Source organism: Moschus berezovskii, chromosome 8 (genome assembly GCF_049115385.1).
Source record: "Moschus berezovskii isolate FMDL1 chromosome 8, NW_MosBer_1.0, whole genome shotgun sequence".
Lineage (NCBI taxonomy): Eukaryota > Metazoa > Chordata > Mammalia > Artiodactyla > Moschidae > Moschus > Moschus berezovskii.
In genome coordinates, this window is record NC_142467.1 from 75,016,849 (window position 1) to 75,305,206 (window position 288,358).

The 288,358-nt window shown below is 43.9% G+C and overlaps 1 protein-coding gene across 4 annotated transcripts; it reads right to left on the minus strand.

Annotated features, from left to right (window-relative positions):
* Nucleotides 1-42,394: 42,394 nt before the first annotated feature.
* Nucleotides 42,395-175,762, minus strand: SEMA6A (semaphorin 6A). 4 transcript variants are annotated; one of them, XM_088838763.1, is made up of 21 exons: nucleotides 175,040-175,762; nucleotides 109,134-109,271; nucleotides 106,507-106,624; nucleotides 101,754-101,814; nucleotides 100,711-100,773; nucleotides 99,897-99,998; nucleotides 93,455-93,545; nucleotides 89,188-89,307; nucleotides 88,419-88,507; nucleotides 87,356-87,573; nucleotides 83,485-83,616; nucleotides 80,538-80,693; nucleotides 78,973-79,149; nucleotides 78,456-78,596; nucleotides 78,289-78,369; nucleotides 76,020-76,078; nucleotides 73,291-73,311; nucleotides 73,108-73,158; nucleotides 71,802-71,888; nucleotides 67,891-68,049; nucleotides 42,395-46,628 (listed from the first exon to the last, which is right to left on the minus strand). In XM_088838763.1, exons 2-21 carry the CDS (start codon nucleotides 109,231-109,233, stop codon nucleotides 45,424-45,426), a joined length of 3,231 nt encoding a protein of 1,076 aa, XP_088694889.1. In that variant the 5' UTR covers nucleotides 109,234-109,271; nucleotides 175,040-175,762; the 3' UTR covers nucleotides 42,395-45,423. The 4 variants fall into 4 exon arrangements, with proteins under 4 accessions (XP_088694889.1, XP_055287397.1, XP_055287398.1 ...); XM_055431422.2 differs by lacking the exon at nucleotides 71,802-71,888 and having other exon boundaries at nucleotides 67,891-68,046; nucleotides 175,040-175,761; XM_055431423.2 differs by lacking the exons at nucleotides 71,802-71,888; nucleotides 73,108-73,158 and having other exon boundaries at nucleotides 67,891-68,046; nucleotides 175,040-175,760.
* Between the last annotated feature and the right edge of the window lie 112,596 nt (nucleotides 175,763-288,358).

Consider the following 288,358-nt stretch of genomic DNA (forward strand, 5'->3'; position numbering starts at 1 on the left):
GACTGTATTTGTAGGATCTTTGGAAATGTACTTAATATAAAAAGAGGTCATGAGTTGAGCCCTAAAGATTTGTGGCCTCATAAAAGGCTTGCGATGCAGACTTATGAGGGCAAAGATTGTGTGAAGACACAGGAGAAGGTGGTTACTTACAAGTGAAAGTGGGGGGCCTCAGAGGAGACCAACCCTGGTGGCATCTTGATCTCAGACCTCTAGCCCCAAGAGTTGTAAGGAAGGAAGTTTCTGTTGTTTAAGCCACTTCATCTGCAGTACAGTTTTATAGCAGCCCTAGCAAACTAAAGTGGAAACAGGGGCAAACTTTATTTTTCTGGGCTTCAAACCACTGCAGTTGGTGACTGCAGTTGTGAAATTCAAAGACATTTGCTCCTGGGAAGAAAAGCTATGACAAACCTAGACAGCATATTAAAAAGCAGAGACATCACTTTGCCAACAAAGTTTCAGTCAAAGCTATGGTTTTTCCAGTAGTCGTGTATGGATGTCAGAGTTGGACTATAAAGAAAGCTGAGTGCCAAAGAAATGATGGTTTTGAATTATGGTGTTGGAGAAGACTCTTGAGAGTCCCTTGGACTGCAAGGAGATCCAACCAGTCAATTCTAACAGAAAACTAAGTGACCCAATCAAAAAATGGGCCAAAGAACTAAACAGACATTTCTCCAAAGAAGACATAAAGATGGCTAACAAACATATGAAAAAATGCTCAACATCCCTCATAATCAGAGAAATGCAAATCAAAACCACAATGAGATACCATTTCACACCAGTCAGAATGGCTGCTATCCAAACGTCTACAAGCAATAAATGCTGGAGAGGGTGTGGAGAAAAGGGAACCCTCTTACACTGTTGGTGGGAATGCAAACTAGTACAGCCACTATGGAGAACAGTGTGGAGATTCCTCAAAAAACTGGAAATAGAACTGCCATATGATCCAGCAATCGCACTCCTGGGCATATACACCGAGGAAACCAGAATTGAAAGAGACACATGTACTCCAATGTTCACTGCAGCACTGTTTATAATAGCCAGGACATGGAAGCAACCTAGATGTCCATCTGCAGATGAATGGATAAGAAAGCTTTGGTACATATACACAGTGGAGTATTTTTCAGCCATCAAAAAGAATGCATTTGAATCAATTTTAATGAGGTGGATGAAATTGGAGCCAATTATACAGAGTGAAGTAAGCCAGAAAGAAAAACATCAATACAGTATACTAACGCATATATATGGAATTTAGAAAGATGGTAACCTGAACCCTGTATACGAGACTGCAAAAGAGACATAGGCATATAGAACAGTCTTTGGGACTCTGTGGGAGAGGGTGAAGGTGGGATGATTGGGGAGAACGGCATTGTAGCATGTATATTATCATAAGTGACCAGTCCAGGTTCGACGCATGATACAGGATGCTTGGGGCTGGTGCACGGGGATGACCTGGAGGGAGCATATGGGGAAGAGGGAGGTGGGAGGGGGGTTCAAGAAAGAGAACACATGTACACCCGGGGCGGATTCATGTCAATGTATGGCAAAACCAACCAATATATTAATGTATGGTAATTTGCCTCCAATAAAATAAATTTAAAAAATAAATAAAAAAAAAAAGGAAATCAGCCCTGAATATTCATTGGAAGGACTGATGCTGAAACTGAAACTCTAATACTTTGGCCACCTGAAGCGAAGAGCCGACTCATTTTAAAAGACTGGGAAAGATTGAAGGCAGGAGCAAAAGGGGACAACAGAGGATGAGATGGCTGGATGGCATCATTGACTCAATGAACGTGAATTTGTGCAAGCTCTGGGAGTTGAGCAGGCTCCAAACAGAGGAGCCTGGCGTGCTGTAGTCCATGGGGTTGCAAAGAGTCAGATACGATTCAGTGACTGAACAGCAGCAACAAGCAAACTCACACAACCCTCAAAGATGAACTTGCCCCAGGCTCAGGCTTTCTGTCTACTCAGCCGACCTGTGCTGCAAACTTGTGATGGTGAAGGCAGCCAAGGAGATTTCCCGACAGGAAGTCAGCCCGTCCAGGTGTTCACATCTCCCTGACTCTGTGGCTTGAGGCACCAGCTGTGGGGGAGCCCGCTCCTCACCCCTGCTGTGGCGCACTTCAGCCAGCCACTCCTTTCTGCTCTGTTGGCTCCTGGAGGATGAGGTCTGCTTTCCACACCTGCTGCTGTCTTTCCCTCCTGAGTTGGCAGCGGCAAGACAAGGACTTGCCCTGGCTTCTCAGCAGCTGCGAGGCAGCTGTTTTTGCTTTGAAAGTCACCAACCTGGGATCTCCCAGAACTGCTACCTACCCTCTTTAGTGGAACAGGCCCCGAAACAGCACGTGGCAGGACGCCGAGTGCCAGGAGAAAGCGTAGTTGTCATCCGAGGCCTTGAAACTTTTAAAGTGACTCAGCAAAGTTTTGTGTACCCAAAACGTTATCAATTATGCATCATAAAGAAGTCGTTTAAATGCTCAGTGTACTAATTAAATAGTACTTTAACTCATGGCAGTATGGAGTCATTATGAACCGCACTCCACCCCTTTGCAAAATGCAGAGGTGCACAGAATGGACACCTCTTGAGAAGCCTTGCCATTGGAGAAAAATGCCCAGGACGTATTAATGGAACACAGTGGAGAGATGCTTTGTTAAGTCCATTTTCTGTACCTGTTTTTGCCTGTCATCCTGTGATTGCAGAAATCTGCAGCCTGAAATCTCTACTCCTCCTGTCTGCAAAGTTTTTGAGTTCAAGAAAGGGGCAGCTGTTTGGCTTCTGACAGCGTACGATGCACCTCACTAGCACTGGGCTCTGAAGGTCACACTTGAACCTGGGACATGTGTGGATGTGGGCAGCACCACCCTTCAGAGAGGCTCCACCTTCACCTCCAGAACTTGGGGTTCCTCCAGAACCTATAGCCTTGGATTGTCTCAGGATGTTCCTTATCGCAGCCACTTGCCAGATGCATTGTTGTACTGAGAGAAATGGTTTATGAGAAATCAGAGTGACAGTAATTTAGTGTTTAACAAGGGAGAATTGAAATGCTTGCAGATAAAATTCACTTACAGTGGTTATCTCGGGAAACTTTTCAGTTTTCTGCTCCGTTTTTTGGTAGTGACATTATATTCATTTTTAAAATAATAGTAAAGGAGACAAAGCATACAGTTGAATCAGATGCTCCACTTCGTGGCTGTGGCAGACCATCCATCCAGACTGCAGTGTCTGGGATGACATCCAAGCCATGTGACCCACCAACAGCCTAGCCCATCACTGGGAGTTTGATTGCCAAACAGGCTGGTGTGTTGGAGAGAGCATGCACGAGAGGGAAAATCCAGAATGGAGGCCCTGGCAAAGGAGAGGCCCTGGGCAGAGCCCACTAGGAAGCACAGCCTTGGCCGCGTGTCTTAGCCCAGCATTCTCTGCCCTTGCCTGACCCGTCTACCCTGTTAGGTTCTGCCCTCCAAAGCCAGGTGGTGTGAAAGGAGCTGGTTTCTCAGAGAACACAACAAAGTTGCCCTGTCTTTAGGCCTGGAGGGGCAGGAGTGAGAGCTACAGCTTTCTGCCTGCAAAATCCACATCTCAGTGTCCCGCCAGCCGCCTCCTGGCAGTCCCCTCTCCTTCCTCCCATGGGCTTTCCACGGGAAGGAAGGAGGGTGAGGAACCAGGGAATGAACAGTCAGTATTTGTCAACCATGAGCCAACTGCTCTATGTGAATTAATCCATCTGAGTTGTCACCAGGATTTGGAGAGATTGGGGTGGTAATCTACATTTTTTTAAAAAAAGGGTTTATTTTTGGCTGTGCTGGGTCTTCGCTGCTGCTGGCTTTCCTCTAGTTGTAGCGAGTAGGGGCTACCCTCTAGCGGCAGTGCACAGGCTTCTCATTGTGGTGGCTTCCCTTGTTGTGGACACAAGTCTTAGTGTCTGTGGGCTTCAGGAATTATGGCACATGCGCTCAGTAGTTGCAGCTCCCAGGCTCTAGAGCACAGGCTCAGTAGTTGTGGTGCACAAGCTTAGTTGCTCTGTGGCCTATGGGATCTTCCCGGACCAGGGATTGAACCTGTGTCTCCTGTACTGGCAGGCAGATTCGTCACCACTGAGCCACAAGCCCTCTACCTTTATAAAATGAGCAAACTGGGGCTAATGACCTAAGAAATGAGTCAACTAACATCATGCAGCCAATAAGAAAGATGATCAAGACTTGATTCCAGTTTTTCTGACATTGAAATTCAGGCTTCTGGCTTGACTTCTGGTACATCCTGCAGGGTGAACAACTAGTTCCAAGACTCCAAGTCTATTTTTGTCCTCAAAATTTATTGCTGTGGACTGAGTTTCTTTTGCCTAGCCTAGCAATATGTGTAGATTAGAGATGCAAGTACAGGGTCCATAGAATGGGCAACTGGAAGCTGACCACACTAGGCTAGACAATTGTGGATGCAATAGGTTGTGTGGCTTGGCCACTCCTGTGAACATGGAGCATGGAGAGTGTAGTCTCCCCTGCACACCCCCCACTCTTCCTTTTCTACTACTGTACCCAGCACCGTTCTTCCATTTAGTACAAGTTTAAAAAGTGTTGAACCACAGTCAGAATAAAGGTGTGAGCAGATAAGACTTTTATTATGCTCCCCAGTGTGAAGTCTACATGTGAAGTGTGTACTAGGATCACCTAATCACTAGGGCTCAAAATTGGAAAAGGAGTATGTCAAGGCTGTATAGTGTCACCTTGCTTGTTGAATTTCTATGCAGGGTACATCATGTGAAATGCCGGGCTGGATGAAGCTCAAGCTGGAATCAAGATTGCCAGGAGAAATATCAATGATCTCAGATATGCAGATGACACCACCCTAATGGCAGAACGCAGAGAGGAACTAAAGAACCTCTTGATGAAGTTGAAAGAGGAGAGTGAAAAAGTTGGCTTAAAACAACATTCAAAAAAATAAAATCATGGCATTTGGTTCCATCACTTCATGGCAAATAGATGGGGAAAAAATGGAAACAGTGGCAGGTTTTATTTTCCTGGGCTGCAAAATCACTGCAGATGGTGACTGCAGTCATGAAATTAAAAGACGCTTGCTCCTTGGAAGAAAAGCTATGACAAATCTAGACAGCATATTAAAAAGCAGAGACATTACTTTGTTGACAAAGGTCCCTCTAGTCAAAGCTATGGTTTTTCCCGTGGTCATGTATGGATGTGAGAATTGGACTGTAAGGACAACTGAGCACCAAAGCATTGATGCTTTTGAACTGTGGTGCTGGAGAAGACTCTTGAGAGTCCCTTGGACTGCAAGGAGATCCAACCAGTCCATTCTAAAGGAGATCAATCCTGGATGTTCATTGGAAGGACTGATGCTAGAGCTGAAACTCCAATACTTTGGCCACCTCATGCGAAGAGTCAACTCATTGGAAAAGACCCTGATAGTGGGACAGATTGAGGGCTAGATGAGAAGGGGGCAACAGAGGATGAGATGGTTTGGTGGCATCACTCACTTGATGGACATGAGTTTGAGCCAAGCCTGGCGTGCTGTAGTCTGTGGGGTCGCGAAGAGTTAGACATAACTGAGCAACTGAACAAGAACAACCACTACTAGGGCACACTTCATCACGCAGTTCATTGTTCTTTCAGCAGAGCGGAGAGATTCCTGTAAGCCCAGTAGCCTGGTCACTGTTTTTATGTAGCCAAATGTGACATTTCTCTGCTCTGTGGGGAGGTGGGTGAGGGTTGAAGGCAAGAAAAACAAGATAAAATACTCTGAAGAAATACAGTCCAGAGAAGCAGACTCCTCTGAAGACATTAGAGTGACAACTAAGGGCAGAGTTTGCTAAATGTCTTTCCTTTCTCTGCCACTTTATGATTTTTTGTCGTTATAGTAGATCACTGAGCTATTACTTATTTTATATTTTAACTTGACTCATTTGTATTTTGGCCACCTCTCAGGCAATCATATCCATCAAATTACTTTCTAGTTATATGAGTGAGTGAAAGTCGCTCAATCGTGTCCGACTCTTTGCGACCCCGTAGACTATACAGTCCATGGAATTCTCCAGGCCAGAATACTGGAGTGGGTAGCCTTTCCCTTCTCCAGGGGATCTTCCCAACCCAGGGATCAAACCCAGGTCTCCTGCATTGCGGGCGGATTCTTTACCAGCTGAGCTATAGTTTTCTAAAATGTCCTTAAATTAGGATAATTGGAATAAAAAGTATTCGTGTGGCCTTTATAAATCATCCGAGGGCCAGACTATGGCAATCAAGGCCCAAGGGTACCAAGAACGCTTTCCTCCTCTGCATGGGGCTGTCTGTACTTGGGGTCCTAAGAGCTGGAATCTGCCAGCGCCCACCCCCCACCCTGGTGTTGGAAAGGACAGTGACAACACAGGCCCTGAGTGGCGCTGGGGCAGTGCCTATCTGTCATGAGAGGGGTGTTTCCTGAGAACCCAGACTGCTTGGTTGTTGCAATGTGAGCAGTAGCCATGCTTCCAGAACCCCACATCAAGATATATGGTTTGGTCACAAGATAGAATGTATGTTTTTTTATCAGAGTATAATTGCTTTACAATGTTGTGTTAGTTTCTGTGCTACAGCAAAGTGAATCAGCTATATGTATACATATGTCCCCTCCCTCTTAGACCTCCCTCCACCCCACCCCCATCCCACCCCTGTAGATCATCACAGAGCACTGAGCTGAGATCCCTGTGCTTTAGCAGGTTCCCACCAGCTATCTATTTTACACATGGTAGTGTGTGTGTATACATGCATGGGTGTCCCTGGTGGCTCAGAGGTAAAGAATCGCTTGAGATGCAGGAGACTGCCTGGAGTGCAGAAGATGAACCCTTCCCTGGGTTGGGAAGGTCCCCTGGAGAAAGAAATGACTACCCACTCCAGTTTTCTTGCCTGGAGAATTCCATGGACAGAGGAAACTGATAGTCTGCAGTCCATGGGGATCACTAAGAGTTGGGCACAACTTAGCAACTAAACCATCACCACCACTGTATTGTCAATCCTAATCTCCCAGTTCGCCTCACCCTTTCCTTCCCCTCCTGAGGCCACATGTCCATTCTCTGCATCTGCATCTCTATTCCTGCCCTGGAAATAGATTCATCTGTACCATTTTTCTAGATTCCATACATATGCATTAATATACAAAATTTGTTCTTTTCTTTCGGATGTGCTTCCTTCTTTATGACAGACCCTTGGTCCAATCACATCACTACAAATGACCCAATTTCATTCCTTCTTGGGGCTGAGTAATATCCCGTTGTGTATATGTACCACATCTTCTTTATTCATTCATCTGTCTATGGACATCTAGGTAGCTTCCGTGTCCTGGCTATTGTAAAAAGTGCTGCAGTGAACCCTGGGGTACGTGTGTTTTTTTTGAATTATGGATTTCTCAGGGTGTATGCGAAGGGGTAGGATTGCTGGGTCATAGGGTGGTTTTATTCCTAGTTTTTTAAGGAGCCTCCATCCTGTTACCCACAGTGACTGTGTCAGTTTACATCCCCACCAACAGTGCAAAAGTATCCTCTTTTCTCCACACCCTCTCCAGCATTTACTAATCGTCGACTTTTTGATGATGGCCATTCTGACGGGTATAAAGTGATACCTCACTGTAGTTTGATTTGCATTTCTCTAATAATGAATGATGTTGAGCATCTTTTCATGTGACTCTTGGCCATCTGTGTGTCTTCTTTTGAGAAATGTCTATTTAGGTCTTCCACCCATTTTTTAATTTTTTTATATTGAGCTGCATGAGCTGCTTGTGTATTTTGGGATAGAATATTTTTAAATGAAACATTTCCCCTAAATATGGAGAGCGAGGTTGTTGTAGTCACAGCACTTTTGGAGTGCGGTGGGGTGACTGCCCTCCTGCTCCTTCACGGGTCTGGTGCTTAGAGGAAAAGTGGACCCACCTGGGGGCAGCTTGTGCCCTTTGCTGCCTTGCTGGGTTTTATGAGCTGGCTTGAATGCAGCTGTACGTTTCCAAAACTTTAATCCTTTGTATCTTATTACTGGAAACCCTCAGACTCTTTCATGAGCGTGCGTTGCTGTGGTCCAAACTAACTGGAGAGAGAGAGAGGAGAGAAGGGGGTGGCGAGGCGAGAGAGAGAGAGAGAACGACAGCAGGTGAACTGAGTGATACGAGGAGCATGAGGCCCAGCACTGAGAAGGAAAATAAAGTGGAAGCCCACGGGTCTCCTACCAGTGCCCTTTTCTGGCCCAGACAAGGTGGCCAGAAGGCAAAATAAAAGAGCTCCCTCTGGGATGGGGGTCTTTATAATATTTGGGCAGAGAGACCTATTCACCATGTGGTTTTCCTGCCTCAGTCACCTCAGGAAATTTTCTTTGTGTCTGTTGATTGGGTAGGGCTCTTTCTTTAAATTTTGGTAATTTTAATTTGTTTATTATTTATTTTTGGCTGTGACGGGTCTTCATTGCTATGTGGGCTTTTTTCTAGTTGCAGAGAGCAGGGGCTGCTCTCTACTTGTGGTGCATGGGCTTCACATTGTGGTGGCTTCTCTTGTTGAGGAGCACAGGCTCTAGGGTGTGTGGGCTCAGTAGTTGCAGCTCCTAGACCCTAGAGCACTGGTTCAGTAGCTGTGGTGCGTGCGCCTAGCTTTTCTGTGGGTATGGGGATCGTCCCAGACCAGGAATCGAACCCGTGTCTTCAGCATTGGCAAGCAGATTCTTTATCACTGAGCCACCAGGGAAACTCTGGTTAGGGCTCTTAATTGCAAGTGACACAAGAAACAGCTCAAGGAGTTTTCAGCAAAACCAGAAGGTATTGATTCTTGTAGGCTACACTGTGCTGCTTTGGTGGCTCTTCCCTGGTGTCTCAGAGGGTAAATCGTCTGCCTGCAACGCGGAAGACCTGGGTTCCATCCCCGGGTTGGGAAGATCCCCTGGAGAAGGAAATGGCAACCCCCTCCAGTAATCATGCCTGGAAAATTCCACGGATAGAGGAGCCTGGTAGGCTACAGTCTATGGGATTGCAAAGAGTCACACACGACTGAGCAGTTTCACTTCTCAGGCTACACTGCACGGGGGTAAGGCTGGTTTTGGGTATGGCTGAGCATGAACCTCAGACAGTGTCCTCAGAACTCAATTTTCCTTTCATTTTCAGCTCTGTTTACCAAGTTAGCTTCTGTCTTTTTAAAATTTAATTTTTATTTTATATTGGAGTATAGTTGATTTACAATGTTGTGTTAGTTTCAGGTATGTAGCAAAGTGATTCAGTTACATGTATACCCATTCTTTTTCAATGTACGTTATTAGAGTGTACTGAGTAGAGTTCCCTGTGTTATACAGTAGGTCCTTGTTGATTATCTGTTTTTGTCTTTATTTTTTGACCATGCCATGTGGCATGCAGGATCTTAGTTCCCCGACCCCCTGCATTGGAAGTGCAGAGTCTTAACCACTGGACCACCAGGGAAGTCTCAGTTATCTGTATATAGTAGTAGTGTGTATAGATACTATAATATGTATAATAGTATGTATATGTTAATCCCAAACTCCTAATTTACCCCCTACTTCCCCTTTGGTAACCATAAGTCTGTTTTTGAAGTCTGAATCTATTTTGTGAATAAGTCCATTTGCTTCGTCTTGACTTTACACAGATGTATATTGTCACTCTGTTTATTTAACTTATATGCAGAGTACATCATGAGGAACGCTGGGCTGGAAGAAGCACAGGCTGGAATCAAGATTGCCGGGAGAAATATCAATAACCTCAGATATGCAGATGACACCACCCTTATGGCAGAAAGTGAAGAGGAACTCAAAGGCCTCTTGATGAAAGTAAAAGAGGAGAGTGAAAAGTTTGGCTTAAAGCTCAACATTCAGAAAACTAAAATCATGGCATCTGGTCCCATCACTTCATGGGAAATAGATGGGGAAACAGTGGAAACAGTGTCAGACTTTATTTTTTTGGGCTCCAAAATCACTGTGGATGCTGATTGCAGCCATGAAATTAAAAGACGCTTACTCCTTGGAAGGAAAGTTATGACCAACCTAGACAGCATATTAAAAAGCAGAGACATTACTTTGCCAATCAAGGTCCGTCTAGTCAAGGCTATGGTTTTTCCTGTGGTCATGTATGGATGTGAGAGTTGGACTGTGAAGAAAGCTGAGCGCCGAAGAATTGATGCTTCTGAACTGTGGTGCTAGAGAAGACTCTTGAGAGTCCCTTGGAATGCAAGGAGATCCAACCAGTCCTTTGAACTGTGGTGCTGGAGAAGACTCTTGAGAGTCCCTTGGAATGCAAGGAGATCCAACCAGTCCATTCTGAAGGAGATCAGTCCTGGGTGTTCATTGGAAGGACTGATGCTAAAACTGAAACTCCAATACTTTGGCCACCTCATGCGACGAGATGACTCACTGGAAAAGAGTCTGATGCTGGGAGGGATTGGGGGCGGGAGGAGACGGGGACGACAGAGAATGAGATGGCTGGATGACATCACCGACTCGATGGACATGAGTTTGAGTGAACTCCGGGAGTTGGTGATGGACAGGGAGGCCTGGCGTGCTGTGATTCATGGGGTCGTGGAGAGTCGGACACGACTGAGTGACTGAACTGAACTGAACACGGCTGCAGGAGCACCACTGCTGACATTGTGTTTGATTTCCAGAACATATTCGGCTGCAACTCCCTCCTCTGCAGCTTTTCAGCAGATCCAGGGTTGTGGGAAGGTCAAAGGCCATTTCCGCCAAATTCAGGCCTAGCTGAATCGCAAAGGAGAAAAACTGAAGGGCAACAACCAGGCATTGAATTTGATTCAGAAAGATCTCTTTGGTGGTTTTTACACCTTGATGTACAAAGTAAGTTACTGATTTCCATCATTAAATTGGGACTTGGATTATCAGATTTCTGCTCAGTGTGTGAAATAGACTTTAAAAAGATGAGGAAAATATTGTTTAAAAAGATAGCCAAACAACCGCCCTTTGCAGAGACTGAGACTTTTGGAAACACTCTCGGCCAGACTCACTGTGGCCAAGGACGTCCTGCAGGCACAGGTGCCCACTGAACCAGGCTGATTCTTTGGCTCCTTTCTCTGAATTATTTCCCCTTCAGACTTTCTACTTTTGCTCCATAATGTAACTGACACCATAATCCAAAGGTATGGGCCCAAAAGGAAACCAGAGGGACTTGGTTTAGAATTTCCTGACAGAGAGTACAGAATAACTCAAAGTTACTGTTAGACACTGACATTTGTTTCCTCATAGCACCTTTAAAATAAGATCGATATTCTTCATGTTTCTGTCTGGAGGAAGGGTCTCAGACAGCCTCACCAGGTCACCTTGAGCCCTGAGATGATGAACGGCAGCATCCCGTCCCATCCTGGCCTGTGTTGTTCCTTCTCCACACCCGCTCCTCCTCCATCCTACCTTCTCTACTTGCTGCCCTTCGCAACCACCTCCTCTTCCCTGAACTCGGGCCAAAGCTGACTTGGCTGAGGGAACCACAGCTTTGCTCCCTGTTTACCTTGGAATAATACAAAATAAAAGCTGTGCTGACACTCGAGTTTATCGAGAATTTTCAGTTTTCATGCTTTCTCTCTCATTCGAGAGCTGTAACGCTTCCACGAGGAAGGCTGAGAATATGCAAGGGCTCTGGGTAATTGCTGCATCTCAGCCCAGCCCAAACACGGGCCCAAAACAATAATCGGGTCCTCGCTGCATGAGTCTGCAATCTGAGAAGAGCTCTGTGGGGCAGGCTCGTCTCTGCTCCACGACGGATAAGCTGAGACAATTTTAATGGGAAGCTGTAGGATGATTTCTAAGATGGCTCACTCACCTGGCTGGCCAAGTGGTGCTGGCCATCCCATTGGGCTTCTCCAGGGGCTAGTTGGATTTCCTCACAGCATGGTGGCTGGGTCCTGAGAATGAGTATCCCAAGAGATGTAGAGTGAAATTCTATTGTTTTTTAAAAGGCCTGAGTTCGGACACTGGCATAGCAGCATTTATGCTAGATTCTGTTGATGAAGCTGTCACAAAGCCCAGATTGCAGGGGAAGGCACAGAGACCTGTATCTCTCAGTGGGAAGAGTGGCGAGGAACTGGGGGGCCATGTTTTAAAACTGCCAAGTTGAGGGAATTGAAGCCCCAAGACATCTAGTGACTTGCTGGAGGTCACTTCAGTAGACACCTTCTGGGCTGCCTGTCCAGTTTGTTACCACCTTCTCTGAGATTTGCTCTTCATCCTTGGGGTGCCCTCTGAAGCCCTATTCATGCTATGAAACCAGGTCCCATAGGAGTTTGATGGTCTGTGTGAATAGTGCCCTCTGGAGTTTCTCAGTGCAGCCATCCTGAAAGTCCCACTGTGACTTGCTCCCAGGAATTTGGAATTGGGATGCAGACAGATGAGGACTGCAATTGGCAGACAGACCCAGAGTCCTGTATCTGGGTCAGAGGAAGCCCAGAGCAGGGGCACCCCAATACATGTTCAAGATAGGGGAAGTTATTTCTTTCCTCTGGGCCTCATCCTTCTGTGAATGATGCTAATGATCTGCGTTGATTCACTGCAGACGGGAACTGTACAATCTTGGCTCCCCAAAGCACTTTCAATGTCATATTTCCTGTTTTTTTTTTTAACCATTTTTTGAATTGAAGTATAATTAATTTAAAATGTTGTGTTAGTTGTGGATATGTAGCAAACTGATTCAGTTATACATACTTATATATACATATATTGTTGTTTAGTCTCTTGAATCATGTCCAGTTCTTTGCAACCCCATGAACTATAGCCCGCCAGGCTCCTCTGTCTGTGGCATTTGCCAGAGAATACTGGAGTGGGTTGCCGTTTCCTTCTCCAGGGGATCTTCCCGGATCAGGGATCAAACCCACATCTCCTGTATTGCAGGTGGATTTTTTACACCGCGCCACCAGGGAAGCCCATATATATACATACAACATATATGTGTATATATATTCTTTTTCAGATTTTTTTTCACTATTGGTTATTACAAGATATTGAATATAGTCCTCTGTGCTATACAGTAGGACTTTGTTGGTTATCTGTTTTGTATATAATAGTGTGTATATGTTAATCCCAAACTCTTCTTTATCCCTGCTCCCCCATCTCCTTTGGTAACCATAAATTTGTTTTCTAAATCTGTGAATCTATTTCTGTTTTGTAAATAAGTTTATTTGTATTATTTTTTTAGATTCCACATATAATCTAGCGCATATGATATCTATCTTTGACTTCACTTTCTATGATAATCTTTAGGTCCATCCATAATGCTGCAAATGGCATAAGTTCATTCGTTTTTGTGACTGAATAATGTTTCACTGTATATATATACCACATTTTATTCATTCATCTGTCTATGGGCACTTAGGTTGCTTCTGTGTCCTGACTGTTGTAAATAGTGCTGCTATGAACATTGGGGTGCATGAGTCTGCAGCCATGAAATTAAAAGACGCTTACTCCTTGGAAGGAAAGTTATGACCAACCTTGATAGTATAGTAAAAAGCAGAGACATTACTTTGCCAACAAAGGTCTGTCTAGTCAAGGCTATGGTTTTTTCCGTGGTCATGTATGGATATGAGAGTTGGACTGTGAAGAAAGCTGATCGCCAAAGAATTGATGCTTTTGAACTGTGGTGTTGGAGAAGACTCTTGAGAGTCCCTTGTACTGCAAGGAGATCCAACCAGTCCATTCTAGAGGAGATCAATCCTGGGTGTTCATTGGAAGGACTGATGCTAAAGCTGAAACTCCAATACTTTGGCCACCTCATGCGACGAGTTGACTCACTGGAAAAGACTCTGATGCTGGGAAAGGTTGGGGGCGGGAGAAGAAGGGGACGACAGAGAATGAGATGGCTGGATGGCATCACTGACTCTGTGGACATGAGTTTGAGTGAACTCTGGGAGTTGGTGATGGACAGGGAGGCCTGGCGTGCTGTGATTCGTGGGGTCGCGGAGAGTCGGACACGACTGAGAGACTGAACTGAATTGAACTGAATGTTTCAGTGTATATATATATACCACATTTTATTCATTCATCTGTCTATGGGCACTTAGGTTGCTTCTGTGTCCTGACTGTTGTAAATAGTGCTGCTATGAACATTGGGATGCACGAGTCTTTTCAAATGAGAGTTTTGCTTGCGTCCATGCCTAGCAGTGGGTTATTAGATCAAATGGTAGCTCTAGTTCTGGTTTTTTAAGGAACCTCCATACTGCTCTCCATAGTGGCTGCACTGATTTAGATTCCCGTAAACAGTGTCGTTTTCTGGTATTTTGATTCTCATCTTTGCATTGCCGGAAGACTGAGAATAGGGTAAGGAGTGGCTCATTTTGTGATTGACTCAACTACATGAAGTCACAGATTCTCTGCTTCAGAGAGGAAAGACTGAGGCTGAGATTCCAAGAGCATGTGCCCCAGGCAGTGGGGCAATGGAACATTCCTGTGGGGCCTGTCTTACCCCCAGGTCTGCTATGTGGGCCAGAAGAGATCATGCCTGGAGAGGAGCTTATCGCCCACGAGACACTTCATGACAATGTTTTTAGTGCCATCATCATATAACAGTGGTTCTCAGTTGGGGTGAATTTACCCCCAGGGATTGTTGGCAGTGTCTGAGACAGTTTCGATGGTCACAGTGGGGAAGGAGTATGCTACTGGGATCTAGTAGGTGGAGGCCAGAGATGCTGCCCGCCTTTTCCCCAATAAAAAATTACCCAACCCAAAATGTCTATAGTACCCAAGATTGAGAAGTCCTGCTATATCCAGTGGCCCAAAGGAAAATTTGAATTTACAGTCTACGTTGAGTCAAAGTTTAGATTATGGCTTGAGTTTTTAACATTGGGCTTTTTTTTCTGGGTTATGACTCAGGTAACAGGTGAAATCTCCCTGCATCTTGAATTAATTTCATGAGGTTAATTCAAATTCCAAGTCCGTACCTCCTTGCCTAAGATTTCTGCAAACTCCCATGTTCGTGCTTCTGATCACCTTCCATAACCACATGTGGTGTCTGTTCTGTTCCATATCAGCTCATGTGTGAAACTCACCTTCTGTGTCAATTTCCATTCAAGCGTGAGCATGCACACACACCCTATGTGCACTAGACAGTTCATATGTGTGTGCAGTGCAGTACTGTATGTGTGTGTGTATGTGTATGTTTCAGAGGGGACAGGATGGACCAGGAGGTTTTCAATGGGGCATTATTCCTGTTCTTAAGTTTCTTACCTGCCGTGCTCATGGGTCACATGGAAACAAAAGAGTTGCAGCAATGAGAGTATGAAGCGTGGAGAGCGAGATATAGTAACTGGTGGCTATGAGAGAGTGATATTTTAAAAATGGAATGTTCTGTGAATGAAAAAGCCATAACTCTCAGGAAAAAAAATCTGACACCACAGTTCTGTATGCGTATCAAGTATGTATAATTCAAGCAAAAGTTTCTTGAGCTATGCCCTTATTACATGCAATGATCTTGGATATTTTCTTTTCTATTTTGTAAAAATGCTACAGCTCACTAAATTGCCTTCAAGACTCACCATTGGCTCTGATCGGCAGTTTGAAAATGTGGTGAGGGTGATGGCCTAGGTTTAAAGCCTGAGTGATGGAGATGGGTGGGTGTGGGGAAGAGTAGGGCTGCTGGTGTTGACAGAGTCGGGAGCTGCAAAGCTTGGGTACCGCGTGGTCTTTCACAGTTGTGCTCAAGTTCTCCAGGAGAACAGTGGGACTTGTGGATCAGGGAAGGTTGGAACACATGAGCCCAGGCCATCAGTAAATATGGAGGAACCATCAGAATGTCATTCAGTGTCTAAAAGGACAAGAGTGAGAAAGCAGGTTGGAAAAAACCTCTGAGGTAGTGTTTCTCTCTGAATGGTAGCATATTCCCTCAGTCATGTCCGACTCTTAGCGACCCCATGAACTATAGCCTGCCAGGCTCCTCTATCCATGAAATTCTCCAGGCGAGAATACTGGAGTGGGTAGCTGTTCCCTTCTCCAGGGGATCTTCCCCACCCTGGGATCAAACCAGAGTCTCCTACATTGCAGGCGGATTCTTCACCATCTGAGCCATTGGGGAAGCCCACTGGCAGTTTAGGTGAATTCTAAACATCCTTCCAGTCCCCAGCACCCATGGTACAATACAACTGCACTGCACAGGTAGATAATCTTTGTTGATGGATTAATATTTTTGGCAAATATTTATTCAGCACCAACTAACTTACCACCAGATCCCTGCACTTCTGTGATCTGCTTTGTTCTCTCTAAGAGCATCCTAGAGATTCACAGCTACACCTGTGAATGCTGTCTGATAACAGCTGTCCCTCCTATACTATCTACTGCATTAATACATGAGTCAATGCAAGAAAGCAATTACAACATGTAAAAGTCTGAACTTGTTGTAACTTGAAAATGACTCCTGACCCCTTTATAGCCTAGAATTTAGGGCAAGATTGTATGACTCATACAGTCTAGGACTAACTCCAATGCCTGCAAGAGTGTTGGAATGAGCAAGCAGTGAATCTACAGTCTGAATGATGAAAGACTCAGCCACTGGACTCCAATTATTACTTCAAACACAATGTTCCTGCTTCAGGCTCTTTGGGAGAAGCCTGGGTTTGAAAAGATCACCGTTTATTTACCTCTTTCCTCGCTCAACATCCATCTGTGGTCCTGCAAGAGTAAGATAGAGGTTGCTGTCTCCAGCTCTCTAACCCTTGGCAGAGTCTGGGGTCTGTTGGAGTCATGTGTGAATCCACGCTCAGTTGCTCACCAGCATTCCCATCTAGATGTCCGTTTTTTATTTATAATATAGGCTCCTTATGCCTGAAACACATCGGACAATACCTGGCACAAATAGATCTCTAAAAATGTTATTTCTTTTGCCATCCTTCCCTTCACCCTCCCTCCTTATGGTAGATGGCTTCTCAGTTCTTCACCCCTTAACATGCCATTTCCCATGTTCCTTCCATGAGAGGCAGAATATATTTTTCTGCCCTACTGATACTGGGCTTGCCCTAGTTAGTTTTATCTTGGCCATGTGACTTGCTATGACTGTTGGCATATAAGCAGACATGACATAAGTGGAGGCTTGAAATGTGTTTTCATGGTTGAGCTTGCACTTCCACTTTTTTTTTTTTTTTTTTTTACCAGGAGACCAACATGTCTCAAAAAGCTGCTGGGCCAAGGAGTGTGGAAAGCCTGTGGAGAGACCTGGACACAACCTGCTGCTGCTGCTAAGTCACTTCAGTCGTGTCTGACTCTGTGCGACCCCATAGATGGCAGACCACCAGGCTTCCCCGTCCCTGGGATTCTCCAGGCAAGAATACTGGAGTGGGTTGCCATTCCCTTCTCCAGGGGATCTTCCCCACCCAGGGATTGAACCCAGTTCTCCTGCATGTGGGCGGATTCTTTACCAGCTGAGCTACCAGAGAAGCCCAAGAATACTGGAATGGGCAGCCTATCCTTTCTCCAGGGGATCTTCCCATCCCAGGAATCGAATCAGGGTCTCCTGTATTGCAGGCAGATTCTTTACCAGCTGAGCTACCAGGGAAGCCCATGGGGAAGGTGGACTCCAAACAGATAGGGGCAGGGGATGGGAAGCAGCAAGGCACAGATAAGGGCTGCAGGAGAAGACGGATGGAGGCTCCTGGAGACAGGGGCCTCCCGGAGCAGGTTGGGGAGTTTATACACCGAGCATTAGAGAGCCGGTGGGTGGGTGAGGACTAGAATTCCAGGTGTGCTCCACTTACCAAGCCAGGAATCAGGCATGAACCATCGTCTGCCTGGCGCACCATCAAGACAGAAGGAGGGCACTTTCTTATTTTTCTGATTCTCACGGGAGCACAGCATAAACTGGCAGCTGTTCTGGATAAGAACAAAGCACCGCTTCTGTGGGACTGTCCGTCGGGGACATCCTCTGAAGACCTAAACTTCAGAGGTCTGTTCTCCCAGCCCCGAGTGTGTCTGGGACAAGGAACCATGCTAGTTAAATAAAACCACTTCTTCCTGCCCATTCACCGTGTCTGCTGGAGGTTACCTTTCTTTCAGTAAAGTGTCCTGCTGAGTTCAGAGTGAGCGCCTGCCGAGGAAGACGGGTGCGGTGCCCCTTCTAGAGAGGAAGCACCTTTTTCCTGCTTACCTGGTAGTGCCCGGCCCTTCTGCATTGGCCTTTAATTCCTTTGGCCCCAGGGACCATCACGTGTATTTCTCTGCTTGCCCACAGTCCCCATGAAGTACTGAGGGACATCTCCCTGTGATACAGAAAGAAGGGCAGGTCCTGCTACACCCCGCTTACAATTCTCTTCTATTTCTTCTGTGTGGAGAACTACTGATGAGTTTCTTCTTTTCATTGCTCTTCCCTCTGTTTCTATCCCACTGGGGATAGAGCCAGGTTTCGTGGGGGTCTCTGCTTACATGATGTGAAGGGCCTTCTTTATGGGAAAAAAAAGTGGAAAAGAACATTGTGGGATTGGGTGTAGAAGTGGAGTTTTACTTATATGAGACTGGAAGGGGCTGGTGTAAGGACCTGATCCTGAAGTTGGGGCGTTCTTTGCTTCCTGGGAGTCTGCCTCTGAGCACAGCTGATTTAATTTCTCCCCCTTCGGTCTAGGAGGATGGGCGCCAGGAGCCAGAGCCTCCTCGGGGCGGTGGGGAGGAGCTCCTCCTGGGCTCCCTGTGAGGATGTCCTCTAGTTTAAGCTGTGCCTGTACTATTGCCTAGAAAATCCCATGGATGGAGGAGCCTGGTAGGCTGCAGTCTGTGGGGTCGCTAAGGTTCGGACACAACTGAGTGACTTCACTTTCACACATTGGAGAAGGAAATGGCAACCCACTCCAGTGTTCTTGCCTGGAGAATCCCAGGGACGGAGGAGCCTGGTGGGCTTCCGTCTGTGGGGTCACAAAAGGCGGACACGACTGAAGTGACTTAGCAGTAGCAGCACTGCTGGCAGGGATGCTCTGAAAACACAGCTGCCCGCCATGTCCTGGGGTGTCATCCTCAGGAGGGCTCCAGAAAGGACCCAGCCAGGCTCTGGGGGCGGAATCACCCCCCCGACCAGAAAACAAGTGGCATCCTCATGCCAAGGTCTTGGTGCAAGTCAAATGTCACCCTCAGCCCTTTGATCATCCCCTCAATGGAACCTGCTGTTGGAGAGGTTAGGCTATACCAGAAACATCCACTGGCATTTTCTCTTTTCTCAAGGAGTGCACCCAGCCTCCCGAGGCCACTTTGTCTGAAATAGTCTCTTCCAAGGCTTCCTTTTCTTAAAATGTCCGCAGTTGACCATTCCTTCAGGTAAGAAATGGGATTAGGGCTTTGTGCCTTGCAAACGAATCTAAGAGAGAATAAAAAAGCTGAGGTGTGGTTGGACTTTTCCTGGGTAATTATTCAGGCCTGAGAAAGGACAAGAAAGGAAACAGGGCAGGCGTGGAGCTCTAGATAGCCAGCTTACAGAGCCCTACATTTGGGTCAGCTGGTTCCAGCTGTTGAGTTATCCTTAGGTCACTTCTGTCAAGGAAAGCCACATTGGCCTGGTTATGGTCACGTGTCCACCTCTTGTTCCTGACAGATCAGGTCATCCTGAGCGAATGTCCTGTTAAGATGGCACACGATGAGAGGTGAGGTTCTGCACAGGGAACCTGAGAGCATGGGGGAGGGGTGCAGAGCGGCACAGGCACTAAAGGAGTACTCTAGGGGAAGCACCTCCTGCAGTCTGCCATCTGAAGGGACTTTCGCAGCAGCGTCACTCCACCATTAGATTAATTAGAGTTCAGGGTGTAAGGAGATGGGACCCAGGGTGTTTTGATGGAAGGCTGGTCTTCAGGAAAGATCTGGAACATGGAAACTGATAAGAGTCAAATCTGGGTAAAGGATTCAAGAGGAAAAGAAGACCCTGAGCCCTGGAGAGTGTGGGAGGTCAGTGCTAAATGAGATAAGGTTGCTAAAAGGAGGATGCGTCCTAACCAGAAACTATGTTGAGATCAGCAGTTTGTCTGGGGAGAACTCTTAAGTTTTTCCTATAATGAAGCACTATCTTTTTACAGGGCTTCCCTGGTGGCTCAGTGGTAAAGAATCTGCCTGCAATTCAGGAGCTGCAGGAGACACAGTTTCAATCCCTGGGTCAGAAAGATCCCCTGGAGGAGGAAATGGCAGCCCACTTCAGTATTCTTGCCTGTAGAATCCCATGGACAGAAGAGTCTGGCAGGCTACAGTCCATGGGGTCATAAAGAGTCAGACACAACTGAAGCAACTTAGCTGCATCCTTTTACAGTAGCCATTTTTCAAAATGGTATCCAGGCATCTCAGCCCAAATGGGGGTCAGAGGGTAAAGGAGGCAGGCTTGGAAAACCAAGCAATTTTGTATTTACTGGCTGAGGCTAAGGCTCCGAGCAGCATCTCTGCAAGGGATTCTGGGAGCTCTGAGGTGTTGAACGGTCATTGGCAAAGCTGTCTGGGAGCTCTCATAAAGCCACGCGAGACTATGATTGGCTGCTTCTCAGAAAGAGCAGAGGACCAATAGCATCATTTTGGAATTTAAAAAAGCTAAGAAACTTACGACATCACAGAGCCCTGTGGAAGGACTTGCTGTATCAAATAGTGGGTCAGAGTTAACGCTCAGGGTCTGCGCAGCGAGGTCTTGATAGGCACGGAATGAGAGTGTCACGACTGGAATGCAGCCTGCTCCTGCTTCAGGGTCCCTGGGAGCATGAATTACTTGTCTCTTCAAACTGTGGAAATAAGTCCTTGTCCCATCAGATTCCTCGGGCTCAGAACACATGCTGTGAGCTCATCTGTAGAGTGGCTGTCCCAGTGAAGGACGGTGGGCTCTCAAGGGGAGGCTGGCCAGCGAGGAGCAGGGAATGTGGTCATTGTCAGAGGCGGAAAAGAGATGAGTGGCCCCATCTCTTTCCCTGCAAAGAGCAGGAGACCTGTGCTCTGTGACTTCTTGCCTCTTCTTGGCTTCCTAGGTAACCCCCTACACTTTTAGAACAGGTGTATTTCCTGTCCACATGCCCCCAGAACCACTGGGCTCTGCCTGGAACCCCAATGTTGACCCCTAACCCATTCTGGGTTCCCATCCCTCCTTCAGCTGTGCTGAGCTTGGCTTTTTGTCTCACTGGAAGCTGCTGCATGAAGGGGGAACAGGCTATTGCTTTTGTTCTTTTAACTACACAGAGGAGTGGAAAATATCTGCGTGTCCTCCTCCAAGGAACAGTTTTTAGATGGTTCCCAATTCGGCTTTCCTTTTTTTCTTCCAAAATGCCTAGGTTTATTCTTGGAAGTAGCCCCCTGCTGCTGACGTGACACCTCTCCTTGGTTATGCCTAAGCAGGATCACTGAGCCAGAGTCCCTGGTTATCTGTTTTATGAGGAAGGACATGCAGTTCTGCTTCACAAAAGAACACCGAGCTTGCAGGCGATGCCCTTGTTTCGGCTCTTGGTTGCTGCAGGTGAGGTTTTGTTGGCCAATTTTAGACTCTCCATCAGCCTTGTGGACTTTGAGGATCTTAAGCAAATAGAGGAAACCCATGATCTGAATTCGTCGCTCCCTGCTTAAACATCTTTGATGGTTCTCATGCCAAGCCCCAGATTCTTTAGCCTCACATAAAAGGCCCTTCATGATTTAACTGCAGCCAAAATTTCAAGCCTCCTCTTGTTCCACCATGACCATGCACTCCACACCCTAGGTGTGCCACCCTACTCCTTTCCCATAAAACTGGTTGCCCATCTCTGTACTTCCTCTGCCTGTCGGAGGCCCTCAGGTGGGAAGCCTCCTGTTCCCTCCTCCTAGTTTCCTGTACGCTGGCCTTCCTCCCAAGTAATGTTCATGTCTCTCTTCTGTGTTTCCATGTTGATGGTCATCTGTCTTCCGGGACACATATCGAGGTTCATTGTAATTATTTGCTCACATCTACCTTCCCTGACCATGAGATCCTTGAATGAAGGCACCAGGTTCTTATTCTCAACGTTAAAGTGTTAGTCTGGAGTCTGGCCAGAGCTCAGTTCAGTTTAGTCACTCATTTGTGTCTCTTTGCAACCCCATGGACTGCAGCATGCCAGGCCTCCCTGTCTATCACCAACTCCCAGAGTTCACTCAAACTCATGTCCATCGAGTCGGTGATGCCATCCAGCCATCTCATTCTCTATCGTCCCCTTCTCCTCCCACCCCCAACCTTTCCCACCATCAGAGTCTTTTCCAGTGAGTCAACTCGTCGCATGAGGTGGCCAAAGTATTGGAGTTTCAGCTTCAGCATCAGTCCTTCCAATGAACACCCAGGATTGATCTCCTTTAGAATGGACTGGTTGGATCTCCTTGCAGTCCAAGGGACTCTCAAGAGTCTTCTCCAACACCACAGTTCAAAAGTAGCAATTTTTTGGTGCTCAGCTTTCTTTGTAGTCCAATTCTCACATCCATACATGACTACTGGAAAAACCATAGCTTTGACTAGACGGACCTTTGTTGGCAAAGTAATGTCTCTGCTTTTTAATATGCTGTCTAGGTTGGTCATAGTTTTTCTTCCAAGGAGCAAGTGTCTTTTAATCTCATGGCTGCAGTCACCATCTGCGGTGATTTTGGAGCCCCCCAAAATAAAGTCTCTCACTGTTTCCATTTTTTCCCCATGTATTTGCCATGAAGTGATGGGACCAGATGCCATGATCTTAGTTTTCTGAATGTTGAATTTTAAGTCAACTTTTTCACTCTCCTCTTTCACTTTCATCAAGAGGCTCTTTAGGTCTTCACTTTCTGCCATAAAGGTGGTGGTATCTGCATATCTGAGGTTATTGATATTTCTCCCAGCAGTCTTGATTCCAGCTTGTGCTTCATCCATCTCGACATTTTGCATGATGTAATCTACATATAAGTTAAATGAGCAAGGTAACAATATATAGCCTTGACATACTGCTTTCCCAATTTGGAACCAGTCTGTTGTTCAGTAAATATTTGATGAGCAGAGTGAACCGTTTGACAAGGGCAGCTTTTCTTTAGATACCAGAAACTTAGCCCTTTTTAAATGGACACATGTCATCCTTGTAGGAGCCGGATGTTTGGGGAGGGACTCACCTCTATTCTCCTCCCCTTCCTTAGGTCTCTGCTGGCCAAAAGGGCCAGAATTCCCAGGAGATGGCTAACGCCTCTCCTGATGGTCTGTTTCCTGTTACCAGCTAAAGGAAGCGATATACTATTGTGTTTGCCTTCTTTTTTCTCTCTTGGAGGACAGGAAGTTCGGAGCGAAGCCAGTGCTTCCTGATAAAATTATTCTACAGACTGCCTCCTTCTTTTGCCTTTTTGCCTTCTTGGCTCTCACCTCCTGAGTTTAGTTTTAGAGGTTGCATGATTCTTTCATATCTGTGCTTTTCATGAAAGCCGTGTCACATCCTTTTGGAAGCACGTGGGACATAAATAATAAATGGGAGATAAGGACACGATATGTTGCTCCACAACAGCCTTGCTGCTAACGCCAGAGGTCTCCCACCCCATATGTGGACGTATGCTCTTGCCTTCCTCCAATGCACACACTGGATTCTTGGTCACACTTGTGAGGCAGTGTCACTGCTTACGTCATCCCTCGCTGGAATAAAGTCTGCTGACTTGTCCTTTCACCTGTCACAAATTTCAGAGAATAGGTTCTGTGCATGCAAGGCATTGATCTTTTTTTAAACAATATGTATGTGAGTATTGCAAGGAGATCCAACCAGTCCATTCTAAAGGAGATCAATCCTGGGTGTTCATTGGAAGAACTGATGCTGAAGCTGAAACTCCAATACTTTGGCCACCTCATGCGATGAGTTGACTCACTGGAAAAGACTCTGATGCTGGGAGGGATTGGGGGCAGGAGGAGATGGCTGGATGGCATCACCGACTCGATGCACACGAGTTTGTGTGAACTCCGGGAGTTGGTGATGGACAGGGAGGCCTGGCGTGTTGTGATTCATGGGGTCGCAAAGAGTTGGACACAACTGAGTGACTGAAAAAAAAAAAAAAGGTGTGTATTTGGCTGTGTTGTGTCTTAGTTGCAGCACATAGAATCTTTGTTTCATCATGAGGAATCTTTCAAGGTGGCACGTGGGATCAGTAGAGGCCCTGTGGTATGTGGGGTCTTCGTTCCCTGACCAGGGATCAAACCTGCAAATCTCCTCCATTGCAAGGCAGATTCTTAACCACTGAATCACCTGGGACCACTGGATCTCCAGGGAAGGCCCCTGCGTTCATCTTTTTTGTTTTTTGTTTATTTTAATATATTTTTTGGCTGTGCTGGGTCTTCATTGCTACTTGGGCATTTTTCTAGTTGTGGTGAGTGGGGGCTATCCTCCAGTTGTGGTGTGCTGGCTTCTCGGTGCAGTGGCTTCTCTTGTTGCGAAGCTGGCACTTTAGGGCTTTAGGGCTTCAGGAGTTGTGGCACATGGTCTCAGTGGTTGTGGTTCCTGGGCTTGGAGCACAGACGCAAAAGTTGTGGTGCACGGGCCTAGCCGCTCCTTGGCATGTGGGGTCTGCCCGACTTATGGATTGAACCTGTGTCTCCTGCATTGGCAAGTGGATTCTTTACCACTGAGCCGCCAGGGAAGAAGCCCCCCTGCATTCATTTTTACTGTGGATGGATCTCCCTGACTTGCCTGCCATGTGCTTTGTAGGAGATTCTGAAAAGGTAGGGTGATTAGAAAAATATTACGCTTCAGAGTGACCACCTTTCATAGCATCTCTGGACACACACAAAGACACACATGTACACGTGTAATTTTACATACAACTTCAAGGGGGTCAGGAACTCTGGCTTAAAAACCCATTCTCTACAGGATGGCTTCAATGGGCTGTTGTTCCCGGTCAGAGATGGCTACATCATATGTGGGTGAATAAATAGGTGATAAATGCTGAGGAAAGGTTGACAAGAGAATAGTGTGATGGTTTCACTTTACCTGCTTTAAAGCTACCATAACTAATACAGGCATAGGACTGACACAAACACAAAAATTGATGAATAGAAGAGAACAAGGAAAGAGATCCAGAAGACAGCGTGTGATACAGATGATGACCACACTCTGGGTTCAGTCACAGGAGCAGAGCCTCCACAGTGACATGGAGTGGCAGTTCTCAAGAGAGGTGCTTTGACCCCAAGGAACATTTGGCAATGTGTGGAGACATGTTTTTTTTGTAGCTGCAACTAAGGAACAAGTGCTACAGTGGGTAACAGAGGGCAGGGAGCTAATGATATCCCAATGCACAGGACAGCCTCGCATAACAGAGTTCTCCAACCCAGTGTTAATACCGTTGAAGTTGAGAAGCCCTGATATAAAGGACTTATTATTTACTGTAGATTATACCTGGTGCTTCTCAGGTAGCACTAGTGGTAGAGAATCCACCTGCCAATGCAGGAAACCTCAGAGACATGGGTTCGACCCTTGGGTTGGAAAGATTCCCTGGAGGAAGGTGAAGCATGGCAACCCACTCCAGTAGTCTTGCCTGGAGAATCCCATGGACAGAGGAGCCTGGCTGGCTACAGTCCATAGGGTCTCAAAGAGTCAGACATGACTGAAGCAATTTAGCATGCACGCAGAGTGTACACTTAAAATTTTACCAGTATTCAGGGCCACTAAAAGCAATGAACCTTTTTGCCCACAAGATCGACCCAACTTAAAAAGACAGAGACCTTACAAGGGTGGTCACGGTGTGGTGAGCAGGAGAGCTACCTTTGTGATTGGTTGTTATGAGCTGAACATTTGTGTCCCCCCAAAGTTCCTATGTCAAAACCTTATGCCCTGTGATGTGATAGTTTTAGAAGATGGGGCCTTTGGGAAATAATTAAGGTTAGAAGGGGTCCAGATGAGTCTTCTCATCCAGGATTCATGTTCTTGTCAGGGTCACCAGCGACCTGTGCCCTCTCTCTGCTCTCTGCCAGGTGAGCCTATAACAGGGAGCTGGAGGTCAGCACCTGGAAGAGGCTCCTCATCAGAACCTGATCATTCTGGCACCTGATCTGCTATTTATAAGCCACCTAAATTATGCTATTTTGTTATAGCAGCCCAAAGTAAGACATTAGTGTTATTGTGCATTAGAGACTCATTTCTGAGTAATTTTTAGAAATAATCATTAATACCAAAATATGTGCAACTTTTAATATAGGCTTCCCTGGTAGCTCAGCTGGGAAAGAATCTGCCTGCAGTGTGGGAGACCTGGGTTCGATCCCTGGATTGGGAAGATCCACTGGAGAAGGGATAGGCCACCCACTCCAGTATTCTTGGGCTTCTCTGGTGGCCCAGCTGGTAAAGAATCCGTCTGCAGTGTGGGAGATCTGGGTTCGATCCCTGGGTTGGGAAGATCCCCTGGAGAAGGGAAAGGCTACCCATGGTCGCAAAGAGTCGGACACGATTGAGCAACTTTCACTTTTAAAATAGTAACCCAACTTCTGGGAATCTAATAAATAAAAATAATGCCTATTTTTAATGATAGAGCTTCCAGTTTATGTATTATAGCCTTGTTGACATGGGAAGAAGTAAATACATAATGCGATATACTATGTTTAAAATATTATGAAGTCTAATATCACTATTCACTTGGAGATCTAGTGAATGTAATTACTGCGATTAGCAGTATATGGAAAATGGAAATATAGATAGATTCCCTATTTGAAAAGAATCCTGCCAAAGAGAAAGTATGTGAGAGCAGATGTCAGATTGTTAACACTGGTGACAATGTATGTGTGCGTGTGCGTGTGTGTGTGTATACACAAGAGGAAGAGACTGCTCAGGGAAAAACAGTATTGTGTGTAGAAATTGACTGTGTAGTGTGTGCTGACTCCAGAGACCTAAGCATCTGAAGAAATGTGTCTGTCTTAGATTTGAAGACTTGGGTGCTTGAGGATTTCTACGGGAGCTTTGTTCTGCTGGCTTTTGTTAAGACACACTGTCTCATTTTTTGATTGGGTCATTTATTTTTCTGGAATAGAGCTGCAGGAGCTGCTTGTATATTTTGGAGATTAATCCTTTATCAGTTGCTTCATTTGCTATTATTTTCTCCCATTCTGAAGGCTGTCTTTTCACCTTGCTTATAGTTTCCTAATATTGTAAAATAATTAGCCTCCAAAAAAATAAATAAATAAATAAAAAGACACACTGTCTCTTTCTCATGGAACACCACCGCGAGATCCAACTGTCATCCCCACTCACCGAGCTCATTCCTATTCATCTTTTAAGACCTAGCTTGGGGCCCACCTCCTCCAGGAAGTCCTCTTGAAGCCCTCTCCAGCCCAACAATCCAGGTGGGGGCCCCTCCTCTGGTCTCTCCTTGGGCCCCACGTCACCAGATCTTGCCCACTTTTCCAGCCACTAGAATAGCTGCCAGCAGCATGATGTGTAATCAGTGTTTGCTCACTAATGAATCAGTTTCAAATTTTCTGACAGACGTTTTGGGGAAAGGCCTCTGTTTCCATGTGGTCATTAGAATTAGGCCACAATGCTTGTCAACCTAACAGTAAAGCAGAGTGAGGCTTAGCCAAGAGAAGAGACTTTATTATTCAATGTCCCATCCCTCCCCTGCTGGCCCCCATCTCTGAATACCAGGCACTTGTTGAGAATCTCCCTCTTCATCTGACATCTGGGGCGCTGATATCCCGGGAAAACTATTTCTGTTTTTAACATTTAAAGAGTGAAAATACACTGAGAACCTGTGGAGTCCCATTAACCACATGGGATGTCATGTTTGTTCAAACACACTCGGGACCCAGAGACTGCTTATAGCATTGCCACTCAGCCTAATGCGTTCACATGCAGAGTCAGGATGTTAGAGCAAGCCCAATGAACTTGTATCTACAGTCGAAACAGACCCTCAAAAAGGCTAAGGAAAATCCAGCAGTGCCTACCTGTGTCTGAAACCTCAGGGCCATGCAAAAGTCACAGGAGAAGGTCCCTGTCCTCTTATCCCCATGTGCAGCAAGGCAAGGGGGGTAGATGGATGCCATTTATCGGGAGTTGTTGTGTGCCAGCATTTTCTTAAATTATCTGATTTAATTATTTCCTAAAAACTTTTTAAAAATGAGGAAATTTGGGCTCAGAAAGGCTGAGTAATTTTCCCCAAACTTAATGATCATCAAACTGCAAAATCAGACTATGCTCCTTCCTTCTATCCTTAGGTGGTACCCAAGGCATTCTTCAGTGGGCAGCTAACTCCTGAATCAGCACGGAGGCTCCAGGGAACGCAGCAAGGCTCTGATCTGGCCAGAGAGGATGGCTGCTGGGCCTCCACTGATATGGTCCCCCGCAGCCGTGGGCTTCAGCCATGAGTCCCAAGGCTGAGACTCAGACAGTGTGGTCAGTCTCTTGCCAAGTGTTTGAATCCAGAAGTCATGTGCTTTAGGGGCTCATGTGCCTTTGTGGAGTGGCCACTCTAGATCTGTGTGAAGAGAGTTAGAGATCGGCAGGGCAATCTCTGCCAATAAACTAAGATGGGGCACCCGATACTGGGGCCGCTGAGACAAAGAGAGCACCCTGCTTCTTGACTTTCTAGTTTTGGGGACTGGGCCTTCATGTGGCCCAATGAACCCTTGAATCTGGGGTTTGTGACACCCTCCTATCCTGTTAACAAACTCCTGCTTTACTTAATTGACTCTATGTCATGTTGGGCTTCCCAGGTGGTACAGTGGTAAAGAATCTGCCTGCCAATGCAGGAGACATGAATTTGATCCTGGCTTGGGAAGATCCCCTGGAGAAGGAAATAGCAACCCACTGCCGTATTCTTGCCTGGAGAATCCCATGGACAGAGAAGCCTGGCGGGCTACAGTCCATGAGCTCACAAAGAGTCAGACACAACTACTAAGCACAGCAGAGCACAGCCAGGATTCTTGCCTGGAGAATCCCATGGACAGAGGAACCTGGTGATGACAGTCCATAGGGTCACAGAGAGTTGGGCACAACTTAGTGGCTAAACAGCAGCGACAGCTCCATGTCATGTTAGTTTGGTCCCCAAGTTGTATGCTTTGTCCAGAAGGCTCAGTATCCCAACCCCACGATTCACCAAAGCTGACTAAACACTGCCTTTACTCAGTGTGCCTTCCAAGAGGTCTTCCAGGATGATCCAGCTGACGCAGCCTGTTGCTGTAGATGGAGGGCTCATACAGTGGCTTCTACTTCCTGTTTTACCACGTGCACCAGCACATGCTCTCCCCTTCAAACTGCGCTTGTCCTCGGCTTTACAGCACATGGGTATTTTACCGTCTGCATCTGAAGCAGCTGGCAGCTGTGGAGGTACAGCGCAGTGATGGACTTTCAGGGGTGCATCTGGTGATGCTCCTTTTGTACAGGCGTCAGTGCCAAGCACGGAGAACGTCCTTCTCCTTAAGATTCTTGGAAGAAGACTCTGGCCTAGCTTGGGTCACTGGTCTACCTCTGGGGGGTGGTGGTTTGGTGGCCCAGTCGCCCAGCTCTTCGCGACCCCACGGACCATAGCACGCCAGGCCCCCCGTCCCTCACCATTTCCCGGAGTTGGCCCAAGTTCATGTTCATTGTGTCAGTGATGCCATCCAACCATCTCATCTTCCGACACCCTCTTCTCCTTCTGCCCTACAGTCTTTCCCAGCATCAGGACCTTTTCCAATGAGTTGGCCGTTTGCATCAGGTGACCAAAATACTGGAGCTTCAGTTCCTCTTGCTTAGAGGAGAACAAACAACATTAATGTATGGTCCCATCAGGACCATAACAAAGGGGGCATTAGCTCTCCAAAAGGAAAGTAGGATGCTATTATCAGGGGAAAAAAAAGAAGCAAACAAGCAGGACATCTAAGTGTCTACACTAACCAAGGCTACCGTGTGTGGCCTCTGTTCATTTTCACCTGCCTCTTCAATGTACGAAGGCAGGTGGGAGGGCTGCTTTGTCCCCTGCCCGTATATCCCCAGAAACTCTATTAAAATAGAATTTCCCACCTTCATATGAAGTTCTTGGGTCAGGAAGATCCCCTGGAGAAGGAAATGGCAACCCACTCCAGTATTCTTGCCTGGAGAATCCCATGGATGGAGGAGTCTGGTGGGCTACAGTCAGTAGGATCACAGAGAGTCGGATACAACTGAAGTGACTGAGCAATGTGGTTCTTTATATTTACTGTAAACCAATTCAACCTGCATTTAAAAATTATAGAGTGGGGTTGTAGGGTCCCCTCTGGGGCCTGCTGTGTCTTTTAGCACGAGTTGAGTCCCATGAAACCTTAAGGATAAGCATTGTGCATGTCAGCTTGCTTTTGTTGGTTGAGCATCCTACAGTTTCTTATCTTAGTGAAAAGGTCTCAGATTCTGGGTCCTTCCCTTTCCCTGGGGAAGCCGTCACACTACCCTGTTTGCGAAATCAGTTACTATGTGTTTGGATGATCCTCAAGACTCTCACACCAATTCTCCTCAAAGATCCTGAAAGGAAAACAGTCTTGTTGTTTTCAGCTTGAAGAAGTTTCCTCCCAGCATGTCACCCTTACCCCGACTCAGGGGATGTGAAGAAAGGTGGGGTACAGGTGGCTTGCTGATGCTGGAAGGGGATCCGCCAGCACCCGCCGTCCTCCTGCCCCACTGCCTTCTCTGGGCTCTCTGCAGTTCTTTGAAGGAGGCATTGGGGTGAGGATACCCCTAAATGAGGAAGTTCTTATGAGGCTGCATCCCCCTCTCCCCTTCGCCCACCCACAGAAAGATCCGAAACTTCTTTAAACCAACATTTTTGCCTCCAGTTTTTGAATAAGTGAAACTTGAAGCTTTGATAACTTATTTATTTTAAAATCAAATGTAACTCCTTCCCACACAGCCCAGATGTTCCTTGACTTTTCCTATTTTGACTTCTGCTTGACATGAGTGATGACTGATGGAAATGAGGGCCAGCGAAGGTGTCATTGTAAACCACCCCATGCCCCTTGAAAGGCTCCTGACCTGTGGGTTCTCCCAACTCGTCACCCAGAGCTTCTCGGCCTCCTCAAGACCCTGATTGATCTTGTGTCGGAACTTGGGAAATGTATGAGCCTGCTAATTCAGGCTCACTCTGTCAGCTTGCCTATGCTGGCACATCACAGAGACGGATGAAGAGCCAGAGTAAAAATGAACCTAAAATAAATGGTATTTGAAGACCTTGAAACAGATTAATTTAGATGTGATTTGAAAAAGAGTGGGTTGGCTTTTCCCCCTGCTTAATTTCTTCGTTGGGATTTGGAGACTTTCTTCTTTTAATGGTAGAGCAAAAGATTCAAGTTCTATCCCTTTAATTTCTTACTTCACATTGCTGCAGAGAGTAATGAAGGCTCAACTTGGCTCAAATATTTTTCCTTTGTGTAGAGCGGGCACTCAATTAATGAGAGGACACTTGGGCTTCTGGGTACGAGAGAGCTTGTTCTACCCTCCTAGCTGCAGAGAGAGGGGGAGGCCGATATTAAACATGGCTCAAAAAAATAAAAAATTAAAGAAGTAAAGAAGAGCCCTGGTCCTTGAACTACCTCTAAAAGATATCCTATTACATTTTTTTCAGTGTTTCCTAGGAAACCAGTTCCATGTAAAAACATATTCTTTGTCTTCTGCTCTTTGCAAAATTGTTTGAACCATCATATCTCATAAAAGGTTACTCCACCGGCAATTTGAACAGCATTTAAAAAAAAAAAAAAAGCTTAATCTGCAGTTTGCTGCCCCAATGAAGGTGATACACCTTTATAAAAGGCTTGAATGCTTCAGATTGTATTTGCTGAAAATGGATAAGATTATGCCATTATTTCTGAAGTGTCTGTGGAATCAAATCTCATTGTCTTTTCCCCTCCAATTCATGTCTCCCAACCCCCCCAGACTCAAGTTGCATTAAAAAAAAAAACTCCTACGATGGTTTTAGGAGATTCTTCTCACTACTTGCATAGAACATCAAAAAAGAGCAGCGAACCTGCCTCCTTTCTCATGCCATCCTTTCTTCCTCTTCCATCATCTTTCCTTCCCTCCCTCTCCGACCTCCTTTTCCCTAGTGTTCAGCATGGATGTGCTTGGTGTCCGCGGCTGATGTGTCTGTGTGTCTCCAGGGTCATCGCCCGCTCACAGTCCCCTCATGGCCACTCTGCTGTCTTGGGTAATCTCTGATTTCTATTCCACTATCATTGAGTGTTTAGTTCTTACTGTGATTTTGCAGACAAGGTAGGTATTTGAGTGTGTACTGGGGTGGGGCTCTCATGAGGCTCCAGGGTTTAGGGTATTGGAAGATTTGTTTGTTTTGGACATGTGAAATTTCAGTTGCTAACTTCATCTCACATGCAAAAGCCCTTTGGAAAATAGGACCAGCGTCCCCGCAGCACTGGCGTGGGCGTGAGCATATGGCGTAGCTGCGGGATGGGCTGCTCGGTGTTGTCTGTACCGTTGAAAGAGTGTTGCTAAGGGATTAGTCTGACTCCCATCCCTTGTGTCATTAATCACTTAGCTTCCTGCAGAGGTGGCTGTCTCTTGGTGTCTGATGTGTGTGTGTAAGTCGCTCGGTCATGCCCGACTCTTTGCGACCCCACTGACTGTAGCCTTTCAGGCTTCTTTGTCCATGGGATTCTCCAGGCAAGAATACTGAAGTGAGTTGCTGTGTCCTCCTCTAGGGGATCTTCTGGACCCAGGGATTGAACCCAGGTCTTCTGCATTGCAGGTGGATTCTTTACCATCTGAGCCACCAGAGAAGCCCAAGAATACTGGAGTGGGTAGCCTTTCCCTTCCCAGGAATCGAACTGGGTTCTCCTGCATTGCAGGTGGATTATTTTTACCAACCGAGCTACCCAGGAAGCCCTGGTGTCTGATAAGCACTCTTTATCATGTTAAAAAAGTATCTCCTAGCCCACGTCACCTAATAAGACATAAGATAGTTAAAAGCACTGGCTATGGGATCATCCACCCATCACCAGCTCAGTGAGTACGGAGGTTCTTTAATTTTTCTGTGCTTCACTTAGCTTATCTGTCATATGGCATTGACAAAGGCAGGGTTCTTGTGAGGATTCAATGAGCTAAAGTTGGTAAAACACATAACCCAGAGTCTGGTACCTGGTGAGTGTGTAATCAATGCTACTGCTGTTATGACAACCGTGGCAACTGCTAGTAGTAACTTTGTTCCTGTGTGGATGTGTGTGGAGACCCAACTCTTACTCTCTTATCTCTGATGATAACTTAGTTTAGCAAAGAATTTCTTATGTGAGAAATTGTAAACCTACAATTTATCAGGCTCAAATGTCGACTGTGGACTTAGAAAGGTGAAAAAGATTCAGTTCCTGCCCTTTGGTGTGTTTACAGTCTAATGGACAAGTAAATCTTTCCAATGGGTTTGTGGTACAAATGAGAAGCTTTTGTGTACAGACTGCCTTGGGGGACAAGAGAAGGAAAGCCCACTTCTGCGTGAGAACTCAGGGAAGGCTTGGTGGATGCATTGTACCCAAACCAAGTGTTGATGTAGCAATTTGTGGTTGATTACATTTCATTTCTGCTGGGCCTTAGTTGTGGTATGTGGGATCTAGTTCCCTGACTAGGGATTGAACCTGGGCCTGTTGAATTGGGAGCACAGAGTCTTAGCCACTAAACCACCAGGGAAGTCCCTTCCCCTTCTTTTTTAAAGTCCCAGCAGACTTCTGAGTTTTCGCTGAGCACAAGCCTCTGAAGTCTACATTTCCTAGTTTCCATCACTTGTGTAGCTCTGCAGTTACATTCCTGTCCCTGGGATGTGCTGAAGAGTTCCTTGCAACTATTGGGATGAGCTCTTAAAAATGGCTGGGAATGCTCCAGTGTGCCTTCCACTCTCCTTTGCTCTTCCTGTTGACTGAGAAAATGGCACAATTAGAAAAGCTTCTCAGATCCAAAGAAAGAAAGAACATGTTGAAAATTGCAGAGCTGCTGGATCGTGTGTTTTGGGGCTGTTATATGAGAGTGAAATGAACTTCTGTCTTTTTTTTCAGCCTCCAAGTTCTGCTGTTACTTTTTTTCAGAAGTTAAATCTGTACTTCACAGCGTATGGTGTCAGGCAGTGAATTAGGAATTGGGACGCCTGCTTCCTGCCCTCAGCTCTAGACACGGACAAGCAGTGTATTATTGAGCCACCTCTTATGTTATGATTTCATCTTCTCCAAGAGAAGGATGTCGAACTATATCTTTCAGCACCACGAGATACATGATAATGACTCTCACTGACATTTCTGGTATAATGCTTTACAGGGGTAACAAAGCAGTTTTTCTCTTGAAAAAAAAAATGTCACAAACCCTTGGGATGTGGCACAGGGATGGGCTGGGAACTGAGTGAGAAGTTCTTCCATCCAGGCCAACTGGAGCCGAGATTGGAAACGCTTTGGACCTGGACAGGGCAGCACTGCAGGTGTGCTCAGGGAATGAGGCTCTCAGGGTGTCGACAGAAAGTACAAGACTTACTGGAAAAGACCCTGATGCTGGGAAAGATTGAAGACAGGAGGAGAAGGGGACGATGGAGGATGAGATGGTTGGATGGCATCACTGACTTGACGGACCTGAGTTTGAGCAAGCTCCAGGAGTTGATGATGGACAGGGAAGCCTGGTGTGCTGCAGTCCGTGGGGTCACAAAGAGTTGGACACGAATGAGTGACTAAACAATAACAACAACAAGAAGGCACCATAGTGGACAGGTGATCCAGGGCCACCAGGCATCATAGGATGCCATGAACATTGCCTCAACACCCAAGGCGCTGAGTGAACTTGCAGCTGTGTTCCTTGCAGTGCATTCTGGGGCCTGTTCTGGAGGCCAGGCTGTCCAGCCCAGAGACTGCATTGGGGCCAAGCAGAGAGGAAGAGTCCTGGGAACAGGGAAGGCAGGATTCAGTGATAGGACTACTGGTTCTCCCCAGCCAGCCATCTGGGAATGGAGGAGGAGAACAGCACTGTAGGCTGGGGAGCCCCTGGCCTCTGAGCAGGTGTCATGTGGCTGAGATGGCTGCACCAGTAAGAAAGAGTCCGGGCTCTCTCAGGCCAAACAGGGTTTTTGTTTAACCAGGTCCGGCTGGCTGCTTTTGTTTTCAGATAAGGAGTGTTTAGGGGAGAGAGAAAAAAAGAGACGTTTCAATTATCAGCAGGATGGGGACTCAAAGTCATTTATTTAATTGGAAGCTTTAAAGGACTAGGATCTCATTTTGGATGCCAAGTTGGGGAAGAAGAATGCAGTAGGATTTCGCGTTTTGTAAGCACCGGTAAACATTCACCTCGGGTGACTTTAACGTGCTCCTGTAACGTAGACAGGGGTGCCATCATTGTCCACTTTGCAAATGGAAAGTGGAAGATGCCAAGAGTTTGAATGACCACCCCACAACTGTGGAGGCTGGCTCAGAGTAGGCCCACAGATTCACAATGCGAGGCGCTTTCTTCTCAGCTGCTTTGCCTTGTGAGAAGTGAGAACTCTAAGTCACCAAATGAGGGCTGACTGTCCCTAAGAGCCCCCAGGGGCTGGCCTTTGTGGGGTATCTCATCCTCCTGACACCACCCCCACTGAGCCCTGCTCTGTCCCTGGGCCCAGGCTCTTCAGCTGCTCTGGCCAGGTAATTAGAGAGGATCTTTTTGGGTCACTCTTTCCTGAGGACAAACAAGCCCTTTGGTTTCTCAATTAGAAAGCTCAACAGATTGAGTGACAAGGAAAAGTTTTTGATCTTGCTATTACAGTCACCTAATTAAAATGAGAGGCAGATGTTCTAACACCTAGTAATTTTCACCTCACTTTACTCTGGCTCCAATTACAGCCCTTCCCTACTGACTTACACTGTTTAAATTACAAAGTCAGAAGGAAATATGAGTATTTACCTGTTTCTATTCATTCATGTAAGTCTAACACATTATCTTTTCTCCCCAAGACAGAAATGTGATCATAGGCCTTCTCCCTGGAAGCAGAGAGGGACACATCTTTGGTTCTTAAAATTAAACACCAATAAGAATTTGAATCAGCCCGCACCTACTCAGACTTCTATAGACAACTTTGTTTCACAAAAGAAATGTACTCTTTCCCCAGGAATGGAGGAGGCACATCTCCACAACAATTGCAGTTGGTATTGTCCTGGAATACACACTTTGGAATAGAAAACTTCCTTTACAAAGTCAACTGGTTATTGATTCAGACCCTTTAGATCAAGGAAAGTTAATTGCTTCAAAGGTCATTCTGTTTTTTGAGTACATAATTAGGTAAACAGCACCCCGCAGCAGTTGGAATTATGTATATATTTTGTACCAGAGCTACCAAAGGTGGTGCCAGCCAAGCCTTTGTCTTTACTGAAAGCATAGTTGTGTACTGAGAAAAGGCTTGTGGGTTGGGAACAGGGCTTTAACTGGTAAACAAACAAATAGCAAGCCATCAACCAAGCAGAAAGCGAACAGTGGGGTAAAGAAGGGTTATTTTCCTCTCCCTCCAAGTGGAATCTGTCTGAGGTTACGAGTCAGGAGGTGAGTGAAGATGCCGGCTTCTTTAGAGCGTTGCAGAATAGCCCTGCATGGTGACTGGCCAGGTCACGCTGCCCCCAGGGCAGGAGGGAGGCCAGCCACCCATTCCGGATGAGTTGGGCCTGACCCTTGTGCACCATGTATCCTTATGAGCCAGGGCGGCCATGGGCAGAGATGTGGCAGAGGAAGATGGAGGTGGAGGCCATCTCTACTTTCTGTCTCCTGTTGGGAGAATCGTCTGGGTGCTCAGCTGACTCACCCCACCACTGACATCAGAGATGGAGTCCGATTGTTTAGCTGATACCCATAGTACCAACGTGGCCGAAGGGGCTTACGTGAGAAGTCAACAGGGGTATTTCTTTTTTTTAAAGAAAACCATTTATTTATTTTTTTCTTTAGTCTGGGTCTTAATTGCGTCACGCGTGCATGCTAAGTCGCTTCAATCATATCCGACTCTGTGTTACCTTATGGACCACCGCCCGCCAGGCTCCTCTGTCCATGGAATTCTCCAGGCAGGAATACTGGAGTGGGTTGCCATGCCCTCTGCCAGGGGATCTTCCTGACCCAGGGGTCAACTTTGCATCTCTCACGTCTCTCGTGTCTCCTGAATTGGCAGGTGGTTCTTTACCACTGGCGCCCACCTGAGAAGCCCTGATTGCAGCATGCAGTATCATTTTTTTAGCTGTGACGTGTGGGATGTGGTTCCCTGACCAGGAGTTGAAGCCAGGCCCCCTGCATTGGGAGCACAGATTCTTAACCAGTGTCCCACCAGGGCAGTCCCCCAACTGGGCTATTTCTTGCCTACCTCTTCCTCTATACTTTCTCCTCACTCTTCTATGAAAGGAAGGGTAAGCAGAGTCTTTACCCTTCTACATATGGAACATTTCTTCTTCTGTGTTCCGAATTAATCCTGCGTTCTCTTAAGCTTCTTAAATTTCTCTTGTGCTCTTGGGGCTCAGATAGGAAGAAGCTATAACAGCCGGGCCTTTCATCCTTTTCTTTCACTGAGGCAGCCCGTGTCACCGCCCCTGAAGTGGCAGGGTGCGTCTCCAGAAGGGAGGTCAGGGAATTTGGCTTCAGCTCTTTCTTTTCCTGCTTTGTGGACAGTTCCTTATAACCCGGCTGGCATCAGGACTTTGCAGACGCAGGAAGGAAGAGATGTGTTCTTTAATGATGGAAAAATATTAGAGCACAATGCCCTCAAAATAGAACGTGTGCACCTCGCCTTTATTTTGGGGACTTTTATTGTTGTAACCATCTCTCCTGAGAAATGCTGTGGGAGGCTTTTCCCCTTTGGTGAAGCAGAATAATTGTGTAACCTGAGGTGTCCCCGAGAGAGCTGAGGGGATGATGTCAACACACAGGTTTTAGAAACATTACTGCATTTTTTTTTAAATGTCAATCACTGCTCCAGTAACATCCCTTGTCTCCAAAGTCCAGTTTCTGTAAAATGAAGATAATCATATATGTGGTTGCCCACCCCACTAGGCTGCTGTGAGGATCTAATGATATAATGGATAAGATTATGTCTGCAGACTATAAAATGCCCCCAGTGTAAATTGTCATTTTCATCAGCAATCAGAAGACCTGCTTCTTTTGGGTTGGTGCCATTCCACATTTCATCTTTTATGAAGCAAGCATTAGCCTTATTTTTGAAATTTGTGCTTCTGTGCTGACACGGATCAGGCCTGCAAAATGTTCAGTGTCCGTACCTGAGAAAGAAGTTTGTTGAGATCACCCACTTTCTCATCACCCTGTAACGTGGTCAGGGCAGGTGTCATGATGAACAGGATAAAAGAGCATTTGGTTCTCAGACAGAGTTTTCATCATCTTTCTCATCCTAGGAGACCCCTGGGAATTCTGCCAGAGTTTCTTTTCGTGTTGGTTGCCTGGCACTGGTGTGTCCAATGTCACCTTCATCTGTTTGTTTTTTTTTTTAAACTGAAAATCATCAATGAGAAAAATGCCTTCAATTTCATGGTGTCCTACTTTCACCTTCATTAACACCCCCTTATTTGAACCATTATTGCAGCTCCGTCAGTGGGACCAATCACTTGATGTTAGTGATTCTCAAGAGAGAATCTCCTTCTATTTGAAGCAGATTAGGAAGACTAAAAAAACTGCCAGTGTCTGTGGGCTGCCAGTCACCCGTGTCCAGGCCCCTCTGCAAAGGTCTTGGCTCCCACTCCTGTGACTATGGTTTATGACCGTTTGTGTGTGCATGCTTAGTCACTCAGTCATGTCTGACTTGTGGTGACCCCATGGATTGCAGTCCGCCAGACTGCTCTGTCCATGGGATTCTCCAGGCAAGAGTGCTGGAGTAGGTTGCTATTTCCTGTTCCTGGGGATCTTCCCAGACCAGGGATTGAATCCACGTCTCCTGCACTGCAGGTGGATTCTTTTACTGCTGAGCCACCTGGGAAGCCCCTTATGACTGTTCACTTTTGACCAAAAAGTGCTGAGATGGAACGCATGTTTTATCAGGAAAAGGGAGGAAAGCCTTCCCAAAGGGTCCATGTTCAGTGGGCACTGGTTCTGACCCCCGTGCCGTGTTTGGTTTTAGACACCGAGAGGGAACAGCTTTGTGACAGCAGCTGTGTGCATGTGTGCAGGGATGTGTTTGCCGAGGGGTTTGGGGAACTCCCCACCACTCAGCTGCCTCTCTGGGTTGGCTCAGATTTCATTTCCATTTGCCAGAGGGACATCTGCATGTTTTTCTGCCCAGTTATATCTAATGTGCATCAGTTGAGCCCTAACCCTCTGTTGAGGTTAACCACCCCCACCTCCACGCATCCCCTCGGGGTTAGAGCTGAGGATACACAATAGTCTAAATGGAATATTGAAGATCCCCATCTGTCTGGCAGGTCCGATCGATAATTGTGAGCCCTTCCTTCCCAATTCTGTACAAGAGACACGTCACCGCCTGGGTTCAAGACAGGCATGAGATGCCGGTTTCTAAGGGTTACTGAGTCCAAGCACCCAGCTGTCACAGTGTTCAGCCTGGACAAGGATTAAGCTCTTAATTGTGCTATTTTGTTACTAAAGGGTTCTTTGAAATCTCCCTCACCCCTTTCCTTCATGCAAAATATCCCAGGTCTGAAATTGTAGGTGCCCTTCTGACAACTTCTATTTCACTTGCTAAATGACTTTTCTGGAAAGAGCTTTTGTTCTGGCAGTCAAACCTAGGCCCTGTGATTTGTGAGTCTTGTATGTCTTCTGCCAACTTTCAAGACTGAACAATGAGACAAGTTTGTGCTTGCTTGACATTGTACTTAAGGGAAGCAGGCAGGTCTAAGATACCAACTCTGTCCCCATGAAATACCTAGCGTGGCCCCATGAAATACCTAGCCTGTACTGGGACAGCCACGTCTGGGAGCTGGCTGTCTAAAAACTTTTGGTAGAAGCCACCAACCCTATAACAGGCAAGCAAGCAAACACAGTTGTAAAGCTAGGTTACCTGATGCACATCTCAGGTCTGAGCAGGGACACCCAGGGCCTAAAATACAGCTAAAATACAGGCTGCATCTGGTCAGCCTCGGTCACCTCTTCACCACCAGAACAAAGCCAACTTCGGTGAAAGTCACCATCTCAAGTTTCAGGTTGCACGGTAGGCAGGACTGGTCTACCTATTTGTCAGTGTGGTCTGAACCTCAGTCTTTGCCTTTGCCTCAATCTGGATGAAGGAATTTGGGATGCTTAGCTGGGGAAGAGTGAGGCGTGTCCAAATGACTTCCAGTAATGAAGGATGGCTGAGTGATTTGGAGATGCAGTTTGAGAGTAGTAGGTGTCGGGTCTTTTAAGCTAGTATTACTCTAATGATGAAGGTGAAAGAGGAGGGTGAAAAAGCTGGCTTAAAACTCAACATTCAGAAAACTAAGATCGTGGTATCTGAGCCTATCACTTCATGGCAAATAGAAGGGGAAAAAAAGGAAACAGTGGCAGATTTTATTTTCTTGGGTTCCAAAATCATTGTGGATGGTGACGGTAGCCATGAAATTAAAAGACCATGACCAACCTAGACATCATACTAAAAAGCAGAGACATTGCCAACAAAGGTCTCTCTAGTCACAGCTATGGTTTTTCCAGTAGTCATGTATAGGTGTGAGAGTTGGACCATAAAGAAAGCTGAGCACTGAAAAATTTATGCTTTTGAACTGTGGTGTTGGAGAAGACTCTAGAGAGTCCCGTGGACTGCAAGGAGATCCAACCAATCAATCCTAAAGGAAATCAGTCCTGAACATTCATTGGAAGTACTGATGCTGAAGCTGAAACTCCAGTACTTTGACCACCTGATGCGAAGAACTGACTCATTGGAAAAGACCATGATGCTGGGAAAGATTGAAGGCGGGAGAAGGGGATGACAGAGGATGAGATGGTTGGATGGCATCACCAACTCAATGGACATGAGTTTGAGTAAGCTTCGGGAGTTGGTGATGGACAGGGAAGCCTGGCATGCTGCAGTCCATGGGATTGCAAAGAGTTGGGCATGACTGAGCGGCTGAACTGAACTGAATAGTAAAAGGCAATAAATTTGTGCTTGGTAGAGTGTTCTACCACCAGCTTTAGGATCATGGGCAAATCGTTTTACTCAGTGAACTACGGCTTCCTCATTTTTTAAAACAGAAGGGTCAGACAAGCTGTTGGTCATTTTCTCCATTTGACATTTGGGTATAACTGGACAGGACAAACCTGTCAGTCACAGAAGGAGAAGGAAGCTCTTCTGACCAGCCAAGGAAGGAATGGTCACAGAGCTGAGTAAGTTCTGTTTCCAAAAGAATCCAAAACTGGATGTGGGGTTTTCATGCATTGCTCCTACCAACTTGGCATGCCGCTTGGCACACTGCCCGACAGTCAGCAGCCTCTTCCTGAACCAGTTCATTTTCCACATTACTGCCAGGTAGCTTTCTAAACACAAACACATGTGCTTGCAGCTTCATAGACTTCTAATGCGCTGTACTGCCCATCAGCTAGAATCCTACCCATGGTACACAGGCCTCTCCTGATCTGACCCCTTTTCCCAGCCCTGCCCTGGCCAGGCTCTTTCACAGATCCCTCTCAAGGTTCACTAAACTTTCTGTGTTGCAATCACAGCGCCTTTGGCACCTTTGTACAAGTTAGCCCTTCTGTCTGGGTCAGATGTCCAGAGAACTGATTCTATAAGGACCAGCTCATATGCAGAGCCCCAGATCTCTGGGCCTTTCCCTCAGCACTTTGTTCCCATCTCCCAGTCTTAGAGGCCATGTCCACGTCTCCTTATAATTGAAGAGGCAGGGACTATATTTTAGTCAACTTTGTGCCTGATAGCACTTGGCCCTGTGGGTGGGATTGGAAATAACTTAGCGAAAGGTGACTAGACCACTGACAGGTGTAAACTGAGGTCCAACCACAGCTTTTCACACTCAAACTGACCCAAAACACTTGAAAAAAATCATTTCAGAAGGTCAACAGTAAAATAGTACAGCTGAAGACTTATTTAAATAATGGTTTTAAAAATACTCCAGAAGGGGAAAAAACCTGATCTAGGCATTTCAAAATGCTACCCTGCAAAATAAAAACCAAGTGCTGCACTGCAATACCATGTCTTCTGGCTTATAAGAGATAGATGCTAACAAGGAGTAAAATCTGGCACCCTCTACCTTATTAATATGTAAAAAAGGCTGAAGTCACATCTGTGCAAAGATCTATTTTTAGTGGACCTTACATACTAAAATCCTAGCCTTGATCTTTTAAACTATCAAGCCTACCATAAATGTTTGATGATGAACAAGCCCATAAAAAGAAAATGTATAAAATGAATCGAGGGAGTCGACGTGTGCTCTGCCTTTTAATTACTGGTGGCTTCTGCTCCAATCCTGCTCCGGGCTGGGTGCAGGCAGAGAAAACACATCAATAATTTGGGGAGCAGGGTGTGGGTACTGCAAACAAATGGGTCTAACTACATTGTGATTTATGCTGTAGAAGCCAAATAGAGATGGAAAGAGAAGCATCCTAGCCCAAAAGGGGAGGGGTGAAAAAGGAGGAAATTACGAGATAAATAAAAGCATTCAGGACACAAAAGAGAATGCAGAACAGTCTTGTTTTATTACTTTTAAGTAATAAAGAGCCTTTTCCTTGCCTTTTTGTCTTTTTTTCCCTTTTTTTCTCTCTTTTTTTTTTTTTCTTTTTTACAACATACATTAAGTCATGAATCAGATGTTAGGGGATGTGGAGATGGAAGGAAAATTGGTGACATCACAATATTCTTACAACTTTACAACAAATATAAATCTGAGTTGGTTGCATCTACCAGTGTCTAGCAAGGGTGGAGAGCAAAGGCACACTCAGGTTTAGGGACCCTCCCCCCACACGCTGTGGGGAACAAAAGAAAATGGGAAAAATACTTCAATGCAGAAGACCACCTCAATACCTGTGGGCATTTTAGGGTTAACACCATGAGTGATGGATTGTGGGAGGCAGGGAGGGGTGGAGGCAGACACGGTCTCGGTAACACAGCTGAGGCATTGATGCCCGCACGTGGGGAGCAGAGAGTGGGTGGGTGCTGCACCTTATTTCTAGTGGGAGTGAAGTTTGGGGAAGAAGGCAGCAGGGTGATCTATACCCATCATCTTCCTAAGTTCCCCATTTCTAAAGAAAATAGACGGAAAGAGACAACATCTCTCTTTGCAGCAAAGTGTCATGGTTTCAGGGCACAGTTCACAGGGTGTGAATACAGATTCCATTCACAAAACAAAACAAAAGCATAACAACACAAGAACAACAAAAACCTATCCCGAATGAGAGCAAAACTAAAGGGGTGTCTGGAATAAAAAGGTCGTGCATGTGTTCTGGCTGCACACCTGGCTCTCACTCTGATTATGGAGGTACCACTCTTCACTAGCCAATTCAAAGTTATCCCCGATTGTCTTTTTCAGAAGTTTCCTTTTTCAGACAAAACTAAACGCAGAGATTGAACTGGAAATGAAAATGAGACAAAGAGGCCACCAGATATACTGTTTAGCGGTTTAAAAAAACAATAACAACCAACAACAATGCTCACAGTTTACAGTATGTTGACAGTTCTCCGCAATAGAGTAAGTAAACAAAAGTCCCTTGTGTGTGCTTGAGCTAATGAAAACCAAGGGGAAAAACACACACCCCACCCCTCCCCCTACAAACAACAGCCACAAAAGGATAAAGAAATAAAAAAATTAAAAACCTTTTGCCCCAGTCAATGTTTTTGCAGCATCCATTGTAGTTGGCCTTGTACTTGGAGTTACTCGTTAATCACAGCAGGGACCAGCCTGCCTGCATCTATTTCCATGTTATTTCTTTGTGTGCATTGCACGTGTGTGCCTAGCACATGGCTTGGAGACTACCCCCAGGTGCCTGCCCAACCTTACAGTGTGTTCTCCTGGCAGTGGATGCAGCAGAAATGAAGACTGGGATGTTAGTCCCTTTTCTGCTGGCTAATGAGGACATCATCATGTTGAAATGATCTGAGAATACAAGGGAAGCAGGGAGCTGTGGAGGAAGATAGGGGATTTACCACCCACAACACTGGGATCCATGAAAGGTTGGTTGGAACTGGCACCACTAGATGGAAGTGTGAATTGGGCTGTGGTGCCACCCGGCTCTCCTATAACCATCACAACTGCATCCTCCTTCCTTCAGCTGGACGTTAATCTTCCAGAGGACTGCAGTGGGGGTGGGGGGAGGGAGGATCAAATAAATATCTGCATTTATTTCAAAAGGGGGAAAAGATTATCATAATGACAGTTTACAAGTGTACACAACTCAGGGTGTAAGGCACAAATTTACATGTGGAAAACAGGCTATTCACAGATGTAACCCCACGAAAAACCTGTGTGATCAAACCATTAATTTATGCAAGGTAGCAGCCAGCATATTAATTAGTTCACACCATTGGTAGATTTTGTTTGCTGTCTCACATGCAAGGTGAAATGAGATGGTGTTTCACAAGCTGGTGCCTTCACAGAAAGTAGGAACCCCTGACAAAGCTATCTTGGCAGCAATGGGACACGAGGTGCCATTCTCAAAGTTCCTCTCCTGGTTGTTTTAGAAGTTAGGATCTGGAAGGACTTTTAAACAAATTATTCTTTTGCATGTTATAGGCCAGGAAGCTGACCAGAAAATTAAGCTGGTAGATTTAAATAAATATTCCCCTCTTAAGTTTTTTTTCTTTAGCTAGAGATCAGACAGTCCAAACACAAAGCTCAGAATTCCAGCTCCGACTTACTCAGTGAATTTATTGTAAAAATAAAGAAACTCAATTATTCCAGTTAATGGATTTCACGTTAAATAGTTTTAACTATCATGGGGACTTTCTGAAGAGCTGTTCAGAGGATGGTATGTGGAAGAGTCCTTTCCTTAAGGAAAAAAAAAGTGAACAATAAATAAAGAGTTACTTGCGTTAACGGTCACGTTATTTCATTAAAAGAGAGGAGCAGAAATCTATGACATAGTTGCCCAGCATGGCATTCATCTGTTATAACAGAAAGCTGTAACTGGTGGGCATTTCACAGTATCTGCGCATAGTAAACTTCTGCCATTGTTAAAGTCTGAGTTAGAATTATCAATGAATTCTTTTTTTTTTGTCTTTTTAATTCATTTTTAAAAAAATGTGTTTGCAGGTGGGAACGCTCGCCCAGTTGGGCAGCGCCCCGTGCAGTCATGGACACGATGTTGCCGTTGCTATCCACGTGTGTGTGCGTGTGCGTGTGTGTGCACGCGGGTGCGCAGACGCACACGGTAGGCGTGGGTGGAGGGGTGGGTATGTGTGCTTTTGGCTCATGTGTGATGCTGACTGAAGTCTTTCGTGAGTCCGACCTGTTGCAGGGCGTAGGGGAAGAGTGAAGGAAGAGAAATGGAGGTGAGTCCCGCGTCGCAAACCTTCACCGAACCGCACGGCCCAATTGTCGACAGTCCCTTCCCCGCGCTGCGTCCCAGGGAGGGACTCGGAGTCCCGGGCGCCGCCACGGCCGTCTCGGTCGGGTGGGTGATCAGCCTTGGAGAACCGTGCCGAGCTGAGCGGGCGGGCGCCTGGCCTTTTCCTGCTGGTTCGACACCTGCCCCCTCCCCACCCCGGGGATTATGTACACGCATCGTTGGGCTTCATGGCTGTGGAAAGAGGGGCAAAGGAGGGTTTTGGGGGCACGTCCGGCTTTAGCGAGGGCGTGCGCTTCAGCCCCGCCCTGGTCAGTGAGTTGCAGGCGCTGCTGAGGCTGGGCTGCCTCGCCGCAGTCACGGCCTGGCCCGAGGGCTGCGGCGAGCTGTGCGCCTGGATGGAGTCCACCCTCTGTGGGGCGGGGGGCGGGTTGTCTCCCCGGCCAAAGCTCTGGTTCCTGGAGAGGTGGGAGGAATTGGAGGAGTTAGTATTGTTTCTTTTGAGGGTGGCGGCCTGATGGCTTCTGGTGAGCGAGTTCGTGGGGTAGCTCCTCTTATAGTCCAGCCCGTAGGTCGAGGAGGGGCGCATCTCCAGCCGCTTGCTCAGGCCGCTCTGCGACAGGGAGGCTCCGGGAGGGCCCAGGGAGGCCTCCCGCTGGGGGACTTTGGGGGGCAGGCTGTCCAGGTTCTCCACCAGGTTCACCCCGTGGTTGGGACTCTTGCTGCTGAGGTGTTCCTTGATGGTCTTGTACTCCAGGGTGGCCGCCTGGTCCTCCAGCGCCATCTGCGCCACCTCGCTCATTTTGGGCTGGTCCACGTACTCGTGCTGGTAGCCCTGCCGCGTGGTGGGCAGCACGACCACGCTGGGGATGTGGCTGGGGGAGGCCCGCAGGGGCAGGTCAGTGGGGATCACCGGGGAGCCCATGGGGGGCATGTCCTTGGTGCAGGCGTTGATGAGGTTCTGATTCCGTTCCCACTCGCGGCTGCCGCGGCTGGGCTTGCGTTTCTGCTGCAGCGTCGGCGTGGACTCCGGGGTGGGCAGGGCGGCCAGGTCCAGGTGGTGCTGATCGGCCTTGATGAGCATCTTGGCGGTGTTGCTGGGAGTGGCGAGCTTGCCGTTGTGCATGAGTGGCGTGAGGATGGCCTCTGGCTTGGGGTCTTTGGACTGGGTGTCCCCGAAGAGGCCGCTGAGCTTGGTGACGCTGCTCATGGAGCCGCGGCGCGAGTGGGTGAGCTCCTTCTCCTTGCGCTGCACCGAGGACACGTCTTTGCGCCGGTGATCGCAGACGCAGTAGACGATGATGCCCGAGAACACGGCCCCCATGACAAAAGCCAGAATGACCGCGATGGCCAGGAGGGTGACAGGAACGAGCTGGTCGTGGCCTTTGAGATAGCTCTCCCGAATCACTCCTGCAAAAGATATCGCATATGGTGTGAAGAAATGAGAGCAGACCCCGAGGCTTAATTTTGTTTGGCATTCACCCTGTTAATTAATAATAGTAATAAGTGACAATGGCACCTCTGCAGAATTTGTCTTTGAGGCTCCCTCTTGCCAAACATTAACTCATTAATCCTCCCCGCCCCACCCCCCAGGATGTAAATAGACTTCCCTTATTGTCTTTGTGTTTTGAAAAGGTGCATTCCCCTCTTTTCAAGTATGGACTCTTTCTAAGTTGGTTCAGTCCGTGGAATATGGCAGTTTTTTCCTTTCCAAAATCTAATCCTCTTTCCCTTTTCATCTTTTTTTTTTCAATCTTCCCCATCATAAAAGTGCCAGTGAGGTATTTTGAGTCTGGGGAAATAGGCAACACTTTCATGCATGTTAAATGAACAAATGGCACACTGCTCCAGACGTCCAGGGAGTTTGCTGGGCCCCATGGCCTCTGTCTGGAGAACAGCTAGGTTAGCATTTCAAGCAACGGGGGAGAAAGACGGTAGGTATCATCTATAATGAAAGAGAGTAGCTAAAGCCCATAGATTACAAATGTTTATGCTGATTTTGCATCACTTCTCCAAAAACAAACAAAAAACCCATGTAAAAAAACTCAATTTTAGGTAAATATGCTGAATATTTGAATGAAGCTCTTCCTCTACTTGAGCTGAAAGAAAATTTCAAAGTAGAGGCCATTTGGGGTCCTGTAGTGGATTTGAGAAGTGTCAGGTCTCATTAAAACAGCTAGAGTTTGCTGTCACGGTGAGATTCTTCAGCAGAGCTAATCTCTTCAATTTAATAAAAATTATGTGGCTCTGCCCGTCAATAATATTACACTACATTAACCAAGATGCCGCGTTTCTGAAGAAAGTGGCTTTCCCTGTTCCTGCTTAATCAGCCACCAAGCTGAGACTCGAATCAAATGCAGACACTGAAGCTTTTATTTTTTAATGCCAAGTGAGAATACACATCACAATTGTCAGATCTTAAGTGCTTGATGCGGTAGCTGAAAAAAATAAAATCTCAAATACCTCAATTCCTGCCTCTGGAGAGTGAAAGAACATGAATACATTAGAGGCTCTACCATGGGCTGAGGAAATGTAAACATTGTTCCTATTATGGAAATGCTAGTAAGACAGAAAATGTACCTTCTCTGGTCTCAGGAGACACATTTTTCATCAACTAAATCAACTCTTTCTGGAATATGTTTAATGTATTTTCCTGGCAGATATCAGTAGTACAGAATGAGAATAAAATGAGATAAAAATCTCTACCCTTTCCCAAGCCCACAACACACAACCCTTACACTTCTGTTGAAATGCTTTGTGTGTGACACCCGAGACCCTGAGGAAATGCAGCTTTGTCAAGGGGTTTTTCTGTTAAAATATTTTGATTGGTGAAGCGATGGTTTTAAGACTCAGAACACTTAGCCTGGAGAAGAAAGCTTCTCTTTCTCTTTTCTCCGTGCACCGTCCTCACCCCCTCAATCGTGACGTCACACTTGGCTGCTGTGGCAATGACTGTCCTGTGACAAAGGGCTGCAACTGCAGGTGGGGGAATAAATATTATAGAAACAGCAAACACCTCTTGAGAAGCAAAGACTGTGATTAAACAAATGCCCTTGGTGTTGAAGGGCAAGGGAGGAAACTCACCCAGGGAAAATACGGTCAGACACTGACTAATTTCCAAATGTGACACTTGTCAAATATTTCACGATTTATCTTCATGAACTTTTAAAGGGTAGAAACTGAGAGGCAAAAAGCCAGCAGGAAATTTGGCTAAAACTCACACCTTCTTAGGTTGTGGAGCTCCCCAAACAGTGGGGTGTCTTGCATCCAAATATGTTTTAATACCAAGGAACTGCGCTAATGAGAATTTCTTCCTTAAATCTGCATTTCCTTGTAATAGCAACCAATTTTCTTTCAACTTTGGTTTTGCATGGTGTTCAACTGAACATCATTTTTAACCACCTACATATGATGCACAGAAATGTACACCTGTGAATAAAGTGGGCTTAATTTCACTTATTGACTTGGTGATGTCAGTGGGGTGTAACACAGGCTAGGCCCCACCCAATACAGATATTAGGTAGATTTTTTCATAGCAGTGGGCATTTCTTGGGTCCCTTCTGGCAACTGTATTTATGGGGGCTCCCCAATAAATTCATACTTGTGATAGGTAGTGATCTACAACTGACTATCAATTTACAGTTTAAATTACCATCTCAGTTTAAGAGGATCATAGAATAAGGTTAGAGCAATCCATTTGTTTCATTTATTGTTTAATTGGGAAATCTGCAAAATTTTAAAGTATATACATTGCTTCTTAACTTTGCTTTTAGCTCCCAAATAGTCTTTCATGTCTGAAGGTCCTTAACTATCCGAGTCTCATGGACCCCATTTGCTCTTTCACTGGGAAAAACTCTTTTAGTGCATGACATTTGAGTTCAGGTTTTTGGTTGTTAACAAAGCAGGGTCTGACCTTTGAGAAAAATAGTCTCAGACAGCTTTCTTTGGCTCATTTTGTTATGTAAATAGTGTCTTTAAAAACCTTTCTGCATTTCTTGGGCTTTGAGATAGCTACCTTGAAACAGGTGGCTTCCCTCCTCTGCTTGTGCAAATTCAGAAACCCCATGTCCAAAGTTAGAAACAGATCAGAGATGAAGTTGAAAGCAAAGTCAAGAAGATAAGACGTGAAGAGTTATTTTTGGAAGATGCCTTCCAAACTTAAAGCTTTCTGATTATATCATAAGAAAAGGGCAAAGCAGCATCTGTGGAAATGATTAAATCAGCTTTGTACAGATGGTCATTGTGAAGACTTGCACACACCAGACCTGTCAGTTAGGCTGAGGGTCGTGTAACACCAGAGATAGCCAAAGGCCTGGAGATGTGGGCTCCCACTCACTGCTGGGTGACCATTAAGCAAGTGTCTCTGGGCCTCAGTTTCTTCCATCTGTCATGTGGGGTGAACACCCTTAATCTTAATGCCTTACTGTGTAGTTACAAGAATCAGTTGAAATAATGATTAAGAAAGAGCCTAAGAAAGCAGTCTGCTGCTGCTGCTAAGTCACTTCAGTCGTGTCCGACTGTGTGTGACCCCATAGACGGAAGCCCACCAGGGTTCCCCGTCCCTGGGATTCTCCAAGCAAGAACACTGGAGTGGGTTGCCATTTCCTTCTCCAATGTGTGAAAGTGGAAGTGAAGTCGCTCAGTCGTGTCCAACCCTTAGTGACCCCATGGACTGCAGCCTACCAGGCTCCTCCATCCATGGGATTTCCTAGGCAAGAGTACTGGAGTGGCTTGCCATTGCCTTCTCCGAAGCAGTCTGCTAGACACATCTAAAGATCAGAGGAAGCCACCAAAGAGAGATGGGGGGTTGGTAGCTCATGAAGGGCTTAAGAGTGACAGTCACAGCTTTGCCATTAGATTTCATTTGCTGTGGGTCTCCCAGAAGAGGGGTAGACGTGTTCTTCCCAGCTCCAAACCTTGGGCTATGCAAATGTTGCCAAAAGGGTGATGTTGAGGCAACATCAGGGAACATGTACCTCTGTTTCAGGATTGCCTGTAGGCCCTGAATTTTGAAATAAGTGAAACAACAACAGTGGGAAATGTTGAGCAAACACACTGATTATATTAATAGTTGGGCTTCCCAGGTGGCACTAGTGGTAAAGAACCTTCCTGCCAGTGCAGGAGATGTAAAGAGATGCAGGTTTGATCCCTCGGTTGAGAAGATCCCCTGGAGGAGGGCTTGGCAATTCACTCCAGTATTCTTGCCTAGAGAATCCCTTGGACAGAAGAGCTTGGTGGGCTACAGTCCATGGGGTTGCAAAGAGTCTGACGTTACTGAAATGACTTAGGATGCATGCATATTAATAGTTAGACTCCTACTGCTGCTAAGTCGCTTCAGTCATGCCCAGACTCTGTGCAACCCCATAGACAGCAGCCCACCAGGCTTCCCTGTTCCTGGGATTCTCCAGACAAGAACACTGGAGTGGGTTGCCATTTCCTTCTCCAATGCATGAAAGTGAAAAGTGAAAGTGAAGTCGCTCAGTCGTGTCCGACTCTTAGCAACCCCATGGACTGCAGCCCACCAAGCTCCTCCACCCATGGGATTTTCCAGGCAAGAGTACTGGAGTGGGGTGCCATTGCCTTCTCTGTTAGACTCCTAGTGGGGTAATAATCCTATAATCAACTCCTTGAGGGTAGGGTATATATTTTATATGCCTTTATAATCCTCACCATCCCCAGGGCTCTTGGTTGGGCACTTACTAAGTAATTATTAAATAAACGGGTTTGCAACACATTTAGAGACAGTTTTTAAATAGACTTCTAAACTTGGTGGGTCATCTTTGAAGTGATTTGCTTCTGAAATCCCAGAACAATATCTCCATATAACGGAATATAATCAGGCTTCCCTGGTGGCTCAGAGGTTAAAGCGTCTGCCTCCAATGCGGGAGGCCCGGGTTCGATCCCTGGGTTGGGAAGATCCCCTGGAGAAGGAAACGGTAACCCACTCCAGTATTCTTGCCTGGAGAATCCCATGGACGGAGAAGCCTGGTAGGCTACAGTCCACGGGTCGCATAGAGTCGGACACGACTGAGCGATGGAACGGAACGGAACAACCATTAGAAGAAAGAAATCTATAAAGGTGCTCAATATGTATTCAAAATAATAATAGGATAAACTAAAGTAAAAAGATACTTGTTCTGGGATAATTCCAAAAGAGAGGATGAAGGTAAATGGGTTATTTGTAACAGCTGAGTGCTCCAGCGCAATCAGCTGGACGCAAAACTAATGCGTCTTTGCAAAGGGTTCAGGGTTGCGGTTGGAGGAACATCATTGCTTCAGGAGTGGCAAGGAAACCCCAGGCAAGTAGAAGGGCCTTTGTAGGGTGATGCCTTTTCCACCCTGGGCTGTTGGAATACCTTCCTCTACCAACCCCTGGGCCTTCTGCTCTCACCAGTTGAAAATGGGGCATTAGTAATGAAAACAGTATCTGAGAAACCCTTTGCATTGATTCATTAACCGCCAGCTATTTCTCACCAGTCATGAGGTGCTAAATGGTTATTCTTTCCACCTTCCTATTGCAGGAAGCTAGACACACAATGGCTCAAAGATTTCTCTGAAATCATGCCTTAAATTGGCAGAACTGAGAAAGAATAGAATCTCCACTTTTTTTTTTCTGAGCCTAGAGAGTTTTCAGAGGCTGCTGGAAGGAGGTCTCAGAGGGGCAGTTATTATGAACAACCCCGCCCTCTAGGCCCTACAATATGTGATTCACAATAAGAGCAGTTATAAATGGCAAAATAAGAGGAAACCCAACACAGTTCTGATTTTTCCTATGATGACGATGTCCATGCACTTTGAAATGTCATACATCAAGTTCCTTATTTAAATAATGATTTTTGGTAGCTCAAAGATTCTCTACCATTGCCTCTAGTCTGCACAGGATGCCCAGCGCCAGGCTTGGGAACAACAGGCCTCAGAAAAGATACTCTCCTAACTCGGCTGGATTGTGATGTTGTTGGCGCCTTGACTCCTCTCCTGGGCTAACAAGATTTTGACCAAACGCACCTTGCGGCTGCCTTCAGCAAACAATTACAGAGCATGGATGAAAGTCCCTTGGTGGGCTTTGGGGAGACAAAGATGAAGGAGGCACAAAGTCTGTGATCCAGTAGGGGAGAAGGCAGGTGTGCACACATGAACTACATCCAAAGCCCAGAAGCATCATGAGATGATTGCTTCTACCTAATATGGATGGGCAAAGGCTTTATATAGGAGCTGACGTTTGAGCTAAGTCTTCAGGTGCATGGGATGTCAACCCAAGTGGAGAGAGCAACAAGAACCAAGGCATGGAGGGGAGGAAAGAGAAGGCTGTGTTCAGCGATGGCCAGTGGTCCCGCTGCCTTCTAGCCTCTTAAGCTCTAGGCACCACCTCTCTGCTGCATTCTCATTGCTTCTGGGCTTTCACACAGGCTGTTCCCTCTGCCCAGAAAACCCCTGCTCACCTCCCAGCCCTCCGACCTCCTCCAGGTCTCAGCTGACATGAAGAAACTGTCTGCAATTCCCCCAAGCCAGTTTAGCCCTTCCTTCTGTTAAGGGTTCCCAGACCTCTGCACCTCTCTCCCCTAAAGTCATCACTCTTATGATGCTCTGTTTGTTTTTTTACACCTAAATTGCTCCAGACAGCTCCGGGAAGGAGAGACTTTCTGCTCCGCTGCACCCCCAGGCATACAGGTGCTCAGTAAATAGCTGTTAAGTAAGTAAGTGAGTAAGTGAAGTCGCTCAGTCGTGTCTGACTCTTTGTGACCCCGTGGACTGTAGCCTACCAGGCTTCTCCGTCCATGGGATTCTCCAGGCAAGAATACTGGAGTAGCTGTTAAATAAATAGTAAATGAATACATGCCTGAATGAGTACTTGGAGGGGAAGACAGGAGTGAGAGCTGAACCCCATTTGGAAGCAGGCTGTGAAAAGCCTTGAAAGTCTGAAAAAGATGTTTAGAAGACATGTCCGTTTGGAAGGAAAATTACTGATTAATTTACCTGTGATTTCAAGGGTCTTCTTGCCTGAGAAAGCTGACTTTCAGCTTATTCTGTTCCACACTGAATCCATTATTGAGAAACTACAGGCTTCAAAGAGTCAGTATCTTTGCATCAAAAGCACAGCCAGCCTACTTGAATTTATTATCACTGTTATTAAAATTAAGACTCTGTCTTCAACTACACTTATCCCCTGCACCATACAGACATGGCTGGGAGATGGTACCCGTCCTATCAAAAAAATGAAGCCAAACAGACAAAGAAAAACACATTTACTCTATCGCGCCTATTTAGCTAAGTACCAAAGGAAAAGCCTTACCCATCCCTGCCCCAGTTACCTTGCTAAGTACGAGACCTTCGAATGTCAGAACCTTGAAATGGTTAAGTGCACACTTTCCCCTCTCACCCCTGTTCACTGGACTGCCTGTTTCGGAGCTGCTGTGATATGATGGATGTGTCTGTCTCCATAGTGAAGTGATTAATAGGCATCTGTGTGAAGCGGACCCAGTGACCACAAAGATAACAAAGCCTCTCTGTGTCCTTTAGAGAAACATGCAAAGGCAAAAAGGAGGATGGACATTTCCTCCACCACTGAGCCAGAGCGGGGTTCGTGTTGGGCCTGAGAGCTAAGAAAGATGGCAAAATACCAAGAAAAGCTCCGGAGTGGGATCCCCTAAAAATAGACTCTTGCTTCTGCTTTATAGTAAGACAAGCCTGTAATTTCCTTGAAATCCTCATAACAACTTGGGTGAATGGAATCCAACAACCCAATTTTTCTTGTTTGAAAATCTTAAGTGCACCAAAATGCCAGCCCCAGAGTCCTGCAAGGCAGCATGAATGAATGAACGCGTCACGGGCCAAGCACCGCGGCCGCTAACCACAGAGGACCCGCTGTAATCCCTGCTAAGAGAGAAAAAACAAATAGGGGAAAAACCTAACTGCAGATAATTTATTCTCAGAGCCACACCCCGCCCCAGGAGATGACCACACGGAAAGTGCAGGGGGAGCTCTCCGTGGTTATCTCGGCAGGAAGCAGTCTTCTCCTAGTCTTACACGGCATAATGTGAACCAGATGGTTTAGGAATAAACGGAGCCGCCAGCAGCCATGGAAATGGGCGCAGAGTTTATAACTCAAACTTTCCCTTCTTCTATTTTCAGATCTTTTTTTTCCCCCTGGCAGACCAAAGATTAGGCAGTGGAAGGGGCCACTGTCTGTCTTCCAGAGGTAGCAAGTTAATGACTGACCACGCCACAGTAGAGACAGCTTCCTGGCTGTTTAATATCCTCAGTTCAGAGGCTATTTTAAAACTCCCATATTGAAATGATGCTGCCTGTGGTCGTCTGCGGATGAATCCACTTCCAGTCCTATCACCTCTGAGACTGATGCATTTTCATTTGTTGTGGGAGGCCATCGCAGGAAGAGAAGGGAGGATGAGCATAAAACTTCATTTTCCCCTCCGTGCCAGTGGAGTGCTTGGTTGGCTCCTTCTCCTTGGCCCCACTGTTTTAGACTCGGCCCTGCCAGTGGGAGGACTGCACCCAGAGCGGAGGTGAGGTCTAGAATGGGGGTCATGATCAGATCATTTTTAAAAGCCATGCTTTGGAATGTTGACCTGTGGTTCCATGTGTTGAGGCTGTCACTGTCTTTGCAAAGGTAATGACTATTTCAGATGGGCCAAGTTTTAAGCAGAATTTGCATGGTTTACTTTCCTTCTTTTTGAGGTTTTCTTTCTTGGAAGACTAGAGACCCAACATCTAAAGTTTTGGAAACCAGACAAAGCATTTCTGTTTTCCAGCTTCCTGGTTCCATCTTCCTTTGCTCTCTTAAGAGACATCAAAGCTACAAAATAAGCAAATAGATCATCTTATAAAATTGTGGAATTTGGGTCATTCTTTGGGATTTTTTGCAGCACTCTGATTTTTTTTCTCTGCAACGCAAAGATAAAACAAATTTGGGGAAACAGGTTTGTTTAAATACTCTTAAAACTTAAACTTCCTGGGAATATAGTTCGTGGAATCTGGGTTATAGATGAGTCTGGGTATTGTTGGTTAAGAATGTAAATCTTGAGATCATAAAGACCTGGCTATCAGTCTTGGATCTGTAGCTAACTAGTTGTGTTTCTGGGCAAGTCACTCAATCTCTCTAAGCCCCAGTAGTATTGACTATGAGATGGGCTTTGTGGATGGATTAAATAGCCTGAATAAACGAATTCATGTAAAGCGTCTGGCACTGTGCAGGACATATTTAATGCTCAATTAATAATGTAAGGTGAGTGTTTCCAACTGACAAGTTACCTGCTTTCTCTGTGGTCCCAGATAAACTGTTTGGATGCAACACTTTGTTTGGGTTCAAGTGTGTTAGCCCAGAATGGAGAAATAGGATTTAAAAATACAACAAAATCTTGGAGAGTGACCTTAAATAAGATAGCCCATACAATTTGAAAAGTGTCCTAAATTAGGGTTACTCCGAATTAGTAACTTGTTGGAAATACAAATCCTTGGGTCCTACTCAAACTTTTGAATCAGACTCTCTGGAGATTTTGTTCAGAAATCTGTGTTTTAACAAGGCCTCCAGATGATTCATACGTTCACTAAAACTTGAGAGGCATTGCCCTAAATGATAGGAATAATATTCCAGAGAACAACATCAAAGTATTTCACTTTGAAGTCCAACCCCAGACAGCACTGAGGCAATGTATAGCCAGACTTGCTAAATTATTTGTAAAATAAAAAAAAAAAACAATGCAATCTTCCTTGATGTTCCCGAAAGTATGAATCTTTAGTGGGTCTTGTGTATGACATTTTCTTGCAGTTGCCATATTCTGACAAAGAATACAAAATTGATGTGATTTTATTGGCGAGAACAATACATCCCTAACACTTCCCCTTGGTACCTGACAAAAGCTTGACGTATGGCCTAAAACACTGTACCACTACTTCTGTAACAGAATCACCCCTTCTGCTAGAGCCAGAAGCTGCTGGGGGAATGCCCACCATCTCTTTATTTGCCCCACCATAAAGTCACAGGAACTTCTCATGCTCGCCGTCTCTGTCCCAGGGGCCTTCAGTTAGTGGATGGTACTAGAGAGCCCAGTCAGGACTGGGTCTCAGGGACAGAGGGAAGAGAAGCTTGGTAGAAACTCACTACCAAATAGTTGTGTGGAGCATCCTCCTTTAAAGCTTGCATCCCATGTCACCTTGAAATCTCCTCCACTCAAACAATGCACAGCCATCAGGGGACATCTGGTTCAGGGGATCTTTTCCCCTACCTCACCATGATCAGACAAGAGAATAAAAAACTCAGGAAGATTCTTTTCCTTTCTTTTCTGGATAGAAGTAGGGGACCTGAACTCATGTTCCATTCCTCAAATGAAGGTCCTGCTTTACAACAGTGCACTCAGCAGAGCTCGGTGCTTACACATCTGCTGAGTTGAACTGAATCTGCAAACCCATAGAATTATATAAGACATTTAAAGTTACATTAAATTTCTGCTGTGTGCTTTTAAATCACGGAGTGCAAGACTCATCAGCACTTAGCGTATATTTATTATCTTAACAAATGTCAGATGATTGTGTCCAGTGTTATCTATTATTTATGAATAACAAGAGGCTGTAGGACTGGAAATGACAGGCTCTAATATGTCCAAAAGGTTAGGCGTAACGCAGTGTGCTGCCCTGGAAATTTCTTGACATCATTTTCTCTCCTAATGAGCGCTGTCTGTGGTGATTGTACTGAACTTCCATTATCTCTATATAGTTCCTAATGGCTGCGCCTGCCTTCGGTGAAGAAATCTAATTGCAGATACATATTTGAAAAAGAGTGCATCTTTTTTAAAAACACAAATTTTAAAAATAATTACAGTGGGAAATTCCAATTGTCCCATTAAAAAGGAATCTCTTTACAAAGATAACACCCAGCTGCAGACTCACAAGAGCTTGAGAAATACTAATTAAGGATGACAAACCTTCATACCACCCGTAATGAGCTTTCTAACACTGATGAAGAGCCCGTGTTCTCTGGACCCAATATATGTGAATTTATCCAACTATGTTTCACTGGTTGAGTCTTTCTGTGACTGAAGTTCTGGGAGACTGATGTCTGCTGGGGTTCTTGTGGGTCTGCTCAGGCCGGCAGCAGTCACACGCTTGGCAGGGCTTTACCTATTATGACTTGCATAGCCTGTGTCTCCCTGCAACCACCGAGTGGATACAGCGCTTCCATCCTCTTTCCTTCTATAGCAATGGCATGAATTATGTATTCTGAGCAACTCTTGCAGCTTTTGAGGCCATTCTCATGTATAACGTCAAGAAAAGAGAGGCTATCCTCAAGAAATGTCCCTGTTTCCACCATTTTGCCCTTGCTAGACTACTTTGTCTGTGGAGCAGTGAGGTTTGCAAAGTCAAACCTGTATGTAACAAGCATTTTTTTTTTTTTTAACTCCAAGAAATGAGGCTATCAGAAAGAGTTCTGAGACAAAGCTAGTATTTTCCCATTAGTATACGTACTCCAAAATACACACTGACTCGTCTCAATTTTATTGTGAGGACAAAACAAATTTTAGCTGAACACAGTGCAGTTGAGCCAATTAAAGAGCACATTTTTAACTACACCAGATGTTCAGTTAATATGATCATGCCTAACCTACTCCCTGTAGTCCTTGAAAGTTCCATTAAGCTGTCAGAAAACTTTGTCATTTGTGTGTGTTTTTGTGCAAAAGATAGGAGAGAAAGGGGAGGAAAGACTGAAGGAAAAGGTTGAGGCAAAATGAATTCATGTCAAGGGTGACGTGGCTTAAAAAAGTAGCTACAGATTAAAGTAAGTAGCACTTTTAGAGGTGAATTGATTTTTTTTAACACCCCCAGATTTAAGTTGCTGATTTTAAAATAAAAAATTAAAGTCTCTCTGATCATAATTTGAGTCCTTTTTTTTTTTTTTAGAAAATGATGTTAGTTGAAGATAAAAGGTTTAATTGGTATCTCTAGAAAAGAATATTCAAATATTGGTGTGCACTTTCAGGCAGGCAGGGAGACGAAACAGCTTTCTACATGGCTGACATTTAACTTCTTTTCCTTCTACCCTTTCCACAATAATCTCATCAAGACCCCAGATAAATTTAGCAAGTTGTCAAGAGGATACAAAATTAATTAGATCAAATCTACATCTCTGCCTGTGCGGCTGAAAGAACAATTACAGCTGCCCACGTGGGTATCCTGCTGCCCCACCCCCAAACGCCCATGCTCACGGGAACCTTCCAGGTCATCCAGTAGAGAGCCCAGTGCCTGGCCTGCTCATAATAGATCATTTTCCTTGGTGCCTCAAAGAAATGTCAGAGACTATCAATAGATTCCTTTTCTGGCAGGTGACAAAGAAATATTAATTTAGTAAAAGTTAGCATTGGCAGGTTTCTTTACCACTAGTGCCACCTGGGAAGCCCCAAATGGTGGCACCCTGAATTATATTATTTCTTTCTCAGTTTCCCCCTGTCCCCCCATTTCAAAATCTGTTCTGGATGAAGTCTGGCATGTGCCCTGCACCCAAGTGTTTTACCCAGTGACAGAGAAGGCGGAGTCTGGGGCACAGCTTTACCTAGCACAGAGGTCTTATTTTGGCATGAAACAGCTGTAGAAAATGCCAGTGATATGTAGAAAAACACTATGGATTCAAAATTGATGCAAAATTCCATTTTCCAAACATATTGTGTATGTGTAATTAACAATCTATAGGACTGAATAATCAATTTATTATTTATCTATCATCTGTCAGTCTCTTTGATCTCTGTATTTCCCTCCCTCTCACCCACTGCCTACAGGTAAAGCCAAAACCCTTGAGCGTGACTTTTAAGGTTGCAGACTAGCATTTCCATCTCAGTTCCCTTTCTGACCCTTTATGTACTTCTCTGAACTCTCAGGCTTTGCCATGCCCCACTGCTAGCCAGGAGGCCACCTGTGGGTACCCCCTGCTAACCTGCAGGCTCCTTGCGTGAATCAGATCAGCCTGTACTGTAGCACTCAGCAGAAGGCTCCCATATAGCACACATGTTTGCTGAATGTTTTGAATGCATGAAGAAAGAAATCAAGGAAAGTTGCTGTTTTCCCTTTCTTTGATACTAGGGTTGGTGGTTTAGTCACTAAGTTGTGTGTGACTCTTGTGGCCCCATGGACTGTAGCCTGCCAGGCTCCTCTGTCCATGGATTCTCCAGGCAAGAATACTGGAGTGGGTTGCCATTTCCTTCTCCAGGGGATCTTCCCGATCCAGGAATTGAACCTGGGTCTCCTGCACTGCAGGCAGGTTCTTTACCAACTGAGCTAGGGTTAATGTTACTAAAGTGTAGTTAAATTACTACATCTCTGGGGCCTCCCAGGTGGCTCAGTGGTAAAGAATCTGCCTGCCAGTGCAAGAGCTGCAGGGGACTCGGGTTTAGCCCCTGGGTTGGAAAGATCCCCTGAAGGAGGAAATGGCAACCCACTCCAGTATTCTTGCCTGGAGAATCCATGGACAGAGGGTTGCAGAAAGTCGCTCACGACTGAGTAACTGAAATGCATGCCTTTCTTTGTGACTAGGGTTACTGTCATCATTATTACATTTTCTGTGAAATTAACTATGAAATTTACTATTATTTTCTAGTGCTCTCTGGATTCTAGTTCATCTCCTTCAAAGTCATGGAAATGAGAAATGAAAAAAAAAAGGCATCCAAATAATTATAGAAGAAAAAAAACCCATATAGTTACATAACAGTTGATAAAAAAACTGAGGTTAAATTAAAATTAGAAACAGTGGTTTTAATCTTGCCTTTGTTTAGGAACAATTTGATTTCTGAGCCTTCTTCACTTAAAAGTGACACTTGAAAGCTTACTTTCAGTGATAATTTTTTAAATTACACTAATATCCAAACACATATACAACTTTTAGTGATATTTCTCTGGAATTAGATATAATGAAAATATTTTTTCCCAGAATGAAATTTTTACTTTAATTGCTCTTATGTAGGTTGCTATAAATTTCCTAAGAGTTAAAGGGCAAATGTAGACTAGAGATTAAATCTTATATACTTACTGAATAAATTATCAGCAGACTCTTCAATAGAATTGCGAAGGTAGCAAATAAATACGCATAACTCTTGGTTAAATTTCAACTTCAGATAAATAATAATGTTTTAGTGTAAGCATGGCCCATGAAACAGGTGAGGCACACTTATACTAAAAAATTATTCATGGTTTCTCTGAAATTCACATTTAACTGAGTACTCTATATTTAATGCAGCAACCCTACTCTTCCACCCCCAGCTGATGCACATCTATTGGTTACCCATAACTATTCTTCAGACTCACTCTAAACTTCTGGAGATTAAAATAGCTTAACTGAGCATAATAACAATGATAGTAAACCTTTACAGGGCAGGTATAGCATAATTTACAAATTTAAAACTTATACGAATGGACTACATTTCCTGAATTGTATTTTTCTTTATCAGCAACAACGTAGATGCCAAATTTCTTATGAATTTTGAAGGATACCTTTCCTTTCCCTCTCAAAACCAGAAAGAAGTGAACTCTTACTCAAAAGCATTGTGGGGAAAACAGCTACCGGTCCCCCATCGCTTAGTGTTCCCTGGCCCTCACCAGGCATGCTCCCACCTAGTTGTTAGTTGTTGATTGTTAAGTGGAAGTTGGAGCCCTTTGTCTCCCCACTGGCAGCCCCCTCCCCATCAAACAGAACCCCTCTCAACCCCTTTTTGCTTCCAAGACTGTCCTGTTCTATCACATTTTAAAATGGCTGTGATACCATAGCTTTTATTAATAAAAACTATGAAAATTACTGTCGAGTTTTTTTTTTTTGAAATAAAGTGCAGAGTGTTCAAAACGAGCCCAACTTTGCCAGCATTGCCACAAAAATTTTAAATATGAGTTCTGTACCAAAGACATCTCCTTTCCCTCATCCTCCCTGTCAAGTGATATACAGCTGCTGTAATACTGGTAGTGAAGGGGACGACTAAAGAAAAGGGACTGGGAAACTGTTTCCAAGTCCTGTGTCCTTGATGTGTCCAGCCAAGTTGTCTTCAGTTGTCTACTGTCTTTTTCTAAATCTGCTGTGCACCATTTTGCCTTGTGAACAAGGATAACAGTGGTCATAAAGACTTTTTGGTGCATTTTTGTGTCTGTGTGTGCTTCATCTGTCTGGCGGTTTGATATTTCTTGGACAGGAACTCTGTCTATCTCTAGTTTAGCCTCTAACTCCTCATTGGCATCCAATACTGTGCAGTGGAGCCAATAATAAATTTTGCTTGATGACTCCTCAGAAAACATGTTTGTTATGTTAATGTTACTGAAGAAATGGCAGAAAAAAATGCAGTCCAAGTTTACGAGTCAGGAAAAGAAGCTTATTTTTCTGCCTTCATTACTTTCATCAGCAATAATTTTCTCTGTATATATGATCACCTGCATATGACTTGCTAGGAGCCAAGAGATCTCTTCCCCATTGGGAGAAATGAGATGTTTTAAGACCTTCATCCATTAGATTTTAAGCATTGTTGTTCAGGCACTAAGTCACATCTGACTCTCTGCCACCCCATGGACTCCTCCGTCCTCCACTGTGTCCTGTAGTTTCCTCAAATTCTTGTCCATTGAGTCGGTGATCCTATCAAACCATCTTATCCTCTGCTGCCCCCTTCTCCTTTTGCCTTCAGTCTTTCCCAGCATCAGGGTCTTTCCCAATGAGTTGGCTCTTTGCATCAGGTGGCCAAAGTATTGGAGCCTCAGCTTCAGCATCAGGCCTTCCAATGAACATTCTGTGTTGATTTCCTTTAGGACTGACTGGTTTGATTTCCTTGCTGTCCAAGGGACTCTCAAGGGTCTTCTTCAGCACCACAGTGTGAAAGCATCAATTCTTTGGCACTTAGCCTTCTTTATGATCCAACTCTCACATCTGTACATTACATGATTACCTGAAAAGCTATAGCTTTGACTATATGGACCTTTGTTGGCATTTTAAGCATTACAGATTGTTAAAATGCAGAAGCAATTGAGCTAGACTCTGTTACCAAATATGCTCTCTGAACATGGGGTTTCTTAGTCTGTTCATGATGAAACTCTGACTCTAGGGTTTGGGACTCACAGTAGGTAAAGTTCGAAAGACAGAACAGGGAAAGAAAAGGTCAAGTAAAGGTTATTGCTAGGCCAACGGGATGCGCTGTAGCACAAGAGTCCTTACAGATCTTGGAAAAGTGGAAGTGCTGGCGGTAAACTGTCCCTGGGCCGCAATTAGGGAAGTAACGAGCTGTCGTCTGTACTTGGATGCTCACTGCTGGTCTGGAAAGCATCTCGCCAGATGCTTAACAAGCCTAGGATGACTAATTTCTTTTTAGTCTAAATCCATCGTGCTCTTGATTCCTACTTGACCAAACTTCTCATCTCTAATCACAAAGCTCTGTAGTTGGAAGAGAAGTCAGAAGAGCGCTGCTGCTGCTGCTAAGTCACTTCAGTTGTGTCCGACTCTGTGTGACCCCATAGATGGAAGCCCACCAGGCTCCCCCGTCCCTGGGATTCTCCAGGCAAGAACACTGGAGTGGGTTGCCATTTCCTTCTCCAATGTGTGAAAGTGAAAAGTGAAAGTGAAGTCGCTCAATCGTGTCCGACCCTTAGCGACCCCATGGACTGTAGCCTACCAGGCTCCTCCATCCATGGGATTTTCCAGGCAAGAGTACTGGAGTGGGGTGCCATTGCCTTCTCTGCAGAAGAGCGCTAGATAGTATAATTGAAGCGCTCAGAGCCCAGCCAGCAGAAGGTAGCACCCTCATTCAATCTCGTTCTTCCAAACGCCAGAAGCACGGTTTTGGTGGTAGTTTAATCCTCACTGGACTCTGTTAATTGCTCCAGGCCAGTGTTACCCACAGTTTGCTGCTGCTGCTAAGTCACTTCAGTCGTGTCCGACTCTGCGTGACCCCCATAGACGGAAGCCCACCAGGCTCCCCCGTCCCTGGGATTCTAGGCAAGAACACTGGAGTGGGTTGCCATTTCCTTCCTTACCCACAGTTTAGTCATCAGCTAATAGTGCTGCAAATCAAGGAGTCTCACCTACAGTGTTATTTACTTTTAGTATTCCTGTATCCCTCTACTTCCTATATCAGCATTTACTTAGTATTTAAATTGCCTTTAAAATGTGTTTCAGGTGGAAAGTTTGTATCATTATCATAAATGGGAAAAAGTGTCACTTTTCATAAGAAGGTAACCACAGAAATAAGATTGCATGCTCAGTCACTAAGTTGTGTCTGACTCTTTTAGACCCCATGGACTATAGTCCACCAGGCTCTTCCATCCATGGGATTCTCCAGGCAAGAATACTGGAGTGGGTTGCCATTTTCCACTCCAGGGGATCTCCCTGACCTAAGATTGAACTTGAGTCTCCTGTGTCTTCTGCCTTGGCAGGTGGATTCTTTACCACTGAGCCACCTGGGAAGCCCCCCAATCAAATTAACTGAAAGCAGAACAGAGTTAGTTCCAGTTAGCTTCAGCTGCATGGCAAAGCCATCTAAAGCCTGTTCTTTCTTCTCAAAAGGATAGTGGTGAGTTTCTGGAGTTGTTAAAGCACCAAACAGACTTTTGTGTTGTCATAACTAAGAAGATGGAAGGAGAAATGAGAAGGGCATTAACTTTCCACCATATGATTCGGTATTGAAGGCCATAATGTCTCTGAATCATTTAAATCATCTCTTGTAAGATGTGACCTGTCCTCCTTGGAGGCTGTGATGTACTTGAGGAATAAAGAATTGGCTGTAAAGAGGTTTGTTGATAAACTCTGATTTATGCAGTTCCATTCAGATTGTTAGAAAGTGTGGACAGTATACTCAGCATCCTTTATAGACCTTCTGAATCTTACTGGAATATTATTTCCTAGACTAAAAATTGCTTACAAAACAGCTTGTACATTGATTAAAATATATTCAGCATTTGCTGTACATTTTAGTTTAAATTATTCATTTGATCTCTAATTTAAATTCTGTTTCTACATCTTTTCCTGGTCTGAATTGAGCACATCTTCTTGACTAAATATAATAATGTGATAATAACTTGTTTCAAAGATTTCCCAAAATATATATGCATACTACAGCTCTGGCACTTCCAATCCAATGGGAACATTTTTCTACATATCGACTATTTCATCAGCTTTCTGAGAGCTCACGAGTGAAGGAGATTTTCTTCTAATCTGGTTTATTCCTGTGTCCTTGGGGCAGTGGTCCATGTGTCCACTGGACATTTATGCTCCACAGCTCTCTTGGTAGAGCTGTCCATGGCTAGTCCCCTCACCTATCTTGCAGTCTTCCTGGAAATCAGGTTTTAGAGGACTGTTACTTTGGGTCAGAAACGAGGCACAAGAGTGGCTATTACTTCTCACTATTGCTTAACCTAGAAAAGAAAGCTCTTATTTCTTTTGCTGTGGGAAGGGGTGGTGGGGTGGTGAGGGGAGACAAGCCAAATCTAAAAATAAACTGGATTTTCTTTCTTATTCATAGGTAGTTAGAGCCTCTCTGTAACTACCCATTACCACCTCAATAGTTATAGGATGAATGAATAATATATATTTTTAAATGTGGCAAAACCAAGAAAGAAGTAGCCAGGGCTGCTTCTAATTTATCAGCTTGGTGATTAAAGGGCTGGCTTGTAGAGGCTCCAGACATCTAGGGAGCCAGAGATAAAACAGGGCAGTTGGCTGTGTTTTTTCCTAATGAATCTAGGGCTTGAAAGATATCAGGCAATTTTAAAGAAAAGCAACAAGGACAAGTGACATTAGACAAGGCCAGTAGGGTAATGAAGGGCAAGGCCAGTTACTGAGAGAGAAAATTACTTCATTTTCTGTGATAATGCTTCTGTGTGCTTTGTGGGTCTCTTCTCACACTTTGTTAGCATGACTGTATATACACAAACAGTGTTGGAATGCTACCCCCCAGTGTAGAAGGAAAGAGCCTTGGAATGGTCCGCAGAGGGGCAGAGGGCTGGCATCTATTATTAATATTTTGAAAAGGGGAGGCTAAGAACAATGGTAGCAGAAGGGGGTTAGATTGCAAGGTGAGGAACGGTGCTTTGACAGAATGTGGGGGACGCACAGAATTAAATCAAGACGAAAGACACAGCAAGGAAAAGAAAGAAAAAGGCAAGCAAACATACTCTGGAAATGCAGAACTGTTTGGAAGATGAGGCGAGACCAGGAGGGGACAGCCCAGTGGTGCTCAGCATTTCTGCAGAGCAGAGTTCCGGGCTCATCTGCTCACTGGCTTTGTTTTTCCCCCAGCAGCCAAAGTAAAAAGGGCACCAGACACTTGATTCCTCTTCAGCTAACTGGTCAGCGGATACCATTTTCTGCTTAGTGGGGAAACGTGTGGTATTTTAGAAACAATTCCAGAGTATATTTAGCTCCTAAAGCCAGGGCACACAAATGTCACATTCCCATAAGACAATTGGCCCAGTGAAAAGAGGACCCACCAGAGTCCCACAGAAAACCCACGAAACTCTCGCATCCCAGGAGATGCTGCACGCACGGATGTGACATCATTAAGGCGCCCACATCAGGGAATGAAAAGAAGCAAGGCGATCACAGATTGGGTCAAGTTAAAGGACGTCATCATGAGTCAGAAAAGAAATCAGACTTTTCCAACAGAGTCACGCCATCACCAAGTCATACCACACAGCGCTTGGCAAAACCAAAGAAAAGTTGGAAATAAATCATGAACATTAAGTTGGAAATAAATCATGAACATTCAACAGAAAAAAAAAACACTTCAGAGCAAAATGGAAATCAAAATCATAAAGAATCATGGCAAAAGGAACATTAAGCTACATCACTTTTTTATTTTTTAAATTTTGGCATAACAACTCGTTGTCGTTGCCCCATCAAATACATAATCAGTTGTCAAAAAATGAAGCTTCAGTTTGACAGGGCAAGGCAAAGAGCTAATAGCACGAGAACAGTGATCATGTTAAACACCCATGCAATCACCTCTGCCACCATTGTTTGACAATCTGTAGACTGCTTCCAGCTTTGTCAATATTCATAATAAGACCCACGAGAATGAACAATGCTGAATTTTCAAATGATCTGTCAAAGTGTTAATTGGACTCTTTGATAACCTCTATCCCCTGGGAGAGTTAACGACTGGAGAAAATTCTCGCCATCCGTCTCGGGGAAGTGAGGAGGAAATGACTATAACCAACTCCTAGATACTTGGTTGACATATTTAATGCTTTACTGGAAAGGCTGTTTGGTTTTTCAGAAAGTCGCAGTGGGCAAACACAATGTGATTTTTACTGTGTTGTCTCTTCTTGAGTAGTCGGCCAAGACTAACACATCTGTGGTCGGGAGCCACACAAAACAAATAACGGCACATGTTAGGGCTGGTATAGCCTGCGCTGATAGTTCTGCGCTGTCACAAACAGATCTGGTGCTGTCTTGAGATGCTGAAGAGCAGGGATCCCACCAACTTAAGTAGCTGCTGAGACACCAGCTTCTTTAAAAAAAAATATTGGGGCAGGACATATTAGCAGTGAGAAGTTACAGGAGAATAATAAAATCGATTAAGGGAGTAAGTTAACAAGTTAAAAGGGCTGCATTGTCCCATGTGGGCTTGGCATGTAGCGGCTGAGTGTACGGCATTCTCAGGAGAGGAGCCACCAGAAGAAAAAAGAAAAGGATGAAAATTTAGCGTGAGTCTGCTGAGCAAACACTCTCTTAAAGCAGAGCTGGAAGTATGTATACAGAAACCTGTGGGGGAGGACATGACAGGGACTGTCTTCCAAAGGTCACCAGAGTTGGTCTGCCGGCGACACTCAAACCCCCGCTTGGATGAAACTCTTGAAAACATATAGAAGTAAACAATGCTGAATGGGGAGAAACAGCTCGCAACATAACTGAGCTTTTCAGTCTTTGATTTACAGGACTGTTTTTTGGACAAGTAAAGGCCTCTTCGGTTGCAGCTGCAACTAAAGTAGGATGTGTTACCAGAAGCAGCAAATGGCGAGAAAAGAGATGACATTTCCTGTCTCTAGTCTCTAGCAAAGAAAGCCGGGGAGAATTTAGGACAGTTCACAGTAGAGTCCCTTTCATTTAGTGTGGCTTCCTTTCCATTTTAAATGCATAGCAATTCTGCTTGATTAAATAACATATTTTTTGTTTCAGCTGTTGTCCTCGAAGGGCAATTAAGTGCGTCTCAGAACCTCAGCTCTGTTCAGATTCAGCCCCATGTAAGTGTGAGGGATGGGACCAGCCAGAAAAGACTTCACTCTGCTACTTCTCCATTCACTGATTAAATGGGCTTTGACTGCAATTGCATGTACTTGCCAAAGCCCGCATTGCATTTCATCTTATTATGGGGGGAAAAAAGAGGATCCAAAAATCACTGGATGAGCTAAGAGGAGTGGAAAGGGACTTTAGGAGCCAGCGTCCACTTTGGGCCAAGCCATGCCTCTCTTGGGGGGAGGAAGCTTAGAGGATGTGTTATTTGTTTTGTGTGGTTTCTCCTTGGTTGGGGAATCATTTCGGATCAAGCCTAGCACAGAGGATTGGGTTGCAGTCTTTTCTGAGACGCTTTCAATCAGAGTGTGTTGGAGGTCCGTTCCTTAAACGCTGCTGCGGTTCAGCTGGAAGCAGTTACACAGTCCTCCCCGCTCCTCCCTCCCTCTCCCCGCAGAGGAAGAGGTGCTTCCAAGGCCTTACCCTTCTTGTCTTGGTGATTATGGGAAGACACTGCCCCCAAAGAGTCTGTGCTGTCGGGTGACTCCTTCCAGTCCATCATTCCTCCCCTAGACTCATACCCCTCTTGAGCCGCCGAATCGGACGTGGTGGTGCTGGGCAGGAGGGAACTGGAGTGCCCTGTTTTCATCACAAATACAGTTAGGGAAGACATCACCGGAGACACCTGCTTTTTCTTTGCTCAGAGGCCAGGAGGTGGGACACCCAAGCTGGCGGTAAAAGACTCAAAGGGGATTGCCCTAGACCTAACAAGGCTGGTGGTAGGATTCGGCAGAAGAGCCCTTGAACTTGCAGTTAGAGGGTGAAGGGCCAGGTCTTGTCTCTGCTGCTTGCTGGGTGAGCCCGAGGGAATCACTTATCCTCCCTGGGCCTTGGTTTCCCTTGTGCACAAAATAGAGGCCTCCAGTGTTTGGAGGATAAAGTGGCATCATGCGAAAGTACCCAGCAGTGTCTGACACAGAGTAGGTGCTCAGGAAGTATCAGAGTCCCTTGGCATTCCTGTAGCATCACTAAGGCAGAATGTGTCCACTCCGGGGGTAACATTCATGCTGATGGGCGGGTGCATGGTAGTGGGTGAGTCTCTGCCCTGTCACCGACAATCAGCTGCCCTGAGCCTTTCCCATGGAGGATGTGTCTAGTATTTGGCTGCAGCGCAGCCTCACAGGCATTCCGCTTTCTAAAGGGAGCTGCTCCAGCCCTCCTGCCTGGAATACAGGGCTCAACTGTTCTGCCTTGTTATGGCTTTGCCTTTTGTGTCTTACACAAACCAAGTTAAGTTTCATGGTCTCCTGACTCATACCCGTGAGAGGTGGGTTTTGAGGCCACCATGACTGATACGATTCAGACTAGAAAGGGAGAGCTTTCTGAGATCCAGAGTCGCCTACTGCAGGATAATGCCAGAAGAAGGATGGCCAGGTTGGGAGTTATGGCAGAAATTGGACATTTCCTGTGAATACATTTCTAAGCCTTCCTTTCCATCATCCCACAAGGTTAAATGCAGATCGCATCTGCCGCTTTGATCTAAACTGTCACAATGATTTAAAGAAGCCCCACTACCTGTTCTCTCTGGTGGAAATAAAAAATAACCTCTCTATGATTTTCGAGTGGAGTCTTTGGCTTATTAAACCATCTTACCTATAGCAGCAACCTCTTGAACAATTTTTAAAAAGACATCAGGGAACTACTGTGAATGTGTAGTTGATGCCTTTGGTAGAAAGTAGGACAGATTTCACAAGTGACTCCAGCCTCGGGCTGTGATCACCACACATGTGATAAATAAAATGCTGGCCACCAGAAAGAAAGATTCTAGTGAATGCACTGTATTCTTCTTTTTCACAATTATTATTGCAAGTTGGATTTTCAGGAGACTTTAGTATTGTAAATTACAGACCATGTAACCATATACATACATGGTTATATATATAACGTGTGTGTGTGAATAAAGTAGGGGAAAGCAAGCAAGCCAAGTGGGTATCCAAGCTATAGGATTTCCGTGGGAGCTCTACATTTAAAATGTTACCACAAAGCTTTGGTAACGTTTAAGAGGCCTTTTTCTGTGTAGGGCTTGTTTGGCTTCTACACAGCTTCAAATATCCGCTTTGCTGCAGAGTCTAGTTCATATCCAACTGCTAAAAACATGTTCACTTAAAACTCAAGAATGCTTGCATCTAAACTTTTTGTTTTTCACATTTCTGGGTTTCACATTTCATCTCCCAATACTGATAAGAGAACACGAGTAGGAAAGTTAATAACCTGGAATTGGAAATACAGACTTTCTTTTACTTCCTTTATGCTTATATTGAGGTCTAAAATATAGCCTCTCTTTTCTACTGTTGAATTAACCATGCTCTCATGAAACATACTGTAAACCTAAGAGAGATTTCAGCACCCAAACAGTGAGAAATAGCTTTGTAGTGAGTCAGAAAGAGGGGGGAGGAAAAATGAAGCCTTTCCTGCAAGTAGCAAGAACTTCTTTTACCTGAATTGATATGCATTTTGAGTGCTTTCAATTTAACTGTGTTCAAGGGGCAATTTTATGGTAATGCCATAAGTATGGTTTAGGGAGAACATTTCTTAATACGGTAATCTAGGGGAAATATATGCCTAAGGGACACATTCTCTGTAGAAAAGAGTTCCTGGACCATATGCTGCAAATACATGGAAAAGTCATTGGTAATGGAAAGCTATGGCTATGAGAGGAAATTAGTGTGGACCAGATGGTAGTTAGGTAGGAAAATGTTGCACGCAAATGTGAGAAATCAGCTTCTGCCTATTGCTGAAATGTTAGTTTAATACCCACCACATCTCCGTTTTCTCCATGTAAATCTAGAGAAACCATGCATCGTATATACTCAAATGGAAGAAAGAAATAGAGCAGCATGAGGCTTGTAATCTTTGAAACGTATGCTCGAGGACAGACAGTATGTGTCACTGGTGGAAGCAGATAGTTGGAGAAAGCAGTGCCTGATTCTCAGGAATTTTAGAACTACCATGTGAAAGCACCTGTAAACAGCCATTCTTCATTTGAAATCAAAGAAGTGTATTATTATGACCTCTCCAACTGTTAAATAGGTATCACTCATGTTTCTTCTTGGAGTCTGCTTCTATGGGCCATATTGTTTTTGTGCGTTCCCTAAGAGACTCTGTAACCAAAATCATGCAACAAAAATAGGCAATCGTTTGTGGATATGGTATTACAGGTCAACAATTTGGAACCTATAATTTTGTCTTGTTAATCCAATATGAAAAGTCATAATTTTAATCAGTGGAGCGTATTATGTATTATTCTTACAATATACAAAGAAATAGATTTTAAAAGTATTGTTTCTCTATATCTACAAGTCTTTGTATTAATAATCCCAGAGGTTAGAGACTCTTCAAACTACTCTAACCTATTAACAGTGACGGTAGCCAGTTAGACACAGAGGAGGCAGTAAATCAACACGAGAGAGGATGACAGCAGGAGGACAGTCAGGGTCCAGTTCACTAAAAGGGGTTCTTGTGTGGTGATCAGTATTGCAGAGGGCTTCTGCCACGCAGAGTTTGCATGGGTTACTGAATGATTCTTTTTTCCAGAGTTAGGCAGTTCTTGTTCTGTGGCTCACTCTATGAGTCTATACTCAGCCACTGAGCTTCACTGTTGTGGGAACATGTAAAGGACACAGCTAGACACCGTGGGTGCACTTTGGACTTTGGGGTTGGCTTCTTTGCTTATATCTGTGCTCATAAAAACAGCTATTTGGTTTTTCTTTTGATGGGACAAAAAGAGTACCTAGTCCAGTGCCTGGCACCTAGTAAGTAGGCCCTAAGCAGATGTCTGCAAATTAATGAATTAAATCTCTTCTAGGTTTATTAGCTCCAAAACAAGCATCTTTTGCATAGTTTGTGTAAAGAAAATCTCCTGTGCTTTTGTAAGTACTGTCTGACCCAGTCCTCATTTTGATGGTCAGTTAATCATCTAACCACTCTACACTGGAGAGATTGAGCCTGAAATGGACAGAATTATTAGCTGAAAGGAAAATTCCAACTCTTCTTTAGTGTCATCACAGAAATCACTGAGGGAGCGAATGGGGATTGTCCTTTAAAGTGTTAATGTGGAGGAATTAATAAGTTCCTTTCCTTTTGTAAAGGCAGGAAGAGGGATCCATAAATCAAAGAGTACTTTTTATTCATCAAGAGCATCCCATGCTTTAATTATTCTATCTATATGAGAAACTACCTGGGAGTTAAAGTTGGCCTTAGTACGACTGATGAACGCTGGGGAGGCTGCTGGTTCAAGTAGATTTAAGACCTGAATTTCTCAATATCACATAAAGATTATTCAATTATAGGAAATGATTGCAAAGTATGATATTGAAAAGAGCAGATGCTAACTGGGTTCTCTTTCTGAAGGGCACACTGAGCTACATGACACTCGCCTCCTGAGAAATGTTTCCCCCAGTTGTTGGGGTTCAGTATTCTGGCTTGAATCAGATGAGAGAAGGTTAAAGGTGGATGAATTCAGTGCGTCATTGGCTCCGCACTGTCTCACTTCATGGCAGGAGAGACTGGGTGTTGTTTTCTTATCTGTATAGCCGCCATTTATAAGAGAAAACTTTAGGACTTTCAAAGAGGCGTTTTATTGATGCTAGTTAGACACAGGAGTGACAGTTTCCACAGAGCTATTAAACACATTTGTAGCCATCAGGAACTGTTTTTCTGAATCCCAAATCTACCTTGCTTTCTTTTCCTCCCTCTTCTTTCTTTATTTTGTTCTCTTCCTCTGTTACCTACCTCTACGTTGAAAGACTGACCTTACTGTTATGTATTTCAAAACATAAAAATGATAAAATCTCTATGTATCAATGAAACTTGTAGTCCTCATTATAACGAAGAAGCTTAAATTTGCCATTACATATGTGCTGTTCATTATCTTTGGAAAGAAAAAAACACATGAATAGTTTACCTTAATAAACATTTGGGGAAGCTTTGAGAAAAGGAACTGGAACATTTCAACTACATATTAACTTTCCTTATAAAGAGCTCAGAATATCTGTTTATGGACTTACAGGCTTTATTTAGTATAGTGTCTGTGTATTTCAGAGCAGGCACAATGGGATAGATCTGTTTGCACATCATTTCGACTACATAACTCTTCCTTATATACATTTAAAGAAATATCACTGAAGATAGGTCTAAAAATTCATACTCCATGTATGATTAAATTTTGATGGCTATATTGGAAAGTTTTGCCTATTAAGAACTTGGTATCTGCATTCTGTATGGATTTTTCCTGCTGAGGATGTTGTTCTGAAAGTCAGCATTTTGAGGAATAGTACCATCTATCAGGTAAGGAGCTGTGGCCTATTACTTATAAGCACTGTTCTTTTATCTTGGATGTACTTATGTTCAAAAGCAATTTCTTCTCCCTCAAGAACTCATTAAATGCATTCACCAAATTCCCTAAGGTTGGCATATTTCATGTTATGTGGATTAAAAATGTAAGACTTATTCTCACACGCCAGTTGTCTCATATATGTAGAGAAATTTTTGAAGCATCATGAAAGCTATGAATAATTTTAGTGAATTGGGGCCCTGAAGTAGCGAAGGATCTGGTCCATGATGTTTAGGAATGAAAACTCTAAACTACCACAGGATGAGTGGCTCGAAGAATAAGAAAACAAAACAAAACCATAAACTGACCATATTCTGTGTTGTAAGACATTTCATGATCTGGTAGAGGAGTTGAAATGTCTATAAAAAATAATGAGAATTTAAAAGTTAATTGAAAAACATAAGATTCGGAAATACTCAAGAGGGTTAGTGAAATAGGATTTCACAAATAGATTTCCATTGCTATTAAATTATCAGTAACATCTTCCTTACCATTCAGCGCCACGAAGGAATCTGAAAGACAAAAGGGAGGAGTGAGTTACTTAATGTTTAACACCCTGCTCAACGTGACTTTTGTAATCAGTGGGAACGAGCTGATACAGAGCTGCGCTAACATACAAGGCCTATACAAAGTAAGTGCTTTTTAGTTTCTGCTTGTAACAGGAGATGCTTCATATTTGGTTCAGTTTCATATCCCTGTGTCTCTTTCCCAAGTGGGTTTCCTCAAAGTCATGCCTTTGTTGCCAAGAGGCAGAGAAAAAGCAAGCGTGAGCACAGGGAAAGGTAACTGCGATTATGCATGAGCCCTGCTCCATCAGGAGGGACGTGTGTGTGGCTAAGATGAGCACTTCTGGACCACACTTACGAAGCACTTGTTCTTTATATTCTCTCATTTCATCCTCCCAACTGTGCTGTGAGGAACTGTTCGGTATCAGTGTTCTGACCTCAGCAGGGGTTTAAGTCAGGAAATTAACAAAAATAAAAATCACACATAGAGACCACATCCTGTTTGTGTGCGTGCACGCACGTATATATGTGCTGTGTATCTGGGTCCTGTCCCTGGTTCACTCAGCCTGCTCCTCAGCCTCTGATACTGGCTCTTTATGGTTTCCTCACTTCCCCTAAAACTTCTGTGAGAGAATCATTGTGCACCAGCTATCTAAGTCCTGTGAATGCCTGTGTGTGACTAGGTAACAACTCACAGTAGGTCATGCTCCAGTGAGCACCCCGGATGAGAGATACCACTGGAAAAGTCAGTGCCTGCTGCCTGGAGCAGGCACCCTGTGTGCCTCAATGGGAATGCGGTGTCAGGTTGTGGGGAACAACACAAAACACGGAGCCTTGACCCCTGAGACTGAAGGGTCAATCTCTGACCTTGGACCTGAAGGCTGCCCTGTGCTCCGTGCTGGGACCTGGGTGCGGTGTGAATCTGCTGACGTCTCAGAGAGCCAGTACCACGTTCCCATTTTACACGCCTGCACCTGTTCAACCCACATCGGTATCCCTGTTTTTTCTACAGATGCCTTTATCATCAACTCACAAAAATATGAAGATATTCACTGATGTCAGCTAATTAAGTTCACTCACATAGACACACTTACAGACCAAAGCCTGTTTTCCCTACAAACAGCACTGGAAGGAGCCAACGTGACTAAGGTCCACCAATCAAACATCACATGGTTTCGCTGCACACACCTAACAGAGCTTTCGCTGATGCCACTGTCTCCTGTGTCTACTTCTTAATTCAGATTTTGTGTGCGAGGACATAGTAAGAAAAAGACAAAGGAAGAAGTTTTGCCAATATATATTTGCAAACCAAAAATATATATGACCAAGAATTTGGAGATGAGGCTGTCTGTAGCCCTCTTTATTTAATTATGTCTCTTCACCAGAAAAGACAAGGTATTAAATGGCACCTTAGAGTCTGTCATTTCAGGACTCATGGCTCAAAGGTGGAGAGTTATATCCATGATTTTCATGATCGAATCAAGTATCAGAAGTAATATAGTTTCATTCCCCTAAGAGCTATTTCTGGTGCCATTCTGAATGCAAGCTTCTTGAAAATTCATCACATATAACATTTTGAAACATGGCAAACTAAACATTTTTCAAGGGTATGGCATTATTCTCTAAATTAGTGTTAATAAAGCATTTTCAAGAGAATATGGATATTAGTTGTTCAGATCACTGAACAACTGGGCAGAGTTTTGACTGGGATCCTTTATATAAAGTTCTAACTAAAATATTAACATCCAACCAGTCCATCCTAAAGGAGATCAGCCCTCGGTGTTCATTGGAAGGACTGATGTTGAAGCTGAAACTGCAATACTTTGGCCACCTGACGTGAAGAGCTGACTCATTTGAAAAGACCCTGATGCTGGGAAATATTCACGGCAGGAGGAGAAGGGGACGACAGAGGACGAGATTCACCGACTCAATGGACATGAGTTTGGGTGGACTCTGGGAGTTGGTGATGGACAGGGAGGCCTGGTGTGCTGTGGCTCATGGGGTCGAAAAGAGTCGGACCTGACTGAGCGACTGAACTGAATAACTTTTGAAATGAACCCTGAGATTTAGTATAGTAGGTCAGTTCTTATAAAAAGGGTATTTTGAATCACTTTGTACTTAGTGGTTTCTTTCTGAACATTTGTTTTTATTGCAAATGGTAATAAACGTAAGTCTAATTAAAAAATAATTACTTTTGTTCATCGATATGTTCAAGAAAAGTAAAATAATCCCATTCAACTGAAAAAACTGAGTTCAGTGATCAACCTTTTTAATCATTTGTCTAAAAATTATGCCAATATTGTATTTTAAAGACAAAACTAGTGTTGTTTTGGCTTTATTATTTTTTTTTAGTTTTTTATTCTTTAATTGGAGGAAAATTGCTTTACAGTGTTGAGTTGGTAAAACTGGTTTTTAAGTGGAAATGCTGATATAGCTGACTGTTCTGCTACAGGTTCATCCTCAAGAGTGAATTTGTTTCACAGCATTTATGATAACGAACTAGGTGCCAGCATTTGCAGCAACAGCACTGACAACTCTGGCTTCAAAAGACAGTTTTCTCTGATATTTAGAAGGTGGTTTATGTTATTTTTGCATGTTTTAGAGGCAGCTGCACTCAATTTCACATGTGGGGTCATGTTTCTAGGCCATTCTATAAAAGCATCTTTTATCGACTAAATATCCCAAAACAAGCATGGATAAAAAGCTCCACTTACTGTGACAATCCCCTAGGCCGTCGGTATTGCCACGCTCTATGTCCTGTTCAAAAGTCAGTCTTCAAAAGGAAGGAGGGAGAGGAAGATGGAAACAGATTCAATGATACGAGTCTTTATCCCAGCATGCATCTTAAATTTCACTAAAGCAACTAACACAGTTTGAAAAACTGAATGCCAGGTATAAAAAGAAGCAGATAAAACAGCTTGAAAATTTATCTCCGAAGTTTATGGAAATGAGTCTTTTGTGAATCTCCAAGGAGAAGCCGTGGTTTGGGCAGTCAGTTCAGGTTTTATTCAGGGGGTAAACAAGTTTGTGGATTACCTATATCACTCTTTGCTGCTCATGCCCTGAGCATTTTTGAAACATCTGAAAAGTTTAAATGTTAACCAACATCCTGATGTAAGCGATACAGAAGTCTGTACCTTAAGAAAAGCTTTTTCCTCTCTCCTTTCTCTTTCACCCCAACTCTTGCCTTCCTAGACCTTTATCTATTTCTTTGTTTAGAAATAACTTTGTATAGCAAAGTGTTCACAGTGGTTGGTGGATATAAGGGGCCTCTGAGAGGACACAGGACACAGTGGTGTGTTTTGCTGAGATTGTCTGGGTATTTTGTTCACACCTGGCCCCACGTCCAGTCCTCAGGAGTATTGCGCTCATGTTCCTCTACAGGTTCACTCTTCTTTCAAGTCCACTAGGGTACCTTTGGGCTGCATAAACTCTATATACCCCAAAGGACTGATCTTAATAGTATCTATTTTGATGTTTAAACACACTGGAATAGTCCAAAGGAGTCTTATTTTTTGGGGGGGAACCCTGCTTTTCTTTCTGCAACATACTCAAAACTCTGATTTTGCAACTGCCTTCAGAGTTTATTTATGAGCCATCTCGGAAAACTGCTTTGACAGTCACACCTTGATCTAATAATCGGCCTTGTTTGCTTCTAGTGTTTTTATGCTGTGTCAAAAATCAAATTCAGCCTCAAAGGATAAAGATTTCTAGTTGTAATGAAAGCCAGGATTCACCCGGTCCTGAGGCCTCGTTCCAAGGAGAGTTCCACATGTTTTGAACAATTGGGTTATCATGCTGACTTAAAAATGATTCTTAAAATTCAGTCTTATTACCTTTGTTACAGCTTGGCTAAAGAAAGGAGATAGGCCATTTCTCGGCTTCCCTCATTGTGCGCTTCTGTGACCCTCCTTCACTTCAAGGTCCCCGTGAAAAGCTATAAAGCTCTCACACTGTAATCTGTGTCCTGCTACTTGCAAAGCTGATCTAATACTGCATGGTGAGTCAACCCTTTGCATTAGCCAGATTTCCAGGTCAGACGTTACAGTTTTCATCAGCTCCGTTTATGGGAATACTTTCCCTCAAATTATGCAAGTGGTGGTCAGTCAGCTGTCCTTCTGTCTGTTTCACTTGCTATTCTCCAATGGGAGCAGGGGCTCTCCCATTGTGTTGGGAGGACAATTCCTTTTGCCTGGTGGATTGGGGGAAGTGAAGAAATGACTACGAAAGAACTGTGCTGGCATCTGGCATCGTCCTTGAAATGCCATAACCTGTCAAGGACATGCGCTGAATATTTCTCCAAATGTTATTTTGGATTTCAAATCCACAGAAGTAAAAGCATAAAGCCCTTGAACGGACACCATCCAAGCACTGGAAGTCAGGGTAACAATTCTCAGCACCAGAATCACATGTGTGGTAGACTGGCTTGATCCAGCTGATCTGCTGGAGAAATGCCAAGAATTGATTGACTCCCTAATGAGAAATAGGGTCAGCTGTTCTATGGTGCAGGAGAAAGGTTTATTGGATGTGTACACCCTGCTTGAAGTACAAATGCATTGCTTATTAACAATGCCCTGCAGTTTCTTCTCAGCCCTGGATGGTCAATTACAGGAGCCAGTTTTGCTATGGCTGGGACAGACCACATCACTAACCTAATTGGTACCCTCTTGCTCCCTTTCTCTGCCGTTCTTGCACTGTGATGATCAAGGCACGTACCCTCTTGTCCCTCTCCCCAGGGAATACTTAAAGTCCACTGTGTTGTTTTCCTCTGCTCTTACTCAGTCTGAGGATGGATGATTAATCAGTTGGAAGTCTGCCACGTGTGATGCTGGGTATTCTATGAAATGGGGAAAGGAAGGAGAACGGCCGGCAGTCACAGTGATGAGGTCTGTGCACAGAAGGCCGAGCAGCAGCGGCGTGTGTGAGCACAATCAATCCTATGTTTAGGCCACTTTAAACTCTCCCACGCCTCGGGCTCCTTACCTGCTGCTGGGCGACAGATGGGCACACGCACCTGCTTCCTTTACCCACCCACAGTAGGGGTCTCTGGAAGCAATACAGGTTCTGCAGGAAGAGAATGACTGTGAGCTTACCCAGGACTCGTCCCTAAGCACCGTGAACATCTGATGATCAATGAGGCAAATACATACTTTTTACACTTGCCATGCCGCTCACACCGGCCAAGGGGAACCTTGATCACACAAGTGGAGAACGCAACATACAGAGAGCTGCTGGCTTTGTCCAGCTGCATGCCCATGATCCTCTTGTCTTCTACTCCATCATAGCTGCACCTACATTTTTAAGGCAGGATAATATCATTCATAGTCTCTCTTGGGTTAGTTCTCATTTTCCTGCCAAAACCTGCCACCCCACCTCCCAGCCTGTGAGGTTAGATCTCTTCATTGGATCTAACTGAAGAAGCAATGGATCCTTACTTGTGCACCCACATACATACACATAAATACACAATATATGTGTTTACCTATATAAACGCACACATTAGAAGCAAGGAGAAAATAATGCTTTTAATGTATGAAAGGATTTTTACAAATAATGCTAAAAGTCACCTAAAATGCATAAAATCTAAGTCTACCATGATTTCTCTGAACGGAAAAGATAATAACGTGACAAATAATTACTAGGAAAAGAACCAAACATTCTACGCACTTTTCAGGATTGTAAACGCTCATCTCCTCCAGGAAAAGGCTGTCATTTAGGAAACCACTGTTTCCTGTCCTGGCCAAGAACTTCAAGATGATTCCCTTCTCCGATCCCAGGAAAACCACAGTGTGGTTCTGATATGGGCCAGCAGCGGTGTCCACCGCAATTTTGGTCAGGCGGTATCTAAAATGATAGGATCACATTTTTTATATCTTTGTTGGTCTTTCATTAACGTGTCCCCCTTTTCCACTTCAAACAATTGTGATCGAGCTTTCTAGTAAGAACCTCAAGAAAAATATATGCATATAAATAATACTGTCAAGCTGTTCTGCTCCTTTATTTCCATATGTAGAGCATTAGTATGGCTTCAAGGGGAGGAAAGAGGTATGTATGTACAGAGGCCAAGTTACATAAGCCATACCATCTGAAACCACTCAGCAATTATTCCTTCCATAGGCAACAAGGAGAGACTGATGTCTCCTATGAAGAGGGGAAGAAATAAGTGAACTCATTTAATATTTCGTACTAACCACTAACGCTTCACTGAATACTGAAAAGAAAAGCCCTGGCTACAATTTTGCCACACTCTTCCTGTGAGGTGCCAAGACTTGTCAACAAAACGTCAGGTTGGGAAGAGTTTGGATTGTGTACAGAAGGGTTGAGAATTCTGAAGGATGATGGCGGGGAGGGGTAGAGTGAGAATGGCACTGTTAATAAATAAAAGGATATATAAGCCAAACAAAACTCATTTAAAGCCAAAGGTAAAGAGCATTAGTCCTTATCATCCTCTCAGGTAAGTCCTACATGGCATCTTCCTTCTCTAAAATCCCATAGCAGTTCAACAGTCCATGGATACCCTTTTCTCTTTAAGCAGCATGGCAGGAACTGGAAAACATGGACTCTTCTGCAAGTTATGTACCATGGTTTCCATCTTATGGGCAGGAACCATTATAGTACTTTGTGTGTGCAAAGTCGCTGAAGTGGTGTCTGACTCTTTGCGACCCATGGACTGTAGCCTGCCAGGCTCCTTTGTCCATGGGCTTCTCCTGGCAAGAATACTGGAGTGGGTTGTCATGCCCTTCTCCAGGAGGTCTTCTGACCCAGGGATTGAACCCAGGTCTCCAGCATTGTAGGCAGATTCTTTACTGTTTGAGCTGTCAGGGAGGCCTGTTGTGACAGCTAACAATTCAGAGACAGTGTTCAGATGGAATCTGCAGCACGTTTTGCAACCACAACAAACAAACAGGTGTGTACGTCCATTGACTGATTGTCTTCACGCTCCTCTACTTGAACACACGTAGAATTAACCAGCTAAGGCAAAGGAGACATCTTTGTTTCCTCTAATTGCTGGCCTGGCTCCAGGTAGCCTGAAACTCTATGAACTGTGTTTTCACTGGGAATGTGGTTATGGGGGTTTGGTGGCATCCACCCAACCGCCCAGGACTTCAGAACTGAACCCAGGCCTGGATGACAGAAGGGGTTCGGGGCACTTCAAATCACGATGACAGGTCCAATGATCACGGGCGGCAACAGGGGGAATCCAGTAAGGACGCGGTTTGCCGGACACCCACCTGACCATCGTCCTCAGGAACCACGGCCTGTTGATGATGGATGGCACGGCCTCATCCATGAGCGGGTGCGTTTTGATGAAATTCAAGGTGTCGTCAGGAAATTCATTGGAGGTGGTGTATTTTTCTAAGGAGGAGGAGCCGGCGCAGCAGCCTGGCCTACAAAGAAACAAAGGGAGGGAGCTTCTATCACGCTTTATGGCAAATTCTTTGAATGAACTGCTTCTCTGTGCAACTCGCATGAGGGAGAATAGACTGGAGGCTGAGAATAGGAAGCTGAACAATGCATAATGCCACCAAAAAATATGCTTAGATTGCCTCGGGGCCGCCTCCGCGCTCCATAGGGAAGCCTGAGCCAGGACGGTTCAGCCTTGGCTGAGAGCAGCCGGGTTTCCCCGCCAGAAACACAAACAAACCCCACAAACAGTGATGGAGCTCGAAACAAGTGAGAGTTTCGAAACAAGTGAGATGTTTGCACATCCCTGGGACTGCTCTGTCTGTCTTAAAACCCTGCTAGGAGTTCTGGAGGCATTTGTTCCACAGAAGGAGACAACTGGGCTGACTTTCACAAATGCAGAAAACAAAGGTGTTCAAAAAGTTGCTGGCCTTGTGTAACCCGCTTTGTGGTGGTGGTTTAGTTGCTGAGCCGTGTCCGTCTCTTTTGCGACCCCACAGACTGTAGCCCACCAGGCTCCTCTGTCCATGGGATTTCTCAGACAAGAATGCTGGAGTGGGTTGCCATTTCCTTCTCCAGGGGATCTTCCCGACCCAGGGACTGAACCTGCATCTTCTGCTTGGCAGGCGGATTCTTTGCCACTGAACCTACCTGCTAGACTCAGTATAACCCTCTCTCATTACCAGGAGGTCAGGGAACCTTCTGTTTTTTATTGCTTTCATTTGATTTGGGTAGGCATGAAAAGGCAATTACACTGAAATTCTTGTCTGAAAAGTCATTTTAAAACATGCTGAACAATGACACTGAAGATTGGTTTCTGGAAGAAATGACATGGTTTCAGGAGTCAAGGGACATCTCAGCAAAGTCAGATCAGGGAGACACTAGCGCCAGTCTTGTCCAGACGCCTGGCCTCCCCTCTGGTGCAGGAGAGAAAAGTGGACCCTGACAGCACTGGCAGGATCTAGCCCTGGGCACATGCTTTTATGGCACTAACCCAGCCAGCTAGGGAAAGCATCCTGCTGTCTCTAAGAGAGACAGGCCAGCACGCAGAATGATGATCAGTGGAAAGTCACTTAAAGTATGCGTCCTGGTGCCTGGAAGGTAGTCAACCCTCCGTCAGAGAATCCACCTGACTTAGAGAATTCACCTGAGGTTGCCAGGGTATGTTTTTTTTTTTTTACACTTAGTCTGTTCTCCTTTAGTAACAGAGAAGGCACATGCCAGATGATTCAGGGGATGAAAAAGGGTGGATCATAGGGGTTTCTGCCCTGGGTACAGTGATTCATATTATCTAAGGTAGTTCAATTCAGTGAATTGGGTTAGGTATTTTTTTGGGGATGGAATTGGATGTTGGAGGAAAGAGTTGGAAACCAAAAAAGTTTAAAAGACATTGGGTTTCCTTCCACAGATTAAGTGGAGGAAGCCAACACACAGGGATGTTTCTGTATTTTCATAATGTCGGTTTCAAATGCTGTAGGAGTCAGACACGACTGAGCGACTGACAGCCACAAAGGGAGGTATGCTGCGTGTGGAACATAAAGAGGGCAGGCACGGGGCTGGGAGCGGGTTTCATCCCGTCCCCGTTAGAGAAATGAATGAACTGGTTTGTTCTTCAGTCACTCAGTTGTGTCTGACTCTTTGCGACCCCACGGACTGCAGCATGCCAGGCTTCTCTATCCTTCACCATCTCCTGGAGTTTGCTCAAACTCACATCTGTTGAGTCAGTGATGCCATCCAACCATCTCATCCTCTGTTGCCCCCTTCTCCTGCTCTCAATCTTTCCCAGCATCATGGTCTTTTCCAATGAGGTGGCTGTTCATATCGGGTGGACAAAGTATTGGACTGGTTTAGTGTGCAGATTTGATGGAAATTACACAGGACCAAAAGTCTCTAGATTGTCTCTGGACAATAGGTTCCCCGTGAAAGCACTTTTGGGGCATGTTTTGAGGACGAGGGAATCCACGGTACATCCGGACCCCAAACAGACTAGAATCCTCAGACCAGAGACATCCTAATAATGGCCCACTGTTCCTGCTGATCCCTACCTGCTCTTAGCTTGGGATTAGCTCTGATCCAGTCTAGTCACAGAATCCAGTGAATACCGTTTGTATTTTACATTTTATTAAGGCTGAAAGACATGGGTTTCTGTGAAACTGAAGGGAAGCAGGGAGTGGTAGAAGTCATCTCCCCAGCAACTTGCACAACACACTCTGTACCTCTCTGGGCCTCAGTTTCCTCAGCTATAGACCACTGGGGCTCTGGGGCAGATGGCTCCTGTCATCCAAGGATTACAGTGGATAATCCACAGTAATAAAAGTCTAAAGACTAGAGAGTCACTGTTTTGAATATAACTTGGGTAATTTGGGGCTTTGATTAAGGGAATGAAGGTAAATGGCCTCCTAGGCCTTTCTGTTGTGTTGGCATTTGTATCTGCCAGCATGGAAGGCCCTGGTGTGCAGCTGATAAGATGCTCATTGCGTGTGTACTAAGTTGCCTCAGTTGTGTCTGACTCTTTGTGGCCCTGTGGACTGCAGCCCTCCAGGCTCCTTTGTCCATGGGATTCTCCAGACAAGAATACTGGAGTGAGTTGCCATGCCCTCCTCCAGGGTATCTTCCCGACCCAGGGATCGAACCCACGTCTCTTATGTCTCCTGCATTGGCAGGCGGGTTCTTTACCACTAGTGCTACTTGGGAAGCCCAAGATACTCATTATCATGGGAGCTAACTGCACCACTTCTGGAAATTTAAAACAGCCTGATAAATATGGGCACATACCTGGGCTTAGGCACGCGTTCATCAGGAACTGGCGTCCATGTGGAATCTGGAGACTTCTGTTCTTTGAATCTTCCAGTAAAGACATTGGCGATATCATGCATGTCATAGGCACACACTGCAGACCCAGGGATGCTGCGATGGGACATTTCATACAAAGTGTTACTTATGCAACAGTTCCGCATGCATGCAGTTTGGAAAACATACACCAAAGAAACTTCCCTAGTACTGACAGTTGAAATTTAATGTTCATACTCTGAACACTATAAATGTAAGGGATCCTAGTGCATAAGGAGAATGTTTCAGTGAATCAAATTTGCCTCACCGGTCTTAAAGAAAGGGCTAGTTAAAGCAAAATCATAGGGAAAAAAAAAACACCCTTTTTTGGTCTTGTGTCTGGCACTGCTTTTGTTTATAAAGGAGGAATGGTTGATGGTGATTTTCAAGTTTCATGAATTCCCTGAAATTAATTACCAGTCTTTAAACCAAAGATAAAATGTTTGGACAACATTCTACATCTCTGATATTGGTAAAAGTTTGAAGTAAAAGTGTGCCTGCTGTCCACATATTTCTTCTTTGAATTTGGCTCCTCAAGTCAAGGACATCAGTTGTGAGAATGTATCTGTGAGGAACCCAGACATATTTTATGTCAGTCACTGTACATGGCAAATTTTACCTCCTGTTTATTTGCAGAAGTCTAAACAGTTTAAATCTCTAAAGCACCAATGCTTTGCAAATAAAATGCTCGATTAAGTGCTAAATAATAATAACATCAGTAATCTCTACCTATAATTACATTCTTGCCTGGCCTTCCTGGAAGGACTTTGGGGCTGTTTTTCATCAATGGTGAGAAGACATGAATTATTCATTCATCTAGGTACACTGCTTGAACCTGTGTTTGTTTCTACGGTTGTTCCTTGATTTTGATCAAATAAATTTCAGGCACTGGCTGGCCAACAGTGTGAATCAGGCTTGAGATAGTGGGTCACTGCACACGGAAGCACCCAGGGCAAGACACAGGTGCTTGGCAGCATCAGCATCGTACAGGGCAGAGAATATGATTTGGCCTGGATTTTGCACAATGTCGAAAGGCTATGGAAAACACTCTGTGTATGATTAGGAGAATTTTATGCCATCTTTAATTTCACAAAATAATTATTGAAGTATTACTAAGGAAGTGAGAAATGGGGGAGGATTAGAAAGCTTATTTAAAACAGAGTGGCAGGATGAATTTTAAAGTATGTAGCGTGTGTGTGTGTGTGTGTATTATTCACAATATTAAGTCTGTAATAAGACAGTGATCTCCATTTGTTTTGCAACTTCAGCTCTCCTAACATTATTTTTGTAAGACTCTTTCCACATCTTGCTCTCCTAAAAGTAAGAGGTGTACACATGTACTTTAAATATTAAGAAAAATAGAATAAATTTTGAAGTATTTTATGAGGCACTTCATAATCGCTAAAGATACCCTAGGGTTTATAATCTTCCTAATATTAGAATCATGTGTAAAATCCTCTCCTTTTTCTTCCCTACTTTATCCCCTCCCTTTATTCCCATCTTCTGTTCATTCAACATATATTTATGGAATCCCCCATCCCAAGCAGTGAATGCTCAGTAAATAACAAATTGTGCTCAGCTGATTCATAGTTCAGTGTGGCGGCAAGCAACAACAGCAGTGATAATAATAATAACAGCAACAACTTTTCCAAGACCATCTGGTAAAGGCAGTATATACGAAAGACATGTGCAGAGTTCCAGGCAATGCGATTGGAACTGAGCCTTGGAGCATCCCCAGGGGTTCAGTGGGCAAGCAGATAGATTGGGGGAGCAGACTTGGTAAGACAGCAGGGTGTGAGCAGTTCAGTCAACCCTCTGCAATGGAGGAGGAGCTGACATCTGACCATGATGGGCTTCCATGCCATGCCAACAAGGGAGCTGGGCTTTATCTTCAGGGCAAGAGGAGCCCGTAAAGGATTTGAGACAACCTGACACGATGGAGTGGGAATGTGTGGAGAATGGGGTGGAAAGGGATGAGACCAGAGGGAGTAAATAGAGAGGGACTATCATTTATAGATGAAGACTGGTCTGCTTACTTTTGCCATTTTCTGATCTTACTGACCAAGTATGGTTTCTGAGACTGCATTAGCATGCACTTATTGAATGTCTCCTAGGGACCTTTAAAGAAAACTCTTTAAATGGAGTATGTATAATATTTAGGCATCTACTACTTTGTTGGAATCACAAAGTAACTCATTTTCTCAAAAAACATTAAAAAAAAATTAGACACGTGCTCTGAAATTCCATTGGCACTTACATTCCTATGTTCCAGAACAGTCGTCTTTTTCAACACTCCTAGATACATGGGTTCCAAAGTACAAGCAGTCAAGGCCTGAATTTTTACATCTTTTCTATTCTCAAGTCTAAAAATTCCTTCAGATGGTCCCAGCTTACTTAAACCTAACTAAATACTTGCTACAACATAGGTTTATGCTTTCTAATGTCTTCAATGGGGGACTCTTGACTCTTGCCCTCTGTGTAATTGAGGATCATTATTTCATCTTTCAGCTTGCTCTGTTGTGGACTCTGCCCAGTTCTTTAGGCATTTTTTCCTAGCTGCTGTCCTCCAGTCTCATCATGTATGTTCCTGTCGTCTAGTCATTCATCAGGTTCTTCAAAGTCTTTGTAAAAAGTAGAATCCAAGACAAGGCAGTGTATTCCTAGCAGAAGATCAGAGAGAACAGACAGAACTGTACACAGTCTAGTACATGTACTTCAATTTCTTGGCCACGGCCAGAGTGAGGCTGGTTTCCACAGGACAGTGCTAGGACTCTGAGGCCTGGGAGAGCCGAGTACCAGGGAACAGAGTGTCCCTCGTCCTCCATTCTTTGGTCTCCACGTGTGTCCACTGCTCCAGGGACAGTTTTTAGTGTGTCATTTAATAGCTCAGTGTCTTAGCTTAAATAAATACAAAAATACGAATGAACGGGCTGAGACTCAGTACTTCTCAGTACAATGTTTGATGACTTGTAAATCCTCAATGGTGGTGGTGGTGGTGTCGCTTAGTCATGTCCAACTCTTGTGACCCCATGGACTGTAGGCCACTAGGGTCCTCTGTCCATGGGATTTCCCAGGCAAGAATACTGGAGTGGGTTGCCATTTCTTTCTCCAAGGGACCTTCCAGGCCCAGGGATCAAACCTGCATCACTTGCATTGCAGGTGGATTCTTTAGTACTGAACCACCAGTGAAACCTAAATCCTCAACAAACCCCACCAGAATCAGACAGTGGTGCTGTGGTTGGGATTCTGGTTCCTCTGACAGGACAGTAACCAGGTGGGATGCAAGATGGACTCATCTACTTCCTAAATTTCACCCTGTAGCATTTTAATACATACCCAGTATTTTTCAAAAATTACTGATCTAGTCATAGAAATATTAAAAGTCAAATAAAATGTTAGGTGACCTAGAAAAGAGGAACATTCTTGAATGCCAAAGCTGCTGCTTCTATCTGTGGACCACCTGGACCAGAGAGTATAACTGAACTCGGTTTCCTCAAGTGTAAAAAGAAGGCAGTGGTATTCACTTTTCAAGATAACTAGAGGGATTGAGAAAGAACACATGAATAGTGTTTCTATCCCAGACATCCGAAAAGAAGATATTGGTATAATTTATCTCATTACTTTCTCCAAAATTCTCTAACAGCACTTATACTGACTGTTCATTTGTGGATGAAAACTGAGTGTTGAGTGCTTGTTAGTTACAAATAGTGAATGGCAGTGTTTCTATCAGGTGCAAATCTGTGTCTTAGACAAGAACCCCTGGGGAAAAGGAAGCCAGGAAGGACCGATGAAGTCCGCATCGCCAGGGCATGGTTACCTGTTATAAGGTGTGGAGAAGGTTGCCAGGACGACATCACGGCCATGAATACGAATCACGTCGGTAACTGCCTGCAGGATGTTGAAATAAAAATGGGAGTCCCCAGGAACGGAGCAATTGAGGCGAGCTTTCAGGAAAGAAGTCCACTGCTTCTCCAGGACTCTCTGAGACCCTCCCATGTCATTCTTACAAACCTGAGCCACCCTTGGAAAAACTACCTGCAGAGGGAAAACACAAGAGGAAATGCATTTACTTTTCATGGAGATCTTGGTAGAATTTACCATTCTTAGAAAAATATAAACAGAACAACAAGATGCTTAATTTAATCCTGTGTTTCTAAAATCAGTGGCAAAAAAAAAAAGGAAAAACTCAGCATTGGAACAGCATGTTTTGAAAGATAAGGCTGTGGCATTTAATACAGAACTATAAATCCTTCAGGGGATCAGCTCCCAGGCACATACACTCATTTCCATACAGACTGCTTAGCTTTTTATTTCCTCAAACAAAAGCGTACTTTGTATGCGCCATCTCTGCCATCCTCCCTGGCTGCCTCTGGGCTCTGCCTCTCATGCTCTGAATTCCTCTAACTGTGCAAGCCACCCTGGTATTGAATTTGTGCCCTCCAACTCAGTGGTCTTGATCCACTCTCTGGTAAAAATAATCGAAATAGACATCCCCTAACTCTTCTATTGCTTTTTGCAATGAATACAGTCAAGACCCTGGGTTTGCTTATAGGTATTGAATAGTTACTTTCTCTCTGTAGAGCAGCTTAATTTAAAGCAAATCAAAACAAAAAAACTTGATGAGTAGACCTGGAAACCACATCTTCCTTAAGATACCTGAAACTCATCTGTTAAGTTTTCAGTGTATTTAAGAGGTTTCCCTGTATTCTGTTACTACTCAGAAAAAGCATATAGGGGTTCAAGGAAGCTACATGTTTCACTTCCACCAGTGTTTGCTGGGTCTTCTCAAAACAATGACCTTGTCCTTAGATTTATGGTTTTATTTCAAAGCCATTCATAAAACCACATTGGCCCCATATTAAGACATCCTCCCCTCTTACCTTTCCCATGCTGTTGTACTCCACCGCTATTTCCCTAAAGAAGAAGTAGATGTAGTCTCCGTAATCTACCGCTTGGACAAAATACGGTTCTGTGGACAAATGGGCACTTTAATTGGGGGCGTGTCACACAGAGTTAAAAGAACTGCAATCAGTTGCAACCAAAGACATGTTATGAAATAAAATTGTAGGGCCGTTAGACATTTGGTTAACGCTAACCATTTCTAGTGACTTTACACATGCGAGTGCTTAGTGATTTCCAAAAGCATTTAAGCCTACAGATTTGATCTTTCAGAAGCAGTTGCAATGAACAATGATGAATAAATGAGTTTTGCATATCTCTGTAATTTTATTTTCTACAATACAAGGCTCATATTACAGAACAGGTTTTGTACACATCACCTTGTCAACCTTGGCTCATTCGGGTTGTGAACAGCTTTTTTCCTGTTCCCCACCACCTTTAATTCCCCGTTCCCTTCTATGAATGAAGTGTTTTGTTTAGTTATTTTCATGTGGGATTTTTGAAATGGGAGCTTGAAGCAGGAAAGATGAATGTAATGTATTCTATTATAGTGGTGTTGGTAGTTTTGATAATACTCCAGAAACTCATGGGAAGTGAAAAGGGGAGGTAATAAATCAACTCAGGGCAAGAGATGCAATTTCCACCTTCCTGTCTGTGAGAAGCCATTACTAAAATGAAACTACAATCTGGACCATTCAGACGCTAAATCTCCTTCAAGATATATATCTCCCCCACCAACTGTTTGTTCACCTTTTAACCATTTTGAATCATGCTTGACGGTCCGTAGGGTTGGGCTGTCTCCAAGACTCCGGTAGATGACTGCGTCAATGGCAAGGAAGTCTGTCACCGTTGCAGAGTATAGTTTTCCATCTTTGAAGAGAAAGAGGAGAGGAGAATAGGGTTGGAGCAAGATGGTGGGCATGGGGGAATAATAGAGACATCCCCCATCTGACTTTCCTATATCAGGCAAATAAGATAGGACAACTGGGACAAATCCAAGAGTCGCTAGGAAAACACTTGGCTCACATTCCTAACCATTTTAAATTGGGATCACGAGAGATGAAACATTTTTCATTTTTAAACTGCATGGCAATTTCTAAGCAGCAGCAGCTCAGGGAACAGGGTAAATGAAAAATGTTGTTTGCTTCACTCCATTAGATGGACCTTGACTGAAATCTCAAGGCCAAGGCCCCTTGGACACTGCAGCCACCACCATACCATGGCAAACTGGATTAGGTAGGAGCCCCGGGAAAGATAGAGGCCGACTGTATCACCAGAAAAATTTAAGTGCAAGCAGAAGTAAGAAAGTCTGCAGCCTAAGCAAGTGAGGGAAGTTGAAGAAAGAGGATTTGTAAGCAAAAAAGAGCTGACTAAAATTGCTACATGTAATCATACTCTGATTAAAAAAAAGACAAAAAAGGAGATTGGTATGTGTATCCTTTTTGAGTCTCTGCTCCTCTTTACCTCAATCAGGAAAGCCACTAAATCCTACTGATCTAGCTTTCCATTTAAGAGATACTTGTTTCAGTACTTCCAAAGTCTCAAACTGAGAACATTCTGATATACAAGAAGCCAAAATAAAGAGGGGGAAGGGATGATGCTGCGTTCAAACAGAACTTTTCTTTAAGAATTCATGCTCTTTGGGACTTCTGCTTGAGGATACATCCAGAGCAAAAGAGAGACAAGATGATTGAAGACGAATCCTTAAAATTTTTGGTTCTTTTCCTGGATTAGCAAGCATTCTTTACACAGATAATCAAATGGGCTGTTCTGGAAGAGTAAAATCTGTGTAGATGAAATGGAAACAATAATTATATTCAATATAAAAAATGGCTTCCTTGGCTCAGCTTTAATGGGTTACCTGTCTTCATTAATTGTGGTTTCCAGAACATCTTCAGAAGTGGCTTATATACATCACAGTTCTTTTAAGCTCTAACCCTCGTGGGTTAAGCATATGGTTCTGTTTTAAATAAACATACCTAAGCAAAGCCTTTGAGGTCTACTTTTGGTCTTAACTGATATTTGCTCAGTTTCAGGTGGAGCTGTCTTCATATCTACATTATTGGCAGTCATATATCTGTACTGTTGGCTGCAGACGGCAAACCTTTCTATCGATACGCATGCATCTGCAAAAATCACAATTTTTCTTAGAGAATCATAGCTCCGGGTCATATGGATGGATATACCTGAGGAGGAGAGGACAGTGGGAGCTGTGTGTGTGTGTGTGTGTGGTTACTGCTGTTGAACACTCCTCCATACTCTTTGTTTTACATTCTAAACTGGGTATCTTGCCAGAACTTTCACTCATAAAATAGAGTACTATTTTTTCACTCTTGGTAATATGACAACTATTCAGGGGCAACAAGTATCTTCTGTTTATAATAGTGGAAGTTTTAAGAGCTTTCAGGCATTTCAGTGAAATGGATTCAGACACACCTTCTGGGGAGGAGGAGTGGCAGCCACAAGATGGTTTCATGGGGCTTGCTCTTGGAAGGTTGGTGGCCTTAGAAAACACTCTGCTCATTCTTCTCTTTCTACCTTGGGCTGCCTCTTTTTCATTATTAAATTTACATTCCCCACTACAGTCCACAACCTCCATTATTCTATTACTAATGCAGGTTCCAAGTGTCAGAAAAGTGCTGCAGAAGAAGTTAGGCACTTAAGAATATAACCCTCAAGCACTCTTTCCAGTGGCCTTGCCCCTACCCATGCTTACAAATAGGTTTACATGACTTTGTGTTTCTTACAAGGCTGCTTGCTAGGAATGCTCTACCTTTGGAGGAGCTCCTAAGAAAGCTTTCCTTCTTAACTTGGCACAAACTGCCTCTTCAGTTTTTGGCTACAGATTTGGGTTCACAAATGATGACACTGAGGATGTGGTTCAAGGAGCTGATCTTTTTTCATAATCAAAGCCCTAAAGTTCCTCATTGAGCTAGGATGTGCCAGGTTTTAGCTGTGGTGATGGAAATTATAGCTAACTGCTTTATTACATTTCATAACAATCACTATTATACCAATACTTCTCTCTACACCCACCTCAACGAGCACAGCTGGCAATGAATTCCTAAATAAATTTCTGATTATCAATAAAACACCCACACACGTACACAAAAATCCCCATCTGAAAGTCATGGCTTATTTGCTTTCATTCTATATCCTTTGCAATGGAAGGAAGGAGTAGCAACGGGGAGTGCTGGTCAACCTCTGATCATCAGCATCATCCCTTTGGCCACTACAGTTCTATCAGAGACAGGCATGTAAGCTCATGAGGTCATGATATTTCAGAAGATGTGCTGGTAACCGAGAGAGCTTGAGGGATCACACCATTCCTGAGGTTTAGAAGTCACGGCACAGTGGAAACTTCCCGGAAGTTCTCCCGTTTACGTCTTGGGCAACTGACCTTACTGTTATGCACATGAAGCTTTCTAGGAGCCAGCGAGCATACGCTGCATGAGGACTTCCTGTCTTACAGGAGGGCTGGGAATCTTACTGTTCGATCCAGTATATCTTGTTCAGACATCAAGATAGTTGTAGCCTTACCCTGGTTTTACAGTTGAAAAGACTTTCACAGACTAGTTTCTTCACTGGAGACCTGATGCTTTCACAAGCCTTGTGAGTAGGATGACTGCTACAGGCGCAGCTCTGTTAGAACCATCACCTTCACCTTGATGTCAAGCAGTGCTTTAGTTCTGTGCTGTATTTGCATTTTTACAGTGTCACCACAGTGCATTTAGGATTACTTTTCTTCAGGTCTATGTGTGTGTAACACCAGCTAAGTAACACTTGTTTCATTCCATGTAAGCATTATTAGACTGTATGTAGCTGCAAGAGACTTATCGATTGTCATTACATTTTATCTACCTTCACTTAATATGCATGAACTGTCGCCTTAACTAAGTTAAGCATCTAGAATAAAAGCCAAAATGTAATGGAAAAAAAAATATATGTAGACAAGGGGATGCGTATATATGCTAAGTGGCTTCAGTCACGTCCGATTCTACGCAATCTTATGGATTGTAGCCTGCCAAGCTCCTCTGTCCAGGGGATTCTCCAGGCTAGAATATTGGAGTCAGTTGCCATGCCCTCCTCCAGGGGAATCTTCAAAACCCAGGGATCAAACCCATGTCTCTTAAGTGTCCTTCATTGGCAGGTGAGTTCTTTACCACTAGCGCCAACTGAGAAGCCCAGACAAGAGGATATGTAGCCCTAATTGAGACCCAACAGCCATCCTATGACTGTGAGAATAGCCAGTCTCCCTCAGAGAAATAAAGAAAACAGCAGAGAAATGAAAAGGACCTGCATCCTAGAAGAGATGAATGAGTTGTTGAGTCAAAGCAACCCCAAAGTCTACCCCATCTTAAATACTCAGTTCACACTGGGGGTTCGAGGCGGGATTTTCTATTACTTCAGCCCAGACATGCCCTAACCAGTATGCCGCACATTCAGTGCAAAGTTGTTACTCTTTCTGAAGGATGGGTAAGCATGGCAAAGACTTGTCTTAAGAAGTGAGGAAAGAAAAAAAAAAAGCAAGGAGATCAAACCAGTCAATCCTAAAGGAATCTACCCTGAATATTCATTGGAAGGACTGATGCTCAAGCTGAAGCTCCAATACTTTGGCCACTTGATGTGAAGAGCCAACTCATTGGAAATGACTCTGATGCTGGGAAAGATTGAAGGCAGAAGGAGAAGGGGACAACAGAGGATGAGATGGTTGGATGGCATCACTGACTCAATGGACATGAGTTTGAGCAAGCTCCAGGAGATGGTGAAGGACAGGGAAGCCTGGTGTGCTGCAGTCCACGGGGTCGCAAAGAGTCGGACATGATTGAGTGACTGAACAACAACAAAAAACCAAAAGTACAATTTCCATATGATTTCAAATGGAAAAGGCATTCTTAGTTACAGTAGTCACCAGAGAATCAAAGTACAACTGTAACTCTGCAAATCCTCCAGAGCCACAGGCTGAGCCCATGAAAACAAATGCAATGAGGAGAAATCAGGAAATCAGGTCGTTTACCTGCAAACAGTGCGATATTGGCATGTTTGGCATCGTAAGGGCATCTGGCCATTCCGCTAAATTCATCACCCACAGGTTCCAAAGTATCCATCTAAATGAAATAATAGGACTAAATTAGGAACAAAAACTGACAGTAATAACGGCAACTAATATTTACAAAGCACTTAATTTTTTGAGCAATTTATATGCCTGGTGCAAATCATACTCAAATACCCTCTAAGTTTAAGTCTTTTGGTTTCAGATGGGGAAGCTGATGTTGAGAGAGATTAAGTCACTTGACCAAGATTCTGTAGCTAGGAGAGCCAGAAGAATCAGTCATGTCTGCTAGACTCAGAACCATGACAATAAAGAGATTCCCATATCCTCCTGGAATGCTAGAGAAATAAGCATCTTTCTCCTTGGAAAAGGGATTTCTGAGGTATTCACCAGGAAAACATACTCCCCCATCCCCTAGAATTATCTGCTAAGTCATGAACTCTACAGAGAATGACCTCAGTTTTGGTTTTGTTTTGCCAGAGGAGCCTTGTCTTTGTGGGTTAAATTCTAGGAGAAGACTCTGGAATTCTTTCTCAGGTTACCTGCTAGAATAGCAGCAATGTTCAGCAAGCATGAACAAAAACACGGATGCAAGCAGAGCTTAGGTGGCCTTTGCACCTGCTTCAGAAACATGTCTGATCCTCAGATTGTGTAGATGAGAAAGAGAGGCCCAGAAGCTGAGAGGCTCCCATGGGCCCCAGATATGAGCAGTGTGGTTGCCACTTGACTCCCATCTCCTCGTGTCCAACCTAGGCTTATTCCTGTACCCTAGAGGTTATTACTAGCCTGCCTATTTGGTCATCTGAGTATGTTTAGAAAAAGAAAAAGGAAAATTAACTCTCTTTTAAAAAGGCAGATTGCATACAAAAACTTGCATTTCTTACATCTTTTGAACATGTGGGTAAGTCAATTCAGGCCCTTCTTAGCCAAGTGGCAGCAAGCTGTAGTTAAGTAATGGCCACCCCTGCCATTTTCTTCAGATCAGCATATAGTCTCTAGCACCAAGACCCCTTTACCCATAGATTGTATTGACATCCTGCTTGCTTCACTCTTACAAGTTACCTGCCTGGCCCACAGGCATTTGAAGGTGAGGCAAAGCCTTACTAGCTGTTCAACAAATTCATTTCCCTTTCCTCCATATCACACTAAACTACATTTCCCATCCTCCCTAGGAGTCAGGTGTGATCTCTTGATTGAGTTCTGGCCAATGGGGTGTGAGTATAAGGCTCTGCCCCACCTCTAGGTCTTGCCCTTGAAAACCTCCCCAGATCCTCCACTCTTGCTCTCTTTCCACATTCTTCCCTTCTCTTTCCATCTTCTTCACTGGATCCTAGAGAGGATCCAGTGGAGAATTCCAAGATCATAGGAGATTGCAGGAGATGACAGACATATAAGCAGGATGGAGCTGGCTTTCTGAATAACCTCTCAGAATAGAAACTCTCTGACTGACCCACATTTGACTGTGATGTGAGCAGGAAATGAACCTCTGTTGATCAGCCAACCTTCAGTACTTGGCCCATCTAGACCAATAATTCAGGGGTTCCTCCCACCTTCCCTTCCTGACACCATGAGAGCTTCCTAGCATTTAAATCTCAGCATCACTGAGACCAAACAGTGATCTCCACAGTACTAACGTTCTGACTCCTCTGTATTTCAGTCTTCTTTATGGTTTTAGGGTATTTTATCATCTGGCAGTGGCATGGTTTGACTCCATATATGAAAACGGAAAGAAGACAAACCTAAGACAGCACTGAGGAAGGATCTGTGAAATGCTCTTTAGCACTAAAATCGAAGTGCCTTAAATCAAGGTGCCTGCAGTTGCTGCCCAGGAGGAAAGAGCGAGATCCTAACTGAGCAGTCACTAGTATAGTCCAATCATTTGTGCCCTTTGCCTTCAACCGACAGAAACTTTTCAAGGATAGGACAGGCCTTTTCTATGTGCAACCACTTTGGGATCTCCCCCATCAAAGCCATAATGCTTGTTTAAACTGTGGCTGAGAATCACATAAAGCAGTTGTGTTAAAAACACATTCTTAGGAGAAAGATGTTCAAGTTACACACCCTTTAAAGCAATGTACTCTTCCCCGGCACGTTTTTATCAAAGTCTTTTCCTAATATTTTATCCCAACAAGAGCTTCCTGTTGAACTGCGACAGACTTTGCAGTCTGTGACAAGTATTCAGAGCGATACCCGCTATACAGTGATGCAACAGAAATGCTGTTATCCCAAGCAGTTTCAGGCTGTAATCCTGTAGTATATGGGGGGGGGGTACATATTTTTTAAAATGTACCTGCTTCTAAAAAAGTGGCCACAGCTATAGCTAGTCATGGGCGGGAAGCAATGAGGAATTAATGTATTGGTTTGTGAACTTGGAAAGGTCCAGAGACAAGACAATGCCATGGTGAAATCCTCTTTCCCTGAAGTAAGAACTAATCCTTGTAGCAGTCATCAAATCTCAGACTTAACAACAGCCCCTGGGAAATTAAATCACCGTGGGGTAGAGATAATTATACTAAGAACCAGCCTGACTTGTGCAGAAGTTCAAGAGGTTTAGAAAACAAGAGGGAAAAGGTATGGAGTGTAGTTGTAGATTTATAATGGACAGTCTTCAGAATTCTTCCCCGGATAATCTTATTTGGGGCTCTAATCTCTCTAATATATTCAGCTTACTTCTGTTATAAAACTTGTGGAAGTCAGGGCACAGTGCAGAAGCAGAGACAAAAATTTTGTCACCTTCCTGCTTCAGAGTAGTTTCACTTGATGCTTCTGAACTCTGTGATTTGGGTCTTTCAGTGGAAGACTGGCTATTGTTTTTGCTTTGACCCTTTGGTCCTGATCTGCTGATTAAAAAGCACTTATGAGATAGGCTGTCCATTTTCTCTAAAGCCAAATACATTATGTCCCATATCCTCAGGAAAGTCCCAGTCTGCCCAGAGTCTAAAAACACTTCTCTGAGCAATGCCAAGAATTCTCACTGACATTCTCCATGCTAGGTATATCCTGTCTGTTGTTCTTGAGAGGCCCTGGGCTCCTGGAACATGTCTCAGCAGGTGTGTCTAGAACAAGGGGGAGGTGAAGGCACCTCTTAGAGGTGGAGCACCCTGGGGAATGGAACACGTGCGGGAAGAAGGAGCTGTATCCCTTGCAGGCTGGGTAACACAGTGCCAAGGAAACCTGTAATTTGTCATAGGAGATAGGTCTCCAGCTAGGGAATTCTTTCGGATTTGTTGGAAGCATTCATCTTAATGAGTCCTAAACAATGACACACAAGGATGGAATATTAAGTGGCAGAATTAAAGTCAGAGCTCCAGTATACCGTTACTGGCTGAATGTCTGACTTGACGGGCTGCCTTTTACCATCTGAATTAGCTCCTGTCATTATGTGAAATTTTAATATCTAGTGATAGTATTTTTTTGCATTGTTGTTCAGTCGTTAAGTCATGTCCAACTTTGTGACCCCATGGACTGCAGCATGCTAGGCTTCCCTGTCTTTCACCATCTCCTGGAGTTTGCTCAAACTCATGTTCATTGAGTCGGTGATGCCATCCAACCATCTCATCCTCTGCTTCCCTGGTGGCTCAGATGGTAAAGAATCTGCTTGCAAAGCAGGAGACCCGGGTTCGATCCCTGGGTTGGGAAGATCTGCTGGAGAAGGGAATGGCTGCCTACTCCAGTATTCTTGCCTGGAGAATTCCATGGACAGAGGAGGCTGGTGGGCTACAGTCCATGAAGTTGCAAAGAGTCAGACACAACTGAGTGACTAACACTTTCACATTTTGGGCATTCAGTCAGTTCAGTTCAGTTCAGTCACTCAGTCGTGTCTGACTCTCCGCGACCCCATGAATCACAGCACGCCAGGCCTCCCTGTCCATCACCAACTCACGGAGTTCACTCAAACTCATGTCCACAGAGTCGGTGATGCCATCCAGCCATCTCATTCTCTGTCGTCCCCGTCTCCTCCCACCCCCAATCCCTCCCAGCATCAGACTCTTTTCCAGTGAGTCAACTCGTCGTACGAGGTGGCCAAAGTACTGGAGTCTCAGCTTTAGCCTCAGTCCTTCCAATGAACACCCAGGATTGATCTCCTTTAGAATGGACTGGTTGGAACTCCTTGCGTCCAAGGGACTCTCAAGAGTCTTCTTTTGGGCATTAGTTTAGACTTATAAAAATACTACATTGAAAATATCATGTATCTTGATTACTAAATTTTTAAAAGATTTATTTACTCATTTATTGGCTCTGGTGGGTCCCAGTTGCTGCAAGTGGGCTTTCTCTATTTACTCAGAGCCGGGGAGGGGGTGGTCTCTAGTTGCGGTGTGCACGTCTCGCTGCAGTGGCTTCTCTTGTTGCGGCTCATGGGCTCAGTAGTGGTGGCACACGGTTGCTCCACAGCACGTGGGGTCTTCCTGCACCAGGGATTGGGCCCATGTCTCTTGCACTGCAAGGCAGACTGCTCACCTCTGAGCCCCGGGAAGCCCCATACTGAACTGTTTCCGGTGCGCCCTCACACGTTGCACCGGATCGGAGTGCCTCCCTTGCCTCCCTCTGATGCTGGCCCTGCTGGTGCCCGTCTCCAAACATACGTGGAAGATGAGCATGAGGGTCAAATAGATTCTCCCTCTGTCTGTGCTAAGGCAAAGTCTTTCAAAACTGTCCAGCCCAGGCTGGTGAGCCCTCTGGTCCTGACAGCAGCCCATCATTTCTTTTCTCATCCTTCATACCCGCTAAGGTTTTACTTTATGCTGGTGAAACCCAAATCTAGACATCCCCGTGTCTCTCCCTAAATCAAGGCTAAGCCGTCCACCTTTTTGTTGGAGATCTCTATTCATGTCCTGTAGGCACTGCCATCCATGGTGCCAGGCACACTCATCATAAGCAAAATGATGAGTTCTCACCACCCCACCGCTCTTCTGTCCTCCCTGTCCAAACTGATGGCTGCCCCATCCACCCAACCAGGAGATAGTCTCACAGTAGTTCTTAACTCCTCTCTCTCTTTATCCTGTGCTTCTTATTAATTAGTAAATCCTCCTTTTTTTTTTTATAGGAGGATAATTGCCTTACAGTGCTGTGTTGGTTTCTGCCATACAACAACAACAACAACATAAATCCTCCTGGTTTTTATCACTTCTGTATTTCCTGAATCTCTTCTCTTCCCTTCATCCCTGGGGTCACCTACCTCTGCAGACTCTTGTTTATTGTCACTTGTCACTTCACGGTCCAGCACTTTGGAACCAAATGAAATTTCTCAAGCTCAGTAGACGGTTTCTTATTCTGTGCCTTTGTTCATGCTGTTCTCTTACCCGGAATGCCCCGCTCCCTTCATTTGGTTACTTCTTCTTTAAGACTGAAGTTAGGCATTATCTCATTCACTGTTTACCCCACAAAAAATGAACTGAACACCTGTTTGGAGACACTATGTCAGGTTCTGGGCAATCACAGATGCTCGGGTGGCTCCTGGGCTGGGGTGTTCTTGTTCCATATGTCCGGATAACAGGAGGGAACACTCGAGGAGAGGGGTTGTCCACCTCCTTCTGGAAGCTTTCCCTGACTCCTCAGGCTGAAGTAAGCACTTTTCTGCGATGCTTCCATCATGCTCTGTATTATGCCACCATGGCAGCAAACCCGTGGATTGACGTTTTCTTCTCCCTGACTGATTTCACTAAGAATGGACGCCTCCTATCTGTCTTTGCAGTGTCAATTCCTAGTCGTGGGAGAAACTCTACATATTTGCTGAACAAGAGACTACTGCAGGAAGAGGGACAAGGAAAGATAAAGATCTGGGGTCAAGGCCTCAGGTCATTTTTGCCTCTATTCCTTCAGTGACACCATTATCAGATGAACTAGCTTGATTTATTAATGCTGCAAGGGTTAATCTTTTTCCTCTTTGCATGAAGGCCAAGATAAGTCAGACCCTGGTCAAGTAAGCTGAGTTCTGAATGGAATTAAATTCCTGGGTCTTGAAAATCTTACCTAGAGGAATGTCTACAGTTTCCAATGGCATGCTTTTGAGATCCCTTTTAAAATAGAAATTGTTCACAGTATAAGTGTGTTTTTGTGCTCAGAGAGGAGATGGTGGGGTAGGAGGGAAAAGGAGAAAGGGAGAGAGAAGAAACCCACATGGTCTATAGGGCACACAGGCTGACATTCTGAACAATAGAGAATAGGGTCTTAACAGAAACGTACTTTGCCGGGTCGGCTCTTTAAAGCCACGTCAATCAATCCTGAACAAACAGGAAGCTTAGAAGCCTGCTCAGGATCAGTCATGTGGAGCACTACATTAAGTGGAACAAGCAAGAGGAACCCAGGTGGTGTTGAATTAACCCTCATAGGTGACTGCGGGCACAATCGCAGTAAATTATGAAATACCTCCGGGCTGTGTGGTTCCAACAGACAAAACAACATTTACCTTATAGTTTCTGCAGGAAGGGTTGAAGGCATTAGTTCCACAGACGAACAAAGTGTCATCGTTTTTCTTCAGCAGAACTTTAATAAAGTTGTGACATTCATCCTGAAAAACAGTTCAAACTTTTGGGTGTCCAGTTCAGGGTAGAAACCCATTCAACCGTGGGCCATGATGTGCTGAGATCAAGGTGAAAATGCAGGGGGCTGGGGAGTTCTCCTGTGAAAAGGCCCGGCTCCTCCTCGTGTTTTTACCCCCAAGATGCCGCTGACAGTAACAACTGCTTTTCAACAGTAAGTAAGAACAGGAGGTGTGTGTTTGTGCCACCAAAGGAAGGCAAGCCAGGACGCAGCAGCATCCCATCACATGCATTTTAATGCCAGAGGCTCCAGAGTCCCTTGATACACGAGGTTCCCAGCTGAAGTGTGTTTTTATGTTGTTCTGTGACGGAAGGCACAGACCCATTATGTCTGCGGCAGCCTTTCTGGGCTCTCCTGCAGACTTTCTGAGGGCTGTGGACCACGAGGTACGCTCCCAACAAGTGTGCTCAGAAGAGTCAGCACAAGCCAGTTTGGGGTCCACAGTCCCTGGTGCCCCCTAAATTGTTCATGATGCAGCCCTAGCAGCTGTCATACTGTTTCATCACATTAAAAGCAAACTGTTTTTTGCAAATTAAAGCCTTCAATAAGTTGATGGAAGAAGCAATTACTGGGGGAAAAGGGACTAGCATGAGCCATTCCACATCACGGTCTGCGGCTGGAGATAACAGTCAAGAGCTTAACCCAAAGTGGCAGCTGCAGAAGAAATGAGAATTGCCTACCTTATGTTTTCCCTTCATTCTGCATGTGTCGACATCAGCCTGTCTAGATTTCCATGTCAGTTTCTGCAGGGATCGAGAAAGAAATCAATTAGAGCCCAGAGGTTGTTGCATTTGATTTTAGAAGTAAGAGTTCCCTGGGGGAGACTAGAAGCTGAACATATATTTATTGAAAGCTTTCCACACCCTTTCTCTGTGATTAATTCACCATAACAACAAAAGATTAGAAATGGAAATGTTCATTTAATTTTGAACCCCTATCTATTCATTAGACTACAAAATGATCTTCTTCTCTTTGAGAAAAAGATGAAGGAGAAAGGAAAGAAGAATAAACAACAGTGTAGAAATTTCACATAAAATATCCACATTAACTTGCTAAATTATGCTCATTTTGATAAAATACATGTCCTTGCCCTTTCCTTTCACTTGATAAATCAGTTTCCATAAAGCAGGCCTTTTCCTTAAAATATGGAAGTCATTTTCTTAAACATAAAGGGGACATTCACTTGAGGTGGACAAAGATTTAATTCAGGTTACACTCCTTCACATAAATTCATGTGCTGAAGGGATCATCTACTTCTGGGGCAGACTTTATTAACTTAAAATACCTCCATGTGGAGTTATAAGAAAGCGTAGATTATATTTTATATCTGTCTAAAATGGATAATGATCAAATTCCTGAACCACAACTGGTAAGTCAAACTTAATATTGCAAGATATGGAAACATAACAGTGAAACACTTGTGGGACAAAAGTTTACGTATGGAAACTGATCTTTTCCTGGACAAACATCCAGTATTTTATCCAAAGAATTTAGGAATTACCTAAAATTCCAATGTGTTTATATGCACGTAATTGATGAATAAAATATGAAGTACATAACCATTTCACATTAAGCCCTGACTCATCCCCAAATTAGAATTTCATAAAACGTTCCCAATTATTCTAAGCCATGTCATCTCAATCAATGCATTTAAAATACATATTCTCTCTAAGAACCATCCTAAGATCCTTCATTTCTGAAAGAAGGTTTTAAAACTACTTACTTTGCTACAATAAATTTCTTCTGTGTGTGAGGTGTCTATGTCAACAGTATAAATATGGTCCCTATAAACAAAGAAGAATTAAGACAATGTTAAACGCAAGAGTCAAGGCAGTGTGTTTTCTCCTGAATGAGTCCGTGTCTCATTTAAGGCAGATAAATCCACATCCATGTTATTAAAAATAAGATCCGAGGGCAAGAAGGGGAGGGTTCAGCTTCTAAGAGATGCTTCAGGATCACATTCAGCACCTTCAGAGAAATCATGGCATCTTGCCACCTTTTATGAAAACTTTCCAGTAGTCTCTCGCATCCTGTAACAATAACATCTGTATGTAAGTACGTATGTAGTTTAGGTGGGAGATGTCTGAAAGTTAAACAGGCTTCCAAACTAGCTCACAGATGGGTTCGCACGCCCTTTCACTTGGTATTCAACATGCTAGAGTTGTTCATCAAGAGAGCTAACAAAAAGCTAATGTCTATCTCCATCACTTTTTCGGAAACATATTTTCAGCTTTAGCTTTGATGATTTGATTGACAAGACGGAAGACGATAAAGGTGAAATTATTTCCAGAAGCCACTCTTTTTCACACAGTGATGGTCAATTAAGGTTAAGATGTACTTGAGCTAAAGTTTACATTTCTTGCTTCTGCTCACCTTCCTGTTTTGCTGAGAACTTGGTTGTCTTTATGATTTGCTGCCAATCTCCCCTTGGAAGGGGGAGAAACAGAATGAGTAGCTCAGGTGTGGGGCTATATTTAAACATCCCCTTCTGTGTGAGCTGAGTACAAGGGCGTTTTTGTCTGGAATTCAGAAGAAAAGGAAAGAAAAGCGCTACATTCAACTGACGAGATGGGGGCTAGTGGGGGAAAGCAAACCAGCTCGTTTTCCCTTGAAATAACATTGACTTTTTCTAAAATGCAGGAAGTCCTGGGGCTGGAAAATTAGCCACAGCTTTAAAGCAAGACCTCAAGGCTCCCATGCAGACTTTCGGGGCGCCTCATTACTTAAAAGAAAGGGAAAGGGGAGAGGGAAGAAAGAAAAAAGAAAGGAATTATCTGCTGTCAGGATTCACTTCCATTTCCGCCCCCCAGTTCTTTGGAAATCTGTTTGCTACTACTTTTAGGAAAAGAGCAACAGAGAAAAACAGAAATAAAAACAGGCTTTCTCCTATGAAAACAAAAGGAGGGGGTAAGGCAGTTGGCCTATAAAATTCCCTTGCCCTTGTGAGTGTGTGTGAGTGTGTGTGTGTGTAAAAGTAGTGAGGGAGAGAGAGAGAGAGGAGCCTGTTTTGTAAATTGCTGAATTGAAAAGTTCTTCAGACTCCAGTAGGGTGCCAGAACTGCTCTGCCCTTTAATTCTGAGGCAGTTTTATGGCATTCCTTTATTGCTTGTTTGACTTTATTGGCGGTGCTGTGGGTCAGGTTCATTATTGGAGTGGAATTGCCTATTACTTTGGTATCAGCTTTGAGATGACTCGAGATTTTTTCTGGCCTTGCCTCTCCTCAAAACTTTAAGTAGGAGCTGAAAGTATGAACTGTAAATTAACAACTGATTAATATGCACTGGCAATTCCTCAGAAAGCTCTTGATTGCCACTCCCCCTACCCCTTTGGCACGGCCTGTTTATGTTAATTAGCAGTTCAGAGATTAAACAACAAAAAAAGAATTTACAAAATGGATAATAATAAAGCAGAACTGAAAAGGGGCGTTGCTCATCAAGCTTCACTTAGTCCTTGGGTTCTGGTTGGGGACATGGCTTCTGATAGCTGACACCCATTGTCTATAAGAACTGGGGAGTCTTTTAAAAATCAAAATTCTATGAATGAAATCTCCTTTGGACAGTGGCAGTATTTTTTAGTCTCCAAGAGATCACATTGCCCAGCACACAGAACGATGCTTTGTGCTAAACCACAGATCAAGGGTCAGGGGTTCTTCCCCAGCACTGTGGGGGCATCCCAGGTTCGTAGGCTGCTCTTACTGAATTCAGGTACTTGAATACAAACTGACTTAATCCTAGGACTTCCTCTTCCCCTCTCCAGTGAGCACTACTGAACTATGTTGGCATGACTTGTGTCTGGGGAAGGATTTCACTTTAAATCATGTTAGTGGCTGCCTGGGAATGTGGATCACTTGGGGCTCTGTTGGGAAATGTGAAATTAAAGAGAAAGGAGAGACCCTAAATATGCAAACCACAGAAATCATTTAGGAATTTTTCCAGGGGTGCATACTCCAGGGAAATGACTGCACAAAGTGAAAATCAACATATCAAATCTGTTAACAGATTTGACCTTTAACCAAAGATGAGTCTGTCTTAGTGTTACAAAAGTGAATGTGTTTCTCCTTTTTTCCCTTCTTTCCTTTCTCCTTTTCTTGGGGTCAGGAGTTAGGATGAAACAGTCTTGGTTTTAACAAGGTGTAATATTGATCACTTTGAAGTCTGCACAGCACCTAACTCCTGTGCCCCCTGGACTGTTTCACAGCCAAGTTCAAGTCATCCGGTATTGGTTATGTTTCTTTTCCCCCTAAAGCCTGGGTTGCAAAGTGAACAATTCATAGAAGATTCTTGAGTCAGCCTATTTCTCACAGATACAATGTTTTATCATTTTTGACCAGCCTTTAGCTAACTGGGTACAAATGTAATCTTCCATCCCTGTTACATTTAAGAAACTGAAAATGGTATTTAAGAGGTAGCTAATACTCTCCCAGAGAGGTGGTTACTGGGGACTCATTGGAATGTTTTTAATGAATACCCACAGTGGCTACTGTTCTTGGGGAACAGCTATTAGAAGGTTATTAAAATCCTGGGTGTTCATTGGAAGGACTGATGCTAAAGCTGAAACTCCAATACTTTGGCCACCTCATGCGACCAGTTGACTCACTGGAAAAGACTCTGATGCTGGGAGGGATTGGGGGCGGGAGGAGAAGGGGACAACAGAGAATGAGATGGCTGGATGGCATCACCGACTCGATGGACATGAGTTTGAGTGAACTCCGGGAGTTGGTGATGGACAGGGAGGCCTGGCGTGCTGTGATTCATGGGGTCGCAAAGAGTCGGACGCGACTGAGCGACTGAACTGAACTGAAGCAGGACAAGCAGGCCTTCAATGGCCCAGTAGGCTGCAGAGCACAGAGAGTAGTGGCCTAGACTCTAGAGAAAGGCTGCTGCTGCTGCTGAGTCACTTCAGTCGTGTCCGACTCTGTGTGACCCCATAGACAGCAGCCCACCAGGCTCCCCGTCCCTGGGATTCTCCAGGCAAGAACACTGGAGTGGGTTGCCGTTTCCTTCTCCAATGTGTGAAAGTGAAAAGTGAAAGTGAAGTCACTCGGTCATGTCTGACTCGTAGTGACCCCATGGACTGCAGCCTACCAGGCTCCTCCGTCCATGGGATTTTCTAGGCAAGAGTACTGGAGTGGCTTGCCATTGCCTTCTCTGAGAGAAAGGCTGCTCCAGTTCAAATCCTGCCCGGGTCATTCTGACCCAGTCATCCCACCTTTGTATACCTTGGTTCCCTCCTGGTATACATGGGGATGATAATAGCTCTAACTCAAAGGGTTGTTTTGTTTTGTTTTTTTTGCCCCAGGATTGAATGAATTAACATTTATAAAGAACTTACAACTATATTTGCAATTTATATAGCACATACAACAAGTATGTACTAAGTGTTTGTGAAGTAGAATTTTTAGAAAGTGCTCCCTGTGACCAAAATGTAGGGTACTCATAGGATATTTTAATCTAGCCAGTGTTGTTGTTTTTTTTTTACTTTACATTGTATAGCTTGTATTTTCAGAACATCTAAGTGCTTTGAAGGAATCCAGCACTATTGTTATTTACTTTACTTGTGCTCACAGCCAGACAGGTACTATAAACATAATCTCTATTTCTCCTTTCCAGTGTAAAACAATTCATCAGTCTAGACCCAGGTTATACCCCAGTGGACTCCACAAGATAGTGCTCCTTGTTGCCATTTGTTTAGAAATATTTTGAATAAGCCACAACCTCTGTCCCCAATGGGGGATCATGTATTTTTAGAATCCCAAGGGACACCATTAAGACAATATGCTCTAGTCTCTTATTTGACAGAGGACACTGAACAGCCAGAGAAGTTGTGGTCCAGGTAAGTTAAGAGTAGAGTTGAAACAAAACCTAAATCCATATGATACCTGTCTGGGGAGTATTCTTACCAGGCCATTCATCCTTAAGACATGGTCTGCTTGAATAACATTTCCCCAGTGGATGAGTATTTTCTGCACTGGATCCCTATCAAAAACTTCTACTGGGTGGCTGCTGCCATTCTGCTAAAGTAATAATATATACTATATATTATTGGCAAAAATACAGGTTTAACACACACCTACCCACAGATACATTCAACTTAATTTGATACATGTTGACACATTCAACTTAATTTAGCAAGTATCAAGGAGAGAACACTTTACCCTATGCTTGAGTGAATATCTGTGTATACTGTATGTGTGTATACACATTTATATGTAATACACACTGTTCAAGATAAACAGTGGATTATTTGAGTTTAAACTCCAAAATATGCAATTATTTCTATCCAAATCCACATCATCAAGTTAAAAGGACCCAGAAAATCTTGAAAGAATGGTTGCTTGACAAATGAAAGTAGCCTTTAAATGAAGTAACACTCCCTTTGGGAATGTCAGGGTCTTGACTATGAGGCAGAGTGTGCGCATTTAGGTATTAGGACCGCTGGATGCTCCAAAGGCCAACACGGGGAACAGGGGGCTCACCTGGCAGCAATGTAGAGGGTTCTGTTCATGATCACAATCATCTGGATGTCCAGCCTGTGCCTCTGCGTGGTGTTCCGTCCTGGCTTGTGGCCCACAAACACCGGATACTGTTTTGTATCTGTGAAAAAAGGACATGGGCAAGAGAGGGAAGAGGAAATCAAGCCAAGAATTGACAGGGCCGGGGCGGGGGGCAGGGGGTGGCCACAGAACAAAACTAGACTGAAGTCCAACCATGCCACCATTTTCCATTTCCACCCAGGTCTGTTATTTTAGGAAATGTTGTGATAGAAAAGCGCTCTTTAAGGATAATCGAGTTACAGTTTCATTTCCTGATGCTAATAAGCCTGGGCTTAGATTTCTGAGTGTCACTCTTTCTGACTTGTCCCTCTTTCTGGGGGGGTTAAACTTGCCAGTGAACCCTTTACATGAAGGTGCTCTTTTCTTTCCCAGTTTTCTTTTCATCTTCTTTAGAGTGCTAAGCCCGAGGGGCAGTCTGCCAAAGATCTTGTCTCCGGACAAAACTATTTCAAAGCAGCCTTCCCATCAATCACCACAAAGGCAATGTGGTCTGGAGGCAAGAGCCCTCGTCCAGGAGCCAGAAGGAAAATACAGTCTCCACAGGCGTCCAGCTGGAATAATCTACTATTGAAGGCAGCTCCGCTAGGTCGGCTGGCATTCTAGGAACTGTGGGAAGTTCACTCTCAAGTTAAGCAATTGGCTAATCTCACAGAAATGGGGGCTTTGACAGGACAGGGTCAAACTGAGTGTAGCCAGTCGGGTGATCTGGAATTTTCCCTGACCTGGAGAGTCAGCGAGCATATTTCTCCTTTTCTGCAGTTCTCCTCAGAGGAGAATAGGCAATTTGTAATAATACCTGACCTTTGGAAATACCTACATCTCAAAAATCTCTCGGCCTTTAAACCTAGGATCTCCAAAGCACTGGCAGTCCTTCAGAGAAACTAAGGGGGGACAAAGATGAGTCACATTTAAAAGGCAGCTGTTTTGGGGGGTGAGAGGAATATAAATAATGACTCAAAATCCATTCATAGATTAATGCTCCGACCCACACACCTTAAACCCCTGTAGCCTCTGAGTCTGACTCACTCTTAGAGCATCAGTATATCTTACTCTCAACCATGCTTGGTATGGGATTATCTTGTACTTTCCCTTCCACTGCTCTGAAATTTTATCCATCCATTCATCAAGGAAGTCGCTAAAACAATTAATTCCTGTCTCTGTCCTGTCAAAGATTTGAGTGTCCACTGAAGTATGGTTTTCAGCAGCATATTTGGGGTCTCTTTCTTATTTATTTATTAATTTTTTCCCTGGGGTCTCTTCTGCATAGGGGCACCGAAGATAGAATACTTATTTCAAGTGGAGATAAACACTTATTAAGGTTTAGTACCTTGAGTTAGGTGGAGGAAGGAAATGGCAAGCCACTCCGGTGTTCTTGCCTGGAGAATCGCCATGGACAGAGGAGCGTGGTGGGCTACAGTCCATGGGGTCACAAAAGAGTTGGACATGATTGAGGTGACTTGGTACGCACGCACGCCACTTCAAGAATGATGATTTCAAACAGTTTGGTCCTTAGTCATACCCTAACTTTTGTTCTTAATTAGAGCCGTAAAGCCTTGCCACCTCACCTTCATGTAAAATTACTTCTTTTTACAACCTAGACCGTCCAGCAGAAAGCTGGGTAGACGGCGTTAGTATCCTAATATTACTGTCAAATACCTTTTTACTGGTTCATTCAATGTTTGAGGATAACTACTGTGAAGATAGATATTTGGGTAAAATGTGTTCCCCTTTACCGTGATAAAATATTTCATCTTTTGGAGAAAAGGAAAAAAAGTAGCTAATTGTCTGTTTCATTCCACACGCAGGCAGAATTATCCTCTTTTGAGGCGTCAACTGACCTTTACATCATGGTGCTTTCTACCCTTGATATTGAAGCAGAGATCAAAAGAAAGTTATGAACAGTTAAAATAGGTCCACTGTGAATTCAGAATCACTTTAAGTCTTGCAGTGATATACTTCTGAGTCTAAACAAAAGTTAATTTTTGTCTCAGACTTCTTTTCTGTTGTAACAATGCCTCTGCATTAGTTACCCTATGAAAATGTGCAGTCCTGGCAACATCCAGAAGACCGTGATGTTCTCCCAAAGCTGGTTTCAAGGCGTGATCATAGCCTCCTTGTAGTAACTGACACTTTACTGGAGGTACTGAGGGATGTTTCAAATCCTCACACAACTGTGTCCCCATAGCCTTGTTTATTGGAGTCATATTAACAGTCATCCCACCAGTTTGACTAGACTTGAATTAGCCACCTTCCCAGGTGGTGCTCCCTGGGTGGGGAAGATCCCCTGGAGGAGGGCATGGCAAGCCACTCCAGTATTCTTGCCTGAAGAATCCCATGGACGGAGGAGCCTGGCGGGCTACAGTCCATGGGGTCGCAAAGAGTTGGACACGACTGAAGCAACTTGGCATGCCCACATGCATGCCATCCACACAAGTTTAAGTGACTAACAAGTCTCCTTTTCTATGAAATGTTTAATGTGTGTGTTTTGCCGGTTGACGCAGGCACAAGTGCCCACAGCGGGAGAGAGTGAGCGAGAGGTGGATACTTACAGTTGCCATGCGAGATACTGATTGGCTCAGAATCTTCTGGGAAAGCAGCCCCAGCACAGTGTAGCAGTGTGAAATATAGCAGCAAGGCTTCTGACCTCATAGTAGTTCAGCGGGGAGACTTGACTTCTCTACTTCACCCTGCCAAAGAGCAAAGAAGGGATTTTTATTCTTTTTTTTTGCAAGTCAGTTTTATTCCACCCCATAAAATCAAATGGCCTTGAAGATAAATTTTAGAGAAAGGGGCCTCTGTGTTCTATCTTTCTCATTGTGGATACAAGTGTGACAGTATTTTGCAGAAGGAACCTGTGTCTTATCACCCATTGCACCCTCCTCCCTCATGCATAGGAGCCCTTTTGCAAAATTTCTCCCAAATCAGTGACTCAGAGTCTTGGTTCTTTTGCCCTGAGCCATTGTGAGGTCATTATGTGTTGACTATTTCACAATCACGAAATGATGTTCTGAAAAAATGTGCATAATTGAGAATGCTTTTTTCCCCCTTTTAAGGTAAATAGTTTTTATTTTTTTCCTTCTCAGTAGGTTTAGAGCAGCATGTCATCCCCAGACATGTTTTGTGTGGCCAGCCTGGGATCTTTCAGAATTTTGAAATAGTTCCCCAATATTGAAAAATTAGAAGGTTTCTACCCTTCTTTAGAAAAATCAGAATATCTGACATACTGACCTAAATGACAGTTTCCTTCAAGCATTATGCTCTCAGCCACAAAAACCACCACCCCACCTGACCCCCGTCACCTGTACTGGCCCAGTTCAATGATTTCCATTACCCCCTTGACTCCTTGACCCCTAGTTGAGATTTTCACTCCTGGTTATGTAATTCTACAGTAATTCCATAGTGACCTTAGACATAAATAAAATCACACAACCTATGTTTAAAAAGAAAGAAATGGATCCTTTCAGACTCTGTGGAGAATGTTACAGGCAGCATCTGAAACCACATCTTGAATAGTATTGTTGACTTTGAAAAAACCCTATTTTTATATATTTTAGTGTCAGATACTGCCATGTGGTGAAATGGTAGTGAATAAAAATGCCAGATATACTGTTCTACCCATCTGCATTTTCTTAAAGATGCTCTTTATGTGTAGAAAAAAAATCTCGTAAATCATTAGAAGTAGAAACACTCCCATGTGGGGCTGCTGGATACAGTGAAAGGAAAGCCGTAAGACAGAACATATTGCATAATTCTCAGGCATATTTCAAATAACTGTTGATCTATCAGGGAAATTAATGTAAAATGGGGATATCTTTTTATCTTCGTAAAGTCTTTGAAGTAGCCTGCCAAAGATTGTCTTTTTTGAACAAAGTTATTTCACAGTCGTTCATCAATCATTTAAGATTTGGGTGTAATAAAGTCAAACTTAGCAACTTACATGTCTTTGAAAGTTAATTTGGCAAGCAAACTGCTAACTGACATTTTTTGGAACACACTTAATATTAGATACCTGTGTGTCTCTTCTCCGTGCCAAAAAAAGCATTAACAAACCCCAAGTGTTGCATCGCAACTGATAATTTCACACACACAGCTGGGTTTTAATCATTTGTTCAATCGAAAAGTGCACATTAATTAATTTGCCTTACCTTGAAAATCAAAGAGGGAGAGAGGTTGAGAGAAAAGCCTAAGCCACTCCATATCTCCATTTCTGATGTGTAGGTTAAAATTAAACTTTAAATAATTACTTGTTCACAGGGCAGTCCGTTACCCAGAGATGCAAATGTGTATTTACAGACAGGTGAAAAGTATTGCTCTAGCCATTCATTCATTTGCCAGTTCTTCCTCTTCTGGAGACTCTAAACCCAAAGGGAAGCTCTGAGATGCCCTGATTTGGCTTGTCAGGGCTTCTCTTCAGTTTAACATTAAGGAGGAGAAGTCAATCACAGGAGTAAGTAAGACATAAAGCAGACCCCAATCAGAAAGTTTTCGGGTAAGAGGAAGTGGCAGCCTTTACCAAGGGCTCAAGAGCAATATCTTAGTATTGTACAGAAGCCTTCACCTCTGAGAGTTTGCAGCACGCCGCGGAAGAATAATGGAGACTCAACAACCAATTCTCATTCCTTTAGAAATCTTTGAGAATATCTGGATCCTTTTAAAGATTAACTTTTCTTGACATGACAAAGGAGTCTGTATCCTCCCACGATTACATCCATCTTTCTACAGATGTCCTCCAGCTAATGAGACGAAGTCCCACTATTTTAATCTATCTCCCAGTTTTAATTTTTTCCATCTTAACGATTGCATGGATTGATGCAACACTCTCAAACCCAGATGCTGGCAGGAAGAGCAACGCATGAAGAGGAAATCTCTTATGCAATCCAGTGGCTTTTTTTTCCCAATCCTTACGCCTTGCCCCGATCATGGTTGAGATGGGTTATTTAAATATCTCCAGGTTTACAGGAGGGCTCTATGCCAGGAAAAATATCTGTTTTATGTGTCTTCCTCTCATCATATCATCAGGTTTTTAACATGTACATCATATGGGTGAAAGTGTTCTGGCAGTCCTGGTTAATCTTGGCCAGTCCACGTGAATGCTTTATAATTTTCGTCAGCTAAGGTTTTGATGTATCATTCCCTTCGTACACAACTTTGGGCTCTAACCCTTGTAAATAAGTAGACAATATATTTTCCTGTTGAAACAGTGACTTTGTGGAGAGATCCCAATTCAATCACGTTGTCAGTTTCTATCTTGCTGAACACGGGCTGAGTCTCCCTGCTAAGACCACAGCACACAGACTTGTACTAGCCCAGGGGAATGAAAACAAATAAGAACTTTCCACTGCTTTTCAACATCTTGAGCTAGCTGGGGTTGTTTAAGTGATCTGGAAACTCTGTAACGTGTAGCATGGTGCTTCCCAGGTGGCACAGTGGTAGAGAATCCACCTGCCAAGCAGGAGACATGGGTTTGATCCCTGAATCAGGAAGATCCCCTGGAGAAGGAAATGGCAACCCACTCCAGTATTCCTTCCTGGGAAATCCCATGGACAGAGGAGCCTGGTGGGCTACAGTCCATGGGGTTGCAAAGAGTCAGACACCACTGAGCAACTAAACAGCAACAACATATAGCATATTTATAGGCATCTGTAGACTCTTGTCAATGTCCCTCTTTGCGACTGTGCTTGTATAGGCTGAAAATGACTTAGACTTAATCAGCTACCCAGAAAATTAGATCCTGGGAAGACTATCTATATGAGGATTCTAAACAAAAACATTTACTTCAAAAATAAGCTTAGCTGGAGAGGGTGTGGAGAGAAGGGAACCCTCTTACACTGTTGGTGGGAATGCAAACTAGTACAGCCACTATGGAGAACAGTGTGGAGATTCCTCAAAAAACTGGAAATAGAACTGCCATATGATCCAGCAATCGCACTCCTGGGCATACACACCGAGGAAACCAGAATTGAAAGAGACACATGTACTCCAATGTTCATCGCAGCACTGTTTATAATAGCCAGGACATGGAAGCAACCTTAGATGTCCATCTGCAGACGAATGGATAAGAAAGCTTTGGTACATATACATAATGGAGTATTACTCAGCCATTAAAAAGAATGCATTTGAACCAGTTCTAATGAGGTGGATGAAACTAGAGCTTATTATACAGAGTGAAGTAAGCCAGAAAGAAAAACACCAATACAATATACTAATGCATATATGGAATTTAGAAAGATGCAAATGATAACCCTGTATACGAGACAGCAGAAGAGACACAGATGTATAGAACAGTCTTTGGGACTCTGTGGGAGAGGGTGAGGGTGGGATGATTTGGGAGAATGGCATTGAAACATGTATATTATCATATGTGAAACGAATCACCAGTTCAGGGTTGATGCATGTTACAGGATGCTCGGGGCTGGTATGCGGGGATGACCCAGAGGGAGGATAAGGGGAGGAGGGAGGTGGGAGGGGGGTTCGAGAGGGAGAACTCATGTACACCCGGGGTGGATTCATATTAATGTATGGCAAAACCAACCAATATAATATTGTAAAATAATTAGCCTCCAATAAAAATTAAAAAAAAGCTTATTACACCTGAATTTTACATCTACATCATCTCAGCCTTCCCTTATTCTTAGCCCGAAGAGAAATGACCCCTGTAAAATAGACCATCCCTAAAACATGATATTCCAACACTTTTCTAACCCACAAAATTCACTGGAAAGACGAAGTTAATGGATAAAAAAGATGTTCCTAAGACAATGGTGGGAATGTTTCCACTGGGGGAGGGCTGGCCCCTCTCCTGTGGACAGCAGCCACGCAGCTCCAGAGTGCTAGCCTGGTGCAGTGTTGGCCCACAAATCCAGTTCTCTGATTTTTTCTTTTAAGAAGCCAGAAATCTAGAGTTGTATGTTAAATCTCCTATTTTTTTGTTTCTAAATGTTGGCAACTAATTTAGTGTTTTTCTTCTCTGTGAGTCAGTTTGTCCAAGTCCTACAAGTTTGTGAGCCCAAGCAGAATTTTCTGGGGCAGGATTTGGGGAGTAGTGGGTAGAGGATTGGAACTAGTATTGGGCAAAGTGTGAGCAATTCTCTGGCTGGGTGGGCTTGTCATGGCTTCCCAGTTATGTGGTGCTTCTGAAATTAACCGGATTAATAAGAAGGAAGATGTGACCACTTGTGACCTCATTCTTTGACTTCATAACCATTTCTGGTTCTTGTGACATCCCCTTTACTTCATGCTTTTACTGACACAATGACTTCTGTATGACAAGGGTCGGGGGAGGCTAAATAGAAACCCCAGTTATTGTTGATAGATGCAAGTCAATGGGTATTGCTGTTTTTAAAGACCCAAGTGGGCCGTTCCACGTACCATCTATGTGTTCAGCTGTAGCACTGTACTTGGACTTGGCTGTATGGATACAGCTTGCATCTGATTTGTTATAACCATTCTTCCAGAATGTTGGTACCCAGTGAACATTTTAATAGTAAGTGGTAATATGAGAAAATAATTTACCTGGAAACTTGCAAATACAAAATTCTCTTGATAACTCTTAAATGTAGCCTAGAAATAAAGAGGAAATGATGGTAGTAGCCCTTTTTTTTTTATCCTGTGAGGAAAAGCATTTGCTAACGTTTCTTTTTAAAAACACATTTTCTACTAATGTCATAGGAAGTTTAAAAGGTAATCATTAATCCATGCCATCATTAATAGATGGAAGTTGTGACTCTGGGTAAGTCTCATAGCCGTGCTGACGCCTACCTTCCTCACCTATACAAAGAAGGGATATAAAATATAATGGCCTATCAAAACTGCTCTGAGCTCTGAGACCAGAGCAATTACATTCTAGGTGATTCTGCCAGTACGTGACAGTGATTTGGGAGGACAGTACATGGAGTGACCCTGAACTGGGATGCTGCAAGGCCACGGACACCTTCTGGAGGTGTGGGGCTGGAATGGGAGGAGTAGGGGTCCAGGCAGAGTGGGCACTGGGGCTCCAGACAGCGGAGATGCAGTTGGGCTCTGGGACTGATTGTGTTAGCCCCCCTCTGAGATGACCACAGAGGTGGGAACAGAACAAACTCCATGCACCTAGCAGATGCTCTTTCCAAAGAGAATAGGGCGGGGTTTTTTCTGTATTCTTTCCTGAAAGTGAAAATCACTCCGTCATGTTCGATTCTTTGAGACCCCATGGACTACATAGTCCATGGAATTCTCCAGGCCAGAATACTGGGGTGGGTAGCCTTTCCCTTCTGCAGGGGATCTTTCCGACCCAGGAATTGCACTGGGGTCTCCTGCATTGCAGGCGGATTCTTTACCAGCTGAGTTACCGGGGAAGCCAGTACCCTTTCCTGATTGCCCCTAAATTGCATATGGTTTGGAAACTCAAGGGGTCATATTGTGTCACTGGTTCTGTATGTGGCAAATGGGAGGAATGGAACAGGCTCTCTTCAACTTTGCTCACTGAGGACTGCAGTAGACAACACACCAACTGTGGGAAGCTCCTCAGGCTGGGGCAAAAGAACTGTGACGCTGCCTACTGTCAACATCAGGACAGAGTTCAAGGCCCGTAGCTGGTTCTGACCTGGTTGAGAAGATCGCTCTTGTTACTATTGAGTCACACTTGGAGTTTAGTCAGGTTTTTCTCTAAGGATGACATTTTCATTTTTATTGCCCAGCTTTCTGACCTCTTCATCTTTGTCTTTACAACATGACTATCTTGAAAAAATCTGAAGTGAAACTGGTGTAAAAGCTTTTCCTTGAAATGATGGTTAATAATATAGGGAGGCAGTGGGAGCAGAGGGCAGGAACACAGGACTTGAATGCCTTTGCTCCACTCATGAGTTGGGACCTCTGGAGAGATGCTGCAGATCTCTGAGCTTTCGATTTCTCATCACGAAAGTGGCTAAAATCGCTTCTCAAGACTGTGAGATAATGAGCGTAAAAAAATGGTAGCCCTCCACAAACATCTGCTCATTCTTCAGTTGAGATACTAAAAATTGCCTTGTAATAGCTTTTCTTGGGATTCTTTGAATTCCCAGATTAACAGCTGGAGTTCTATGTCTTCAGTGGGAGAAGCAGTTCTCTCCTCCTTCTCCTTTCCTCCATCCCTCCCATCCTCCTTCCAGCCCCTAAGCTTCCTCTCTGGAGGGAGAGTCTGTCTCACATGGCACAGCTCATGCTGTGTGATTTCAAAAATGTGAATCACAGCACTCTCACAGGTGCAAAGGAAAACATTGGTGTGGCCACTGGTGAAAGAGTGGGGTTGAAGTGGAAGTTTATTGAGCTCCTTCTATGTGTGAGACACATGTATGTTGTTTTATTTAAATATCACAGCAATCCAGAGAGACAGGCCATATCCTCTCCATCATGCAGACAAGGAAACTGAGGCTCACAAAAGATACGTAACAGGTCCAGTCAATACTTACAGCGCATCAGTAAAAGGGGAAGCCCAGGAAACCCAGCCAGGGCTCACGCATGGTCACTCAGTCATGTCCGACTCTGTGATCCCATGGACTGTAGCCCGCCAGGCTTCTCTGTCTGTGGGACTTTCCAGGCAAGAATACTGGAGCGGGGTGCCATTTCCTCCTCCAGGGGATCTTCCCCACCCAGGGATCAAACCTGTGTCTCTTGCATCTTCTGCACTGGCAGGTGAATTCTTTACCATTAGCACCACCTGGGTTGAGCCAGGGTTATGTGATGCCAAAGTGGATGTCCTTCCTAGCTTGTCAAAGGAAGGGGAACAGAAGGAAGGCTGGAAAGAGAGGCTGGCATAAATGGAAACGGCACTTAATGATCATAGTTGGATATAGGTTGATACATCTGTGCTCAGGTGGACAGAGTGGCTGAAAGTCCCTAATGGCTTCAGTAAAAAAAAAACACAAAAAACAACTATAAAAGGAGTACACAGTCGCTTGCAAGCATGTAGGCATGCAAAGGCTCATTTTACTTTACGGCCGGGTGATTGCAGGCTGAAGGTGGTAGAAAGATTCAGATGCTTCTCGACCACAGTTTTAAGAGGTATACATGAGCTCGTGACACCTCTGTGTTAAGTAGAACCACTTGCCTTGCTGGCAGCCCTCTCAAGAGTGATGTTTTAAAATAAATACATCATGGAGAACATTGTCTGTGATGGAGGGTGGAAACAAAGCTGCCTGTTTCAGGAGCTGAGCGGATAAATAGATTTGGACACCCTTCAAGTCCAAGTAGGGAGCCTCTGCTCAGAGAAAAGGTGGGGAGTGGATGTTAGTGCAGAAAATCCAGTTTGCTGAATGCTGGAGATTGCAGGTTATTCCTATACCGGGGGACAGTTCAAGATTCAAGGAGCGTTTAAACAGCAGGTGTCCTTCCCTGGCCTGGGCCTCCCTGTTCCCAGGGCTGCAGCATGATAGGGATGGCCACGGAAGAGCCCCTCCCACCTGGAGGTAGGAACAACTGGGGCCTGCTGGTCTGGCTGAAATGTCTACTGCACGCGGTCTTCGCAGGTCACGTTGGCCACCTGCTGGGTGATGCTGCCTGAAGACATAAGTTTTATGCACATGAGAAAAACAGCTCTAGCCTTCAAGCAAAGCATCTGATCTTTTTCTCCGCCTCTTCTCAGCCATTAACAGAGACATAAATGCTCCCATGTCAGGGGAAAAGGAAGTGGCACAGACTGAACTTTACACATTTTGGAGAAGGATGATGGCATTCAGTGGAGTACAGTAATAAATATCGACTGTGTTTAATAGGTGTCCTATTTTAGATCTGAAACCACTGTCCCAAAGGAGCAGGAAAACAGCTGTGAATTCAGAAGTCCTTTTAGAAAAAAAATTTTTTTTTTTTTAGAAAAAGGTTGGTTGTAAACCTATGATACTTTGGAGAAGGCAAGTCTGGTCTTTCAGGTGATAAAGTCTTTGTTATGATCATTTTTTTCCTTTCTACCAAGGCTCTCCCCACCCCATCAATGCTTGAGACGAGGCATTTAATGCACTTTTCTTGGCTGTTTCAGATACAGTCTCATGACTCGTTAGGGCTCCGCAGTTACAGGCATGATCTTGGCAATCTACGCAGAAAAGACTGTGGCAAATTCCCTTGATCTCAGAAAGCTGCCACCATCCCAACCATGTTTACCCACATCACAGCCTAGCTTCCTGCCATCTCCGTGCTTCTCGACTTTTGTAATATTGCTGCCCTCAAACATCTGCTCCAGAGATAGGAACAGATACCTGCTTGTTTTGCTGTTGAGGAAACTGAGGCCCTGAGAAGTGAGATCATTTTGGCAAATGTAGTGCAGCTGAGATGGAGAAGGCAATGGCAAGCCACTCCAGTACTCTTGCCTAGAAAATCCCATGGATGGAGGAGCCTGGTAGGCTGCAGTCCTTGGGGTCGCTGGGGGTCGGACACGACTGAGCGACTTCACTTTTCACTTTCACACATTGGAGAAGGAAATGGCAACCCACTCCAGTGTTCTTGCCTGGAGAATCCCAGGGACGGGGGAGCCTGGTGGGCTTCCGTCTATGGGGTCACACAGAGTCGGACACGACTGAAGTGACTTAGCAGCAGCAGCAGCAGCAGTGCAGCTGAGAAGTGGCAATGCTGATCAGCCATTGAGGACTCCGGACGCCAGCCCTGAGCTCTGTCCCTATGTCACGTGGCTTTTGGAAAGGAAGCCAAGGCTCATTCATTCCTCCTTGGCTTTCTGCCTGATGTTCATTACTTCCATCACTTGCTCTCCCTCTTACTGGTTCCCAGCTTTCTGCCAGGAACCAGGCTCTGTGCTGGATGCTGTGTCTCAGCCAGAGATGGAAAAAACTAGATCTCTTCGCCCCCTCAGGACCTTGCTGTCCCAGTAGGTGGGCCTGACAGTTCTAGATCATTGTCCAAAAATAGAACACCTAGACAATCATTTTTCCAAAAGAAATTAAAATTCTGTTGGGGAGAATACTATCTGGAGGGTGCAGGTGTTGCAGGGGAACGTGGGCGGGATGCTCCGCGAGACCTCTGTTTGGAGAAAGCCTTGGCGGGATGCACGACTGTTCACCGTGCATGGTGTGGGTTAGAGGAGAGGCAGGTCGGAGGACATTTCCTGTTGAAGGGTGGCGTCTGGAGAGCAGGGCATTGAAATGGGTGATTCCATGTGGATCAGACTTTCAGATGCTTTCAAATGGGGCCATTTCACTCTCTGCTTAAGGAATTTCAAATATTTGTCTGAAGTAATGAATGGATTTTTTTTTTTATAAACTTCACCCAAAGTTCAGTTTAAAGAACGTAGCTCAGAATGTAGCTCTTCTGTAGCTCAGAAGATGGCATCTGATTATTTTTTCCTTCTAAGAATATGACAGAAGAAGAAAAAGTGGTGTCGGGGGAAACTCTGAGGGAACAGCTGAGAATATTGGTGTTTATTCTTTCAAGGTGCTGAGTATGTGAGTTATTGTCATATTACTCTCCCTGGTTTCCTACTCATTTGTGATTTCATTAAAAATGAAAGAGGGCAAAACTAACGTGCCTAAATTGAAGGCAATTTGGCCAGCCCTTAGAAAGATATTTGCAGAGTAACTTTAAAGGGAACAAACGAAGGATATTACTGACTGGAGTTTGCCATGAACCTTTGTCAAAACGCTGAGCTGATTTAAATCAAAACAGAGCAATGGCTGCCCTTTGTCAAGATGATTCTCCCTTATAATTACTCCTGTGTTTGCTCTCAGTATAATTCAGAAAACAGAATCTCCCAGCCGTAACTCTGAGGCTCAGGTGGCTGAGGGATTGTGATCATTCCCGATTTAGGAGTGGAAGTCCACCGCAGACATGAGATAGAATTAAGAACAACTTGAAAGTTTCTCCTTTTGAGCTCCGAATAACAGTCCCAAATAACAATATCGCTGAGCACAAAAGACTGAAACTGACAGAATCCTATAAATTCTTACTGCTTTTTTGGTAAGACGTTTAAGATCAGGGAGTAAAAATCATTTCCTTAAACTAAACTTTTGAAATAGATTCTCTGATGTTTACTGCATGCCATCTTTCATCGTATTTCTTGTCTCTTTCAATGAGCTCTGATGCTTTCCCAGTACCCTGGAAGCCAAAAGTAGAGTTTATATCTGACTACAAGCTTCTGATTTTAGACCTGCTATAATTTCAGGATCTGTTCCATCACATGGCATGATATTGCTGACCAGTACTTATCAGCAGTAGAAATCTCCATACACAGTGGACTATCCATTTGTCTCTCTGTGTGTAGACACATCCAGAACAGAAATGAGATGGAAGCATTGTCTCTTGAATTTCCATAATTTTCTTATATTCTTTAGGAAATTCATTTTATTTATGAAAAGGAAAAAATAGTCCACTTTATGTCCCATTAAACTAGAGGGAAATTGCAAAGCCATGCATTTAAACCTATTTCAGTTTACTATGGTATCTGGTAGATATCGCTGCACTTTTCAGTAAATATCTTTACTGGCTTTGTTCATGTTCTTTACCCATATGAAGGTGACTCATTAGTCCAGCTTGATTTACTTAGGGCAGGATCAGTTTGGATTGGGGTTGAGACAGCACTATTTACTACTTCAGTTCAGTTCACTATTTACTACTTCAGTTCAGTTCAGTTCAGTCACTCAGTCATGTCCAACTCTTTGCAACCCCATGAATCACAGCACGCCAGGCCTCCCTGTCCATCACCAACTCCTGGAGTTCACTCATGTCCATCGAGTCGGTGATGCCATCCAGCCATCTCATTCTCTGTCGTTCTCTTCTCCTCCCGCCCCCAATCCTTCCCAGCATCAGTCTTTTCCAGTGAGTCCCACTCCCTAAAGTGTTCATTTGTTTTTAATGTGAAATCCCACCTTCAAAATGAAGAACTGTTTCTAAACATCCTGAAAATACACTTCCTTAAGGTCACTGAGAGTCAGGAAATTATGAGTTTGTCTAAATGCCTCTACCACTTAGTGACTTGATTCCTTATATAGGTGACCTAAAGGTCACTGCACAGAACCATCTGAAATCCCGTCCACTGAGATGAAGGCGGTCAGCATCCAGTTTAAGTATTTTGGCAGTGGGATATAGAAAGACAAGCAAATTAGTGTTTGAAATACAGGTATACAATCCTTTATTTGCAATTACAAAACAATAACAATGCCCCCCCCCCCAAATCAAGAGGTTTTTTTTTTTTTTTTTCCTATTCATTTGGTGACAAAACTTGACCTCCAGTGGCATGACACTCTGTCTCTCTTAGGATGAAACACTGAAAGTTGATTACTAGATATTGCCTGCACTGGGAGATATGTCCCAAGTTACCTTTCTGAAATCTGAAAAATTTTTTAATTTCTGATGCACATCTGTTTAAAGGTTTTGATAAAGAGACTATAGAATTATATTCCTCTGTCTTGAAGAGATTTAAAAACATGGAAAAAATGGCAGGGGAGGCGGGGGAGGAGATCTTTTAGAGCAGAATCCACCTGCCAATGCAGTAGATGAGGATTCGATCCCTGGGTCGGGAAGATCCCCTGGAGGGGGAAATGGCAACCCAGTCCAGTATTCTTGCCCGGAGAATCCCATGGACAGAGGAGCCTGGTGGGCTACAGTCCATGGGGTCACAAAGGGTCACAGACTACTGAGCACGCACGTACCCACTCATGGAGCTCTCTAATAATCCCTAGGTGTACTGTGAGATTCTCACAGAATTTAAAAAATGCAATCTGATCTCAGTTTTTGAAAAAACTGTGTATCTTGTTATACTTTGCTTGCAAGAATAATTTAGAGATTAGGAACTGCTGACGGAGTCATCTAGTCTCAATTTCCTCTGTTCTGTGCTCATCACGACAGGCTTCCAGGCTCCCAGCCATACCAGGGACTGGGCAGGCTTGCACAGATGAGTGATACTCACAGAGCAGGGCTGATCTTGGTAGAGATGGGCTCCAAGGCTCTCGTGAGCGAGTGGTGACATCCAGCAGTAGCAGAAGGTGACAGGCTCACCTGGCACAGAGCCCCTCACCTGGTGAGGACGTTCCTCCCATTGAACAGCCAACCTCAGGCCGTGCCATACTCCTTCCTCTCTGAGTTAAACGCTCAGTTGTGTCCGACTCTTTGGGACACCATGGACTGTATAGTCCATGGAATTCTCCAGGCCAGCATACTGGAGTGGGTAGCCTTTTCCTTCTCCAGGGGATCTTCCCAATCCAGGGATCGAACCCAGGTCTCCCTCATTGCAGGTGGATTCTTTACCAGCTGAGCCACCAGGGAAGCCCAAGAATACTGGAGAGGGTAGCCTCTCCCTTCTCCAGCAGATCTTCCCGACCCAGAAATTGAACCAGGGTCTCCTGTATTGTAGGCAGATTCTTTACCAACTGAGTTATGAGGGAAGCCCAAATGGAAAGACCTCAAAAGCTTTTTTTTGTGCATTTGGTGGTGGTTTCTCCAAAGGATTGGCTGCAGCCTGTAATTTTTCTCTTCCCCATGGAATCACGCTGGTAATGGCTTTCTCCAGTCCCTGTAATCAGTGGGAACTGTGGGCTGGCAGGGCCTGCCCTCTGCTTTGTTAAATGTGCATGCATGCTAAGTCACTCAGTCGTGTCTGACTCTTTAGGAACCCCATGGACTGTAGCCCGCCAGGCTTCTCTGTCCATGGGATTGTCTAGGCAGGAATACTGGAGTGAGTTGCCATGCCCTCCTCCAGGGGATCTTCCCAATCCAGGGGATTGAACCTGCATTACCTGCGATTCTCTTTTCATGGAGAATTCTACTAGGCTGCAGGATTAATGAATACAATGAAGATATGGAATTTCAAAAACATTTTGGGAGGACAACTCTTATCTTGGGCGGTGGGCGGGGTGGCAGAGGAGGAAGTCACACTCTCTTGCCCTCCTGTCTGAGGGGGTCCTCTGCACACTGTTCTCTCCTTTCTTCCTCACAGAAGGGATTCAGGGCATTGGGCGCAATGGCAATCAGTTCTAACTCTGGGATAAAGTGGAGGCAGATAGTTAATAGCAGGTAACCTGGACTCCAGGTTAATCACTGCAGTCCAAATTATCTGGGGGCGGAAAACAGCACATGGCCATCAGCAATTAGTCTCCGAGTCTAAAAATAAATAAATAAGCCACAATTCCCGTAATTAATAGCCCAGCAGACAAATCAGTATAATTACCATCTCTGTGAGAGAGACCAGAATCAGGAGGAGAAGTGAAATTATTCAATAAGCTTGAGGGTGACAGGCAGAAACCAAATTAAAGTGCTGAGGGTTAGACGAAAGGGATGTGATAAATCAGAGAGAAAGCGAGTATGTGACCTGGGCTGAGCCCAGCAGGCGTGCTGGGGCGGCTGGTAACCCAGGAACCCTGCACGTGCAGGCTCACCTTTCAGGGGAGGAAGTGGAGGAGGCGAAGGAAATACACAGATGGTTCTGAAAGCTCCTCATTGCCTGGTTACTGGAAAGCACAGAGGTGCCTCTGGGTCACCCAGGCTTTCCCTGGTGAGGATTCTAAGGTCTGAACAGTGAGATGGAAAAAAACACAGCCATGGAACACAAGGAGGGGGCATAATGCATGAACTTCTTAAAAGGGAGAGTCCACCGGTTCACTTTGAATAACTAAAGTGAAGACTAAAGCAGAATGATTTCCTACCCTAAGAGCAATAGTCTTCCTGCTCAGTTAACACAATTGTCATCTCTCCGAAGAGCAAAAACAGAAAAGTCACTCTGAAGTGTTAGGTGAGAACAGGCAGTGTGCTTGCTCCCCGTGTTAATCGATTTAATAATCGGTCCTTTCCAGCAGCACGAGACAGGAAAGGCCGAATCTCCTCCGGAATCTTCAGTGAGGAGGAAGCAAGGTGCTCCAGAGCAGGAGGGCAAGATGATCCCTGCCCCCTGGGCATTGCTGCCTCATCTGGAAGTGAGGGACATTCGGATGCCTCCCCCTCTGCTCACACAGAAGGTGTATTTGAAGGTTGAGGGTCGTGATTCATCATTTTCCTATGTTTTGCAAATAATGTTACTTCAAAGGAGCATAACTTTTGTACATCATGGATTATTTCTTTAACGTTTTGGAGGTTACCAGTAAGAACATGAGGCATGAGGAAAATATCACACAAGTACTTAGGCACTGAAGGTAAAATAAGAAACTGCCTTTGCTGGTGGTTCCACCTTGACTCACTCACTCATCCCTTCACTCACTCCGGAGTCTGATATGAGCAACCGAGGCACTGTGCAGGGGTGGCAGGGGAGACCCAGGTCATAGGTCAGTTGTGGGCTCTGCCCTTGAGGAGCCCCATGACTACTGCAGAAGATAGTACACGAGCAGCTGTAGCAAAGCAGAAAGCATGTAAGTGTAAAAGGAAGTGATGCGAGTTCCCAGCACTGAGAGGTAACATCCAGGTTCCCTGGTGGCTCGGTGGGAAAGAATCTACCTGCCAATGCAGGAGACGAGAGTTCAATCCCTGGGTCGGGAAGCCCCCCTGGAGGAGGAAATAGCAACTCACTCCGGTATTCTTGCCTGGGAAGTCCCATGGACAGAGGAGCCTGGCAGGCTGGGGTCTCAAAAGAGTAGGACGTGACTTGGTGACTAAACAACAAGGACATTGATTCTACAACCAAAACACCTGTCGGATCTGTCCTCCTCTCTGTGTGCAGCCTCCGATCATCTAACCCACCGTCAGCTCCCGCCTGGACCGCTGCAGTAGCTTCCTAATGAGCCTCCCTGCGTCCACTTGGTTCTCCATCCAGAGACAGATGGTCTTTCAAAAACATGGATCAGATCATGTCCTCCTCTGCATAAAACTCTAATAGTTCCTTATTGCATTTACAACAGAGCTGAAACCCTCTATCCTGGGTGCAAAAGGCGTCACCATCTCCCAGACCCAGTCTTGTTCCATCCCACCATGGCCCACTTGGCTCCAGCCTCTCAGTTTGGATTTCCTCCAATGCACAGCTCTCACTCCTGCTGCTAGATTTGCCGCTCCCTGCTCCTACCTCCCTGTAGCTCAAGCGGTTGAGAATATGCCTGTGAAAAAGACCAGGGTTCGATCTCTGGGTTGGGAAGTTCCTCTGGAGGAGGGAATGGCAATCCACTCCAGTATTCTTGCCTGGAGAATTCCATGGACAGAGAAGCCTGGCAGGCTACAGTCCATGGGGTCGCAAAGTTGGACACGACTGAGTGACTAACACATCATCCCAGTTTTTACGTAGCTGGTTCACTTCTGTCCTTCAGAACTCAGTTAAAATGCCATATCCTTCAACAGGCTTTCCCTGACCCTGAAAACAGCCCAGTGCCTTTTCTTCTATCCCTTTGTTCTAAATCTCTGTAATGGATTTGTCCCTCATTGATGTTCCTACATTTATATTATTTGTTTCTGTCTGTCCCTTCCCTCCATTAGAATGTAAGCTTTGTATGGGCAAGTTTGTTTTTTGTTAATCATGGAATCTCCACATCCAAGAACAGTGAATTCCCAACAATTATTCATTGAATAATGAATAAATGTTAATCCAAGGAAGAGCATCAGAACAGTTTCTGACAGATCAGTGTTAAAAACAAAGAAAAGAGGAGATGCAAGGGGCAAGGAGAGGTATTTTCAGATATCTGAAGGAAAACCTAGAAGACAGTTACGAGGGTAGAACTAAGATCAGTGGACAGAAATTATGAGATAACTTCTGCTGAAAATAAGGAGGAACCTTCTAGTAGTCCTAGTAACACAAACATGGACTGGCTCCCCTAAGGGACCCAGAAGGCCAGAGGAATGCTGGGGCGGAAGGAATATTGTGCATGGAGTCAGACATCGGATGTGGAGCTAGACTAGACAACATCGAAAGTCCCATAGAGAGGTTGATTGTTGACGATTCTTGGATCCTCTGATAAATCCTTCCTCCCACATACTGAGGAAGCACTGCTTACAGCAGGAAGCCACAGGTGGTCCAGCACAATCCTCCTGTTGACTCAAGCTCTTAAGATGAAATAACGTGCCTGCAATCAAAGGATCAAAGAGGATGTTGTTGGGCTTTGACCAGGCTTCATTCATTCAGGATCCCAGTTTGAGCAGCTTGTAGAGGCTACGGGTTAGTAGCCAAAAAGTATATGCAAGGAGAGAGATGGTCACAACCTAATGACCAGAAGCCTTCTGGGCTGGGAATATTCCGTGTGCATACTGCCCAGCCTCTTCCATGTCTGTAAGGCTCAAGGAAGGTCCTGAAGTGTGGGATACAGTTAAGCTCTGGTGTGTGGCCTTCCTAGGGATGCATGTCATCCACTGGCTTGTTACTAAGGCTCACTTGCCAATGACACACAGACCCCAAGAGATGATTTAACTCCACTCTTGTCTCAAATCCCTTACCAGTGACTCATAACTTTCTCCTGACAACACAGCAGCTGGGCCAGCCAGCTGGAGAGAAGACATACAGATGTTGCTGGCTGGAGTCAGAGGGGGCTGGGGGTCTCCCATCTTCAGTCAGCCCAGAGTGCTCCTGTGGGGTACAGAGTGGGGGTCGTTTCCCCGTCTGCAGATGAGAGGTGGATGGGGACATCAGCTCTGTCATGGACCATCTCCCATCCTTCAACACGTATGTGTCTTTGAGCACAAATCTCTGCAGCTCCTCTTCTTCTTCAACTTGGAAAAGTTTTATTTCTTTGGGGAATATTAGATCCTTGAGCCAGTCCATCTGGAGAAGGTATAAGAGATAGCACTTTGGCCACGAATGAACCACTCAGATGTCTGGCCTTAAAACAGATCTCCAATCAAAGAACGTGTGGAAGGGTGAGAAGACAAGCAAGAGGGTAGAGGCGGGGGACAAGGAAGGGTTGCTTTTGGTTTCTGAGAAAAGGGTTTAGTACAAAGACGTTAAATTAGATTAGTTTATTATACACCAGAAAACTAGGAAATATATATGTGTGAAATCCTCATTAGAAATGGCTTGCTTAGGCAATGTTTTGTACACTGAAAGCACTTGTTAAATATTTGTTGATATTGATCCCAAGTGGCTTTGACTATTCTTATATATCGGTGCATTGCATTCTGTAGTGTTTGCAAAAGGGGCAAAATTTTAAGTGAAAACTGAAACACAAGTCAGACTGACTAATTTTTTAAAACTGCGGTGAATATTTCAGCTTGTTACATATGCAACGACATATGCAACTACAGTGGTTGTCTCTGAGAGAGGGAAGGACTGGGGGTCAGATGTGGGGAAAAATTCACTTTTTATGCTGTGTCCTTTTATGTTTTTTTTTTTTTTGAAAATTTCCCCTTATGTATGTGTTTCATATTTGGAAGAAAACAAAACTAGTTATTTTTTTTAATCTGTGTCTCCAAAGGCAAACCTGGAACACAGGCCTGCTGCTACCTACCAGTTCCCACAGTTTTTCCCAGGATCCCGTCCCCTCACAGCATGTTCAGCCAGTGGTAATGTTCTGGAATACGGAGGAGGGTGAGGTACGTTTGCAGGCACTGTCGGGTCAGCAGTTGTAACCCCATCTGTGACACAGATGAATATATTCGGCGGCTGGTAGTTTACAGACCACCACAACCACCCCCAGTGTACCATATGAATGGCTGTCTAATTTATTAACTTTCAAATAAAAATGTAACCAAGTCAGAAAGGCAGGACATGATGGAGTCGAATACCAAGAATCAGATGAACTCAAAGCAAATGCCCTCCATATTTAAAATTTTACTTTCTGTAAGCAAGATTGCAGGACTGTGTAAGATGTGCAGAGCTGATGTTTCCTCCATTTGCTTGTTCACTTCTGGGCAGCTCCTGGCCCCATGTTCTCTGGCATGATTGCCCTTTCTTGGCATTCACGTCCCATGGCAAAGGCTGCTTCCAAAGCATCTCCGGAGGATGCCCAGTTTTTTACAAGTGGAATGAGTGTTCTCTTCTGTGATCGATCACCTGAGACTCTCCCAGAATGCCTTCTCCCAGAGAAGAGGGGTCACTGACTAGAGAAAGAATGAAACTTCTTGAGAAGAGTGATGGGGGATGAGTGGCAAGGTACCCGCTGCACCCACGGGATATGTTCTGTGGAAAGTGTCCTTCACCCTCCCCAGCGGCCCTCTGCAGGAGTGCAGCTACAAGGGGCAGCCTCCTCCTTGCTCCTCTTCCCACTTGGTTACCAGCAAACACTGAGCTCGGTGCTGAGATGGGGGCAAAGGCTGATTGCTTCCTTCCTTGGTTTCCATTCTCCTGAGAGTCCATTGCAATCACTGAGTTGCTTCTCCTGCTAGGTGGGTCACATACTGCTCTTCTTGGGGCTCTAGGTCTCTCACTGGGGTGGGAGACAGTAGTTTCTGATTTGAATTTCAAGTCTCACTTGAACCTTGGAGGCAAGGGCTGCCTATTGGAACATGAAAGTTTTCTTTTCCACACTCCACCAGTACCTGCTGCCCTGTGCATGCATGCTCAGTCTTGTCTAACTCTTTGCAGCCCCATGGACTGCAGTCCATCAGGCTCCTCTGCCCATGGAATTCTCCAGGCAAGAATACTGGAGTGGGTTGGCATTTCCTCCTCCAGGGGATATTTCCAACCCAGGAATCGAACCCGCTTCTCCTGTGTCTCCTGCATCGGCAGGTGGATTTTTTACCACTGAGCCACCTGGGAAGCCCTATCCACAGCTAACTGTGAAAATAGACCACACTGTGGGCATAAAACAGTGGTTTCCACTCTTGCCTGTACTCTGGAGTCACCTGGAAAGCTTTAAACATTAAGGATGCCTGTGTCTTACACCCAGAGATTGTGACTGAGTTGACCTGGGGGTGTGACCGGGACTTCGGAAATTTTAGTAGATCCCCAGGTGACTCAAGTGAGCAGACAAGTTTGGGAACTGCTGATATAAACACAAATGGCTTCCAAATTACAATCTGAATCCCTTCATTGCAGTGCCTTCAGCTTCAGCCAGGGATAATTAATCATGATTCAGAGAACTTGTATTTGTGCCAGCCACACAGAGTGGCTTTTCAAATATCCAAGCGTATTTTGTGCCCACCCACCCTCATGCCAAACCACTAGCAAAATATAATTTAATCCATTCAAAATTACAGGGAGCCCTGCAGAAACTTCTTTTCTAGCACGGGGCTTGCAAAGTATTTCTAATGTAAACACAGACAATAGGTACGTTCTCTTCTATGACAAGAGTTGAAATAAAGCAGATCTAATTAACCCACCCAGATGCTATGGAGTAGAGGCCACGTGAACACTGGATTAGAAGCCTATCTCGCAGCCTTATCAGGACGGCTTTTCTTTTCGACAGTGCCCTGGTAACCTGCGAAATATAAATTTTGATTACTGATTGCCGCATTGTTAGTAAGTGACTATATATCATCAGGAGCTGGTCACCAGTGTCAGCCCAGACTTAATTATCTCAGCTGAAGAGAAAGTAACCCCCTGAAAAGAACTGTTTTCCAATTAAAGCAGCATAGAATATGTGATTTGTCTCTCTGGCGATAACCAATTCATCTCCCCTTTTCATGTTATTTGTATTGTCTTCTTTTCCTCATTACAAGCTCACAGTTGTGCATCTTGGGCTCCCTAACAAGAAACACATAAATATCAAGAGGGCAGCTGTCAGAACTTTGAACAAAAATCATGGCCACCACCAAAAACACAACAGTTATTACAGAGTTTCCACTAGCAAACGCTACAGCTAAGGTTAAAGACAACTTTCAGTGTATCTACTTATTTTCACAGGTTTCTAACCTCAATAGAATGTGTGTATGACTACTTGTACTCACATAAACACACCCAAAGACACACACACACACACTAATTTTTAGAAGCTATTCTTTAGGGGTCAGATGTTCTATGCTTTGTCTTGGCTATTGTTTCAATGACAACATTTTTATACTAGTATAAGAAAAAAATATTTTGGGTAACAATCTAGACAATTTTGGGTAACAATCTTCCTAATCTTGTTAGTTTTTACTGCTGTTACTTTATTATTTATTCCCATTGAACGTCTGCCCCCTTGCCAAGGCAGTTCTTTTTCCCAGGAGAATGTATAAGTTTGTCTGTGTGACTGACTCAACTTTGACCTCGCCATAAACAAAGGCTTAGAAGTCTGGGCTGTTTCAGAAAAGATTTGCTGAGCACCTACTATGTGCCAGGCACATCCTAGGCACTGAGGATTCTTCTACTTTCAGGTAATTCTAGTGGGCTTCCAGCTGATCCTTCTGTTCATGGCTCTGGGGCCTTGGGTGGGCTATTTAATATCTGTAAGCTTCCTGTAAAGTCAACAGTAATACTTTCTCTTCATCTGGTTAATTTTAGGACTAAAAGCCCTTGGCCCCTGAAGAGGTGTTGAATATATGCCTCCATTTTCTTCTCCATTCCCCTTTGTGCTGGGGGTTGGCATATGGAAACTATCTTCATGTTTCAGCATTTTGAATTTTGTATACTGTACTTATACATCACTGGTTTCCTAAAAAGACTTCCTCACTGTAATTCCTATTTTGCCTCTTTCCCCCAAACTTCCCAACCGCATATAACCTTCTGTGTCTTGGGAGTCACCCACATTTTGATTCACTTATGCATCGCTGCCATTCTGAGAAGATGGCAAATGCAGTTTGGTGCTTAACCAAACTGTCATGGCGGTTTAATGACTTCTTTAGGGGAGGGAGTGCTGTACTTTTTTGGATGCATGGGGCCATGACATTATGAAAAGGAGGAATAGCCTATGGTCCCTGGTGTTAGTCATTATCTACTAGGCTCACAACCCTCTTTCCAGCTACTTTACAAACACCTCAAAGGAAAAAACCCTTTTATAATAGACAATACATTGAGTATTTATTGTCTATATTGATGAGCAAGTGGCTAGAATACTGATGAGGGCTGGCTGATGTATAGGAACTTGAGAAGGAAGCGGCACTGAGAACCTTTCTGAAGGGGACTTCCCTGGCAGTTCAGTGGTTCAGACTATGTGCTTGCACTGTAGTAAGTGCAGGGTTGGTCCCTGACCAGGGAGCTAAGATCCTGACATGCACAGCATGGCCAAAAAGATTTAAAAAAAAATTTTTTTTTTTTTAAAGATTTTTTTCTGGAATCTTCTCACCTAGTATTCCTTGGTGAGGGTCCTGCCCTAGTACCTTGGCTTTCCTACCTGTGCCCAGGATTAAGAATATACACCAGGGTTTTACTGAATGGCTCCTAACAGTAGGATGAGAATCTCACCATTCAGTTAATTGAATTGGCCATTACTGGTTTCTCTTTGCCTTCCCTTCTCCTCATCTATCCATCCTTTGTATCTGTCTTGCGCTGCTCTTCCCTCTACTGAGCTGAAAGTCGCTCAGCCATGTCCGACTCTTTGCGACCCCATGGACTATATAGCCTGTGAAATTCTCCAGGCCAGAATACTGGAGTAGGTAGCCTTTCCCCTCTGCAGCGGATCTGCCCAACCCAGGAATTGAACCGGGGTCTCCTGTATTGCAGGCAGATTCTTAACCAACTGATCTATGAGGGAAGGGGGATTCCCCCCTCCTCAATATTTTCTTCATTGCCATCCCCCCAACCCAGCCTAATTCTCCATCCCATTCTTTTTTCTGCCTTGGGAATTCCTCCCTTCCCTAAGACACTCTTCAAACATCACCTCCTCTGTGAGGTCTTTCCTGATTCCCACTGACAGTTAATCACTAATGTCTCTTCTTTCTTCCACTTGAAAGAGTTCTATCATAACAGTCAAACTGACATTATTTGTTTACTGATCTGCCCACACCACTGGACAGTGAACCCAGCAGGCAAGGGCTAACAAAACAACAAAGGTTTGGTGGATAGATAAATGCATCATTGAATGAATAATCAAATACACAGTCTCTGTCCCCAGAGGATTTCCAATTTATGGGGGAGACATATGTCAATAACACAAAATGCAAGGTAAAGTCCAAGTACAAATGTACTGTAAGGAAAATGCCACACATTTGAGTTCTTCCAGAAAGGCTTAGATTTACCTGCTTATTTCACTTCATAATGGATTGGAGCCGTGAAGCAGTTACTATAGACTGAACCCAACCTCCTTTTTAAAAGATTTTCATGCAAACTGGCCTCAGAAACCCTATTATGTATGCATGCCCTGGTAACACACAGCATCAGACTAACACAGGCTTGGCCTTTCTATTTGCAAATACAGGTTCTTGAAATATACATGAAATGTAAGACACTGGTATTCACATAATGACACAAACACCTCCATAGTATATGAAATCCCTGACCTAGTTACACTGCTGAAAGCACAGCTTAAGTGCATGTAATGCCCAGCACGTGGAAGAAATTGTTATCTTGAGAAAAGTAAATTTTGCATTCCCCAAGTTCTGTATTATTAAATCTGTGATCTTAATATTACATTAGAGTATATATTTTATTCAATTACATGGACAATGAAATAAGAACTGGGAAAGAGGTAGCTGGCCCAGATTCCCCTGGGTGTGAAACGATGATATTTATTTTATCTACTCCGACAATGAAGTTTAAATTGTTGCTTCAAGCTCCTACCAGCAAAATATCATTCAAACAGAGGTTAATTCTTCACAGTCATACTTGGCTTTCAACATTTTGTCATCAGAACAAAGCAGTTGACCATTTCTGCCCTAGAAATGGGTGGAGTTGAATCTTCCAATATGTTGGCTCAAGAAGATTTAACGTGGCCAAAAGATGATTATTGCCAGATTAAACAAATGGATTTGGGATTTGTTCAATAAAAATAAACTATTTATAATGATCCAATGCATGGAAATATAAGGTTGTTTAATTTATTTTTTTCTATATGGAGGGAAAAATGTTTCTCACCAAAGCACTGTCAGAAAGTGATCTTTTATAATCAGCAGGCCAGGAAAGGTGAAAGTATAAATGAGGTTGGAGAAGGAATTCTTTTCCATCTTTCTCCTGAGAGCCGATATTCTTGCTCCATGCTAGGAGAAAGGGGTAGGGAACATGCACTGTTTCATCCGTCCTTGTCAGCCAGTTGTGGTTCTAATGAAGTCTTATGATTAGTCTTAGACGGTCTGTTAACTGCATGGTGTGAAAGTTGGTGAGCACTTTCAGTTAAAAGTCAACCCTGAGACCACAAAACCTTAGATAAGATTAAATTTTAACATCCAAACAGCTCTCAACTAATCTGTCTAACAGGCTGAAATCCAACTCAAGTGTCATTAATATAATAACACTCAAGTCTAAATACCACAAAGCAAAAGCTTATTAAAAATGAACAACTTAGAGAAGCAACAAAGGGAGGGGGAGGGAAATGTGGATTTTTAATTAACAGCTTCTTACAGGACATAAGTTGGAGATATCATTTCCTTTAGGCCATATCATTTAAGTGAATCTAGCTGTAAAGCAATTTACTCTCTCCAGGATCACTGGAGGTTAAACACCTAATCAACAAAAGCGTAGCCCTTTTTCTTTTTTTTTTTTACTGCTTCCCTTTCCTTTCTTCATTTCCTTTCTTAACAATTGGATACTATTCTTAAGCGATTAACATAGCACATGCTCTTGTTCTCATTTTCCAACTTCATCCTTTGAAACCAAAAGCGAATACCAAGCGGTGGTAAACTTCCTGCCACGGTTCTTGCTTGCTTAGGGACGTGATGTGAATTTCTGGAAATGTCCCATGAAAGGCAAGTGCGTGTACGCAGACCCCAGTTCCCTGCACATCAGTCCCCTTACCTCACCCCGTCCTCTTCTGTCTTTAGAATTGAGCGGATACCGCAGAAGCTGTACTTATCATTGAGCTGATTATCAGGAAAGCCTGCTCAGGTAAATTAACTTAATGAAACAGATAACTCTGTATCGAAGTACACCTTTGAAACAAGGCTCAAATATCCACTCAGCTAATGAGCCCAAGATAGGACCCGGGCAGAGGTGCACTTCTGCCACTAAAAGCCTTTCGACAGCCCTGCGTCCTATCTTTCTGGCCAAAAACTAGGCAGGAGCTTGACAGCTGCCAAGCTTCCAAAATGCAAACAGCAGCAGCAGCCTATCTAAGTTGTGATTGATGGTGCACGAAAATACATAGCTCCTTCATAGATGTTCTGGCCGGCAACAAATTAAGGATCTAAACCTTTGTGCTGGGCAGATAGCCAGTGTATTGTGGGGGACTGCTGTGGCTGTACAATTATATCCATCCTGATAATCATCCATCCCACCGCTGTGAATGGCCGGGACCCACGGACTTTAATTTTGCTGTCCCCCTCTACCAGATAAGGCCTGACCCTGTGTCACTCTGAATATGAATTGCACTGAAGGAGACAAATGAGTTTTGCTCTGTGTTAAATTAACTAATGGATTCTGATTGTAAAACCGCCTTCATCATAATAATCCAAGCTCTGCCACATACTAGGTGGACACGTAGACAGTCTCTAAGGGTGGTTATTAACTGCAGGCATTAAAACAAAACATCAACAAAACCGAAAAAGAATCTGGTGGGTGTGAACAAAGAACCTAGTTAGTGTGAATACTGATTCATGGACTACTTCATATTTCAACCCGTTATTTTGGTGTCTGGAGAGACCTCCATGAGAAAGCTGTTGTATGGCCTAAAACTAGGGATTAAGTGAGCATTTAAAATCAGCATTTCCCCCTTTGCTCTCAGTGCTTTTGTTGTCCTAATCACAAGGTGCTTCTGATTCAATATGGCTGCACATCCATTTGAGCTAAATGTAAATCCTGAATACCTTAGAATGAAAATTTTCATTGCTTTCATTCTAATATAAAATGCACTATTGCTTCCAGCGACTGGTAAAGGACATTATAATAGCCTAACTAGATGAATTTCAATGTTGTAGTTATATAGACACTCCCTGTTACACATGGTCTTAATTTTAATATATACTTTTCGTTTCATTCACTCAAGTATTGTGGGTTTCATTTTCAGGCAGCTGAAAAGATAAATGTCCTTTCCCATGTTCCCATCACAAGTGTGTGTGTTCTGGGAGGTTAAAAAATTACAACTCAGCTGTTCCATACCGTATTAAGAGTGAAATTTGGCAATCTAGATGTGAATCTGTTTCCAAAGAGAATCTGCTAAGTTTTTGTTTTTTAGAGGAAAAATTATTTTAGAACCTTAACTTATTTTTTTAAAAGGCTCAAACTTATTTTTTTAAACGATAAAATTGTATATAACTTTATTTAAAACCCTTTGGTCTTCTGAAGAGTAAAAATCCCATATTAATCTGAGAATTTTACCTTTAGGAACAGGATAATAAAAATGCAGAAGTTGTAGAATCTTTCTTAATCAGTGACCAAAAATACGTGTTTACCTTTATAGGTGGCATATTTCAGAAGGGTTCCCTCTGCCCAAGAGGAATTTCGTTTTGTAAAATAATAACATTTTATTGTGTTTACCATGCACCAGGCTCAGCACTCTTTGTGTCTAATGACTCATTTAATCCTCACAACATCTCCAGGCACATGCTATTATTATCCCCATTTTACAGGCCAGGAGACTTCCCAGGGTCACACACTGGATTTGAACCCTGGGCAAGCTGACTCCAAAGCTTCCTCTTAACTACTACATATACTGCCCTCTGATCATAGTCATTTCCTAAATCTTAAATTTGCTAAACATTTAATAAGTGCCTATTAGTTTAGGTGCAGGGCATTGTACTGGAGACTGGGGGTAAGAAATGGGAGGGTCTAGAGTGGAGAAAACTGGGGGACAAAGTTTTTAAAAAACAATTCTTCCTACAATTTTGTGGGTCAGATAGACATGACTCAATGACTTTTTATCCCCCTGGGCACCAGGAGGTGTCTCTAGGTCCCTGGTCCCTAGGCTGTTGAGATCCAGTGTCTCCTTTTCTTAAAAAAATAATTAATTAGGCTGTGTCAGATCTTAGTTGTGTTATGGGGGGCTTTCGTTGCAGCTCACGGACTCTCTACCTGCGGTGCATGGGCTTAACTGCCCACAGGAGGGCTCTTAGTTCCCCAACCAGGGATAGAACTCAACCAATGGACCACCAGAGAAGTCCTCAAATGACTACAGTTTAATATTATAAATCCTGCCTCTTCCAGCTAACCTTTCCAGCTTGGAGAATTGTGGGGCCTGGAGGCTAGTGTGGGAGACACTTGGGTTCCTCAGAATGGTATACCCGCATGCCTGGCTCAGTCAGCCTGCGGAAAGCCCCTGCTTTGCCCCTGAGGACATTTACAGCGTTACTCTCCTAAACGTACCCACAGCCTGGTGGTAAAGGTCGTCACCCCGTCACATCAGAGCACCTTGTGATCTCCCCCCAAGCTCCAGCGGACGTCACTCAGAATGCCCCTGGATGCGGTTACCCTGATGCCGCTGGCTCTGCACGCTCTGTCACACATAAGCCAATTGTTAAAGTGTCCCAGACAGAGATGACAAGTGTAAACAGTTTATAATTTACAAAGTGCAGGATCAGGTTTCTCCATGCCCTCTGCCAACAGCTCACAGCACACCTTAACTGGGCTCCAGTCTGCACGGTATACACATTTTTACAGGACTGTTCTTAGATAAATCCTGTGTCACACCTACTTAGTAACCTTTTGGCCATCTGAATCCTTCTGACTGTTCATGCAGACTGTGCAGAGCTAGTGGTTAATTTTGAAGTTGATATTTCAGAATGCCTGTCCACAAAATAAACACACGTGTCTTGAAATGCTCTGAATGGACAGTCTTTCTGCTCTGAGCTGTGGATCTCTTTCTGTTCTTTTTCCTCTTCTGAACCTGTGTGCCCTTATGCATTGGAGAGGGCAGGTTTGAAATGGCCAGCCTTTAAAGAGACTGGCCATTGTTGCTCTGTGAATTCTGATGCCTTTTCAGTCAGTTCCTACTTAGCTGCCTTCTGCATTTTTCAGCGCTGACATGTCTCAGTGAAACTTTGACTAACTGGAATACTTGGGGGAGGGGGGCCAGTGCTGGTTGAATGATTTCCTGGTTAAGCTGAAAGTTATTTAGGAAGCCCTTGTTATTGAAAATCTTTCCAAAGCACATCAGCTGCTTTTCTCTGGAGTGAAGCAATACTGCCGGAGAAAAATTGTACATAGCTGTTTGCAGCGGCTGCAAAACAAATTTAGCAATGCTGCTCTGTGCTCTCCAGTCCTTGCTCTTGCTCGAAAGCTGCCCCTCTCTGGATCGGCGAGGCAGTTAGGATTCCAGACCCTTTCTACCCTCTTCCTCTGTCTAGGTGGAGGCCCTACTTCCTTTGTTTTGTTGTTGTCCGACTCTTGGTGACCCCATGAACTGCAGCACACCAGGCTTCCCTGTCCTTCACCATCTCCTGGAGTTTGCTCAAATTCATGTCCACTGAGTTGGTGATGCCGTCAAGCCATCTCATCCTCTGTTACCCGCTTCTTATCCTGCCTTCAATCTTTTCCAGCATCAGGGTCTTTTCCAATGAGCTGGCTCTTCACATCAGGTGGCCAAAGATGGGAGCTTCAGCTTCAGTCCTCCCGCTTGCTACTGGGGGCATAAAACCAATGCCAGGTGGCCACTGCCCTCTCTTCCCTTCCTTACATACCCCTAGGCTTCCCTCTTTCCAGTCTCCACTTGCTTCAAGACTCGCCCCTCCTTCACCCTGTTCTGGATTCATTCTCTCCACCCTCCCCAAGGAGGCTGGCATCTCTTTGCCCTTTCTCTGGATGTTTCACCTCTCCCAGCCCACTGCCATGCCCATAGGCACTCCTGTCTCCCTACTACAAACAAACCTTTCTCTCCCTCTGCCCTTCCCTTGAAGGCCTTAACCTTTGTTGCCAGACCCCTCACCAGGGGGAGTACAGCTCTGACCCACCTGTAAACCTCCCAACCTCCATCACTTGCAGAGGTATGTGTCCCCCCACCTGGAACGATACCAAAGCTGCCCTCGCAAAGGCCATCAGAGACTAACTCTGGAATCCAGTGGCTCTGTCTCTGCCAGCCTTGTTGATTCTTCCTGTGTTGATTATCTACACAGCTAGAATTTCTTCCCTCCTCTCCACCTCTATAGCCACCCTCTTTCTGCTGATGGGGAATGGAGCTTGAGTCAGGTTTCTCCTCACCCCCTTCCCTGCTTCCATTGCACTTGGAACAAAATACAGACTTCCTGAACCCACAGACCTGCATACTCAGCTTCTGGGAGTCCTGCTTCAACACATTCCAGTCAAGCTGGCTTCAAGGGTCCTCACATATCCTAGAGCTCCTTCTTGCCTGGAGCTGTTTTTACCTGTGGTTCTGTCTACCTGGAGAACTCATCCCTCTATCTCCCCTGGCTTGCTCCTCCTCCTCCAGGTCTTTGTTCCAATGCTACCTCCTTCAAGACTTCTGTGACCAAACCGTCTATGTGGGTTCCCGACACCCCCTCCTTATCACCTTGCTCTTTTTCATGGAACCCCCTTCTTTCCCTTCGTGCTGCTGACCACAGGCAGTCATGGGCAGTGAACTCACTTGCTCACTGGTTGGGTTCATCTTTTGGGGCCACTAGGCTGTGAGCTCCTAAATCGGCAGATCATGGTCTTTTCATTTACCACTCGACACCCAGTGCTGAGCCTGTGCTGGGCATGTAGTTACTGAATGAGCAGATAGACTTTCTACTCTTACAACAAAGGGCCTGTTTAGAAGATTACTGAAACCTAACCAGAGATATAACTCCATGAAGAGCAACTGAAGAAATTCACCTTTTCAGCTTTCTAGCCTTGGAATTGCCTTACTCATATTTACCTGTAGGTAGATCAGGCCACGGGGCTTCCATGGTGGCTCAACAGTAAAGGATCCACCTGCCAATGCAGGAGACCCAGGTTTGATACTTAGGTTGGGAAGATGCTCTGGAGAAGGAAATGGCAACCTACTTCAGTATTCTTGCCTGGGAAATCCCATGAACAGAGGAGTGTGATGGGCTACAGTCCATGGGTTACAAAGAGTTGGACATGACTTAGCGACTAAATAAAAACAAATCAGGCCACACAGCCACGAAGGTAAAAGCACTCAGCATCACACAAACACATGTACTGTTATAAGGAGATGAGAGTCCAAAGAAAAGCACAGACGTTGTGTCAAGAGCAGGGACTAAGTGGCCTGAAGGAAGGAAGAAGGGCAACTTGGTGGCAGGATGGCTGTGAGCACAGGGGGTCGGGGGTGGGAGGGGCAGGGAGGCTAAGGTCAGAACAAGTAATAAGGTCTTGACCTTGTCAGGAAACAGGGAAGCTGGGTAGCTGGGGGGTGCAGAACTGCAAGTCTGCACAAATGCAAAGTTGGCTTTGCGATGGTTAGAGAGAGAGGACAGGAAGGATCTGGGTGGAGATGAATAGAAACTGCAGTCATGAGCAAAAGCCCGTGGCAGTAGGATGCTGTTGTGAGCACTTCTGAGTGAGCGGCAGGAGTTTCGTGGGAAGGCACGTGATCACTGGCTTCTGAACAAGGTGAAACTGTGATCCAGGTAATATCATGGTGATCCTGACTTTGTATCCAATCAGAAACACAGGGAATTGGATCGATGATGTTTCGAGTATTAGATAGGAATGTAAACCAGGAATAAAGGCTGCTGTCAACCCAAGGGAGATAATGAGAGTGGCCTGTCAACTGGGGCTCAGCTGGAGTCATAAAGCATCACTATGCATATTGATAACCTACTAGGTTCAGGGGGCCCATACACCCTCAAGTGTGGGGCTGATGCTGAGCTGAAGCAGAAGTTGGAAATGTGTACGTAGAGCCTTTCAACGAATGTTCAGCTTTTAAAAAAGCAATGTTGTAGCTATGGGAGCAGAATTGCTGAAGACTCCTCCTATAATGATTTTGTGAAACAGGTTACACCCACTCCCTTCATTGTCCTCCAGTCTGGATTTTCCTATACAGAGACTACTGACAGCAGGGGACTTCTGCATCATTCAAAAATAAGAAGATACGGTAATCATTTTGCATAGCCCTTTAGTTTTTAGGCACTAAAAAATACTATTTAAAAATGAAATGCTGACACTAAATAACTCAATTAACTCAATCCTGCGTATCCCAAAGGAAATGATTTCAAATAAAGATGCCTGTCTGGCTTTGAGTTCACTCAGCCCTGTCCACCTGCAGGGAACACAGTCATTTCCTCTGCATTAAAGAATTCTCCAGAATCACCACTTAGAAAACTCACTGTAGGCAGCGTGGGGGAACAGCAACCAGCACCAGTAAATTTGCCTTCCTCTTCCTCTACCCCGCTATTGCAATCAGATTTGTTTTTTGGTATTATTTTAAGAGTGATTGGAATTTAATTTTAGTAAGGAAGATTGGGCCCATTGTTTACTTACGAACAAACAAAAGAATCCTCTCCCTGCAATAGAATGCCTGCTTGGCTGGTTTTAAATAGATGAGGCAGTCCAGATATTTACCATCAGCTTGGGGGAAAAAAGACACATTGTCCTAGGGAGGCCGAGTCCTGGGAACTCAGTTCACACAGCGATGCACTGCTAACTGGGCATGGACTATGACCAATCAAAGTCTCGCTGTACATTTCACGGAGGTGGGACCAAAACAGGAAAAGAAAAATCCCCAAGTGTCAGCACACTGGGAAGACAGGGTGGCAATAAAATTGTGAAACAAATGCTGGCTGGCAGGCCATGACCAGCAACAAACTGCAAAATGCTTATCGGGGTTGGACCAAAAAAAAGGCCCTCTGTGTTCCGAGGACACTGGCAGAAATCCCAGGTCCTGCAACTCCTGAGCGGTGTTTCCTTCAGGTAGTGCATTGTCAGCAGGGCCCTGTTCTCAGCAGTCAAGGAACAGCTGTACAATGCAAGCGGCCTCTGAATGGTTCAAGAGCTTTCTATTCAGGCCTTGTGTGATTTAAAAAAAAAAACAAAACAAAACACCCAAACTGGTGTTCTTTTGTGCTTTACAAAGGCAGTACTTTTCTGGCTCCAAGTTCAAGACTCATGGGCTATTAGGAGAGGCAAGACAGTGTATTAGCTTGTGTGAAAAAGAATAAGCGTTCCTAAAAAACTCGAGTCCATAATAAGAGCAGCCCAGTATTTGGAATACCTACCTGGCCAGAAGCAGCTTGAGCAGCAGTTAGAAGGTAGGGATGTTGATTCCTTTGCTTTTGATGAAAATCTTTTGGCAATAATCACATACACACACATGCTCACTCAGAGACCAACTGATAGGAAACTACAGCTTGTGTTCATAATAAGTGCATTTCTTATGAAAGATGGTAATAGAAGTTATGTACCATAATGGAATCTATAGTATTCATGTATGGATGTGAGAGTTGGACCATAAAGAAGGCTGAGTGCCAAAGAATTGATGCTTTTGAGCTGTGGTGCTGAAGAAGACTCTTGAGAGTCCCTTGGACAGCAAGGAGATCAAACTAGTCAATCCTAAAGGAAATCAGTCCTGGATGTTCATTGGAGGGACTGATGCTGAAGCTGAAGCTGTAATGCTTTGGCCATCTGATGCGAAAAGCCAACCCACTGGAAAAGGCCCTGATGCTGGGAAAGATTGAGGGAAAGAGGAGAAGGGGACAACAGAGAATGAGATGGTTGGGTGGCATCACTGACTTAATGGACATGAGTTTGAGCAAACTCCAGGAGATGGTGAAGGACAGGGAAGCCTGGTGTGCTGCAGTCCATGGGGTCACAAAGAGTCGGACACGAGTAAGCAACTGAAAAAACCCCAGAAAACATCTAATCCAGTACCTCTGCTGCAGGGAAGAAGCCTTCTTCCTGAAGAGCAGGCTTCTGGAGAGGTTAAATGACTTGCCCAAAGACAGTGATACTTCACAGAGAGACTTCCACAAGCCTCACATGTAAGATGGTGTTTGAGTCAGTGGAGACCGGATCATGGGCTTTGCCATCAGTCCAGTCTGGGCTTGGACACCTAGCACTGCTGATTTCCTGTTGTGTGACCTAGGGAAACAACATCCTTTTACTCTTCAGAATCTCAACACATTTAACTAGAAAATGGGGATCATAGTAACAAGTACCTTTAAGGGTGCTGTATAGATAATGTGAACAAATAGGATGTACTAAAAATATATTGGTTGTTAATGATTATTGCTATTATTAACAGTAGTCATATTTTCACTTTCTTGGAAATTTTAGTATATTTAGAAAAAAATACTAGGAAAGATATTTTTAAAAAACCCACAACAATATACGAGTTGGCATATGGGAATAAGTACAGGTAGGCCACACAAGCAGGATGTTTAATTGCTTTGTGTGCAGTGTTAATTGCTCAGTTATGCCCGACTCTTTGCGACCCCATGGACTGTAGCCCGCCACACTCCTCTGTCCATGGGATTCTTTAGGCAAGAATACTGGAGTGGGTTGCCATACACACTCATATATACACATACATACATATATTATATTTTGATTGGGAAAAGTATCCATTATCATTCTTTTGATTCACCATCAGTTCAAATACCACTTGTAAAGCAGGTGAGTGAACAGTTGTTCTAGTAAGTGCAGGCCAAACTGGACTACGTCATCACCGCACACTGCAGCACAGAGGCCGTTTCCTGCCCTGTGCCCTCCATCCCTGGGTGAACTCCTGCTGCATGTGTTCACAAAGATCCCCTACTGTCTGGCTATGGCTCTGCTTCACTTCTACTAGAAGAGGCTAGCCCCTTGTTGTTCCCTGAAGCAAAAGAAATGAATTCCAGGTCATGCTAATCTCTCACTGTCAGAACCATGATATGGCAAGATAAGGGGGTGGGGCATGAGGGGACACTAGAGTTTTGTCTCAAGAGTCCCTGTTTGCTTGTGATCAGACATCCCTCCTGTTTCAGAGACTGATGTTGTGTGTCACATACCTAATGTCAAGAGTGAGAGAGAGAGAGAAAATTAAACTTGGCCCAAGTTAACATTTTTTACTTGTGTCTTCTCTGGCAGTTTATTCTCATCTGACTGGCACCCATACCAGCCAACAAATTCTTCAGGTCAGCATCTTTTGGCATTTAGATGACAGTATATTTCTGCACAACAGAAAGCAGACAGGAAAAAGTCTTGTGTAAATAATATTTTCCTTTAACAGCACTGAAAGCTCTAGATCCATCCCAAGACAATAAAATTCATAAGCACGTTAATAGGTAGATGACAATGAAAATAACTTAGAGGGGAGATGGCTGTGTCCACATCCCCCCCAACCCCGATAGCATTCATGTGGATCAGTGTCGATGGGAGGCACAGGTGGGGGGCGAACACACAAACAGTTGAAACACATGCTAGCCTGGCTACACAGAATGCTAGTTAGTGATGATCACTGTTGTCTAGTGAGTGTTACATATTCAAAATAAGAATCCAAATTCATCCTGCAGGTCTTTGATCTAAACTTGTGTTTGTTTTCAGAAGTCCTATTGTGATTATTGTGTGTGGGGGAGGAGGGAGGCAGTCACCAAAATTATGATTATATATATATTTTAAGTGATAACTAGTATTCCAGAACATTTGAAAGTGGTATTCTTAAAAGGTAGCAACCCTGGACTAATGTAACTAAATAAAGGATAAATTACTGTGTGTGATCCTATGTTAAACCCACACAAGTTCCTCCTGTCAGTACCAAGTTCGCATTGTTGTCATTGTAAGTTCAAATGCTAATTAATAGTTAGAGGAATTTGGTAACATCTTATACATGAATGGATATCTAGGGCAGAAGAAACTTTTAACTTTTTCAAGATGCTTTCTTATCCAATTTCTCAGGTGTAGAAACACATGTTGTATCTTGGGAAATGCATGGGGGTTTGCCCACTCCATTTCTTCCCCATGTTTTCTGAAAATTCTGTCCCTGCTGCTGGGAGGGTGGTTGGTTCCAGGGTCATGCTTGGAGAAACAGGAAGCGTCTGTGGTTGAACTGTCCCAGGAGCAAGGAAGTGAGGGCGTCAGAGCCTCTTCTGCTCGGTTCTGCTTCGTTCACTTCTCCATCTCTTCACTCCTTTCAGCTGGAAACTGCTTCCTTTACTCCAGAGCCTGTGGCTTCAGCACCACTTGAAACATTTCCCTGACTTTTTTTTGTCCTGTTGGAGGTAGCATCATTTTCCACTTAAAACACTGAGATTCTGTGAATGTCGGTCTATTTGAATACTCACAAAGCCCAGGCAGCATATCATGAAGAGGAAGGTTTTTTCCCCCTAAGCTCTGAAAATACTAGCTTTTCCCTTTCAAGATGATGTCAATTTCATTTTTCAACTATTAGGGGTTGTGATTGGTTTTTCAGTTATGACTATACCTGAATTCGTTTAAGCCATAGAAGTCCGGCCTTTGTATTTCATAACTAGTTAAATTTTACTTCATGTTTTTAGAAAGTCCTTACAAGTTCCCTTGGTTTGGTAAGACCCCCTCCCCCGGTACCATCCCACACATGGAGCCCAAGTACCAGGTGACCCAGGTCAGGAGAGGTTCTCTCCCATTCGGAACCCTTTTCACCTTTTCTGAGATCATCTTTGCAATTGGAGATGGGTCTCAATCTTTTGTTTTTCTCTTGACCTACCTTCTGCTGAAAATACGTCTTTCTTCCTAGAATAATTCTCATTACTCTTGAACCCTCACAGGCTCTACTATAGAATACTATATATAACATTACGGACATGACTGAGCGACTGAACTGAACTGAACTGAACTGAATCTAAAAACAAAGCTTCTCCTTATCCTCTGGACGTACTAACTTTTAAAATAAGACTAAGAATTTCATTTCCTAATTCTGAGCAGTCAGTCAAGACTGGCCAACATGTGGTAACTTTTTGATCTTCTCCAAAGGTTTATAATCCAACTAGTTTGCTGCCTTCACAGGGCTGTCACACTCAGACTAGCCAGCAGAGATACTGCCCCCACTACTGACATGAGTTTAGGCTGGAAGAAGAAAAAGGAAATGGAACACTAAGATAAAGCGAACAGATGTGTGTAGATAATGCGGTTAAGCCTCCACGCCCTTGGTGGAGTCTCCAGTGTGGTCAGATCCATACCCAACTAATGTTTTTCCCATTTGTAGTAAACTTCGTAGATTCTCTCTTCTCCTTCTCTTGTCATGAAACTCTTTAACGTTTTGGGCAGCTCCTGAAATCCATTTGGTCAGTCTTTGATGACATGGCAGTCAGTATCCTCCGCTGAATTTATCATGCAGAGTCAATGCACCTTGGTAGAGATGGGGAAAGAAAAGAGAATTCTCTTTGGTCCATAGTGTTTCCAAGAAATGATTTGTCTACTGGAGAAGCTGGGAATAGACTTTAGTCCTTCCAGCAACATGTTTACGCTTCCGGTTTATTACTTTTGAAGGCATTTCTGCCAACCTTTGTCACTAGGGGTGGCCCTTCCTTTCCAGAGTTTGTTCGTGAGCTCACTGAGGAATCACCTTGCTGAGCGTGGGGCCAGGCAGCACCAGGGCATGGATGCAGTGTGCACTTTCCTCGTGTACCTCTCTGGAGAGACCTCCTGTGACTCTCAGAATGGATTCTGCCTGCCAAACAGGACTGAGATAATTACATCAAAATGTTGCAAGGACAAAAAATAGATCTGTAATTACTGTGATATCGTCATTTCTAGTCAATATTTCTCTAGTGCTGTATTTATTGCTTTTAGACTTTGACATACACGGTGAAGTGGCAAGCGTTTATCTGCAGCCTCACCCTCCACTGTTACAGGAAACTGTATAAGAGACACATTCACATACCACCTAATCACTTGATTGCTCTGGAAAATGGTGGCCCAGAGTGGGAAGGTAAGAGAGGTCTGATCTCGTCTCTCCGTGTGGGTGTGAAGAGGCTATTCAGATGTGGTGACAGACTGCTCTAAAAAGGGGCATCGCTTTCTCCTGAAATCTTCACAGCCTCATCTGGTTCCTCTGTCCAACAAAATTGTGGAAGTAATGGCAGAAATCCTCATTTGACTTAGGATCAGGGAACACAGTGCTGAGTTAACCCAGCAAGGTTATTATGATGACGAAGATTGTCTTTAAAGGGCTGGAAAGCATTTTGGATGCAGGAAGTTTTAATAAAATGATAAGTCATTTCAGTAATAAGTACCTGCTGGAAACCAAGGGTGGAGCCTTGTTTCTTAGAGTCAAAGCTCTGAAACCTAATAACAGCCATAATCCTAAAGATCATGGAGATTAGCATCACTCTTCTTATCATCCAGTGCTTTGACCTCACTTCTATTTGCCCACGTGGCCTTGGGGCTATTAGACAAATATTGGGCCCTCATGACTCCACAGGTACAACTACGTCAAAGTCCAAGTTAACAACTTCCTCAAGACACTCTGCTTTACATCCTGAAAGATATATATTACCAATAAATATCATCACATCCCTACGTGTAGTTAGCTGGCGAGCTACAATTGTTCCTCCCTTTTCTAAGACCCCCATTTTTGCACCTCACAGCCCACTGTGTCCTTATATCTCTTGTCCACATATCCTTGAGGCCAGTAGCTCTGAAACATCATTGAGTGCCACTGTGAGAGTGCAGACTCCTCTCCAGTCAGTCTGGCCAGGGCTGAGGGTGGGGTAGAGAAGGCTGAGCACCTGCAGTTTTGATAAGCTTGCAGGTGATGCTAACTCTGCTGGTCTCGTGGCCACACTTCCAGGAGCAAGGCTATAGGTCACCTGTCAACTGGATCATAGGGCTGGAAGTAGATGATGACTGATAATTCTTGCCTGCAGCCAGAAGACTGTCCAGACTGCCTGGAAAGCCCCCATCCAATTACAAAGATCCTTATCTTATTACACAGATCCTTATCCTAACCTCTTCCAGTGACCATCACAGCACAAGGGAGAATTAAACAGCTTTCAAAACTCACATCCCGAGTCGACCCATTTTCCCTGATTCCATCTCCTTGCATGTTAGCCATGCCCACCGCTTTTTATTGCTCATTATCGCTAGTCTGAGCAAACACAAGCTTCAACCTGATAAGCAATCAGCTGACTTTTCCATAAATATAGATTCTCATGAAAAACAAAAAGAAAAGGGAACAGAATGGAGAGGTGTTATGTGTTCAATTTATTTTCAGTTCCAAACCTACTTTTTCCCTTAGGCTTGTTGCCTGATTTCCATTAAGTCATTCTGTTTGCTGCCTCTGCGTCAGTTTTTCCTGCTACTCTATAAAGACACTGAAAAGGATTTTGGAAAAAAAAAGAACAACTATTAGCTTTAAAAAAAATCTATCCTTTTAATTCTACTGGCATTAAAGAAATGGACAGGTGTACCAAATATCCTAATAAGGTAGAGCCCTGGTATGGCTGAAAAACCTCACATTCAATTTTCTGGAAATATTTGCTTTGATCCTTTTCCTTTTGGTCATCCCAATTGGACCCCCAGTCAAGGAATCCAAGGTGCTAAACCCTCTAAATATATTCACATACCATTTATGTTTGTTTATTTTTTCAGCATTCAAATGTGAAGTTAACACTTAAGAATTAACTCCTCAAACACCAGCCAATCTGGAATGTGTTATCAAAAATAAGTGGTTTTTATATATTCTTAAGGTGAAAAGTTTTGAAAGCATTTATTTTTTCTCATGATTGAACTATTTGACTAGTATTCTGTTAAGTCATATGCTGATTAAGAAAAAGCCTTTGTTTTATCTCTTAATGAAGCCTCTGTAACAGAAGCTTTTATTCATAACAGTAGTACTAAGAAGCAAGCATTCAGACTGACTAATAATGTCTTTGGATCTAAACCAGAGAAGAAAATCCAGTGATGTAAACGCCTATACATCTGATATTTAGTAAAAGAAGCCGAATGATCCCTTGAGTCAACACCATGAATGTAAAGCATTCTGCAAACAAGGAGGGAACATGATTCAATGCTATTAATTAAGGTGTATTCCACCCAGAACGTTGCAATACATACGCTATTCTTTGGGAGAAGTGAAAAGCACTTTTAGGGGCTACAGATCAATGCCATCTCCAAAAGGGCTAAACTTTATCCCTGGACATACATACCTTTTGTGCTGGAAGACTCTGGCCCTATGGCATCGTAGTTATTGTGTAAGACTGTCTACCCTATCACTTACATTCACACCTGCTGGCAGGGATGTCTGGCAGACCTGGACTTAATTGTCTAGCTGGTGACTGACTGGTCTTGAATTGGTCCTAAAGCTCTGTGGGCATCAGCACAGCTGGGCACTACAGAACAGTGAGAGCCAGTTATGATGCCTTCACCCCCCTTGACAACTTTCTTTTCTTTCTTTCTTTTCCATAGTTGAGATTTGATTTATGGACCTTAGTTCTTGCTTCCAAGGAGGACTGGCACACTCCCTATGGTGCCTGCTGAGCTGCCGTGTCCAGGTCAGCTCAACAATGGTTCTCAAGGCTCCTGGGGTGTTTCAGTAAATATCACACTTGTTGTCACATTGGAGCAGAAAACTTCCTTTGGGGTGGTGTGTGGAGAAAAGTTTCAAGCTCCTGCCACGCAGGGCAGAAACTGTGTGTGTCATTCTAACACAGACTGCTTTGAAAATGGGTTCTGGAGGGTTGGTGTGGGCTGCTAATACAGCTCTAGGTTTTTTTGATGGTCAAGACTCACAAAGCCGGCCTCCTACTATCTGTTTTACATTTTGTTCAATTTAATCTAGAGACATAATGGTATATACAAATGGTGCAGTGGTAAAGAATCAGCCTGCCAATGCAAGAGGTACAGGAGATGTGGGTTCAATCCCTGGGTTGAGAAGATCCCCTGGAATAGGAAATGGCAACCCACTCCAGTATTCTTGCCTGGAGAATCCCATGGACAGAGGAGCCCGGTGGGCTACAGTCCATGGGGTCACAAAGAGTCGGACATGTCTGAACACACACACACACACTATCCAAAAGCTACTGCTATTCTTAAATAATACATTTTTCATTAATACAGCTTCTTCAGCCAAATAAAGGGTTTTAAGATATATTTCCAAAAAAATCCCCCTTTCCATGGGAAAACCGAGGCCAAGGAACAAACAGGCTTGCTCACAGATTTTACCAAGTCAATAGAAGATATACAAAGGCAATTCTATTCTCTTTGCTTATACAGCTTCAGTTACCTTACGACAGTACTGCTCTGCACAGTTCCATTCTGTAATCCATGGTTCATAACCAAACGGGTTTTTGTCACTATCCAAAACAATTTAAAACTCTGTTCTTACATGAATGCTGTCTTGAAAATGAAGGGAATAATGGGACAGGCCTGGCATACTCTGTTGGCAGTTCTTACTTCTAGAAAAACATGTACAATAACGAAAGCATTATCTTATAGATACAGTATTGTAAACCATGAATTTAAAGGTGCTCAGAACTAACTGATGGGAAGACCAAATAAGTACTTTTCAAGCTCTTGATGAATCAACTAAAAATACAATTAAAAATCATTATAAGCAAATAAGAAAACAGACCCGATAAATCATCTCTTAAATGTCTCTGAAAATTAGGTTGGGAGAAATCACATGCTATATTCTCTTACTATAAGGACCTAGTAAGAGGATACTTTATGAGCCTCTATTTGAGGACTATATCAAGAAATAAAAATTTCCCTTGGAGTCTGAGAGGTTAGCCTTAACAATAGGATACATTCTATTTTGCACCATTCCACAGCATATGGAGATCTCAGATACTAGAACACGATTCAGGCTCAAGGCTGGAGAGAGATAAGAAGCAGAAAGATCTTGGTGGTTATGTGTATTTCCCGGAGGAGACCAGACTACTGTGAAACCCTTGTGACATTCCGAAGGGGAGGATAAGGATGGGGAGCTGACCCAGCAGGGCTCCAGCTGGAACCCCCTGTAACCCATTTTGCTTACCCTCTGACTGAGGGTTAGAGAGGTTAATTTTCTTGTCACCTCTGCCATCATTGACCAGAGAAATAAAATGTAAAGACATGGAAACTGGAGACAGGAAATAAAAATGATTTATTATAAATTAAAAATTAAAATTATAAAAATGATTTATTATAAATTAAAATTATTAAAAATGAGTTATTATAAATAAAATAAGTGATAAATTACACTCCCCAGGGTTTCCCTGATAGCTCAGTTGGTAAAGAATCCGCCTGCAACACAGGAGACTCTGGTTTGATTCCTGGGTTGGGAAGATCTGCTGGAGAAGGGAAAGGCTACCCACTCCAGTATTCTGGCCTGGAGAATTCCATGGACTGCATAGTCCATGGGGTCTCAAAGATTTGGACACAACTGAACGACTTTCACGTCACTTCACTTTCAATGAGGCAGAGACATCCAATTCTTATTCACAGAATCTCTTCTGCTGACAACAGGGATGCACCATTTATGTGAAGTGGGCAAGGGAATTTTCCCTCATGTCACTTATACCGTGTGTAAATTATAAATTTTCAGAGCATGTAAAGGTATCCGCACAATGACCAGAACTCTTAACCAATATTCATACGCTGTCACAAATACTTCTTGCCAGAGGTCAATGCCACTGCCTTTGGGACTGGTGGCAGCAAACATTCAATGTCACTTGGTTGTGACTGGGTTCCTTGGTCATGGTCTTCTCCCATCCAAGTACTAACCAGGCCCGACCCTACTTAGCTTCCGGTACCAGACAAGATCAGGTGCATTCAGGGTGGTGTGGCCGTGGACGGTCATAATCCTTCTCAACAGGCATCTTATGATCATGTGGATTCTAGCTTTGTACATATAGACAATAAGGAACTCTCTCTTTAGGGTTTATATAGAAAGAGGTCCATGGTTAACAGTTTATTTTTTTTTTTAAGGCATTTTAAATAGAGATGTTCTTATAAATATCCCTCAGTTATTTCAGGCAATTAATTTCCTGATATTTCCTTCTATGACTACTTCTAAGCCACCTTAACTGTGTTTTAGAGGCAAAACAAATGTATCTACTGAACGTTAGTCACAAATTTCATGCCGTCAGCAATGTCTGAATTATTTTTAAGAAAGGAGAGATTACCAAGAGAATGATCCCCTCCAAGGTTATCTGACACCATTACTCTACCTTTTAGTTCTTGAATTTGAAACCAGCTCTGTGAAATAATACTCTAATAAAAAGTGCTAATGTTAACAATATCGATGATCCAGAGAACCCCATGTACGGCTCCATGGGCTTGAAATCTTGGCTTCAAGTGGGTTTACTGAATCACAGTGAAAGCAAAGGATTCTCTCCAATGACCAGCCTTTGAAGGGCCGGTGTGTCAGTGTGCCTAGCAGACACTTCTGGGCCCTGGGGCCTGAGCACCATCACAGCTCCCAGGGACTCAGAATCTAACAGTAAGAAGAATGCTTTAAGTGTATCAGGGACTTCACCCTGTGTAAACACAGATATGACATCTGCAGCAAACCCTGGGAGGAAAGTTTGACTCTAATCCCCTTACATCATAAGGAACATTATTCTTAGAACAGTTCACTAAATCGGGCTCCCCAAACGGGCAGATCCTCACAAACATCTGAGGGACATTTGACTCCTGTTGCTCCCCAGGCCTTCACCCTGGCGATTCTGGTTAGGTAGGTAGGTCTTTGGCAAGCTAGTTTCTCAAAAAACGTCATGCCTAAAATTCTCACCTTTAAGGTCAGCGATCCAGTATCATCAAAAGAGATCTCAGGTTAGCTTAATATTTAAAATATTAGCACCAATTAGCTCATTCAACAAGTAACTGAATGCAAAAATGGTTAGGGTTTAATCTCTGTTCTCGGGGACTTCAAAGTTGAGTGGCTTTATGGAGTTCATAAAATGTCACTAGATGAGAGACGGACCATGACCTAGGAGAAGGTGGGTGAAAGAATCTGAAGGAGGAAGGTAGGGAGGGGAGCGGCAGAGCAGGGACTATGGGTGCAGGGGAGGTGTTAAAGCAGATGAGGCAGGCCAGGCCGAAAAGGGCAAACTCGCTCATGTTGTAATTTGTGTCAGTTCAATTCAATATCACATTCTATAGCGTGTGTAAATGTGATACAGAATACACACACACACACACACACACTCTCTTTGTAGCTTATGCCTCATCAATATGCTTATATAAACAAGATTTGGGTGGGTTGTGATGTAAAAATAGCAAAAGAAAAAAAACCCAAAACACCCCAAGAAACCACTTATCTACTTGGGAAGATCCCCTGGAGAAGGGAAAGGCTACCTACCCACTCCAGTATTCTGGCCTGGAGAGTTCCATGGATTGTATAGTTCATGGAATCACAAAGAGTCGGACATGACTGAGCGACTTTCACTTTCACTGCTTAGTATATAATAGACCCTTAAGGCAATTTATACATATTGACTCATTTAACCCTCACAGCAACCCTGTAGCAGACACCATTAGTATTCCATTATACAGAGGAGTGAACCGAGGCACAGGGAGGCTGAGACTTTTTTCTGAGGTCACACAGCCCAGTGAGTGATGAAATTTGACTCTGTACCCAAGCTCCAGCCTCTCTGCCAATGACCACTGACATGATGCCTCTCTTCTCTCGGGCACATGGTTTTTTTGCTAAAGTCATTTCCCTCCCACCCAGCCCTAAGTTTTGACCTGGTTATTGGATTCAGACAGAATAGGTATCTTGGAGGATGTAATCAGAGCACTCTATCAGCTTCCTCTTTGCAATTAAATGCAGGCATGCTACAACATCAATAATCCCTCCAAGGAATTAGAATGTCTGAACTGACAAAGTATCAGGAGCCATCAACTTTATGACAGCTCATACAGGGCTTTAGAAATACCTGCCTGATGTTTGCCACAAAGACTCTCCTTAGAGTCTGTCACAGGATTCTGTGCGTCGAGCCTGACTCAGTGATCTACATGAACTTGAGAAAAAAATGATGACCAAAAAACGTAAGCAGGCCACCACCACCCACTGCATGTCACTGACAACAGTCGGAGAATTACTGATTAACCTGGAGAGCACCTCGAGGTGAGCCACCGTCTTTGTCCCTACTCTTGAAAATTTCCCGGAACGTGTCAAATAACCATAGTCCCAGCCACAGGTTTCCTCTGATATTCACATTTCTGTTTAAAAAAGGATTCTGTAGCCAACCATCCTTTTCAACATGTTTCACTTTGCCAAGCTGAAGATTGCAAAACACAAGAGTTGGACCAAACAATAAGCACATCTAACTTTACATGGACTGTCTTTTTATTCAAGAGGAGAAAGTTTCTTCTCTTTTTCCAAACCAAGGCAAAGACAGGTGCCATAGAGTATTGTGAGAGTCAAATGAGATGGCGGATATAAAGGAGTGTTGGCAGCCTTGCACTAATTACTGGGTCATTGTCTGGGCCCATTACTGACTTGGTACAAAGTGAAATTCTCCCAGGCTGGGCTTGTTAGGATGGTGCTCTTCCCCATCTCTCAGCTCAGTTGCTTAGGGCCCTGGAGCAAGTCAGGTAAGCTCCTGAGGAGCTGGAAGGTGAGAAGGTGAGCTGGTCTCCATTTTAGGTGGGGCCAGGCTTCCCAGGTGGCACTAGTGGTAAAGAACCCGTCTGCCCAGGCAGGAGACATGAGAGAACCCGTGTTTGATCCCTGGGTCGGGAAGATCCCCTAGAGAAGAAAATGGCAACCTGCTCCAGTATGCTTGTTGAGAGACTCCCCATGGACAGGGGAGCCTGGTGGGCTACAGTCCATAGGGTCACAAAGAGTTGGACATGACTGAAGCGACTTAGAACTCTGGACTGATGGGAGGAGCATTTGCACCTGTCATTCAGGTGCAGCTCCCATCCTCTCTCAAAGGCTTTTCTATCAGTGGCAGATAATCGCTTATACTCAAGCTTACTTACAGCAAGTGTTATTTTTAAAAAATATTTTATTTATTTGGCTGTGCCAGGTTTTAGTTGTGACACATGGGCTCTTCAATCTTTGTTAAGGCATGTGGGACCTAGTTCCCTGGTGAGGGATCGAACCCGAGCTCCCTGGGTTGGGAGTGTGGAATTTTAGCCACTGCACCACAAGGGCTTCCCTGGTGGCTCAGAGGTTAAAGCGTCTGCCTCCAATGCGGGAGACCCAGGTTCGATCCCTAGGTCAGGAAGATCCCCTGGAGAAGGAAACGGTAACCCACTGCAGTATTCTTGCCTGGAGAATCCCATGGGCAGAGAAGCCTGGTAGGCTACAGTCCACGGGGTCGCAAAGTGTTGGACACGACTGAGCGACGGGACGGAACGGAACCACCAGGGAAGTCCCCAGGAAGTGTTATTAAAAGGGCAGTTTTACACATCCAATAGAAAATTATTTCATAAGTGGTGCCATATGCTGCCAGAGGTGACAAAAATGAAAACATTTTCATCCAGTGTATTCCTTGCCAAAATCCACTAGAAGGTTGAAAGGGTGAAACTGTATGTGGATAGGATGTAGGGATAAATAAGAAATGACGGAGACCCTGTCTCTAGGAGGAGAGCCTCTTCCTGGCAGACAAGGATGCAGGGGGAGTGGACTCTCAAGAGCATCCCTTCTTCCCAAGAATCCTTGTGAAGCACCAGAGGACACATCTCCACTGGGAAAACGAGGACAATATTACGAGTTTGCAAAATGCTTTGAAAACTGTAGATTATAAATGCATACAGTACATTCAAATAACACATTATGCAACTTTATATCAGGCTCATTTTTTTGTGACTGTATTGTGAAGACTTTTAAGAAAATATGTTCAATTTAAACACACACTGCCAGCCACCTCACTGACCGTTAAGCACTTGAAAATCCAACTGTAATTTTAGCCAGATTTCTTATGAACCTCCGGGTAACCACTGTAGGGAGCCCACCTCTGAACTCCAAGTTCAGTCCCTCAAAGGGATTAAATCTTAAAAGCACCATCACGTCGACTGCTGTAGCTGATCACGCTTGGTGTCATTAGCGTCTGCGTCATATGGCAGCTGATGCCTCGTGGTCCCTGCCAATGAGGGTGAGCGGAGCCTTGGAGAGAAGTGAATTATAATTGTCGGCCTCGGGGCTGTGTGGCGCTGCCGGTGACAGTGGCAAATGGGGAAAAGAGGCAAGCATTAGAGAAGGTCTGTTGTACTGATGAAGTGGAATTCCTAGAACACACTGTGCTATCAAATGAGATTTGGCTCCACAGTAACGGGAGCAGACAATGGGCTCAATAGGACCCAGCACCGGTTGCTGGGCATATTCTAGCTGCTTTAGTCGAGCTGCCTTTCATTCAAGGGAGCAGGAGCTATGCTAAAGAATGGAAAGGAAGGGAGTGTAGTTTTGGTCCAGAGCAATCCAGAGGATAAGATGTTAGAGGGAAAAAAAAACAGAGAATTTCAACCAGGATGAATACAATAATAGGATATTTTCCCACACTCAACCAAGTCTCTCTCTCTCTATATATATACATATAATAAACAGCTACAGAGAGGACTAGCAGAATAGCCCAGCCTCTTTAGCTGGGTTAGTATAGGGCATACTTTAGAAAGATCTGGGTGAAGGAGGAGTTTTTCTTAGATCTTTAGTTCTGGAAAGGGGTGGGGGAAAGTAGGCTTTAATGTGTAGGGAGTGGTAGAAGGGGCTACCAAGTTTCAAGAGTTAGGGAGGGTCTCTATTCTGAGTACTCATCAGTATACAATCTGAATCCAGGGAAAACAAGCAATGAACAGTAACATCAGAAAAAGATGTTCTAAATAACTTATTATAAAACTACACCCTGCCTCCTCCTTCTTGATGTGCTTCAGTCATGTCCAGCTCTTTGCGACCCATGGACTATAGCCCACCAGGCCCTTCTGTCCATGGGATTTCCCAGGCAAGAATACTGGAGTGGGTTGCCATTTCCTTCTCCAGGGGATGTTTCCAACCCAGGGATCCAATATGTCTCCTACATTGGCAGGTGGATTCTTTACCACTGCACCACCACATCCTGCCTTATATAAAGAATTATTTTTCAGTCTCAAGATAGGTAACATTCAGTTATTAACAAGCCAGGAGTTAGTTTGTTCCCAAATTGCAAAATGGAGAGAAGGCAGTGGAGAATTCCTATTCAAAAAGGGCCCCAGGCACTTAAAAGACAGTTGAACTGTTGAAATCAAAGACAGTTAATTGTAGTCTGTACAAGTAGGAACAACTCCACCTAATTATGAATGAGGCATTGTCAAACCAGTTTGACCCTGAAATACTCACTTTCAACTAACTTAGTTTTTTAAAAACCATTTTATCCAAAACATTTGAACAAAATTACGCTGCAGCTAACCAGGTAAACCAGAGGTGTGAAGTGAGTGCACACATTCTGTTTGAGGATTCCCGTGAAGGTAATAATTTTTGTAAAGTATCAAAAACTACTGCACAGAAACCAAATTTGTGGAGAAAATTCTCCACCCTTAAGACTTGCCTTGTTGAGTGAGGTAGTCTAAACAGCCTGATCTGCCCACTTTCTAGAAAGGTTTCGATTCTGAGTACCTACATACAGGCCTCCGTACACACAAAGCAGACACTGAATATCCCTGTGGAGGTTTTATATCACAGGGTCCAGGAACCCCAAATCCCTGAGGCTGGAGAGAGCCGGGTTTCCCAACAAAGCCTCGTCCACAAGCCGGGAAAGAAGGGCGTGGGCCCTGAGAGGGTCACGGCAGATCCAGCCCATTCCTGCCTTGTTTGTTCGGATCATGAGGAGGGCACCAATTAGCGCCTATTTGGTGACGGGTTTGTGTTGTGAACATCTGTCCACTAGCATCTGGCCAGGGCCCAAGTCCATTTCACAGGAAACACCAAACAGCTGTCAGCTGGTCCTGTGTTTGGGTGAATACCAAACACACAGCATCCACTCTGCCACAGGGGAGGAGGGGCCAACATCTCCATTATCTGACTCAGGAAGAACCCTGCCGCCAACACATTACCTAACTGCTGACCGGCAACTCCCTTATTTGTGAATTAGACTTTGCCCACTGGAGTAAGTACTTCGAATGGATAAAGCCAGAAGTAAGTTGGCGTTTGCTTGGGAGCTAATGAGCACCGTGGCCCTTGTGTTTATGCTTTAGCCACCCAGCCTCCTTTTGGTCTTCTTGTTGCACCTCAGGGAAGCAGGGGTGAAGCCTGGGTTGGATTGGGGATTCACTTTTCAATCCATCTACACTGTGGTTCCTGGGTTTTGTGAAAAACAACCACTTAAAGCCAGTGGATCAGTTTGGCATTTTCAGTTTACTGGAGTAGGTAGTTAATGCCATATATATCTTAAAGTTTTGTTGTATACACTTTTGGTATTTACACATTGATTTTTGAGTCAGGTTAGATTAACAGAGACCTTTGGGCCCTCTCTGGAATGTTGTGATTCCAAACGAAACTCTAACTACAACCTAACACAGAAAACTCCCTGAGTGAGAAAGGCCCTCAGTATCACTCCCGTGGAGTTCCTGCATAGTCTGTTCCCAGAGTGTTGTGGCAGGAAGGTTGTGGCATAAGCCTGATAAATACAGGCTACCTGTGGAACACCAGATCCAACGAAGAACAATTAAAATGGGAGAAAAACCTATTCACCTAAGTTCTCATCCCATATGAACTAATATATAATACAGCTGGATGCATATTGTAGGTACGTACTGAAATATTTCTTAAATGAAGTGAAGAAATGAAGGATTATTCAGTCAACCATTTAAAATCATGCCCTGACACACAAAAGTACAGAGAAAAAGAGACAGCAACAGAAGCAGAGAAAGACTCATCTGGACGCTGTCACCTTGTCATCATCTTGTCTTTTCAGTTTTAACTTACAACGTCAACAATGATGCCCTCCTGGTGACATGAAGCACTGAGTTTCACCAATTCCATCGGGGGAATTATAATAGATAAGTTTTGTGCATGCTAAGTTGTTTTAGATGTGTCCGACTCTTTGCGACCCTATGGACAGTAGCTCACCAGGTTCCTCTGTCCATGGGATTCTCCAGGTAAGAATACTGGAGTGGGTCACCAGGCCCACGTGCAGGGGATCTTCCCAACCCAGGGATCCAACCCACATCTCCTGAGGTTCCTGCATTGCAGGCAGATTCTTTACCGCTGAGCCACTGGGGAAGACCCAGATAATTCTGCATGCTTATTATGTACCAGACATTATTCTGATTTAGCCATCAGAATTGCTTCATGAGGTTGGTATTCCCACTTTACAGATGAGGAAAACAAGGCACAAAGAGGTGAAGTGACTTTCCCGAGTTCTCACAGCCAACAGAACAGGAAACTCCAGGGCTCAGACTTTTAACTCCTTCGTCATGATACCCGTCTAGAAGAAAAGTTGACTCCTAAATGCACTTTTAACCCTCAGCTTCATTCTGTGTGTTTCCAGCAGTAACGGGATCTGTTATTCTACCTGATCTTAGCCTCAAACTTTAGGGACATTATCATCATCATTATCATCACTCAGCATTTCTATCAAATTCGTGTCCATCACTCTGCTTCTATCAGCTCTATGCATCCGGAACGTTGTAACGTTACCTCCAAAACCCACTGAGAATGCCAAGGTTACACATGCAAAATATAGCCACCGAGACTGAAATTTACTCTCCACTTACTGCCGACTCTGGAGTATGCTTACTTTTCATCCGCGAAAAAGCAGAGCTGGCACTGCTGTCAGAAAGTACTTAATGCCATGGTTTAGGCTGCAGTGCGTGCTTCTCTTCTTAATATCTTCAGAGGATAATCTATAAAGTGCTGAAATGTACTCTTTGAAGGTCTGTAATAGGATAGTGTATTGAAGTTAGAGAACCTTTCCCAGAGGGCTAATTATGCCAGAGACTTTGAGGTGAGTCTCTTTGGTCAAACATCTCCCAACCAGGGGTGGGTGAAAATTCTTCCTTGACATTTGTAATTTTAGTTAAACTTGTTAAAGGAGGTCTTGTAGACTTATTTGACAGAGCTTATGTTATCTTATATTGCTCTTTTGCATGACATGAAAGAAAAATATCAGTGAAATTAATTGGATAACGTAGTCCTAAAACTTCTCGCGTGATGATTAACTTCGTAATGGAGTCAGAATTCCATTCCCGGTCATCCGTGTGTGTGTTTTCCACACAATATTGTCCTCTTTGCTGTCAAGGGCTCTGGTGATGGGCATATTTAAATGTGCTTACCATGTTTCAAACCAGGCATCAGACTTTTTAACACTGCATTTGGAGACGGTGTCTAGGTGGGCTAGGTTAGCTGCTAACTAGCTGGTAAGATTTGTATGTTTTTTCACCTTGCCTGGGATGTGAACAAAAGTGGTTGTGCTGAGATTAAGTAACACTAGAGGGCAGCCTACAAGTTAGAAACAAGTCAGCCTGCACAGGCGCAGTCTTTCGGCATCGCACAATAGGCAACAGCTCAGATATGGCATCCCAGTGAAAAACAAAAATCATCATATCATTCCTTAATGTTTAATTTGCATGTGCCTTTAAAAGAAGACTTCAACGGAAATAACTTCATAAATGTTTTCTCCCTTCTAGTAATTTGTTAAACCCTCCCGAAGATGCTCAATGTTTCTAGTCCTGTTTTGTTTCACCTCCATTATTCAACCTCTTTTTAAAATAACAAACAAAACTTTATTAGAGAATAAAACTCTTCTGTTACAAGTTTTATTCAGAAACTTCTGAAATAAAAATGCAATGTGAAGGGTAAAGACAGAATATCCATCTTTTTAGGGTTCCTTTTCATAGCATAAATACTAGCTATTTTCAACCATTAAAGGCATGGGAGGACTCTTGTGGACAACTACATGGTATCAGTACTTATCAAAAGGTTGAAACCATAAAATGAAATCTGTAATATGTCGTTCACCTATGAGTTGAAGGTTGATTTCTTCCTAAATAAAATATTACTCAACACATTTTTTCTTCTGCTACATAAGCAGTGTTCAATTTTAGCACCATGCAGCAGAAAAGGCCTAGCTGTATGCTAACACTGTCTTATTAAATAAACAACACAATTTAGATGTTATTTGTGTTTTGTGAATTACGTCACCTGTAACATTTCAGTTGCACAAGGCAACTTAAAAGATAAACACTCATATAAATATGCCCACGGCGGGGTGGGGAGGAGGGAGGGGAGGAAGGGGCAAACACATGTACATTTAATTTCAGAATTCAAAGACTCGCATACTGTTCAGAATGGAAAAAATAGGAAACAGGTGGCTCAATGTAGGCCCCGATTCTTCCACGAGTGAATCACAAGCTTCTTGCTTGCCCTGCACGTTGTAGCCAGTCTTTATAGATGCGCTGGGTGGTGCTTCGGTCTTTCTCATTATTATCCACCTCAGCTCATGGTATTAACCTCCCTAATGTTGGAGAAAGTGGTACCAGCTGCCAGACCAAATGCAACAGTTTAAGTGCTCTTAATTTGAGAATCTTTAGCACTCATTTTACAGGGCTGGGTATGAGCACAATAGAACTTAAGTCCCAGGCTTTGGTGTTTGGCTTATGTGTCATTTACTTATGGTTTCTGATAGCCGTTAAAAATGAACAATTTTTGTCTCTAAACCTGGCCTGTCTTGGCCAATGTCACCACCATCCACTCAGCTCCCCAGATGTGACATCTTGGAACCATTTTTTTCACTACTCCACCCCTTTACCCTGCACGTCCAACTGGCCCTGAAGTCCTGAAGGCTATACTTTGTCAATGCACCCAGAATCCATTTCCTTTTTTCCACTTGCAGCGCAAGCAGATTTATATTTCTAAAACATGTCTCTGATGACATCATCATTTGGCTAAAAAGTTTTGATTGCCCGCAGCTTGGAGTCCTACCGCTTGAGCAGGGCCGAGACCTCCATGGGCTGTTCTCCATCCTTCTTTCTGTCTGTGGGGCTTCCAGGCCATATCACCAGTCACAGGAGTACCCCTTGCTGCTCTGAGGCTAAATCTTGCATTTCTCTGCCTCTGGCCTTTGCTCCTGCCTCTCTCTTAGCCCCACTGCTCCTCTGCCCCTTGCCAACTAGGTACCAAAATCTTGTCCACTCCTTAGGTGCAGCTCAAATGCTTCCTCCCAGACTGGACAGAGCACTACTTTCTGTCCTCAGCATCCTGAGCACGCTGCTTTGGACATGGAGGACAGTCAGCCCTCAGACACTGTAGTAATTTTTTTGCACATCTACCTTCCTGGATAGTATGTGGGCCCAATGTCTGGCCTTGAGTGTCGTTGTTCAGTCGCTATGTCCATGTCCGACTCTTTGCAACCTCATGGACTATAGCACGCCAGGTTTCCCTGTCTTTCAGTATCTCCTGGAGTTTGCTCAAATTCATGTCCATTGAGTCAGTGATGCCATCGTACCATCTCATCCTCTGTCACCCCCTTCTTCTGTCTTCAATCTTTCCTAGCATCAGAGTCTTTTCCAGTGAGTTGGCTCTTTGCATCAGGTGGCCAGAGTATTAGAGCTTCATTTTCAGGATCAGTCCTTCCAGGGTTGATTTCCTTTAGGACTGACTGGTTTGATCTTGCTGTCTCAGGGACTCTCAAGAATCTACTCCAATTCCACAGTTCAAAAGCATCAATTTTTCGGCCCTCAGCCATCTTTATGGTCCAGCTCTCACATCTGTACATGACTATTGGGAAAACCATAATTTTGACTATATGAACCTCTGTTGGCAAAGTGACGTCTCTGCTTTTTAATATGCTGTCTAGGCCCTGAGTGGTTATGCCACAATTGATCAATAGATTCTGAACTAGGTCATCACTGTGTCTCTGCAGTATCTAGAACTTGCCTAGAATAGGTGCTAAATATGTATCTGCTGAATTAAATGGACCTGATGCTTTCACTGCACCTAGCAGTGTGGACCAGAGGAGTAAAATGACCTTGGTCAGAGGGAAATCCATTTATGTTGAGCCATGCGGTCTACTTTATTCCTCGCTAAAAGCATGTTTCTGTTTCATAGGTGCAGGCTGCAAGCCCCAGGAGGATATTCCTGCTGGAATATCTGGTTGAGTCCTCTGTCCCTCCAGTAGTACCCTGCACCAGGGTCAAAGCTTCCACCTTTGTTTTTATTCTTACTATCAAACAGGCCTGCTGCTGCTGCTGCTAAGTCGCTTCAGTCGTGTCCGACTCTGTGCGACCCCATAGACGGCAGCCCACCAGGCTCCCCCGTCCCTGGGGATTCTCCAGGCAAGAACACTGGAGTGGGTTGCCATTTCCTTCTCCAATACATGAAAGTGAAAGTGAAGTCGCTCAGTCATATGGCAACCCACTCCAGTACTCTTGCCTGGAAAATCCCATGGACGGAGGAGCCTGGTAGGCTGCAGTCATGGGGTTGCTAAGAGTCGGACATAACTGATCAAACAGGGCTAGAATCCTAAATAACAACATCCTCCATTTTTCAAATGATGTCTTTTTGGATGACAGACTCAAGGTCCTAAGAGTGCTGGGGACAAAGACCTGCACTGGCATGCATCAAGAAGCAGGAGTTTAGGTCCTGAACCCTTGGGTGGAGTCCTCGGAAAGCTACTTCTACGGTTTTTCTGTGGCAGGAGTCAATCTGCATAGTAGGCATAATGTGAAAACATCTGTTGGAAGAGTAAATTATTTCCAAATTCTTTTTAAAGTATTCAGCAAACTTTACAATGTCATGGAGCGTAAAAAATTCAGTTTCAGAAGGCTTCCGACCTTGTCTCAAGCCCTTCCCTTCCCAGAGGCATATACTGTTAGGCCAATGATTTGACCTCTCTGAACCTCAGTTATCTCATCTTTAAATTGGGCATAATAATATCCACCCTGCCTAACCTAGGCTGTAATGATATTAAACGAGGCAATGTTTGTAAACATACTTAGAAAAATATAAGGACTATATAATGAGGTCATTATTAATAGTAATAACACTGTTAAATACTGTTGATGCTGATCATCATCAGTAAGCCTGACTTCTAAATCTGAGCAGCAAGATTCTTCCTGGGCAGACCAGTCCTGGGTGTGTACCTCACTGTTGCAAGTCAGTCTGTTCTCTGCCTATAAGATACCATTCCAGGAAGGTGTGTCGAGCTCTTCAAACATAGGCAATGAGAAACAATGAAAAACTGCAAATGCACTTTGATTACTTTTATTAGAATAAGCCCTCCAGTGAAGACTGGGTATTGTTGACAATAAGAGAGAATAGACATTGCCTATGTTGAAAACCTTTGCAAGATGTGCTGGAGAATTTGCATCTCAATAACATCGTGATAATGTCAAGCTATTCACAACATTTCAAAGCCTCCTCTGGCACACCTGGCGTGTGGTAGGCTCTGCTTGGGGAACTGGAAGTGGCTGTTTTCTAACAGTACTGGCAGTGACGTTGTCCTTTTCATTCTTGGGAACGGATGTGTTTGAGTAGTATTAACACGTCTTGTTTCTGGACAGGACAAAATATGAAAACGAAAGCTCCACCCTCCAAGATCTCCCAGGAGAATTAATTAATCAGCATATTCAACATGTTGAACTTCCCCTCATCACAAATGAGCGGAAACATCTTGTAGATAAATGTTGCCTTTTTAATAGAAAACTTTTCCCTGTAGGGATGCCGAACATCCCTTTAAAAGAGAAAAGTATCCAAAAGATGTTGCCTTCCCCTTGGCTACATAGGAAACTACTCTGCTTTCTAGATGATACCAGTAGCATATCCTCTTGTCTGGGCAAACATGCGATCATGACACTGGGTTGACTTTACTTCTGTTAAAAGTAAAACCATATTGCATGCAGGGGCGACAACCATCTTGCCTATATTTTAGGTAATCACTACCCTATAACACAGTACAGCAAATAATATCAATCAATTTAATTTAGGTAATTTCTCATTAAAGATGCTTCTAGATTGGTAAGCTTAATTGTAAAAGCTCAGTATTTATAATTCATAAGAACAAATTATGCTCAACCAGATAGGTTATATGCTATTATGAGTTTCAGATAAGCTGCAAAGTGATTATTCACACAGAAACTTAACTCATAAGTTGGCATTAATATATTATACCTAACTTTCATTGGGCCCTCTGGTTAGTTGAATGTAAACAGTGCGTTAACAGTATAGTTCAGGTACTTGCTGCTGCTGCTGCTGCTGTGTCACTTCAGTCGTGTCCGACTCTGTGTGACCCCATAGACAGAAGCCCACCAGGGTCCCCCGTCCCTGGGATTCTCCAGGCAAGAACACTGGAGTGGGTTGCCATTTCCTTCAGTTACTTGACATCTGTCCTAAAACTCATGATACAAGGAAAAGTACTATAAACCCAAAGTAAGGCCAGTTTCTCCAGTGCTTACAGTGTTTCAATCGCGATGGTTAGTGATCAGGAAAGAATACTTTGTTGTTGTTTAGTTGCCAAGTTGTGTCCGACTCTTTGTGACTTGGTGCACTATAGCCCACCAGGCTCCTCTGTCCATGGCATTCTCCAAGCAAGAATACTGGAGGGGGTTGCCATTTCCTTCTCCAGGGGATCTTCCCAACGGAGGGATCAAACCCATGTCTCCTGCACTAGCAAGCAGATTCTTTACAGCAGACAAAGGAAATACCACTTGATCTAGCACCACCAGCATACAATGGCTTTCCTTTGAAAGACCTGGGGCACTACTCAAAGTCTCATTCTATTTTTGTAAAGCATGGCCTTAAATCCAGCTAGGTGCCAGTCAATATCAACAAATTTGTTAAGTTAAAATGAAAAATGGTTCCTCTAGAGATTCAAAACACTTTCCACCACTTATCAGTTTGAACTCTCCCCCAAGTGATATTTCATTCTTTACATGACCATTCTGCAAATGATACAGAATCATGTTTCTCATAAAGTGAGAATCTCATGTAGTCTGTATGGCAAGATAATGGAAGCATGTTCAAGTCACTGCTGTCTGAAAATGTTCCAACAGAATGCAGCCTCCAAGGTATTGATGCCTTTGAGGCACCAAAAAAAAAAATCTGTAATAAGAAATCATTAATTAAGGTTAATTAAAGTCTACACTGTATTTGACTGACAGCCTCACAAAAGCCCTGTGACTTTTCTTCAGGCTCCGGTGTGCGATGTTGTGTCCGACCAGATGCTGAAGAGTAATCACATCTTGGATTGTTGAGAGGACAGCAAAGTCAATTCCCAGAAACTCTCCTTGGAGCAGAAAAAGCTTCTGATCTGAAATATGAATCCCTTTGTCCTTCCCACTCTATGCCTTTTTTTAAAACAAAGACAACAATAACAGCAACTATCTTGTAAGAATACCATAGAAGGAGCAGGACCTATTTTCTGACCCTACCAAATAATCAAGAGTCCGTAATACTGAATTTATATATGCATGTTTTCTTTACTTCTCCAGAGATGTTGGAGGGAGGTGGGGAAGGCCTGGGGGATAATTGCAGCCTATGGGTAAGCCAGACCACATGATCAAAAACTGCTGTGACACTTAAAAGTGTTTCTCCACAAGGAATTCTGGTGCCCAGAAGCCTGGTGAAGCCAGTAGCAATTAAGGCCATGTTATCCTTTTCATTTACTTCAAATTATTGGCCTCTAAAATCAATCATTGAGTGTGGCTGAGTAAGGGAGGGGTCAATTTAATAGGCACGTGCATTTCAAATGCTTGTTGATCTTAAGTAAAAATTTTGGCAGGCCGGATCTGTGGAAATTTAAAACGGCTGCTTTGAAGCTCGCCCTGTCATTTCCTAGTTTTTTAAAAAATGGCTAACTTTCTAGATTAAGCCCATTTGTAATGAATTCAAGGCTTTCTTCTTCTGAACCCACCTGGATTTTCATATGCTGCGTTGCATGTCCTGAATCCAGTGCTGTGTGCTTCAAGTGTGAGATAGTTTTATGTTTTAATCTACAAAGGAATGAAATGGCTGGGCTTATACGGGCAGGAATCCTTGAAAGTCCACTTGGAATATGGGAACTAAAACGTGAAGACATGTACTCGTATCTGTCATATGAGGCCAGCTTTACCTAACAAAGGAAGGCTGTGTTCTCCATTGCACACGAAGCCCATAAATTGTGGAGTGTATCTCCCTCTTGTAGCAAGTTACTCCTCCACATCTTCTCTTGACTGAGTCACTCACACACTATGTCCATAACTGGAGAGCTTTTCCTCATCACCCGGACATAGTAAGATATTATAATTACAGGAAGAAAACAAATCGCTCATACACTCAAGAACTGGCAAAGCAGTAGACCTCTGGGTCAGTGTTGCAAAACGCAGTCAAGTGGTCCCTCGCCCTTCAGTAATGTGTGTCGAACCTGAAAAAATTAAGGTGAAACCTGAAGGAAAGCACCAAGTGCTTACATGGCCATACCAAAGCACAACATTCAACACTCCTGAGGTCACTTTATTTATTTAGCCATCTGCAGAGCCAAAACCCAATTATGAGACTGAAATGTGAGTGCAGTCAGGACTGGCCTCATTTACCTCCATGTGCAGAAACAGCCTAACGAAGGGCTCGCACCCTTTGGTTTGTCCAAAGATGAAAGTGACAACCAGCCCCTGGACCGTAATTTTTTACCAGCAAGACTGAGTGAGAGATCCTGGAGTAAGTTCAGCTGGATGCGCACATAACAAGGTCCAGAGAGACACTCTCAGAAGTTGCCTCTTTTAATCCAATGCTGAATTATACGAGTTGTTTTCAGTGCTTTCAGAAGACCATGGCTGCCAAAATCACTGCGAGGCTCGCAAGCCTAGTCTATCTCAAACCTTTCCCAAGACACCCCAACACTATCTGAGGCCCTGAAACTATGGCAACCGAAATAAGAAAGCAGCCTCCATGATTAATAGATGAAGATCTCGGCAACAGTGTCTAGCTAGGGCCATCATTCATGATGTGAGAAGAATTAGCACAGAATCCATCTCGGAAACCATTAACGAGTATTTATAAAAATCCACCCAACTGCCATCCTGCTACATAGACTCCAGTTTAGAATGCTGTAAACAGTTTGTTTTCTATTTAGTGCTCACTCTGCAGAGAATGTTCTTAAAGTAACTCAGAGCTCACATTTTTAGAATAATGCAAGGCTTTATAGGCTGGTTTTCCACCTGGGTTTCTGAGACCTAAGAACAAATGCATTCATACACCAAAATACGTGAATGAAGTCAAGTGGCTCTCAGGGTAAAAAGGAGAGACAGTCGCTGGACTGTTGTGAGTGTCTTTTACGAAGAGCAATTTTTTCATAAAGCATTCCATTTTCAGGAAAGGAACCTTTCCATTCACCACCTCCATCACTATTCTCTTAGTTTCCTCATTCAAGGGCAGTAAGAGTCTTGGGGGCAGGAGTCGGGGGAGCACTGGAATCGCTGCAATATTAATGAAAAGATTGAATATGCTCCTGAAAAAAAGACTCAGGAATAGAAAAAAAGAATGGATCCATAGACAGCTTGTCTTTAAAACTCTCATATAACATGAAACGATAATTAATAGATTCTTTATTTCCCAGTCCCTCAAATGCTTATTTTCCAGTGGTGTGTTTTCATTGTGTTTCAATGCCAGATGCTGTTCTCTTCTATAAAAAGATGCTTCAAATCAAATGATGGCCAAAGGCTTGGTCTTAAACACGTGTGAGGGCAGAAGGGATGAGAGAGGGATAAATAACATCAATTTTAGAAATTCATCGGCTAAGGTTTTCAAATTGGCTTGGATTCTTTGCATTAAAGTTTCTGCAGATGGCAATTATAGGTTAGTTGGAAACCACTAGAAAGTGCTGAGTCATACTAAATGAAAGCCTCAGGTCTGAAGGCTGTATGTGGAAACATATATTACTAACAATACTTTCAAAGCACCAGTCATCGCACGGGCTGCTCCTTCAGTCTTTGGGGCCTGTGGATTGCTGATTTATTCTGCTCTCTGTACATCCTCTTTCTGCTTACAAAATTAAAGAGAAAAATTTTGTCCTAGATAAAAATAACTGTAATTCTAAGCCGTGGAGGGATTCTTACTCCTTCAGGGAACTGGAGTGATAATAACAATTTATTGCTCCTTTTGCTATGCTCTTGAGGAGTCAGAGTCTCCTCACTGATAAGGACATCTATGGCTATCGTTTGAATCAAATTTCAGGTTGTGTATCAGCTTATCAGCAGTAATCACTGTCTCCACTGGGGTCAGCAGAATATTTTCTGCATTTGATAGGGAAAGTGCACTCAGTCTCCAAGTCATGTCCAACTCTTTGTGACCCCATAGACTGTAGCCCACCAGGCTCCTCTGTCCATGGGATTTCCCCGGCAAAAATACTGGAGTGGGTTGCCATTTCCTTCTCCAAGGGATCTTCCCGACCCAGGGATCAAACCTGTGTCTCCCGCATTGGCAGGTGGATTCTTTACTACTGCGCCACCTCGTGGGAAAGTAGTGGTTTGCTTCGGCATGGAAATTCAGGCACTCCCAAACTGTCACTATCTCAGGTTTGGCCACGAAAGAGTGATCTGGCAAGTATATGTCCACCATGAAAAAACTCATGCAGATCCCAGTTTCCTGGAGGAGTTGATTGACAGCCAAGCTTCTCCTCTGTGACACGTGTGTGGTCCTTGGGGTCAATTCAGCTCATCCCTGAATGGTCATTATGGGCAGCTCTCAGATTCTAAATGTGGGTGCTCTCAGATTCCTTAGTGGATACAGACTGAGTATTTTACTTTTACAGTGTTAGTAAGTGAAAGCTATCATTTTTAAAAAACAACTGTCCTTTGGGTACTTAGTCGATATACGGACCTTAACTGTTTGCTATTGTTTTACTTGTACAGTGTTTTCTTCTTCCCTGTTTTGGGTGTGATGTTTCCACTTCCAAAGTTAAGAAAAGGATCCCAGCTCTTCTTCTCACGCAAGTGACCCTTTCACACACTCCTCTGTGTAGAACCCCTGACATCGTGGCCAGCTTATGGTGTGAATGTTCCTTTCCAGTCGAAAGGTCATTTCCTTTGCATCCTCTCTTCATTTTGCAGACGTGAAAGGCTGTTTCCTTTGGTCCTCTCCCCACCAGGGCGCTCTCCATGACAACTGTCACCCAAATAAAAATAACACCTCATATTTAATGAGTGTGTGTAGTGTGTCATGCATTGTGCCATGAATCTTACAGATGTTGTCGTATTTCCTCTCCTCAACAACTGTAACGCCACTAGCATTTGACAAATGGAAACTGAGACAGAGATGTAACTTCCTCAAAGTCATGGCTATTTGTAAATGGCAAAAAAAAAAAAATAAAGGATGCAAATCTCTGTTGTGTCTGCCTAAGACTGTGACCTCTGCATCACCTCCCAAGCTGTCTACAATCCCTCCACATTTTTAGAAATGATATGCCACAAGACCTAATGAATTTGCCCTGCATTTGATGGGGAAGATAGTAGTATATAGCACAGATCAAAACTTTACCCTGGTGTGTCTGTTCTACATTAATGCTTTCATTTTATTTTGTCTGTAATTCTGTTTGTTTATCTTTTGGTGGTGCCTCACAGCATGTGGCATCTCAGCTCCCTGACCAGGGATGGAACCCATGCCCCACCCCCCCCCCCCCCCCACTGGCAGCAAGGAATCTTAACCACTGAACCACCAGGGAGCCAATGCTTCATTGATCTGAACCATTTAAAACTTACCTGAGCAAAAAAATGCCCTTACTTAAAAAAAAAATAATGCCTGGCAGAGTGATACTCCTATGACCTTGCCTAATTTAATGGTCACATTGAAAGCAATCACTGGTTGAAACGGTTGGCATCTGATTCATAAATTTGCCATCCATACACTACCTAGATTGTTTTCAGTGAGTCTGAGGACCTTATTTAATTCATCATGTGGTTAACATTAAAATGATCTCCAGAAGGTATAATCTTTCTTTTGTCATATAAAAGACAATGAAGCGGGGGTCTCTGCTAGGCCTGGGGTCTCTGGAGATGAGAAGGGAGTTAGCATCAAACTTGTCAAACCACAGTACATTTTATATTTTACCAAATACAATCACATTCACAATTTTGTATCATTCTCCCTATACTTCTACTAGATAGAAAGCATGCATTTTTACTTTTTACAGTTTTTATTTAAAATATTGACCTTCAGAAGAGTTAAGGGGCTTGTCCGTGGTAATGAGTCTGGAACTCAGGTCATCTGACTTCAAGCACAGACTCTTCAACAGTAGTCATCACTGCACGGGGACCGGGCAGAAATGTGAGTTAATGGGCGTACTTATTCCTCCCGGTGGAAAGCTGAATTTTAAAAACCACTCTGAGCAAACTCCTAAAAGGCAAGAAGGTTCTGTGGCCAGTGGTTAGAATGCAGAACAAATGAGTCCCAGGTCAAAAGCTCAAGGCCCATAAGTGCTGGCTGTCTTCTTAGCTCTGTTGTTTAGAAGGTTGAGTCTACCTAACTCACAGTCCCTCCAGCTTCAACCAGGTGTCCCACAGATGTGCGCTCTGAACTATAGAACGGGGACTGATGGGCTCGAGTGTGGGAACGGGCAGGCTCCAATCCATCACCAAGACTGGGAAAACAACCACGAAGGGCTGCCCCACTGATGGTATATGAGACACATCACCTGTGTACATGAAGACAGTGCTCTACACACACACACTCATCAAGGCAGAGAGATGCCTCATTTGATGGACACACAGAGAAACAGGAGCAGGCGAAAGAGACAAAGATTAGCTGTTCACAAAACGATTCCCTCTTCATTCATTCAACAAGTACTTGTCATGAAAGGCCTGTGATGTGACAGGCACAGGTGTAGGTGCTGGAGACGGCGGTGAGACATGAGAATGTCTACCCTTGTGGCATTATGTTCTAGCAGAAGACAGAAAATAAATGGGGACAACCGACAGTCTGTCAGGATGTGAAAAGTCCTAAGGAAAAAAAAAAAAAAACAACCCTGAGGCTGTCCACCAGGATAGGGAGTGTTGGGGGAAAAACGGTGAAGTAAGAAAGATGATCAGGAAAGGCTTCACTGAGACAGCGACATGTGAGCAGAGAACCTGCAGGAGGAGAGGAGAAGCAAATTCTGCGGCTCTCTGGGCAAAGGCACGCCCTCAGCCTTGAAAGGGCAAGACCCTGCAAAGGGCCGGATTGGGAAGGGGCATGCTCAAGTGACCCCAAGGAAGAGTGGAGGTCAGAAAGGAGGGCGGCCCAGTGCACATCGTGAGGGTCCACAAAGCCCAAAGGAAGGACTCTGGCTTTGATGGAATAAGATGGGAAAGCATTTGTGAACACATAACCTGATGAGATTTTGCTTTTAAATATATATATATCACTTTGGCTGCGGTGTTGAGAAAAGACTGTAGGGGACACAGACCAAAGGTGGGAGACTAACTGGGAGGCTAGCCCGGTAGATCCCCCGGCAGGCGGGTGGAGACAGGGGTTTGGCCAGTGCGAGGGCCACTGAGGTGGAAGACCTGGAAGGAGTCTGCATGCTCTCTGCAGGTGGGGCCAACAACATGGCAGTGAGAACAGGTGACGACATCAGAGAGAGGATGGTCAAGGATAACTCTTGAATTTTTCGGCCTAAGCAACTCAGAGGCTAGAACTACCATTTACCAAGATGGAGAAGATGATGAAAAAGGCATACGTGGAGGAGAAAGATCTGTGCTCAAGGGGTTCTTTGGGAAAGATCAGAGTATTGATAGTTGTATATGACATTCTCCATTAATGTAATTAGAATTATTCTAATAAAAAGGTTTAGCAAGCACTCATCTGCTTTGCAAGGCAAGATACCCTACCCTTGTGTATAAACTATACTGTAATAGTCCCAGGCTAAGAAGTATCCTCAGCTCCCTTCCCCCCTTGAGGTTTGTGTGGTATGACATCTTACTGGCCCATTTCAAAGGGATTAAATGCCTCCCTCCCTTCCCATATCCCCAAGAGGCAGCTGTGTGGTTGCCAGTAGAGAAATAGCTCAGTTGCTCTTGCAGCACATTTTAAGGCAGAGGAGAAAAGCCTTCATTCTGGAATAGAAATCTCTCAGAGACAACTTGGCTCCAGGGCACCCCAAGAGAGTGGGGGACACTGGGATGTCCCAACAGGAGGCTTCCAGGCTTCCCCTGGAGATGTGAACACCCAGGAACACGGGCTGTGGGAAGAGGGCGATGAACTTAAAGTGTGTGTGGAGGGCGGGAGGCAGTGCAGGAATTCGTGCAGACTTTCCAAGACTTTCTACTGCTGCAAATGGCAGATGCCTAATTAAAGCGTTTGCAATTAGTTTGGCTTGTTCTGTGATTCCTTTCTGCAAACAAATATGATGGGAGAATATATTAGCTCTTGGCAATCTAGTTCTAAAAAAAACTTTTCCCCCCATCATTACTCCTTTGTCCTGCTCAGAAGAGAGCTGAAGCACTACGTACACAACCTTAAGTATCTGACTTATCTCCTTGTCCAAAACAGTATTTTTCCTTCCATTTCATAAAGGAATGCAACTACCCATTTGCCTTTAAAAGCAGGAAGATTTATTCTGAATTTAATACAAGTTCTTAATTTGGGTGTCTTATTTGTATTCAATGATGATAACAGTCTTCCTAATTCTTGCCATCCTTCTGATTCAACACACTTGGCTGGCGATGTTATCCACCTCCTCGAAATGCAAATGCTATACTTTTTTAATGATGGGAAAAGCAGTCACTAGACTTTGAAAGAACTTGAGGGGTGTATGTTTGTGTGTGTGTGTCTGTGTGTGTAAATAAAGAGTTGCACTTACTGCCACTTTATTATAACCACTTACTTAAAGGCACAGATCTTTTTTTTTCTTTTTCACTGCAGGGAAAAAAACGTGCTCAGGTCTCCTTCAAGTGGAGACGTGTGACCCATTTGGGACTGTTTCTTTCCTTTACTCATTCAACATTTACTTGAGTTTCTATACTGGTTCTTATGAAATTTTAACTTATTTAAACTTAGATGGTTTTATCCAATGAGAATACTCTGCAGGTAGCCTCTGAGATAATGATCTTAGGTGTCTGTTGAACATTAAATGCATTATGAGACTGTGGCCCATCTCTAAAGGGTAACAACTGCAAAACAGAACACTTAGGGAAGACTGCCATCAAACAGTGTAAATAAGAAAAATGAACTAGAATGCCTAACACAAAAAAGGTTTAAATTTGATGGTTATTCATTTCTGCTGTCAGATTAGGTTGCAAAGCACCTCGTTTAAGAAGGTCCTAAAACCAAAATAATAATAGAGTAGTGGTTACTCAGGAGTCAAATAAAACTTACCATATAAACAAGCATGGGTAAGCCAAATTCAAATAGTGCAATTATTTTTTAACAGATAGTTTAGGTTAATAGGTGGAGACACACAGTGTTGCCACTGTATTTAAGGTTAGGTTAATAATTAACTTTGATGCCTGGAGTAGTTTAATCAAAGCTTACTATAAAAACTGCTCCATGCAGACTAAACAGGGTATTAAAAAACCATACAAAATACTTGCAATCTTGACCTCTATAGTCGTTTGGAAAGGGTGTGAAAAATCAGATGTTCCATTCAGAAATATGTACCAGCATCTTTACTTTGGGGGGAAAAATCGTAATAAAGATTCATGTTATCTGGAACCAACAATCGTCTAGCTGTTATCAGAGTGGCAATCTGTGGACTTAATGCCCAAGAGGTATGTTGAAAGAAGACCAGACAATTATCAGGATTAGAGAAAGGCAAGGCAAAGGCACTCGACCTTCCTACCCGGAAAGACTTAAGAGTCAGCGCTGGGGGGCATTAAATAGCTTTCCTGAGACCTGCTGGCAGGACACTGCCACTGGCTTAAACGTCTTTTCAGATTGGAGGCAAAGAAAGTTGGGCATACATGTGAGAGAGTCTGTGACTGTATGTTTGTGTGTTCACACGCCTATGTTTTCAACCTTTCATGGATCACACTCAGCTGCTACTTGACTTCCATCCAGCCCAAGCAGACAGCGATCCCACGATACCACCGTGATCGTCTCTGGTCACCACATTCACTAAGCAGCCGCCTTTCTCCCAAGGACCGACGCGGACTGGCTGGAGGGGCTGCTCCTTGCAATACAGTCAGGGGGAGGCCCCTTGGAAGTGCTTGCCTTGGCTGCGAAAACAGCGGGGCCTCCCTGGCTCCACGCACACCTGACTCCCGGCTCTGCTCCTCCCTGAACACCCGCCGGCTGGAAAACGGCGAGCCGGGTGCAGGACACTGGAGATGCTGCGCTTGGAGCCAGCGATCCCCGGCCGGTCTCCACACGCATCCTCGCGCTAGCCGCTGTCCACAGTGGCCGGACCAGCTTCCGAGTCCTGCTGGGAAACTTCCCCTTCTCGCTCCTCCCCATGCCCACCCCTTGTTCGACTGCTTGAGAGACCAGTCCAGCACCGAGACCCCAATCAAGCTGACCATCGGCCGGGGTGCCAGCTCCGAAGGGTTGGCTGCTGGCTCCTGCCTCCTAGCCACATCCTGGGCGGTCTGTCCACCTCCCTGGGGGTTCGTTTTCCCGTGGGTTGCACGTGCTGAGCCCGAAATCGGTCGTGCCCCCACCATCCCTGGCCTTCAGAGAAACTTTCCAGAAGTGCCTGGTCGAGTCACACCGTGCAGGAAAAAAATAAAAAGAAGAGGGGGAGACGCTGGGCGGAGGGTGGTGGCGGCGAGGGAGCGGGAAAGACAGCGGAATCCTGTTTCCTTTCCCGATACCCACAAGACTGCTCCCTGGCTCCCCCTGTACCGTTTCGGTCGTGGAAGGAGGAAAAGGACTACGGGATCCTGCTATGCACCGTGTAATACGGTGGGGAGCCGAGAAAAAAAGCAGAGCATCTGGGAGAGGGGGGAGAGATACTTCCCATCCCAGCGGGGTCATGCAGAGTGGGTGGGCGCTGTCGGGCTGGGTTGGCAGCGGAGCGCCCCACTGCCAGCGAGGCAGCGCTCTAGACGCAGCAAGTAGTCCGGACAATCGAGAACCCCGGGCCCCTGCAGAGGTCTCGTCTGGTTAGCAAGTACTGAGCCTTTTCTAGCCAGGTCTTCCCACCCTTCCCCCTCCCGGGACACCTCCTTTCCAAAGAGGGCCCATGTAGTATTTGGAAGAGGGCGCAGCGGGCGCCAGCCCTTGGCACGGGGTTCTGTGCCCGAGGGGGACGCAGACGCCACAGATGCTGTCTTCGCCGCCCAGGAGGGAGCTGCGGCGGGGAATAGGACCCAGGGCGGGGAAGCCGCGCCACACCGGGAGGAGGCCACTCGTTCGAGCAAACAAAGCCCGGAACCTCTGGTGCCCAGCGGCCGCGGGAGCCGGGATGTCACCAAGTGGCAGGGTGCGCGGGTGCCAGGGCCATTACAAGTTTTCCGCACTCCACTGAGCCCAGCCCGGACCCCGCGCCGACAACAAAAGACTCTCTTTGCTCCCCACCTCCAATCTCCCCGTGTCTGTGGAACCCCTCCTCCCACCTCGAACCCAAACCTAGTGTCGAGCGAAAACAGCACTCTTGGACTCCTCCAGCCCTCGGGGGCAGAACCCCTTCCCCTGCCTTCGCACCAGGACAGGGCGCTTCCGAGAATCTCACCCTTTCTTGGCCTCTCTGCTGCCCGCTGGCCCGAAAGTGAGGACGAGCCCCCAGGGATACTGCACACACTTCCCAGGGCCAGGCAGCTATCCGCGCGGTTGGGGTCCCGGGCGGCGCCTGGCGTGTGCGCGACGCGAGTGGGGAAGCTCACAACGCGGAGCCCGGAGGTCTCCGGGGCGCAGGGCGGAGAGGAGCGGCGGACAGGGCTCGCGACTGCTCCCCCAGGGCCGGGCAACGCTCGGAAGACAGACACAAGACAAAATAAAACGCAAGCACCACAAAGCCGAGACAGGGTGTGCGGACCGCGGCCCCGGGACCCGCAGGAGGGAGCGGAACCGCCCGGGAGGTGGGGCGCACCAGGGCGCCCCAGCCGTACCTTTTCGGTGCATCGACGGGCAGGCGGCCGGGGCTCGGAGCGGACTGGTACAGCGTGTATCCCATTTAGTAATCCATTATCGAGGGGATCTCTCCGAGCCGCGAGCTGCGCTCTCTCCTTCGCAAGCCTTTGTCATTCCTACATGGGTGCTTGTCTCTGTGGGGGTACAGTCGCAGCGACTACTTTCTGGGATGCCAACGCGCCGTATTCATTTCCAATGACAGGCGGGGAAGGGGAGATGAAAAAAGAAAGAAAAAAAAACCAACAAGAAAGGAGGAAATGTTCAAGAAACTCTTCTCCAAATCCAAATTCCACTTGGATTCCACTCCGGCGAGTCCCTTCGGTGGTGTTTGCGCCGATTAACAAGTCATTTCAGGGTGGGGGGCGGGGTGGGGGCTGGGGCAGGGGTGCGCGCTCTAGCCCCGCTTCGCGGCCGGGAGCGCTACGCCGCGGGCGTGGCGGTGCTGGACGCCACCGCCGCTCCTAAGCGGGCATCGCGGGCGGGCGGCCCCGCGGAGAAGCGCTGCTGCTGCGTCCGGAGCGCCTGGGCAGCCGAGTGCGCGGGGAGCGGAGTTGGCTGCAGCCTCACCCCGTGCCGCTCACTACTCCTCTGTCACCCGAGAGGCCGCCGCTCCAGGGCGGAGCCAAGTCCCGGACTGGATTGCGCAAAGCGGACTCTCCTCCTGCAACCCCGCCTCCTTTGGCTGGCTTCTTCTCCGACCCGAAGGAGGGCTGCGGTCTCTGTGTGTGAACCGGAGCGAGCGAGGCGCAGAAAGGGAGAAACTATACGCGCTGTGGCCGCAGGTGGAGCCTTGGACCGACTGGTCAGCGCCGCTTCCTTCCACCACTATTGCCCGCCCGCGGCGCGTTCTGTGGAGGTCCCGGCGGGGGCGACACCTGAAGCCCAGCCCGTGCCTCCCCCCACCCCGGCATTTGCTCTTACTGGGGGTGGGGGGCGGAAATCTCGGACAGCATTGCCGAGCCCTGCCAAATCAAAAAAATAAATAAAAATAGACGTAGTGCAGGAGCGAGTTACAAGAAAGGATTTGTTCATCGATTTTTTTAAATGGAAAAGTTTTAAAGGATGAGGGTAAGTGAACGGCGAGCCTTTCTGATTACTATATCAAGGGGTAAATTCCAGAAGTGACGGACGCTCTGCGCACCCAGATGAGTTGGATAGAAACCGGTACACTTAAAAATACACTTCGACGATATGAACTCAGCTATTAGTTAACGTACATACAACACACGTTAATAAAGTATGTTAAGTAAACAAATTAACTATAGTGCAGGGAATGCTGGTAGCGACGATCTGCTTTTAAACTTAGAAACTGTGTACACTGTTCTTAGAAATAATTATGGAAACTTCAGGAATAACACACAATTCCAATGAGTATCCAACAACTTCATGGAATAATTAAATCGCAACTTCTTCCAAGGCGCTTTTGTGTTACCATCAGGAGAATGGCAGACACAGCCTTCCTCCGTCCGCTTGAAAGTTCAGCAGCCCCAAAAGTCCTGCAGTTACAAGGCTTGTGCCCACTGGGCAGGCCACACGACGCCCCCTGTCCCGGCCGTTGCGCGCGCCCTGCCTGCTGGCCGCAAAGACCGCAAAGGAGCACGTTGCCCGCCCCCCTCTCCCCCCGAGGGGGCTTCTCGCTTGGTTCGCATGGGCGGCCAAGCAGTTCTCGGATCAGTGTTTACTGGTTATGGGGTCTGCCGAGGAAAGCACTGGGAAGGAGATCAGGGTCTCAGTCCCCTTTAGGCCGAGTTGCCTTAAATAAATGCATTAGAAACTGTACCTGTTCCCTAACTGGGGCTAGGGCCACTAATAAGAACCCCCTCCCTCCCCCTTTTTTTGCCTTTCGTACAGGCAACTAAAATACGCACAAGCATGCTAATGAGGGCTCGCGAAGAATAAAATAAATGCACTCGTGACAACCGTATAGATATTGTCCACAAACCATTTAGAAAAGGTGAGGAAAATGGTTTGAGGGAGAAAGGTCCGTCTCCCTGCTGTTCGCGAAAGAGGCCAGCAGGGGCCGCTCGCCCCACCTTTCGCAGGCAAAAGCCGCTGGAGATCCGTTGGGGTTGGGGGGTGGGGTGCCGCGGCCGTAGGTGCGCGCGCAGCCCCGCAGCTCGAGGCGCCGGCTCCAGGAGCGGCTGGGGCGTGGGGCCGGCGGGGTTGGCTGCGCGCTTCCGCGGCCCGGGTGGCGACTGGGTCGCGGACAGCCCTTTCGAATCCGGTCCGGACCCGGGGGAAGGGTCCCGGCTAGCCGTGACCGCTCGATCCTCTGCCGCGACTATTTAACGCCCAAGATTTCGACGTTCAGTCCCGCGCTCGTCTGTGCGTCCCCGGCGCGGTCCCGCATGTCTGGCCCAAGAGGTCCCCGGGGTTCTCCGCCGGCAGTCTCCATCCGGGCCGGGTCGCCGAGGCCCCTTCTTCCTTTTCTGCCCCTGGTTTACATGCTAATTGTGTCTGGGAAAAGTTCTTTAATTGGCAGAATGAGGCAGAGCAAACGAATTGTTTCTCAGGCTGAACCAAATTAATTCCGGGTTTAGCTTCTTCCCTTGGAGAAACAATTAAACTGCCTTGTTTGTTTTATGGATATATTGGAAATACCCCACATTGACTTTCAAGATATGTTTTTAACGGGAAATTATTTTCATTGTTACTACTTGCATGTTTAATTTGCAGTAACGCTGAGCCAAGAAGCAAGAGATTAAATGTACGTAATTTAAAATTAGAGAATACAGGAAGAAAAGAATTTGAGTTAACTTTTTGCGTGGCTGAGAAATACCGCCCAGAATCTTCCTGGCAAGGACTAGATCTGAAGTCTCACCATCCAATTAGGCACCCGTCGTCCTGAGCAGGTGAGATGACATTTCCACCTGCCAGGGGAGAGATGCTCCCAGGGAGCTGGCAGAAAAGCCAGCTATTGTGTCGCTGCCCGAAGCCCTCGGGGGAGCACCTGTGGGGAGCTGCCCCAGAAGCCTCATGATGTCATTTCCCCTTCTGCGCTCCGCGGCCTGACTCCCAGAAGTCTGCCTTAACTTTTAAGTAAAACCGCTGCCCTTCCAGAGCCTTTGAAGTCTGCTGTCTACCCTGTCCCTTCAGGAAAAGAAAGTTAATGGGAGTTAAAGAATCACCAAGCGTTAGGACTGGAAGAAACCCTGGACTGTTTAGTAGTTAAGTGGCCTGAAGTGGAGTGAGAACAGCCTTAGTCTCTGGAGGCCAGCTGTTCTTAGGTAACTTACTAGCTGGTGGTGACCTTGGGGGCAGTCACTTTATTTTTCTGGAGCAGTGGGCTCACTTGTTTTTGGGGATTCGCTATTACTTCGCAGGGCTTGTGTGAATTAAATCAGATGGAGAGTGTAAACCGCGGGGGTGTAGAGATAAAGGTTAACTGGCATCTATAAAGATTAACTAGCATCATTGTCATCCTTGCCATCCTCCACTTCAAACCTCCCACCACCGTTTTACAGGGGTCAGACGGAGGCGGAGGAAAGAAGGGGCTTGCTTTGTGTCAGTGCTGGGAGCTAGCCCATCATAACTCCTCTTCAGTGGTCAAAAGACCACACCTGCTTTCCCCCACATCACCTGGAAAAAGTATGATGGAGGAAGAGGAAATGAAAAGGTGAACTCACTCAGGATTCTTTTAAAGATCACATCTAGCTATTTGATCTGATCTCTGCTTTACCACTGGCCTCCCTGGTGGCTGAGTGGTAAATAACTCAGCTGTTCATGTGGGAGTGGTGGGTCCCATCCCTGGGCCTGGGAAGATTCCCCTGAGAAGGGAATGGCAGCCCTCTCTAGTATTCTTGCCTGGGAAGTCCCCTGAACAGAGGAGCTTGGCGGGCTACAGCCTGAGGGGCCACGAAGGGCACACAACTTAGCGACTAAACTACAGCAGGTTTACCACAGAATGGAGTAGTGAATTTGGAGGCAATGTCTGCTGGTGCTTACTTACTGCTCAACTCCATGTGGGTGTTCCTGGAAGTTACATGAGGAGTACAGTCTGTACACACAGGCCGTTATCTCAAAGTGAAGTTAGCATCATGAAGGGAAGTTAGGGTCTTTGGTGCTTGTCAGACCATTCCTCCTTCTCCCCAAAACTCTCAGAACTTTGGAGGCTGTGCCCTATGATACGTTGCTACTACTGTCCACAGACCTTGTTTTACCCCACTTTTTAAAGATTTTAGCACCAGGCTTGCTGTCCTCTTATCTGTCCACCGCCTGTCACCGTTCACGGCAGCGTGAGCGTCCTCTGCATTCTCAGCCTTTTGCCTTCCTCATCTACTCTGTCCTTTGTTCTTCCTGGCCTCTGCCTCCCACTCCAGGACTTCATTATTATCAGACAGGGCCGCAGGTTCTAGATCACTAACTCTGACACCCTCTCTTTAATCACAGTGGACCCTCCTTCCAGCCTTCTTGCCTGCGCGCCTCCTCACACTCACCCTAATTGCAGGAGGCCTTCTGCCATTCTTTCCATCCATCCAGTCCTTGCTTGTTTCATTCCCCTCTGTGTCCAGGGAGCTTCATAATAACTGTCTCTCTGGCGAACACTTTCAGCTCCGTGACTCCTCTTTCTTTTGGTCACGCCCATTGAGTGAAAACCAGCCCTGAATTACAGAAATAACCTTCCTTCTCTGCTCTTGCATCTGGCAGCTGAAACCTACTAGAAAAACATTTCAAGCACACATCTAAGCAGGCTGTACACTCTGCCCTGAACCTGACTTGCTTCGTGAACCTGCTTCATCATCATCTTCCCTTTCTTTGAGTTTGTCTGTAACTTTTTCCCCTAATTGGATAGTTCACCCTCAATGTCTTCTACTTCCCTGAAAAAGAGTCCATCATGTGGGTACTTCTTGCTCCTGTACTTATCATTTCCTGCTTATCTCCTCTTAGGGTGGAGGCAGTTCCCTCCTCCAATCTGAGGCCAAACCCTCCACCTGTTTTCAGATCATCTACGCAGTCTCAGAAATTCTGCCCCGCTGTCTCCATCTCTTCTGCATCTCCCCAACTGCATGTAAACAGGCTTTAGTCTCTCTCATCTTAGAAACAAGCCTTCCTTGGGTCTTCTATGCTTTTCAGTATTCTCTCCTTTCTTCCAAAGATGAAGGATTGTTGATGATCACCATTGCCACTGTTTTCTCTCTCATTTGTCGTTCCTGTCTGGCTTCTATTCCCAGCACTCCATTGCCAGGGCTTTTGCTTATGTGTTCAGGGACATCCATGACAGTAAATCCAGTGGACATTTTAAAGTTTTCATTGTATTTGAAGCCTGAGCAGCCATGCACATGACCTCTCCTTCCTTTGGGAAATAGCCTTTGCTGTCTCCTGGTTCTCCTTCTGCCTCCCCCCCCTTTTTTTTTTTAAACTTTTGAAGCCATTGAAAGATACAGAAAAAATTGAGGAATAATAAAACATCCCAGTTTTTACCATCCCGGAATTAGCCACTGTTCATATTCTTTCATATTTGTTTCTTGTCTTTATTGCAAGGAATAAAACATGGTGTATAAAGCTTAGTGTCCATAGAATCAACACTGTCTTTCCACATCTTCATTACTCATGGTCTTGAGTTTCCTGTGCATCTTCATAGTTCCTTTTCTATACTTATATATAGATCATATGTACCCAGAACCAATATATAGAGAAATATTTTTGGTGAGATTTTTCCCCCCAATTAACATAATATCCTGTTCACTCTTGTCCTCCACATTGTAGCTAAAGCGATCTGTGAAAGTTGTGTATCTGATCACATCACTCCCTGGCTTAAAACACTGCTGCTGCTGCTAAGTCGCTTCAGTCGTGTCTGACTCTGTGCGACGCCATAGACGGATGCCCACCAGCCTCCCCTGTCCCTGGGATTCTCCAGGCAAGAACACTGGAGTGGGCTGCCATTTCCTTCTCCAATGCATGAAAGTGAAAAGTGAAAGTGAAGCCGCTCAGTCGTGTCTGACTCTTTGCGACCCCATGGACAGCAGCCTACCAGGCTCCTTCGTCCATGGGATTTTCCAGGCAAGAGTACTGGAGTGGGGTGCCATTGCCTTCTTCGGCTTAAAACACTGTGATGTCCCAAAACCTTAATAGGACCTTCAAGTCTGTACAGGACTCACTTCTAGCCCACCTCTCTGGTCTCTTCTCTCTGCCAGGCTCCCATCCCCTGCTTCCCTCTACAGCATCACTGGTGTGGAAAGTTCCAAGCTGCTTTGTAACTATACATCTCCTCTGCAACACCATCATCTTCCCCTCTTTACCTGGCTAACTCCTACCCATCCTTCAGGTTTCAGCCCAAATGTTTCTTGCTTGGAACAGACTTTCCTGATACTCCAGAAGGCATCATAACCCCTCCACTATGTGTTTTTAAAGTACCCTGCCCAATCAGTCCACCTGTCACAGCTAGAAGTAATTTTTGATCCAGGAGCTTATTGAATGCTTCTCTTTCCTGTCAGATCACAAACTCAAGGAGTCACAGGACTACATAGCTTTCATTTCTCTTATACCTCTAGCACCTAGCAGACAGTAGGGGCCTGGGCCTAAAAGGCAGGGTGAATTAGTGAAAGCAGTGAGTTCTTTTTCAGGAATTCAGTTGGAAAAGAAATAGATGGTTGGATGGGACCACTTTTAAACACCACTTAAAAAGGGGGAGAATAAAAGCTAGAAAATTATTTTGAGATTTCAGTTCTCAAGATGAACAAAATCTAGGCTTTCCCCCCATCATAGAACTTTCAGTGTATGATGTCTGACTTGTTTTTTGAATGAGGATAAAAGGGTTTACAGATGTGAGTGATGAGTAAATACCACAGTTACAAAACAAGATGCTTGAAAATGAGGTGCAATAAGAACAGAAATGTAACCCTAAAAGACAACTGGTGGAATGAGATAAAACTGTAGTTTGAATCCCCTGGGGACGATGTATGAACATCTCTGGGGACCGCTGTCCCAGCAGGCTGGAGTCTGCTGACAGTGATTTACTGTCTGCCCATTGTGAATAGCTTCATGGGTGGCACCCTCTCCGTGTGTAACAATTGTGCCACTGTCCCAAGAGGGCTGCTTGACCTCCATTCTCTCCTGATATCAAATCATTGTTTGGGAGGTGAAGAGAATGGTAGATTAGAAATAAGGCCATGAATGAACAATACATGTTAAGTAAACCAGAACTCTGTTTTTTTCCCTCACAAGAGTTCTTTACATTTAATCGAAGTGTTTAGTTATGTAACACAGAACCAAAGCTATGTCTGACCTTATTTTCGTCTTTCTGTTCTAACCTAACTTCTTTTAATTGTCCCTCCTCCTACCGTTTAGATTTTAAAAAGTATCTCCTTTAAACATGAGTTTGTTTAAAAATTCAGTTTGCTAAGTATAATTTAAAATTTTCATAACCAGATAAGCCAGATGATGAAACACCACTTTGAAATTTGCTGTTTAGCCAAAAGAATGATGAAAAGTAAAATATACTTATTTTTTGAGAATTGTTTTCAAAGCCTTTGCTTCCAGGTAGTGGAAGGCCTCTGGAAACTCTGTGCTGGCCTGTGCTTAGCTTAATATAAAATTATTAATAGGTTCAAATTCACTCCAAATCTAGATTTTAGATTATGTGAGAAAACACTAAATTGATACCAACTGAAAGTTTCTTTTCCAGGCTGTTTATGATGAATGTGTATTTAAGATAAATTTTATAACTAGAGAGATGGAGACAACCAAAGGTATTTTGTTTGTTTTAACATCAAAATCTTAAAACAGAAGACTGCTGTTTTAAATGTCAAACTTAGGCTGGATAATTGCGGACAATGAAAGCACTTTAAAAAAATGATATACTTAGATCTAACGTAGATTTTTAAATGAAGTAAAAAAAAAATGATGTCTTTGGATACAAAATGATCCTCCGAAAACTCCTCTATACTTATAAAATATAAGCGTGGTTTCCTGAAGTCTTAAGCTGACTTTGGATTTTGTACCTGGGCAAGTCTCTAGTTAAGTGTCCTATAAAACACTGACAACATGTAACTAGCTATATTTACTAATGTTTCCAGAGATAAGTTTTTGGTGGAAATGAGCTTAAATATTACCTTTTGAAATAAATAGCATACTGTTCAGCACTTCCCCAGAGTTTCAAATGACTCAGTCACAAGGTACTAGCGCTTAATTGGTACTTCAGAATTTAAGACAAGTGGAACAATTGATGTCATGTTCTTTGTGAAACCTCTTAAATATACCTTTATTCATAACCAGGTGCTTATTAATTTAAACTAGAATGCTCCATTTTAACATTTGAACTGAAAACCTACCCATCCGTTTTCTTAAGAAATATTGTGTCATGAACTGTATTATTAAGACTTCTAAAAACACACACGTTGATTTCCTCCTAGCTCCTCTCCCTTTCTCTCCTTGCTTCAAAGTGATTGAGTCATTTCCGTTCTCCAAATGGCCCTTTACAGGCTCCTTCTTGTTTAGTCAAACTTTTGAAAGGCCCTAACTCTCCTCTCTTCTCCCCATTTCTGTACCCTTCTCTACCCTGCGAACAAGATTGCAAGCATAGATGTTTGTATTATGACAACCCAGTGTCAACATCATTTTGTCGGAGTCCCTTGCCCTGGGCGGTTATCCCTTTTGCCTTGAATTAGTCTATCTCAGTTGGTAGAGAATCCACCTACAATGCAGGAAACCCTGGTTTGATTCCTGGGTGGGGAAGATCCCCTGGAGAAGGGAACAGCTACCCACTCCAGTATTCTGGCCTGGAGAATCCCATGAACGGAGGAGCCTGGCATGCTACTGTCCATGGAGTCGCAAAGAGCTGGACATGACTGAGCGACTTTCACTTTTCTTTAGTCAATACATTTTCTAGTCACTTTTTTGGGAGAAGGAGAGGAGAAAGCTCTTTAGCTATTTTTCTTATAAAACACACCATGTAAACTGTAATACTAATATTACATAATGTTATAATAATATAGTAATGGTGTTGTATGGTAGTATTGACCCACTCACATGGACGGGGAGTCATCCTTGTGCTCTCGGGTTTCTGCTGATGCGTTACTGAAGGACGGTGAGTCGGATGCTGTGATGCCTTTGTTGTCAGCTTGCTCTCTGGATCACATTGGGTCATCGCCATCCTTCCAGCTTCCCAGGCCAAGCGACTGAGAGTCATCTTGGCTCCTCTTGTTCTCCCATGTTTTTCACCCAGTTCATCAGCAGACCTTGAGGGCTCTGCCTTCAGAATACATCCAGAGTCTGACAGCTTCTTTCCCCCATTATCACACTGGCCCACGCCACCATCGTTTTCATCTGGAGGCTCCTCTTAACTGGTCTTCCCGCTCCTGAATGTGCTATACTCTGTACCCTACAGTCTAGTCTCCACATGGCCGTCAGAAAGGTCCATTACGTTAGTGTTTTCAGTAAAGTCCTGTCACTCCTCTGCTCCAAACCATCCAGTGGTTTCTCTCCCACCTCCTCAGGGTGAAAGTCAAAACCCATGCCTGGGGGTCTGCTCTCTACCTGTTCTCATCTCCTCTTGGCCTCCTCTCTCCATCCACGTCTCGCCCTATGCTCGTTTCTCCTCCAGAAACACTGTTTCTAATGTATCCCTCGTGCGCACTCCTTCACCTTCTTCAGGTCTTTGCTCAAATGTCAGGCATCCCTGACCACCATGCATGATGTTACAAATCCTCAACCTGTTATCCTTCCTCTGATACCCCTAACCCTACTTCATTTTCCTCATGGCCCTTATTACCCTGTGACCCTGTATGTATCCACTTGCTTATTGCTTTAGCATCCATTGGGCTTCCCTGGTGGCACAGATGGCAAAGAATCTGCCTGCAATGCAGGAGACCTGGGTTCAGTCCCTGGTTGGGAAGATCCCCTGGAGGAGGGCATGGCAACCCACCCCGGTATTCTTGCCTGGAGAATCACTGTGGACAGAGGAGCCTGGATGGCTGCAGTCCATGGGGTCGAAAAGAGTCAGACACGACTGAGCGACTAACGCTTGGTGTCTGTTTCCTGCCACTCAGACTAAGCTTCAGTAGGGCAGGAACAGACTTTCATGCACCAGTGTATCCCCAGCACTTATAACAGTGCCTGCCTCATCCTGGAAATGCGATACCTGTTTGTTGAGTAACTGAACGAATAGCCACACCTTACCAGGTGTATTGTCATCATGTTGGAACCACTGGTTGCCGGGACTATACTAGGTAACTCTTAAAGCAAAGTGAGTAGGTCTCTTTGGAGAAATGCTCCCAAATACATAGCTCCCTTTAGCAGTTCCTCTGTCTAATGTTATAGTAGGTAGCACTTGGTACATTTTTGTTTTTTGCTCTTAATACAGTGCTGCTGTTTGGTGGTCAGAGTAGAAGCAGGGCATGCTGAGCTAGAAGGTTGTGAATGAGAAATACCTGGTATGATGATGAGGCTGTTTCTGACTACTACTTGCTGGTTACTTCAGATGATCACTTTCAAAGGCCAAGAGGTAAAGGACAGCTGGCCTCACATCACAGCCTCCCTCTGGGCCTTAGTATTAGCTTGGGCGGCCATAATAAAATATCACAGACCAGATGTCTTAAACAGTGAAAGTATGTTTTCTCCTGATTCTGGAGGCTAGAAATCTGAGATCAGGGTTCTGGCTGGTTTGGTTTCTGGTGAGAACTCTCTTCCCGGCTTGCAGATGTTTCCCTCTCACTGTGTCCCTGCATGGCCTTTCCTGGGTATGTGTGAGCAGAGAACAGAGACAGTGAACGCTCATGTCTTGTCTTATAAAGACACTAATCCTACTGGGTCAGGGGCCCAATCTTATGACCTCATTTAACCCGAGTTACCTCTTTACTCCAAATAGAGCTCCACTGAGGGTTCAGTTCAGTTCAGTTAAGTCGCTCAGTCGTGTCTGACTCTTTGCGACCCCATGAATCACAGCACGCCAGGCCTCCCTGTCCATCACCAACTCCCAGAGTTCACACAAACTCATGTCCATCGAGTTGGTGATGCCATCCAGCCATCTCACTCTCTGTTGTCCCCATCTCCTCCCACCCCCAATTCTTCCCAGCATCAGACTCTTTTCCAGTGAGTCAACTCTTTGCATGAGGTAGCCAAAGTATTGGAGTTTCAGCTTTAGCATCAGTCCTTCCAATGAACACCCAGGATTGATCTCCTTTAGAATGGACTGGTTGGAACTCCTTGCAGTCCAAGGGACTCTCAAGAGTCTTCTCCAACACCACAGTTCAAAAGCATCAATTCTTTGGCGATCAGCTTTCTTCACAGTCCAACTCTCACATCCATACATGACCACTGGAAAAACCATAGCCTTGACTAGACGGACCTTGGTTGGCAGAGTAATGTCTCTGCATTTTAACATGCTATCTAGGTTGGTCATGACTTTCCTTCCAAGGAGTAAGCGTCTTTTAATTTCATGGCTGCAATCAGCATCTGCAGTGATTTTGGAGCCCCCCAAAATAAAGTCTGACACTGTTTCCACTGTTTCCCCATCTATTTCCCATGAAGTGATGGGACCAGATACCATGATCTTTGTTTTCTGAATGTTGAGCTTCAAGCCAACGTTTTCACTCTCCTCTTTCATCAGGAGGCTTTTGAGGGTTAGGGCTTTAACAAAGGGACTCTGGGGGAAAACAAGTATTTAATTCCTAAAAAGTAAAACAAGTATTTAATTCCTTCCTTCCAGGTTTAGCTGAATTCTAGGAAATTTCATGCATACTGTCTTCTAGGCAGGCTTATATAAAGGAGTGCCCAGAAGAGCCCTTGGGTTTTGGTCACACGTTCTGAGAAGTTCTCACATGATCTTTTTAAATTTTGTCTTCAAATAATGTCCATATACATACATTTACCACATGCATAAAAATAACCATGTGCATTGAAATATTAATCAGTTCAGTTCAGTTCAGTCACTCAGTCATGTCCGACTTTTTGTGACACCATGAACTGCAGCACGCCAGGCCTCCCTGTCCATCACCAACTCCCGGAGTTTACCCAAACTCACATCCATTGAGTCAGTGATGCCATCCAACCATCTCATCCTTTGTCGTCCCCTTCTCCTGCCTTCAGTCTTTCCCAACATCAGGGTCTTTTCAAGTGAGTCAGCTCTTCGCATCAGGTGGCCGAAGTATTGGAGTTTCAGCTTCAACATCAGTCCTTCCAGTGAACGCCCAGGACTGATCTCCTTTAGGATGGACTGGTTGGATCTCCTTGCAGTCCAAGGGACTCTTAAGAGTCTTCTCCAACATCACAGATCAAAATCATCAATTCTTCTGCGCTCAGCTTTCTTTATAGTTCAACTCTCACATCCATACATGACTGTATATGTATATAAGATATATGCAGTTTATTAAATATATATAACATATAAAACTACTGTTTATTATTTTATTTTATTGAACTATAGTTAATTTACAATATTAGTTTCAACTGTACAACGTGGTGATCCCATATTCTTATACCATGTACTAGAGTTAAATTTAATATAAAATATTGGCTATGTTCCCTGTGCTGTACAATATGTCCTTGTAGTTTATTTTATATGTAGTCATGACCATCCCCACGGAAAAGAAATGCAAAAAAGCAAAATGGCTGTCTGAGGAGGCCATACAAGTAGCTGTGAAAAGAAGAGAAGCGAAAAGCAAAGGAGAAAAGGAAAGTTATAAGCATCTGAATGCAGAGTTCCAAAGAATAGCAAGGAGAGATAAGAAAGCCTTCCTCAGCGATCAATGCAAAGAAATAGAGGAAAACAACAGAATAGGAAAAACAAGAGACCTCTTCAAGAAAATTAAAGATATCAAGGGAACATTTCATGCAAAGATGGGCTTGATAAAGGACAGAAATGGTATGGATCTAACAGCAGCAGAAGATATTAAGAAGAGGTGGCAAGAATACACTGAAGAACTGTACAAAAAAGATCTTCATGACGAAGATAATCACGATGGCATGATCACTCACCTGGAACCAGACATCTTGGAATGTGAAGTCAAGTGGGCCTTAGAGAGCATCACTATGAACAAAGCTAGTGGAGGTGATGGAATTCCAGTTGAGCTATTTCAAATCCTGAAAGATGATGCTGTGAAAGTGCTGCACTCAATATGCCAGCAAATTTGGAAAACTCAGCAGTGGCCACAGGACTGGAAAAGGTCAGTCTTCATTCCAATCCCAAAGAAAGGCAATGCCAAAGAATGCTCAAACTACCACACAATTGCATTCATCTCACACGCTAGTAAAGTCACGCTCAAAATTCTCCAAGCCAGGCTTCAGCAATATGTGAACTGTGAACTTCCAGATGTTCAAGCAGGTTTTAGAAAAGGCAGAGGCACCACAGATCAAATTGCCAACATCCGCTGGATCATGGAGAAAGCAAGAGAGTTCCACAAAAACATCTATTACTGCTTCATTGACTATGCCAAAGCCTTTGACTGTGTGGATCACAATAAACTGTGGAACATTCTGAAAGAGACGGGAATACCAGACCACCTGACCCGCCTCTTGAGAAACCTGTATGCAGGTCAGGAAGCAACAGTTAGAACTGGACATGGAACAACAGACTGGTTCCAAATAGGAAAAGGAGTATGTCAAGGTTGTATATTGTCACCCTGCTTATTTAACTTCTATGCAGAGTACATCATGAGGAACGCTGGGCTGGAAGAAGCACAAGCTGGAATCAAGATTGCTGGGAGAAATATCAATAACCTCAGATATGCAGATGACACCACCCTTATGGCAGAAAGTGAAGAGGAACTCAAAGGCCGTTTGATGAAAGTGAAAGAGGAGAGTGAAAAGGTTGGCTTGAAGCTCAACATTCAGAAAACGAAGATCATGGCATCTGGTCCCATCACTTCATGGGAAATAGATGGGGAAACAGCGGAAACAGTGTCAGACTTTATTTTTTTGGGCTCTAAAATCACTGCGGATGCTGATTGCAGCCATGAAATTAAAAGACGCTTGCTCCTTGGAAGGAAAGTTTTGACCAACCTAGATAGCATATTAAAAAGCAGAGACATTACTTTGCCAACCACGGTCCGTCTAGTCAAGGCTATAGTTTTTCCTGTGGTCATGTATGGATGTAAGAGTTGGACTGTGAAGAAAGCTGATTGCTGAAGAATTGACGCTTTTGAACTGTGGTGCTGGAGAAGACTCTTGAGAGTCCCTTGGACTGCAAGGAAATCCAACCAGTCCATTCTAAAGGAGATTGGTCCTGGGTGTTCATTGGAAGGACTGATGCTAACCTGAAACTCCAATACTTTGGCCACCTCATGCGTTGAGTTGACTCACTGGTAAAGAGTCTGATGCTAGGAGGGATTGGGGGTAGGAGGAGACGGGGACGGCAGAGAATGAGATGGCTGGATGGCATCACTGACTCCATGGACATGAGTTTGAGTTAACTCTGGGAGTTGGTGATGGACAGGGAGGCCTGGCGTGCTGTGATTCATGGGGTCTCAAAGAGTCGGACACAACTAAGTGACTGAACTGAACTGAATGTATCTTTTAATCCCCTCCCCCATCTTGCCCTTCTCCCTTCCCTCTCTACACTGATAACTGCTGGTGTGTTCTCTGTAAGTCTGTTTTAGTTTTATTATGTTAATTAATTTGCTTCATTTTTGATATGCAACATACAAATAATAACATATAGTATTTGTCTTTCTGTGTCTGTCTTATTTCACTGAGCATAATACCTACCAGATCCATGTTGTTGCAAATGGCAAATTTTCATTCTGTTTCCTGGCTTGTTAATATTCCATTACATATATATGTCACAGGTTCTTTATGTATTCATCTGCTGATGGACATTATGGACAATAGCCTTATCTTGGCTATTGTAAATAATGCTGCTATGAACATTGGTGCTTGTATCTTTTCAAATTAGTGTTTTCTTTTTGTTTGAATCTATACCTAGGAATGGAAATGCGCAATCATATGGTAGTTCTATTTTCAATTTTTGAGGAGGCTTTTTACCATTTTCCATAGTGGTTGTACCAATTTAGAGCCCTACCGACAGTGTCCAAAGGTTCCTTCTTCTCTGTATCCTCACCAACATTGATAATTTATGGTCTTTTTGAAGATAGCCATTTTAACAGATGTGAGCTGATTTCATATTGGTTTTGATTTGCCTTTCTTTAATGATTAGTGACATTGTATACTTTTTCATTTGCCTGTTGCCATCAGTATGTCTTCTTCAAAAAACTAGCTATTCAGGTCTTCTGCCCATCTTTTTTTTTTTTCAGTTGAGTTGCATGAGCTGTTTCTGTATTTGGGTTCCCCCTTTTGGTCCTGTCAATAGCAAATATTTTCTCCCATTTGGTAGGCTGTCTTTTAATTTTGTCAATGGTTTTCATCACTGTACAAAAGCTTTAAAGTTTAATTGGGTCCCATTTGCTTATTTTTGCTTTTTCCCTTTCCCTTCAATTGTTGTTGGTGTTCAGTCACTCAGTCATGTCTGACTCACTCTTTGTGACCCCTTGGACTGCAGCACGCCAGGCTTCCCTGTCTTTCACCGTCTTCTAGAGTTTGGTCAAATTCATGTCCATTGAGTCAGTGATGCCATCCAGTCACCTCATCCTCTGTTGCCCCCTTCTCCTCCTGCCCTCGATATTTCTCAGCATCAGAGTCTTTTCCAATGAGTTAGTCTTCAGAGAAAGAGCCCCCAGAAAATTTTCAATTTATGTCAAAAAATGTCCTATGTTTTCTTCTAGGAGTTTTATGGCTTCTGGTCTTGTGTGTATGTCTGATTGTAGGTCTCTTTGGGTTCATCTTGTTTGGGACCCTCTGTACTTCCTGAGTTAGTTCTAAAAGGTCTTGTAGGTCTTCATAGAACTGATCAACTTCGACTTCTTCAGCATTCAGTTCAGTTCAGTTCAGTTCAGTTCAGTTGCTTAGTCGTGTCCGACTCTTTGCGACCCCATGAACCACAGCACGCCAGGCCTCCCTGTCCATCACCAACTCCTGGAGTTCACTCAAACTCATGTCCATCGAGTCGGTGATGCCATCCAGCCATCTCATTCTCTGCCGTCCCCGTCTCCTCCTACCCCCAATCCCTCCTAGCCTCAGAGTCTTTTCCAGTGAGTCAACTCGTCACATGAGGTGGCCAAAGTATTGGAGTTTCAGCTTTACCATCAAGTAGAAGTCAAGAAACACCTGGAGTAACAGGCAAATTTGGCCTTGGAACACGAAATGAAGCAGGGCAAAGGCTAATAGAGTTTTGCCAAGAGAACGCACTGGTCATAGAAAACACCCTCTTCCAACAACACAAGAGAAGACTCTACACATGGACATCACCAGATGGTCAACACCGAAATCAGATTGATTATATTCTTTGCAGCCAAAGATGGAGAAGCTCTATACAGATAGCAAAGACAAGACCAGGAGCTGACTGTGGCTCAGATCATGAATTCCTTATTGCCAAATTCAGACTTAAATTGAAGAAAGTAGGGAAAACCACTAGACCATTCCGATATGACCTAAATCAAATCCCTTATGATTATACAGTGGAAGTGAGAAATAGATTTAAGGGACTAGATGTGATAAATAGAGTGCCTGATGAACTCTGGACGGAGGTTCGTGACATTGTACAGGAGACAGGGACCAAGACCATCCCTATGGAAAAGAAATGCAAAAAAGCAAAATGGCTGTCTGAGGAGGCCTTACAAATAGCTGTGAAAAGAAGAGAAGCGAAAAGCAAAGGAGAAAAGGAAAGATATAAGCATCTGAATGCAGAGTTCCAAAGAAAAGCAAGGAGAGATAAGAAAGCCTCTTTCAGCGATCAATGCAAAGAAATAGAGGAAAACAACAGAATAGGAAAAACAAGAGATCTCTTCAAGAAAATTAGAGATTCCAAGGGAACATTTCGTGCAAAGATGGGCTCGATAAAGGACAGAAATGGTATGGATCTAACAGAAGCAGATATTAAGAAGAGGTGGCAAGAATACACAGAAGAACTGTATAAAAAAGATCTTCACGACCAAGAGAATCATGATGGTGTGATCACTCACCTGGAGCCAGACATCTTGGAATGTGAAGTCAAGTGGGCCTTAGAGAGCATCACTAGGAACAAAGCTAGTGGAGGTGATGGAATTCCAGTTGAGCTATTTCAAATCTTGAAAGATGATACTGTGAAAGTGCTGCACTCAATATGCCAGCAAATTTGGAAAACTCAGCAGTGGCCACAGGACTGGAAAAGGTCAATTTTCTTTCCAATCCCAAAGAAAGGCAATGCCAAAGAATGCTCAAACTACCGCACAATTGCACTCATCTCACACGCTAGTAAAGTCATGCTCAAAATTCTCCAAGCCAAGCTTCAGCAATTTGTGAACTGTGAACTTCCAGATGTTCAAGCAGGTTTTAAAAAAGGCAGAGGCACCAGAGATCAAATTGCCAACATCCGCTGGATCATGGAGAAAGCAAGAGAGTTCCAGAAAAACATCTATTACTGCTTCATTGACTATGCCAAAGTCTTTGACTGTGTGGATCACAATAAACCACAGAAAATTATGAAGGAGATGGGAATACCACCAAACCACCTGACCTGCCTCTTGAGAAACCTGTATGCAGGTCAGGAAGCAACAGAACTGGACATGGAACAACAGACTGGTTCCAAATAGGAAAAGGAGTATGTCAAGGTTGTATATTGTCACCCTGCTTATTTAACTTCTATGCAGAGTAGATCATGAGGAATGCCGGGCTGGAAGAAGCACAAGCTGGAATCAAGATTGCCGGGAGACATATCAATAACTTCAGATATGCAGATGACACCACCCTTATGGCAGAAAGTGAAGAGGAACTCAAAGGCCGTCTGATGAAAGTGAAAGAGGAGAGTGAAAAGGTTGGCTTGAAGCTCAACATTCAGAAAACGAAGATCATGGCATCTGGTCCCATCACTTCATGGGAAATAGATGGGGAAACAGCGGAAACAGTGTCAGACTTTATTTTTTTGGGCTCCAAAATCACTGCAGATGCTGATTGCAGCCATGAAATTAAAAGACGCTTACTCCTTGGAAGGAAAGTTATGACCAACCTAGATAGCATATTAAAAAGCAGAGACATTATTTTGCCAACCAAGGTCCATCTAGTCAAGGCTATGGTTTTTCCTGTGGTCATGTATGGATGTGAGAGTTGGACTGTGAAGAAAGCTGATTGCTGAAGAATTGACGCTTTTGAACTGTGGTGCTGGAGAAGACTCTTGAGAGTCCCTTGGACTGCAAGGAGATCCAACCAGTCCATTCTAAAGGAGATCGGTCCTGGGTGTTCATTGGAAGGACTGATGCTAAAGTTGAAACTCCAATACTTTGGCCACTTCATGCGACGAGTTAACTCACTGGAAAAGACTCTGATACTGGGAGGGATTGGGGGCGGGAGGAGAAGGTGACGACAGAGAATGAGATGGCTGGATGGCATCACCGACTTGATGGGCATGAGTTTGAGTGAATTCCGGGAGTTGGTGATGGACAGGAGGCCTGGCGTGCTGTGATTCATGGGGTTCCAAAGATTTGGACCCGACTGAGCGACTGAACTGAACTGAACTGAACTGTACTTCCTGTACCTGGGTGCCTTGTGTTTGAGAAGTTTTCAGCCATAATTTAATCAAATACATTTTCAATCTCTTACTCTCTTTCTTCTCCTTTTGAGACCCTTAATATGTGAATTTTAGTGTGATGTTGACATAGAGGCCCTTTTAAGTATCTTCGTTTTCACACATTAGCTTTCCTTTTACTGCTTTGAGTGACTGTCATTGTTCTGTCTTCCAGATCACTCATGTGTTCTTCTGTATTCCCTATTCTGCTCTTCATTTCTTCTAGTGTGTTTTTCATTTCGGGTATCATGTTCTTCAGCTCCGACTGTTTCTTTTTTATATTTCATATTTCTTTGTTACAATTTTCATCTGTTCATCTATTCTTTTCTCAAATTCAGTTAGCATTCTCATTATGAATGCTTTGAACTCTTTATCTGGTAAATTATTCATCTGTTTCATTAATTGTCTTTAGGGTTTTTTTTCCTTTTGTTTATAGCAAATCCTCTGTTCTCTTATTATGTTTAACTCTCTCTACTCTATGAAACTAGGGGAACCAGTTACTTAACCATGTCTTGAGGGGATGTCCTTGTGAGGGAACATTCTTGTGAAGTCTCTGTCTGCCTAGCGGCTGTGGTGGGAAGGCTGCCTCTGAGTTGAACACGAGTCATGTCTCCCCAGGGTGTGCTGGCAGTTGCTGCCCTGGTTGGAGGTGGGTCTGGAGGTGCCAGGGCCAGGTACGAACCAGGTCTTCTCCTGCGCTCCATGGCTATCAGTGTCCTGTTAGGGGCAGGGGAAGAGCCCAAGATGCTGGAAGAGCAGCCCTGAGGGTCAGGTCAGAGCTGATTCTGTTCCTGCGAAGTGTGTATTCTCCCATCTCGAGGCAGTGGTCCTTTTGCCCCAGAAGGAAGCAGTGCTGAAGCCTGAGGACCCAGAGCAGGTGCCAGATGTGATCCAGGGAGCCTGCTGGGTTGGTCTCGGTGTGCCAGTCAAAGTTCCAGATGTCTCCTCATCCATCGCCTTTGTGAACAGCAGTACTGGCTGCCCTCGCATGTTCAGAGTCGGAACTAGATCTGAGCCAGCTCTGTCTCCCCTGAGTTTGCACTCCTCCTGGAAATGGCAGCCTTCACCCTGGGTGGGGGCTGTAATCTAGAACTAGAGGGGCCAGGGCAGGTGCTGGGATAGTTTCAGGAAACCAGCTAGAGCCCAGGAGGCGTCAGTCTGCTTCCTCAGCCTTGTTCCTGGGAGTAAACAAGCATATGAGCACTCTTCACAAGTTCTCTTACAGCCTTCCTGTGAGCTCCCCTCGTTTTCAGACTGGCACCGGGGACTCGTCTTCCCAGGGTCAGCCTCTAGGGCTGGCGTGCCCACCCTGTGGTTTGAACCCCTCACTCCCTGGGGAGAATCTCTGAGTCTATGTAATGCCCTCCTTTTCTGTATCCACTCTAAGGAGCAAGGTTCATGTGATCATTCGCTTCTCTTCCCTTCCTCCTTGACTCTGTGTGGATTTTTCTTTACAAGCCTGGTGGCAAAAGAGTCTTTCTTCCAGTCTCTAGTTTGTTTTCAGTGAGAATTGCTCTACAGGTAAATGTATCTTTTTAGCTTGTATTTTTTGATTGAAGTATAGATGATTTACAATACTTCAGGTGTACAGCAAAGTGATTCAATTATGCATATTATTTATTCTTTAAAGATTCTTTTCCACTGTAGGTTATTATAAGATATTGACTATAGTTCCCTGTGCTATATGGTAAGTCCTTGGTGTTTATTTTATATATAGTAGGGTGTATCTGTTCATTGAAATTACAAATTTATCCCTTTCCCAGGTGGTGATGGTAGTAAAGAACCAGCCTGCCAATGCAGGAGACATAAAAGATGCGGGGTCGATCCCTGGGTCAGGAAGATCCCCTGGAGGAGGGCATGGTGCCCCACTCCAGCATTCTTGCCTAGAGAATCTCATGGACAGAGGTGCCTGGTGGGCTACAGTCCATAGGGTTGCAAAGAGCTGGACATGACTGAAGTGACTTAGCACACATGCACACTCTTCCCCCTTAGGTAACTAGAGCTTCGTTTTCTGTGTCTCCGGTGGACGGACTTTTGATGTGTTTGTGAGGGAGGTGAGCTCTGCAAACTTGATCTCTTCCCTCTATATTGTTATTTTACAAATTGAATATTTCCACAGTGCTTATGAGCCTGGTTTAGCACGCCTTATCTTTTGGTGTATGGAGCATTTTGCCTCTGTCAACATCAGAGGGGCTGCCTTCGGGGGAACTGTATCCGCCATGCTGGCCATCTCTATTACTCTTAGTTGTCATCCAATATTGGCTCTTCCTCCCAGCATTTCTTTCTTGGGTCTTAGTGGGTGGGTCTCCCCTGCTCTCCTCCCATCCATATTTCCCTTTATTGTCCTTGTCTCATTCCAGGACTTCTGCAGAATGTGTAGTGCCCCTGTGTTCTCAGCCTCTTCCATGACTAATCTTTCCACCTCTAAAAGTTCTCCCCTAATATGGCATACCAAAGGACCCTGGGTGTTTTAAGGCTGTTCTTAGGTTTCGGGGTAGAATCCCAAACATACAGAGGTTTCCCCCAAACTGATCATCCCCTAGGGTGGGGTTGACAGGGGAGCCTCTGAATTAACACTGAATCCTGGATTCTATAAAATGAGGGCCTCTGTGAGAGGGGAGAAAGCCTGGGGGTAAAAGAGCACTGGGGTGGGACCCAGGACACCTGGGTGACCCCAGAGATCCTGAGCCTTAGTTTTTTTAAATTTGGGATAGATACCTGAAATCTCTAGCAAAGTGCCTCTCATGAAGAAGTCCTTGGACAGTAAATATGGCAAGATGCTTGCAGTGTCATGAGGGAGCAGGGGTGCTGGGACCTGGAGCTGGGGTGACTATGGAAGGGTCCGGGGCTGGATCACATATCCCCTGGGATCTAGCTGCGTGTGGGGATCAAGGAGCTTTCCTTCTCAGGCTGGCAGCAAAGACATTTTCCAACTTGCCTCGACAGTGCATTTGGATCAAAGACTCTATTTTTGAGAGTAAACAAGAAAGTCATGATCATGGTAAAGAGAAGTGACTCTGACAACACACAAAGTTTAAAAAGGAGAAAATTGAGTGGGGCATCAAGCAGCAGGTCTGAAATCTTCCTCTGTCATAGAACACTGGTCTTGCTGGAAACTTTTCTAAGAGCTTTGTGGGTACTCGCCCATTTTGTCTTTATAATAATTCTAATATCTGAGTAGTGTTATTATCCCCATTCAACAGATGAAGCAAAGAGACCAGTGAAAACATGGCCAGTGTCTTGTAGTTGCGAAGTGGCTGAGGCAGCATTCAGAGCAGGCCTTTGGTGGCAGCCACCAGCTGCACTGGGCAGTCAGGCCAAGGAAGGGTGTGTGTTATATACAGCTGTTCCTTGTGTCAACCCTTGCAAGAAACACATGGAAGTCCAAAACATCCTTGAGGTGTGTGGTGTTTAATGCTGCTGCTAACTTGATGAAATAGAGCCTGATGGTAACTTGTGTCATCGTCTGGTGAATCTGCCCCTAACACCATTTCAGAAAATTGTTTAAATGTGTGCTCAGTCAATTAAAACCAAATTTGAGGAAAATCTTAATTATAAAAGAGATAGAGCAGGGGTTGGTAATTTGATTTATAGAAACATTGGTGTCCTTTTGAGAGGCATTGATATTGTAGTTGGCTCTCCATTCAGGTTTAATGTTTAGCCTTACTGAAGTATCACCTACTTAACCTGTGTTAGTTGCATGAAGAATGGATGCACCCCGGGGTCTGTGCTTCCAAGGGTGTGGTCTTGTTCTTCTGGGCCGTGTTGGGAATGTCATTATACACCAGTACATTTTCCTCTTGAGCTGCATCCAGAAACAGTGAGGCACAGAAGTGTTTTCTCTTTTTAGAGCTTGAGCTTGTAACAGAGAGTCAAGTCTCTACTCAGACCACTGGCTGTCCGTTCAGACCATAGTAGCATTAGTTCCCCTCACACCACTTTGAAAAATAAAAAGCAGAACTTTGGAAGGAATGCAATTGGCCAATATATATCCCAGAGGATGCTCGATTTCACATTAATTGGGGAAGTACAAATTTAAACAATGAAATAACTTTGTACCCATCTGCTTGGCAGAGAATATTAAAGTTTGATACTCTCACATGGTGACAAGTATGTTCAAGCAGCCTCATAAATTACTAGTGAGAATGTAAATTAGGATAGCTGCCTTGGAGGACTGTTTGACAGTGTCTATTAAAATTGATAATATGTATATTCCATGATCCAGCAGTTCAGTTTCTGGGTATCTCTGCTAGAGAAATATTCATTCACCTTTGTGCATAGAGAGGCAGGTACAAAAGTTTTTATTGGAAAATATCTTAGAAATGACTTAAATGTTTATCAATATGGTGGCAGCTATTTAAAATAGCTGATAGGATCAGGTAATCATATTTTAGAATATTACGCAGCAGTTAAAAATAATACAGTAGCTAGCTACTTGTATACCACTCTGAGAATTCACCCAGGCATATTTTATAAAAAACAAGTTGAAGACGTCTACACACAAGATTTAAAAACTGGTCAGAATTAATGGCTCAGAGGGTGAAGTGTCTGCCTGCAATGTGGGAGACCTGGGTTTGATCCCTGGGTCGGGAAGATCCCCTGGAGAAGGAAATGGCAACCCACTCCAGTATTCTTGCCTGGAGAATCCCATGGACAGAGGAACCTGGTAGGCTACAGTCCATGGGGTTGCAGAGTCAGACGCGACTGAGCGACTTCACTTTCTTTCTTTCTTTATAAAACCTGTAAGTCTATAGATTTATTTTTTTAAAGAAAAAAGTCTAGAATGTCCTTGTACCTGAGAACTGAGAAGACATAATTGGGGAAGAAGCATTTAGGTGTGGGATGGAGGGGATGATATTATTATGAATTGAATGTCCATGTCCCCAAAATTTATATGCTGAAGCCCTAACCCTCAGGACGGCTATGTTTGTAATTAGGAAATAATTAAGGTAAATTGAAGCCATAAAGGCAGGGCCTACTTTTATGGGATTAATGTCCTCGTAAGAAGAGACAGGTGGCTCAGTGGTAGAGAATCCACCTGCCAGCGCAGGAGCTGCAGGAGGTGTGGGTTTGATCTCTGGGTCGGGAAGAATACCTGGAGGAAGAAATTGCAGCCCATTCCAGTGATCTTGCCCGGAGAATCCTGTAGACAGACGAGCCTGGTGGGCTGTAGCCCACGGGGGTCACAAAAGAGTTGGACACGACTGAGGGACTGAGCATGCGCCCAAGAAGAGACACCAGAGAGCTACCTGGTGTCCCCACCCTCACCTCCTGTCTCTCTGTCTTCACCATGCGAGAACAGTCTGAGAAGGTGGCCCTCTGCAAGGAGGAAGAAGAGATATCAGCAGAAACCAAACCCTATAAACCCTGTCGGAACCTTGATCTTGGACTTCTAGCCTCCAAACTGTGAGCAAAGGAGTGATTTCTCTTTAGGCCACTCAGTCTGGTATTTTGTCATGGCAGCTCAAGCTGACTAAGACAGTTGTTCTAACTGACATGTTAGCTGTAATGTTCTAATATTTTAGAATAAGGATGTATTAACGTATTATATACGTGATTAAAACTTTGACTTTTAAAGTTGAAGTATAGTTGATTTACAATGTTGTTTTAGTTTCACGTGTATAGCAAAGTGATACAGATATATATTGAATATAGTTCCCTGTGCTTTGCAATAGGATCTTGTTTTTCTATTTTATATATAGTAGGTAAAACATTGAATTTTCTTTTTTTCTTTTTTAAATCTAATTTTTTTAACTTTTTATTTTTCACTGGAGTATAGCCAATTAACAAATGCTGTAGTGATAGTTCCAAGTGAACAGTCAAGGGACACAGCTATCCATATACATGTATCCATTCTCCCCAGGCTCCTCTGTCCATGGGATTTCCCAGGAAAGAACACTGGAGTAGGTTGTCATTTCCTCCTCTCAAGGTTCTTCCCAATCCAGGGATTGAATCTGGGTCTCCCTCATTGCAGGCAGATTCTTTACTGTCTGAGTCACCAAGAAAGCTCAACTGAGTGACTAACATTCTCCCCAAAACTCCCCTCGCATCCAGGCTGCCACATAACATTGTGCAGAGTTCCATGTGCTATATGAAGCACTGACTTTTTAGAGGCAGTTCTTTCCCTCTTCACTGTAACTGCCCTCTCTCCTTCTCACCACCTTCCTCAGTATCACCTTAATACTGATGGCCAACATTTATTTCATCTCAGTATGTGGCAGGCACTCAGTAAGTATTTTTATATGTTATCTCATTTAATCCTCACAAAACCCCCATGAGAAAATTGAGATAATTATTCTTAAATCACAGAATTTTCTCACTAAATTTTATTTATTGTAAAATAATATTATACCAACGTTACAAAAAACTTAGACAAACTAGTTTTCCATTACCCTCCACTGTAAACAAAACATGGTTTCCATTTGTAGGTAAGGTATTTCTTTCTAGGCTTCATATAAGCATCTATATGCTTATATATTTTCTGGTGTCACTAAAGGGTTATATAATTTTGTACATACCTTCTTTCACTTATCAGACTTGTTATATTTGCTTCATATTGTCACTCTGATGGCTTCTCAATATTTCATTCAATTGGAATTATGGTGTGTTGGAATTTACTTATCTGCTCTCCTGTGGTTGACATCTAAGCCATTTCCAACTCACAGAGATAATGTTGAGTAAACATTTTCACACAGTGCATTTTAAAATTTGAGTTAGTTCTCTTGGATAAGTTTTCAAAGGCATTGCTAAGGGCCAGATGGTACAAGCAGTTTTTATTCTTATTGATTAAAATTGTTCAATAGCTTTCCAAAGCCTTGTGCTAATTAATGATGGCCCCAGCGATGCACAAATATACCAGGTTCACCTCAGTATTGTTGCCATCAGCTGGCATCATTTCAAGCTTTCTGCTGATGTAATAAGTTGAGGAGCTGCTCAGCTCTTTGAAGACTACTTGGTAAGCTGATTAAAAATTCTTGAGTTGCATGAAAGTCCAAGGATTATTTTTCCCAGCTCAGCATCCATGCCCTTTCTCTAGGAACAGCACCCTGAGTTCCTCTGCTTTCCCAATCCACGTGGTTTGATGGCACCTCCCCCCTTCAGATCCAAGATCAGCACATGACAATGTGCTTCCACATATGTCTTCTCTCTCATGCGTATGTGCCGAGGAATGGGTTCGACAAAAGGCCAGCAGAGCCAGGAAGAATAAGTGAGACTAAGTCCTGGTGACAGTTTTGAGTCCCTTGGCCAGCTGGCCTTGACACCAGATTCTACTTGGATTTGGGGTCATTGTAGAGAACTTGTGAATTGCAAAGTGTTCCCAGCCAAAGCAAGGAAGGGGGCCATAGCCCATTTTGTGGGTCTTGGAGCCAGTCGGCATCTTCCTAGAGGAAGGGACATCTTTGTTGTTGCTGCTGTTTTCACACAAAGGCCTGTCGAGCCATATCCTCACACAGGAGTCCCTCTTTCCGTTTCTCAGAAGGTGCTGAGGGGGCTGTCAGTAGCTTTGCAGTTAGTTATGTGAACCAATAAATCTCCCCTTTTATTTAAGTCCGTTTGGGGTCTGCCTCTGTCACTTGAAACCCAACTAACTCTGGTTAATATATCAGGTGAAGGGATTTTTAAAACTGTGATAGACCTTAAAAATTCCTGAGTAACTGCAGGTACTTTACAGATCAAATGATAGGGACTTCAGTAACTTGCCACATGTCACTATGGGCAGGTGGCAGGCTACTTCCTAGTGGCAGAGTGTTATACCATGGTGGGAGTGGCGGGCCAGCACTGAAAACCTGATCCCCAAGTAAGCGTCCTTTACAACTCAGTATGCTGCCCCTGTGTTTACTTCCTGCAATGCTATTTTATGAGCTTGAGTTTGAGAGCCCAGCCCTGTAGGAGGGCTTAGCTCCTCTGGGCTACCCTGCCCACCACACTGCTGCCCCAGGTCAGTGTCGCCCTCTTGTTCATGGCTTTGTGTTCCACCTACCTCTCGATGGCATAAAGATCAGAAAAACAGGATGTGATTCAGTAAATTTATTACTGTGTATAAGAAGTCAATGCAGAAGTTTCCAGAATGCTATGAATGCTATGCCTAGGAAAATGAAACAGTTGTACTCTTGAGCCTACAATTTAAAGAAATAAATACATTTAGATATATTTGCATCTATCCTTTCAGTTCAGTTCAGTCACTCAGTAGTGTCCGACTCCTTGTGACCCCATGAATCACAGCACGCCAGGCCTCCCTGTCCATCACCAACTCCTGGAGTTCACTCAAACTCATGTCCATCGAGTCGGTGATGCCATCCAGCCATCTCATTCTCTGTCGTCCCCTTCTACTCCCGCCCCCAATCCCTCCCAGCATCAGAGTCCTTTCCGGTGAGTCAACTCTTCGCATGAGGTGGCCAAAGTATTGGAGTTTCAGCTTTAGCATCAGTCCTTCCAATGAACAAACCAGGATTGATCTCCTTTATAATGGACTGGTTGGATCTCCTTGCAGTCCAAGGGACTCTCAAGAGTCTTCTCCAACACCACAGTTCAAAAGCATCAATTCTTTGGTGATCAGCTTTCTTCACAGTCCAACTCTCACATCCATACATGACCACAGGAAAAACCATAGCCTTGACTAGACGGACCTTGGTTGGCAAAGTAATGTCTCTGCTTTTTAATATGCTATCTAGGTTGGTCATAACTTTCCTTCCAAGGAGTAAGCGTCTTTTAATTTCATGGCTGCAATTAGCATCCACAGTGATTTTGGAGCCCCCCAAAATAAAGTCTGACACTGTTTCCACTGTTTCCCCATCTATTTCCCATGAAGTGATGGGACCAGATGCCATGATCTTCTAACCTATCCTTTAGCTGTTATTAAATACTGTTTAATTTGTGTGTGGTCTTTTTGAAGGTTAAGTAAAAATGTCCTCACAGGTCCTCTCAGGCTCATAGATAAGGTCTTAGAGGGGACTTCTTCTTGGTCTGTGCCCAGCAAATGCTGGAAGGGGTTCAAGTGTTTTCTGACCACCATCCACAGGGTTCATCATTCTGCCTGCTCATTCTGATGTTCCTGAATTTTACTTACCCTGGACAATCTGTCTTTTGCTCTGTATGTCTCTTTAAGCTGGAAAAAGAAGGGAGCTTTCAGCTTTTTGACAGACACAAGGAATGGCTGCATGGTTTCTCTGGGTTCCTGTCGAGACCTGACAGAAGAGGGTCATTGACTTCTATTTTTTTCTTTTTGCAGCTTAAAAAAATTTTTTTTTTATTGGAGGCTAATTATTTTACAGTATTATATTGGTTGGTTTTGCCATACATTGACATGAATCCGCCCCGGGTGTACATGAGTTCCTCCTCCTGAACCCCCCTCCCACCTCCCTCTTCCCTTTATCCTCCCTCTGGGTCATCCCCGCATACCAGCCCCGAGCATCCTGTAACATGCATCGACCCTGAACTGACGATTTGTTTCACATATGACAACATACATGTTTCAATGCCATTCTCCCAAACCATCCCACCCTCACCCTCTCCCACAGAGTCCCAAAGACTGTTCTATACATCTGTGTCTCTTTTGCTGTCTCGTATACAGGGTTATCATTTGCATCTTTCTAAATTCCATATATATGCGTTAGTATACTGTATTGGTGTTTTTCTTTCTGGCTTACTTCACTCTGTATAATAGGCTCTAGTTTCATCCATCTCATTAGAACTGATTCAAATGCGTTCTTTTTAATGGCTGAGTAATACTCCATTGTGTATATGTACCAAAGCTTTCTTATCCATTCGTCTGCAGATGGACATCTAGGTTGCTTCCATGTCCTGGCTATTATAAACAGTGCTGCGATGAACATTGGAGTACACATGTCTCTTTCAATTCTGGTTTCCTCGGTGTGTATGCCCAGGAGTGCGATTGATGGATCATATGGCAGTACTTTTTCCAATTTTTTAAGGAATCTCCACACTGTTCTGCATAGTGGCTGTACTAGTTTGCATTCCCACCAACAGTGTAAGAGGGTTCCCTTCTCTCCACACCCTCTCCAGCATTTATTGCATGTAGACTTTTGGATAGCAGCCCTTCTGACTGGTGTGAAATGGTATCTCATTGTGGTTTTGATTTGCATTTCTCTGATTATGAGTGATGTTGAGCGTTTTTTCATGTGTTTGTTAGCCATCTTTATGTCTTCTTTGGAGAAATGTCTGTTTAGTTCTTGGGCCCATTTTTTGATTGGGTCATTTATTTTTCTGGAATTGAGCCACAGGAGCTGTGGAGATTAATCCTTTATCAGTTAATCAATTTGGACATTAATCCTTTATCAGTTGCTTCATTTGCTATTATTTTCTCCCATTCTGAAGGCTGTCTTTTCACCTTACTTATAGTTTCCTTTGCTGTGCAGAAGCTTTTGATTTTAATTAGGTCCCATTTGCTTATTTTTGCTTCTATTTCCAATATTCTGGGAGGTGGGTCTTGGAGGATCCTACTGTGATTTATGTCAGAGAGTGTTTTGCCTATGTTCTCCTCTAGGAGTTTTATAGAATCTGGTCTTATATTTAGCTCTCTAATCCATTTTGAGTTTATTTTGGTGTATGGTGTTAGGAATTGTTCTAGTTTCATTTTTTTACAAGTGGCTGACCAGTTTTCCCAGCACCACTTGTTAAAGAGACTGTCTTTTGTCCATTTTATATTCTTGCCTCCTTTGTCGAAGGTAAGGTGTCCAGAGGTGCGTGGATTTATCTCTGGGCTTTCTATTTTGTTCCATTGATCTATATTTCTGTCTTTAGGCCAGTACCATACTGTCTTGATGACTGTAGCTTTGTAGTAGAGCCTGAAGTCCAGCAGGTTAATTCCCCCAGTTCCATTCTTCTTCCTCAAGATTGCTTTGGCTATTCGAGGTTTTTTGTATTTCCATACAAATTGTGAGATTATTTGTTCTAGTTCTGTGAAAAATATCATTGGTAGCTTGATAGGGATTGCACTGAATGTATAAATTACTTTGGGTAGTATATTCATCTTCACAATATTTATTCTTCCAATCCACGAACACGGTATATTTCTCCATCTATGAGTGTCCTCTTTGATTACTTTCACTAGTGTTTTATAGTTTTCTATGTACAAGTCTTTTGTTTCCTTAGGTAGATATATTCCTAAGTATTTAATTCTTTTCATTGCAACAGTGAATGGAATAGTTTCCTTAATTTCTCCTTCTATTTTCTCATTATTAGTGTATAGGAATGCAAGGGATTTCTGTGTGTTGATTTTATATCCTGCAACTTTACTGTAATCATTGATTAGCTCTAGTAGTTTTCTGGTAGGGTCTTTAGGGTTTTCTGTGTAGAGGATCATGTCATCAGCGAACAGTGAAAGTTTTACTTCTTCTTTTCCAATTTGTATTCCTTTTATGTCTTTTTCTGCTCTGATTGCTGTGGCCAAAACTTCCAGAACTATGTTGAATAGTAGTGGTGAGAGTGGGCACCCTTGTCTTGTTCCTGACTTTAGGGGAAATGCTTTCAATTTTTCACCAATGAGGATAATGTTTGCTGTGGGTTTGTCATATATAGCTTTTATTATGTTGAGATATGTCCCTTCTATTCCCACTTTCTGGAGGGTTTTTATCATAAATGGATGTTGAATTTTGTCGAAGGCTTTCTCTGCATCTATTGAGATAATCATATGATTTTTATTTTTCAATTTGTTAATGTGGTGTATTACGTTGAATGATCTGCGGATATTGAAGAATCCTTGCATTCCTGGGATAAAGCCCACTTGGTCATGATGTATGATCTTCTTAATGTGTTGTTGGATTCTGATTGCTAGAATTTTGTTAAGGATTTTTGCACCTATGTTCATCAGCAATATTGGCCTGTAGTTTTCTTTTTTTTTGGGCTCTTTACCAGGTTTTGGGATTAGGGTGATGGTGGCCTCATAGAATGAGTTTGGAAGTTTCCCTTCCTCAGCAATTTTCTGGAAGAGTTTGAGTAGAATTTGTGTTAGCTCTTCTCTAAATTTTTGGTAGAATTCAGTTGTGAAGCCGTCTGGGCCTGGGTTTTTGTTTGCTGGAAGGTTTCTGATTACAGCCTCTAGTTCCGTGCTTGTGTTGGGTCTGTTCAGATTTTCTATTTCTTCCTGGTTCAGTTTTGGAAAGTTGTACTTTTCTAGTAATTTGTCCATTTCTTCCAGGTTATTCATTTTATTGCCATATAATTGCTGATAGTATTCTCTAATAATCCTTTGCATTTCTGTGTTGTTGGTTGTGATCTCTCCATTTTCATTTCTAATTTTATTGATTTGGTTCTTCTCCCTTTGTTTCTTGATGAGCCTGGCTAGTGGTTTGTAAATTTTACTTACCTTCTCAAAGAACCAGCTTTTGGCTTTGTTGATTTTTGCTATGGTCTCTTTTGTTTCTTTTGTATGTATCTCTGCCCTAATTTTTACGATTTCTCTCCTTCTACTGACCCTGGGGTTCTTCATTTCTTCCTTTTCTAGTTGCTTTAGATGTAGAGTTAGGTTATTTAGTTGACTTTTTTCTTGTTCCTTGAGGTGTGCCTGTATTGCTATGAACTTCCCCCTTAGCACTGCTTTTACAGTGTCCCAGAGGTTTTGGGTTGTTGTGTTTTCATTTTCATTCATTTTTATGCATATTTTGATTTCTTCTATGATTTGTTCATTATTCAGCAGTGTGTTGGTCAGCCTCCATATGTTGGCATTTTTAATAGTTTTTCTCCTGTAATTGAGATCTAATCTTACTGCATTGTGGTCAGAAAAGATGCTTGGAATAATTTCAATTTTTTTGAATTACTGAGGCTAGATTTATGGCCCAGGATGTGATCTATCCTGGAAAAGGTTCCATGTGCGATTGAGAAAAAGGTGAAATTCATTGTTTTGGGGTGAAATGTCCTATAGATATCTATTAGGTCTAACTAGTCTATTGTATCATTTAAAGTTTGTGTTTCCTTGTTAATTTTCTGTTTAGTTGATCTATCCATAGATGTAAGTGGGGTATTAAAATCTCCCACTATTATTGCATTGTTGTTAATTTCCCCTTTCATACTTGTTAGTAATTGTCTTACATATTGCGGTGCTCCTATGTTGGGTACATAAGTATTTATAATTGTTATATCTTCTTCTTGGATTGATCCTTTGATCATTATGTAGTTTCCTTCTTTGTCTCTTTTCACAGCCTTTGTTTTAAAGTTTATTTTATCTGATATGCATATTGCTACCCCTGCTTTCTTTTGGTCTCTATTTGCATGGAATATCTTTTTCCAGCCCTTCGCTTTCAGTCTGTATGTGTCCCTCGTTTTGAGGTGGGTCTCTTGTAGACAACATACATGGGGTTCTTATTTTTGTATCCATTCAGCCAGCCTTTGTCTTTTGGTTGGGGCATTCAACCCATTTACGTTTAAGGTAATTATTGATAAGTATGATCCCATAGCCATTTTCTTTATTGCTTTGGGTTCGAGTTTATACACCCTTTCTGTGTTTCCTGTCTAGAGAAGATCCTTTAGCATTTGTTGGAGAGCCGGTTTGGTGATGCTGAATTCTCTCAGCTTTTGCTTGTCTGTAAAGCTTTTGATTTCTCCTTCATATTTGAATGAGATCCTTGCTGGGTACAGTAATCTGGGCTGTAGGTTATTTTCTTTCATCACTTTAAGTATGTCTTGCCATTCCCTCCTGGCCTGAAGAGTTTCTGTTGAGAGATCAGCTGTTATCCTTATGGGAATCCCCTTGTGTGTTATTTGCTGCTTTTCCCTTGCTGCTTTTAACATTTGTTCTTTGTGTTTGATCTTTGTTAATTTGATTAATATGTGTCTTGGAGTATTTCGCCTTGGGTTTATCCTATTGGGGACTCTCTGGGTTTCTTGGACTTGGGTGATTATTTCTTTCCCCATTTTAGGGAAGTTTTCAACTATTATCTCCTCAAGTATTCTCTCATGGTCTTTCTTTTTGTCTTCTTCTTCTGGGACTCCTATGATTCGAATATTGGAGTGTTTAACATTGTCCCAGAGGTCTCTAATATTGTCCTGATTTCTTTTAATTCGTTTTTCTTTTTTCCTCTCTGTTTCATTTATTTCTACAATTCTATCTTCTAGCTCGCTTATCCTGTCTTCTGCCTCTGTTATTCTACTGTTTGTTCCCTCCAGAGTGTTTCTGATCTCATCTATTGCATTATTCATTGTATATTGACTCTTTTTTATTTCCTCTAAGTCTTTATTAAACCTTTCTCCCATATTCTCAATCCTTTTCTCCAGGTTATTTATCTGTAACTCCATTTTGCTTTCAAGATTTTGAATCATTTTCACCACCAAAATTCGAAATTCTTTATCAGGTAGATTCCCTATATCTTCCTCTTTTGTTTGTGTTGGTGGGCATTTATCTTGTTCCTTTACTTGCTTGGTATTTCTCTGCCTCTCCATCTTGCTTATATTGCTTTGCTTGGGGTGGCCTTTCCCTCTTCTGGCAGTTTGTGGAGTTCTCTTTATTATGTACTTTCCTCGCTGTGTGTGGGGTTGGACGGGTGACTTGTCAAGGTTCCCTGGTTAGGGAAGCTTGTGTCGGTGTTCTGGTGGGTGGAGCTGGATTTGTTCTCTCTGGAGTGCAATGAAGTGTCCAGTAATGAGTTATGAGATGTCAGTGGGTTTGGAATGACTTTGGGCAGCCTGTATATTGAAGCTCAGGGCTATTTTCCTGTGTTGCTGGAGAATTTGCATGGTATGTCTTGCTCTGGAACTTGTTGACCCTTGGGTGGTGCTTGGTTTTAGTGTAGGTATGGAGACATTTGATGAGCTCCTATCGATTAATGTTCCCTGGAGTCAGGAGTTCTCTGGTGTTCTCAGAATTCAGGCTTAAGCCTCTTGCCTCTGGTTTTTGGTCTTATTTTTAGAGTAGCCTCTAGACTTCTCCATCTGTCATTTTCAAGGTGGTTCCCTCTGTTTTAGCTTCTGTTTGCTGGTCTCTTCAGTGTCTAAATTCCGCCCTGACACTAGGGTGCGGGTGGACACTTTCTAAAGGCTCACTTGTTCAGTCCTGTTCTGGGAAGGGAGGAACACTGCAGACAAATATCTCTGGCATCTGTGGGGAGTGCTCTCAGTGTCTCGGCCACACTGGGTTTGCCCCTGCTCACAGCGCGTGTGCTGTCCCAGTCTACACTGCACAGGCTCTAGGTTGCTCTGCCGGGAACTATCCGAGGTCAGCGCTGGGTTATATGCACTTCCCAGGTCTGAGCGGCTCAAGTTCAGGTTCTCGGGTACTCCACAAAGGCTCAGACTTGGTTGGGCCTGTGTTTTGTGCCTTACCCGGTCCGAGCAGCTCAGGTGACCAGGTGTTTGGTGAGCATGGTCGCTGCAACTTATCGCCTCCCCAGTCCCTGCCACTTGGTTTTCTGGGTGTACAACCGGCGCACCTTCTCAGGTGGATATCGACCGGCCCGAGCCCAAGAAGTCTTGATTAGCAACAAGCCTGCCTGCAGTTTGTATCGATGCCTTTCTGGGGCCGTGGTTGCCCCCTCCGGCTCTGGCTGCCCTCCCTGCCTGTCTCAGCGGTGGATGGGGGATGGGCCGACCGCAGCTGGCTCGCTCTGCTCAGTCCTTTGTTCTGTGAGCGGGGTTGGTGGAGTCTTAGGATAGAGCTTTCCGCCTTTTTGTGGGGAAGCTATCCCAGTCTGCTTTGCTATTCCCAGTTCTCTCAGACTGTTCTCGTGGCATTCAAGCCCAGAACTCTCTCTAAGCAGTTCAGCCGGCTCCTCCCTGCCCAGACCCCACTTGCTAATGGCGTATGCAGGCGTCTGCGCTGCTTCTCCACTGGGAGTTACCATTTGGTGGGAAACCTGTGGGTTTTAAAAAAAATCTTAAAAAAAAAGAGGGTTATGTGGCCCTCTGAGTTTCCAAGGCTCACCACAGATTCACCAGTGAGTGTTTCCTGGTGTTTGGAAACTTCTCTCTTTTTAAAGCCTCCCTTCCCGGGACGGAGCTCCCTCCTTACTTCTTTTGTCTCGCTTTTTATCTTTTATGTTTTCTCCTACCTCCTTTCGAAGACAATGGGCTGCTTTTCTGGGTGCCTGATGTCCTCTGCCAGCATTCAGAAGTTGTTTTGTGGACTTTACTTCGTGTTCAAATGTTCTTTTGATGAATTTGTGGGGGAGAGAGTGGTCTTTCTGTCCTATTCCTCTGCCATCTTCTTCCTTCTCAGTCATTGACTTCTACCAGACATCCTTCTTTCTGCACAGATTTGCCCTGTGACAATGTAAAATCAGATTCTCTGCCAGGTTCTATAGACGTCTTCTTGTTTTGAGGCCTAGTTTCTCTGACAGTGACCTTTGAGCAAATTGCTTTTCAAGGAGGCCCCTTTTCTTCTGCTTGTTGTGAAATGCATTCGAGCAGAGTTCTCAAGCTGGCCCCTTCTCTTACTGCATTTCGTCCAGCAGTCGCACCCAGGGCAAGGTGTGCAACAGGTGCCATCCAATGGGAACTGCCGCTCCCGTCCCCAGCAGCCTGATTCTACTCATGGGCATGGATTCCAAATCCAGACTTTCAGCAGCTTTCTGCTTTCAACTATCCTGTGCATCTGTGTGTCTTGTTCTAATCATGCTCAAGTCTTACCCACTTACCCAAAAATAAGTCCTTTTGACAATCCAGAATTCCCTCCCAGATATCACTCTGCCTTCTTTTGTCCCCTTTATCCCCATGTTCTTGAAAGATTTGTCTGCATGCACCATCTCTGCTTCCTAACTGTCACTTACTCCTTATACACCACTCTCCAAGCAAAGAGGAGCTAAAGAACCTTTGATGAAGGTGACAGAGGAGAGTAAAGAAGCTGGAGTAAAACTCAGCAAGAAGCTGGAGTAAAACTCAGCATTCAAAAAACTAAGATCATGGCATCCAGTACCATCACTTCCTGGCAAATAGATGGGGAAAAAATGGAAACAGTGGCTGATTTTATTTTCTTGGGCTGCAAAATCACTGTGGACAGTGACTGCAACCATGAAATTTTTAAAAATGCTTGCTCCTTGGAAGAAAAGCTATGACAAACCTTGATAGCATATTAAAAAGCAGAGACATCACTTTGCTGACAGAAGTCCATATAGTCAAAGCTATGGTTTTTCCAGTAGTCACGTATGGATGTGAGAGTTGGACCACAAAGAAGGCTCAGTGCTGAAGAACTGATGCTTTTGAACTGTGGTGCTGGAGAAGACTCTTGAGAGTCCCTTAGACTACAGGAAGATCCAACCAGTCCTAAAGGAAATCAACCCTGAATCTTCACTGGAAGGACAGATGCTGAAGCTGAAGCTCTAATACTTTAGCCACCTGATGGGAACAGCTGACTCATTGGAAAAGACCCTGAGGCAGGAAATATTGAGGGCAGGAGGAGAAGGGGGCAGCAGAGGATGAGGTGGTTGGATGGCATCACTGACTCAATGGACATGAGTTTGAAGATCAGGGAAGCCTGTTGAGCTGCAGTCCATGGGGTCGGAAAGAGTCAAACATGACTGAGCAACTGAATAACAACAACTAAAGTGTCCTTCCCCAGCTCTCCACCAAAACAGCTTGGGTTCAAGGCATTCATTGGGAAAACATGTAGGCATCTAAGTGGCTCAAACACAGGGGACCCCTTGAGTGCTCCATTATCACTTCCTGCTGACCTTTTCCTCCTCCATCCAGTCTCTAAATGTTGGGATTCATTTGGGCTTTATAATACCCCACTCCTGTTTGTTTGTTTTTTTTGCTTCTGTCTTCATTCCTATGATTTTAAAGACCATTCATATGTGATGACTCCTGAGTATGCATCTTCAGTCCATAGCTCTGCTCTGGAAATCAGATTGATGCACTCAACTGCTGATTGGCGCCTCCATTTAGATGCCACACAAGCATGACCCAGATACGGCTTTGCTTTTCTCACCAGTCTCGAGTCGCACTCAGTCTTCCTCATCTCACTTTTCAGACTAGAGACCAAGGATACTTCTTGATTCAGTTAATTCATTTGCAAATGTTGTCTTCTAGCTCCAACATCTGTCATATCCCTCTCTTCTTTCCTGTTCTACTGCCACCAAACCCACTGAAGCTGCTGTCGTTTCTTAATTGTTTCACTGCAACAGCCTCCTAACTAGTTTCTCTGAACCCCATCTTGTGTGTGTGTGTGTTGATCACTCAGTCGCGTCCGACTTTTTGCGACTCTATGGACTGTAGCCAGCCAGCCTTCTCTGTCCATGGAATTCTCCAGGCAAGAATACTGGCGTAGGTTGCCATTTCCTCCTCTAGGATATCTTCCCAACCCAGGGATTGATCCCAGGTCTCTTGCACTGAAGGCAGATTCTTTACCACCTGAGCCACCAGGGAGGACCATGAATCCCATCTTGGTTCCCTCTAATCTATTATTCCTAATACTGCAGCTGGAATAAAGATACAAATGTCATCATATCATTCTGTTGCAGAGAAACATTTAACTGTTTGCCATTGACCTTAAATCCTTACCACCATCTGCAAATCTTGGCTAATCCTCTGGAATGTAAGCTTCGTGAGGGCAAGCGTCTCTTCTCTCTCATTCTCTTGTTTCATCCTCAGGGCTTCACATCACATTTAGCACATGAAGGCATTTGATAAATACATATTGAAAAAAATGAATGGTGAACACTTTACTATACCATGTGTGTTTATCTCCGTGAAGTCTACTCTCCCAAGTAGAATGCAGGCTCTGTGGAGGCAGGAACCATGAGTTTTCTTGCTTGACCCTTTATAACTAATAACTAGAAAAAAGGCTCCACCATTAATATACAAGAATTGGGAAGAGTAGACTGACTCTGTATATGGTTTTGTGTCTGCTTAATCGCTCAGTCAAGTCCAACTCTGCGAACCTGCGGACTGTAGCCTGCCAGGCTCCTCTGTCCATGGGGATTCTCCAGGCAAGAATACTGGAGTCGGTTGTCATTTCCTTCTCCAAAATGTGTCAGAATGGCTGCTTATGGAAAGGAGGGATGGGCATGGGAAATAAGAAAAAATAGAAAAATATCTAAAGTAAGAGAGGGCAAATGTATTTGTTAAATGATTGATGAATGGAATCTGCAAGTGATATGAAACTCCAAGTTGAGGAAACATGGGTTTTTAAGGACTCGCAAAATAGGGTTTCGAAGATGTTATAAAAATCCATTTGTTAGTTGGGGATTCTGTCCAGCATTTTGAGAATAATGAGGGAAATGTGACAGTCATAGCCTGATATCAATACTTTAAAAAGAGAAAATTCCTTAGCACAGATGAAATAGAAACATTCCGATTCCCACTAGCATCAAACATTCCAAATAAGAGTACAAAATTGTCCTTTAATTCTTAAAGAGTCCTTGAGGAGAAAATTCCATTGTTCTTTGCTCTTGTGTGTGCTACTTAAGAATGGGTAAATTTCAGTATCCTCAGAAATGTGGTTTTTAAATCTGATTCTGCTGATCTTTGGGAAGTCTCCATGGGTGCCAGCAAATTCTTCAAACAAAATTTGCTTTAATTCATTTTTAATAAGGACAAATAAGTATGTGTTATTCAGTACTTTTAACAGAAAAATGGATTGTCACATCAAATTAATGAGGCTGTGCATGATAAGTGAGACATTATCATATTGGAATCAAAACCATGAGCTCTATACAACATAGTGTAAAGATTTTATGCTATTTAAAAATTTCCAAGGTCATCACAAGATAGATTCATGGCTCAGCCTGAGCACATAAAACTTGCTTTTTATAGTTGAGAATCACAGGCTGCTTATTCCAGCACCTAAAGCAGCCAAAACAAGATGTAAAGTCTGAACAGACATTAATGAACAAAGAAAAGGTGGGAAGGAAAAACTAGAAATAAATCTCAGAGTTAAATTTAAGTAGTATCAAAGAAGATCAGCCTCACTGAAACAGACACGCACACTCGCACTTTGTCGTGAAAGCTAGACAGTTGAAATTCTGAAACACCATACAACTGCAACTTTTCTTATGAGTTTACTATTTGGTAATTTCAGGTATGTTGCATAACTGTTTATGAAATATTTATAAACTTAGGGGATTTCATTTCCACATTTTACCAAGGGATCTCACATATCAACTTGATTATAATCATAAAGGGCTTCCCTGGTGGCTCAGATGATAAAGAATCCACCTGCAGTGCGAGAGGCCTGAGTGTGATCCCTGGGTTGGGAAGATCCCTTGGAGGAGAGCATGGCAATGCACTCCAGTATTCTTGCCTGGAGAATCCCCATGGACAGAGGAGCCTGCCGGGATGCAATCCACAGGGTCGCAAAGAGTCGAACACGACTGAAAAACTAAACATGAACACATAATGATGAACTTGACTTTTGCAATGGGATTATGACATCCTAAGTTCTGGAGCGTCTTAAGAATTCCCCCATCTTCGTTTCCAAATAGAGGAAGGAGCACGAATTAACTGGTAATCAAGATTCCATTTATAAAATATAACCCACATATTCTGTTGTGAGGAATATAACCCGGAGTGTTTTTACTTAGTTGTAATAGCTCGTTTTCATCAAGAGGCTCTTTAGTTCTTCTTCGCTTTCTGCCATAAGAATAGTGTCATCTGTGTATCTGAGGTTATTGATATTTCTCCCAGCAATCTTGATTCCAGCTTGTGCTTCATCCAGCCCTGAATTTCACATGATGTACTCTGCATATAAGTTAAATAAACAAGATGATAATATACAGCCTTGACATACTCCTTTCCAAATTTGGAACCAGTCTGTTGTTCCATATCTGGTTCTAACTGTAGCTTCTTGATATTTCAGGAGAAGTTTCAATAACCTTAATAATCAATATCAAATAATCAATAATCAAATATCAATAACCTCAGATATGCAGATGACACTACCCTTATGGCAGAAAGCGAAGAATAACTAAAGAGCCTCTTGATGAAAGTGGACGAGAAGAGTGAAAAAGCTAGCTTAAAACAACATTCAAAAAACTAAGATCATGGCATCCAGTCCCATCACTTCATGGCAAATAGATGGGGAAACAATGGAAACAGTGAGAGACTTTATTTTTTGGGGCTCCAAAATCACTGCAGATGGTGAGTGCAGCCATGAAATTAAAAGACACTTACTCCTTGGAAGAAAAACTATGATCAACCTAGATAGCATATTAAAAAGCAGAGATATACTTTGCCAACAAAGGTCCGTCTAGTCAAAGCTAGGGTTTTTCCAGTGGTCATGTATGGATGTGAGAGTTGGACTATAAAGAAAGCTGAGCACCAAAGAATTGATGCTTTTGAACTGTGGTGTTGGAGAAGACTCTTGAGAGTCCCTTGGACAGCAGGGAGATCCACCCAGTCCATCCTAAAGGAAATCAGTTCTAAATATTCATTGGAAGGACTGATGCAAAGGCTGAAACTCTAATACTTTTGCCACCTGATACGAAGAACTGACTCCTTAGAAAATATCCTGATGCTGGGAAAGATTGAAGGCAGGAGGAGAAGGGGACGACAAAGGATGAGATGGTTGGATGGCATCACTGACTTGATGGACACGAGTTTGAGCAAGCTCTGGGAGTCGGTGATGGACAGCAAAGCCTGGTGTGCTACAGTCCACGGGGTCTCAAAGAGTCGGACACGACTGAGTGACTGAACTGAGCTGGTTTGTCTCCATTCATGTGACTTAACCAGTATCATTTCTCCCATACTCACTATGTGCTGGATTGGGTTAGTCAGGATGTCTATGCAATGGTTATCAAACTTGAGAGTACGTCAAAATCACCTCGAGAGCTTGTGTAACAAGATTCCTGGGCTCCATCTCCAGATTTTCTGAGTTAGCAGGCCAGGGGTGGGGTCTGACAGTGTGCATTTCAAGCCTGTACCCAGATGATGCAGCAGTAGAAAGCAAACTCCTGAATTTCAGGAGCTGAAGATCACAAAGCTTTGTCTCTTGCTTTCACACAGTCCCACGCGAGTGAGCAGCCCTCGTCCACCTTGTGGCTGCGCCATCTGCCTACACGGCCTCCAGGGATGGCAGAAGCACTGAACTTCCTCAACCCGCTTGGGACACGAATGCATGCTCCCCATGCACTGACTGGAGCTGGATTCCAGGAGCACTCCTTCTGCCAAACAGGTACTTGATATTGACTGTCCTTGCTCTGCACTGCAGAGCTGAAAGGCAGTGTGTGTGCGTGGGATTCAGAGATAAGGAAATGGACACTCAGAGAGATTAGCTGCCTTTACAGGGGAAGGCCTAGAGCTGGGAAGTAGAGCTGCTGGGCTGACTGCTTCAGACAACCAGTGAACGTGCTGAAGTGGTAAGTTAGTTCAGTCAAGGGTTGGCATAGAGCTGGCTGTTCTGTCGAGGTTGGGGAAAAAATTTGTTCAACCTCAACAGAACAGACCCACAATTGCAGGCCTGTGTCAGGCTCTTTCCACAGCTCCCTCTCTCCATATATTTTGGAAAGTGAGAGCCCCTCAGAGTCGCATGAAATAGCCATGTATTTTCACAGCAGTGTATGCCCCTGTGGTAGCTAGATGTTTTGAGGAAATGTTTCCTTAAGAGGAGAAAGAGAAAGAGGTGTTTAAGCAAGAAGCCTCTAGAAGATGGCAGAGGAAAGGTCATCACAGGTTGTTACAGAGTCATTTCTCAGCTGGAAACATTGAGGAAAAACTGAGTCTGCCCAGCTCTTCATTTAATCTGTCATTCTAAGAAACTTTTAGCCATGCATCTCTTTCTTGCCATCCAAGCTTTATCTCAACATAAATAATACAATTTTATATTTTAAGTTCAGATCTTTTTTTAAATTTAAACAGTATAGTTGATTTACAATGTTGGTTTCAGGTGTACAGCATGCTTATTCAATGTTTTTGATAGATTATACTCTATCTAAAACTGTTATAACGTGTTGGCTAGATTCTCTGTGGTGTACAATGTATCCCTGTAGCTTATTTATTTTATACCTAGCTGTTGGTGCCTCTTAATTCCCTCCCCTTATCTTGCCTCTCACCCCTCCCTCTCCCCACTGGGAACCCTTAGTTTGCTGTCTGTATCTGTGAGTCTGTTTTGTTTTGTTACATTCATTCATTTATTTTTTTAATTCCACATGTAAGTGATAACACAGTATTTGTCTTTCTCTGACTTATTTCACTAAGCATTATATACTTTAGATCTGTCCACGTTTTTGCAAATGGCAGAATTCATTTTTTGTGGCTGAGTAGTATTCCACTGTGTGTATATATGCATATATGTATATAGCTACTGTTTATCTATCGATAGGCACTTGGCTTGCTTCCATATCTTACGCTGCTATGAACTTTGGGGTGCATGTTTCTTTTCAAATTAATGTTTTCATTCATTTTCGTCAGATATATACCCAGGAGTAGAATTCCTTGATCATATGGTAGTTCTGTTTGTGGTTCTATCTGAGGAACCTCCATACTGGCTGCATCAATTTACATTCCCATCAATAGTGTAAAAGGGTTTTCTTGTCTTCACATCCTCACCAACATTTGTTATTTGTGGCCATTTTGGTAACAGCCACTCTGACTGTGTGAGGTGATATCTCACGATGGTTTTGATGTGCATTTCTCTGACGGTCAGTGATGCTGAACATCTTTCTGTGTGGCCAGTGGCCATCTGTAAATACAAATCTTAACTGAGTGAAGCAGAGCATAGTGATGCCTGCATGTTCAAGCCCTCCCACAGATGTTATTAACTAGTTCTTCAATTCTAGATACGGATATGCCTAATACTGCTTTAAAACAATGTTTTAGGAACTAACGATCCTGAATGTAGTCTTTATCTGCTTTTGCCACTTCACTCCTTTTTGGGTTTGTTATGCTCTTCAGAAGAGCCTTTAAAAGAAACTGGTACACTAACAAAGATGAAACAAAGCTCATTCCTTCCACCCACCCACCATGTGTGTTTTGAGTCTTTCAAGTAGTTCTCACAAGAGACTCAGTGGACAAAGGGGTCTGAAATACAGACTGAAAATTAACACTTCCTGTGGATTTACTTTACATTGTGACTAATTGGGAATTGAAAATATATCTTGACCAATTCTCATCATTCTAAAGGTTAAATAATATGTTGATTATTCTGTGTCACTTACTTGCATCTATTTCCTTAAGGGAGGGTCTGTAGACATTTCTGGTGTGATAATCTTTTAGGCAGCCTTTAAAAAGCATTGTTTAAACATTACCAGGGAAATTGAAAGATTCTGTTATCTGCAGTGTTTTACTTCATTTTTGTTTAATGCCAGAAAATTTGATTTCTTCAGGTCTATAGACTTGTTACATATTAATCAAATGAACTCAGTGCTAACATATGCCATTTAAAAAGAACCATGATGATCATTTCTTGCCATTTTGGCTAAGATCAAGTGTACTAAAAAGAACCACTAATGTGGTATATAAAAAATTAATTCGGTGTGGGAACTTGTTACTTTTTGATTTAGAAAGTAAAATTAGCCACATTCTAAGAAAAATTAAGTATTGGATTTTTTTTCAAGCAGATGTCATTAACCTGCTGAAAATGAATGTATTAATGTAGAAAGAATATTAAGATTTTTTGAAAATTACTGCAAATAAATAGGCACATTTTAACTATATGCTGAAAATATAGTGATTAAGCTTTAGGGAAAATCACTTTACTAAGTGTTGAGATGTCTTATTCATGGTCCAGTTAGAACTCTTTTACGAAGGGCACTTCTGTTTCATAAGTTTAGTAATGCTAAAAATAATTTGAATCTTTAACAAGATTCTCTGACAGTGAGGCCAAAATATATATGTGTATGTTTTCCAGTGATCTAACTTTAATGGATATATGACTTATTAAACAGGTTCATTTTAAAGAACAAGGGTGAAGAAAAATATATAGATAAAAAATGATATGAAACATTCTGAATTTAAAATGGACTAGGAGAAGGAGTATGTATCATATAACAAAGACTGAATTGATATCCAGAGTATAGTTTATAACAATGTCTATAAATCAATAAGAAAAAGGCTAAAAAGTAGAAGTCTGTAAAGGTTGAAAGCAGATCATTATCAAAAGAAGTTAAAAAAGAATAAACAGTATTGAAAAAAAAGATTCAACTTCATCAATGACCAGAACTCTACAAATTGAAACAAAAGTGATATGTCATTTATTACTCATCATAATTAAAGAATGGCATTAGGATTGGAGAAGGTGTGGGCAAACAATATACCAGTAAGGGGGGAATACAACCATTTTGGAAAGCATTCTGGAATTATCTAGTAAATTTGAATTTTTACATGTACTAAAACTTAACATTTTCACTTCTAGATGTGTTGCTTATAAAATATCTCTCACAAGCGGATAAGGAGGAGTGGCAGGAGTGTTTACAGCAGCATTGTTTTAACAGCAGAAAAAAATACCCGAACAATGGAAATGGTTTAAATGTCTGTAAATAGAGAAAAAGATAAGTAAAAGATGGTTGACCCTCAGGATCCTAGAATGTGGAATCCTTGGGTACAAGGGCCAAATTAACTATGCCATTTTGTGTAAGGGACTTGAGCATCCCTGGATTTGGGTGTCTTCTTGTCTGAGGGGATCCTGGAGCTGTTTTCCTACCCATAGGGAAGGAGGACGTACTGAGATGCCAAAATAATAACAGCACTTGGAGTGAATGTGCTGTACCCATATATATTAACACAGATCTTAAAAGAATACATGATAGCCTAGTGTATTGTTAGTAGAGGGGGAAAAATCAGAAGTACAGTTGAAGAGTGTTGTTGGGTGTCTCCCACCACGTCCCCAGCCTTCCCTGAATGTCTCTTAACCCTGCCCCCTTTCCAGCATAGTTCGTGCTTCCTGTTGTTGTCGTTCAGTCACTGGGTCGTGTCCAGCTCTTTGTGACCCCGTGGACTGCAGCACGCCAGGCTTCCCTGTCCTTCACTATCTGCCTGAATTTGCTCAAACTCATGTCCCTTGAGTCGGTGATGCCATCCACCCATCTCATCCTCTGTCATCCCGTTCTCCTCCCGCCTTCAATCTTTCCCAGCATCAGGGTCTTTTCCAATGAGCCAGCTCTTCGCATCAGGTGGCCAAAGCATTGGAGTTTCAGCTTCAGCATCAGTCCTTCCAAGGAATATTCAGGACTGATTTCCTTTAGGACTGACTGGTTTGTCTCCTTGCAGTCCAAGGGACTCTCAAGGGTCTTCAGCACCACAGTGGGAATGCATCAGTTCTTCAGCTCTCAGCCTTCTTAATGGTCCAACTCTCACATCTGTACATGACTACTGGGAAAAGCGTAGCTTTGACTAGAAGGACCTTTGTTGGCAAAGTGATGTTTCTGCTTTTGCATATGCTATCTAGGTTTGTCATAGCTTTTCTTCCAAGGAGCAAGTATCTTTTAATTTTGTGGCTGCATTTACTGTCCGCAGTGATTATACAGTCCAAGAAAATAAAATCTGTCACTATTTCCTGCTTCTTAATTCCTGGAAAAAGCCTGTGTACTCCGCCCATCCCACCACCACCTTCCTCCTTCCACTACCCAGGGCTGGGCTGCCCTGTCCAGCTGATCTGTATCACACTATTATCATAGTGGCTGTTTTATTTGTGAGATCCTGAAAAGCAGGGTCTGTGCCTTTTAATTCTAAATCCCTAGCACTGAGCACACTGCCCAGAATATGGAATAGTGAGTAAATGAAGCAGATTGATTTAACTGATGGCACCAGGATTTATTTGAGGCAGCAGGAACAGTGACATGGTGCACATAGAAGAGAAGAAAGTTGCATATTATTCTTTTATTTCTTTGAAGGATCATCAATAGTTTATAGAAATGTGTTGTTTTCCAAGTGCAAAGAATGTCTGAAGGTAGTTAAATAAATACATCATTACACTGGAAACAGAAATGTGAACTGAGATCCAGTTTACTAATTGGACCTATAATTCTTTTAGGTCTGTTTTTAATACAAATTAACTTCTCAACTATTGACCTCCCTTTTACACTATTCTTTTTTCATATGGGAACCATCTTTTAGTTTAAAAATCGAGGGTTTAAATACTGACCTAAATTTTTCTTGGAACTGGCTTTTCTTTACAGCTTTGATCACAACTAGATTGCCTTCTTGAGTCATGTAGTTTGGGGAGATTCTTCAAAGCATGCAGTCTACATGTGGGCACTGAACTCCTGATAACTGTCCTGTGGGTGGGACTGTGATTTGAGGGTATTATCTAAACAAGAGTAACAACATAATCCAGAACATTTCTGAACTTACACACGGAGGACATTTTCTTATGGGAGTCTAATCAAAAGTCTTCTTGAAATATTGATGCATTTTAATTGTTATCAATCAGAGTCATTGCTCCATCAAGAATTAGGTCAAATTCCACAATTTTACCATTTCCACTGTTAGCTGCTGCTATTACTGATATTAGCATTGCTGCTGTTTGCTTGTTGTTCTTTTCCACTCTGTCTGCTCACACACACAACTCCACAGGCATCCAGATTATGTTTCAGTGGGGTCTGACTTTAGTGGGTGGGAGTCTGACTTTAGTAAGTGTTGGAAGGCAATTTAGCTATACAGAAATGTTTTGTAACGGTATAATTTGTAATGTAATTTTACCTGCAAGTTAAACTGGTCTTCCTTGGGTTTCCTGTTATACAACTAGATTGGTTGCTATTTTATCATCACTATTTACATTCTTCTAGGAGTTTTGTATTTAGTATTTTCTATGATCTTGGTCGACAGTAAAATTAAGCTGACCAATTTAGCATTGTAAGCATAATTTTTTTCTTCTTTAAATATAGAGGATTTCAGGAAAATGGTATTTTTCATAGCGATCTTTAAGCAGAAGTGAAACCAAGTGTTTGTATGAACATAACACACCTCACCACCTTCAGAAATCATGCAATAATTATTTAAAAATTATTTTCCATTTTCTTTCTGTTGCTCTTTTTCTTTAAACATGAAGTTGGCAACTTAGGAGCAAAGACAATAAAATTCACAGTTTTGCAGCTGCTATCCCTGTTTATGTGATCTGGAGCTACAGCTAACCCTACAGTGTTGTTTGGAGAAGCAAAAGCTCTCACTGGGAATGTGCAAAAGGCATCCTGACATGAGCGTCATGGATTAAATGCTGTGTTCCCAGCAAGACTTCATAAAGGCAGAGCATCAATCAAGAATTTAGGGGAGCAGTGGGAGAGGGTTGCGTTTGTCTTGGCAAGGTCCATGTCATCACAAAAGAAGACTGTGGGCCAGTGTAGACCTTTACCACCTCCTGAAATAGCCGAAGTCAAGGAAAGGGTGTAATTGCCATAATTGGGAATAAGTGGCCTGTCTTATATCATAGAGGTATTACATACACTTATAACATGGAACAGACTATTAAAAATCATTTGAAAATAATAGAAAAAGTATGAATAGGTAAATGAAAGCCTGTCTCTATGACCTTGGATCCTTCCATGGATGAAGTCTGGTCAGCTGGACACAAAACAGCCTCTGGCATTTGAGAAGCCATGTACAACTTCAGAGACTTGAACTCTGGGTTTGAATGGCTAATTTCAATTATTATGAAGCCAGTCGTTTTTGTTCTTGGGATAAAAATAAAAAAGATCTCGAAAGAAGGTAAGAAACAAAGTGGGAAATAGTGAATGCACTAAAAAGGATGACGCCAAATAGGAATCTTATTTTGGAAAAGCTGGGGAGAAAGTGGGTTCTTTCCCCATGTTAGTGTCTAGAGTACATCTATTGATAATATTTGGCTCTTCTCGTTGGCTGAAATAGGCTGACTGCCTAATCCAGATGAAAAGTGAAACATGTTGTCAATTATCCAGATGTTTCCAAATATCAGGAAACACCAATAAAACATCTCAATAATCAGGTGAATTTTTTTTTGCTTTGCTTATATAGATGTTGACATCATGCAGCAGCTGGAGTTTGCTTGGCACCTACCTGTCTGCGTAGACTATATTTTATAGGTTTCAAATTTGAACCTGTTTAACATACAGCAAACCCTTAGGCAGCCACTATGGGCACACGTTTGCTCTGACTCCAACACAGTGCTGCAGCTATCTTTGTGTATCAGAAGGCGAATTAATGTTAAGCACGTTGTCATTACCCATGAAAAGAGGTGACAGTGTTTTGAAAGAGAAGAAGAATGCTTCTTTTTCAACATGATATTCAACTGGTGCTCCAGAATTTGGAAAATCATTTTGATTTAATTCTAATCCTTGGGAACGATTGGAGACCAAATCCTGGAGTGGATGAAAAAAACAGCATAAATCGGGGGTCGGCATATCCTTTCTGTAAAAGACCAGAGAGAAAATATAGTTTGGGCTTTGTGGCCCCTACCATTTCTGCTACTGCTTCTAAACTGTGCTGCTGGACCATAAAAGCAGCTGTCAACAGTATAGACTTGAATGAGAGTAGCTGTGTTCCAAGAGAACTTTACTTATGGACAATATGATTTGTATTTGATATCATTTTCATGGCAGGGCTTCCCATATAGCCCAGTGGTAAAGAATCTACCTGCCGAGTAGGAGACCTGGGTTCGCTCCCTGGGTTGGGAAGATCCGCTGGAGGAGGGAATGTCTACCCACTCCAGTATTCTTGCCTGGAGAATTCCATGGGCAGAGGAGCCTGAAGAGCCACAGTTCATGGGGTTGCAGAGGTGGACATGACTTAGCGACTAAACAGCAATGATTTTCACGTCAGAAAATATTCTTCCGTTTCTGACCACTGAAAATTATAAGAACAATTCTTACCTGTCCAACTGTAGAAAAGCAGGTGGTGGGCTGGTTAGTTTGCTCTCCTCTGCCCTAAAATAGGAGATTTAGATGAATAAAAATGAATAATAATAGTAAAGACTTGCAGCACACTTTCTGTGTTTGCTCTGTAGCAATGTAATCCTCCAAACAGCCCCATAAGATTCTTTCAGCAGACAAAGAGGACATGAAAATTCTGAGATTTCAGGACATAGAGCCACTATGTACAGCTGTGTGGATTGCTCACTGCACGTGGGTACCTAGTCATGTGAGTGGGAGGGTGTGGTTCAAAAATGGGCCCTCTGCCTTCTTGGGAGTTTCATCTTAGACGGCCACCTGTTTCTAATTTTCCCGAGGTCACAAGGGCCAGTCTTGCAAGTAACATACTCAAGGCTATACGTGGTCTTTAAGTGGCTGATCAGGATTTGAACCCGGGACTCTCCTAAAGACTCTGCTATTTTTTGAAGCAATTCCTTGAATCCTTTTGAATATATTTCATGTGCCAGAGGTAATTTTTGCACGAATCTTGCTTGTTTCTGTGTGAATTCTCTCTTCCTTCCCAGAACTAACAGATGCAAGCACTCTGAGGTGGCTTTGTTCCTGCAATTAGCTCTGTTTGTCTTCATGGCTGCCTTGTGCAGCAGTGCGTCAAAGTGTCAGAAGACATAAAACAGCAGTAGCTCCGAACGTTACAAGAATGAAACATTCTGAGGATGGAAACACTTGTTTTCTCTTCACTCCTGTAATTCTTTCCCAGCCCAAACCAAGAGAACCCATTTCCAGTGGGACTGAGGTGAACAGCAGCTTAAAATAGCAAGCCAGAATGTATTACACGATTTGAGCCTGTAACATTACTTGTGCGTGCTGAGTCACCTCAGTTGTGTCCGACTCTTTGTGACCCCATGGGCTGTATCCTGCCAGGCTCCTCTGTCCATGGAATTTCCCAGACAAGAATACTGGAGTGGATTGCTCTGCCCTCCTTCGGGATATCTTCCTGACCCAGGGATTGAACCTGCATCTCTTATGTCTCTTGCATTGCAGGCAGATGCTTTACTGCTGAGCCACCAGGGAAGCCCCGTTTTGGCTATCAATAATTTTTTGTATCAATTTCATGTTCATCTTAAAATATTCATTTATTTATTTGGCTGCATTGCGTCTTGGTTGCGTCATGCGGGATCTTTCCCGGCAGTGTGCGAGCTCAGTAGCTGTGATGCACGGGCTTAGTTGCTCCGCTGCAGGTGGGATCTTAGTTCATCCACGAGGGACTGAAGCCATGTCCCCTGCATTGCAAGGTGGATTCTTAACCACTGGCCCACCAGGGAAGTCCTTAGACTATAATTTTTAAAAAATGATTTCACAGTCCAGTTGGAGACTTTTGTTGCCTGTGTTGTACAGACTTGAGCCAGGCTCTCAAGACCTTCTACAGGACTGCCCACCTTTTTTCTAGTTATCCACTATTCCCTCAACTTATTTGGTTAGATTATCTCCTTTTCATTGTCACTGTTGAATATATATGCTCACTCTCCATCCTGGCTCCTTTTGCCCCATGGCCTGGACAGCCTGCCCCCAGCCCTGCACATCCTGCTGTGACACCCTCTGCTGAGTTACCATGTCAGGTACCCACCTTCTCCAGAGAGCTTCTTTTGGGTCCCTAGCTCCAAATCACATCTCCTACCCCACATGGTATCATGTAAGCTACGTTCTGTGTGTATTGGTCTCAGATTCATCTTGTCTCAGTATTCTGGGTACTAGAAGATGATAAACTCTTAGGGCAGAGTATTGAGTTCTCTTTAGCAGCCACGGGGTCCACAGCCCGAACTCTGCTACACAAGGAATACTTCTCACTTTCTGTAGCTCAACTTGAGAACTGACTATGATGTGCCCATTCTGGGAAGCCTGTGGAAAAACAAGCCAACAAGCAAAACACAACTCAATTTTAGTTCTCCGTGGGCTTCCCTCACTCCTCCTCTGGCACTGTGCCACGGTTCTGGGAGCTTCCGCAGAGCCGAGGAATGGGGAGGCAGGGGACACTGGGCCCTCTGTTAGCACTCCAGACAGGGTAAGCCTGAGAGCCTGTCGCCTCTGTCCTCAGCTTTAATGGTCTGCTGTTCCCATGTCATGCTGGGAGCCCAGGAATCTTCATGAAGGCTGCTTATATTTCTGTCAGTGTGCACAATGTAGCCATCCCTCTGGGGGCTGGCAGCCTTCCTAGAGGGCTGCTTAATGCAAGGCGCAGCTCTCTGCCCTTGGGACGGGTCCTGGGCCTCCGCCTCTTCTATGCTTCCCCAAGCCCCGGGAACTGGGCGAGTTGAGAGGAATGGCTCCATTCTTATTTCTTCAGGATATGAATAGAGAATCTCTCCCCATAGGTTGGGGCTTTTATAAAACAAAGACACAAAAGCTTGTGGTTTGCCCTGTTTTCTCTATTGTGCGCTTCTCCCGAATGAATGGAGATCTGATCTGGTGTTGGAATGGGGTGGGGTGGGAGAGGTTTACTGGGATAACGGGAGAAACAAAGAGAAAAAAAATGTAAGTGAATTTTTTAAAAGAGTAACCATCCACAGACATGTTTTTTTGTTTTCTCTAGTCCCTTACCCAGCATTACTGATGATGCAGAAAGAGCTTAATAAAGACTGTCTCATGTAACTCATGGAGTTCATGCTTTACATGTACAATGAAAATAATAAGAGCATCCATTTCTACCATCAGACATTTTAATGCATTATTTTGTCAGCTTTTATAGCTGGATTAGATTTAACTAACATGGTTACTATGTAAGCAAAAAAAGAAAAGTATCCTCTTCCAAATAGGTGCTTTTTTGTCCTCACATCACATCCTTGTCTGTAAAGAGGAGTGAGAAAGAGAGGTCGGATCTGTTTACAGAGAAAAACTTTGGCTCTCAGTGACATCAACAGGTTAGTAGGTTGTGGCGAAGTCTGTGCAAGTAACTGGCAGGAGAACTCCCTCTGTTTACCTAATTCCTCAGCATGAATCACTTCAAACACTGTCCACTTAGCTCTGCCAAGTATGTCCCTGTCTGAACATCGTGCTTCCTTCAGATGAACCCTAGTTATGTCTCATGCTGAGTTTCAAAGGAAGTTACAAAGAGGATGCAGAGAATACCCAGTATCGTAGTGGGAGATCTCAATGAAAGCTTTAAATTAAGGGCCGAAAAGGCGAGAGCAGCAGAGAGTGATGGGCCAGCACTGGAGCCAACATCTGGCTTGAGTTGCAGCATTTAAAAATTATTTATTTATTTATTTTGGCTGTGTTGGGTCTTTGTTGCTGCACGGACTTCTCTTTGGTTGCAGAGCTTGGGCTACTCTTCGTGGCAGTGTGTGGGCTTCTCGTTGCCGTGGCTTCTCTTATTGTGGGCCCTAGGGTGCGCCAGCTTCAGTAGTTGCAGTTCCTGGGCTCTAGAGCACAGGCTCAGTAGTTGTGGCACACGGGTTTAGTTACTCCAAGGCATGTAGAATCTTTCTGAGCCAGGGATTGAACCCATGTCTCTTGCATTGGCAGGTGGATTCTTTACCGTTGAGCCACCGGGGAAGACCTTGAGTTGCAGCTCTTATGAGCTATGGGACCTGGGACAGGGGCACCATGCTTAACCTCTGATGTTTCTGTTTTCTTCTCTGAAAAAAATGGAGATAAATGTAATAGTATTATGCAGTTATTACGAAGGGTAAGTGAGTTAATTTGTCTACTGCCTAGGATATTGCCAGACATGCAGTAAGCAAAATGTGTTGTTTTTATTGCCGAATCTATATTCTTTTTTAAAAATCTCTTATTCCCTTTCTGATCACACCCTTTTACTCAAAAGTCACTAGAAAGACCCTGTCTAAAATTATTCAAAGTTTACCATTTTGTTGAAAATAATTGGAACTGCAAGAGGAGCTTACTATGATCTGTCATCTTAGGAAGCTTAGACTTTTCTACTTAAAGCCATTGCTTTGAAATGGGCAACTACTTTCCGATTTTTGGGTTCCATATGGGTCTTCGGGCAGCTGGGTTTCCAGTCAATTTGTAATTATATTTAAGAGTATGTTAGATACAAGGACTCAAAAGCCCAACAAAAACTGGCTTAAGGAAACATTAGAAGCATAGCTGTTGGTCTGTATAGCTGGCAGCCTACAGGTAAGATGGAACTCTGAGAGATTCTTTAATTCAGTGGTTCATTAACGTCATCAGAGTTTCTCGCCATTTCTTTTCTTTGCCCACCAGTATGGTGGATTTATCCTGGGGCTGGTCTTGCCTCATGGTGGCAAATTCATAGGATGCTTGCTTTCACATATATCCTTGGAAACAGCTCTCAGAAAAGGGCAAAAATTCTTCTCTCTTGGAAGGTACAGAAAGCATCTCCCCCGGTCTTACTGACTCCCATATTGTCCATCCCTACATGAGCCAATTACGTAGCCAGGGAAGGAGATCACACTGATTGTTTTAGGCTTGAGCTACATACCTAGTAGGAGCAGGGCGCATTCACTCCTTCAAAGCACAAGGGCTCATGGGAAAAAATCAGAAAGGTGAGTCCAAGAGAGGGGATGGGTGCTGGGGGCAGGCGGTGAGTTCATTATCCAATACAATATGGTGCCACCTGACTAGAATCTAGATTGCAGTTTGTCTGAAGGCGTTCTTTTTGCTCTCTGCTAAAAATCTCATTTCTCCTCATTATGTTAAAAAGAACTGGTTTTGTTCTGGGTTTTTGTTTGTTTGTACCTGGTTTCTTTTTATATTAGTAGCAAATATCATGATTCATAGCTGTCTTGGCCACCTAGAATTGTGACTGGCCACAGCAGTAAGTTAGAAGACTCTACCCTTTGCTAATTAAATTAGACATAACTTCAAAGGGCTAATTAAGTGTACATAAAGACTTACTCATGTATTTTTAAAGTAATTTTTTATGTTGTCCTACTTTGAAGGGTGAATGCTGGTGGAATTAGATTTTCACAGCTTGGATATGTGTTGAGATATATTCATTTTCAGATCCTAACTAAGCTGACAAATTAGCAGTGGGTACACACTTACTGAGGGGGACAGGCACTTCAGCCCTTCCTCCTGCCAGCCCCAGTGTGATAATCTGCTGTTCTCAGCTTTTTTATTTTTTCTACCAAGTCACACGTGAAGGAAGACATTCACCCTGAGGACAGGCTCCCATGTGCACCATTCAGGACATCCATGTTTCCTTTACCTACTCCCTTCCACTGGAACAAAAACACATCAGAATGCAAGTTAGTGAGAGAGGTATTTTAATAGGCATGAACTTGAATCTGCTCCAATGTATATAGATAAAAAAGTTCTCACATTTTACCTTTTGTGTTATTCAGGTAAGGCTAGATTATGCTGCAGTAAGAAACAACCCTTAGTGGCTTCATACAGTATTTCATTTCTGTTTTTAAAAATTCATTTACTTATTTATTTGGCTCCACCAGGTCTTATTTGTGACACTCACAATTTGTAGTTGCAACACTCAAACTCTTTATTGCAGCATGTGGGATCTAGTTCCCTGACCAGGGATCGAACCCCAGTTCCTTGCATTGGGAGTGCAGAATCCTAGCCACTGGACCACCAGGGAAGTCCCCAACATTTCGTTCCTTGTGTAGTGTGAGCTTACAGGGGAGGGCGTGCTCTGCTAGTCGTCCAGGGACCCCGCTGACACAGTTGCCATCTTGAAGTAGTTCACATAGTCACAGAGCTGGTGAAGCCAACATCACCAGTCACGGAGCTGTTCTTGTCATGCCCTGGCACACATCACCTTCATTCCTATTTTGTGGCCAAGATGAGTCACCTCGGCCAAGCTGTGGGCTGATGGCCTTAAGTGGTCCTATTATATGAAAGCCCAGTTACCACTACAGGTTGAAGAAGAGAAAAATAATTGGTGACAAATGAGTTCTATCATACCTCATTGACCTGCTCATTCATTGCACTTCCTGCCATCCCAGGGGCCTCACATGGGTACTGGTCTATAGCCTGTTAGGAACTGGGTGCCACAGCAAGAGGTGAGTGGTAGGTCAGTTAGTGAAGCTTCACCTGTCACTCCCCATCACTCACATGATTGCTTGAACTGTCCCCACCCACCACCCCACCCCACCAAGCTGGGGAAAAGTTATTTCCCATGAAAATTGTCCCTGGTGCCAAAAAGGTTGGGGACCCCTGTACCAATCAATAAAACTCCATTGGGCAAACCCATAAGCTGAAGAAGATGCTTCCTGGACCATTTGCTCTATGTTTGTCCCCTGGAAAGAAGGACTTTTTAGATACTTTGATGATTTGTTGTACATTCTGGTTTGGCAGCATGGGAGAGTCGGACACGACTGAAGTGACTTAGCAGCAGCAGCAGCAGAATTATATGTATATATGTACATATATACACAAGTATATTGCATAGATAAATGTAGGGCTGCTTAGCAATGTATGTTAAAACCCAGAAGATGAAAATAGGCCTCCATGAGCACAGTGAAGAACCTCAATTTAAATAGCCAACAGTCTACACAGTGAGATCTCCCTTCTATAAATATCCATATATGTATATTTATAATGCTTAGGAAAATCCCGGAAGCAGATTTACTAAAGTGTTTCCTGGTGGCTCAGACGGTAAAGCGTCTGTCTACAATGTGGGAGACCCGGGTTCGAGCCCTGGGTTGGGAAGATCCCCTGGAGAAGGAAATGGCAATCCACTCCACTACTATTGCCTGGAAAATCCCATGGACAGATGAGCCTGGTAGGCTACAGTCTATGGGGTTGCAAAGAGTCAGACACGACTGAGTGACTTCACTTTTACTTTCAAGAGTGATTATATCTGGTTATAATAGCAAATGGCATTAGATTTTTAATTTTCCTTTTCTTTGTGTTTTCTATCATGGCTTACATAGAAAAATAATTATTTCATTGCCTTATCCGTTAGGTGAGGTGACTTGAAAAGCAATTGTGGCAGGCAGAATTCTCAGACAGCCCCAAGTATCCTACCCTTGGTGTGTGTGCCATATACAGTCCCTTCCCCAAGTGTGGATGGGGCTGTGAATAGCATGGGATACTACTCCCATCATTATGTTATGTTTTATGGCAAAAGAGATTTTGCACACGTAGTTAATGCTCCATATGAGTTGATTTTTGACTGAATCAAAAGGGAAATGCTCTTAACTGGGGGTAAGCTAATCCAGTGAGCCCGTACAAGAGATGAGAAGGAGCAGCAGCAGCTTTATTCTCCTGGCCTTGAAGAAGGAAAGTGCCCTGTTGGAAAAAGAGGAATCCCTATGGCTAGGGCCTGAGGGTGATCTCTAGGAGCTAAGAACTAAGAGCTATCCCTGGCTGACACTTTGTGAGAAACCGGGAGCCTCCAGAATTCAGCTGTGGCTCAGAGGTTAAAGCGTCTGCCTCCAATGCGGGAGACCCGGGTTCGATCCCTGGGTTGGGAAGATCCCCTGGAGAAGGAAATGGTAACCCACTCCAGTATTCTTGCCTGGTGAATCCCATGGACGGAGAAGCCTGGTAGGCTACAGTCCACGGGGTCGCAAAGAGTTGGACATGACTGAGCGACCGAACGGAACGGAACCAAGCAGTGAGCTGGAAAGAGGGCTCCTCACCTCCATGCAGACAGCAGCCCTGGTCTACACCTTGACTGCACCTGGCAATGTCCTGAGTAAAGTGAATGTGAAAGTCACTCAGTCATGTCCAACTCTTTTCAGCCACATGGACTATACAGTCCATGGAATTCTCCAGGCCAGAATACTGGGGTGGGTAACCTTTCCCATCTTCAGGGGATCTTCCCAACCCAGGGATCGAACCCAGGTATCCCACATTGCGGGTGGATTCTTTACCATCTGAGCCACCAGGGAAGCCCAAGAATACTGGAGTGGGTGGCCTATCCCTTCTTCAGCAAATCCTCCCTACCCAGGAATTGAACTGGGGTCTTCTGCATTACAGGTGGATTCTTTACCACCTGAGCTACCAGGGAAGCCCAAAGGACCCAACTAACGCATGCCTGGACTTTCGACCCCTGGGCTTTGAGAGAGAATACATTGGTGTTGTTTCAAGTCAATAAGTTTGTGATTACACTGTAATAGAAAACATCAGTGTCAACAATTCGCACAAAAATCTACAGAGTAAAGTCAGAAAAAAGTAAGGGATGAACAAGTGTATCCAAAGGAAGAAAGAAGTTTCTTCAACGAGAAATCAGGATTGCAGTTAGCTTTGTGGAGAGTGCCTGGGAAGGGGAGAGAACCTTCTGGAGTGCTGGCAGTTGTCTACACCTCGCTGTGGGAACTTGATGTGGATACTGGTGTGTTCACATATAAAAATGCATTGAACCGTATACTTAAGGTTTGTGTATATGTTGTTGCTGTTGTTCAGTCGCTCAGCCATATCTGACTTTTTGTGACCCCGTGGACTGCAGCATGCAGTCCTTCACTATCTCCCAGAGTTTGCTCAAACTCATGTCCATTGAGTCAGTGATGCCATCAAATCATCTCATCCCCTATCGTCCCCTGCTCCTCATGCCCTCAGTCTTTCCCAGCATCAGGGTCTTTTCCAGTGAGTCAGTTCTTCACATCAGGTAGCCAAAATATTGGAGCTTCAGCTTTATCCCCCCACTCCTTAAAATGAATATTTAGGATAGATTTTCTTTAGGATTGTGTGTATCAATAAAAAATAATGAACTAAGTGCAGTGAGCTTGGTGTCAAACCATTACCAAAATTCTAGATAAAATCTGTGTGTATTGTGCATGGTTGGTACTCAAAAAATATTGTTTTATTGTAGTAAAATTTCCATAGCATAAAATTCACTGTTTAAATCATTTTCGGTGTACAATTCAGTGACATTAAGTGCATCCACATTGTTGTGCAACCAGCGACACTATCCATCTCCAGAACTTTTTCATTATTCCAAACTGAAAGAAATATGCTTTTGTTGTTGCGATTCCTGACTCTGTTTTCTTTTGGCCATGTAAACAGGTCAAGGAACAACACAGGATGGCTATCAAGGCACTGCTGGTATTTTGTTTTATTTATGTATGAGGTTGACATGAGCTCTGATATGCCTCTGGGTTTTAGTGGAGTAAGAATTCTTGGAAGGCGGCCATTTATTTCACCCAGTTTTATAAGCGAGGATTTTTATCATCCCCTCCCAGTCCTACTTTTCATCGCTTCCTCACTCAAACCACATTCTCCATTGTAACAAGTTATTTGTGATGCTCAGACCGTACAAGAACTGTTTGACCCTTGCCTGGGTACCTGCCCTGAGATGCTGTCACGTCCTTCCATGCCTGGTGGACTTACTCTAGCTTACAGTTAGCTCAGTTAGAACATCTTATTGTGCAGATGCTCTGGCCTAGGTGCAGGGCATACCGTGGCGGACAAGACTTAATCCTGCCTTCATGGCATCAAGGGCTGAGATGCACACGTGTCCTTCAAATCGTTACTCCTTTGTGAAACTTTCTCCAGCTGCCTTCCCTCTATGCTCTGTTCTCCCTAGTGCCATTGCCTGAGGTTTTTTTTTTCTTTTTTTTTAAATTAATTAATTTATTTTTTATTGGAGGCTAATTATTTTACAATATTTTATTGGTTGGTTTTGCCATACATTGACATGAATCTGCCCCGGGTGTACATGAGTTCCCCCTCCTGAACCCCCCTCCCACCTCCTTCCTCCCTTTCTCCTCCCTCTGGGTCATCCCCGCACACCAGCCCCGAGCATCCTGTAACATGCATTGACCCTGAACTGGTGATTCGTTTCACATATGACAACATACATGTTTCAATGCCATTCTCCCAAATCATCCCACCCTCACCCTCTCCCACAGAGTCCCAAAGACTGTTCTATACATCTGTGTCTCTTTTGCTGTCTCATATACAGGGTTATATTTCCATCTTTCTAAATTCCATATATATGTGTTAGTATACTGTATTGGTGTTTTTCTTTCTGGCTTACTTCACTCTGTATAATAGGCTCCAGTTTCATCCACCTGATTAGAACTGATTCAAATGCATTCTTTTTAATGGCTGAGTAATACTCCATTGTGTATATGTACCAAAGCTTTCTTATCCATTTGTCTGCAGATGGACATCTAGGTTGCTTCCATGTCCTGGCTATTATAAACAGTGCTGCAATGAACATTGGAGTACATGTGTCTCTTTCAATTCTGGTTTCCTCGGTGTGTATGCCCAGGAGTGCGATTGCTGGATCATAGGGCAGTTCTATTTCCAGTTTTTTGAGGAATCTCCACACTGTTCTCCATAGTGGCTGTATTAGTTTGCATTCCCACCAACAGTGTAAGAGAGTTCCCTTCTCTCTCTTTTTTTTTTTTTTTAGCAATTTATACACACATCTCCCTTCAGACAGTCCACTTCACTGTATCACATTTATTTATATCCTTGTCTCCATGGACAGAGGAGCCTGGCGGGCTGCAGTCCATGGGGTCACAAAGAGTCGGATGTGACTGAGCATGCATGCACTCTTCTTCTTACCTGAAAGTTACCTAAAAATCTGGTTCTTCCTGTTCATTTCTGTATCCCATGTACACAGCACACTGCTGGCTGGGGTGGCCACTCACTTACTATTCCCTGAATGACTGAGTTGAATGTGGGGTAGTGATGCTAAGGATATATTATGATTAAATTGCAGACTCTACCTGAGAATCATAGCACCTGAACACCTGTGAGTTACTGAAGTTTGGTTAATAGTTAAATAGAGGAAACGCACAAGGCACTTTTAGAGTCTCCTTATGATGGATTTATATTATTAATCACACCGAAGTATAGGAACCTGTGAACCTGTACTTCCTCCTCTCAAAGTTGGCTCCCTTTCTTATTAATTAAGTTTGGTATGCTATAGTATAAATCTCCCGATGCTTATTCCACTCATTTCATACATACTAATGAGGACAAGCCTACGAGTATGGTGGTGGTAGGGAAAATCATTTATTCAGCTGTGGGAAAAATAACATCAGGACTCAGACCCCCTGCTGACTTTGCACACAGCTCTTTTAAAGATTGATATTGGCATACTAATTAAGTAGCTGAGTGCATTAAATAAAGAACATGTCACTGGAGGTTATTAGCGACTCCTGTGTTTCTCCACATCGCATCTTGTAGATGAAGGTAGAGTGTATGGACATTATCTACCATTTTTTGAGTTTTCTGCTCCCATCAAAAATTAATCACAGAGTTCAGAGAATTTTCAAAGTTCCAATTAACTGTAGAAAGACTCACTTTGATACAAAGCACCATAGTTATGCCTGTCTCCTTTACAGTGTGTGTATTTAACAGAAACTTGTGGATAATGGTCTCACAGCTAAGCAAGAATATACTCTGAAGATGTGTCCTCAGACTTGAAGATTGTGCCTAGATTGTTTCCTCATTTCTAGAAAGAGAGAAGAAGGTAAGATAAGTCCCCCAGTCATTGTTTTCTTTTTGGGAAATGATTTGTGTTCTTCCTGAAAGTGAAATTTGCATTATTTTTGACAAGTCCACATGCCTAGTCAGCTCTGTCTGTATCCTGCCTGACTATAGGTAATGATGGCAGAACTGAACCCCAGTAGTGTTAATTTTATAGTATATCACCTACTCATTTATTTTTTGGATGTCAGTAGAAGCAAAATTTTTCAAAAAGCATAGGGAAAGCATTTGTGTGTGTGTTAATATGTAAAGGTGAATGTTAAATTATTTCCTGAGTATTAAAAGTCTTCGAACAAGAAAGCAGGTGACTAATATTCCGGGAGTTGGTGATGGACAGGGAGGCCTGGTGTGCTGCGGTTCGTGGGGTTGCAAAGAGTCGGACACGACTGAGCGACTGAACTGAACTGAACTGAAGTATAGCAGCTTTCGTCCTTCCGTTTTGCTTCTTTCTATGTCATGGACATAAAATGTAGGAGCAGTTTAGGTGGGTAGGTGCCAGTGGGGTGAGGAACTGACTCAATGCTTGTCTGGATTCTGGCTTGTCCAGAACTGGGACACGAAAGCCAGAAACAGGCTGTGTCTTGGCCATTGTCACCCAACCAAGACCAGCTCATCCGCTCTGACTGCCAACGGCTGAAGACGCTGACGAGACACAGTTACAAAAGTTTCCTCTCTCTTTGCTTTTCTTGTTTATTTTTCCCCATATGTTTTTCTCCATCTGTGTCTTGACACTGTGTGCATTAGTAGAGATAAAAGAACTCACTCATGTTTTCATTTCTGTTTCTCTTGATGCATCCAGGTTTTCCCCTCACTGGGCTCTCAGCTAACTCTTCCCACCCTTCCTTGTCAATATTCTGTTCCCAGAGAGCTGGATCTGTTTCCAGTGTTTTTCTGGCTAAATCGAGATTGCAGGAAGAGTTGAAGTGTTGACTTTGTATTGTTTCTTAGTTTACCACGAAAGTGGAGGGGGGAGGTAGGATGATGGGAAAGAAAATATTGAATCATGTTAACAGATTCTTCCCTCCCTTTTCTTTTTTTTCCAAATCTCATTTTATTGACTTGTTTTCCTTTTTAAAACTTCGTATTGGAGAATAGTTGATTTCCAACGTATTAGTTTCAAGTACACAGCAAAGTGATTCAGTTATACGTATATCCATTCTCTTTTAGATTCTTTACTCATATAGGTCATTACAGAACATTAAACAGAGTTCCTTGCGCTATTCAGTCGTTCCTTGTTGGCTCTCTATCTTAATATATAAAACTGTGTGTGTGAATCACAACCTCCTAATTTATACCTCCCTGCCATGTTTCCCCTTTGGTAACCATGTCTGTTTTTGAAATCTGTGTCTATTTCTTTTTGTAAATAAGTTTATTTGTATCATTTTAAAAAATTAGATTCCACATATGAGTGATGTTACATGCTATTTGTCTTTGCCTGGCTTACTTCATTTAGTATGATAGTCTCTAGGTCCATCCATGTTGTTGCAAATGGTATTCTTTCTTTTTTGTGACTGAGTAATATTCCATTGTATGTAGGTACCGAATCTTTATCAATTCCTCTGTTAATGGGCGTTTAGGTTGCTTCCATGTCCTGGCTATTGTAAATAGTGCTGCAATGAATATTGGGGTGTATGCATTAAATATCTTTTTAAATTATGGTTTTATCCAGGAGTTGGAGTATATTCCTAGGTGTAGGACTGCTGGATCATATGGTAGTTGTATTTTTAGTTCCTTATGGAACCTCCGTACTGGTCTTCATAGTGGCTCTAGCAATTTACATTTCCACCAGCAGTGCAAGAATGTTCCCTTTGCGCCACATCCTCTCCAGCATTTACTGTTGTAGACTTTGGATGATGGCCATTCTGACTGGTATGAGGTGATACCTCATTGTAATTTTGATTTGCATTTCTCTAATAATTGTGTGGGCTTCCCTCTTGGCTCAGATAATAAAGAATCTGCCTGCACTACAGGAGACCCAGGTTTGATCCCTGGGTTGGGAAGATCCCCTGGAGAAGTAAATGGCTACCCACTCCAGTATTCTTGCCTGGAGAATCCTGTGGAGAGAGGAGCCTGGCAGGCTACAGTCCAGGGTGTCACAAAGAGTCGGACATGACTGAGCAACTAACCCTTTCACTTTTCTCTAATAAGTAGTGATGTTGGCCATGTTTTCATGTGGTTTTTTGACCACCTGGATGACTTCTTTGGAGAAGTATCTTAGTTCTTTTTCTAAAAATTTTATCTGTTTCTGGTTGCCCTGGGTCTTCGTCACTGTGCACGGGCTTTCTCTAGTTGCAGTTAGTAGGGGCTGCACTTTGTTGTGGTCCGTAGGCTTCTCGCTGCGGTGGCTCTTCTTGTTGCAGAGCACGGGCTCTGGGTGAGAGGGCTTCAGCAAGTGCAGATGTGGGTTCAGTAGTTGTGGGGTGTGGCTCTGGAGCATGTGGGCTTCCGTAGTTGTGGTGATTGCGGCACACAGGCTCAGTGGTTGCAGCATGTGGGCCCTAGAGTGCGGGCTCAGCAGCTGTGGCGCACAGTCTGAGTTGCTCTGCAGCACGTGGCATCTTCCCAGACCAGGGATCGAACCTGTGTCTCCTGCATGGGCCACTGTCCCACCAAGGAAGTCCTCTTCTTAGTTCTAAGAGAAGGTTTTTCCCATCACACCAGTTGCCTTGCAGAACTGACTCACTGATCAGATCATGTTTTCTTTCCGCTGCCTTACCCAGTGACCTTGAGGCAGGTACCTTGGCTGGAGAAACGCAGGGGTGTGGCAAGGGGGAAAGCAGAACAAGGTGGGGGAATGCATTTGGCGTGTCTTGGAAGAAATGTACCACTTCAGAGCAAATTCTCAAGATTTGACCCCTGACCCTTGCACCTTTTAGGGCAGGGTACACCGTGACACTTTTGTGCCTTGCTTCCTCATCTTTGGAACAGGAACAAAAATATCTCTTTCCCAGGTTAGAGGTGAGGATGAACTAAAGTGCTTGGCACAAAGCCCGGACTGGAGGTGGTTATGATTTTCATGGAGTGACATCAACAGGCAGGACATGGTTTCTTGGGAATTCTCGCAAATTCTCTCTGAACCAAGAAGTCATGAATTGGAGCTCTGTTTCAACGACTTTTCTTTCTTGGGCGTTGGGATAAGAGAAAGTTCTTGCCTGGGGAGGGTAAAGGAGGACAATGGTAAGATCTAGAGGAGCTGTCAGCACCTCAGCCAACTGGTGTGAATTCTAGCTATGCTCCAATGCTCAGAAAGAGCTGAAGCGCCAGGCTGGAAAGAGATAAAGCCCAGAGACCCACACTGTAGACACTGGCACTTCCAAAGCTATTTCCGTGTGTGCAATTGAAAAATGTCAACGCTGGCTGTTCCTGTCCGTCCTGATGTAGAGGTGGCCAGCGTTACACAGCAAGAATGGCTGCAGGCCGGTGCAGATCCTCAACTGGCCTGGAATCTCTTGTCTCAGAGAGACTTCATGGGAAGCTCCCTCAGGGTATTTCTGTGTTGTACTTGGCCCAGGCTCCCAGCCTCAGACTTGGTTTTCAAGTCTTGGTCAGCCACGATGATGCAGCCTCAGGCCAGCGGCTCTCACTGCAAAAGCCACCCAGGCCTTGGGAGACATACATGATGCCCCTTCTGTTCCCAGCATCGTTCTGTGTGGACCAGACCCTTGGTCTTCAATTGAGTCCAGTCCCTTTCCTGTGCTCCTCCCACGGTGACGGGTTGGAGAATGAGGCTCACTGCAATAAAGTGTGAAAGAGATAAGCGGAAGCAGAATCTGGGCTAAAAATTCATTTTTCTTGTTGCCATATTTCTTTGCTTGTTATAGCTTCTTCATACCCTAGAGCTCTTGTCAGCGACCCATTTTGTGAATGGAGACATTTCTACTTTGAAGTCATAATTTATCCTGCAAGAGCCGCTAAAAGAAGCACTTTTAAACTCGGATCTGAGCGTAGGCTGGGAATTGTAAGTCACCTCCAAGCATTTGGGTAAATTGCAAAGAGTAGAGTCTTTTTACCTCCGGGAGTCAATTTTAACTTATTGCTTTTTTTCTCTGAAGACAGTTTTCTCAAACATTTTCTCCTCCTTGCTTTCATCGCATATTCTGACTTAGGTGGTACGAATGAGCCATCCGTGGTTCATTTATGACATTTCATTTGCTGTTAACTTGTTTTCATTAACCATCTAGCTAAACAAGAGTTTTAAAAATTAACCTATGGAAGGCCTCAAGAAGTACTCTATTTTTCCAACCTATTCCAAGACAATTGCAGTTACTGCCAGCCATCTCTCTTCCTAATAAGCCTTAGAAAGAGAATATGGCAAAGAGGGTAAGAACGTGGATGCTGGCATCCACATGCCTGGATTCATTATTTGTCAGCTTGTGATGTAGGGTAAGCTGCCTAACCTCTCTGTGCCTCAATATCCTCATTTGTGAATGGGAGTAAAGTTCACATCTTCCTTAGAGAGCTGTTGCAAGTAGTAAATGAGTCGAGATACCCAAAGATTCTGGAAGTTGCTGGACACTTAGAAAGCAAAATGTAAGCACATCTTCTTTTTATTAAATTGTCTTGTGAATATGAAATATTTGAGTACTGGAAAGAAAGACATCCAGATGGACCAGGAAAGCATATATTTGTAAAAACAGTTATCTTTTACGGTTTGATTAATATTCAAATGGCTATGAGAAACAAGTCAGATTTAATCAAAGGTGTTCCTAGAACAGATTTAGTTTTTGAAAGTGTTTTGTTTTTTGTTAAAACAGAGACATTATCTATTTAAATCTTCTGGGTCTTATTACAATGGTATTTTGAATGTCATGTTTTAAAGGTTGAAAAGAGTGTCTTCAATGTGCGAGTTTGCATAACACAGCCACCTGACTGAATAGGGCTATATTAAGTGGCCTGCTTGACTCCCTGGGGCCCCCCACCCCCACCCTTCTACCTTCCCACATGCTCTCGAGAGAGCGACATGTAGCTCATTTTATGCAAGCTCCGGAGAAAGATAATAAAAACACTTCTCTGTCTCCATATGTTATTGCTTTTTCTACACACTGAGTTTTCAGGGTAACTGTCTTGTTGAATTTGCCTATTGCTGACGAAGCTATTCAGGATTAAACAATACTCTCTGCCATCTATTAGGAGGCCAGATTTCCCTAAGAGAATTCTTTTGTGGAACCCTCAAAATGTCCCTTTGTTGCAGCCACAGAAGGTCGCAGGAGAGCAGCTGAATTGTGCGGCTGAGTTTTATTTATTAGATGTACACACATGCACACACATGCAAACGCATGTGTGCGCACACACATATGCAGACACACAGAGCCCTTGTGCCTCATTCCTTCACATTTTTCTGAGGTTGATTAGTGAAGAAATTTGGGAGTAAATCTCAGCTAGCTTGGGGCCATGATTGCTTTATGTTTCCAGGAGCTCAAATGCATTACAGTTATTCCTTAATCTTCACAGTGTGCTTTTAGTAGGACTCTATTATACCCATTTTACTGCTAGAAAGCCCAAGGAGAATTCTAGGAATTTAGCCAAATATTGGCAGATGAATCGCTGGACAGTCACAATTCAGCCACGTGGACTGAGGCATGTGTTTGGATGCCCCCAAAGGGAAGGTCATGTTACTTGAATTTCTAGGAGAGGTGGAGAATGTGGGGAGATTTGCACAGTTTTAACCTGGAGGCTCAGAGTTCTGGTTCCAGGATAGTGCCCTGGCTTCTGATCCCATGGGAAAGGTCAGGCCCTCTTGCATCTTGTTTTCAGAACCCATATATATCTTTGTCTTCTAATATGTATCATGTTGTCATCTTATATTGACTTTTATGATCACCTGAATAATTATCTCCAAGCTGAGGCCCAGAACTCCATAAGGAGACTGTTTTACTGATCACTGTGTTCTCAGTACCCAACCCAATGGCTGGCATAGTAAATAGTGCCCGGTTGAGTGGTCGCCTCTTCGTGTGTGTTTCTTGCGCCAGTTCTCTGTCCTCTGCAGTACTACTGATTCAGTTGGTGATGACTGGGGCCAGACATGATCGGGGGGTCGTGGTGGCTAAAATTATCACATAATCCTCTAGGCAGCCAGGGAGGTGTTATTCCATCAATCAGTACTTTCACAAGAATTTATTAGGGATCTTATTTTAAATGAGGATTCCTGGGACTGTCCCCCACCACACACCCAAGTTCTGATTCCATAGGATAGTTCCGGAGGGTTTAGGGAGCTGCATTTTTGCAAGAAGCCAGGGTGCTCCATAGACCACACTTTGCAAATATTGCCCTAAGGAGTAAGTGGTTCAAGGAGCAATAAAAAACTTAGAAGATAGGCAGCCAGCAGAAGTCGTGTATAATAGAAGCAAATGCACAGTTCACCACTGTGACGCTGTGCTTTGATGAAATTTAAACACTGTCCAAATAATTCTTAGCTTTCCCAATATCTAGGGGCTTACCTTAATTTGGTGAGTAGAATGATATATATGGTAGACATGGAAACGATCCAGTTTCCAGAAGCTCAAGTTGTGAGAATACTCAAGCTCCCCCTAATCCAAGGACATCCTGAGAGCAGCCACTTGAATTTATGCTTGGCTATCAGCTGGGCCCAGAGCAGCTCATTTTAAACTACAATTAGTAGCAAATTATAGTCAGACTGACTTTCAAAAGAGCCGGTTACATTCTGCTAGGAAACAATTTAAAGGATCAGATTGGTAGTGCCACTAAATCAGGCAGGCTCATCTGGCTCCCGAGACTGGGGCCTCCCAACCCTGCAAAGATGGATTCTCGTTTAGCAGAAAATTCAGGTTGGGGCTTTGGTATTCTCATCAGTGTTCACTGACAATAGCCGGATCTGCCTGGAGAGGGTGCAGAGAACTCAGTGGCAAACATGCAGGATGGTAAGGATGTGTGTTCCTTCTGCAGATGGGGAGAACTGCCAGAGACTGTGGCATCCAGCTTCTTCAATCTTGTGAAGTGACCTCCCTGCAAGCCTTGTTAGGAAGTCAAGAAGCCCCAGAGGTCACACCAAGGAGGGAAACTCCTCCGTCAACTGTTCTCTCATTCAGTACACACTGAAGAAAGGCCAGACAGCGCAGGGTAAAATCATGCCACTGGGCTCCCTGCAAAGTCACACCATTCCCAGTGCGATGACTGGAATGCTGTCAGCGGATATAGTCCCTTCAGAGCTGGAATGTGAGGTGCGCAAAGTGGGGTACTGTTTTCAATGGGTCAATGAACCTCCTCAGAGCTATAATTTGAGGAAATTGTAAGAGGTATTTCATTTCTTCTATCACAGCTATGGGGGTGCGGTGGGGGAAGCTGCTGCAATACTTATTTCACCAGAAGTTTATTTCCTTTTGTTTCCTGCAGCTTTATAATGAGAGCACAGCCATTTCACCTGAGATAAAAGCAAAGGGAAGAACTCTTAATAGTGAAGGAAACATATTTTAAAACCAATTCCACTCCTCTTTTTTTTTCCCCCAACCTGTCAGCAAAAAACTGTTTGGCTTTTATGTGATGCTAGTTGGCTAGAGTCAAGCATTCATTGGGGGAATGTTCAGGTTAAGCGAGTCCAGTGCAGCTGCCTTGGCTCATCCATGCCTGCGTGCAAACACCTATAATGCCTGGAGTTAAGGAAACAAAATCTCCCACTTCTGTGAATCTCCAGCTAAAGGCATAAAAGGCAACCTTCACCTGCCCCCAAGGACAACACAGGTCAAGGGAGAGAATGTTGTTGAACTACACTGATTCTGATTTGAAAGTCAACACCCTTTTCAAAAATGTAAAAAATTTTGCTTGCTTTAAATATCTACCAGGCACTGAATAGGTGGGTCGCTGGCGATTCTCCAGGACCACCCAGTCTCTGAATACCGCCCAGGTATCTTCTGGTCTCCAACTCAAGATAAAGGAGAGACACTTATCCTGAAACACATCTTGCATGTTTTCTTCTTTTATTCTCTTTCTTTATTTTCCATTCACCACTTAGCATGCAAGTTAGCTCTTATAGGGGTGGCAGGAGATGAATTCAGTGTGTTCATGTGCTGTCATATACACCAAAGGAGAAAGTGACATGAACTCAGGGCCTCGTGAACCCTCAGGCTTCTCTGGTGGCTCAGCTGGTAAAGAATCTGCCTGCAATGCAGGACGACCTGGGTTTGATCCCTGGGTTGGGAAGATACCCTGGAGAAAGGAACAGCTACCCTCTCCAGTATTCTGGCCTGGAGAATTCCATGGACTGTGTAGTCCATGAGGTCGCAAAGAGTCGGACACAACTGAGTGACTTTGACTTTCAGAAAGTGACCTGAACCCAGGGCCTGAAGACTCCTAAGTGCTTCAGGGTGGAGGTAGGGAGACTTGTCTTCACTCTCCTGAGTGGGACGACTGGGAATAGGGGAGGTATGGTCATTCTTACCAACCCTGTTATTTTTTTTACTCTAATGCACATCATATCAGCTCTGTGAACTAGGTATTATTATTCACACATGAAGAACGAAGGCTCAAAGAGGTTATGTAATTTGCTCAAGACTATGCATCTGGATGGAGAAGGAAATGGCAACCCACTCCAGTGTTCTTGCCTGGAGAATCCCAGGGAAGGGGGAGCCTGGTGGGCTTCTATCTATGGGGTCACACAGAGTCGGACACGACTGAAATGACTTAGCAGCAGCAGTAGCATGCATCTGGAAGAAGCTGAAACAGGATCCACTTCTGACTTGGCCCAGGATTGTACCATCTGTGCTGGCCTCTAGAGACAGGAAGCTGCCCGAGGCGGAGCCAGTGCTCTCGAAGGAAACGCCCCTCACTTCTGATGGTTAATTCAGGGAAGGGGCTGTATGTGTGTGTGTGTCTCTCTCTCTACATATATATATATATATATGTATATATCTATATATGGATGTATGTTAGTCCCCAAGGACAGTAACACAGGTGAGAAGGGCTATTCTGCTGCTCAGCAGGCACAGCTCCTAACCACCTGCCCTAGTTCTCTTCTTTCCTCTTGGAGGATTTTTTTTCCCCTCTGAAGTGACATTGGGAGGCAGAAGAATCTTGCAGAGGTGTTATGAATAATGACACTAGTGTTATGTGCTGCATAAGCCGCCTGATTGCATAGAGCTAGCAGATACCTGGGTGGGGATGGGGACGTAGAGGAAGGGAACAGTACAGGCATCTTCTCTTTGGGTGAAAGAAACTCAGACCATCCTGCCTGTTGGGCAGATATACAACAGGGCACAGGTTCCCATGTCCTTAGCAGAGATGTTTTTGTTGAAGCACTGTTATTTACTTTTTCTGGGTATCTATTTAGAGGCGGGTTTCCTTCCCCAGGTGGCCCTCTGAATGGAGGTGGCAAAGGAGATGAGTGAGAAGGGAATTTACAAGTATTGTCCAGGTGCAGCATGTCGGGTACATGGCCCCTTGCTTCACCTGCATTTTTAGAACCAGAGAGGACAGTGCTTGCTTCCTCTCAGCCCAGAAGATGGACTCGTATCCTCTGCATTGGTCAGCTAAGACAACTTCTGTGAGAAAATGTTTCTAATGTGGGACTTTTCTTGGAGGAAAACCTCTGAAGCAGAAACCCCGTAATCTGGTTAGGATGTAATTTCTTCTTTCCTTTTGCTTGCTGTAGGTCTTCACTCATTCCGTTTGTCTTTTAAGACACTGGAACTTTAATTAATCCCACTTTTTCTTTATCTCCAGGGATTTGACTTTAGCTCATTTTAAGATGGTAGATTACCAGACCGTTTTTATTCATCTTTCCAAAGATTTGCAAACTGCCAGAACTACTTAAATGTGGGTAATCTGAAGAAATGTTGGCTTATTCTATTCAAATATGGGTTGTTTTTTTTCCCCGGGACGAGTACAAAATGGCTTTTTGGAGTTGAGAGGAAACTGAAATTATTTTATTATTTTATGCAGGAAGACAAAACCCCGAGAAAGAGCAGAAAGTGATATAAGAATAACATTAGACTGGGTTGGAAGTTTCTCTAGGTTTCTATGCTTTTAATTTTCACAAATGCTCGCCGCCCTTTTCCACATAAACCTTGAATGCTGATGAATTGCTGCTGTTTTGAAAACGGTGAAAAGTCAACCCACTGCCATGAGTTTGACTCACAGGATTATCACCAGAAGAAAGCCTATAAAACTGTGCTTTTCGATGGCCATGACAGGCTTTTTAATTTCTTTGATAATTCCTCCACTGTTCTGTTTTGGTACAGCTGGGACTGACCTACTTTGTTCCTTCGTTACAGGGTTCTGCATAGTTATTAATAACAGGACGAGGAGGCTCTGATGTTCATACTTGTCCCTGAAACGCAGCAAGACCTCTCAGCTTCAAATCCCCAGCCCGGCTTCATGAATTTTATTTATGCATTCATTTATTTATGTGATGTCTGGTGCCGAGCCGTGGATGAAAAATTAAAACGTAAATTCATCAGCAGGACCCAGAGCAGATCTGGATTAAAATTTGAACTCCTGAACTTCAAGGCCCCTCCTGCCACAGAGAAAATAAGATCATCAACTGAGTTCTACAAACAAAGGAAGAGCTTCTCTCTCCTCCCCCCAACAACAGGCGAAAAGGCAGACCTGAGAACACTCAGGCTCCAAATGTCACTCACAACGTCCCAAACCAAAACAAAAGCAATGCGCCAAACAGCCACACAAACAGAGGCGGGTGGGACAGGCTTCTAGTAAGCCCTGGTCAGTTGCCAAAATTGGCTTCTGGCTGCTGGCCCTGCGGGAATTACGTAATTCCCAGACAAGGGCCCTCAACGTCAAATTTCACCCTCTCATCTTAGACTTTTACTCTGAAGAGCTGGCAGCAAAAATAGGTGAGAATCTCACTTCCACTGATGCAGTGAGGCTGCTGATTTCTATTAGGCAATTTTGTTATTCAAGTCCTTGGGATGGTGTTGGAAGGAAATGCCATGTTTGTGAGATAATAGAATAACCCCATCCCCACCCCCGCCAAAGTAACCTCATCGTCCTCCATTTTATACCCTTGGGTCACCCATGACCCGATTCTCTGAGATCAGTAAATGCGAGTGTCCACAGTGGAGAACCTTTCATATTTCACCCTTCCACAGTGGGATGGTAGGCTCTGACCCAAGAACAGAGCTGATGCGCTGAGGTCTTGCTAAAGAGACACAGGAGGCACAGGAGAGTTGAGGCTGGTGGCTGCTATCAGGAGACATGTTAGTGAAATGACCCCTGAGAACCAGACACCTTACAGATGTCCTCTCATTTCCTACCCACAGCAGCCTTATAACATATGATTCTCTTTTCATAGGGGAGGAAGTTGAGTCTCAAAGGATAAAGCAGCCTGCCTGCAATCACACAGCTGGTTAGTATGGCTGGGGCCTGAAAGACTTCAAAGCTTACTCCATACCCCAGGCCAAAAAAAGCTCTGCTACGTCAAGTTCAAGAGATTTAGGTAAAGTGTCCAGTGGCTTCATTAGTTCCATAGGACCCTGTATGATTGAGCTGCTAAAGGTCTTTATTGCTAGCGTCAAGGCCGCCTCTGTGTTTTCTTAGGGCTCCTAGCCATGTGTGGCCATTTACATTTAGATTAATTATGATAAAATCAAGCCATTTAGTTCCTCTATCACACTAGCCACATGTCAGTGATCAGTAATCACATGTGGCTAGTAGCAGTCTTTCTGGACGGCTCAGGCTTCTAGCATGTTTTCAACTTCACTGAAAGAAAGTGTTGGCTAGCGGTGGAGACGGAACATTCTAGTTGTTAATTTGACCTCCCCCTTGTAGCCTGTACTTAGTTCTTCTGGAAAGAAGAAATCCAGACCTATCAAAGCAGACATTCTAGCCGTACTCTGGGTTTCCACGGGATAGGTTTCCCCTAAGCACATTTCTGACCTGTCTGCCTCTTTACCTAGTCTGCTCCAGGAAGTCTACTCCAGCAAATCAGATGCTTTGCTGATTGGTCAGTTTGGGAAGAATAGCTTGCAATGAGTTACCCACTGAGAACAAGTTCTGCTGGTCCCCCAGAGCTCTGCTCCTGGGGTGGGCATGGTTTGGGGATGCCCGATGCCTTCTATTTGCCTGTAAATCCACTCTCTAACCTTGTCCACACTGCTCTGAGCTCCAGGAGGCTGGTCTACATCCATGAGGTCCTTACACCTCTGTCAGACCCACTGTACCGTGTGATCTTACACTCCCAACTGTAATTTATGGCCAAGTGGAAGGGCTACATCCAGGAGAGGAACAAGCAGGGGCAGGGGCACAGAAGCCACACGGGCAGGTTGCCTGGTGTGTTTTCCCTCCCATCCTTCCACTGATGCCTCTCCCTCAGTTCACATCTATGACTGCAGGGCACAAGACAGTCTCCTGATGAGCAAACTAGCACCCTAACAGGCAGGGCAAGAAAAGATAGAAGAAAGAGGCATACCACTCCAGATTGGTAGGTGGCAGTTTTCACAAGCAAGGGAATTTACATAGAAGGCTTGTCAAGACCAGCAGATCTCCAAACCAGACAGGCAGAATCCTAAAGTTTATATGGAGGCCTTAACCGAGTTCAGCCACGTATACGATCCAGAGGGTCTCAACAATACGTTGATCTCTCAAGGCTGTGTCCGTGAAAATGGCTCCAGCTATGGAAATGAGGGGCAGCATGTACATTCCAAGGAGGGGCAGGAGCTGGGGAGCCTCCCATTCCCTAACTCCAGCTCTCTGGTCAACCAGAGGTCAGACCCTCTCTGTGACCTCCTTCAACGAGACCCCTGTGACCATCTGATGTTGAAGGTAAAAGGTCACACTGGTTCATATATGGATTGGCTTTCTATGTGAGTGTAAACTGAAAGTGGGCTGCTCTTTTACAGTTCCATTCAGGGATGGCCCTGAAAGAAAGAGTGAAGGGCAATCCTCCCAACAGAGATTTGAGAGATGTCTCTGATCAGCCACTATGTATGGAAGGAGAGGGCTTCCCAGGTGGCTCAGTGGTAAAGAATCTGCCTGCTGACGCAGGAGACACAGGAGATGCAGGTTCAATCCCTGGGTTGGGAAGATCCCCTAGAGGAGGAAATGGCAACCCACTCCAGTACTCTTGCCTGGAAAATTCTATGGACAGAGGAGCCCGGTGGGCTCCAGTCCATGGGTTGCAAAGAGTGGGACACAACTGAGCATGCACTCACTCACGCATGGAAAGAGAAGCAGCCCAAAGTAACAACAAATATCTGATTGATCAAGGCCTGGAAAGAGGAAGATTGGAGGATTAAGGACCAGGAGATCTTGGGAAGAAGCCTGTGGAAGCATCCATGGGCTGGAGCATGGTGTGTGACAGACTTCGTATCAGATATTAATGCTCAACAGAAAGCATGTATTAACCATGGAAGAGGCACTAAACATTCAAGTTGATGAAGTGACTTAGCCAGCTGAATTCAATCCTTGGATGGATACTCTACTGCTGCTGCTGCTGCTGCTAAGTCACTTCAGTCGTGTCCGACTCTGTGTGACCCCATAGACGGCAGCCCACCAGGCTCCCCCATCCCTGGGATTCTCCAGGCAAGAACACTGGAGTGGGTTGCCATTTCCTTCTCCAATGTGTGAAAGTGAAAAGTGAAAGTGAAGTCGCTCAGTCATGTCTGACTCGTAGCGACCCCATGGACTGCAGCCTACCAGGCTCCTCCGTCCATGGGATTTTCTAGGCAAGAGTACTTGAGTGGCTTGCCATTGCCTTCTCCGTATCTGGATGGATACTCAGTACTGGCAAAATGAGCTTCATGCCATGGTATTAGGAATGAAAGCTGTGCATTGACTCAATAACATGGGCTTCCTCTCATCAAGGCTGGTTTGCCACTGCTGAAAGCCCAGTTTTCTAGGAGCAGAGATGAGAACTGAGGTGCTGATTTGACACCATACCCTGTAGAGGCCCACCAGCCACTTGGTGGTAAGTCAATACATCAGACCCCTCCGATCTTGGAAGGAGCAGTTATCGGTCTTGACTGAATCAGCATGCACAGCAGATACGAAATTGCCTGAAAGCATCTGCGTGACAGAGGACTTAGAGAGTGCTTGATCCCCTGCCACAGGGTTTCGGTGAACTGAAGAGCCTGGTTACAGATCAGGAGGTGTGGCTGTGGGCACATGATCTTGGAATCTGCTGACCTCATTACATGCTGCATCATCCAGAAATTGTTATCTGTATAAATAGCTTCTTAACAAAGATCCAGTTTAGAGATGTTAAACTGTGAGGATTGGCACCATCCTCTAGGACACAATATATACCCTACATCAACAACTATTATAGGGGGCAGTGTCCCCAGTTCAGTTCAGTCGCTCAGTCGTGTCCGACTCTTTGCGACCCCGTGAATCACAGCACGCCAGGCCTCCCTGTCCATCACCAACTCCCGGAGTTCACTCAAACTCATGTCCATCGAGTCGGTGATGCCATCCAGCCATCTCATTCTCAGTCGTCCCCTTCTCCTCCTGCCCCCAATCCCTCCCAGCATCAGTCTTTTCCAGTGAGTCAACTCGTCGCATGAGGTGGCCAAAGTATTGCAGTTTCAGCTTTAGCATCAGTCCTTCCAGTGAACACCCAGGACTGATCTCCTTTAGAATGGACTGGCTAGATCTCCTTGCAGTCCAAGGGACTCTCAAGAGTCTTCTCCAGCACCACAGTTCAAAAGCATCAATTCTTCGGCGCTCAGCCCTCTTCACAGTCCGACTCTCACATCCATACGTGACCGCGGGAAGCAGCCGTGAATCTGGAACCTAGGCGGAGAAGTGGGCGTGGCTCTGCTTACATCACTCTCAGTGACCCGCTTAGGGAATCTGTGCTTCCTGTTACTGCATTTCTAGGCTTTGGGTGTTTGATTTCCAGAGGGAGAACATTTCCGTCAGGAAATCCAGTTGGGTGTCCCATTAAGCTCTTAAGTTCTACCTACTGACTGACCCTTGTGCCAAAGTCTGTCAAGCAAGGGAACTAGTTTCCATCCCAGTAGGAGTACTTGACCCTAATGATCAGGAGGAGGTAGGGCTGCTGTAACATACTGGGGTGTCTCTTGGAACCCCCTTGCCCACTTTAACAATAAATGGACGAAGGAGTGACCATAATCTGAGAAGGGCATAGTGACCAGGGGCTCAGATCATCTTGCTGATGAGGGCCAGGATGACCCCACCGGGGGAGAGGAATCTAAAATGAGGAGCAGAGTGGAGGGATGGTGTGTATCTGTTACCTGGAAAGCAGCTGCAGCAACAGGAGCTGGAATTCATGTCACTAACCTTCCTCTGGTAAGTTGACCCAGAAAAACAGGCCAGTCAGAATCCTGGAGAAGCTGTTCCCAGATTTTACTACTGAAGAAAGTGGATCCAGGTGGCTCAGGACCGAACCCTAGTGAGTACATTGGGGACTCTGCCAGATCCCCTTTAAGAGGAGCTCATTCTCCCAGCTTCTGAGAATGGGAGTGACTTGTGCCTCTGAGATGAAGCCTCTCTGGGAATTGCCTTCCACTAAAGAAAGAAGCACAAGCTGGAATCAAGATTGCTGGGAGAAATATCAATAACCTCAGATATGCAGATGACACTACCCTTATGGCAGAAAGTGAAGAGGAACTCAAAAGCCTCTTGAGGAAAGTGAAAGAGGAGAGTGAAAAGGTTGGCTTGAAGCTCAACATTCAGAAAACAAAGATCATGGCATCTGGTCCCATCACTTCATGGGAAATAGATGGAAAAACAGTGGAAACAGTGTCAGACTTTATTTTTTTGGGCTCCAAAATCACTGCAGATGCTGACTGCAGCCATGAAATTAAAAGACGCTTGCTCCTTGGAAGGAAAGTTATGACCAACCTTGATAGTATATTAAAAAACAGAGACATTACTTTGCCAACCAAGGTCCGTCTAGTCAAGGCAATGGTTTTTCCCGTGGTCATGTATGGATGTGAGAGTTGGACTGTGAAGAAAGCTGATCGCCGAAGAATCGATGCTTTTGAACTGTGGTGTTGGAGAAGACTCTTGAGAGTCCCTTATACTGCAAGGAGATCCAACCAGTCCATTCTAAAGGAGATCAATCCTGGATGTTCATTGGAGGGACTGATGCTAAAGCTGAAACTGCAATACTTTGGCCACCTCATGCGGCGAGTTGACTCACTGGAAAAGACTCTGATGCTGGGAAAGGCTGGGGGCGGGAGGAGAAGGGGACGACGGAGAATGGGATGGCTGGATGGCATCACCGACTCTGTGGACATGAGTTTGAGTGAACTCCGGGAGTTGGTGATGGACAGAGAGGCCTGGCGTGCTGTGATTCATGGGGTCGCGGAGAGTCGGACACAACTGAGCGACTGAACTGAACTGAAAGAGAGTAACAGAAGGGCTTCTCTGGTGACTCAATGGTAAAGAATTCACCTGCCGATGCAAAAGATGTAGGTTCGACCCCTGAGTCAGGAAGATCCCCTGGAGAAGGAACCCACTCCAGTATTCTTGCCTGGGAAATCCCATGGACAGAGGAGCCTGGCAGGCTACAGTCCATGGAGTCTCAAAAGAGCCAGACATGACTAAACAAGAACAACAATAAAGAGAGCCACAGGTCATGCTGTCTGCAGGTCACACTCCACTCCCAGAGGCAGCCTGCATCCAGTGTGTGATGAGGGTAAAAGCCCAGCTTCCTTGCATCAATCAAGCAGGACATCTGGGAAGGCTCATCCCAGTCTCTGGGTCAGATGAGGCTTTAGATGACACTTCTTAGCGATTCAGCACCTCCCTGGCCCAGCTCCACTTCTTCCCCTCTGCAACAGGCATAGCTCTTGAGTGTAAGCCCCACTAAACTTCCTGTTTGCTAAATCTCTTTCAGAGCCCTTTTCCTGGGGCACTGACTTCGGACAGTGCTCTTCCTCAGCTCAGAGTACTTTCCCTGCTCACCCTTCTGATGGATTCTCTTTAAATTATCCAGATTTGAATGTGTCCTCTGAGTGCTGCTGGGACCCTCATTGACTGGCACAGTGACATGGGGCAGGCCCGCTCCAAGCTCCAGACACCCCCCAACTTGTGAGTAAGTCTGCCTGGTTCCGAGGATCACTCTCAGTAGGACCCCCTGCCCGCATATAAAATCTGCATCCTAAAACCTACAAAAAATCAACTCAATTACAACATTTTGGCTTCTCCATTAATTCTGTGTTTAAATTATTCATTCAGAGCGTGAGTGGGGAAATACTCATTGGTGGCTCCCTCAGAAACCCCCGACCCCAAGGAGTGCAACTTGTACCAGATTTAGATACAGCAGCCAAATGTTTGGCCTGATCAAGGGTTCCTTTTTGACTGCGTGTTTATTTCTCTGTTTGTGTGTGTAAGGCTATCTAACAAGCTTGGCCTCCTTTCAGTAGGACAGCTATTCCCCTCCCACCCCACACACACTGCCCCTCATGGGACCCTGACAGGATGAGCAGGTTGATTGAATCTCTTTGATTCTCAAGGTTATTTAAGATGTTGATGTGTTCTGTATCTAAAATCTCTTTTTAAATTTATTTTTTCATTGTATAATTAATAAGTGAACTCATTCCCTTTGTTTAAAAAATAATTAAAGCATTCTAGAAAAGGTGAAAATTCCTTTTGGCTGTGACACCAGTCCCAGTCCCCTCCCAGAAGACAAATTATTACACTCCAGACATTTTCCAAATTGGCAGTGTCTATTTAAATTAAAGTTGTTCCTTTTCCTTGACCTGGAAATTCTACTTTTCAGAAGTTACACTGAAGAAAGCCTCTTGAATACGCATGAGAAAGAATGAACAAGGATATTTACGGCAGCGTTGCTTATAATAGCCATAAAGGTAAGCCGCTTAGTAGGGGTCTAAATAAATTGTGGTATATTTTTAAATTGACACTGGATGCAGTAGTGAACACAGTGAGGTGGCTCTGTAAGTGCTAACATGAAAAAAATCTTCAGGAAGTATAGTGGTATGAAAAAGGAAGTTGCAGAATGATAAAAATACTATGATTCTGTTTTATCCGGGTTATTAAAATAATTGCCTAATATAAATGAGCTGGATTAGGAGTCCAGAGAACAGTTGGTTTTCTCCCTGCCTAGCCTATCTCAGCCATTTCTTCCCGTTTTCTTTTACCATTTCTGCTTCCCTTTAACTCCACGTTCTCCCCTCTCTTAATCACCGCTTTTCATGGGTTAACACTGGAGCCAAATCTACATCCTGTGAAATGTTTCTGTTTACTGTCTTTATCAACTAGTTGAACTCTGTTGATGAACAATATGGCTAATCCAAACTGGTAGTTAAAGTGTCAAAATAAATGGATGCATTGCCTGCGCCCCAGGTCACATGGTCAAATTGATGAATAATTAATTGAGCGGCAACACGATCTGTCTGTGGAAACCTGCCTGCTTTGGCTACTCTAAAAGCTTCAAAGATAAACCAACAATTTGACCGTTATGAAAAATATGTACATATAAAAGAAACTTCAATTATGGGTTGAATAATAAAAGTCTAGTGTTTGCAGTAAACAAAATGTGAATAGTATTATACTGTGTGTTACATGTAGCCTGAAGAATTCCAGTCTAATGGCTTCTTTTTATATTGGAGAGAATTGTGGCCCAAGGAAGTGAGGTCACAAAGCAGCCCTGCCAGTTTAGCTGTTTTCTGATGGCACATTTTTTAGGCAGTAGATATGTTCATTTTTCTTTACTCTGGTCCTCTCTCTCTCTGATAGGAGAGGATCCAGATATCTGCTCGTTTCCTCTCGGGTCTGTGATTGAGGCACAATCTTTATGAGATGGATGCAAATGTCTGACACAGTCCTTAGTGGGGTAATGGCAGGACAGCTCTGGGCCTCTCTAGAATTCTCCATTATGGTTTAATGATGTTCCAGTGCTAGAGGGTCTTGGAATAAAATCCTATGGCCATAGGAATTGGACAATTGTAGCTGCAGGAAGAAACTTTGAAGTATGGTTACCACATAAATACAGGGCACCAGTTAAGTTTGAATTCAAGGTAAATAATGAATACTTTTAAAATATAATTATGCCCAGATATTACATGAGACAAATTTATACAAAAAAAAGCATTCATTGCTTATCTGAAAATAAGTTTGATTGGGTTCCCTGTATATTGTCTGTTGAATCTGTTAAGTCTACCCATGATACATGTAGAAATACTTAACTGGCAGTGTCTTACAACTTGAGAGTACATTGTTTTGCGTGTTTCTTTGTCTTGCTGACTCTAAAATTATAAATTATGACCAATTCTTTGGACTCAAAGAGTGTTGGATATTTAATCAATTTTAGGGTTCATTTTCTAATAACTGTAATGTCCTGCAAAGAAGCAGGTGATTTTAAAAAAAATAGTGCATCCCTGAGCCAAAGATAGTACTACAGCACCATTTTTAATAACTAAGGACTGGGAGGATCAAAAAAGGTCATGAATAGGGACTTTTTTGTTTAAAAAATATTAGGGGCACATCTATGCAATTAGATTTTGCACAGGTAGATCTCTTTTCTTCTGGCCTTTGAAGATTCTAGCTAATTTAATGACAGGACTGTCACTATTCTCATAATACGACCAACTGTTTCCTCAACTGATGACTGTTTCCCCAACAGACACCTGTTTCCCAAACAGACATGTGGGTCTGTCTGACTCTTCAGGGTCACTCCTCCCATCCTCCAGGATGGTTCCCTGTGCCCACAGTGGGATGATGTCCACGTCCATCTTGAAATAAAGCAGAAGAGCGGCATGCATGGTAAGATCCCATTTGTGAAAATTCTCAAAAACATCAACATAAATATTGGTAAAAACAACACTTTTTTCTGGTTAAATACCTAAGAAACTCTTAAGTATTTATTTTGGGATGGGATCAGTTATTGAAGGTTGGAGAGAAAGACTTTGTATTTATTTTATACCTTTATGGATGGATATTTTAAAAATAACTGTTCACATTGCAACAGGCTGAGTATTTACCTTTTAGCAACCACACTCTCAGCAATGGACTAGAATTTGTAACAGAAGGAGGTCTTCTGGCATTCCCTTGAACTTAAAAATTGTATAAATATAACTACTTTGAGAAAAGCCCATCAGATAGCCTGGATACCACTGGTAATGCCTTTGAGCATCCTCAGTCTCCACTGCCCACCGGAAAGCTCAGATGAGAGGAAATTGTCTCCCAAGGCATCTGTAGCCAATTGCACGTATTTTTACCATGAGTGTGTATGCACACTGTACACACTTACCCTGAGGGTAAGGAGTATGAGCCTGGGATCCACAGATCCCCATGCAGTTCTTAGCCTTATGTTCAAGGCAGGTCCAGACACTTCAATGACCAGAAAAGCACATTTTTTAGTTCTCCTATTAATTATAACTCAAGCTACGTGAAATTGCTATTGCATAGGCACAAAAAATTGGCTGAATATCAGCAATCTCATATTGCTCAAGTAATACTACTTCTGAGCATCCCTGTTTACTTTATGCCTTGATAAGTTAGAAAAACAAATCAAAACAACCAAAGTGTGTGTATTTCTAGGCTTCCAAATCTGCCTTAACTTTTATATTACCTATTATTGATGATCCCTATTAATAAACACCTAAAACCTTCGTAGCATTTTGTATGTAGCAGGTGTTTTAAGTACTTTGCATACATATGCTTATTTACCCTTTACAATAAACCTCTGAGATAATTCTGTTTTTCTCATTTTGCATATGGCCAACCCGAGAGGTGCAGAGTTCCAGCATCTCACCTGTGTGGGTGCAGCTGTAGCTGAGGGAGCAGGGCGGAGTCCATCCGAGACTGACTTGTAACCATGATGTCACATGGTCTTTCCTTTGTTCCCGTCCCTGACCTTCAGCCATTGCCCTCTCATATCCTGATCTCTTTCCCAGTAGACAAGTTGGCCTCTCTGGGCTCCACTGGGCACATGTACTGTATTCTAGGTTGGTCCCTTGAAACAGTGTAGGAGTTTATCTAGGCTTCTCTGGTGGCTCAAACTATAAAGAGTCTGCCTGCAGTGTGGGAGATCTGGGTCCAGTCTCTGGGTCAGGAAGATCCCTAGAGAAGGAAATGTCAACCCACTCCAGTATTCTTGCCTGGAGAATCCCATGGACAGAGAAGCCTGGCAGGCTATAGTCTGTGGTCACAAAGAGTTGAACACATGACTGAGTGACTAACACACAGGTTGGTCCCTTGAAGCAGTGGAGGAATTTATCTAACTGCATTGAGGCCAGGGTGGCCCTGCTCCCAGCAGTTTGGAATGGATGTCCTCAGGCAGGCAGCGGCAGCCTGGTCCTTCCTTGGTGCCCGTGCCAGTCTCTTGGCAGGGAAACAGTCCTTGAAGGAATCATCAGTTTTCTCCTGAGCTACTGCTCCTGCAGGCCCGTGGAGACACCTGGTTTAACCATCCCCACGAACATGCCCTTCGCCCCCCTGCACATGGAGCTCCTTGCTCCTTTGTGCCTCTGCATCATTTTCCTAAAATAGTGGTGCTGAGGCTGCAGCCAGGCAGAGTGGCTGGTGTGTCCCACGGACAGAAAAGGACCCACCGCTTAGTACCCATGGACACAATCCTTAACTTTTCAAACTCAAGTCAGTTACTTCCCATGTACAGTGAGCATAATTACACACATTTTGGGGGTAGTCATGTGCCTTAACTAGTTCTTAGATGTAAAGTCTGATATAACATGCATGCCTGCTAAGTCACTCAGTTGTGTCCAACTCTTTGTGACCCCATGGATTGTAGCCCTCCAAGCTCCTCTGTTCATGGGATTCTCCAGGCAAGAATACTGGAATGGGTTTCCACTCCTTTCTCCAGGGTAACTTCCTGACCCAGAGATTGAACCCAGGTCTCTTGTATCTCCAGCATAAGCAGGTGGGTTCTTTACCACTAGAGCTACCTTTCAAACCCAGTATAACATGGGACACATGGAAAATCATAGGAAGTAAAGCTGGGCGTGTGGCATGGGCTAACACAGTTTTCTTTGGCTTATAAAGTGTGCTTTTAGCAATATCCACCACATTTAGCTAGTGATAAAGAACCTGACTGCCAATGCAAGGGATGTAAGAGACACGGGTTTGATCCCTGGGTTGGAAGGATCCCCTGGAGAAGGACATGGAAACTCACTCTAGTATTCTTGCCTGGAGAATCCCATGGACAGAGGAGCCTGGTGGGTTACAGTCCATGGGGTTGCGAAGAGTCAGGCATGACTAAAGTGATTTAGCACACACCTCATTTAAAGGTACTTTTGTTGTTGTTATTGTTGTTGTATAGTTGCTAAGTTGTGTCCGACTCTTTTGTGACCCCATTAACTATAGCCTGTCAGACTCCTCTGTCCATGGGATTTCTCAGGCAAGAATATTGGAGTGGGTTGCCCTTTCCTCCTCCAGGGGATCTTCCTGATGCAGGGATTGAACTTGCATCTCTTATGTGTCTTGCTTTGGCAGGCAGGTTCTTTACTGCTGAGCCACCAGGGAAGCCCAGAGTTGCTTTCACATTTGCTAATTACATCTTATTATCTGTAAGTGAGGATGTTTCCTTCCATGAGGATGGAGTTGGACTATTTTTGGTATCTCAACCTGCACTCATTTCTTCCCACCCTGGGGGTGGGGAGGAGGAGGGTATGAAATTGCCTATTTGGTGAGTTTCCCCTTGCCTCCTCCTTTCTTGTGGGGTTTGTCAGCTACCCTGAGCAGATGGTCTCTTCTACTGAAGCAGAGGCAGTCCCCTATACTGACTGGTTCAGAATCTGGGCTGAGAAGATGGGTCCTATATTACAGTTTTTGTTGAAATGTTAGAATGTGGGATTTTTCTGAGCAATATATCTCAGAAGATCTATTAGAATTCAACTTCTCCTTTGCTCTCAGACCATGCTTGGCTCTGTCAAAAATTTCAAATGCTAATTAAACTCATGTGTTGCATATATCTAGTATTTTAGGCAATAGCTACCATATTAATATGAACATTTGAGATTTGCTGTTTGAGCTATTTGAATAATTTGATACTGGAATATTATAGGCATTCATGCTGTTATTTAAATATGTGATGGTATAATAGATTTTTTTTTCATTTACTCGTGTGATTTTTTTTTTCTATGCTCAGTTTTGGAATGGAATGAACACAATATTCATTTTAGTGTGATTGAACTGGGTCTTACTGATGAAATGGAGTTTGTTGCCACAAAAATGCCTCACAGTTTGTTTTTTAAATGAAGTAGAATAAACATTTATTCTATAGTCAAATTGTAGCTTAGTTGGTAAAGAATCTGCCTGCAATGCAGGAGACCTGGGTTCCATCCCCTGGAGGAAGAAATGGCAACCCACTCCAGTATTCTTGCCTGGAGAATCCCATGGACAGAAGAGCCTGGCAGGCTGCAGTCCAAGGGTCGCAAGAATTAGACATGACTCAGTGACTAAACCACCACCACAGAGTAAACATACAGAAAAGTACATTATAGTATACTGGCACCCAAATGGAGAGAGAGAGACCATTACTAGTACCTCAGAGCTCCCAGTCACACGCCCCTACCTAGTAAACTACAGTGTTGACCTCTCACATCGTCCACGAGTGTTGCTGGGTTTTGAACTTGATGTACATGCAGTCACACCGCGGGCACTTGGCGGGATCTGGCTTCTTCTCAGTTAGTAGCACTCTAATTTCTTGATTCTGCAAATAATGCTAGCTGGTTTCTAAACCAGTTTTTGAAAAGGGAAGGAGGGAGGCCGGGGAAGGAGGAGGAAGAACGGGGAAGTGAGAGGGAGAATGTGTGTGTGGGTACCATTTGTCTGTTGCTACTCTGAAAGTGATGCAGCCCATGAAGAATTTGGGGAGCGTATAAACCAGCTTTGCCTTCTTGCTTTTCTTTTTCTTTGGGATGGTTTTGGTCACTGCTTCCTGTACAGTGTTATAAACCTCCCTCCATAGTTCTTCAGGCATCAGATCTAATCCCTTGAATCTATTCATCACCTTCACTGTATAATCATAAGGGATTTGATTTAGGTCATACTTGAATGGCCTAGTGACTTTCCCTACTTCTTCAATTTAGGCCTGAATTTTGCAATAAGAAACTCATGATCTGAACCACAGTCAGCTCCAGGTATTATTCTTACTGACTATATAGAGCTTCTCCATCTTTGGCTGAAAAGAGCATACTCAGTCTAATTTCAGGGTTGACCATCTGATGATGTCCACGTATAGAGTTGTCTCTTGCGTTTTTGGAAAAGGGTGTTTGCTATGACCAGTGTGTTCTCTTGACAAATCTTTGTTAGCCTTTTCCCTGCTTCATTTTGTACTCCAAGGCTAAATTTGCCTGTTGTTCTGGGTATCTTTTGACTTCCTACTTTTACATTCCAATCCTCTGTGATGAAAAGGACATCTTTTTTTGGTGTTAGTTCTAGAAGATGTCATAGGTCTTCATAGAACTGGTCAACTTCAGCTTCTTCAGCATCAGTGGTTGGGGTATAGACTTGAATCACTGTAATATAGAATGGTTTGCCTTGGAAATGAACCAAGATTACTCTGTTATTTTTGAGATAGCACCCGAGTACTGCATTTCAGACTTGTTAACTATAGTGGCTACTCCATTTCTTCTAAGGGATTCTTGCCTACAGTAGTAGATATAATGGTCATCTGAATTAAATTTGCCAGTCCATTTTAGTTCACTGATTCCTAAGATATTGATGTTCACTCTTGCCATCTACTGCTTGACCACATCCAGTTTACCTTGATTCAGGGACCTAACATTCCATGTTCCTGTGCAATATTGTTTTTTACAACATCAGAATTTACTTTCACCACCAGACACATCCACAGCTGTGTGTCAAGAAAAATGTTCCTGCTTTGGCCCAGCTTCTTCACTCTTATTGGAGGTATTAAAAATTGCTCTCCGCTCTTCTCCAGTAGCATATTGGATGCCTTCTGACCTGGCGGGGGCAGGGGTGGGGGTGTGTGGCTCATCTGTGGAAGTGGCAGATTTTATTTTCTTGGGCTCCAAAATCATTGCGGATGGTGACTGCAGCCATGAAATTAAAAGATGCTTGCTCCTTGGAAGGAAAGCTCTGATAAACCTAGACAGCATATTAAAAAGCAGAGACATCACTTTACTGAAAAGGTTCATGTAGTCCAAGCTATGGTTTTTCCAGTAGTCACGTATGGATGTAAGAATTGGACCATAAAGAAGGCTGAGAGCCAAAGAATTGATGCTTTAGAATTGTGTTACTGGAGACTTTTGAGAGTCCCTTGGACAGCAAAGAGATCAAACCAGTCATATGTAAAGGAAATCAACCTTGAATACTCATTAGAAGGAATGTTGTTGAAGCTGAAGCTCCAATACTTTGGTCCCCTGATTCGAAGAGCCAATTCACTGGAAAAGACTCTGATCCTGGGAAAGATTGAAGGCAGGAGGAGAAGGGGGCGGCAGAGGATGAGATGGTTAGATGGACATCACTGACACAATGGACATGAATTTGAGCAAACTCCAGGAAATCGTGAAGGACAGAGGAGTCTGGTGTGTTGCAGTCACTAAGAGTTAGATATGACTTAGTGACTGAACAATAACAGTACAAACCAGCTGTATTAGTGACTCCCTGAGACCTTGTTTAGGTGAGAAAGTAAATTGGATCTGAATGAAAATCTGGCTGAACTGACTTGCTTTGGCTGTACAGTGGTGATATGAACATGTGGTCCAGATACCTGTGAACCTCAAGAGGACCCCAGGATGTTGGCCTGGCTGGGTTTTACAGTAGTGACCTGAGTCTCCTTTGCCTTCAAGTTTTATGCCCCAGTCATCTGCCCCTGGTCTAAAACAAATGTCTGTTGGGACACGTTTACTTCTAGGTGTTCATCAAAGTGAGCGATAATAAATGAATGACCAGATAACAGCATCTTTCCTCTTTTCCACATTATGTGCCCTCTGTGGAACACTGGGACATTCTAAAGAAGATGGAGACTGTGTTTGTCACGGCCATATTCACACTACAGACCTGGGCTTCATGATGGAGGCAGTCATGTTTGTCCGTGCGCCTCCCAAATTCTTCATCTTTTCCAAGGAAATACCCTGAATATTATCTTTCAGGTTCTGAGGGTCTTCATGCTGCTCATTATTCAGGGTGGAGGGGAAGTTAGATAGTTTTCTCAGTCTGCTAAGTGAGAAAGCTAGAATGTGAGTCTCCCAGTCTGATTTCCTGTCCAATGATTGTTTATTCCATGGCATGAATGAAACGTAGTGATCATAGTGTACTCCTTCAACTTTTCAGATGAGGCAAGAAGATTGTGTGTCTTTTCCCAGGCTCAGTGGCCTTCGACTTCATCACCCTGTCTCCTGTCTTCCTCATCTCTCTGCCAACGTCAATCCAAGTTTTCTCTGAGCTCCTCCAAGCATTTCATGATAAGCGTGTGTTTTAGCTATTTGGTTCACTCTTCTGGACTAATAATTACTGAATCTAATGTAGAGCTTGTAGAACAGAGAGTAGCGGACAGTGGCGTCTTGGTATTGTTGTGGGAAAGCTACTTTGGGACAAGAGAAGCCCCATCATGTCCCTAAAAATCATACCATACAAGTTCCTTTTTACTCAATTTCTATGTAGATTTTGTCTTTAGATTATTTGTTTGCTCAAAAATTACTCATTGAGCACCTACTAAGTGCCAGACGATGTTCTGAGGTCTTGGGAGGGCACATCCAGGAGCAAAATAGACAAAAGTCCCTGAGCTTATGAGCCTTATGGGAGGGGTAGAGAGCCAGCAGTAAGTATTATAAATGATAAATGCATCAATTACGTGGTCTGTTAGATGATGATAAGTGATACGGGAAACAGCAAAGTAGGAAGGTTGGGGAATACTGGGGGCAGGTCACTGCAGGTGTAATAGAATGTTCTAAGTGGACTCACTGATTGTAGAGACTTGCAGGCAATAAAGGACTAAGCCATGTAGATATTTGAAAGAAGAGCAGCCCAAGAAGAGGGACAAGCTGAGGCAACGGCCTCAACGTAGGAGCGTGCCTGGAATGTTTAATATGAGGTGGAAGACCAGTGAGGGAGTAGAAGAACAATAAAAGGTGAAGTCACAGAAGTAACCAGTCCAGTCAAACCATGTAGTAACTTGTCTGTCATTGTTCGGACTCTAGCTTTCCCTCTGATCGAAGTGGGGCAAGGGATTGCAAAGCTTTAACCAGAGGAGAAACTTGTGATGGCTTACATTTTAACTAATCATTTTGGTGGCAATGTTGAGAACAGGCAGTTGGTGAGTGGGAGATAGAGCGGGAGACCAATTAGGAGACAATTTTAATCACCAAGTTGAGGGATGGTGGTAGCTTTGAATAGTGAAGAGAAGTGCTCATAGTCTGGATACATGACTTCCTGATGTAATGGACATGGAATATAAGAGAAGAAGAAGACAAGGATGGTTTTGGTGTTTTTGCTGTAAGAAACTTGAGAATTGGAGTTGCCGTCATCTGAGATGGGAAAGACTGCAGGAGTAATGGAATGGGAAGTGATCTTGGACCTCAAAGCTGGACATGTTGAGTACAGGTGTCCTTTAGATGTCTCAGATAGAGATGTTGAGTCTGGAGTTTGGCAGCGTTCTGGTGGAAGGATATTGTGGAAGTAATTCCCTGCATACATGTGATGAGCTATGAGCTAAAAGCTTAACAAAGCAATGTGAGTAGATAGAGAAGAATTCAAGGTCTCAGCTTAGGCACCCAACATTAATAGGTAAAGAAGAGGAGAAGGAACCAAGAGAGGAGATACAGGAGTTTCAAGGAGGTCGTGGGTTGGGGTGGGGCAGGAGGAAATGTAGTGTTTTGGAAAAAAGTAAAGAAAGAAAATGAAGGAGAAGAGAAGGTCACCCACATCAAATGCTGCTGGTGGGTCAAGCAATAGGGGGACTGAGAATGAGAAATTGGCTTTAGTACCGAGATGGTGTATGGTAACCTTGACAACAGTAGTTTTCATGGGGTAGGGAGGATGAACACTTCATTAGGATTAATTTAAGAGAGAATATGGAGATACAGATGAAACGGTGAGTATAAACAATTCTTTGAAGTGATTTTTTTTTTTTAGGAAGGGAAGAAAGCTATTGGGTTGATGGAAGAAGTGTGGTCAAGAGAAACATTTTTTTAAGATGGGGGAAATAACAGCATCTTAATGTGCTGATGGAGTTGTCTATATAGTGGGCAGAGGGATGGACTTCAGGGAGCACTGGGGGGGGGCGGAGGAAACAGAATCCAGTGTTAGAGCAGAGGGGCTCGCTTTAGGATGGGGCATGGATGGTCCATGAGTGGAAGGCAGAGGGCCTATGGGCAGAAGGCCTATGTGCAGAGGCTGGTACCAGGAACATGAGAGGGTGAGGGGTGGATGGGGACTCTCGTTGAATTGCTCTGTTGTTTCAGAGAAGTAAGAAGGTCATCAACTGAAAATGAGGCTGTAGGAGAAGATGCTGATGTTGAGGAGAGGGGAGAAGGTGTGAATCAGATATCTGGGAAAGCAGAGATGTGAATGAATGAGGGAAGCACTGTACAATTGCTGGCAGCATTGAGGTTGAAGGTCATGGATTTTAAAGGAAGCCTGTCAGCATGATCGTCTGCTTTCTCCAGGGGATCTCCATCTGCATAGCTGATGTACATAAAAGGTGATGTACATAGCTGATGTACGTAAAAGGTGGAGGCCTGGATCTTGTCTCCTTTGGAAACTTTAAAAATGCAACAATTTAAATGTTCTGAGAATGAGAGAGCCACTTCAAACAATTATGTCTACCAATTTGCCTACATCTTCCTCCCTTCCCTCCCTCCCCACCTCCCCCGCTCTTACTTCTTTCCTTCGTCCCAAAAGCACTTATATCTCCTGATTATAAAATAATCATACCTGAGACTAGTTATGTACATTTCTTCAATAAATTTTGTGTGTATACTAAGTGCCAGGAGCTCTGTTAGGCACCATGAAGATACAGAAAACAAAGAAGACCCTAGATGCTCGTAGAGGAGAGGCGAAGATGAAGCATGTCTATGACAGTTATAAGATGGAAATTGGTCAGCATCAAATTGAAAACATAACATTATGGGAATTGAGAGAAGGAGACCTTGTTCCTAGCTGGAAATGAGGGATCTCCGAAGATGTGGCAGATTGTATCTTCCAAGGGTGGCTACACAGTATCTCCCATCCCACATGCTCTTCTGAGCTGAGACATCGATACTCTTCCCATTTACAGTAGGCATGGATGTCTTCTCCTTAAATGGGCTGTGACTCATTCATAACCAATATAGTGCACAAAAGAAATGTTGCCATAGAACTTCTGAGACCAGGCCAAAAGAGGAGATTCGGCTACGCCCTGTGTGCTGGGACATCATGTAAAAAGTCCTGAGCCTCCAGTTACCCCTGAGGTCACCATGCTGTGACGAAGCCCAAGCCACATGGGGAGGCAGCTTGTAGGTGCTCTGGTTGACAGTGGTCAGCATCAGCAGTGGACACGTGACAGAAGTCATCTCTGCAGGATTCTAGCCCCTGGCTGCTGAATACCCCTCAGCTACTCAGCACCCCCAGCCATTAAATCCTTCCAGCTCAGGTCCTGGACATTAAGGAGGAGAGTCAAGCCGTCCCTGCTACATACTGTCTGAGTTCCTGACCCATAGAATCTCTGAGCTTCATACAATGGATTTTTTACACCTTTAAGTCTTAGAGTGATTTGTTAAATAGCAGTAGTTATCAGAACAGAAGATTTCTTGAAACAGGGAATATTGGAACCAAGTCAGTGTTTAGATGTGAAGAAAATGTGATACTAAATGAGACTGGTGATTTATTGATTATTTTATTTATTAGAATTTCCCTTTCACATTTGATATTCCTAATATTAAACATTCTTTTGTAGAAATATCTCTAGATATTCATCAGAACATTTATGAAGACTTTGGAATGCAGCTGTTTCTTGTGATTTGATTTTGTGGTGATGCAGTACCATCAAATACACTTTAGCAAAAACTAGGTCTTGAAGAGAGTAACTTTCATACAAAAGTTGAGAACTTCATTAGCAGAGTTACTAGAATATTTTCTATAAACCAGTGCTAAACAGTACTATTTACAGGGTGGTGTAAAAAAAACTTGGTAGAATATGCATATGACATAATTTGCTTTTAAAACTAATTTTTATTGTAACCATACCAGTGTTTTTATTTTTGGCTTGAACTTTTGAACTTTTATTGACTTACCAAAAGAGGATAAAGGGAGATAAAGTACAATGGCTGTATAGTTATTAATTCATTTACCTGGTTAGTCTTCTCTGCCTTTCCTAGTGCAATCGATTAATGGGTGATCAAATGGTTTGATTTTATTGATTTCCTCTCCTCTGTTCACCTTCTTCTGGCTGCACAGATTTGTGTTGCTGCTTTCACAGTTAAGGTGTTTTGTTTGCAAGTAGCTGAGACCAACTCAGGAAACTTGAGCCAACTCAGGAAAAACCAATAATAACGATAGGTGCAAGGATCTGAAAGTGTTTCCAGAATTAAAGGGGAGGCTGAAGAACCAGGCAGGGCAGGCCGAGTAGCCAGGAGCTCCAGGAATATAGGAGGTGGGAAGCCACTTCCAAGCCACTTCATTCACTTCCTGCCCTGGCGTGAATGAGCTCCCAGTGATCATGGGCACTGTGTTCCTTGGCTCACAACTCTAATTCCCATGGAGTATGACTTGGCCTTAGGAAAGTGAGTCCCTCAGTGAAGCTCCTCTCTTGTCTTTATCTGGTGGGAGACATATCCCAAAGTAAATCTGTGTCTTTTATGATCTGAAGGGACATGGAAGTCAGGCAGACCAGAACACAGCTGTCCACCTCACTTTTGATTCCTGGAGTCATCTCAATGGCCAGCAGTAGACTGGATCTCATAGATTTTTTAAAGGGGGTATGTCCTTGTAGTTTTATTTATTTTGGACCTAAGAGATTTTACTGCATTCATTCAATCCAAGTGTTTCTGTTAAGTTGCAATATACCTTATTTTAAAAATTATCTCTATTACCCACATTTTGAAAAGAGTTGTTCAGTCACTCAGTCATGTCTGACTCTGTGATGCCAGGCTTCCCTGTCCTCACCATCTCCCAGAGCTTGCTCAAACCCATGTCCATTGAGTTGGTGATGCCACCCAACCATTTCATCCTCTGTCATCCCTTTCTCCTCCTGCCTTCAACCTTTTCCAGCATCGGGGGCTTTTCCAGTGAGTCGGCTCTTTGCATCAGATGGCCAAAGTATTGGAGCTTTAGCTTTAGCATCAGTCCTGCCAATGAATATTCAGCATTGATTTCCTTTAGAATCAACTGCTTTGATCTCCTTGTGGTCCAACACCACAATTCAAAAGCATCAATTCTTCAGAACTTAGTCTTCTTTGTGGTCCAACTGTCACATACATACATGACTACTGGAAAAACCATAGCTTTGACTATACAGACCGTGGTTGGCAAAGTAATGTCTCTGGTTTTTAATATACTGTCTATGTTTGTCATAGCTTTTCTTCCAAGGAGCAAGAGTTAATGTCTCTTGAAGAGAGTTAATGTCTATATAGCTTCCTATTTATTGGCTCCTTCTTTGCTTAAAACTTCACAAGATAGAACTAGGATTCACATTCCCTCTTGAGAGTGGAAAACTGGAGGTGCTGGATGTTTCAGACCCTTGTCCCTGGTCACTCTGATGTCTTAAAAACACGGTCAGGGCTCCAGCTGAGTTTGACTCTCATTCATCCATCCGTTGTCCTTCTCTTTTTTTATGAGGCAGTTTCCTTAAGGACAGCTGTTGCACCTCCTGCCCGCTGGGTCTCAACTTTCACTAGGAAAATGAAGTACTTTGGAAAGGGAGAATTCAAGTCTTTGCTTTACCACCTATAAGCTGGTGGTCACGATCACACTCTCTCTCATCCGAATTCTACTTACTGGTCCCCCCAGGGCTGATAAAGAATAAAACGGAGGGATAAATATTACAAGGGGTTATGAAGCAAAGTGTCATGAAGTCGTGAAGTGTCATTCCTTTATCCATGCTTTTAATTCTCCTTATGTGTGTGGGCATGTAGTACATTATCACTGACTATTACACCATGTGCCCCTTCAGCACAGGAGCAATAGCAGCGCAACGCGAGTTCCCCAGGGTTTTATCAGGGCAGACAGAATCAGTGCATCTGGGCCTTTATACCTGAAATACAGTTTCTGCAATTTGTTTCTCTTGCAACCTGTTAAGCCTGTAAAGGTGTTCAATTTCCAAAGAATAATTAAGCCAAGGCCACTGTGTCCCATCTTTGATTAAATAGAGTTTTCACTTTAGAATCAGATTCTTCATTTTTAAAAGTTGAATAGAATGGCATCTAAAAAAAAAAAAATAGAATTCCCACTGGTTAAATTTAGGCTGCTGAAAAAAAAGTTTAAGTAAGATTATTCTTGGTACAGAAACATTTTCACTTGGCTGTGAATTGGATACATTTAAAAACCATTTTAGGCTCTCGCCTTTGAAATTGTGTGTGATAAGGGAGCTGCTGCTGCTGCTGCTAAGTCACTTCAGTCGTGTCCGACTCTGTGTGACCCCATAGACGGAAGCCCACCAGCCTCCCCCGTCCCTGGGATTCTCCAGGCAAGAACACTGGAGTGGGTTGCCATTTCCTTCCCCAATGTGTGAAAGTGAAAAGTGAAAGTGAAGTCGCTCAGTCGTGTCCGACCCTTAGTAACCCCATGGACTGCAGCCTACCAGGCTCCTCCATCCATGGGATTTTCTAGGTAAGAGTACTGGAGTGGCTTGCCATTGCCTTCTCTGGTGATAAGGGAGATTACTAAACAAATGTCAATAGGTATATCAGATCCAGTAACACCGCTTCCCTCATTCTAATGAACTAGTGCACCTCTGAGTGCCAGGTAAAGATGCTCTTCTGCTTACAAGAACACTTGCAGTGGCTGATTGGTAGACAAAGCTTGATGGTAATTTTGCTCATGTTGGTCTCTCTGTTCATGCTTGGCTTACTCTGTTCCTGGACAGGCAGGACCTTTGTCTTGCATATTTAAAACAGTTAGCCTTATCTATACAGGCCTAGGCACTTATGTATTGTATGGCAAATCTAGCCATTTCAACAGATGTACCAATTTATATTCTCTGTTGCAGATCTTCTGCACGTAATTACAGATGGCATTTAATAAACTTGTACTATGTACCAGGTGCTAGACTGATAACTCTCTATATTGTTTTAAAACCTCATGCTGTGAACATAAAACTTATTGAAAAAGATAATATGACTCATCTGGCCATGAAATAGTCCAGCCCTTTGGCATACATAAACTTGACCATCACCAGCTAGGATAGAAAACAAGAATGTATGTATCTTTCCCTGAAATTTGGAGATTTTTGCTTTCTTGCTGCTTCATCAAGGAAAGCGCTCCCAGCAGAGAAGAGGAGTCCCCCTTTCTCGTTCCAGTCCCATTACATTGTTGTGTACCAGGTGGAGTGAAGACAGTCAAGACTCATGCTTGTCCCCCTAAAGGCTTTGCACTCTGTGGATCCTAATAGACTCAGAGAAAGTGACCCTACTGGAGGCCAGCTCTCATCCCTAGCTCACCCACCCTTGCCAGACAGAGCTGTTGGGGTGCGCCCATCTGGGCAGGCTGCCCTTTTCTCAGGACTCCTTTAGCCACTTCCAAAGCCTGGCCACATTCTCAGCCTTGGTGGACTTTTCCAAGAGGACCAGAAAATGATGGGGTTGCTTTCCCTGCCGTGGGACATGGTGGCTTCCATCAAGAACCATGGCCAATGGCAGGAGAGTGACCGGGTTACAATAATACCTGTCCTTCTACCTCCCAGGAATGTCATCAGTACGAGATGGCCTCATAGATGCGGAAGTCCCTTGAAAAGCATAAAAGCACAAGTCAAAACAATAAAAGAACAAAGAGTCTTATGACTGCTATGACATCAGAGCATTCCGGTCCAGGACAGTCAGGGCTGTTGATGACAAGCCAAGTTCTCTCTGCAGGGCCCAGGATTTTCACCCAAGTTTTAGCAGATTTGTCTAAAATTGGCCACTCTCCTAGCCAGGGGGAAGAAAATGAAGTAGAGCAGTGAGCTCATATTTGGGGTCATACACTACCCCAGATTTTTGCAGTCAGACACGTAGAGACTCACACCTACATGTATACAAAACATGCATGTAAGAAATACATACATGCTGTATAAATGTTGAGAGAGGGAAAAAGCATAACCCAGAATAAGCTGGAATTTCTTTCCTCGTCTAGACTCGGATCTGATTCCCTCCGTCTCCAGCTTTGCAGCAGGTGTGGCCCCAGGCATCCTAAGTCTGCAAGATTTCTGCGGGCTCCCCAGGTTTCCTCTGGTTCCTCTGTCCTTGGGTTTCCATGTCTTATACGAAGTCTGTTTGCTGCTTAATCTGGGCAGCACTGAGAAACTCAGCTCCTCGCCGATCTCAGCAATCATTATCCATCCCAGATATACTGGTATATCTGGGTGAGAGCGCAGTGGGTGTGCAGTGGAGCTGAGTGCACACGGCCACGGTGACGACACTGTGATCAGCTCAGGAGGCATTGTCTGAAGTGACCACCTCTTTTCAGGGGAGATTGAGAGCTCGTTTTTGAAGCCCTGTTTTTCCTCCCCCTCCTCACTTCCATCTGCCTCTGGACACCCCACATCCCTAACCCCTTGGTGGGGGTGGTTTAGTCGCTAAGCTGTGTCTGGCCCCATGGACTGTAGCCTGCCAGGCTCCTCTGTCTATGGGATTCTCCAGGCAAATTACTGGAGTGGGTTGCCATTTCCTTCTCCCCCTAAGCCCTTAGGGGAGTCAAATAACAAATTTCCTTTCCTCATCTCAAGCAGGACACCTCCACTCCCAGTCCTGATGGTGGGTGGGGCTCCCCTCTTCCACATGGCGCTGTTTCAAATAATGAAAAACATCTTCTTAAGTGAATCCAGAGGATAAATTATCTTCGTCTCCTTCCAAAAGTGTAAAATATTTACATATTACCTAAGTCCTTGACCACATCAGGGCTGAACACTGATAACAAAATCACGCCCTGTATGTTCTTTTTTTTTTAAAGATGTGTCCAATATGTTTTGACTATAACTTTAAATAGGTCACTTATGAAAGCTTTAGATTGGACTTTTAATTGTCTTGAAGATCTAGCTGAGCTCTGACATCCTATGTTGCTCTGCCATTCTATTGAGAGAAAAGTGGGAGAAAAAAAAAGCTTTATTTCTGTCTGTAAAATAAAAAAAAGGAAAATGATCATCTGTCTAAAAATAATGTAAGGAGAACACCCACGATTCCTGTCCTTTCTCAAATGTCACATCCCATTGATCTAGGTCAGCCAGGAAGTCACTTAGCGCTTTCTTTAAAAAGTCATATTGTCCGGAGGATGAAGGACATCTTCTTTCACTTCTAATCAGCCAACCCATTACTCCTTGTCTGCATTTGTAGGTTCGCAGAGAAACTTAAGTGGCATGAGTCATGTTCTGAAAATCAAAATGCACATGCAGAGCATATAAAATGAGCCACAAAGAGAGTAGGAACTGGAGACACAGTGTGGCCCTTTGTGAAACATGACAACGTCCTGCGGACCGAGGTTTCTGAGTGTTGTTGAACTAAGGAGGGTAATGACAGGGTTCAGGGTTTGCCAGAAAGTGTGTCATAACATGAGGTTTTAGGAAAAGTGCAGAGTGCCTTTAATCAAGGCTACGAGGAGCTTACTAATAGTGCCCTGTTTGTCAGTTGTTTATATGGTGGGTGGGTGGGCTGAAATCAGACCAGTTCCATTTTTTGTTATGAAAATTTAGGGTGTATTTATCTAATTCTTTTCTTCTCCAAGGAAACATTTACAAATGTTAATTACAGAGATTCTGGTCTTACCTATCCTGAAAGCATACTCCGGAGCATTACTTTGACTGGGGGTCACCTCTGTTAAGTGGGAACTTGAGTTTGAATGACTTGGCAGGTCACCCTCAAGGGATAATATCTATGTCTTCAAAGGAACCCCTTGGGATCCACCACTTGTTTTGGGAAAGGTAATATTTTGGCCTGTGGATTCTGGCAGCTGGACAACATCTTGGGAGGATCCCAACCACACACAAATGAAGGAATTTTTTACATGTTAAGCCTTCCATTTTGCCAAGGTACTTATTACCTTATTTCTGTGGTGATGGCTGTTTGTTCAGTTGCAGAGTGTTATGGTTGAGTCTCTGATCTCATCTCCTGAAGTTAATTGTAAAACTTTTGCATGATCCCCTATATTCCTGGATTACAGAATTATACCATCAGGCAATTCTTATTGTCACGGATAATTGTCTTAAAGAAGGGAATAAGTTAGAGGGCTAGAATAAAGAATGAAAGTAAACACTTATGGGAAACATTACACTTTAGAAAAAGGCATTACAGTGTAACAGTATGGTGAGTCCAATCCCGGATTTATAGTGATTTAATGAAATAAGCAGCAGGCATTGGCTCTAAATGTATGTTGACAGAGGCAGATTGAATATCAGAGATTTCTATTGTAAAGTAGTGATTTTTGTGTCCAAAATGTCATTATCTTCAAAAGATACATAGTCCTTTGAGGTCTGAAAATACCGATAGTTTCCTTTTACTGCTTCTTGAGCTTAGCACTCATTGTTTTATCTTGGAAGACATTTGCTATTTCTACATCAGGGCATTGTAATAGGATTTACATTACAGCAGTCAGCGGTCCCAAGACTGTTTGATAGAAAGGTTCAGAAGAATGAGAAGACTTCTTATTCTGGCTGTTCTAGATGATGCTTAGGTTTACAAAGGACTTCAGATAGAATGACAGGGAGAATTCATAACCTGATGCTTTTGAATCAATTTCATGTTCTGTTTTTAATTAGAACTAACCCTCTTCTCTCTTTTTCATTTGCCAAGGAACATACCTTGCCTTAATTTCTTGGGGGACAAAAGTCTGCCAAAAATGGATTAAAAAACGGTTGATTTGGAATCATATCATAACATAGAACTAAAGGAAAGGGTTGAACTGGCTGCTTAAGCCTGAAACAATCCTCCAGAGTTGGTCCCACTGATGGCAGAGAAAGACAAAGCAAACACAAACTGTGTTGAAGTGGCAACCAGTGTGATCCTAACTTTGAATATCTGCCAAAGCTGGGATGTAGGATTTCACTTAACACAACTAGTATTTTATCCCACTGACATCATTAGAAATTTGGGCCCCTTTCCCACACAGGACTATAGGAATCCCTTTTCGATATGGTTTTAAGATAATGATCACCTCATTATATATCTACAGCTTCCTTGCAACCCTCATCTTTGGTTTTAATACATAGCCTTCCATTGTTGAGCCCTAGCTTTCATGTGTTACAGGAGTATTCACTGTTTTAAATTATACCTGTACTTCTCATGCTTCTTTGAGTGCAGACCTAGGAAATTGTTCCTGAATGAAGAGATTCAGCTGTACTGTTTTAATATAATATTTTCCTTCCGTAAGTCTTGAATCCTTCCCCTTACTTATTCAGCTCTTCATTTATCCCAGAACTAGGATACAAAATTTCAGAGGTCACCTTTTCCTTGAAATTCTGCATGTTATGTTGATTTAAAGAAAAATGATTGTATATCAGTAAGTAATTCATCCAAATTTGAAGGAGATTAGAAAGTTCAGATGTTATTCCAAATGGATGTTTTTTGAAAAGCCAAACTATCACACACATAAAAAAAGAAGGTAAAATAGAACTAAACAGAAAGCAAACTGTTTCCAGTTTGAATAAATAAAATTTACTAGATTATCTCATTGGATATCAAACCTTTCAGGGTTTCAAGTGCCTAGTTGTTGGGAAATCTTGCTCATTTTCTATCGTATTAACATATAGAGATTGCAGTAGTTAATTGCAGTTATTCACTCTAGACAAAGACGAAAAAAAAAAAAAAGAGTTTTTCATCTTCTAGTTTCTTAGTTTGTGTGCAAAGTTGCCATTCCAGATGGGGCCCATTATGCAATGCTGTATTTCAAAGGGAAACATTTCTTAAAGTTGCTGAAAAAAAGTCTATTAAGGAAATAGGAAAAGACACATGTTATATATTTCTTCAATTAGTGGCAAAGTCCTGGTAGTATGATAAAAAACTGTGGGGGTTCTAAGTGAAATACTTGAATCTTCTCCTCCTCAGCCTACCCAATGCTGTTGTAAAAAGGGAGAAAGAATCACTGGATTCAATTCTGGGGGAAAACCATTTCTGATTTTGTAGTTATGAGAAGAGAGTTGCACTCTTTTGCTTAATGTGTCATTTATTAAAAGTTTTTCTCAGTAGGACAGCAAGCAATTATGTGAAGCAGTTGGGTTACAAGAAGGCCTGCTCACATGTTATTACACGCAGAGGAATTATGGATTATGGAAAGATGAACAATGTAATTGTGCTGGAGCGTCACTTATTATTAATTTTTAGGGTGAAATTTGTAATAATTCCATAATAGCTTTAAAAATCAGAGCAAATGTTTGGATTTCTAAGGGTTCTCCAAGGTTTAAAACTAGTCCATCAGTTTAATTTGGTCAAAATGTGGTCCAGTGCCTGACAGTGCTCACGGTTTCAAGGGGAGTGAAACCCTACAAAGGCTGAAGACAAAGTCTAAAATTTTTAATTTAAAATTTCTCATTTCATTAACTCTCATCTATCACAACCCCATTCCGTTGCTGAGATCCTATAGAGATGGACTCAGAAGAGGGTAGCCCACAGCTGCCTTGCAATTACCCTGAGTAACTATGGAAAGGTGAAGAGGCTGTACTCACAGAAGTCAATTAACATCTTTCCTGGTTCCACCTGGCAATTGTTTGAGATGTATCATCTTCCAGAGTCCTGCCGGTCACTCAGAAATCAGGGTCGTCTGTGCCTTTCTAGAGCCCCTTCCTCCGACTGTTCAAACTCCTTTCTCTTATTCTTCCCCATGCCTTTTCCACCCTCTTCCTTCTTGTTTCTTGTTGGCAGTGTTGCTAATTCGGTCGTTTTTTCAAACAGAATGAGGAGTCTCTTTTGCCAGGTAAGTGGGTGGTATTTGCAGTAAGTAATTAAAATGGATTCACTGAATTAAAAAAAGGCTAATAATAACAATAGCAAAACAACAGCAACAACAACAAATGTGGGCAAAAACTGAAGTGACCTAGAAATGAAGCTGCTTTAGTAAGTGGTGAAGTGGTCTGCAAACTCTGCAGGTGTCGATATTTGAGTTGCTGGAAAAGTGGCTCTTTGGCCATCTAACATAAAGTAAAAAATAAAGGAATATAGAGTCATCATTATCTCAAGTTTAGTGTATTTTAAAGTTTTCCAGCTGCTATATAGTGATAGAGCTTTAATTTTTACCTTTAAGTATGTCTTTTCCAAATGGCAATAGCTTAATTTTCTTAGCCTCTAACTGCAGTATGTCTGTATGTGTTAGTCACTCAGTCGTGTCTCTTTGTGACCGCACGGACTGTAACCCACTAGGCTCCTCTGTCCATGGAATTCTCCAGGCAAGAATACTGGAGTGGGTTGCTATTCCCTTCCTCAAGGGATCTTCCTGACCCAGGGATCGAACCCAGGTCTCCTGCACTGATGGCAGATTCTTTACCGTCTGAGCCACCAGGGAAGCCCAGTAGATCCTATTAAAAGTCCAAATGAGGTTTAAAAATATCCCTAAAAATTGCCAGTGAAAAAATCTGCTAAAACTTAATGCTTACTTTTCCAGCCCTTTTTAAAAAAATTGAAGTGTAGTTGATTTACAGTGTTGTTCTAGCACTTTATATATGACACAAACATAAATCGCAGATACCAATCTATGTAAATACATTTTTTGTGTGTGAAAATCGATTTAGTCAACATTATTTGCCGAACACCTAATTATGTTCTAGGCTGTGGGATACCATGATGAATGAAAACACGTAGTCCCTCCCCTCATGGAGCTTACAGCCTACTGCAGGAAAGTGAAAGTGAAGTCACTCAGTCGTGTCCGACTCTTTGCGACCCTGTGGACTGTTACCTACCAGGCTCCTCCGTCCGTGGGATTCTCCAGGCAAGAGTACTGGAGTGGGTTGCCATTTCCTTCTCCAGGGATCTTCCCAACCCAGGGATCGAACCTGGGTCTCCCGCATTGGATGCAGACGCTTTAACCTCTGAACCACCAGGGAAGCTCCTACTGCAGGAGAGAGACATTAATTAAATTCATGTAACTGAATATAATATTACAAATGTGACAAGTACCATAAAGAAGAGGTATATATATAAGACCATATATTAGGGAACGAGGGCTTAATCTAGGATGTCAGAAAAGGTTTCACTGAGGAAGTGCTGATACTGAGTTTCCATGTCAAATAAGATGGGGGTGAGGGCGAAGGAGGGACCCAGAGCAGCTGAGTAGCTTGATTAAAGCCTTTGTGATAGGAAGGAGCATGTACACTGAGAAAGTAAGTGGTGGGTAAGAGGCCAGACTTTGTGGGGTGTTGTAGATGCCGGGGTGGGGGGGGGGCGGGACTTGGTTCTTAGCCCTGAAGTCATGGATGCTGGGATTCAGGCATGAAGGTGGCACATGTTTCATCAAGCTCAGCCCAGCTTCAGTGTGGAGACTGATTGGAAGGAGCAAATGAGATTCAGGGGGGCTAAATGAGAAGCTGTCATTGTAGGAGGGAGAGGGTTGCTGGGAGTATGATGAGTTGTATGTGAGGGGGGAGTAAGAGAGAGGGGCCAAGGGAGCTTCTTTCCCTGGTGTTTGCTGTGGTTGACTTTCAGGCTTTCTGTCCATTGACTATACTGAATGCACATGTGTGGCCAATCGCTAAGTCATGTCTGACTCTTTGCAGCCCCATGCCCCCAGCCCGCCAAGCTCCTCTGTCCATGGGATTTTCCAGGTGAGAATACTGGAGTGGGTTGCCATTTTCTCCTTCAGGGGATCTTTCCCACCCGGTGATCAAACCCACGTCTCCTGTATCTGCTGCATCGGCAGCTGGATCTTTACCACTGAGCCAACTGGGAAGCCCATTTGACTATAGTGCGCTCCCTCTTTTTTCTTATTGATTTGTAGGATATATTCATACATTGTGGATATTGTCCCTTTTTCTGTTACATGTTCCAGATATTTTCTTCTGGTCTCTTCCTTGCCTTTTTAATTTTACAGTATTTTTTAATGATTTACATAGTTATATGTGTCAATTTATTTTTTTCTTCCAAATTTTGTGCCTTCTGTGCTTTTCCGATAACATCTAGTTGGTTTTTAAAATTCATTTGGAACTTATTTGTTGTGAAGTAGGGATTGATCTTGTATTTTCTAGATGGGTATTAAATTGTATTTATACCATTTAGTCTCGTTTCCCAATTAATTTAAAATAAAACCCCATATACACATATTCAGCAGATATTCCTTACATTATTCTAATTCATTGATCTAATTGGCTTTCCTGTGCTAATCATGCACTGTTTTAATTAGCATGTGTGTATGTGCTTAGTTGCTCAATTGTGTCTGGCTCTTTGCGACACCATGGACTGTAGTCCACCAGGCTCCTTTGTCCATGGGGATTCTCCAGGCAAGAAGACTGGAGTGGGTAACCATGCTCTCCTCCAGGGGCTCTTCCCAATCTAGGGATCGAACCCAGGTCTCCCACATTGCTGGAGGCTTCTTTACCATCTGAACCACCAGGGAAGCCCAAGAATACTGGATTGGGTATCCTGTCCCTTCTCTAGGGGATCTTCCTGACCCAGGAATCGAATCGGGGTCTCCTGCATTGCTTATTTTAATTAACTAGGGCTTCCCAGGTGGCCCAGTGATAAAGAATCTGCCTGCCAATGCAGGAGATGCAAGATTGATCCTTGGGTTGAGAAGATCCCCTGGAAGAGGAAATGGCAACCCACGCCAGTATTCTTGCCTGGAAAATTCCATGAATAGAGGAGACTGGCAGGCTCCATTTGTAACAGTCCATGGGGTTGCAAATAGTTGGATATCACTGAGCATGCAGTCACACATTTAATTAATTAATTAAAAATATTTTGTATCCCTCTGGTACATTTTCTCTTAGACATCTAGAGAATTAGCTAGTCAGTTCTATGAAAGGAACTATTGGGATTTCACTTGAGATTGCAGTGAATTTATAGATTAATTTAGAAAGAATTGGCATTTTTTGTTACAACATTGAGTCTTCCTACCTAGCAAAGTGGCATATCTCTCCATTTATTTCAGTGGGGTGTGTCTTCTTTTATGTCCTCCCATAAAGTTTTATATTTTTATATGGATCTTAAGGCAAAGGTATTTTGTTTTACTTGAATTATCTTAGAGTTTCCTACTTCGTGACTTCAGTTAAGTGTGTATATTTATAAATACTATTCTATCTTCTCCATGTGATTAAGATGTGTCCTCTGTCTCTTAAAAGGTTTGACATCTGTTCCAGGTGGTAGGATAGGGGTTCAGTTCAGTTCAGTTCAGTTCAGTCGCTCAGTCGTGTCCGACTCTCCGCGACCCCATGAATCACAGCACGCCAGGCCTCCCTGTCCATCACCAACTCCCGGAGTACACTCAAACTCATGTCCACAGAGTCGGTGATGCCATCCAGCCATCTCATTCTCCGTCGTCCCCTTCTCCTCCCGCCCCCAACCTTTCCCAGCATCAGAGTCTTTTCCAGTGAGTCAACTCGTCTCATGAGGTGGCCAAAGTATTGGAGTTTCAGCTTTAGCATCAGTCCCTCCAATGAACATCCAGGATTGATCTCCTTTAGAATGGACTGGTTGGATCTCCTTGCAGTATAAGGGACTCTCAAGAGTCTTCTCCAACACCACAGTTCAAAAGCATCGATTCTTCGGCGATCAGCTTTCTTCACAGTCCAACTCTCACATCCATACATGACCACGGGAAAAACCATTGCCTTGACTAGACGGACCTTGGTCGGCAAAGTAATGTCTCTGCTTTTTAATATACTATCAAGGTTGGTCATAACTTTCCTTCCAAGGAGCAAGCGTCTTTTAATTTCATGGCTGCAATCAGCATCTGCAGTGATTTTGGAGCCCAAAAAAACAAAGTCTGACACTGTTTCCACTGTTTTTCCATCTATTTCCCATGAAGTGATGGGACCAGATGCCATGATCTTTGTTTTCTGAATGTTGAGCTTCAAGCCAACCTTTTCACTCTCCTCTTTCACTTTCATCAAGAGGCTTTTGAGTTCCTCTTCACTTTCTGCCATAAGGGTAGTGTCATCTGCATATCTGATAGGGGTAAGGTGGATTTTTCTTTTCTTGGAGTAAATACCTTGATGGAGACTTTCAAATCAATGTCTCTGCAAGTGATGGCCTGCCTTCTCTAGCGCAAGGTTTAATGTGAGTGGAGGTTATGTATTTGTGCTCTATATCTGCATCTTTGGAAATGCACTCTCTAATGATTTGGAAATATTCCAGCATAATTTCTCTGCTGGTACATGTTCAAGGCCCAGCAGAAGAATCACTCATCCTTAACCTTGTTTGTTTATCTGCTTGCTGATCTTTCTCTTGACTGCTACCTCTTAGATGCATTGAAGGGTCAAGGGAGTCTAGCCAAAGCCCTTAAGGACCAACCCTAAAGTTCATCTTCTGTGCTTCCGAAAGACATTCTCTTCTTGCCCCTTCTGCTCCGGCAAAGGAGGGAGTTATCAATAGATGTTATGATTGATAACTCACACAGAGCATGCACACAAAATAGATAAAAGACTCTGAACATGTTTATCTGTTTGATGCATCCAGCTTTCTTTGTTCACACAGTTTCGCTCAAAACTGTTCTTTCAGTGTCCAAGCTAAGCTTGTGTCTAGTGATGCAGACTTGATTTAAATTAGAGAGACCTGGGAAGTGCCCTGGCTGAGCTGGGAGGGACAAAGCTGGCTTTCGTCAGCCTCTTTCTGTCATCTCTGTGTGCCCTCAGCCTCTTTGGTTTTCTTGCTCATGAAGCTCTGTCAATGATACTGGTGTCTTTGTTTTGTAGACGTCGCCTGGGCTCCGCAGCGGTGATGGCCTGCCGCTTCCTATCGATTTCTTTGGGTGTTAATATTTTCCTATTGTGCCTGTTGTCTGGCCCTCACTTCTGTGCCTGGTACTGTAATACACAGCTTTCAGTATTCGGATGGGATAGCATGGGTCTGCCATCACTAGCTTGATTTTTTTAACAGGAAACTCAAACAATAAAGGCCTTGAGAAAGCAAATGTGAGAAATGCACGCTTCTGTCTAGGGACATGAGTGCAAAAACAAAACAAAACAATACTGTCTATTTTGTTAGCTTTTGCCACCCTGTTTTTACAGTAAAGAACTAGAACCCTTCCCTGCACCCTGGGCATGAGCAGAGAAATTGGCTGCAGCCGTCAGAGGATGCACTTTGAGATATTAAATATGTTTCCTTATAAACATGTGATTATCACCTGTTGTCTGCTTTCTCTCCTGCTGCTCAATAAGTAAATGCCTTCTTGATTTAAGGAGTGCATCTTGAATACTACTACTATTACTTCTACTACTAACAAATAACAATAAATGTGCATTTAAAAGAGAAATTCATAAAACTTAGTGACAGGTAGCTATCAATTGCTCCTTTGTGCATTAATTGAACCTAAGTAGATAACATATACAGCTTTGTTGGAACTAGCTCCATGTGGAGCAGGTTTTTGAGGAGGGGATTGCTGTTTTTCTTCTGACTCAGTCAATGAGGTTTTATTTAAGAATGACATGTTAATGAGACTTTAAACAGGATTTGGGGATTTCAGGGGAAGAGGAACATTCAAGAAAGGATCATAAGTTTTCACTATTCTAAAGGAGGGAAATGTGGAAAGTCAGAAGTGGTCTCTATTTTAGCTTCTAGGCAATGTCAGATATCTAGTTTCTAGCTTTCTTTATAGAGTCCTTCTTAACCTTCTTTGTTGCAGTTACCCAGTTGTTCTAGCTGATTCCTCTTTCTTTGCCCTGGGTATTCAGTGATATTCTCTGCTGTCACATGTCTTGTCCTCCCATTTTGTAATAAATTCCAAAGTTGTGTTCCTTCTTTTATAATCAGAGTTTTGGCTTGGCACATGGTTGTCTACTTTGAAACTACATTTCCCAGACTCCCTTGCAACTAAAATTCTGCCTATAAGTTAGGTTCCGCTTAAGAAGTTACGGAGGAGTCTGGTGGGCTGCAGTCCATGGGGTCGCTAAGAGTCTGACACGACTGAGCGACTTCACTTTCACTTTTCACTTTCATGCATTAGAGAAGGAAATGGCAATCCACTCCAGTGTTCTTGCCTGGAGAATCCCAGGGACAGGGGAGCCTGGCGGGCTGCCATCTATGGGGTCGCACAGAGTCGGACACGACTGAAGTGACTTAGCAGCAGCAGCAGCAGCAAGAAGTTCTCCCAGGAGATTTAGAAGAGAGCTGGGCTTCTTTTGGATCCTGACTGTCTTAAAGACCAGCCAGACCGTGGGTTTCCTGCATTGACTTCCTATCCCCTCTTAACTGGTTGTCAAGAAGCAGTGGGGGTCATGGCCCCTTCTTGATCTCATGTCTCATCTCTGAGTGCTGCTCCTCACGTCCATTTTCCTGCTTCCTGTTGCACTAGGGACTTCCGATTAGACTCAGGGCCGTGGCTCTAGTTGTGCCTTTGAGTTAGCTGGCCCCGTGTTAGGTTGGTTCTGGGTTGCTCTAGACATCTCTCACACTTTTCAGTGGTTTTATAACCCCCTCGGTCCCTGTATTAAACTCATTTTGCTTAAAAATACATGGAGTTAGTTGTCAATCCTGTGTTGATCCTACGATAAATAACATTATTTATGTCCCTGCCCATAGAATAGGTGGGCAAGGATGGTCCTCATAGAGTAACCACCAGTGAGTTCTGTTGGCCAGGCTCCTGGTAAGGCCCTTGACCTTCTCTCATTGACTCATCCCATCCACCCTGCGGGGTAGGCATCACTGCCATCTTACTGAGGTCTCTTCTCTCAAGAGGGATGGGGAGGTCTATAACAAGCCTGTGACCACAGGGGCGGAAAGCGAAATCCTGTGCTTTAAGCCTTCTCTGTCACCCTAGCTGTGAGCAGAAATTGTTAGGATGTCAGAAATCAATGCTGCCCACTGAGATGCCAAGACAACGTCTTTCACTTTCACATGGAGAAACTGAGTCTGTCAGAGGGACATGACCTCATTCCTTTAACTCTTCCCCATGAGCTGGATGCTCTGCACAGTGGGGTTAGACCCACGCCCTGAACCCCTGGTGGAATCTTAGGCCTCCGTGTGATGTGATGTGTTGCTCTCACAGCCTCCCCCTCACTACCCTCATTCTTCTAGGGAGGAGTGGGTGCTATCATCAGTCCCTTATAAGAACTGCCAGTGGCTGAAGATTTTATGACACTATTTTAAATAAATAAAAGCAGCAGTGCATGTATTGTGAACACTTCAAAGGCTCTCACAAGGCAGGAGTGGAAACGAGGATGGAGGCCACTCCCTGCCACAGCCCGGTTCTCTCCCCAGCTCTTTCCTGCATCCCTGGCTTCCCCTTCCTTGCCTGGAGTTGTTGAAGGCCTGGGAGGCTCCCCGCTCTGTGTGTCTCACACCACCCAAGTCCTTGTGTCCTGATCTCTGTGTCTGGCTCCTTTTGCTGCTGCTGCTGCTGCTGCTAAGTCGCTTCAGTCGTGTCCGACTCTGTGCGACCCCATAGATGGAAGCCCACCAGGCTCCCCTGTCCCTGGGATTCTCCAGGCAAGAACACTGGAGTGGGTTGCCGTTTCCTGGCTCCTTTTACTCCGTGCTATATTCAGGATTGACTTTTTTTCTCCAGCCAGAGTCACGAGACAGACACTTTCGGTTTGGGGTGAAAAAAGCAAGCCTTCTCTGCTGTGTTGGGATTGTAGGGCATTTCAGCCATTCTAACTTAAAGGCATTTTCCATGGGTCTCAGCTTCTTAGAGTTTTTACTAGGATGTGGGGAAGGGGGGTCAGGAAGCTAAGTAGGAAATATTAGCTCGCCTGATTTTGCCTTTATTGTGCACATGTACCCTGAGAGATCTTGAGGAAAAAGGACTGGCGAAGCCAAAGCAGAATTTGGGGACTGTGATAGTACCGTTTTATTATCACTCCTTATCAGTTCTCTGCACAGCCGTCCCTGGAAGGTCCTCTGTCCCATGCATGGCCCTCCCCACTTGAGTTCAGTCTTTCTTCTGTGAAGCCTCAGCTCAGTGGTTACCGCCTCTGTGAAACCTGGCAGACAGCTTTAATCCCTTTGTCTTCAGCAGCCCACAAGCTTTGTTGACACAATAGAAATACTACTACAGCACTTAGCACAGTGCGCTGTGAAAAGCTGTTTGCTTATCTGTGTCTCCCATTGCATATTGACCTCCTTAAGAAGAGTGACTGCATTTTACTCATCTCTTAATCCTCCACAGCTAAATAAATATTTGCTAAATCAAGCCAAATTCCCATCCCAATTCAGTGTAACACATCAAAGTGCAGAGTTCTTGAATTTTTAGGACCCGTTGATTGTACAGTCACCTTTGATTTAAGTAGTGTTTGGGATGTATTCCATGTTCATGTGTGATATTCCCTTAAATGTATTGGTGATGAACATGGATTCTGGAGCCCAGCTCCCGAGTGTGAGTGCTGGCTCCACCATGGCCAAACTCTGTGACCTTGGTTGGACACAGGTCTTAACTCTTCTTTGGTTTCCTCACTTTTAAAATGTGGCTGAAGATAGTATTTATCTCATCACAGGGTTGTGTGACGAGTCAATCGATGAACATTTGAAGAGCATCTAAACTACCTCCTGGCAGACAGTAAGTGCTATCCAAGTATTTGTTGTTATTGTTAGCTTGATACCACTTAGAATAAAATGTAAAACCTGAAATGTACACCTTAATCTCATGTTAAAAAGCTGGCTTGAACAACTCTTAGAAATTGTATAGAACAATTTCCACAACACCAGCCGCTTCCGAAGTTGACTCTTCTTTCTCTGGACACTTGAAGGGTTACTCTTGCCCCGCCCAGAAGGACTTTGATTCTCTTCTTGCAGAATCATTTTCCTTCCTTTTTGTCAGTCTTATTTTCACTTGAAGGGCCAGCCCAGCGTCTTGTATGCTTTAACATCACCTGGCAGGAAATCTAACAAACAGTAAGTACCTAATAAAATGGTAAATGAACCAATGAATCACCAAGAGAACCCACACAGAGCACCTGGAATCAATGAATAGGTACTATATATATGCTGATACTTGGAGTTAGAATCAACACATTAACAAACAGGCCCCCGCTCCAACTCTTGACAGGCACACAGTCTCATTTTGGAGAGGGAGCTAAATGGGTCTCAGGTTGCCTATACATCTGTTGCCTGTTTTCTTTATTACTTTACCCCTTCTCTGTCCAAACTGAGATATGGACCGTTTTCTCCATGCCCTTCTTCATTATTAATCCATTGACACTTCTTGCTCTCTGCCTCCATCTTACTGCCCTAAAACCCACTCTCCTGCTTGAGTGAGTCCTTCGCTTGTACATGACAGCTGTCTTATCATCTTCTATATATCCAGACTGTTCAGCTAACTATTTATACTTCTGATGCCGTCTTTCTCACTTACGTGGTCTGCTCGGTGAAGGCATGAGTTTGCCTGCGTGATTATTACTCTAGGGCTCTTCCAGGCACTACAGTTGGAAACCATTTAATAAATGCTTTTGGATTAAACATTGGTACTTACCTTCGGTGACTTCAGTATGTGAGGTAAATAAGATAGATGATATGGCCAGTATGATCATTTATTCTTTCACTTCTTGAAAACCTATAGAGTTTATATCAGAGGTGTTGTGCCAGGTGTTGACAGTCTAACTGGAGAGACAAGATTAAAAGATACTAAAATACATCATAGCTTGCAAAATTGTTTGATACAGCATTGGAGGTGTTCAGTGAAAGGACCTTCAACTGGGGAAGGCCAGAGTGGTCACAGCTGATTTTCGTGCAGGGAGTAGAATTAGACTGGCCTTGAAGGACAGAAAGATTCAAGCTTGTGATGGTAAGGTAGTCAAGTGTTCAAGAAGAAGAGTGTGGCAGAGAGGCAGGAGTGGGCATGCCATGTGTGGGAGTGAGACCAGTTTGACGGGAATGGAGAACAGGAAACTTGGAATGCCAGGTCCAGATATTTGATGTAGACAGAATCAGATTTCTGAGACAGGAGGATTGTGATGGAATCAGTAGGGGAAGATAATCTAAGTTTTGAAAATAGGATTGAAGAACAGAAAACATAGCTTGAGGGAGGCCCACTGGGAACCCCAGTTTCAAGGAGTCAAGATGGCAGCATGGTGAGGAGATAGGAACATGAAGATATTAGGAAAGAGAAGCAGAGCCCGACAGATCTTCTTCTTGTTCTTTGTTTAGACTTTTGGCATATTTTCGGCCTGTGGGAATCCTATGGCTGCTTTTTTCTGTAATTACTCTGGGCCGCATCTCACCTTAGCCCTCCTTATAAAGTATTCACATAGAATACAAACCCATAGAGATGTGTTAGGTTATGTGATGGTTAGTTTTCTGTGTCAGTTTGCCTGGGCTACAGGATGCCTGAAGAGCATACTAAACGTTAGTTCTGGGTGTGTCTGTGGAGTGTTTCTGCGATGAGGTTAGCACTCAAGTCAGTGGATGCAGTAGAGAAGACTGCCCTCCTTCGGGTGGGTGGCTGTCATTCAGTCTGTCCAGGAGAATAAAAAGCGGGGGAGGGAGGATTATGCCACTTTTCTCCTGCCTTGCTGTGGAGCTGGGACATCTCATCTCATCTTTTTCTGCCCTTGGACTGGGATTTACATCATTGACTTTCCTCATTTTCTGGCCTTTAGGCTCAGACTGAATGACCTCACTGGCTTTCCTGAGTCTCCAGGGCTTATAGAGGACAGGTTTTGGGGGTTTCTCAGCCTCCAATAATTGTTTGAGCGAATTCTTCAAAATCAATCAATCTTTCTTTGTCTCTGAAAAAATGTATATATTCAATTTCTGTTTCTCTGGAGAAGTATGACTAATACAGGGAGGGAAAAATTCAATCACGTGAAGCACAGGTCTCTGTTATTGGGTTGTTATGATGGTGATGTGTATTCATGAAATGCCCAGGAAGACCCCGCACAGCTGGCCAGCTGGCTAGGACTTTAGGGAACCGTGCTTATTACAGTTTGGTTTCCCTGGTAGCTCATCTGGTAAAGAATCCACCCTCAATGCAGGAGACGCCGGTTCAATTTCTGGGTCAGGAAGATCCCCTGGAGAAGGTATAGGGTACCCACTCCAGCATTCTTGGCCTTCCCTGGTGGCTCAGATGGTAAAGAACCCACCTGCAATGTGGGTGATCTGGATTTGATCTCTGGGTTGGGAAGATCCCCTGGGAGAGGGCATGGCAACCCACTCCCGTATTCTTGCCTGGAGAATTCCATGGACAGAGGAACCTGACAGGCTAGAGTCCATGGAGTTACAAAGAGTCAGACACAACTGAGCGACTAACATTTTCACTTTCACATAATGAATGACAAATGTCTAACATGCTTTCTGTCTCCACCACACCCCTGTGCACTACTAGCAAGAAAATAAAAATGGAAGCACATGGAGGTTAGGAACCAACCATTCATCAGTTCCTCTCTGTCACCCCCCACCCCCATTCCCTTTTTGCACATTTGTATGTGAATTCTTTGTGACATTGTTAATTGTCAGAAGACAGCTTAATGAAGCTGCTCTGAGTCTGGTAAGGACTCAGCTTTCTCAGCCACACTGAGGTACTTGACGAACATCAGTTAGATTTTCTCCCTGTACTGTAAAAGATATGTTAGCCTGACATATTAGTTAGCCTTCATAGAAGCTGCTAGTATTCTTCGCTGCTGTTTCATGGTGATCGGTTTTCTTTAGGTTCAGCTTGTCTTGTGGGCCTGGTATGTCTGGCGCTTTTCTTTACGCCTGACAGAAGTGCTCACTAAGCAGCGGTTGAAAGAATGAATGAATAAGTGAATTCCCTGGAGTGCTAGAACCGGAGGCGAACTCACAAAACAGCACAATTTTGTGACTGATCATGAATTTTGAAGAACTAAAAATAAGTGTACAGCATAAGTTCAGAAATAGGTAGATAGAGTAACTTGGAATATGGAAGAAAATATAGCTTAAGCATCAAGTATATTTATGTTGACTTTAAATGATAATAAATGGAGGAATGGCCAAACTGGTATAGTGTCCATGTCACAGAACTATAGAATTTAGGGGTCAGTGAGCTAAGATGGACTGGAATGGGTGAATTTAACTCAGATGACCATTATATCTACTACTGTGGGCAAGAATCCTTCAGAAGAAATGGAGTAGCAATCATGGTCAACAAGAGTCCGAAATGCAGTACTTGGATGCAATCTTAAAAACGATAGAATGATTTCTGTTCGTTTCCAAGGCAAACCATTCAATATTACAGTAATCAGGCCTATGCCCCAACCAGTAACGCTGAAGAAGCCGAAGTTGAACGGTTCTATGAAGACCTACAAGACCTTTTAGAACTAACACCCAAAAAAGATGTCCTTTTCATCATAGGGGACTGGAATGCAAAAGTAGGAAGTCAAGAAACACCTGGAGTAACAGGCAAATTTGGCCTTGGAACACGGAATGAAGCAGGGCAAAGGCTAATAGAGTTTTGCCAAGAGAACGCACTGGTCATAGCAAACACCGTCTCCAACAAGACAAGAGAAGACTCTACACGTGGACATCACCAAATGGTCAACACTGAAATCAGATTGATTATATTCTTTGCAGCCAAAGATGGAGAAGCTGTATACAGTTAGCAAAAACAAGACCAGGAGCTGACTGTGGCTCAGATCACGAGCTCCTTGTTGCCAAATTCAGACTTAAATTGAAGAAAGCAGGGAAAACCACTAGACCATTCAGATATGACCTAAATCAAATCCCTTATGATTATACAGTGGAAGTGAGAAATAGATTTAAGGGACTAGATCTGATAGATAGAATGCCTGATGAACTCTGGACGGAGGTTCGTGACATTGTACAGGAGACAGGGACCAAGACCATCCCCATGGAAAAGAAATGCAAAAAAGCAAAATGGCTGTCTGAGGAGGCCTTACAAATAGCTGTGAATAGAAGAGAAGCAAAAAACAAAGGAGAAAAGGAAAGATATAAGCATCTGAATGCAGAGTTCCAAAGAATAGCAAGGAGAGATAAGAAAGCCTTCCTCAGCGATCAATGCAAAGAAATAGAGGAAAACAACAGAATAGGAAAAACAAGAGATCTCTTCAAGAAAATTAGAGATTCCAAGGGAACATTTCATGCAAAGATGGGTTCGATAAAGGACAGAAATGGTATGGACCTAACAGAAGCAGAAGATATTAAGAAGAGGTGGCAAGAATACACAGAAGAACTGTACAAAAAAGAGCTTCACGATCAAGATAATCATGATGGTGTGATCACTGACCTAGAGCCAGACATCTTGGAATGTGAAGTCAAGTGGGCCTTAGAGAGCATCACTATGAACAAAGCTAATGGAGGTAATGGAATTCCAGTTGAACTATTTCAAATCTTGAAAGAGGATGCTGTGAAAGTGCTGCACTCAATATGCCAGCAAATTTGGAAAACTCAGCAGTGGCCACAGGACTGGAAAAAGTCAGTCTTCATTCCAATCCCAAAGAAAGGGAATGCCAAAGAATGCTCAAACTACCGCACAATTGCACTCATCTCACACGCTAGTAAAGTCATGCTCAAAACTCTCCAAGCCAGGCTTCAGCAATATGTGAACCGTGAACTCCCAGATGTTCAAGCAGGTTTTAGGAAAGGCAGAGACACCAGAGATCAAATTGCCAACATCCGCTGGATCATGGAGAAAACAAGAGAGTTCCAGAAAAACATCTATTTCTGCTTCATTGACTATGCCAAAGCCTTTGACTGTGTAGATCACAATAAACTGTGGAAAATTCTGAGAGAGATGGGAATCCCAGACCACCTGACCTGCCTCTTGAGGAACCTGTATGCAGGTCAGGAAGCAACAGTTAGAACTGGACATGGAACAACAGACTGGTTCCAAATAGGAAAAGGAGTACATCAAAGTTGTATATTGTCACCCTGCTTATTTAACTTATATGCAGAGTACATCATGAGAAATGCTGGGCTGGAAGAAGCACAAGCTGGAATCAAGATTGCCGGGAGAAATATCAATAACCTCAGATATGCAGATGACACCACCCTTACGGCAGAAAGTGAAGAGGAACTAAAAAGCCTCCTGATGAAAGTGAAAGAGGAGAGTGAAAAGGTTGGCTTGAAGCTCAACATTCAGAAAACGAAGATCATGGCATCTGGTCGCATCACTTCATGGGAAATAGATGGGAAAACAGTGGAAACAGTGTCAAACTTTATTTTTGGGTCTCCAAAATCACTGCAGATGCTGATTGCAGCCATGAAATTAAAAGATGCTTACTCCTTGGAAGGAAAGTTATGACCAACCTTGATAATATATTAAAAAGCAGAGACATTACTTTGCCAACCAAGGTCCATCTAGTCAAGGCTATGGTTTTTCTAGTGGTCATGTATGGATGTGAGAGTTGGACTGTGAAGAAAGCTGATCACCGAAGAATTGATGCTTTTGAACTGTGGTGCTGGAGAAGACTCTTGAGAGTCCCTTGGACTGCAAGGAGATCCAACCAGTCCATTCTAAAGGATATCAATCCTGGGTGTTCATTGGAAGGACTGATGCTAAAGCTGAAACTCCAATACTTTGGCCACCTCATGCGACGAGTTGACTCACTGGAAAAGACTCTGATGCTGGGAGTGATTGGGGGCGGGAGAAGAAGGGGACGACAGAGAATGAGATGACTGGATGGCATTACCGACTCGATGGAGATGAGTTTGAGTGAACTCTGGGAGTTGGTGATGGACAGGGAGGCCTGGCGTGCTGTG

Coding starts and splice junctions, on each gene's coding strand:
- SEMA6A (XM_088838763.1), bottom strand. CDS start 109,233: ATGAGGTCAGAAGCCTTGCTGCTATATTTCACACTGCTACACTGTGCT. Junction 100,774..101,753: donor AAGAAATTTATTGTAGCAAA/GTAAGTAGTTTT, acceptor CGATCCCTGCAG/AAACTGACATGGAAATCTAG. Junction 79,150..80,537: donor TTCCTGAGGACGATGGTCAG/GTGGGTGTCCGG, acceptor CTATCATTTTAG/ATACCGCCTGACCAAAATTG.